Here is a 288358-nt window from a genome sequence, read left to right as displayed (position 1 = left end):
ATGGCCTTATCTGGTATATATGCCTGGGAAAAGGAGATAATGTGGGGACCTTTGTATTGATTTTGCCACAACTATGCACTCAGGTACTTGCTCAGTATTGTTGATTCATATGGATAATTTATGCCAAAAGCATTTATTTTTGTTCTTGCTCTTCCATGTTATATATTTTTACATAAAACATTTTGTTAATTTATTTAAATAATTATTTACCAAGTTCCTGCTATATTTCTGGCACTGTTCTGAGTACTAAGGATGCAACAGTGAACATCATAGAGTTTATAATTTATGTGTGTGTGTGTGTGTGTGTGTGTGTGTGTGTGTTGGGCACAGGAAAAAAGCCTGTATATTAGATGTTATCTTATCTTAGTTAATTTTATGCTGCTATAACTGAATACCTAAGATCAGGTGATTTATAAAGAAAAAAAATGATTTCTTACATTTCTAGAAGCTGGGAAGTTCAATACTGAGGGGTCAAATCTGATGAAGGCCTTCTTTTGGTGGGGACTCTTTGCAGAATCCCAATGTCCAAAGTGGCTTTTCTAACAGGCTCATTCCCTTGATATGAACACATCAATCTATGAATGGATTAGTTTATTAATGCGGGCAGAGCTCCCTCATTAATAAGTCACCTCCCCAAGTTCTCACTTCCAAATACCAATCACACACGACTTTGGGGATTAAGTTTCTGACATATGAATTCTGGGGGACAAATATTCAAACCCCAGCAGCTGTGATAACCATTTTAAAGAAAGTATAAGGGAGGTCAAGGGTAGCGAGGAAAGGAAGGAATAAGAGAATATTATTAATTTAGATAGAATGACCAGGGAGGGCCCTCTGTGAGTAAGTCATCTGCTGCAGTCTGGATCTTAAGCATCACTCAAAGCCTGAGTGCCCAACTTGGTGCAATTGGGAGGGGATGGGAACTTTCAGAGGGGGAGCCTAATGGGAGGTATTGTTCTTTGGGGTCATGTCCCTGGGGGACTGTCAGACGCTGGTCTCTTGCTCTTTCTATTTCTGCTTCCCAGTCACCATGAGGTAAGCAGCTTACTCCACCATGTGCTCCTGCCATGATGTGCTGTCTCACTACAGGCTCAAAAGCAATGGGGCCCACAAACCAGAAGCTGAAATAAAACTTTGATTAAGTGGGTTATCTCATGTATTTTACAATAGCACTGAAAAGCTGACTAATGCATAATCTAAACAGAAATCTGAATGAAGGAAATAAGTGAAGCCTGTGCTTATTTGATGCTATTTCAAGCAGGATTGGGGGGTAGGGTGGGGTAGGAGTACTAGGCAGTGGTTCTCTTAAAAGCCAAAGGATATATTCAGATTAAAATTTTAAATCTTTGCTCTAAATCCAGATTTCAAAATATTCAGCATTGAAAATATTTGGATCCTGACTTGGTTTTTGTTTGCTTTTTTTCTTTCCATCTAGATTTTTGATAGCATGTAGATTCTGCTGTTATTGCGACCTCTTTTGTCATTGAGGTATGTAACACTGTGATGCTCATTTCATGGAATATGAAAGACTGTGTTATAGTCAATCTCAGGATCTCTGGTCTTAGGATAATTTTATATCCTTAAAATTACTAAGGACCTAAATATTATTGGTTATGTGGTTAGTATCTGTAGATATTTACTACATGAGAAATTAAATCTTAGGATATTTAAACATTTCTTCATTTAAAATAAGAATAACAAACACATTACATGTTAGTGAAACAAAATCTTATGAAATAAGTATATTTTTTCAAGAAAAAAACAGAGTGACGTTGTTACATTTTTGCTTATCTTTTGGATGCCTAGTTTAATAGCTTAATAGAAGTTGACTGTATTCTCAAACCCAAATCTTCATTCCATCTTTTGCACTGTCATGTAGCATCTGGAAAACTTCATTGTATGCTTGCGAAAAATGTAGGGGGAAAAAAAGGCAAATAACAGCTTAGCATTTTCACAAAAACTGGTTTTGATCTCCTGGAGCCCTACCTATTTCCAAAGTGTCTGGGTACTTCTAGGAATCCTTCAAGCAGAATTGGATAACCTGTCTTTCTAATAGTCCAGCTTCATCACCTTGGGTGAATTATTTGATCTTTCTGTGCGTTGATTTCTTCTTCTTTAAAATGGGTAGAATAATAATGCTTACCTCCTAGGGTTGAGGTAAGGATCATGTGAGCATTTACAGCCAAGCCTGGTACAGAAAAAACTCTAGTCATTAGTGTGATTTCCCCCCACATTTTAAAAACATTGGCACATTCTCATTAGTATGCTTTTTCAAATAAATGCCACAGTTGATTATGACTAACTTGGATCTGCTCTAGAGGATAGTTCACATGTAAGATTGAATTTTGTGCCACTCCTTGCTCAGGAATGCAATCTTACAATCTTGACATGGAAAAATGTCACAGTGGTGGGAAGTACTAAAAAACACACATTGCTCTTTTCTCTTTTGAAAAGATTTACTTTTGTTTTTATTACATTTTAAGCCCCATTAAAATTTTTATATTGATTGTCTATTTGTGATCAGAACTTTGGGAAATATGTTCTCCTGCCTCCCAAGACAAAACATGCCCAAACATGGCAATTTTCCAGATATAGATGTCAGTGGCTATTTAACGTCACCATTGATACAAACTTCAGAGAAGTATGAGAAGAAAACTGCCTTCAACTACTGTAGAAATTCCTTAGAGATCATTAATCTTCAATGTTCCTTTCACTTGTAATCTAATTGTCATAAAATAGTATGAATTAAAACCATCAACCCAGAACATTAGGATGGAATATTGATTCTTTTTAATGTTCAGATTGCAATGACTCAACGCAGGTATGTGGCATTTACGTGCTGCTGTTTTATTTCACCATGGGAGTCAAAATGAAAACATGTCGCATCACTTAAGTAACAGATGTACCGTGCATGCAAAGTTTGTGCAATCTTGTGATAATGATCTTAAATGTAAAAGAACTTCAAACGGCAATAACACGTGGTTAATCCAAGAAGCATTAACAGTCTCCTCCTTATCCACTCTGAAAAGGGGAAGCATTTATGTAACTAATTAGTTTACCATAGTAAATAATCCACTAACATTTCCAAGAGGCATTCCTATTGGAGCCTGGAGTAAATATTATGTTGCATGTTAAACTATAATTAGGATGAATAGCCATACGGGGCCCAGTTTTAAGATGCTATGGAAAATAAATGAGCTCTGTCTGGGTAGGATGGGTGTTGCATGTCCTCTACATACGAGTGCTCAGCTGCCCAGCTCAGGTTTCCCTATAGCTGCTGTGGAAACCTGATGATTCATCTCAGTTTCCAGCATGACTCCAAGAGGTAGCTAAAAGAGTGAGTGAATGTTTCTCTTGGGGAAAAACAAATGTAGAAGACAAAAGAAAAAAATTTGCAACTGCCTGAGAGATGTGGATTCTACCTAGCTTTAAGTGTACAGAGAACACAGGATTTTCTACTAGCAGTATTTGAAGTTTCTACCTGCCAATTAGATGATTTGAAGAGTTTATATAAGGAAACTCTGTGTTGCCCCACATAATTTTATAAGAGATGATCTTAAACTCAAAGGTGTGTGCATTTTAGTACCTTTCTTTAAAATAGCATATCAGGGTGACTATAGTTAAAAATACTGTATTGTGTCTTTCAAAGTAGTTAGAAGAGAGGATTTTGAATGTTCTTACCATAAAAAAATCCTAAATGTTTGAGGTGATTGATGTGATAATTGCTCATACTTGACCACTGTACCTTGTTTACCTGTATTGGAACATCACACTATACCCCGTCAGCATGTACAATTATTATGTGTCAATTTTTTTTTTTTGAAGCTTCAGGTTAGATGAGAAAAGAATAAAGCCCAGGGAAGAAAAGTGAACAATGAAATAGAATCTCTACATGGAGAAAATTTCTTAAGCCTGTGGATTTGGGTGAAGCATAAATCCCGTGCTTCAATAAAGGCCTAATTAAGAGGGAATGAGGACAGGAAAAGAAAGGACAATCCACATTTTTATGGCTTCACCCAGTCATAGCCAACGAAGCAGCTGCCTTCCCAGGATGTAAGAGGGACCCAGAGAATCTCCCTTGCCCCATTCCTCAAATTCCCACAAGCCACACATTCTAATTAAATCCCTTTGGGCTCAGTGATCCCTATCCTCTGTTCAGTTGTTTGTCCACTGATCTAACATCTCTGGTGACCTAGGGTTTTGGATAGAAATGCGACACCAGAAACATGTAAAAAGTTGTCCTCTCTGTCTCAAGAAATTTGTTGTCTAGTGGGAGAAGAGAAAGAAGTAAATTAATGGAGACATTTAGTGGGAGAAGTACCAGTGGGTGCAGGAATACAGGGATGGGGTCCACCCTGCGGGGAGTGTGGTTGGAGTAGATGCAGGGGATATTTCTGGAGGGGCAGGGATGTGGGATGTGCAAAGTGGGGAAGAGAGGATGGAGTCCACAACATGGGCCCCTGGCTTTGCACAGATGGGGAGAAGGGCTCATCCTTCCTGTTCTTGGAATTCCAGGGAAGCAGACTTCACTCAGCTTTCTACTGTGAATCCACCATGGACAGAGTGAGGTACACCCCAGGTGTTCAACTAATCCGTGGGCACAAGCATTCACTGAGCTCCTGCCCCAAGCTGGTCCTACTAGGAATACGGCAGTGAAGGAGTCACATGCTGAATGCTGACCTTGTAGAGCTGACATTGTTATTTAAAGAATGAAGGGGAATGCATGTGTAGAGTGAGACTACTTTATCTGAAAGCTCTGGTACTAAAGCTTCATATTAAGTAGGAATTGGACATCATTAAAAGATAGTCATGGTTACTTTTGGAAACCTGAGGACTTTGTATTTTAATTTTCTATTTCTATAGCTTTTATTTTGTACATGTTACCTTTTAAATGATAAGTAAAATGCAAAGAGAAAAATGTGAGGGTGTATGTGTTTGTGTAATAAATGACACCACATTGATTTTTATAAAATACTGTCTCTGTTTTCTTGTTCAGTGTGAGTTTTTCATCTGCTTTCTGACTTTTTTGATGTTTGGTTAAGAGTCCATTTCTCCATAGTTTGAAGGCTTGAGAACATCTTAGGACATTTTTTTTTTATATTTCATTTCTCGTATTTTGTAACTAAAAATAAATCTGTATTCAATGATAATAAGCGTTCAAATACATTACATACTAAAGTCAGTTGTCTTCATAAGGTTAAAGTTTTCAAACATACACAGTTATAAAGCAAATAAAATTTAATATTTCTGTCACAGAAATGTGAATGTTCAAAAAAATATGAAAAAATGATTAACACCCCTAGCAATTAGAGAAATGCAAATTAAAACCACACTGAGATTCCATTTCTCTCCAGTCAGAATGGCAATTATCAAAAATACAAGCAACAATAACTGTTGGTGAGGATGTGGGGAAAAAGTATATTCATACATTGCTGGTGGGACTGCAAATTGGTGCAACCACTATGGAAAGCAGTATGGAGACATTCCTCAGAAAACTTGGAACCACCATTTAACCCAGTTATCCCACTCCTGGGTTTATACCCAAAGGATTTAAAATCAGCATACTTCAGTGACACAGCCACATCAATGTTTATAGCAGCTCAATTTACAGTAGCAAAGCTATGAAACCAACTTAGGTATCCTTCAACAGATGAATGGATAAAGAAAATGTGGTATATATACACAATGGAATATTACCCAGCCTTAAAGAAGAATGAAATTATGGCATTTGCCAGCAAATGAATGGAACTGGAGATGATCAAGCTTAGTGAAATAAGCCAATTCCAAAAAAACCTGAGGCAGGTTGCACATCTTGCTCCTGCAGCTGTTCAGAGTCCATGTGACTGATGCCCAGGCAAGGTGTCAGGATCCACAGAGCACAAGGTCTTCTGGCTGTCCCTTGGTTTTGTCTATGTCTGCTTTCCCCTTCATTGGAACCACACTTCATGAATCTGGCACCTCTGCCCTCTTACCTTGAAGCCACCTTATTGCTGACACGTGGCATGCAACAGCACAGTTGTCGCACACAGGTAGCAATCCCTGCCCCCCCCATTACCTGCTTACAGATTTTTCTGTTGGCATGGGTTTGCCCAAAGTCAGGCTGGGAGGCTAAATCAGGTGTGGGAGTCCTTGCAGGTGGGGAATGGAGATGGGGGGCAGGCAAGCTGGCCCCTTTGATGTATTTCTGCCCTCACTGGCCTCCTCAGGCAGCAGAGGCTCACAGGGCAAGGGGAGGGTGTGAAGGGCAGGCTCCCTGGGGCTCCTCTGTGGGAGGACAGGGGAATGGGAAAGATCCAGGGTGCCTAGGTGAGGCTTAACCCTCTGAGGCACAGGCTTCCCCTGGAACATGCTGCCTGCCTCCTGGCTTTTCTGGTGCTGGAGCAGGAGGTAGGTAGTAACCATGGCCACATGGAACTTTCTCTTGGCCAGAGACACCCAGGTCTTGTGTGGATCATAACCCATACGGATCATTACTGTCAGTATTTCGGGGTCTGGGTGTTTGGGGAGTGCCTCCCTATAATCATGGGGTAAATACTGCTCACTCTGTGTCAGCCATGGGTGCTGAAGGATCTACTTGGCTGTGGGCCTCTTCCTGGGGTTCAGAGTCAGCATTTGGTGGACAAGCATTCATGTGGCCAGAGAAACGGGGAGGGTCACGGTAGGTTTTGAGTATGATCTGCCTCAATATCTCCTCAGGGGTGGGTCTCATAAATGGGTACCTGCCTGTCAACATAAAATACAGAATGACACCCAGGCTCCAGATGCCCATTGGGGGGGCCCATATAGGCTTGCCTCAGGATAATTTGGGGGGCAAAGTGTGAGAAAGTGCCCCAGAACTGGTTCAGTTTCTGCCCAGGCATGACCCTGGTGCTGAAGCCAGAGTCGATGAGTTTGGTGTGGCCTCTGGCGTCTACCATGATGTTCTCAGGCTTCCGGTCTCCGTTCACGATGCCCTTGTCATGGCAGTAGACCAAGACACATACTACCTGCCGGAAACATCTGTGGGCCTCTTCCTCCTGCATGCCACCCTGAGGGACGTGGTCCAATAGCTGTCCCCACCTGCGTGCTCCATCACCATGTAGATATTTCTGTGCATCTCAACAACCTGAAATAACTGGTTCACCTTGGGATTCTACAGGCTCCTCATCCAGTCTGGTTCGAAGAGAAGGAGGTTCTTTCCTTTCTTCTGCAGGACTTTCACTGCCACCTCTGCCCCCCCAGGAGGGTGATGGCAGGCTAGTTGGATCTGGCCAAACCTGCCATGCTCAATGTCCCTTAGTACCTCATACTGGTCCCTCAAGACTGCCTTTTTTCAGGAGTTGGGGCCTTGCAACACTATACTAGTTTTACTGCTCTGGTTATACATCCTAAGCAGGAACACCAACTAAGGATGCTAGCTAAAAAAAAAAAAAAAAAAACCCCAAACAACAACAAAACCCCACCAAAACAACAAATCAAAATCAAAAACAAAACAAATCAAAGAACCAATATCCATAGACCACCACCAACCGCCAAGTACCAAACACATTAACTATCTGGGAGTCCAACAGGTAACCACCAAGAGCTTCCTGTACTTGTGGACAAAAACCCAGCCACAGCCACTCTCTTATATACCTGCATTTTGAAACTTACTCACAATGTCTCTGTGGGACATCAAAGCAAGTAATTGCTCAGTCATGCCTGGCCAAATTCCCAGTGGTCATCTCCCTTTTGAGTCTCCAGAACTTCTTCCATTTTCAGGATAGGAATAAGGGAAAACTCCAGATAGTTTTTGCTTTAGTAAGTTATGGAGATTAATATTCACTTTTCTAGGAACTAATATCTGTACAGAACTTCAATTTACTTTTGATTTTCAGTCTAAAAATCTGTAATATCTTTTGGCTTTGAATACCACAACATATCTATACTCAAGGTATTCAATTCCTTTTTTCTTCCAACTTAATAACTTTTTTAAAAAAAGATTTGACCAATACAAGTGCAGTTTTATTCTGAGTTAATGACTCATCTTCACTGAAGTTAGTGTATTAGTTCAGTGTACCTATAATCTTGTTTTTTAAAAGATTTTAAAATGTATTCCAATTAGTTATGTATGAGAATAGAATGCATTTTGACACCTTGTACACAAATGGAGCACAACTTCTCATTCCTCTGGCTATACATGGTGCAGTCACACCAGTAGTGTAATCATACATGTATAGGGTAATAATGTCTGTCTCATTCTACTGTCCTTCCCATCCCCACAACCCCAGCCCTCCTCACACTCCCCTCTGCACAATCCAAAGTTTCTTCACTCTGCACTATCCCCTCCACCCCATGGATCAGCATTCGCTTATCAGAGAAAATATTTGTCCTTTGGTTTTTGGGGATTTGCTTATTTCACTTAGCATGATCATCTCCAGTTCCACCCATTTACTTGCAAATTCCATAATTTCATTCTTTTTTAAGACTGAGTAAAATTCCACTGTGTATATGTACCACGTTTTCTTTATCCATTCATTTATTGAAGGGCATCTAGGTTGGTTCCACAGTTTAGCTATAGTGAATTGAACTGTTATAAACATTGATGTGGTTGTGTCACTATAGTATGCTGATTTTAAGTCCTTTGGGTATAAACCCAGGAGTGGGATAACTGTGTCAAATGGTGGTTCCATTCCCAGTTTTCTGAGGAATCTCTATACTGCTTTCCATAGTAGTCGTACCAATTTGCAGTCCCACTTGCAGTGTATGAGTGTACCTTTTCTCCCACATCCTCACCAACACTTAGTATTGCTTGCATTCTTAATAATTGCCATTCTGACTAAAGTGAGATGAAATCTTAGAGTAGCTTTAATGTGCATTTCTCTAATTGCTAGAGATGATGAACATGTTTTCATATGTTCATTGATCAATTGTATTTCTTCTTCTGTGAAATGTCTGTTCAGTTCCTTAGCCCATTTATTGATTGAGTTATTTGTTTTTGTGTGTGCGTGTTAAGTTTTTTGAGTTCTTTATATATCCTGGAGATTAGTGCTCTATCTGAGGTACAAGTGGTAGAGTTTCTCCCATTTTTTTTGGGCTCTCTGTTCACATTATTGATTGTTTCCTTTGCTGAGAAGAAGCTTTTTAGTTTGACTCCATCCCATTTATTGATTCTTGATTTTAATTCTTGCACTTTAGGAGTCTTGTGAGGGAAGTCAGATCCTAAGCTGACATGATGAAATTTGGGCCTACTTTTTCTTCTATTAGGCTCAGGGTTTCTGTTCTAGTTCCTAAGTCTTTGATCTATTTTAAGTTGATTTTTGTGCAGGGTGAGAGATAGAGGTTTAATTTCATTTTGCTACATATGGATTTCTAGTTTCCCCAGAACCATTTGTTGAATAAACTATTTTTTCTCCAATGTATGTTTTTGGCGCCTTTGTCTAGTATGAGATAACTGTATTTATGTGGATTTATCTCTGTGTCTTCTATTTTGTACCATTGGTCTACGAATCTATTTTGGTGCCAATACCATGGCTTTTTGTCACTACTGCTCTGTAGTATAGTTTATAGTATAGCCACCTGCTTTACTCTTCTTGTTAAGGATTGCTTTTTCCAAATGAATTTCATTATTGCTTTTTCTAGTACTATGAAGATTGTCATTGGGATTTTAATAGGAATTGTATTAAATCTGTTTTTGGTAGTCTGGCCATTTTGACAACATTAATTCTGCCTATCTAAGAGCATGGGAGATCGTTCCATCTTCTAAGGTCTTCTTCAATTTCTTTCTTTAGTGTTCTATAGTTTTCATTGTAAAGATCTTTCATCTTTTTGTTAGATTGATTCCAAAGTATTTTATTTTATTTTATTTTTGAGGCTATCGTGGAAGGGATAGTTTTCCTAATTTGTCTTGCAGTGGATTCATCGCTTACGTTTAGAAATGCATTTGATTTATGGGTATTGATTTTATATCCTGCTACTTTGCTGAATTCATTCATTAGTTTTAGAAAATTTCTGGTGGAATTTTTTGGATCTTCTTAATATAGAATCATGTCATTGGCAAATAGTGACAGTTTGAGTTCTTCTTTTCCTATTGGCATCCCTTTAATTTCTTTTGTCTGTCTGATTGCTCTGGCTAGAGTTTCAAGGACTGTTTTGAATAGAAGTGGTGAAAGAGGGCACCCCTGTCTTTTATTCCATTTTTTTTTAGAGGGAATGCTTTCAATTTTTCTCCATTTAGAATGATGTTGGCCTGAGGCTTAGCTTTTATAATTGAAGTATTTTCCTACTATCCCTAGTTTTTCTAGTGTTTTGAACATGAAGGAGTGCTGTATTTTGTCAAATGCTTTTTCTTCATCTATTGAGATAATCATATGATCTTGTCTTTAGATCTATTGATGTGATGTATTACGTTTATTGATTTCTTTATGTTGAAGCAAACTTGCATCCCTGGGATGAATCTCACTTGATTGTGGTGCACTATCTTTTAATATGTGTCTGTATGAGATTTGCCAGAATTTTATTGAGAATTTTTATGTCTATGTTCATCAGAGATATTGGTCTAAAGTTTTCTTTCCTTGATGTGTCTTTGTCTGGTTTTAAAATCAGGGTGATTCTAGCTTCATTGAATGAGTTTGGAAGGGTTCCCTCCTTTTCTATTTCATGGAATAATTTGAGGAGTATAGATGTTAATTCTTCTTTGAGGGTCTTGTAGAACTCTGCTGAGAATCTGTCTGGTCCTGAGTTTTTCTTGGTTTGTAGGCTTTTGATGGCATCTTCTATTTCATTGCCTAAAATTGATCTGTTTAAATTGTGTATGTCCTCAGTTTGGTTAGATTACGTGTTTCTAGAAATTTGTCAATGTCATTGAGATTTCCTATTTTATTGGAGTATAAATTTTCAAAATAGTTTCTAATTATCTTCTGTATTTCAGTAGTGTGCATGGTGATATTTCCTTTTTCATCATGAATTTTAATAATTTGAGTTTTTTCTCTCTTTCTCTTCATTAGGGTAGCTAAGGATTTATTAATTTTATTTATTTTTTCAAAGAACGAACTTTTCATTTTGTCAATTTTTTGAATTATTTCTTTTGTTTCAATTTCATTGGTTTGAAAAATAATTTTATTGACTTGAGCTTTCATTTTAATCATCCTCTGTCTTCTACTGCTTTTGGTGTGAGTTCTTTTTTTTCCTACAGCTTTGAGGTATAATGTTAGACCATTTGCTGATTTTCTTATTCTTTTAATGTACGAGCTCAATGCAATGAAGTCTCGTCTTAGCACTTTCTTCATAATATCACAGAAATTTTAATATGTTTTATCAGTGTTCTCATTTTCCTCTAAGTATTTTTTATTGTCTCCCTGATTTTTTCTGCTATCAATTCATCATTCAATAACATGATATTTAGTCTTCAAGTGTTGGAGTAGCTTCTATTTTTTTTATCATTGATTTCTAGTTTCATTCTGTTATAATCTGATAGAATGCAGGGTAGTATTTCTAATTTTTTTTTTTGTATTTTCTCAGAGTTGCTTTGTGGCATAACGTATAGTTTGTTTCTGTGAAGGATCCATGTGCTGCTGAGAAGAAAGTGTATTTGCTCAGTAATGGATGAAATACTCTATATATGTCTGTTAAGTCTAAATCAGTTATTGTGTTATTTAGTTCTATAGTTTATTTGTTTAGTTTTTGTTTGGAAGATCTATCCAGTGATGAGAGAGGTGTGTTAAAAGTCACACAGTAGTATTGTTTTGTGGTCTATTTGATTCTTGAAATTAGAAGGGTTTGTTTGATATATGTGGATGCTCCATTGTTTGGGACATATGTATTTATAATTGCTATGTATTGTTGATGTATGATTCCCTTAAGCAGTATAAAATGACCTTCTTTATCCATTCTGACTAACTTTGGTTTGAAGTCCAGTTTGTCTGATATGATGAAAATCTTTGCTTGTTTATGCAGTCAATGTGAGTGATATGTATTCCCAACCATTCACCTTCAATTTGTGGATGTGTTCCTGGGAGGTGAGTCTCATGAAGACAGCATATTGTTGTATTTTTAAAGTCCAATATGCCAGTCTGTGTCTTTTGATTGATGAGTCTAGGCCATTAACATTCAGGGTTATTATTGGGATATGACTTGTATTCCCAGTCATTTTAGTTTATTTTTAACTTGACTTAGTTTCTCCTTTGATTGACTTTTCTTTTACTGTAGTTCCTCCCTTTGCTGGTTTTCATTTCCTCTTTGTGGAATATTTTTCTGAGAATGTTCTGTAGTGTAGGCTTTCTAGTAGTGAATTTTTTAAACTTTTGTTTATCATGAAAGGTTTTTTATTTCATCTTCAAATCTGAAGCTTAATTTTGCTGGATATAAAATTTCAATTGGCATCCATATTATTTTAGAGCTTGATAAATGTTATTATGGACATTCTGTCATTGAGGGTCTAGGTTGAATAATCAGCTGAAATTTGAATTGGTTTCCCCCTTTATGTAATTTGATTTTTTTTCTCTCACAGCCTTTAAAATTCTAACCTTATTCTGAATGTTAGTCATTCTCATTACAATGTGCCTTGTTGTGACGGGTCTGCTATAATTTTGTACATTTGGTGTCCTGTAAGTCTTTTGTAGCTGATTTTCCATTTCATTCTTTAGATTTGAGAAATGTTCTGATATTATGCCATTGAAAAGACTGTGCATTCCTTTGGTATGTATCTCCACACCTTTATCTATTCTGATAAATCTTAAATTTGGCCTTTTCATGTTAGCCTATATTTCTTGGAAGTTCTGTTCATGGTTTCTTACCATCTTCTCTGTGCAGTTGACTTTATTTTCAAGAGTATGTATTTTGTCTTCATTGCCTGAGATTCTGTCTTCTCAGTGGTGTTTAGTCTGTTGGTGATACATTCCATTGAATTTTTAATTTGGTTCGTTGTTTCCTTCATTTTGATGATTTCTGTTTGATACTTTTAATTATCTTTGCCTCTTTATTGAAGTGATCTTTCACTTCCTGTATTTTTTTCTCCAATAACATCCTTTATTTTGAAGGTCAACCTAACTATCTTACCTTCTAAACTCCTCCTGTGACATTTCTTCTCCTGGGTTGTCTACAGATTCTATTGTTGGAACATCTTGGTTCGTTAGAGGCACTTTGTTCCCTTGTTTTTTTTTTTTTTCATGTTGTTTGTGTGTCTTCTCATCTAGCTATATGAATTGGAGGCAGTATAGTTTCTACTTTGTAGTCTTTGTAGGCTTCCAGTACCTCATCTTTAAGGGGGAGACCAATATTAACAGTACCCAGCGCAAACAATATACACCTTTAAACCAAATTGCTTCTATTAAGGTGTCTACAGTTTTGTCACAATAAGCAAAAATGATGTGTTCAATTATTGTCTAGAATATAAACAGTAAGATTGCTAAAAGAGTTTATCATTTCAAATGATGAGGGAACAGATGTAGTGTAAGCTGTAATATTTATAAGGGAGAAAGAGAGAAGATAGAAGTAAAAATTTATATTAAGAGTGAGGGGGCTGGGGATGTGGCTCAAGCGGTAACACGCTCACCTGGCATGCACGAAGCGCTGGGTTCGATCCTCAGCACCACATAAAATAAGATAAAGATGTTGTGTCCACTGAAAACTGAAAAATATTTTAAAAAATCCTCTCTCTCTCTATTTAAAAAAAAAGAGTGAGAGAGGAATTAATAAATGTTGGCTGTTATGAGAGAAGTGAGAAAGAGAATCCAGCGAGACAGATAAGTGAGAGAAAAAATATATACCGATTTTAAAAAAGTAAAAATATAAAAAATACACAACAAAACTGTAATATACTATTCAGACAATCAATTCCTCAATAATTTGATGCATGAATGGTATTTGGGTTCAAAGAGGGCAGAAATGTAAAAGAGAGGGAAAAAAAACAAAAAGGAAAGTCTCAATGGAAATTTGGACTATTATTTCCATTGGCTTTCAAAAATTTTCTGTTTCCCTCTCCACAGATAGGTGGGGTTGTCTGAAGTTTGATGGTAGCTTCAGTCTGGTGGGTGCCAGACTGATTGGGTGGGCGAGCTGATAGCAAGATGCTCTCACATCTTCTTTCAGTCTTCCCACCCCTTGCAGCCGGCCCCTTCCATCCCCCACGCACTTCAGGACTCACTGAGCTGGAGAGAGCCTGGTTTTCTCCAACTTTTGCTCTTCCTAGGAATTGCCCCTTGTTTCCGCCTTTCCACAGGTTTGACAGACACAGCCTGCCCACACAGAGCCAGCTGCAATCTGAGGGACCTGAGCTTCAGCTTCCCCAGGTTCTGCTTTGCTGCAGTCCTAAGATCTCAATGCCTTTTCAACTTGCAGAGAGACCACCAGGGATGCGCTCACACAAAGGAGAAACCCTGCAAAGAGGCAGCCAGATGGCTGCACTAGCACACCCAGCAGGAAGACCTCAGGTGCAACCAGACCTGCAGGTACCCTGACCGTATATCTCCAGGTCCTGACCAGTGTCCCCAGACTGAGGTGGCTGCATGTAACCAAACCTGCAGATACTGTGACAACGGACTTCCAGGCAGCAGTGGGCAACCTGCTGGCTCTCTGTGGGCCATCTGTGGGCTAATGGCGGCGGATGATCAGCAGGTAGACCTTGGGCAGTGGGCGATAGATAGGTGAAGGGCAGGCAATGGGCAGGCAATAGGTGGGAAAATGGCAAATGGCAGATGATAGGCAGTGACCACAAGTGATCTGTGCTCAGAAGGTAGGCCATAGCCTGGCAGACAGTGGGCGGACACGTTGGACAAATGGGTGTTAAAGAGCAGGGATCAGTGGGCAGCAAGGGCTGCCTCCCTGAGAAACAGTATTTCCTCTGCTTGAGTCTCTGGGAGACAAGGGACGCAGCCTCCCTCTAGTTCACCATCTTGGATCCTCTGCCTGCCAAATTTGTTATGATATCTTCAATGTGAAGTGTCCGTCCATCTGTTCATTTATCCATCCATCCGCCCACTCATCCATATTATGTGCTTTATGGTGTCTGAACAGTTTCTTTTCTTTTCTTTTTTTTTGCTACAATGCTGGGGCTCTAACTCAGGGCCCTGTGCATGCTAGGCAAGTGTTCTACCACCAAACTTCATCCCCAGTCCCCAAACATTTTGATAAGAGACACAAATAAATACGTGGGCCAGCGTAAGAAAAGGTATAGATGTTCTGCTGGAGGAATATAGGGTGCCATAGGAGCATATTATAGAAGTCTTTGGCTGTGATAAAATTAATTCAAACCTAGCAGAATAAAGAAAATATAATTTTTATTATTACAACTGTTAACATTTCTATTTACAATAGAAATCACTTGAAGGTGTTTCATATGACAAGGTAGCTGATTTTTATAAATTATGACACATTCCTGCTACAGACATGTTGCCAGTATAAACCTGTGCTTTGAGGACATTCCCCAGAGTTGCATAATATTTAGACAAAAGTGGTACAGTGGTGGCAAACCTAGCAAAGAAAGAGTCTCTGAACTAGTTCCTTCTGGTTCGGGTGTAGCCTTTGGATTTGGGTGGGAAAAAAATCAGATGCTCTCAATTCAGGACACTGCTAAGGAGGGAAAGAGGTGCATATTAACATCTGCTAATACCAAAGTCATACCAGTTAAAGGACCTCCTTCCTTGTCTGGAGCTTCTCACTGAGTGCAGGGCCTCTCCATAAGCTGTCACTCTGAAAGTACCCCAGAAGGAGAGGCTTCCTTTTCAATTGGGTCTCTCTTATTCCTCAAAAGATAGAAGGGAAGCTGCATCCACTGTTAATGATCTTAATTGTTACTCCCAAACTACCAAAAAGACCTAGAAGAACGACTATCAAGAATGATAGCAAAATCATAACTGGTCCTCGGCTGGAAGATTGGTTCCCCAACTCTTTTCTAGGGCTAACATGCCTCCTGAATACCAGCTAGCAACTCTTGAGATTATCACTTCCTTCATATGGAATTCTCCTGGATGTGATGAAGGGAAAATGCAGTCGGCTGCCCAGCCCCAGTGCAAGAGGCCCTTTGAAATTACTGAAGAGTCCGTGCCTATAATTAACCCCCTGTATTAGGAGCACCTGGGGCTGGGCAGGGCTGGGACTCATAAATGCAGTGAGCCTTTGTTTCTGATCAGAGAATCATCCTTTAAGTCTCTGAGGTCACTTTGGGACATAGCATGTCTCTGGGGCTATTCAAGGTTCTGGTTATTGGAGAATTCCATTCATCTTTTGGTTCCTGTTGTCTCAGAACATCTGCTTGTGTTTCTCTCAGTCTGGGTGGTGGAGGTGGGCAGAGATTCTAGCTTCCAAGTTGGAATAGTCAGGGTGATTTTACACATGGTGGTTATCATGAATGTCACATCCTACCAAAGCCAGGGATGTGAGGAGCTAGTGAAACCTTCAATAGGTGGGGCCTAGTGGACGGAAGTTAAGTCCCTGGAGGCCTAACTTAGAGGTCATTGAACGGGATATTAGGATCCTGGATGTCTATATATAGAAGGATAAAACTACATCCCTACCCCTCACTCTGCACAAAAGTCACAACCTGCCAAAGACATGAAACATTGTTCAACATTCCTAGCAATCAGAGAAATGCAAGTCAAAACTACATTGAGATTTCATCCCACTCCAGTTAGAGTGGAAATCATCAAGAATACAAATAATAGTAAATGCTGGTGAGGATGTGGGGTACAAGGTATATTCATGCATTATTGGTGGGACTGCAAATTAGTTCGACCACTTTAAGAAGCACTATGGAGAGTCCTCCAAAGCTAACAATGAAACTCCATATGACCCAGCTATCCCACTCCTTGACATGTTTTCTCACATATGTGGAAGCTAGACCAGAATAAAGAAAATGAAAATGTTGGAGAGGGAAATCCCATGAAAATAGAAGGGAGATCAGCGGGGTAGAGGAAAGGAATAGAAGAGGAGGGAGGAGGGACAGGAAAAGGGAGGAATGGTGGAATGAAATTGACAGAAGTATGCCGTGTAGTTATGTTAATATACAACCAAGAACTTCACCTCTATGTATATATATATATATATATATATATATATATATATATATATATATAAAGCACTGAGTTTAAAAACTATAATAGAAGGAAGACCAGTAGTGAGGAGGAAGTGGGACAGGGGAGGGAGGAGGAAAGTAATGGGGACTCAAGTGGAGCCAATTATATTTCATGCTTGTATAATTATGTCAAAATGAACCCCCATGTTATAACTATAATGTGCTAATAAAATATTAGAAAGTACTCTCTGTTCACTGCCTCTGCTGGTTCACTTTCTATTCATTTTGTAATTCATGGCAGTGAAGCTTTGCCCTTGGCGGGACCATGAATTCTCACATCCATTTAGTGCTTTTCAGTTCCTATTTGACTTGACTTTTCTGAAGCAAATTACATATGGAAAGAGAATTATGATCTTTGGAGTCAGAAAATTCTGGCTTTGAATCTCATTTCACCACTTAGTCGCTATGTGAGCCTGGACAAGCTATTTTAACTTTCTGGGCCACAATTTCCATATTATTTCAATCAGACTACTAATACATTACTCACGGGATCTCCCTAGGGCCATTAACCGAGAGAACATATGTAAAACACCTGGAGTAGGGCTGCCAGCGGAATAGAGCTCAATGAATGTTGGCTCCATTGCTTTCTCCTCTTCCCTTATGCTCCTGTGATTTCAATCTCTTTTCTATTTTTCTCCTCTTTTGTGTCCCTTGCACACTTTTCTTTATCCTTCCCTCCACCCCCTGAGCTATTGTGGTTCCCCAAATTTGTCCAGAGCCTTGTCCTCTTTTTCCTGCTACTCTGTGATCCCTGGGTTGTCTCGTGCACACCTGTGACTCCAGTTGCTGCCTATCAGTGATTCAGAATTCACAGCTTCATTCCAGGTCCTTCTCCTGGGCTTCCAACTTGTATTCCTCACTCCTTTCTGACATCTCATCCACGGGTCCCACTGGTATCTCCAACTCATCCCATCCCCTTTTGTCCTCCAACTCTCTCTTAGAGAATGGTCTATCTTCCCAGTTGCTCATTGGAAATCTGAGTCCGTTTTTACCATTCTCTCTTCTATGTCTCTCATATTTCACCACAATAATTTCTGATTTCTGAATATACTTCAAATATTTTCACCTTTTCTTCTCCCTTAATTCAAACTCTAATCTTTCTTTACTTGACGGCCAACATTTTAAACTCTTTTCCCCATTTGGTGTGTTGTCTTATAAATAATCTTCCAGAGAGCATTTCTAAAATGGAAATATGATCATGTGATTTCCATTTTAAAATAATTACTCAGTTGTTACCTATCATCTTGGGGATCATTTCAAACTCTTTAGCATGATAGATTCAACTTTTCATGAATTGGTCCCATTCCCAGCTACACCTGAAGTTCTCCAATGTGCAATGACAAGACCCTGTCTTTGCCTGAGTTTTCCCCACTGCCTGGTCATCCTCCTCTCTCAACCATTTGACAATCTCCACTTAAGCCTGGTAGCACCCGGTTCCAATATCACTTTCTCTTTGAAGCTTCATTTACCTTTTCAAGCTGGGGCAAGTGCTTGCCTTGGGACCTCCCCTACTCAACTCCTTTTATAAGATTTACCACACCCCTCTCTAATCCATTGATTTCCCTGATTCCTGTGCAGCCCTGCAGGCTGGAATGCCAGGGGAGGTATTCACCGCTGATTCTGGAGCCTTTGGCAGTGTGTGACCCCCCATGCATAATGGTTGGCTGAATGAATGGCAGGCTCCGTGCTGGTTTTACTTGAGCAAACTGGCAATGGCCTGGCTCTTCCTTTAAAGCATCCAAGCTGTTGAAATTGTCAACTTGGCTTCCCTCCACCCTCGTTTCCCTATTACATATTGCATGTGAACTGATTCAAGACTTGCTTTAGGTTTATCTTTTCTTTTTTTTAAGAACAACTCAATTTTTCTCCTCCAATTTGGACCAGCTCTGCTACTGAGCAGCATGGCTTCTTGCACAAGTCCCCCAGCCACCTTGAGCTTGAGCTTTCTTTTCCGTATGACGGAAGGACTATTCTTGTAAACATTAGCAGGGATTAACTTGGAGTACATGAAAGCATCAAATGCAAGGCAGTGTCTGTAGGATACTACACCCAGAATTTCTACAGCTTATACCACCTCGAAATAGACAAGTGTCGCATGGCTGCCTGGTTGTACTATTTTGAATCAGGAGAGGCCATATCAAAAATTGTTAGCGTTGTGAAGAAATAATACAGAGTCCTTAAATACCCTGGAGCACTCAGAACATTCCAGAAGACTCTTAGAGAAGTGGTCTAAGAATGTCTTTTGAAACCTGGAAAAGTTGAAATGGAGTTTCATGGGATGGAGCTCCAGAGACTGGGGATGTGTCTGACCCGGGGGGATGAGTTTAGAGTGTTACCCAGCAATATGCTTCTGTGACCACTGTCAATCTAGAGGAAGATCTCACTGCTGTGATTTATAAATCCAAGAAATCCCTGAAGAATGTTCTAAACTTAGAGCCCCACGAGCTGTCTAGCTTAATGGCTATGGAGAGAACCTGGTCAAGAGATCATAACCAGGGATGGAGACTTTCTGTGGACACACCAGTTCATTTGAGAAGACTTGTTTAGGAATCTGTATGTGTATGGGGTCCACTGTTGAGTTCTGAGAACACAAGATGAATAAGAGATAATTTGGGACTCTGTGCAGTCTCCTGCCAATGACTACATGAGTGACAAGAGGCCTGTTCTCCTGTCCTTATATTATAGGCCTGGGGGCCTTGACAGGTTCAAAGGCAGAACCAGTGATGTGGTTTTTGCTCTGAGTAGTCGGAGAGAATCACGGTTCACAGAGGTGGTTCTATTTCATAGGCACCTAAGCCCTCCCAATAGAAAGTTACTTCCCAGAGGCCAGCACTATGTATCTGCCCTTTAACTATTATAGGGTCATTTCTTCAGACTGTCAATGAGTGATCTTTTGAAATATGAATAATTCTGCAAGTACTAATAATAGATAGTCCCTACTGAAATCCTCTAAGATGGGCCCTTATTTAAATGTTTTGTGATTAAGTCATTTAATTCTCACAACAACCTAATGAGGTAGGTATTTTCATTATTTCCAGTTTACACCTGGGGAAATGGAAATGCAGAGCTCTGAGAAACATGGGCCAAAGCAGGTCACACACTAGAAAGTGGGAGAGGCAAGATCTGAGTCCAAGCAGACTGTTTTCAAGTTCATGATCTTGATCACTATGCTATTCTAGAAGAGTAGCATTGTGTCCTATTTAGCAATTGTTTCCATAATTTAAATGACAGTGGCTAATTTTTAATGAGGATATATAGGCATGGCACCAAGTGATTTTTTTTAGGGGGGGGGGAATACCAGGGATTGAACTCAGCCACATCCCCAGCCCTATTGTGTATATTTAATTTAGAGACAGGGTCTCACTGAATTGCTCAGCACCTCACTTTTGCTGAGGCTGACTTTGAACTCACAATCCTCTTGCCTCAGCTTCCCACCAAGTGATTTTTATTATTTCATTTATTGTTAACAAATCCAGCAAAATAGGTATTGTTATCATCATTACCATTTTACAGATGAGAAAAACAAAATTTGGAGATGATAAAAAATTAATGTGAGGCCACATAAACAGGAAATTTGGAGCCAAGGTTTGATATCATTCCAAAATCTGAGGGTATTATAGCTACGCTTGACAACTGGGTGACACCTGATATCTGTGGGCTGTGAGGCCCAGTTATCTTAGGGTGGTGAGAGCAGATGCTGAGAAGAAGGTCAGATAAAGGGCCCTGGGTGGTCCTGGAGAGAAGGGGACATAAGGCAGTATGGAAACAACTGTTTGTACCCCTCAATGTTGCCCAGGGCTGACTCTGTCCATTGTTCAGCTCAGAATTTGGGGGAGTAGCTTTATTTACTGCAGCCCTATTTAATAGACTAAACGTTAAATTCACAAAGGTTAAGACTCTTGTATTCTAACATCCAATCCCATGCCATACATAAGTTCCCTGACGGGCACCAACTATCCCTCTGATTGTATTCTCATTCATAGGAACTCACTGCTTCTCAAAGGTAACTAATGCCTTTTTGTTTGAGCTCACTATCATGGCCAGATTATTAAGTTGAAAGATCTCCCTGTAACTTCTATTTCTGTCTCTGCTGGAACTAGACAAATTGGGACCCTGTGTTCTGAGCTCATCTCATGATACATCTCTCACCAGACTCCTCTTACTCTGTGGACTCATGACTCACCAACTTTTCTTGGGACAACCATAAAAGTCACGCACCCTGCTGCCACTGGACCTTTGTGCGTGCTATTTCTTCGGCCCAGAAGACTGTCTCCTTCTTTTCCAACCCATTTTATTAATTTTTCACTTCAACTGAATCATGTCCTCTAGAAAGCCTTCCCTAGATGCCCCTCACCCTTGACTTGGTCAAATCTCCCGATTATATACTATCAGAATATCATTGTCTCAGAGTACATTCTCTAATGACAGCCTGATTGGGTCAGGGGATGTGTGTGTTCATGATTCACTGAGGAGCACACTCAGGAAAACAGAAAGGAGTGAAGGACACAAGAGGCGGGACAAACAGACACACGAGAAGGTGTAAGGCTTAGCTGTGGCTACATCTTATCTGGGAGGGAGCCCTGGAGGGAGCTGAATCTCAGAGTCTGTGCCTTGAGGAAAACGTTGGGCTCTTAGACCCGCCCCCGTCAGGTTCGGCTGCCAGGGCAGGTGACCAGCCAAGCACTGTCGCAGGGTATCCTCTGGAAAGGTTGTAGGCCCGCCCACTGGGTGGAGACTGAGGGCAGCAAGGATGTGGGTCACTCACCAAACCCAGGCATCCCAGAGGTCTGCTGGGCACCAACAGTGTGTGCTCAGCCAGCCTCTCCTTCCTGGAACTTGGGTTTCCACGTGTGGCTCTTTGGTTGAAATCTCTCTCTTCCATTGGAGCCTAACCTCCTTGCAGGCAGGACCAGTGTCTCTCTTCCAATGGTTTCCACGGTGCCAAGCACAGGGCTTATAGCTAGCCAATGTGGAGTGAATGAAAGGATCTAATGGACGAGTGGACCCATTCCTGTCTTAGGCGCAGTCTCTTTGACCTCCATGTCTCCTTTCCTACTTTTCAGCTTTTGGACACTTTCTATTCCCTTCTGTCTTACAGGATCTCTTCCCTCTGGCTTCTTTGAATTGCAGTTCCCTCCTAAGAATCCTTCATCCTGCTTGTTAACAAGCCAGCGTGTCTAAAGTCATTCCTCAAGTGCTTGTTCTCAAGAATGGGATCAGCCTGCCTTCGTGACGGCTCAGAACTGCCGAGAACTTCAAAGAAAAAGATACAGCAGCAGTCTTTTAAAAATTGCTTTTTATTTGTTCTAATTACTTATACATGACGGTAGAATGCATTTGACACATCATACATAAATGGAGTTTAACATCTCGTTGTTCTTCTGGTCGTACATGATGTAGAATTATACTGGTTATATATGCACCTAGGGTAATAATGTTCAATTCATTTTATTATCCTTCCTACCCCCATACCCCTCCCCTCCCTTCATTCCCCTTTGTCTAATCCAAAGTACCTCTATTGTTCCCACCCCTACCCCCGCCCCGTCACCATTGTGAATTAGCATCCACATATCAGAAAGAACATTCTACCTTGGTTTATGGGACTGGCTTATTTCACTTAGCCTGATGGTCTCCAGTTCCATCCATTTACAGGCAAATGCTATAATTTTATTCTTCTTTAATGTTGAGTAATCTTCCATTGTGTATATATACCACATTTTTTTAATCCATTCATCTGTTGAAGGACATCTAGGCTGGTTCCATTGTATAGCAGCAGTCTTTAGATCCAGATTTTGTCCTATTCCCTCAGTGTTCCTCTCTGGGTATCCGGGGAACAGTGGTGAATTTGTCTTTTTTGTTCCCCTGGACCTTTCCATGGCTAGCTTCCCACTGATCTTCTGCCATTTTCACTTATGTTAATTAGACTACTGAGGATTCCCATTAATTCTGGTTGATCTGTTTGATAATATAATGAGCCAAATCCCACTTGGCGTCATATTAATCGCTGAAGAGCCAGGCCCTTAAAAGCAGTGCTATGAGAAAAGGTGAAGTTTTGATGGTGGAGAGATTAGAAGCCTAAAAGCTTTTAGAATGCTGATGCTGTTGGGCATTGGGCAGAAAGAACATTCTAGAAGATGATAGAAACTTCTGAGGCCCAGCTAGTCTGGCTTAAATTCTAGAACTGACTCTATCTACTGGATTATGCAGTAGAGTACCAATCCATGCTCTGCTGTGCAGAAGTGAGTGTGTATATTTGTGTGTGTTCACGTGTGCATGTGTGTTAACACATATGCTTGCACACACATGTGCCCGTGCCCATACCCAACCTTGGGGTTTGCTGCTGTCTAAGGCCCCTCTGAAAGAGCCATACTCGTCTGATTTCCACAACTCAAGAGAAAAGAGCTAGTCTCCATTCCTGGCTCCGTACTGGCCAGCAAGGCCACACTGGGGGTCACATCTTACCTCTCTGAGCCTCAGTTTTATCACTTATGTAACAAGAGGTGGGAATAAATATCCATAGCAATAGAATCCCACGGCCACATTTATTGGGAGTACTACGTGCCAGGCCTCTTGGGAGGATCTCAGCAGATATCGTTTTCTCACTGTGTTCTCTGCTGTCATCTTTGATTTACTGATGAAGAAATAGAAGCCAAAGAAATCGAGTTCCTTTCCCGTGGTCATTAAGCCAGTCATGGGAGAGCCAGGATGAGACCCATTGACGTGGACTTCAAGTTCAGTGCTATTGGCTTCGTCATTGTGTCTACTTCTCAATTCACGCCATGGATGGACTGTCAGGACTGCAAGGTGGCTCTGGTGGGCAGTCAGAGAAGAAAGGAGGGAAGTCCACCTGGAGCAGCTGCTGCTATCTTGCTTGAAATCTCCTGCATACTGAAAATGGCAGAACAACAAAATCAAAATCTCTGCACCATGGTGCAAGCTGACCCAGTTGTCGCCAGTGTCACGTGAGCAGAGACGGCCCCAGGAAGGACCCGGTGTGCACAGGAACAGGACTTGGTGTTGTCAGCGAATCCAATGATAGGCTCAGAACTATGTGGTGTAGCAGTCAAGAATGGATAGTAAATAGTTCATGTGCATGTGATTAGTTTTGGATTTTAAATGCTAAGCTAAGCCCTGTTTGTTGCAGAAGGAAAGAGGAGTTGGCCTCAGTAGCAAAGGCTTCCCTTTCTACTTTCAGCCGAGTCCCGCTCTGACCCTTCCCGATTGTGTCTTTTTGGACAGTGGTTCCCTCGGCCCACTGCCTGCCATTTCACTATCTATAAAAATGGTAACAATAATGATAACTATAGTCTGGGGTAACATTTATGTTTTGGGGTTAGGTAGCTTTTATGGAACACACTGTACAAATGTAAAGTGATAACAATGTTGATTTTTATTTTGTGCTGCCCTGGTTGCTGGGATAGAGAATGAAGAGGATGTCATCCTGGCTGCTGAATGCTGTTTTGTTGGTGCTCTTGTGGCCAGGGCTACCCTGCACTTGTATGTTCTCGTTGCTGCAGGTCACCTTGTTTCCTCATTCTCTGGCTTACTGTGGTTAAGGTACACAGAGCAAACTGAGCTGATTTGAGGGAGTGCTTCCTTTTCTCCCATGTGAAACTCTGATCTCTTCCCATAGCTTTCCCATCAGGTTGCTTTCCTAACACCAGCATTCGTTTCTCAGTGACTGATGGCACAGCATAGATGTGTGACACGGAATGCACCTCTGGCATGGGATGAGGAGCCAGCTGGAGTGACCCGGTCCCCTGGAGACAGGAGCAAGGGACCTTGACTGAGTTTGTTCTGATGTAGGAGGTCAATGTAGCAGAGACTGCCCATTGTTCACTTAAAACAACCTCCCTTCTTCTTTAGTCAGAAAACCCCCATTTTTAACTGGGCTTATGATTGCCAAGTCTTATGACACCTATGTGTGGTTGTAAGACCAAGTTCTATTATGTGAACAGAAGTGATAGGCACAACTTCTGGGTTGTGTGCCCTCAGCAGATGTGATTTTTACTCAGTTGCCTTTTTTCCTTTTCATAGGTTAGAATGTTGGTATGATAGCAAGAGCAACAGCAGCCATATATTATACTACAAAATAGAAGCTGCATACTGAAAATGGCAGAACAACAAAATCAAAAGATCCTGTGTTTCTGGCATCATAGGAACATCATTATAGAAAGAGAAATAACTTATGATGTTCATAGTCAAAGAATGAGAGTCAAAAAATTAATTGTATCTTGCAAAATAATTAGTATAGAGGATTTTTAATGTTCCCAACACAAAGATGTAAGTTTTTTTTTTTTTTTTTAGGTGAGGCATGTTTTAATTTCCCTGACCTGATCATTACATTGTATATCTGTACTGAAATTTCAAACTGTACCCCTAAAAATATATGTCAAAAACAGACAGCACAATATCAACCATTACATAAGGGAGAAGTAAACCCTATTTTGCTTCAATTTCTGTTATTTTGATATGTGTTATAGTTGTTGTGTTCTAACTAATATAATGAGAACGGATGTTTTGTACCCTGTAAGATTGAACATTTCCACACATTAAAAAGAACTATTTGTTGAGGTGGTTGTAATTTAGTAGAATAAGCTAACATTGATGTTCACTAACTAGTTTGTTGTGGAGAGTGGTGATCTAAATCATGGCCTGTCTGACTCTAGTGGCTGTTTGCCCTGGGAGCCGACTGAGCTAAGATGCAGGTCAAGATGCCCCAGTTGCTATGGTTATACCAGCCAGGGGTGGCCACATGTGGTATCAGTGCAGGGCTTGAGTTCAGCACCTTCTCCTAGGGATGGTGAATTCTGAGCAAAAATACATGACCCTAATGTCTTGCCAGTCCTGCATCCTTCAGATTGCTTGCTTTGCTGAAACTTTCCCACAATTAACCTTTGGATGATGAAACCTATATAATAAACTTGCTGAGCTAGCTCAGAGTCAGTCAAGCCTCACCAAGGCTTGGCTACCCACCTGGCCCCAGCCTTTTCTCCCTTTGTGTATCTATTTGTCTCTTCTTCATCTCCCCTCCCCACATAGTTCCTGTGTATTGGTATCTCCCTTAATTTTTAACAGCCGGGCTGAAAGAGATGAGAGAGTCACAGCAATTGGTTCCTGAACAGGAACATGAGAGGCTGAGGCAGTTTGTCATGCCGACATTATGATTGTTAGGCAGGTTATTAACTTCTGCATCTGTTATGATTTGGATGTGAGGTGTTCCTCTAAAACTGATAATGCAGGAATAGTCAGAGGTACGGTGATGAGAGCTATTACCTAATCCATGGATTAATTCAGTTTGTGGATTCATAATTTGACAGGACTTACTAGGTGGTAACTATAGGCAGAGGGGGCATGGATGGAGGAGGTGGGCCACTAGGGGCTCACCTTGGAAGAGTTCATCTTCTCTGCAGCCCTTTTCCTTTTCTCTCTCTTTGCTTCCTGTCCTCCAGGGACAGAGAGGTGTTCCTCTGCCTTGCCTCCGCCATGATGTTCTGCCTCACCTGGGGCCCAGAGCAATGGAGTTGACCATGGACTGAACCCCTGAAACCATGAGTCAAAATAAATTTGTCTTCCTCTAAGTTGTTCTTGTTTTGGTTACAGTGACAATAAGCTGACTAACACAGAATCTCAGTTCTTTTCTTATAAAATAACAGTAACAACAGACAGAACAGTAGCAAGGTCTACATTTTATGAATTTGTATCTTGGGTTGGTGCCACAGATTGTTTGGATTAAGTGAAATGAGAGAGTTTTGGGTGAAGACAACACACATGTTAATATATCATTAAACTCTGTTTTATATATAATGAGTATTATTTCTTGATTTTTTCCCATACTGATTTCTTGCTTACCTAAATGCTTTCAGGCATTGACCATTCCTGAGATTTTTCCATCCACACCTCCCCAAAAAAATCAGGTCCCCAAATTAGCACATAATAGAAAAATTAATGAGTACACATTAATAGTGTCGCTGACTTTTAAGTGAATACTTCTGTTCACAGAATATTTTTATTTTGGTTTGAATTCATAACTAAATTAGTTTGACTCCAGAGATTTGTCAGGTGACTTATAAATATTTGCAGTAGAAACCCAAACTACAGTGGATCTCTCTGAGGACACATAACTGTGTGCATCGGCAATCCACTCATTTATTCAAATATGCGACTGATTTTGTTTGCAAACTCTACTTGAGAATGGTGGAAAAGCCACGTATTATCTTTCAGTCATTGTGACACATTTTGAGTTGGTGGGCCCTCTGAATGGTCTCTGATATATTCTTTTTAGGTAGGCAGGGGTGGGTTTTGAGGATTGACAGCTGTATCTCTAGAGAGCTATACCCCAGTCCTTATTTTGTTAATGGACCTGGTCCATGTCCTCTTGAGTCCTTCACATGTTTCAGTGGATACTTGGTCAAGTGAGTAATCTGTTATGTGACTGGCTAAGATGTAAATCTGGAGCATTTCTAACCAATTCTCAGATGATTCTAGAGTCTTTAAACTCGAATACAACATTTTTTTTTCTGTTAAAATGGCTGTTTTAATATAGGAGACACTGTATCCAAATATGTGCCAGAAATCTTCCAATACTCTATTCCAAAAATTAAAAAAATAGCCTTACTTATTCTCCCTGCTAATACAGAGACCCCAAATTAAATATTAAATCAATGAAAAACGTTGAGGGTGGCTCCTCTCTTAAATGAAAATAAACATAGATCTAATTCCCAAAATAAGAGTTATTTGGAATTGTGCGTGATTCCAAAGTAAAGCAGAGATGAGCACTAGCCTTAAAAAAGAAAGTAAAAATATTTTTAATTATGTTATATACGTAACACAAAATTTACTATTTTAATCATTTTAAGTATACATTTCAGTGACATTAATATATTCACACCTTGTGCCATCATCACCACCATCCATTTCCAGAATTTGCTTCTCATCCCAAACAAAACTCCATACCCATTAAACAATAGCTCTTGTTCCTTCCTCCCTAAGTATGTGGTAAACTATTCTATTTTTGCCTCTATAAATCTGCCTGTTCTAGGTATCTCATGTAAGTGAAGATATTCTGTACGTGCACTGTTGTGTTTGGTTTATTTCATTTAGCATTAATGTTTTCAACTTGCATCCAAGTTGTTTCACATGTCAGAATTCCACTCCTTTTTAAAGTTAAAACATTTTTTTTTGGTGGGGGCGGGTTCTAGGGATTGAACTCAGGGGCACTTGACCACTGAGCCACATCCCCAGCCCTATTTTGTATTTTATTTAGAGACAGGGTCTTACTGTATTGCTTAGCACTTCACTTTCGCTGAGGCTGTCTTTGAACTCGCAATCCTCCCACCTCAGCCTCCCAAGCTGCTGGGATTACAGGCGTGTGCCATTGCACTTGGCAAAAGTTAAATAATATTTTATTATGTATATATCATATTTTGTTTATTTACCCATCCATGCATGGATACTTGAGTTGTTTTTTAACCTTCTGACTATTATTTAATAATAATGCTATAAGTGTGGGTGTACAAGTTCTTGATTTGTTTTCAAAACAGCAGTTTTGACCTCCTATCTGGAGTGGGCACGTGTGTTTCTCCTGGGGTGGATCAGCATACTGGGATTTGCCTGTAGTTTCTGTTGGAGCCTGAATGGAATTTTGGATGCTTCATTGGTGCCTAGACACAACAGCTGGTCCCTGGCACTGCTGTGAGAATGATCACTGTGTACTGCCATCTCCTCACGTTGCAAGGAAGACCTTAAGGGATAGAGAGGACACCAGGGTGACATTGGGGATGTATGTTCAGTGTGAGTTTGTGCAAATGAATTCGTCTGTTTCTGGATAAGACATGTCACACCCAATATTCCTAGATCAGGTGGTGTGTGTGTGTGTGTGTGTGTGTGTGTGTGTGTGTGTGTGTGACTCTATTCAATTTGCTGAATAGAGTCAGAGGTTGGACTTGGAGCTGGAGGTCATGACCTTCCATGCCCCAGAGCTGTAAGTGCTGTGTATGTGTTTGGCTGATAATCCTCCGTCTCTCAATGTTGGCTCCCTCTTGTAGGAGTAGAAGCTGATGACTTGAAGCTGTGTTACAGAGAAGAATGCCTGAAGAATGTGGCCATTACTACAACTTCTGACAAATGCCATCATGAGGATTCTTACTTAGGTTATTTAGTTCCAAAGACATGGCTCGTAGGCCTGCCGTTTTTCATCCTGACTGCCAATGAAGTTTAGAATCAGTGTCAACATGGACACCGCTGCATGGCTTCCGAGTCTCTTCTGTGGATCCTGCATTCTGAGAGGTCAGAGTCCAGGGTGATGGGCTTTTGACTGTCTCTAAATTTCAGACAAAGTCACATCAGGACGGCACAGGCAGGTGTTCTCGTCTGTCCTTGGTTTGGGGCTCTGTCCCTTTGAGTTTTAATCATCGAGTACACATCAGATCCTTTTATGTGGTGTGGTTTTAAACTTTCTGCTTTTACTGCTTTCTAGACTTATAAAAGGACTTAATTAGATACACCAAAAAAAAAAAATACATTGAGCTCTGTTAAGGAAAACAACAACAACAATCTAGGATTTACATTTAAAATTTTGGTTAACTGCAGAAATAAGTTTATGGGATAGAGTAGCTCCAAATCCACTGACCAGAGTCCAATTTTGCTCTGTTTATTGGATTTCTTAAAAAAAAAAAAACAAACCTATTTCTATGTCTTCTGCTTTTTTTAGCTGAAAAAAAATATGTGTATATATATATATATATATATATATATACACACACACATATTTTTATATATATATATGATTTTTATTTTTTATATATATATTATATTTTCATATATATATATATATGAAAGCTTATTGCTTTAGCCTAGGAAACAGAGCTTGGAGAAAAGCTTATGTGGTGCCACTTCACTGGGAGGAAGCACGCCAAGGTAGCCAGGGTGGGGGGAAGATGCTGCCGTGGTAGGGCAGGATGGAGGCTGACCAAGGTGGAGCACAACTTCAGTCTACAGGTCCTTGGCTGCTGCTTCACAGATGCTGGGAGCCAGTTGCTGGGTCCAGAGTGTGGCTCCAGGTAAGATACGCAGAAACACCTTACTCTGAGCAGTCCATCCCAGGGATAAACCAAGAAGAAAGTTGTTGGCTCTTTCCCATCTCCTGTCCTCCCATAGCTGGAGTTCACCCCATAGGGTGTTGCTGACCCTATTCTTTAACCCCTTGGTGGTTTCCAGAGATGTTAGATCCCACATATGGCACTTTGTCTGAAATAGTGGGAGGAGCCAGAGGCTGGCCATTTGCCTCACCTGATGGGTCCAGTTTGTCACAATGGCCGCAGATGGGAAGGGCAAGCAACAGAGGGCTGGAAGAGAGATGAAGCTAGAGAAACTGAGGCAGTCCACAAGCTGGGTTTGAAAGGATGTGGTAAAAATTCAAGCAATACAAAAAGTCTACAATAAGTACGTTTCCCTTCCAGTCATTTTTAGTATATTCACAGATTGTCAATCATGACTATTATGCGATTTCAGAACAGATTCATAATTCCCACAAGGAACCCTATATCCATAAATAGACCCCTCCCCATTTCTCTACCTTCCTCATGATCCTCATAAATCAATATTCTACTTACGTTTCTGTGGATTTGCACATTTGCCTATGTTGGTCGCTGCATGTAAATGGTGTCTGCAATGTGTGTCTTTCTGTGCCTGGCTTCTTTCACTGTGCATAATGTTTTCAAAGTTCTCCCTTGTTGCAGCATGGGTCAATACTTCATTCCTTTATTTCGCTTTCTTGCCCTTATCAATTTTTAAAAATGTTTTTATTTGTACATTATAGGTATACATAATGGTGGGGTTTTGACATATTTATACGTGTATGTAAATGGAACTCACTCCATTTCAATCCCCAGGGCTTCCTCTTTCCATCCTCCCTCCCCCATTCCCTTTCCTTTACTCTACTGGTTTCCCTTTTATTTCGTTATTGATTTTTTAATTGGTGCATTATAGATTCCTGTAAACGTGGAATTTGTTGTCATAGATTCATACAGTCACATAGCATAATTTGACCAGTAGCATCCGGAGGTTCCTCCCCTTCCCCATCCCTCCTCCCCTCCTCTTGATTCCCTTCCTCTACTTCATTGTTCACCCTTTCATTTTCATGGGATTTCCTTTTTGCAAGTTACTTATTTCTCTTTAGTTTCTGCATATGAGAAAAAACATTCAACTTTGACTTTCTGAGTCTGGCTTAATTCACTTAGGATGATGTTCTTCAATTTTATCTATTTATCAACAAATGACATTTTGTTCTTTTTAATGGCTGAGTAAAATTTCATTGTGCATGTATACCACATTTTCTTAATCCGTTTGTTCCTTTATTTCATTTTTTTATTGTGCTAAAATATACATAACATAGTTATCATTTTAACCATTGGTAGGTATATAGGTGAGTGTCACTAAATAGATTCAGTGTTCTATGCCCATTGCTACCATTCTTCTCCACAACTTTCTCATTTTCCCAAACTGATATTTGTGTTCATGAAATACTAACTCCTTTACCCAACTTCTCCCAGTTCCTGGTGACCACCATTTTATTTTTTGTCTCTATGAATTTGACCACTCTGGTATCTCATATATATGGAATCATATAATACTTATCCTTCTGTGTCTGTATTTCGTGTAGCATAATGTTTTCAAGATCCATCTATTTTTGACATACATCAGTATTTTACTCATTTTATGGCTTAATCAATTTATCTGTTGATGGACACTTGGATTAATTCCACTTTTTTGGTATTGTGAATAATATTTCTATGTACATTAATGTTACTAGTGTAAGATATGGTAGTTCTATTTCTTTTTTAAGCACACCATGCTGTTTTCCATAGTGACTGTGATATTTTACATTTCCACCAGTATCACACAAGGGTTCCAATTTCTCCACATCCTCACCAATTCTTGTTATTTTTTGGTTTTCTTATACTAGCTAATTCTAATGGATGTGAAGCAATATCTCATTTTTTTTCATTTCTCTAATAATGAATTATGTTGAATATCTTTACATGTGCTTATTGGCTATTGGTATATCTTTTTTCGAGACATGTCTATGTAAGTCTTTTGCCTATTTTGTTATCAAATTGTTTAATTTTGTTGTTGAGTTAAAACAAATATTTTTTTTAAAAGTCTGTATTCCCAGCATTGCTGAGGGTCTTCTGTTTACTGTATTTGAAATTTTCCACTTTTCTCTTGATATCCTCCTTGGGTCTTAGTATGTTTCAGGCTTCATAACAAAATACCACAGGCTGGGTAATTTATGAGCAACAGAAATTTATTTCTTACAGTTCTAGAGGCTGGGAAGTCCAAGACGAAGAGACCAGGCAGACTCCATGTCTGGTGAAGGCTCACTTTCCACTTTAAAATGAACCTTGTTGCTGTGTCCTCAATATGGCAGAAGGGAAAAAGAGCTCTGCTGCACTTTTGTATGAAGTTGTTAATCCCACTCAGGTGACTTTCATGACTTAGTTACCTCCTCAAGTTCCCACTGTTTAATGCCATCACACTGGTGATTAAGTTTCAGCTTATGAAGTTTGGGGCAACATACTCAGACCATAGCACATTTAGAACTTGCACTGATGCTTTAAGAAAAATATCTTGGTTAGAGTCACGCAGAGCTCTCTTCTGCCTGTTCTCAATCTTATGAAACACTAGGTGACTCTTCTTATTAAACCTTTCAATTTTTATGAATTCAAGATGTGTGTGTGTGTGTGTGTTGTTGTTGTTGTTTTTTGTTTGTTTGTTTGTTTTGATGGTGCAAGGATTGAACTCAGGACTTTGTGCATGCTAGCAAGGTCTTTATCATTGAGCTGTATCCCTAGTGCAGGGCATATTTCTTATGTAAGGTCTTTTTTTTTTTTTTTTTGGTACTGGGACTTGGACCTAAGGGTATTTTAACACTGAGCTACATCCTTCGGTCCTTTTTATTTTTGTTTTGAGATAGGGTCTTGCTAAGTTGTCTTACTAAATTGCTGAGGCCGGCCCCTGAACTTGTAATTCTCCTGCCTGTTGTTGGGATTACAGGCATGCACCAATGTGCTTGGCTTATGAAGGATGATTCTGAATCAATATAGGCCTCCATATTTATAGTCAAGTTGATGCTTCTAGAATTCACTTCTATGATCATTCTTTTCATTTTGTCTTTGTTCTTTTCCCCTTTAACCAGTTTGTGTGATAGCTGAAGGGACATAGAACTTAAATGAGTATCCACTTGAGAAAATAACTTGCCATTTAAAAAAAATTGTAGTTATCTTATAGGTGTAAAATAGTATTTCAATATGGGTTTGATTTACATTTCTCTAATAACTGATGATATTGAACTTCTTTTCATATGCTTATTTATTTTCTTTGGAGTGGAGAATGTCTATTCAAATCCATTGCCAATTTCTAATAGGGTTATTTGTCTGTTGTTGAACTGTGAGTTCTCTTTACATATACTGAATACAAATCCCTTATAAGATATATGACTTGAAAATATTCCCTTCTATTCTGTGGGTTACCCTTTCTCTCTCTTAATGGTGCCCTTTGAAGCACAGAAGTTTTTAATTTTGATGACATCCAAGTTATTTAGTTTTTCTTTGTCACTTGTGCTTTTGGTACTAGATCCAATAAATTATTGCCTAATCTAAGATCACGAAAATTTATATCTATATTTTCTTGAAGAGTGTTATGCTCTTGGCTGGTCCCTTTAGGTATATGATTCTTTTGAGTTAATTTAAATCTAGGATATGAGGTTGGGGTGAAATTAAAACAATTTTCACAAAACAAAAAGTTTTAAAAATTACATCTGAGCAGTATCATTCTTCCTTTAGTTTGGCTCACTTTCCTTCAGTAGAGATTTGTTCACTCATTCATTCAATGTGTAGTGATTGAGTGACTGCTTTGTGCCAGGTTCAAGTACATAGTGCAAATAAAGAGGAAATAAAGAGTAGTTTCTATTTCCTATAAGCTAACAGTAGAAGAGTAAAAAGAAAAAAATAAACGATTACTGCTACTATGTCAATAGGAGAGATACATTCAGCTTGGGTTTGGCTAAGATAATGTTTTTCTGGAAAAATGATAAGTAACTCAAGCATGGAAGTAGGAGGTCAACTTTATTGGGTGGACACATGTGGTATGGGAGGGGGACGATCCAGGTGGGGTAAAGGCACATGCAAAGAGTCACAGAGCCCATGAGCAAGCCTGATGTATGCAGACATGGACATGAAGCTGTTCCCTGCAAAGCATCATACTGGGAAATCATAACTTGATTCTGGAAGCAAAAAGTAAAGATGCACAAATCTTATTCAGGGACACTATCACCCAGATGAGAAGTTATGACAGAGTCCACTAAATTAGAGGTATGGAAATAAAGTGGGAGGTAGATTCAAAGGATAACACACACACACACACACACACACACACACACACACACACACACATACACACACATATCCAGGGAAGTAGAATCGATTGGTGATTGATTACATTTTGGATAGTGAAAAAGAGATGCCTTTGGGGGACTAGGAGGAGACTGTGTGGTTCATGAACAGGATGAATTCAATTAGGGACCTAAATGTGGATTTAAAACATCTTTCTTGAATCAGATTCAAAATTTTCAAAAGGCTTCCAAGAAGGTTAAGTGTTCTATTCTTTCTTTAAAGCCCAATTCAATTTCTTCCAGTTGAATTCTTAAGTAGGAGAGTTATTAACATTTCACTGAAAGAGGCTGTATTTTTCCCTCCTTCCTTTCTTCCTTCCTCCTTTGTCTCTGATTCCTTCCTCCCCTTTTTCTTTTCCAACATTTCTGCAAATTTATGTTGAACTAAACTGTTGCTGGTTGGAGAAAGAAAGAACCCAGGAGTCCTGGCTCCTGGCGCTGGTTTTCCCATTGCCTTCTGTGTGGAGATTCCTCCTTTGGTTGAAAAACTCGCCAGCTCTCAATGGATGCAGAAAAACTTGCTTTCCTATTGGCTCCTGGTAAGAGCATTGCATGGAACCAGCAGATGCCTCCCAAGGAGGAAATGTTGCTTGTTAGAATAGGAAATGCAGATAATGGGCATGCTTCCTTTAATCTGCCAACACTAAGTCACCATTGAGTGCAGCTTTTTCTCAGTGCAGCTGTGGCTCCCGGCACTAAGAGCATGTTCTTTGGGAATTAGAAACACATTGCTCTGTGCTGTAAAAGCTGATGGCTGAAGACAATCCAATTGCACACGCCATCTCAGGGCCTCTTACTACTGCATTGTTTGGTTTGTGGGGTTGTCAGAGTGTAGAGTGAGCCTGCTTTTTACTGATGCTTTTCCTTTGCGTGACCCAGCATAACTTCTCATCTGGGTGATAGTGTCCCTGAACAAGATTTGTTCGCTTTTACTTTTTTTTTTTTTTTGCTTGTAGAATCGTATTATGATTTCCCAGTGTGATGCTTTGCAGGGCATTTGTATGACAGGTCCAGGAAACCCAAGGAGAGTCTGAGAATCAGTGTGTAGCCCTCTCCTTCACCAGCACATCAGCTCTTCGAGGATAGGGGAGTCAAATTTATTTCTGTTTCCCATAGTACTTAGCATAGTGTTCTTCCAGGAGAGTTAGTTCAAACTGATTCACCTGAGTAGCTGTGTTCTGAGCGGGCAGCAGATTGGCAACACCTTTGAGCCCCTCTTCCTCAGCTAACTCTCGCGTGAACTGATGGAGCTTGGAGGGTACATGGAAGCCATGACTTCCCAGTGTCTCCAGGGAGAACAGGTTCTGGATTTTCTTGAGTCCTCAGGAGAGAATTGAGGGACAAGCAGAAAACGAGAGTGTTTGCCTCTGTTGAGGCTAGGGGTAAACACTGACCTTTCCTGGTTCCCCAAGGAAAGAATTCTGAAGCAGAATTATTGCTGATTTGATATTACCCCAATGACCCTGAAGACCCCATAAGAAAAAGCTCCCTTCCCTGAGTCTCATTCGAGTGGTCCTTGGTGTGGACTGGTTTTCTGGCTTTGCTTGCTCACCGTGGTCCACCTTCAACCCATCATTGGTTTGCTCCTGTACCAGAGCCCCCACAGATAAGCCCGGCTTATCTGTCTGAAGGGTTGCGGCAGATGCAAAATCATGAAGAGGAAAAGAACCAGTCACTGGACACAAAAGCCAAGCAGGACGTCTGGCTCTCTCCAAGCTAAGTTCTTTCCGTAGACAAGGTAAGAAGGCACTTGAGCAAAATAATCATGAGAATTGTTAAGGAGATGAAATTAGAGCTGTAAAAGGCTTTCTGAAACTGAAGAACTATGGTTTTTAAAGAAATTCAACAGATGCATTTTGAGTGATTATTACTACAAAAAAAAGCCCCAAACAACAACCACCACCCCTACTTTATGCTGAATACTATCAGTACAAAGAAGAGAGAAACCATCCCTTTTCTCAAGGAGTTTATAATCTATTGAAAAAGACAGGACTAACTAGACATGGTACAAAGGAGGAGGATGTAAAAGCTTATATGAAGTAGGAATGAAGTGTCTTTTCATACACAAGGGGATCTGTTAATTAAAATCAGCAGATCAGGGACCTGAGGCACAGAAAATGCTGTTTTAGTTCAGCTCCAAGAGATGACCGTGGTCTTGGCAGGGGCAAGGAGAGGAGACTGGCTGGCAGTGAATTCTTAGGTGAGGCTGGGAAGATGGCATGGGTCTGTAGCTGGAGAGTGGTTTTGTTCCACAGGTGGAGAAGTAGCATGGCAGAGCTAGCTTCAGGCAGGCTTTGGTTTCAAGGCCATTAGATCTGTCTCAGCTGTGTGACCTTCTGTAATGGCTAGAGGGGGCTTCATCTTGTGAGGGGCAGTGGTGATGGGGGCTTCCTGGAGGAAGGGGATTTTAGCTGAGGAAAGTGAGCAGAGAGGAATCCCAGGGTGGTAGATGCTGACAAGCTGCCCAGTACCTTTCTTAAGGATGAGGGACTTAACTCTTCTGCCTGTGGGATATGCTACCACACCTCTGCCATACTGCTAGTACCTGCTTCAGGTGAAGAGAATGACTTCACCTAAGTTCACCCACTTCCTTCCATACCCTGACTGACAGGGCTGGACTTATAGGCTTGGGCCTTTTGCTCAACTTGAACAGGCTCTGAAGTCTTTCTTGGCCCCAAGCTCCCAGGGGTCAGTTGAAGTCCTATTGGGACTGCACCCCAGCCCATCCTTCCCACTCCTTACTCCCTCCCCATCTCAGGTGCTGGTCCAGAGCACTCCTAGTAGATATCTGTATGCCAATTTGTTTCAGTCTACTTCCTGGGGAGCGCAACCTGTGACATGCAGATAATGAATGACCTGTAACTTTGCACTAAAGCAGAGTCTGTGTGACTCAGCCCGCACCTAGGTGTTGTGTGGTGAGAGGGCCAAGGTCAACACAGAAGGTGGAAGAATATCCAAGAGCCCACTAATGCTCTGTTATGGGACCTGTCCCTGTCATGTCTACCTACTTCATTAACATCCTTGTGTGGGAGGGACTTTTTTTTTTTAATGCTAGGTGAGTTAGATTGAAGAGTGTATGTGTTTGTGGGACAGGAGATGCAGGATGTGGGAGGACCCTGGAGTGGAGGCAGCCAACCTCCATATTCCTTTGTGGTGCCCATTGGGTGGTGGAGGAGGCAGGTGTGGGGAAGGAGAGCTGGGGGTGGGTGTTGGCGGAGAGTGAGGCACAGTGCTGAGCTGGAAGGAGAATCAGAGTCCCAGAAGGACACTTAATTGGCCTCAATCTTTTAAAAGCCTGTGCCTATTTTTGATGGATATAAAAATATTATGCACTGTTATAAATGTGAGAATATTTTCATTTAAATCATTTTTTTCTCTAAGGTTTGTTATTTTTTAAAATTATGTGTATATAAGGTATACAACATGGAATAAGATCCATTATAAGAAGTATTATGGTTTCTATAGTGAAACAAATGAACATGTCCATCAGGTTAAAACATATTGAAACAGGTTAAATAAACAGGACCACTATAAAAAAAATTCATGCCTGAAAGGATCACAGATGTGCAGGATGGAGAGTCTAACTTCTACAAGTCCCACCACGAGAGATGATTCCATTGGAATGTATTTTCTGTAGTTTGTATTATGTATGAAACCAGTTATTCTTAATTCCACTTTATTAATGTAAAATGAATATTTAAAGCTGAGACCCTCCTTACTGAAGTTACTCTCTTCTTAATATCAAGAACAGCAGTAGGAGGCTGTCTCCATGTAAAGTTGGGAAGTCTGGGTGGTTGGTCTGCGGAGATCCTCTTAGAGCTGAGCAGCAGCTGGGAACTTGGGGACCCAGGGACAGTTTTGCGCACCAGTGACAGGAGGGCACAGTCTGATAGAACATGTCAGGCCTGCCTGGTTTGCCTGTGGTTGAACAGACTCAGCACTCGGGTTACCAGGGTGTTCAGTGACTGACCAGGGCCTGCTCTTTGCCCTGGCCCTGATGACTTCTCATGGCCAGGTGTTGGGGGTGAAAATCCAAGACCCAGCAGCAGGAGTGGCCCCCATGGTGGGGTGACCATTCCTCTTTAAACACCCAGAATCTTATTAATAGAAAGAGCCAGATCTAGTCCTCAGAATGTGTGTGTGTGTGTTGGGGGTGGCCTGGGGTGGCTGTACCCTGTTTCTTCTCATTTCTAGAACACAGCAAAGAAGCTGGTCCACGTCTTGAATTAGGATTGAAAGACCTTTTGAGAAGTAGAGGCGTTTTTACCTTTTTGGTCTCCTAGGGTCTACAGGCTTAGAGCTCAGTGGTGACATTCCTATCAAGTCTTGGCAGCAGCAGCTGGTGAGGCCAGACTGGGGGCAGGAGACCAGTTTGGGTGTGCCTGTGAGCCCCTAACTATTGGCACCGAGTTGCTGAATTAAAATGGTGGCAGAGGGAATGGAAAAGAGGGATCCCTGGAGACACATAGTGTGGGAGGTGACTATGGCTTGGACAGAGACAAGTCCGGTTTCAGCCCTGAGGGCATGGTGGCTGATAATGCCTTTAAAAGAAACTGGGAAGTCAGATCTCACAAATCCTATGAGACAGGCTTCAAAAATAGATGTGGTTTCAAATTCTAGCCCTATTATAACTGGCTGTGTAGGTGCCACTGGACATACGAGTCACACCATGGAGTCTGATTTAACTGATTTTTATTTTTTAATTTGTAAAATCTGGGATAGTGATAATTATCTTATAGAATTATTTATTATAAAGAATAAATGAAATGAGAAAACATCTCAAGGCATTTACAAGCGACTGGCAGTCAGCATTCGGTCAAAGGCAGCAGCTGGATAAAGTGTGGTTATCGCTATTTACGAGGTTGTAGCTGAAGCTGGGCCTGCAGAGGAGACCGTTCCAGCTAAGTGGCTCAGGGAGGCGTCAGAGTGTGTGCTGGTGTCTACTGGGATCTGTGGTCTTTTAGATGAGAAGGTCTCTGAAGCCCAGAATTGAGACAGTTTGTAAAACTGTTTCTTATTTCTTTTTCAGAATTAGATACAAAGGACAAGTGTGAACACTACTGATAATCTCTTTTATATATAAGCTTGAAATCATGTTCTTCCTCTTATTACTATTTTAATAGCTGAGATGGTGGGAGTACCAGGGATTACACTCAGGGGCACTCAATCTCTGAGCCATATCCCCAGCCCTATTTTGTATTTTATTTAGAGACAGGGTCTCACTGAGTTCTTAGTGCCTCACTGATGCTGAGGCTGGCTTTGAACTCATGATTCTCCTGCCTCAGCCTCCAGAGTCGCTGGGATTACAGGCTTGCACTACCATGCCTGAAATACCTGAGATTTTTAAAAAGGGGATTAGGGAACAATGACATTTATCATTTTCTTTGCACATGAAAAGTTTGACAATGTTATTAAGGATCCAGGCTCTTTCCAAGTTTCTGCACCCCCATCTTTCTTGGGTTTTTGGTCTTATACTTGTTGCCTCATGGTTGGCTGCAAGATCACTGCCATACACCAGGCATCATGTCCACATTAAGACAGAAAAATAAGACAAAGCTGCAGCACCATCAAGTTCTCTGGTACCTATCCCTTTTAATCGGAAAAGCAAAGTTTTGTAGAAGACCCAGGTGAATTTAATTGGACAGAATCAGGTCACATGGTCATGCCCCACGGTTTAAAAAGCCTGGGAGGGCCAGTGTTTGCTAGAGAAGAACAGGAGGGCCTGATGATGGCTCCCTGCCCTAGCGGAAGATTTTTTAAGCAGTGGTGATTTTGGTAACTTAGGTCACTGCCTCCATCAAAATTCTATCATCGAACTGTAGATCAAAGAGTATCTCCATGGATGAATAGGTGTTTGCTCTCTGTTGTAGGGGATAGGAGGATTGAAAGACCTTTAGAGAAGTAGAGGTGTTTTTACCATTTTGGTCTCCCAGGGCCTACAGGAGATTTAATTCCCCCTTTTCCTCTTTTATTCCTTTTAAAAAATTTCAATAAATAAGTAGAGGATCTCTCTAACTAGATAATAACTAAAAAATATTGGTGAATTTCAAGATTAAACTTTCTTGTTGCTTTCTTGTTGAGTTTGTGAGCACCCTCAATTGCACAGGAAGTGGGAAGTACAGGAAGGAGGGCAAAGACCCCCCCCTCTACAGGAAGGGGCCTGGGCTGTGGTGATTCCCAGATGTTCCTATTGAGCACTCAGGGATGATGGCAAGTAAGGCCAGGCTCCTTCTTGTGAAGAAAAATGTTTTTTTTAACCCTTCATGATTTGGCTGAAGATACCTTTAGCATTCACAGATATTTAGAGTAGTCTCATCAAATTCCTTGTTATAAAATGAATTATAAGAATTACATATATGATATGGGATTCAGTGACATTGGATTTAGTGACAAAGCAAGTGACTATAACAACCTCAAACACCTCTGTCACAATAAAAATAACCTCAATTAGTGAAATTAATGACAAAATATTTTTTGAAGAAGAGGTAATTAAAAAAAATCTCAAGAAAAAAATCTGACGACGGATGGTGGTGATATTTGTAAAACAATGTGAAAGGACTTAATGTCACTGAATTATAACTTAAAAATGATAAATTTCGTTATGTCCATTTTGCCCCAATAAAAAAAATTCAAATGTATTCTTGTTGAAAGACCTGCTTAAATGAATGGTAAAATAATTTGTAAAGATAAGAACAAATAATAGCATATAAGTAGGTGTTTCCTCTTCATGATACACACCGGTACATGTTCGCCACAGTATTCTCTGAAATGGTGAAAAAAAAAAATATATATATATATCCTGTCCTGCTATTTGTGGAAAACTCTCCCTCTCCCTCTCTCTCTCTCTCTCTCTATATATATATATATATATATACACACACACACACACACACACACACACACACACACACACACACACGACATTCCATTTACTTGGTATATCTCAGATACCTCAGGTCCACCAGCTCTGAAGCTCAATTCCATGTCTCCAGTTAACCTGTGGACACCTTCTCTTCCCTCCACCTTCCCTGTTTGGGTAAGGGCATTAATAATGTGAACCCAACTGCTCAAGTCAGAAACTCAGATGCTGTTCTTGAATTCTACTTTTCCTTTATTCTCCACACCAAATCAGTCATGAATCAGCTTAATTGGATTTCCTCGGTGTTGCTTTACCTGTCCCATTTTTCTCCACCCCATAGCCGCCACCCTGAGGTAAGTAAGGAATTAGGCTCTCTCACTTAAGAAATAGGCTCCTAGCATCTATCCTGCTATCCCCCAATCTTAAATATGGTGGGTCCTTTCAAAGTGCAAAGAAACAGTTTTCTTAAGGTCAATGATCTGCTGGTCTTTTTGGATGTATGATCAAGTTGCTTAGCAAATTGATTTTACAAAGGCCATCAGCCATAAATTTGGAAAGATGGAATTTCTTCAAGTGCCCCAGATTTCGTTCTCTTCCACAAACTAGTCAATATTCTCCTCTTGAAGTAGTGTGGACAATAAAAAGACAAAAGAATTGGGGGATTAGGTCCTCAGGGCATGTTGTGGTAAATGGCTCTCTTACATTAGTGCCAGCTGCCCCAGGACAGGATTGTTCGTTTTATTTACATACTCATTAACTAATAGCATTAATACACCACCTAAATGTGTCAGGGGTTGAGAAATGGGACAAAGCCTCAACCTGCAAGAAGCACACAGCCTTGGGTTGGAACAGAAAAATGGACGGCTGCCTTAACAGAGTGGTGTGCTAAGGACAGGGCAAGGGGTCTGGGGCATCCCTCACAGCATGGAAGGATCAAGGAAAGATTCCCAGGGCTTGGAAAGTAAAGACCTCAATTTAAGATATGTCCTCTCCATATGTGGTCCTTTTTCCATTTTAGCTAAGAATATAATCAATGTGGCAAGTCCCGGATTTTAAAAATCTCTTCTGTAAGTTGTATAACCCTAGCTACCACTCAGGCTGAGCATCCTTTCATGTTTATGGACTCTGTGCATTTTTCTTTTCTTTTGTCTCTGTTGTCCTACTGTTTGTGGAAAACAGTATTCAAAGATAACTCTGGGACAGAAAGGGAACTTGTCTTTGCCCTTTGAAGGACTGATTTCCCAAATCCTACACACATCTGTGCACAAAAATAAGGACCAGGATGTTTTCCTAAAAGCTCCCTCACTTCCTTCCAGGCTCTGCCTTCTCTCTAATTATCCAGCTTCCTCTTCTGGCCTGGTGGTCACTCGGGAAGGTCAGCAGGACATGATGGAATCAGTACGTGCAGACATCATTCTCATCCTTGACTGTGTTTTGTTGTTTTTCCCATCAAAAGGGAGAAAAATCTACACAGATGGACAGAGGGAGTTATGTGTAGGCTTGCAAATGTGAGAACTGTCTGATAAAAGCAAAGTATTTGATTGTGCAAATCTTAAAAGAATGAGGTCCAATATCATATACGGTTTGAGAGAAGTGTCTATAGAGAAACTACTACATGCATCTGAGAATGACTCTCATTCATATAATTAGAAAAGGCATTGCCTTCAACCTCACATGTCAGTCTTATCCTTATCAACTCCAAGGACCGAGCCTTTCTGCTAGCTGGCCTGATGGCAGTCAGGACTCTTCAACAGTGCTTTGTGTCTTTAATACCTGGTGGCCAGAAGATAGAGTCGAAGCTGCCTGAAATGTAGGGGTCAGAACATCCAGGACTTGAAGCCAGAGGTCCCTGGCTAGGAGTTCTAATGCTGTTCCTACTCAGTTCTTCTGTGAAGCCATCTTCATCTCTCTGGGCCTTGCTTTTCTCATGGGCAAAATGGGAAAGACATTTCCTTGATCACTGAGTTATTATAAGCATGAAATACCACAAGAGTAAGTTGCTGTACAGATGTTAGGTGTGTATTCTTTTTCATTATTTTTTCTTTGCCTTACTACATCACACATAATACCAAGAAGAGGGCCTTGAATATTAAATTGGCACTTAATACTTACACTTTGCTTGATTAACAAGAACAGTGGGTCCTTGGGAGAACCCCGTTGAGGACCACTTTAATTAGATCCCTAAATCCCTGACCAGCAACATCTGCTTCACCTGGCTGGTCAGCATGTTAGAAATGCAAATTCTCAGGCCCACACAATCAGAAGCTCTGCCAGCAAGCAGGGGTTTCACAAGCTGTTTTTACCTCCAGGTGGTTCTAAAGTGTGTTAAAAGTTTTCAGCCCACCAAATTGTCTTTTTTTTTTCCTTTTTAAAATGAGAATGCATTTACATTGTCAATAGTGTGATGGTCAAATAGAATGAGATTTGGTGAAAGACAAAGTGTTTAAATGATAAAACAGTCTCAGGAGGGTACCTTCAACCTGTTAGGTTTTCCTTAAAATAGTAAATAAAACATGTTTCAAGCAGAATTGTTTCCTGTTACTTATGGAAGAAAAGGAAAAGTTAAGCTTACTACAGGATGTGAGATAAGCAATCTGATGTCTACACTGCTCTAGAGCAGACAGGTTTATCTCCTTTTCTGTTTTTTTTTTCTCAATAATTACTAATCTCAGAATTCATAAACTTATGGTTGCTACACTGACTACTCAGTTCTGGAACATCTAGCAATGGCATTTTGTCATGCTATTATTTCTGATTAAATGTATTTTTATTTAAATCCAAGAATCATTTGTCTCTGTTCCTAGCCATAGCAATTAAACGTAATACTAGACTCATTAACACATCTGCATTATCAGCGAAAAACTCCCTCACTTCAGGAAATTCATTCTTCCAACCAAGAGTACAATCATTATGGCCAACCTTTCTCAGGCTTGTTTCTCATATCTTAATCTTTTTATTATGCAGTTTTTGTGATATTAATGAATAGTAGTATTTAGTATACATAATGAGTGTTCTATATTATTGGATATTCCTAAGCCTTTTATGAGAGATGCATCAGTGATCACCAGTGTACCTTTTGATGATCATCAAGAGCTTTGAATGTTAATTGTCTGACACTTGATTTTTAGAGGAACCTATGTATTTAAACTACAAGTGATTCTATATGCACAGTGCAGTCCTTAGAGTAAGATGTGATGCTTTAATGACCAAAGGCTCATAGAACTTCATTTCTGTAAACTAAAAGAAGCATCAGGGCTGAGGTGTAGCTCCAGTGGTAGGGTAATTGTCTAGCATGCTGGATGCCCTGTGGCCAATCCCTAGTACATGTGTGTGAAGCATGTAATAAATGTTTAATGACAGAATAAGTAACAATTGCTAAAAATGGCGAGACTATTCATTGTAATAGTATCTATTGCTGAGAGTCCACTATTTTGAACTTTTATAACAAAGCTCTTAGGCAGATATTATTGTTTCCATTTTACAGACATCAAAACAATTTTTAAAAGTATTCCACAATGGACACAGATACTTTAGTGCTCAGGCGCTCAGTGTGGAAAGATGTGAAACAAAGTATATGGTTGGTTTTATGAAAGTGGCATCTGAGAAAGTGAATGCTGCATGCTTGAATTGAGGACTTCATTAATCCGATTTTGTTAAATAGTTTGCATTAGTGAACTGCTTGTGGAAATATGTTTCTGACCTGGAGAGATGAAGGAGGAGCTGTGTGGTTAGGTGCAAAGCAGAGCTCAGGTTTTGGAGAGCTCTCAGGCATGAAACAGTGTGCTGATCACATGGACAGAGTTAAAGTTTCAGCAGAGTAACAAGAGGTTGGGATTGCTCCTTTTATAACCTTCTTTAGTTAATCTTTATAATGCTGAAACAAAAATAGATGAATTGTTATTAGACTGAGCAAACCAATGGAAACCCCAAAATATATTTTACTAGAATTTTTTAGATTAGTAAATGCTATTTTGTGGAGAAAAAAGGAGACATGATTAGAAAACACAGAAAGATATTTCTATGCATAGACATTCTAGTGGAAGATGATTAATCCATAAAGCAAGAAAATGCTGGTGAATAGCAAAGTTGACACTAAGAAATGAAAAATTGCATCAAATGTCTCACATTATACATATCACGACAAATGAGGTGTAGATAACATCAAATCTTATTTTGAGGGGCTGGAGTTGTAGCTCAGTGGTAGAGCACTTGCCTAGCATGTGTGAGGCCCTGGGTTCAATCCTCAGCACCACATAAAATAAATAAAACAAAGGTATTGTATCCATATACAACTAAAAGAGAATTTTAAAAAATCATACTGAGCACAGACATATCTCATTCTTTAGTGCCTTCTTGTGTGATATTACTATGTAAATTTTTGCTTAGTTTTAGAGAAAAACACATTTGATATCTATTTATCCTGTTGAATAATGTATGGACTTGAATGTTTCTAACCTCTGTTAACTTTTAATTTGATCCAATTATCTGCTGCAAAGCTGCTTTTTAAATGCCATCTCTGGTTGAGCTCAACAGATTCCCTCACCTGTTAGCTCTACAACAATGTTATAGGGTTTTAGCATCTTTCATCAATGTTCGAAGCAGCTACATGACCTTTGGGTACTTGCTCTACTGGTTGGACACTGTTGTCAAGAATATGAAGAAAGCTTCTTCTCACCTTTGCTTCTTTTACTGCACATATCTATCAGATTCTTTTGTAATGTGCCATAAATGACAAAAATGTGACACATACAATCCTGAAGCTGCAGGCCCTCATTGCTTTTCCTTTGGCAAGTATCATCATGAATTCCACTGAATATTCAGTATTGTTCTTGACATTTTATGCACCAGTTTGGGACAAGGAGAAGGGAAAGGAATGATTTGTACATCAGCACAATATTCTTCCACTGAATTCATCTCTGTCTCCATTCTTTTCAAGGACTGACATACTCTTTACCAAGTAAATGAACGGCTTTATTGATCCATAACTGAATAAATCTCCGGCCCTCACTTCCAAGTTAATTCTATTAATAGTTCATATAAGTCAGACTTGGGATACAAGAAAGTTTTATGGAATATTGAGATACAATGTCAAAAGTACACCACAGAATTGGTCTAAACCTTTTTAGATCTCCTAGATGCCAATGTGCAATTTAATTCTGAGATTACGTTCAACACACACACACAAGTTCATTTAGAGCATGCCTCTAACTCTGCCAAGATATCACTTAAATGCTTACCCTTCAGTAATATTTAGTACTTCATAAATTTCAAATCAAATATAAAATGCATAGTACCTTACTAAGTCATGAAACTACAGAACTGTAAATACATGCTATTCAGAATTTTTAATAGACTGCTATAGTTCTGTCAGCTTGGCAAGTATTAAGGAGCTTATGAGAGTTATGGAAATGGATTCACTTGACCCAAACTGCTATCTTGTATTTCATGGCATCTGCCACATTTTCATGACCAACGCGTGACAATGAAGAATAATGCTAGCCAATATATAAAATGAGAAAGCACAAGATTTAGTCAGATCTGGAACTCCAATACAGGTTTTCAACTTTTTGAATATGTGATCTTGGGCACATCATTTAATGGCAGGAGAACTTCCACAGGGATGTTGTAAGAATCCAATGAGACACTGACACGGAAGTTCACTGTAAAGCAAAAGTCTCATATTCTGTACCAGAAATCACACATTAGCATCAGAGAGGGTAACTCTAGGTGTGAGAAAGGTATACTAAGCTCCACTGAGGAAAGGACATGATAGGGCCTGCAGCATAATTAAGCTTTGTACAGAGGCTTGCTTTGGACTCACTATACTTTTCAATGTATTTGAGACACTAATAGGAATTTAAATCATTTTATCCTATTTTTCTAGTTAGTAAGAACTAATATACAAAGCAGTTACTCCTGCCAGGCACTGTACTGAGCACTTCAATAAGGTCATTTCCTCCCTTACAGATGAGGAAACCAGGGCATGAATTAGGGAAGGATCCACAAGCAAAAGGGATCACAGCCAGAATTCCATCCATGTTCACAGTGACTACTGAGCAATGCAGTATTCTGTATGTTGGCTGTTTTCTCCTCCTCTTGTAAATCAGATCCCTAGAGAGTCTACTCCAGAATACTGATGTCCTTTTCAGTACCTTTCCCAGCCTATTTCAGAAGTCTGTTTTGTGCCCTCTTGCTTTAGGATTTGCTAGGAGACTGTTTAAGTTGATTATCCTGCTCACACTTGGAGGTAATAACTGCATTATTTATAGGGGGGTCTCTAGTATCTTTGGGGGAGAGGGAAGTGCTGGACCCACAGGTAATTCTCGAACCTGGAACAATCGAATGCAGTCTGAGGAACGGTTAGATGGGAGGGCAGAATATGCCACGTCTGCAGCCACCTACTGAGTTGGAAAGACCTGGCTCCACAACTTTCCAAAGCAGGGGAAGACTACAAATGGCACTCGGTGCCTGGGGAGCCTGCCTGCCACGACTCTTGAGAAATAATTATTGCATGAAAAGGGCATGTAGAACAGTTTCCAGATTTCCCACCACACAGACTTCTCCCCAGCTTTGGCTGCGGCCCTCAGAACGTGTGGTTTGGACTTGAATCTGGAATCGATACTCTCTCTAGCACCCTGTGCTTTCCCAGCCTACTTCAGAAGCCTGTGTTGTGCCCTCTTGCTTTAGGATTTGCTAAGAGACAAGTTGATAAACCTGCTCACACCTGGAGGTAATAACTGCATTATTTATAGGGGGGGTCTCTAGTATCTTAGCCTCCACAGGAGTGACAGCCTCAAGAATTCTAAGGCACCATGACGGCTCTCTGGGAGGTGGTTTTATGCCACACAGGAAGCTTATACCTAGGATGGCTTCAAAGGGAACCGAGGGTGAAAGATCTGGTGGCAGCAAGTTGATTCAACTTCCCGTTGTGCCTAACCTCCCAGAGTGTGTTTAAGCAGTGGGGGCCATAGCAACGTATTAATTTATTTGGAGCACAGTGGTCAAAGAAACTTTAATTAAGTGAAAAGAAAACCATGCAGGAGGGAGATTTACTTCAACTTTGAGTTTTCCTTAAAAATAGGAGCAGTCTTAAAACCCTGGGTAAGGCACTAATCCAATTACTGAAGGCATTAAGCAATGAATCTTATTTTGCAAAATTATTTGAAAGGCCCAACATAAAAGAAGTAGTGGAATAATATAACTACCTTTTGCCATGTGGCTTCTTTTTTTCATTTCTATTATTAGTTTCTCAGCAGATCTCATACCACCACAAAAAAAAAAGTCCACAAAAGACAGTAATTTACTCACAAAGGAAACACACCTCCAAACTTTATTAATAACCGATTTCTTTTTATTAGAGCTGATACAGTTGTGAAAACTGTACATTATACATTTTGGTTTCAAGGATTATAAATAAAGGAACTCACAGGTAGGGAGTTCTTTTTCACAGCAAGAAACTTTAAATAAACAAAGTCATGTTTTATTAAGTACATTGGCAGACTTCATGTGCTGTCCAAAATGTAGAGTACAGTATAACAACCCATTAGAAAGAGCCTTCATGTAAAATACAGCTGGGCACATTTTAGAAAAATACCAACAATTTGAGCTTTGTTTTAAAAAAGCTTATAAATCATACATATATTTATAAATGGAACAAACATGCTCACTTTATAAACATATCCTTTAGTTATCTGTTACCCATTATCTCCAAAGCATTACACATTTTAAATAAACACTTAATAAGATTAAATATTTTATTTTCTTAAAAAAAAATCAGCTTTCCCCAGCATAAGGAGCTAAAGGGTTAGGAGGAGCAGTGAGAGTGCTGAGACTGACACAGGAACTTAAACGTTTGTTCTTGGGTAAAAACGTACTTCCTAAATGGAAAAAGTCAAAGCAAAAATGTAAAAAATAAATATACAAGTTGTAATTTTTCATTTGCTCTCTTTCTGCCGCCTTCTTTATTCCATATTGGTCACACCCAGGATTCTCAACATATTGTACTTCTGCAAAAAACACCACTGGGTTACTACCCTGCAGGTGACAAAGCATGCAGCCCACACCTGTGCTACCGTGGGAACTACGTGAACTGTCTCTTCTGCACTGAGAAGGTAGCTAGTAATGTAAAAAGAATCCGATTAAACCAGGCAAATCATGAACGTCTTTAGGAAGTGCTCCCCCTCCACAGAGTAATGTTTTCAAGAGATTTAACATACCTTTCCTCCCCTGATTTCTTTTTTAATAATTACTTTTATAAAGACTATGCAGATTCTCTAAGCATGCTTCTGAGTAATAAAGGATAAATTATAAAACAGCAAAAAAGGAGTATGTCAGAATAACAAAGGACAAATATTTAAAATAAAAATATCTAAGTCTTTAAAATTTGAAATGAAGTTACAAAAAGACTTTTGAAAAACATGAAAGGCAGAAGATTGAGAAGCAGTGATTTTTAACAAGGTTTTATGCTCTACCTGAATGTATTCAACAAAAATTTAAGTTGGAAAGAAAATAAAAAGAGAAGAGTAGTTATTTATAGCATCTTGCTTAACTTTCATGGGAATTAACATAGCCACTGACAAGATTTTATTTGGTTGTAAAGTACGTCAGCAATGAAACTGAATCCTTTAAACACTGATTACTGCAATCCATGCAACATTTTGACTATACTTTAAAATTCTGTTGTCTTTCAGCTTTTAAAATTTAGCACCTCCTAAGTGCATAAATAATTCATCTCGGTCATGTTAAAAATATTTAGATTATTTCTTTGGAAGGTATAATGCCTTCAGATTGTTAAGCTTTAAAGATAAATAAACTTTTATAGGCTTAAGAATAAACGACATAAAAAAATGATGTATTGCTATCAAAATAAACACATTTTCCACTAGCGTTTTTGTTGTTTCTTTTCCTTGAGATGCAACATGTGCGTTTCGTCCAGCCAGGACCGCAGGTGGTAGGTGACTGTACATCGTATTTAAATAAACAGCAAAAATGAGCAGAGTCGTGCAAGCAAACGAAACGTTCTCTCCCGGAACATTCCAGGAGATGTTAAAGCAGCAGGTCACGGCATAAGACTGGTGAGTGATGCTGCTACCTATTTCTTCTAATGAGATAGGAGTGAATGTTGGAACCTCGTCCACAGCAACACAATCCTCCGACCGCATTCCTCGGGCAGTCGTTTCCCCAGCTCCCTACTAAAAACGTCAGATGGTAAAATAGTAAGGCAGCTGTTGACTTCCATCAAAAAAAAAAAAAAAAAATGCAGCTCCATACATTTCCAGTTTAGTCACACTCTGCTAGGACAGATGGAGTAGCCAATGCCAAGAACTTCGCCGGATGGGGCTGCTTCAGCAGATTTTAAAAAAGAATTATTATTAAGTTTTGTTCTCCAACATGGCTGTGTGCTTCAGCTCCCAGAGGACCCCAAAGCCACAAAGCATTCCCAGGGGGAACTGAACAGGTCCTCTGGCTGAATTTTTCCAAGTGTCATCTCTCTCTCGCGATCCCATCCTAATTCCAAGCCTCCTTGCCTGTGTCTGAGTCTGACTGGGGTGTGCCATTTAAAGGGCTGACGACACCACGGCAGAGGACTGTGGGCTAACACCACTAGTTGTCATGACTTCACTGAAGGGTCAAAACAGTTACAGCATTAAGTAACTATGTTGAATCACATTCAGGCACAGCCAAAATAAAGTGAAGGACAATATGTCATTGTTTAAAAAAAAAAAGTGCAAATTTGAATATGAGAATAGAAATGTTATTTACTGTAATTTGGTAGAGAAATTAAGGCTATTCTTACCTTTCCTAATTCCAATCAAGTTAGAAAGTGAACAAAAAGAATGGCCAACCCGATATTCAACAGCATGACAAGGACAATCATGACTGAATTAGGGCCCTGGAAGTGAAACAGAACAAAAACAAGCATGATGTTTCCATGTTAATATCGACAACATATTGCCAAAACCAACTACCAAAAGTATAAGAAAACAAACATGGCTGCAGAAACTAAGGCATGAATGAGGAATGCAGCTCCTAAAGGTGTGAAATAAAAATAGCAAGGGTTATGTTTAGATGGAGCTGTTGTTGAACTTTCACTTAAAAATGAACCCAGTCTTACTAAAATAAAAAAAAAAAAAAAAAGTAAACAGCAGATAGATCAATAGAGGAGGAGGGAGGAAAGGGAGGGAAGTACTAGGGACTGACTTGGAGCAAATTATATATCATGCATTTATAATTATGTCAAAGTGAACTCTAATTTAGGTATAGCTAATATGAACCAATAAAAAAAAATGGGCTGAGGTTGTGGCTCAGTGGTAGAGCACTTGCTTAGCATGTGTGAGGCACTGGGCTCGATTCTCAGCACCACATATAAATAAATAAAGTCCATTGATAACTAAGAAAATATATATATTTTTTTAAAAAATGGAATCCAGTCTTGAATTAGGTTAAAAATGTTTTTGATAATAACCTGCTCTATTCACCTCAAGATACTGTACCCCACTCTAGATTGAGACAGTTTGCCACATGGGGGCTGGAGGCTGGTGGGCATTAGCGGTTGTGGTTAGATCCATTCAGATGAGGAAGAGTGAGTCCTCAAGGCAGGTAGAAAATGAGAGTAAAAATTTGAGGACAATGAAGCCGCCAAGAAAAAAAAAATCAGGAAAAATTCAAAATGAGATTCTTTAATTCCTGCTTTTTCTTGGTCCCCTTTTGGGATCCTACCTTCTTTAGTACGTTAAAAATGGTTAAGTGGGAAGTGGAATACTTTCAGAAGGTACTCCTCTAGGTCTAACTTTTTACTCCTCTAATTACAACTACACCATTACAGAAGTAAAGTTATATTTAACAGAATGCAGAATCCTGTTTTGATGACAGGAGTACCAGAGACTCTAAGGCTCTCAGATTTTGTTAACTTCCAACAAATAGGCCTCTCGGGGCCTATGTGCTCAGGACTGGCCCTCGGAGAGGCAACCTTCATTAGAAAGATGCAATCTTGGTGTTTACTATTAAAAGAGCATCTAATTCCTAAATAGCACTGAAGTGTTCCAAAGTCGTCTTAAGAGGTAGGTAAGACAGGGAGCTTTACTGTTCTTATTTTACAGATAAGGAAACATTGATACTCTATTTGGATATCATACAAGACAAGATTGAAACAATGTTGTTGAGGCCTCAAATGTCCTTCTAGTGGCAGCGTAAGGAAGACTGGGACTGCCACTGTGGAGCCCGCCCTCTCTGGGCCTTGGGCCTGGGTCCTACGTCACTTCCTGAAGGAGCTCTCCTCCTGCCCCAGGACACATCTCCCTGGTAGAGGTCAGGGGGCTCTGTTCTTTCCCTGTTCTGTTGTCACATTTTTTGTCATCTGTTGTTGCACTGCATGTTCTCACCTGGACCCTGAGCTTTATGGGGGCCTCATCTTGTTCCCCACTGTATGCAGTTCATGAGCTGTGGGGGTGCCCAATTCACTGGGGCAACCTGTATTTAATGAGACCCAGCATCTTCAAAACAGATTCAGGTACTGATCAAAGGACACCCGAGTAATGAGTAAAACGGGAGGGGGAATAAAACAAGGTGCCCTTGAGAGAGGGAGTATCAAGGAAAAGAAGACCCCCAGTTCTTAAGCCCCAAGTAATGGGAGGAAAATAGGTTTTCATAATGACAGGCAGAGGGCTAAACATTTCTAAGTAGATTATTTGTTGTTTATTCTTCATACGAGATTATTAGTTCCATTTTACAGAGCTTCAAGAGGGTAGATGTCTTGCCCAAAGTTCCTCAGCCCCTTTGAACAAATTACACAGGTACACCTAAACCTTATCCTGTCCACTTGCAGCTATAGGCTCTTTTCTCTACATCCTTGTTAAAGCCCTGGGGCTTAGTTTAAAAGCAATTTCCCATCAAATTCTTTAATATCACATTTTCATCTAGGTCCTGTAATTTCCATAGTATCAAATAAGCACCAAATCTTGCAAAGGACCAACTGCTCTTTTGGAAGAGTTATATTCCAAATTCATAGGAGAAAACTAACCTGCACAACATTTCACACAATTTTTCAGGGCTGAGAAATGCAGAAATGATTTAGGAAATTCCTACAACTCTGAATATAATCATGATGATCTTTCAACATTCATAACTGAGTACAGAAATTAAGGAAATGCCATTACTGCTATATACTTTGATTTGATTTGATTCATGAGTGGTATTATTTCAACTCTTTTGGGCCAATGCATTTAATTAGTAATTCTCAAAGATAACTTAGTGATATGAAAAATGAGGGAAAGTGGATCTGAACTGGATCTGGATAATATATAATGCAGAGTCAGTATCCTAAGGGGACCCAGGAAAAGGGGAATCAACCGAGAAGGTACCTTTAGTAAAGCCAACTTTAAAAGCTTATGGTAGGGGCTGTGGATATGGGGCTGTGGATGTGCATCGTTGGTAGAGCACTTGTCTAGCATGCATGAGGCCCAGATTTGATCCTCAGTACCCCTCCCCCCAAAAGTTATGATAGCCTGAATCTTTAATGTTCTTCCTATAAATCCTTCCAAAGTTCTGTGAATTTACCAGTCCCTTGTGAATTGGTTGGTATTCTGGGTTTGGATAATGTCTTGGGGTGAATTTAGTTCTCATCTTCAAGTTTTGGCTCACATCTCATTATACTGATAATCTGGATTCCTTGAATAATGAATAAATGCCTGTATAAATGCCTTATCCAGAATGAAAAATAAATAAATATGCATTTTTCTGAACACATATATATTTATCCTGGACATATTCTAACACACACATACGTATTTATTCTATCAGTGTAGCTCCATTTATAAAACTATTTTTAAAGATGACTCAGTGAAGATGAGAGTAATCCAGTTATGAGAGGTTCAAACCAACACCAGGTGAAAAATGAAAATCTGGGACACTATTTTAGATATCAAGCCGTGACCTCGGTGTTCTTCAGATACCCAGGCAGGCCATGGGGTGAAAACGCTTTAAGGTGAAGTCCCATAAATATGATTGTGCGGGCCAGTTGTAGCTTAAAATAGCAAAATGGAAAAAAAAAAAAAAGTCTTGCTTTTCAAGACCGATTGGGACAGGTGTAATGGAAACTACAGCAACGGGCAAACTGAAGTCCATATTAGAAGGCCGTTAAACAAGCAAAAGTGGGGGTCAAAATATGGAAAGAAATTGTACCTTAAGGAATGAATGGAAATTTTCTTTTCACTAAGAGATAATCATTCACATTTAAAATTGTGAGAAAATTTCTGCTGGAAATAGGGAAGTTTTATATTTGATATAAATAAACTCTAACTAAAATCATATGCAAAGAGAAAAGTTTAATTTAGTATTAATAGGAAAATTCAATTATATGAATTTACTTTTTTTTTGTGAGGTTCAAACTTAACCCGCAGGGATGCTTTAAGTTTTGCATAAATTCAAAAGAAAGATCAGGTAAATCTCAAAACAAACTTGGAAGCTGACCTTAGTAATGGCTGAGAAAAAAAGTGCAGTCAGCTTTCAGGATAGGTGGAGATTCTTGATTGGAGGACCCTTCACTTGTTGCCTTGTAATAAGGCTCAGACAGTTGTTCTGGCTCTTACCAGAGTTTCCATGTTCCCAAACCCTCTATGAATATCCACATCATGTAGGATGCACACTCCTGGACATGAGCCCACAGGTAACCATGCCCGGATCCATCACAAGTTTCCTAAGGCTGCTGAGCCTCCCTTGTCCTACTTCATGATCAAGTTGTTAATTTGCTCTAAGTGTTAGTCTGTGTCCTAGAAGGTTTTCTGTATTTCTAGGAGATCAATATCCAGGGTGATCCTGAAGATGGATCAAATCTGTTAGAATATCTAGGAACTATTTACGCTTCAACTAGTACACTGGAAATGAAACATAATAATAGGCAATGCTTTCTGAGCATGTGCTCAGCATGGTATTAAGAACTTTGTGTTATCCCTAACACTTTAATTCTTTAATGTTAAGATAGGAATGAACGTATGAGGAAACTAAGACAGAATAGTTAGTAAACTTGCCCAGATGTTTCAAATCTGTGCTCTTAGCTACTAATCAGTATTACCTCAATCAGGTAAGCTGGTTGACTATAAAATCTCAGATTCAGGTTGGCCATCATCATGGTTTAGATATGAGGTGTCCTTCAAAACCTCACATGTGGACAATGCAAGAAAGTTTAGGGGTGAAATGATTGGGTTATGAAAGCTCTGGATTAACTTATATGGGTGGTACTTGTAGGCAGGTGAGGAGTGGCTGGAGGAGGTGGGTCACTGGGACTGTGCTTTGGGGTTGATTGATATTTTGTCCCTAGTGAATGGAGCTCTCTTTGCTTCCTGGTGCCATGTCCTGAGACGCATTCCTCCTCTAAACTCTTTTGCCATGATATTCTGCCTCATCTTGGGCCCACAGCTATGGAGTCAGCCATTTACAGACTGAGACCTCTGAAACTATAAACCTCAAATAAACTTATCCTCTTCTAATTGTTCTTATCAGGTCTTTTGGTCACAGTGACCAAAGCCGACTAAAATAGTTATCCACCTTACAGATGGAGATTCTGATGCAAACTGAATCTCTCAATGCCTACACAAAGAACATTAACTGATTTGTTCTGGGTTTCCCTCAAATGTTGGATTTATTGTGAATGTTTCTATGAATTTTAAATTGTGATTTTGTAAACTTCCCACTTGCACAATGCCTTCATCTAAGAATTGTATAGAGTCTTCTGCGGTTTAAAGGCCCCTCACAGACTCCCATTGTAATGATGGCGTCACTTCCTAAATCCTGGAGGAGGTTATCAGGACTGTGAAAGGCAGCTTTCTGTCATCATGAAGAAGACAACATTTTCACACAAAGGTGCCCAGTGACCCTGTCACCTTCACACATAGGGGCAGCCTGAAGCCTGGGAGGCTGCAGAGCTGCTGGGCCCTCTCTCTCCCTGGGTTGTGAACAGGAACCCTCAAGACTGACCCCTGCAGGTGGAAGATGCCTGGCCAAATCCAAGAACCATGATTCCTCATATAAGCAGAACAGATGCTTTCTCTAAATCAGGAGGCTGTGAAGTCACCGAACATATCTACAGTACTGCTTCACAGAAGATGCTTGCAGGTTAAAACTAGGAAAGTCAACAGGGCCTTTGTTTTTTTTTTTTAAACCACAGCCTAATGAGCAGGACACTGGAGCATATATTTCCCCTGTAGAGTTATGGAAGTCCACCGAACATACTACTAGATATATAAAAATATAAGCTTGAAGGTCTGTTTGAATTTCCCCTTTATAAATCAGATAATACTGATCTATCTAGAAATAGACAGTCTATCTCCTTTTTCTATCTCATGGATACACATAAGAGAAATCATTATTACATTTAACAAATTCAGCACTGATAATATTAACTTAATATCAGGATACTGACAAATCAATGTTAAATATTTTAAAAATGAATGCTTGCTGAACAGCCAGAATCTCATAATATTAGCCTATTCTAAAAATCATTTAGCTCCATAGAGGTTGACTCTTGGGTAATCCAGCTAATCCGATTAATTTACATTTAGCTAATTTAAAAGTTGAAAACCTGGGGACAAAGAGAGCTAGTGTTTTATAGACATTAGCAAAAGAGACATGAGAAATTTCAAGTATAAATTAATTCAAAAGATGAATTGTGCTAGTTTAATCCTATGAGTAAATGGAGCAGCCAAAACTGAGATACCAATGTTATAACCTTGTTGGCCAAGACACTAGTCTACATCAGTATGCACATGTCTCTGACATAACCAGTACATATCAGGTGAGCTGTGGCTTATTCCCTAGCTACATTTAACACCCACTGCCTCAGTGTCAAAGGCATGTGAACAGGTCACCAGGTCATTTTTTTTAAAAATCAGTAATTACTTAGCTTCAGGTTAATAGGAATTCTACAGAATTTGATAACAAACTAATTCCACATATTATCCAACAAATAAATCAGACATGAAGAAGCACATAGGCATTTTTCATTAACACAGAACATTCTGGCCAAATAACAAATGTTCAAGATTCATTGATAATAACTGGGATCTACCAGAAAACCGAAATTGCCAGAGCATTTACATTCTGAAATTAGAAGACCAAAGTCATCCTCTTCAACTACTAAAAAATTTCTCTTTTGGGGAAGAAAAATGTTCTCGCTGCAAAGCCAGGCTCATTAAGTAAACTCCAAGCTAAACCTTTATGAGAAGAATTCACAATGCTAGAAGAGATGTTCTTTTTGTGTAAAGAGGCTGACCACAGTGGGAGGGCCAAAGGAGGGTTCAGAACTCCCTCCTAGAGCTCTGGGAGGGAAAGGCATATTTCCTTTCTAGCAGTCAGAGCACAAGCCACCATGCAGATCACCGAGAAGAGTGGACAGAGGCTTGCTAGAATGTGGGGTGGTCCTAGGTTGGTCAGGTCTCACCTGCCTGAGTTAATGTTTAAGGTAGCAACGGAATGTGCCCCCGGAACACCTGCCTGGAGAGCTCTGGCTAGCTCAAGCTACCAAGGTGTTAAACTCTAAATAACCCCGTGACCCTAGGACCTCTGTGAGCCCAGGCAGTTATCGAGATGCGCACCACCCTCTGTGGCTCCCCGAAAGAACCAAAGGGGAGGAAGGAAAAGAAAACACTTGTGGTGAGACTTACTGAATTGGCTTCTTTTTCCAAAGGGCACGAATCGTTGCTTGCTGGATTCTTTGGTATAGCAAGTTCAGACTTCTTAGCTTTTGGCTCAGCTTTGCTTTCTTTGGCAACTGGTTTTGTCACAGGTTTGGGGGGACTCCACTTGTTAGGCGATGGCTTGTGCACCAGTGCTGAGGAAGACTGGCTCGCTTCATCATCGTCCCCCACGTGTTCTGGAGGGTGCTGGGGGGCGTTCAGTTTCACATAGTAGCCGTGATACTGAGAATGCAGCTCCCCATTACTGGGGGTGGGGATGTGGTGGCGGCCAGAGTACTTGGACTGGGACACGATGGCTCCGACCTCCTTTGAGGGAGCCTTTGACATCAAGGGCTTATTGACCACAGTTGTCACCTGCTCGTCAGCCATACTCCTTTTATCTTGATTGAGTCTGGCCCCAGAGGTGGGGTTTTGCTTCTTCATGGACTTTGGGGAGGGAGGTTGGGGAGAGTGGCTCTGTTTGGGACTTGCCTCAGGAGACCTCGGGGGTGTCGTGCCTTTGCGATAAAAATGAGGAGATTCCTTTGGGGTAGGTGGCTTTTCTGGTACCTTTTCTTCTGGGTTTTCTTTAGCATCTACACCTTCCTGCAATCTCTGTTTGATATAATCGGGGCCTGGGAAAAAAGAAAAAATGAAAAATAAGATGTAAAGTCTTTATATCAGGTTTCTCTATAGTTTTTTTTTTTTTTTTTTTTTGCTAAAGGAGATTAACTTTTTCCCCTTTAAATCCGTTTACAAGGCTTTGACCAAGCATGAACACATTTCATTTTCCAGGAAAAGATACTGTTTATTACTGAAAGGGTACTTTTAGGACAATACATTCTGTTAATTGTCCTATTTTGATAGCCATAAAAATCAATCAACTCTGTCTTCCCTAATAATTGTATTCTTCTTCTGTACCTGCAGAACATAGAGGTGAAATTCATGTTGGTAGAGGAACACCATAATTAACCTATTTATCCAAATTAGCACTGTACAGTTAAAACACAGAAAGCATTTTCTTATATAAAGAAGTGACTCTTGTATTTGAAAATGTAATAATGTATCAACATTGTAAGGCAAACCCTGCAGATAACATATTGGTAATGATCTGTCATCAAAGAATCATTAAAACTTTCTAGTTGGGTGCTGAGGTTGTGGCTCAGGGGGACAGCGCTCACCTAGCATGCGTGAAGCATCCTCAGCACCATATAAAAATAAAATAAAGATATTGTGTCCACCTAAAACTACAAAATAAATATTCAAAAAATCCCCCAAACCCAAAACTTTCTAGTTGGGACAACTCCTGTAGTTTAGGATGTGCTGTACGAATCCTTTCCAGGTTGTCCATTCACAGCTGTAACAAACAGATGTTCTGCAGGTGTCTAAGTCAAGACAAGGCAGCTGTTTTTGAGGCTGCAGCCTCAGGATTTTTAGCCTCAGGATTTTGATTTACTTTATATACTTCATGATGTTTGTAACAATCATGTTATTTTCTAGGAATAGAAAAATGTTCAGTTTTTAAAAAGTGGATTTTTACCAGGATAAGTTATAAAGAAGCAGAGTGCATCAAAAGATGGTACAGGCTGACAGCACTTAAGGATGCCTGTGGTCCTGACAGGGGCAACTTGGGGGACCTGGGACAGTTCTCCAAGGCAGCAACCTCCTCTTAGGCACTTTAGGTCTCTGCCTCTCCCCATGACCCAGTCTCGTGCACACTTTGGCCACCACTCCTCCCAGCTGCTTTCCATTACCATGATATGAGGTCAAGGTCACACACAATGTGGTTGGCCACCTTTGTAAATGAGCAGGAGCTGACAAACCATCTCTCAAGTCTACGGTGGGGAAGCCATCCTCTCTTACTTGCTGCGAGATCACTGGCCAGCTCTTGCCAACTCCAGAGCCCTGGAGGAAGGTTCATCCTCCTTCCTGCCTCCAACCCTACCCCTCACTCCAAACCAACAGAAGATTTATAGAGGGCTGAAGAACAATTATCCTTATTTATTAAAAATACATGTTGCACACTTAATATGCTTAACTCTTCTTTCTATGGTGGTCTGTGTAATAAGCTGTTGTATGAAATTGCTATTTATTATGCCAGGCATTTCCCAAGATTTAAAGGCCCATCAAAACCTTAGGAAGTAGCTGTTGTTATCCCCATTTCACTCATGTGGTAACAGCCTTAGCAGCTAAAAAACCCCAAAGCCATGTAAGTCCTGTATAGCCTTTAAGGTAAAATATAATGCAACATATAATGTAACATTTTAAAGTCAGGATGAGATTTCCTGAGAACGCACAAATGGAGGGTGCACCAAGGTCCCAAATGACTGCATTAACACAATTTCTGTCCTTTAGTGGAAAATTTCCCACCCTTTGGAATTTAAGTTTCCCAGTCCTGTTAACATCACTTGTCAATAATTGAGATTTCCTTTCAAAATTTGAAGATACCAAATTTGAAGTAGAGATACTATCTTGCATTCTACCAGATCATAATGGAATGAAATTAGAAATCGATGATAAAATAAGAAAAAAAGCTACTCCAACACCTGGAGACTAAATAATATGGTACTGAATGAACAATAAGTTGCAGAAGACATCAAGGAGCAGATTAAAAAATTTTTTAGAGGTGAATGAGAGCACAGATACAACCTATCGAAATCTCTGGGACACTATGAAAGCAGTTCTAAGAGAAAAGTTCATTGCATGGAGTTCATTCTTTATAAAAGAAAAAGACAACAAATAAATGACTTAACATTACATCTCAAAACCCTAGAAAAAGAAGAAAAAATCAATACCAAAAGCAGTAGAAGGCAGTAAATAATTAAAATCAGAGCTGAAATAAATGAAATTGAAACAAAAGAAACAATTGAAAAAATTGATAGAACAAAAATAAATAAAATTGACAGACCCTGAGCCATGCTAATAAAGAGAAGGAGAGAGAAAACTCAAATTACTAACATACGTGATAAAAAAAGGAAATATCACAACAAACACTACAGAAATACAGAAGATAATCAGAAATTATTTTGAAAACTTGTACTCCAATAAAATAGAAAATATCAAAGGCACTGACAAATTTCTAGAGTCATATGATTTGCCCAAATTGAATCAGGATGATATACACAATCTAAACAGATCAATTTCAAGGAACGGAATAGAAGACTATCAACCAAGAAAAGCCCGGTCTGGATGGATACACAGCCAGGTTCTACAACACCTTTAAAGAACAACTTAATACCAAAACTCTTCAATTTATTTCAGGAAATAGAAAAAGAGGAAGCACTTCCAAACTCTTTCTATGAGGCCAATATCACCCTGGTTCCAAAAGCAGGCAAAGAGACATAAAAAAAAAAAAAGAAGAAAGAAAAGAAAGAAAGAAAACTTCAGACCAATATCTCTAATGAACATTGATGCAAAAATTCTCAATAAAATTCTGGCAAATCGAATACAAAAACATATCAAAAGATCATGCACAACTATCAAGTGGGGTTCATCCCAGGGATGCAAGGATGGTTAAACATATGGAAATCAATATATGTAATTTGTCACATCAATAGATTTAAAGATAAGAATCATATGATCATCTCAATAGACCCAGAAAAAAGCATTTGACAAAATACAGCACCCCTTCATATTCAAAACACTAGAAAAATTAGGGATAACAGGAACATATCTCATATCATAAAGGTTATCTATGGTATGCTCCATGGCCAACATCATTCTAAATGGGGAAAAACTGAAGGCATTCCCTCTAAAAACTGGAACAGTACAGAGATGTCCTCTTTTACCACTTCTATTTAACATAGTCCTTGAAATACTGGCCAGAGCAACTATACAGATGAAAGAAATTAAAGGGATAACTATAGGAAAAGAAGAACTCAAATTGGCAGTATTTGCTGATGATATGATCCTATACCTAGAAGAACTTAAAAGTTTCATCAGAAAACTTCTAGAACTAATAAATGAATTCAGCAAAGTAGCAGGACATAAAAGCAACACCCATAAATCAAATACATTTACGTATATCAGTGACAAATCCTCAGAAAGGGAAATGTGGAAAACTACCCCCATTTATAATAGCCTCAAAAACGAAACAAAACAAAACTTGGGAATCAACAAAAGAGTTGAAAGATCTATATAATGAAAATTACAGAACCCTAAAGAAAGAAATCAAAGACCACCTTAGTAGATGGAAAGATCTACCTTGCTCTTGGATAGGCAGAATTAATATTATTAAAATGACCATACTACCAAAAACACTATACAGATTTAATGCAATTCCGGTCAAAATCCCAATGGCATTTCTCATAGAAATAGAAAAAACAATCATGAAATTCATCTGGAAAAATAAGAGATCAAGAATAGCTAAAGCAATCCTTAGCAGGAAGAGGTGGCATCACTACATCAGACCTTAAACTACACTACTGAGCAATAGTAACAAAAACAGCATGGTATTGGGCACCAAAACAGACTAGTAGACCAATGGTACAGAATAGATGCCACAGAGACTAACCCACAAAATTACAACTATCTTATATTAGACAAAGGTACCAAAAACATGCACTGGAGAAAAGATAGCATCTTCAACAAATGGTGCTGGGAAAACTGCAAATCCATTTGCAGCAAAATGAAATTAAACCCCTGTCTCTCACCATGAACAAAACTTAACTCAATGTGGATCAAGGACCTAGGAATAAAACCAGAGACCCTATGACTAATAAAAGAAAAACTAGACCCTAATCTCCATAATGTGGGATTAGGCTCCAATTTCCTTAATAAGACTCCTTTGGCACAAAAATTAAAACCAAGAATCAATAAATGAGATGGAATCAAACTAAAAAGTTTCTTCTCAGTTAAAGAGACAATCTTTGAGGTGAATAGAGAACCTACATTTGGGGAGAAAATCTTTACCCCTCACATATCAGATAGAGCACTAATCTCTAGGGTACATAAAGAACTCAAAAAGCTAAGCACCAAACAACAACAACAACAACAACAAAACAACAACAAATAACCCAGTCAATAAATGGGCCAAGGACCTGAACAGACACTTCTCAGAAGAGGATGTACAATCAATCAATGAATATATGAAAAAATGTTCATCATCGCTAGCAATTAAAGAAATGCAAATCAAAACTAAGATTTCATCTCACTCCAGTCAGAATGGCAGCTATCATGAAGACAAATAACAATAAGTGTTGGTGAGGATGTGGGGAAAAAGGCACACTCATACACTGCTGGTGGGACTGCAAATTGGTGCAGCCAATATGGAAAGCAGTATGGAGATTCCTTAGAAAATTGGGAATGAAACCACCATTTGATCCAGCTATCCTGTCTATACCCAAAGGACTTAAAAACAGCATACTACAGGGACACAGCCACATCAATGTTTATGGCAGCACATTTCACAATAGCTAAACTGTGGAACCAACCTAGATGCCCTTCAGTAGATGAATAGATAAAAGAAATGTGGTATATATACACGATGGAATATTACTCAGCAATAAAAGAGAATAAAATCATGGCATTTGCAGGTAAATGGATGGCATTGGAGAAGATAATGCTAAATGAAGTTAGCCAATCCCCCAAAACCAAATGCCAAGTGTTTTCTCTGATATAAGGAGGTTGATTCATAGTGGGATAGGGAGGGGAAATGTGGGAGGAATAGATGAACTCTATTAGATAGGGCAGAAGGGAGGGAGGGGAAGAGAGAATGTATGGGTTTAGAAATGATGGTGGAATGTGATGGACATTATTATCCAAAGTACATGTATGAAGACATGAATTGGTGTGAATATACTTTGTATACAACCAGAGATAGGAAAAATTGTGCTCTCTATGTGTAATAAGATTTGTAATGCATTCCAGTGTCATATATACATAAAAATTAATAAAAAATAATTGATATTTCCTTTCCTAATTTGGTAAGCATCCTTCCCATTGTCTTTTGTGATGCTCTACAACTGAGCCACATCCCCAACCCTTTTTATTTTGAGACAGGGTTACCCAGGCTGGTCTTGAATTTTTCATCCTCCTGTCTCAACCTTCCAAATCACTGGGATTACAGGTGCATACCACCAGCCTCAGCCAAGTGCCCTCTTTTCAAAATTGGCTACTTTCTTTCAACTCCTCCATCAAAGATGGTGGTACGATTTCCTGGCCCAGCAAGAGGCATTGCTCGGATGAAGAAGAGGGGCAAATGCAATATGTGCAAAAGATGACATCTTTGTTTCTGAATTCTTCCTTGGTGCTGTGTGCTGGATACTGAGGGAAAAAGGAAGCACCATGAGGAAGCACAAGAGGTGATTACATCAGCAGACTCAGCCCTGCTTTTTACATTTGTTCATTTATTTTTGATGCCTGGAATCAAATCCAGGACCTCACCCATGCTAAGCACCAGGTCTACCACTGAGCTGCACTCCCAACCTTTGCCCCTATCTCTTTAAAGTCCAAAATGTCTTTCATACTGGTCCTGTGGAGGAGAAGCCCCTTGTGATTCTATTGTAGATTTACTTTTACAACCCCTCCTTATCTTCTGTGGTAAAGTATACTTTCCTGAGAGTCTGACACATACCCTAAAATATGTCACCCCTTTGTCTAAAATGCCATCAGAGTTGGCTTTGTGTTTTACTGTCATTTGATTTTATAGCTTTGCTGAACCTCCCCATCTAGGTCTGGAAGTGAATGTATGGAGCAAAGACAATTAAGATAGTCCAGACTCTTGGAGCTGATGGAATTTTAATGTAAACCACATAACACTGAAACAATGACACAAATGACTAAGTTCTTATAATATCCTTAAAGGATAAGTGCAAAAGATGATATGTCTTGAGCTCTGTAATGTTTTGAACAACCAATAAAAAAAAAAAAAAAAGGATAAGTGCAAAAGTTATATTTGCAAAAAAAAATGACCAGTATCTATCTCAAGATTAAGGAACATTAAATGCTCATGTTTAACTTAATTACACACAGAGAAAAATGTGGAGAAAATAATAGACTCTGGCAAACATGATTAGCTATGTATTTTTAAAATTGGAAGGAAAAGGTAAAGAGATGCTGAATGGTGAGAGAGATGATAAAAGGCCCATGTGTTTCATTTTGAAAATGGGACTGTGACAGTATAGCTTACAAATTCAGGATTAATCCCAGTGATATTTGGCCTCACCTGCATTTACTGTGGAAAGCATACAAACAGCAGAAACGGGAGTTGCTTTGACAGATTCCCAACCAAAGGGATAGCCGTCAGCTGAGGTGGAGACTGAGGAAAAGCTGACCAGTACAAGATGCTGTTTGCTGTGAGGGACTTAGGCAACTCAATTACACTGGTTCAAGAAAAATTAATTTTGTAAGACAGCACTTTAGGATATACTCCAATTATTGGAAAATTGCTATAAAACTTGAATATTATACATTATGTATTATGTAGGTATGTGACTTAGCTTTTGCATCAGTGTGACCAAAATTCCTGTCATGAACAGCTTAGAGGGAAAGTATTTGGGGCTCATGGTTTCAGAGGTCTCAGTCCATAGACGGCCAACTCTATTGCTCTGGGCCCAAGGTGAGACAGCACATCAGGGCGAAAGGAGGAGGCCCAGTGAAAGAAAACCGTTCCATTCATGGAGGAATCAGGAAGCAGAGAGAGGGCAAGAGAAAGGGGCCATAGGGAAGATGCACCTTTCCAGGGCACACCGCCAGTGACCTACCTGCTCCATCCATATACCATCTGCTCACAGTTACCACCTAGTTATTCAAACTAGGATGGACTGATTAGGTTACAGTTCTCATAATCCAACCACTTTACTTCTGAACATTCATGCATTAACACAAGGGCTTCTGGGGAGACTCCTCATACCCAATCCATAAACATGCTTTTATAAAGAGTAAAGAGAATCCTTCCTACTTCTTAACTTAGACTATATTATTAGTAACAGGTCAAGTTGAAGATAATTTGTCCATTAAAGGAATTTTTATTAATGGGTTCATAAAGCTAAATTTTGGACTCCTTTGAATTCTTTTTTTTAAAATAATTTTTTAGTTGTCAATGGACTTTATTTATTTATATGCAGTGTTGAGAATCAAACCCAGTGCCTCACACATGCTAGGCAAGCACTCTACCACTGAGCCACAACCCCTGCCCTCATTTCTTTTTTTTTTAAAAAACATTTTTTAGTTGTAGGTGGAGACAATATTTTTTATATATGTTTTACGTTGTGCAGAGGATTGAACCCAGTGGGCCACGTGTGCTAGGCAAGTACTCTACCAACTGAGCCACAGCCTGAGCTCCTGAATTCATTTCTTATCATGTTTTTTAATTCTCAAATTCAAGTCTAATCACTCTTTCAATTTCAGAAGTCTGGTGTGGCACAGGTTTTTCGCCCCAAGTGCATGAGGAAAAGCATGTCTTATATAATTGCTTTTGCCTACTCTTCTAAGATGAGTTTTTCCAGGTATATCCACCCAGATTCATCAACAGGGCTTTGATGATACTCCAAATCTGTTGAGCTCAAAGAATTGACTAGAGACGGGTGTGATGGCACACACCTATAATCCCACACCAGTAATCTCAGAAGGCTAGGGCAGGAATGTTCCAAGTTTGAGGCCAATCTGGGCAACTTAGACCCTGTCTCAAAATAAAATCACAATGACTGTAGGTGTAGTTTAGAGGTAGCACACTTCTGGGTTCAATCCATGATGCCATCACCACCACCACAACAAAAAAGAATTTACTAGAACAATGAAAGTATATTTTAGCACCAAAGTTTAGATTTAAAAAAAAATGCCTAGCTTTATTATGCTTTTGAAAATGGCTGGCTAAAGATATATACACACTCCCATCGGGAACTATTCTTGCAGCCAATCCTCAGCCAAATCTGAGGTGCTATCTCCAGAGATTTTTATTTAGTAAGTACAAATCAAAGCCCTAGAAATCATAACGTTCATCTAATGCTCCAGATGATCCTGGTATACACCAAGTCACAGGTGTTTGAAAGCATGCAAAAAAATGCACATGTTGACTGGATGTGGTCCTCATATCAGCCTCATATGACTACATCCAGTTGGAAACAGTTCCAAAGTAGCATAGTCATGTGACAGCTGGCCAAACAATAAGGATATACAGCTAGCTTTTCCGTAGTAAGATGGAATGATTTTTAAACAAGACATTTAATATAATGCAGAGGACAGAAGTTTTTCCTGGAAGGCTTTCTCTTGGAAGGCACATCCTGTGCCCGCTACTTGTCCTTTGTGGTTGTGTGTGTTAGCAGTGCGGTGCCAGCAACATAAAGCTGATGAGATGCAGCAGTTCATTAAGGGGACTAGCCAGAACGCTGCCAGGGAGGGAAATTATGACAAGTGCTGATGCAGTCAGCATTTTTAAGTCAGTCGTGTTTTTATAGACACCATTTATGAATTCTAAGGGCTTTGTCCCCACTGGGGATTCAAACTGGGAAGTAGTAGATGCAGGTCACCTGCTCAGTGACATGCCACACGATATGAAGTAAGTCAGCACACCACCCACTGACACTGGAAGCTAAGTCGTCATGGTTGGCACAAAGGTTGTGTACAGACAATGGCAGATGGTGGCAGCAGGGAATCCAGTTTGAACTTCAGAGGTGAGCCACCATGGGCTGGCTATGGGCAGAAGGAGCACCACGAACAGTCCCCCAAACAAATTTCTAGAAGGGCAGTGCCCATAGCAAATGCTTCGTGGTGACAGTAGAAGTCATTAAGCAGAAATTAGGCATTTTCTCAGGAGACTGCCAATCAATCAAAGAGGACCAGATTGAACAACTCTAAAAGCATGATTTAATCAGTAGCAGGACCACTTTCGCGTCCCCTCCTTTCCTCTAGGACCTTACAGTCCCATCTGTAACCATGCCACACCGTCTGTGACCACAGCCGTAGCACTTGCCTGAGAGCTGTGGGACATCTATTCCGGTGCCCAGCACTGGGCCAGCACTCAATACATATTTGGTGAAACTGAATATATGGGAATGAATATATGGAATGAGAATAACCAGAAAACTTAAGAATTACTAATTTCATGTGTGCTAGTGGATTATTTGCTTTCCCTTCTTCATTTAAAAAAAAATGTATTTTAGGTTTGGAAGGAGAGCTTAGCAGCCATCTGTTTCTGGATGCTTCATTTTTCTTAACCCAAAGTAGGACAGATTAAGGAGAGGCATAGGCAATTATGTTTTTACAGACTTCTAACTCCTGTCGGAAATGCAAGCTTAGTTAACACTAGTCCATAATAATCTACACCCGAGAATTCACTTTCACCTTCGATAATGAGTGTACTCTGTGTGTGAGCACAACCTGCTTAAACAGGGCAATAAGCATGTTGCCTAAGGAAGTGGGCTGCCTGTCTCCCAAAGGGGTTCAGACTCATAAATTTACCACATTCTGGGACAGTGTTTTAATTTCTTTAGCCCATAGCCAGCTCCACTGATAAATAAAACGATCTTTACATCCTATTTAATATAACTTGCAATTAAGAACAAAACAAGAATCTTGATAGGGAACAAACTGAAACGACAGGACAAAGAGTCCTGTGTATAGTTTCCCAGTTGTCCTTGTTCTCCAACCCCTTCCTCTTCTTGGTGATCACCTTCCGAACCTTCATCTCAGCCCTCCTGGCTTAGGAACACGATTTTACCAGCACAACCATGGCTTGGGGTGGACTCACATGACCACACTCACAAGACTGATGTATGATACCGAAAAGCCAATTCATTGGTTGACAGCAAGCTCTCCCTCTTGACAGACCTCCATGGAAAGCCTGATCACAGAATTAGTTACTGGTGAATGTGGCATGGGGACAAGGAGCATGAGATGAATCAACTACCTAATGGCATGAAGCTGAGATGGCCTGATGCAGCCATTTCCTGGGTCAGGATGATCTTGCCAAGACAGCCATACACACCGCTGGCTATACTTTCCTGCCTCCTGCCCCCCCCCCAACATCCTTGCCAGTGCAACTACAATGATCCCAGGTTTGACTCAGGCTTCTCTGGGCAGGGTCTGGATGAACACTGCCAATCTCTGCCTCTGTGACTCACTTTTCTTCTATACTTCCTCGGGTTGCTGATTCTTTCTGGAGGTGTTGTCCTACACCCAGTCATGTTACGAGGAAATCCTGCAGTTCTTACAGCCACACTATCACTGCAGATCATCTGACCTCTCTCTGTGCAGTGTCATGGCTCATTTTCAAGTTTAACCTTCAGAGGGCAAACTTCTTCTGAGTTCTTGGGAGTGACTCACTATGTCATTCACACTGCTAACAATTCAACTGTCTCTGTGTAATCATCTATACACACACTCACATACATCCATTTGTATGCTCTTTCATTAATGGAACTTTACCCTTTGAGAACAGCTCATATGGCTGTTTTTTCCTGTATTTTTAACTCAACTATAGAATCATTTCTTTTTTTGAACTACGGCCATAAGATTTAACTAAGATGGTAAATACCTGAAAATACCACCAGCTCCTAAAAAATCGATTTACCATGAAAATGTCCAAAATGTAAGCTACGACATCCTTTTTCTCAGGGCTTGCAGCGTCTAGGCATGGCACAGGCATGGCAAACAATGGAGATATTTATGACTGAGATATGTAGACTCAATGAGCAGCCTGACTTAAAAGAATTCCTTGAGAGCCGTGTTAGCAAATGTCTATGTGATACGGTCACCTGTAAATGCAGAGTGGAAAGCAGGAGTTAAGGCCCTTGAGAAGACCTGTGATGCTCCCTACAGAAAGGGCCTTCTCTCCAGTGGCTATAGGAAGTGCTGACCGTGGGTGCAGCCTGTTCTGGAGCTCTGGTTGCCAACAGACCCACTGTTCATCTCATGCTCCTGGGATGGATTCATTACTGACGGACCCCTTGCTTATAGGCGACTGTTTTAGCTAAGAAGGGGTAGAATTACATTTTCCCACAATATTTCTTTCCCCTCAAATGCTTTTACACCATAAAAGCCCTTTAAAACCATTCAGTCTGGAAAACTGAGATGACCTTCCATATCATTTCCCTCTTGCTCACACCTCGAGGGACCCCACTGCCGAGCAGCTCTCGGCGTCTGCAGACAACAATAATAAGTTTGTTTGCTTTCAAAGCAGCCCAAGCCCAGCGTCTCCTCACTGTCCAGCTTCTTTCTACCATGGCAGCTCCCTGGAGAGCCCAGGAACACCTACTAGGTTTGCTGAAAACCTCCTGGAGCTCTTACCTCCTGGAACAGCTAATTCACCAAAGTACTTACACACTGGGGAAGTGTGAACAAAACAGGTGATTCCAGTACTATCTATCAGTACCGGAAATGGAAATCAAAGGAATCCTTTTGCAACAAAATTTAAATATGTATACAGGATTCAAATCTACCCACCGGCTTCCAAGAGATGTACATGAGAGAAATCACCCATATCAGTGATTGCCTCTATGTTGGTCTTGGACTCTTGGAGAGTTCACTCCATGAGAACAATATCTAACATCTCAGTATCGAACTGGGCCCCTCTCTAGACTTGCTTATATAAAAACTAAAAACTGAGTCTTTTTTAACCTAGCCCTTTACTGTCTTTCTTTGCAAGATACAATCATGAAATAAAACGACAAAAAACGAGAAAGGGGTTGGGGTTGTGGCTCAGCGGCAGAGTGCTTGCTTAGTACATTCGAGGTCCTGGGTTTGATCCTCAGAACCACATAAAAATAAATAAAGATATTGTGTCCAACTAAAAACTAAATGTTAAAAACAAAAACAAAAAAGAAGCATACCCCTAAATCAGCAGGTCAATTTTTTTTGCATTACTCCATCCTTTATTAAAGCCAAGTTTCTAGATTTTCTATGGCTCTTGCCATTCTGTGCACGTTCACTTACCCTGTACACTGGGACTCAGAGATGCCCCTGGTTCTTAAGTTTTCTCACCCTCAGCAGAACCAGAAGCAAACCAAACACCCACACCACTCAGGGTGCTGGGAGGGATGGGATGATATGCAGCTTGACTGATTTAATAAAAATCAATGGGTGGAAATTCTTTACCATGAAATACAAATTTTAATAGAAATTTAGAACATTTTGATCTCTTTACCTAAAAAATCTGTTTCTCTCTGTAAATAATCACTAGAAAGATGTTGCATATAGAACAACGGAGACATATACATTCAAAGGTATAGCTATTTTGAAAACAAAAATCCTGTTAGTATATCACAGAAAGGGATGAAAATAGCTTACTGGCGACCTACTAGGAAGTGAGTTAAATTTAAACTTCCTGCAAGTATTTGTTGGTGGCTATTTTTTGATATTTGAGAGACAGGTTATCAAGGTAGTTATTTATTTATTTATTTTTTTGAGGTTGTCACTTTCCATTTCTTCCATTACGACATGCATTTCCCTCTTCATCTATTACGGTTAATCTGTCTTCAAGTAGTTACCAACTAACAACACGCCTCTGAGCTTCAGTTTAGGTACATAAAAAAACAAACGAAGAAACCCCACAGTACTTACTAGTTCTTCTCCTATTGCTGATGCCATTATTGTCTGGCCTCTGAATCTGGGGATGTTTGTGATGGAATGTGCAATTAACACAATTTTTTATAAGTCAGATACTTTTAGATTCCTGACTTGTTTAGAGCTCTTGGCTCAAAGCTGGGGGGATATGTGGCTGGGAGTGCAGAGGCAGACAGGGAGTACCCCCCAAATCTCCATTGCTGACAAACTTGAGGGGATATTTTGTTACTTAACATACACTCCCACTGATCTTGTAGTATTACTGAGTCATCAACAGGGACCTTTATGCGAGAAAGGAAATAAAAGAAAACCAAAGGCAGTGCTCCAATATTTCCCATCAAAGGAGAAGGGTTTTACCTGGTTGGTAGAAATCTGGTGACAGCTCCCTGGCTACAGCTCTCGCGATGTCGCACTCCTGGCGGGCGGCCAGCGCAGCCTGGTCAGCAGCGTCAGCTTTCGCTCTTGCGTGTGCAGTCCTACATGGGGCACGAAAGGGCCAGTCAGCAAAGGTAGCACCTTATTAACTACATGTGGACAAGCAAACGTCCATCCAAGAAAAGAACTGTTCATTAGGATCATGGCCTGATACCTGCAGTACTAAGCTTTAGTGTCCTATCACAGTGGGATTTCAATAAAAGAGATGAAGCTACCTGTAAATCGCCTCAGTCATTTCAGGGGAAAATGAAGAGGATGAGCGGGGCCTGTGTAGCCTGATGCTGAGTCTGGCTGTCGAAACTTATTGGACCAAACCTGTTGGCTGTGGTTGGTATTACCCACCCTGAAACTATGGAGAGAGCATATGATTTAATATAGTGTTTATAGACTGAATTCCTATGGTAGAATCAATGTAAAAGTTTGATCAAGCAACCTCTGTTACAGTGGCTTTGGGGGGGGGCGATTAGCAAAACTGTCATTGGTACTCTTTATCAATGTCCATGGCTTAAAAACTCTCACATGGCCAGTGTTTGGGTGACCAGCATAATGCTACAAGGGATGTTGCTGGGAAATGTACACTACTGTCTCCTACCTGTCTGCTCAGGAGGGTTACCCAGGAGCCCACTTAGTTCACTTTTAAGCAATATTTTTTTTTTGTATGAAATAAAAATGAAAAGGGGGCAGAGCTGACACAGACAAAATGGATCTCTTGGTCTTCCATCTCTTCCCTGGCCTATTTGTATTCCCTGAAATCTCTACTACTTCCAAAGGGCTAGGGGCAGGGGAGAAGGAGGCAGGGAAAGCCTTAGGCTTTTTAGGGCAATACAGGAGAATGGACATCACCAGTCCCAGCAGAGAGGATGTGGAGGTCAGGCAGAGAACCATGGGTTATCCACTTCTGAAGCAGGCAAACCTTCTCTAGTTAGTCTTCAGGTGGAAATGATGGGTATCTAAATTTTTTAACTGCTTAAATTTTCTATCATATTTTATTAGCAGTAGGCAGGGCTATAAATAGCTAATAGTAAAAGCTGAATGGAAGTCTGACAGAAGTACATGCACATCTCCCAGAGACAACAGAGAAGGGAAGAGTTGGGAAATGGCCCTGTGCAGCTGGTCTTCAGGGAGAAACACAGCTGACAGCTGGCTGATGCCAACAGATCCAACCCACAGAGGTACACGGTCAGAAGGAAAAATAGGAAGATGGGGCTGGCCTGAGACCACTGGTAGGAGGCTCCATGCTCAACCTACTTTCTCCAACCCCCTCTTCTCATTCTGGACTCTCATGGTGCCCATTTGTCTTCTTAGGACCCAGCCAAGCCTGGGGGCTTGATGGAAAGCTTCACGAAGATTGGAAGCTTCACGAAGAGTGGGAGTTTGGATGTTTGATCCTCTGCTATAAATCCCAATGCAATGCACAGAACACTATCTGGGCACACTACTGGGGGGGCACTTTATGAATCAAGAAATGAATGACACTTCCTCAGAACAGCTGGACAGTTAACTTATAAATAAATGGAATGACAAAACCATACAGACAATAAAGGAACAGTGGGTGCCAGGAGTTCAGAGTTCAAGTGGGAAAGAGTGGAGCTGAGGGATGCTCCTTAGGCATTTGTCAACATCCACAGACTCCCCAACACAGAGCGTGGACCCTAATGCAAATGACAGCCTTGAATGTTAATGTATCAATAGTGGCTCATCAAGTTATACCAAATGCACTCACTGATGCAAGATGAAGGAAGCTGCACATGGGCCTTGGGTGGGGAGAAGAGGCAGATGGGAACTCTTTGTGCCTTCTGGTCAATTTTTCTAGTAACTTAAAAACTGGTCTAAAAAAATAGACAATTAATTAAAAATGAATGAATTAACTTCCAAGCCATCAAAATAATTTTTTTTTCCCGAATCATGCAGGATATTTCCGATTACTTCTGTCTACAGGGTATCCTAAAATATGAAATGGACACAAAACCAAGAGGCTAAGAGAACATATTCCTAAGCAACTGCTGTAGAAGCTGGTTGCGTGGTGCCATCCTTGATGGTAGAGGAGGCTTTGTTCTGTGTCTGAGAGTCAGGAGATGCCCTCTGTTAATGTTCTTTCAGTTTCTCAGAATCTTTCCCAGAATGATCTTCCATTTTATCTGCTATTCTTAGCTAGAGCCTAATTATGTCTAGGTATCATAATTAATGAAGCCATAAGAGTACAGTGGCGCTGCCTTATCATGTAGTCTGCTAGCCCTTCGATGATAAATCTACAAAACTCACGAATAAATCACTTACTCTGATACAACTGCAATATGCCATCATATACACTCAAATAAAATGGTAGTATTATCTCCACCACTTTTGACAATAGGCTAAACTGGAGAACAGATAAATACAGCTTACTCTTCTGCAGATACATTTTGAAAGCACAGTGTTATGGGATCTTCATTTACCACTTTTTTACTTAACTCTTTACTTTTTTATTTACTCTTTCCTGTAAGACTAAACCGAGGGAGAGGACTTCCTTGTCTAGCCCAGCTCCATGCTGAACAGAGTACTGCTGCATGGCTGGTCAAAACCACATCCAAACTTGAACCCAGAAGTCTGCTCAGAAGCTTTTGGTGAATCCAATCTTGAGATGTGGAACAGAACAGGAGCTCTGAGTTTGCTGTTACCATCAGTCACATGTGCCCACGGCTACTGGAATGTCTAGCTTTTGCCCAGGAATAATCTGGACTTGCCTCTGGCTCATGTTAGTGAATTCATGTGTTCAAATCCCAGGCCCAGTTCCAGAGCTGCACACGACCCCTTTAATCAGCCAGCTGGTACAGGCATGCCATTGTTCCTGGGGTGCAGCATCGGGCTGGGCAGTCTGCAGAGATCAGCTGAAACCACTCAGCGGGATGCCTCCGCTGCTGCAGCTGGTCACAAGGAAAACATATGTGCACCGAAGGAGCATGGTACCCAGGACACATTTCATTCATTCAAAAGCCTGCTGACATTTACAAGTCTTTTAGGCCTTTTAAGAAACTCCACATACCATTATCACATATGCTTCCCCCACTGAATGCAGTAAAAATAACCAAGAAGCATGTCCTTTTAGTGAGGCATCAGTGGCTGACTTTTAGGGCTCTCATTTTACAAATAATCCAAAGTTTTAACTTGTGGAGAGTTTTGACGTGGGCAAAGCCATGAGAATGATGCTGATATACAGAGAGACCTCGCAGCCTGATAATTTTTTCCCAGATACCAGCCCTGCAGAGGTCAGCTGTGAACAGACACACCAGGAACCAAAACTTCTGAATGCCAGGCAGAACTTGGGAGTTAAGAATGTAACTACAAATTATTTTTTGAATCAGTCACCTGATGAGTATCTAAGGTTTTTTTTTCTTTAAGGACCAAAACAGTGCTTCATAACCTCTCAGGGCACCTTAGTGGGAAAACAATAATGGAGTTTTCCCAATTTTTTTTTCACTTTCCTCCCTAATTGACACATTCAATTTTTCTTAGATATAACAATGCTTTTATAAAAAGCATATTCAACTCTACACTGAACATGCTCTACCTACACTCCTCCTCTGGCCAACGAACATGCTGCTCAGGGTCCTTAAATGTCTACTCTTGACTTCTAGCTTTTGATAGCTCCTACGTCTACCCCCAACACAGCTGATAAAGGTTTTAATCTAGAATCTACCACAATTCTGCTAATGGTGAAATTGATACTTACAAAATTTGCTATTTCTACTTTTTATACATTCTCAACAATAAACTGCTTCAAAAGTATGCTGATTTGGAGGCTGGAGGTTTAGCTCAGTGGTAGAATTCTTGCCTAACATTCATGTGGCTCTGAGTTCAATCTCCAGTCTCTTTCTCTCACACACATATATATTCTGCTGTCCTTTAAAAATGTATTATATGTATTAAGTCAGAGTTATTTTACTGATCCAACCCTTAAAACTTGATGGCAAAGGCTATACTCTAATTGGTTCCGTGTCTGCTCTTGTGATTTGCTTTGACAACCAAGTATTTAAAGCTAATTATTAGGAGAATTTAAAAATAAGAGCAATTGGTAGATAGCTTGAGAAAACCCAAATCTCAGCCGATGGCAATGCCGCACTTGCAGTTGCTCAAGCCAAACCTCCCTCTGAGCCATCCCTGATCCCTCCCTTTCTTTCACATGCCCCATCAATTGTCAGCAAATCCAGTTGGCACCACCTTCAAAATACATCCTCAATCCAACTGTTGCTCCTGCCCTGGTCGCAGCATTAACATCTCACCAGGGTTACTGCAAAGGCAGAGCCCATCTCCTTGACATTTTATTTCCCTCTGGTTCTCTTGAAAATGCCTGACAATAACCAGAAATTCTTTCCTGGGTTATGGCATCATGGGGGATAAAATGCAAAAAATATGACCTGTGAGCCTTCCTTTTGGACTGTGACATTACTCATTTATGTGAGACCTAGATTTCAGAAAACCAATTATCTTGTGCAGACAGTTGCAGCCCTTTTAAAGAAGAAATTAGTCTGTTGAGCAAGGAATACTCCCTGATAGGAGAAGAAGCAACTGGCTCCTGAAATCGCAATTGAAAATCAGAGCCATGATTTCTAGGTGACTAGCACTTGGTAAGAAACTGGTCCTTCAATCTGGATTTGGTTCTTGGATAAGACAAACCCAGTGAGGCTCAGCACATGCTCCTGGTGCTCAGCAACGCACAGGGCCCTTAGATGTCTTCCACCTTCTAATCTCAATCTTTCACACAGTGGTGGACTGACAGCTGATGAAGATTTTAATCTAGAATAGACAATGATTCTGCTATCACTCCATTCTCAGGAACAGATTTGGGAAGACTACATCTTAGGTGTCCCCATCTATCCCATCTATTGGTTCTTGAATGTTAATTTTCTCCATAAATTATCATTTTTTTTAAAAAAAGAAATAAAAGAGAGGACCTGAAGTAGTAACTTCAAGAAACTGAATTCTTAGATTCTGGTTTAAAACATGTTATATCATCAATGAATAGTTCATCCTATTTGCTAATGCAGGAGATCATGTCTTCCTTTCCTCTAAAATATAGCCAGTTATTTAGGTACAAAAGGTAGACTAAGGGGCAGAATATTGCTATTAAGTTAGGTATTTGATACTTACAGGTCTAAATTTTTGCACATGTATTAGAAAACAGGCTTTGGAAGTATTATTAGTCAGAGATCAGGTCAAGGCCCATCTGAGCCACAAATGGTTCTAGTTGAAGAGATCAAAAGTTAAACCACATTACTTCATCACAGAAATGTCTCTGCAGAACTGCAGTCAGTATCAGTCCCTGGCTTTCTGTCAAGGGCAGAGAAGAATGTTTCTATACCTTTCAAGAAATGCTGTCCATTATGTGTATTGTTGTCATGTTTATTGAGATTTAGGTGACTGACGCAATCCTCTCATTGTTCAGTGTCAGGAAAAAAAACATTGGTCTCTGGTGATAAACTGGTTTGCTTCCTTGTACCATACAATGTGGACTACACAATCGGTTGTTTCTCTTCTCCTTAAGGCCACCAGAAAACCTAGAGTTAAAGCAGCCTCCACATAAGCACGTAGCTATCTAACCACACGCTCTGATGCTAGACTCCCACCCTCAGGGACGCCATGTGACAGGTGAGAGAGCCCTGAAAGCACTTTCTGGAAACGGGCAGGATATTTACACAAAACAAAAAGCCAATTCCCGGATCAATAAATTCTTGTTACACTGGTTTCTTGAGCTCCAGCCCCTGTCAGTGTGCTAATACTCAGGGGACAGGTATAATGACTTGGGAACAGCAGAGTTTACTACTCAGTCTCCTAAGATATTCTCTAAGTTATAACATTTTTACACTTAGAAAAATCAGTCCTCACTCTTCAGTACTTTAGTGACTTTATTCCCTTTCATCTGATCAACTAATTAATAAGCTTAAAGGCTACATTCTCTTGATAGCCAGGTCAAAGTCACATTTTTACTTCTTCATTGGAATATGCCAAGTAAAAAGTAATTCCACTTTATCTATTTTTTGTTGTTGTTATTGCTTCTGGAGATGAAACTCAAGCTATCTTACATGCTAGGCAAGTATTCTACCACTGACCTACACACCCATCCCCTACATTTTATTTGTCAACAATAAAATTTTATTTTATAAAAATTATCTGAGATTTACCTCCCGATGTTATTTATATCAGATGAGAAAAAAAACACGTGATATTAAAAAAACTTAAGGCATGTTTTATTCTTGAAATAATCTTTGGAGAAAAGTCCTTTTTAATGAGGGTCATTTTAAAGTTCAAGCACATTATCATTAAATAATATTAAAACATCTATTTCAATCTTAAGCACTTGCAACCCAGTAAATGGGTGAAAATACTTGCCAATCATATATCTGAAAGGGGGTTAGTATCCAGGATATTTAAAACATTCCTACAATTCAACAACAAAACCTTATCAAAAAATAAGCCAAAAACCTGAATAGGCATTTCTCCAAAAAAAGATACACATATGACCATGAGAACATGAAGAGATGCTCAGCATCACTAAACACCAGGGGATTGCAAGTCAAAACAATGAGATCCTATCTCACACCCATCACGATGGCTACTACCCCAAACCAGAAAAGTTACAAGAATGTGCAGAAACCAGAACCCCCTGCACTACTGGCGGGAAGGTGAAGTGGCTGCTGCTCTTCTGGAACATACTATGGCAGCTCCTCAGAAAATTTAAAATAGAATTGTCACATGGTCTGCCAATTGGATTTTGGATATAGACACAGAAGTAAAGGAAAGCAGGGTCTTAAAGAGATATTTGCACACCAAATTCATAGCAGCATTATAATAGCCAAAAGTTTGAAGCAACCCAAGTGTCAATAGATGAATAAACAAAAAAAATTGGTATATGTAAACATATTATTCAAGCTTTAAAAAGGAAATTTAGATACCTGTTACAACATGGATAAACCTTGCTGACATTATGCTAAGTGGAGTGGGCCAGTCACAAAGAGACAAATATATATAGGGTAGCTAGGGTCGTCAAATTTATAGAGAAAGAAAGAACTGTGGTTGCCAGGGGCTGGAGGGAGACTTTGGAAAGATGGTTAGTGGGTACAGCACTTCAGTTTTGCAAGATGAAAAACTTCTGAGGGATCAGTCATAAAAGTAAAGGAATAACCGCTGGACATTTTTGGAAAGATGTCAGAACTTTCAAACATGCAGACAGTTTTCCTGTCTGTTTTTGCTACCATAAAAACCTGCCATAGAAGCCGTCTTCAAAAATCCTAGTGGAAGGGATAAATAGGTGAGGAGGAGAGAAACATGAGGGATAACCCCAAGATTCTAAATAGGTATCCAGACGCCTGGTCTCACAGCAGATAGCAACTGTGTAGGCCCTACTCCAGTTTGGAGGTGATGACACACTCAGTTTTACACAAGCAGGAGTTTATGTGATAGGCATTTATAGTTGGGAATACAGGGCTATGATGCAAACTAGAGGACATGGCAATAAACAGAAGTGTGAACATCATGATGCGTTCAAGGAAAGCTGGCTGAACTTGTCAAAAAGCAAACAACTGAGTATTGAAACCTAAGTGTCCTGGGGACTGGGTGGAGGAAATAGCAAAATAACCAGAGAGAAGGGAGTATACACAGAATCCCTTTAAGTTCTTGGGTGAATCTTGGGCTCCTTTTAGGAGATAAGTGGGTCACATCAGAATCTGTCTTTCCTCTGGGGTACCTGCATTTTTCTCAGCCTGACTGGCTGATTTATGATTTATGGCAGCCACTAGCAATGCGGTGAGGATCTGAGGAAGGGACAGTCTGTCAGTCCCCCCGTTCTAGGGAAAGTGAAGGCCGAGTCAAGGCGGCTGAATTTGTTGAGACCTATTTGAGGGAGCAGTTGGAATAAGAAGGCCACGGCTGAAGCCAGATGGAAGGGAGTCGGTGAGGAACTGGGCAGAGGAAGTGGAGGAAGCAGGTGTGGGGCACATGCTGGAGACTTTTGACCCAGAAAGGAAGAAGGAAATTTGGACAGTAACCAGAAGAATTAGCTGGGTCAAGGGAAAAGACATTTTACTTGCATTTTAAGTAAATGAGAACTGATACAGTGGAAGGTGGGAAGGAAGATGCCCAAAGAATAGGAGAAAATGAAGTTTTGAGAAGATGACTATTGTTGGAGCCACATCCTAGATGAGGTGAGAGAAACAAAACAGGAAAAAATATTTTTTAAAAAGGGATGAGTTGATCCAATGTTTTAAGGTTATTCGAAGGATAGTAAGTTTGAAAGAGAACAAGAGTGTCATGGGGCTTTGGAACCAAAAAGACCTGGGCTCTCACCCCAGTTCATCATGTTGACTGTGCCCCCAATTTTTTTTACTTGTAAAACGGGGACAATATTAATGTGTAGAGTTAGACTGAGATCAGGATTGATTTATATGAAGTACTTAGTATTTACTTAGGGTATTTATTGGATAAATGCCCATTATCTGTCTTCTGCAGAAATTAAGAGACAGTGGGGAGATTCTGAGGGCTTAAAAGAGGTGAAGATGAAGAATCATCACTGTACCAAAGTTCTAAGGAATGGAAGAAAAGTATATTAGAAATGCTAAGTGGCCCAGGAGAACCTGACCTGGGTCTCTATGACTGTGCATCTTTCTCTAGCAGGGTTCTTCTCTGGGAGAAGCAGAGGAGGTAGAAAGTGGCTATGACACAGAGGCAAAGACCCGGATCAAGAAGGATGGGGCGGCGCACCATGGAATCACCTGGAGCTGTGGGCAGGGAGGAAGAGTCCACCACCAAAGGTCGTCATTGGGTCAGATGAAATATAAGGAGCTAAGTTAAGATTGGGTGAAAAATGTGAGGGTAATCAGACAAGTGTAAAGTCATTATCAAAGTAGACTTTATGGTTTTAGGTATTTTTTAGCTGATTAAAATAAGACCTGTCTTTCCTAATGAGAAATTATATAGATAGTGTATTATTTTGACTGAATCTGGCTTGCTATTAAATAATATACCTTTAGGTCAATTTTTTTTGGGGGGGTGTACTAGTAGGCCTTTGGCAACACTAGGTAGACCAAATTATTTTAAGGTAGATGCATATTCTATAAAATGGAGCTAGACATCATCACAAGTACATTTTTTCTTGAGCACTGTCACAGAGACACCTGGATGTGTCTAATAAGAACCCTGCAGCTTCAGGATCTGAGAACTACTTCTGGATAATGATAAAAATAAAAATGTCAATGCTGTTTTTATTTTCCCTTCAGTATTAGGTTCCTTGTCTTTTGCCAAGGGTCTGTTATAGGTACAAATTAAATTACGGCTAAGAATTAGAGCCATTTAAGACCATATAATGGTCAGAACACATGATGGCAGCTCGAGGTCTTCAGTTGAAGAACAGACAGATCATTTATTATGGATCATAAACTGGCCTAATCCCCACTTGGTGCTGCAAATGTCCATTAAATGCATACCCTTGGTGCTTAAATAATTCCATTTTATAAATACTTATGTTTAAAAAAATCAAGCAATCACCATTCACTCCTTAAAAATGACACAAGGCCTTGAGATCTTCTCCTTGAACTCAAGTTGAAAAACAATCGCTAAGGTAATAAGATATCCATCTTCTATCATCTAAAATGGCTCTTAAGATCCCAAAGCTGCCCCTTCACTTTGTTCTGTCCAGATGAGCCTAACCAGTGAGCAATAGAGGGACCCATTCCTCTATTGGGTTTCTGACGCTAAACCGTACAAACATGAACTTGCTTGGGAGTAGCTATCATCTTGAGCTCTTATCACTTCAGAGGCACACGTTTTGAAGCTATAGTTTGGGAAAGAACGACTCTGGGAGAAATACTAAAGTGTCAGGGGTGTGGTTATTCTCTCAGCAAATTAGTTTTCATCATTTCGCATTTCCTGGTAGGAACTGTGGTTCCATTACTCCAGTTACCTCATGCCTCGTCTGGGACCAGAAAGCAATCAATAGTTCAATCAAGGAGTCCTCAACTATTTTTACTTTAAATTTCCAGCCTTTTCTGCAACATACTACAACAAGCATGAAGATACTGCTCTGATACATGCTAAGCCTCTGGATTTTAAGAAGTGACTCTTCAATCTTCTGCTTTACCAGACATATTAAAAACACAGTTGTAACTTGGAAAGTCTCTGAGAATCCTGTGGTCCCTCCCTGATGGTCAGGCAATTTTTCTTTTTTCCTTCTGTAGAGGTCTGAGACTCAGAGAGACTCAGAAACATATTCAAAGTCACACAGCTATCTTGTGGAATGAATGGATGGAACCCAAGTCTCTTACCCTTTGTGATAATGGCAAGCAAGTATGTTCTGAGAAAGACTTCTGTATTACTTTAGCAAACATTCTAGTATGTAATTATTTCATTTTTCTTTCTGCTCTAAAAATCCACTCATTTTCATAGTTCATGCTTTCTCTTTGAATCTGTTACTGCTCTCTTTAATCAATCTTTATTTTAAATACACTAATGCCTCTATTGAAAAATGCAAATATTCAGCTTTCTTCTCCTACACATTTTTTTAAAAAACCAATTTTGGCTGACTTTCAAATGAAATAACACAGCTTAGAAAACATCTTACTAAAGACTACAGGGCAGATTTGCTTCTCATCAAGGTTATTCTTTAGAAGGAACATTTTTAGGTGGTGTTAAAAATACTACAGATTCATCCAACTCAGAGTTGCCTTCCTCAAATCACCAAATTAGTAATTAACGCCTCCAAGTTTAAAAGGAAATATCAGAGGATCATCTAGTTCCCCCTGAATTCTTAAAAAGTTTTCTCCTTTTTCCTCATGAGAATCTCAAAAAATTATGTCGTATTTCCCTATTTTCAGCATTTGCTATGTTAAACCGAGAATAGAAAATTTTCATTTTAAAACTTGATAAAATAGCAGTTTATCCAAGGATACCGAGGAAAATAGAAGTGGAAACAAACGTGTAAACCAGGGCTGCTGGTTTTCTCTTCAGCACCTTTAAGTAACAATTGGTGTAATGGAGGGGCAAAGACAGTTTTAAAGATGAATGCATGAACACTGAGATACTAGTATAACAATACTTAGAGATGGTAGAAACGCAAGGCAGGATTCAAATCAGGTCAGTCCAAGAATCTTGCTCAAAGAATAGGAATCTTTTCCTCTGGTCCCAATAGATGGTTATATTAATATTCTTACAGTATTTGGAATATTCTTGACCAGATGTCTCCTGTCTGCCTATGCATCGACTCTAGAAACATTCTAATGAACTTTTAAATTTTATTTATTTTCATGGTGGGACTGACTGAATCCGGGGCTTGCTGGTTAGCTGGATCGACCCTGTTGCAGCCACTGAAGAATGAATGCAGGGCCTACCTTCCTCGACTCACTGCCTTAGTGACAGATGTATTAACATAAATGAAACCACTCCTCCCCAACAGGAGGATCAGCTCAAGTCCAAAGACACTCAAGAAGAATTCCAGGCACTAAGGGGATGTTACACAAGCCAAAGCTGAGGGTTGGGGAGGGCCACAGAGGATGCCATTCCCACCAAGGTAGGGATTTCCCTTCAAGTCCAAGAATTCAGGATCTTCTGTCATCTTGTGATTGTGGGAAGGGCAGGTTGAACTCCAGAGGGGCAGGAGAGTTGCCACCTTAGTATTAAGATCCGAGCTTCTACTGCCTGGCTGGTATCTGATGGTGGCTCTAGCGGGGTCTCCAGTTGGCCCCAGAGCATCCAGCCATCCTTTCAGGTTAGAATTGTTCAATGTGCCAAGTTTTGGCCAGCGATGAGTACTGGAAATAGGTCTTGCCTCTGAAATGACAACAGATTCAGTGACAAAGGACACGCCCCTGCTTTATCAGCTAACTGTCCTCTCTGAAGCATGAATATGAAAAGCCCCCTTATCTTTAAGGTGGAGAACACGTAGCCATGGATAGGAGATCCAGGATTCCAGTAACTTATAAACTATATTTATAATTTTGGACCCAGAAAATACTGCAAGAGGTGTGATGGAAGACAGGATTGCATGTTCTATGCTTTGTCTTGTCATGAAGGAAACAGGGGCACAGAAAGCCCTGTTATAGTGTCATATAGGTCCCTGGGGTCAACCAGTTACCCGAGCACATGAAAGTCACTGAGGAAAGAGGAGGCTGTGAGAGTCAGCCATGATGTCCAGAAGAGGCCCATCCTGAAGGGACCTCCCTTCCATTAGGGACAGGTATAGAACCCACAGCTCTAGTAAACAGGTCTTTTTCCAAGGAGGACCTGGAATACTCTGGTAGTGGCATTTGTTTCAGAGTCAGGAGGAGAGTTAAGAAGCCTCTGTGTACCCATGACAAGGACACAGTGTTAGAAGCTGGAGGCTGCTCACTGCTGGCTTCTGTGCTGTTAGGAGCTCTCCTGGACCTCACGGACACTCCCCATTCCTTGTTATTCCTATGGATGCATGTTCAGGTTTCAGATCACTTTTTTTTTTTTTTTTACATTTTTTTCCTTAGTTTTAGGTGGACATAATACCTGTATTTTTATGTGGTGCTGAGGATCGAACACAGTGCCTCCTCACACATGTCAGGCAAGTGCTGTACCATTGAGCTACAACCCCAGCCCCTCAGAGCACGTTTGAATTTGTGTTCCTGAGAATAATCACCCTGGCCTGTCTTTCCTGATGCCAAATCCTTATTTCATGATCATCTACTGCTATTTTCTACCTCAAATGAAACCTCAACATACAAGTGCCTAGATCTACAAATGCCTAGAAATGCTTCTGCATAATTATTTACCATTCTGGGCACACAGGCATTTTTGCTAATTCTACATACACACTCACTTTCCTTTCCATACTCACTATATATGCCATAGTCCCTCCTTATGGGGAATGGCTATTTTAGTGAATGCCAGAAACTATAGACAGTACTGAACACTAGATGTACTGTATTTTCCTATATGTACATAACTGTGCTAAAGTTTAATTTATAAATTAGGCACAGCAGCAAATTACCAACAATAAAAAGATAGAACAATAAATAAAAAGAGAGTAACAATATACTATAATAAAACTTATAAATCATGGATTTCCAGAACTTTCCATTTAATATCTGTGGATCACAGTTGGCTGCAGGTAACAGAAACCACAGAAAGCAATGATGATTGTCTGCATCATCATTATCCAGCTCCAGCCCCTCTGAAATTCTGCATGTGAAATGAAAGCTGCTTTCCCCTTAATTTTCTCTCTGGCAGATGAAGACTGCTGGCAAGTCAATTTCAAATGAGAATTTCTCTGTAATGTTTTTCTGAGATGTCACAGTCATAGCAGCTCAAATGATCTTGTTTGGCAGAGTGAGATGAACAAGGTTCTGCTACTGGTCTGAGGGGGTGCTGCTGCATGGCCTGAGTGCTGAGACAGACAGACACAGAGATACACACACACACACACACACACACACACACACACACACACACACACACACGTCACCACGAGTGACAAATAGCTTCTTGCAAATTACTCGTTAAAGTATAAGGTGGAGAATTCCAGAAGGCAGTTTGTCTTCCTTGCTTCTGTAATTCCAAATTTAATTTCTGAAGCACGATCTTTTCCACTCTAAATTGGAAGGATTATTTTATTTTTAAATATGCTTTGTAATCTTAACTATCACTTTAACCACGTCAACCATAACTATGAATTTAAATGCTATAAGATGATGAGTCCTTTGTATTATTAAAAATATCTAAAGAAGTATTAAATGTATGCTTGGTAGGCTTACTCTTGACAGTGAATTTGGAGTGAATACATAAATAAATGTAAATATGCATAATATATACACATTTTTAATATTTATATTTGGAATATTATCTGCAGCAACAAATGTTAAACACTTAGGACTACTTGAAGGTTTTTTGGTTTGTTTTCATTTGGAGCTAATACTTAACTGTATTTATTATCTTTTAATAAAACTTTTTTGGGTTTTATTTTGAAAAAACTGAAAATCTACCAACCAACCCAACAAAAAACTTCAGGAACAAACAGTTTAACCCTCTTGTACTGACTACTAACTCTGCCTTGGCAACTTGTTAAATTAGGACTGCTCATAGTTTTTAATTATAATTTCATTATGTACAATACCAGCCTCCTTTGTCAAATGAGGTTTTATTACAGGGCTATTATGTAATTCAATTCATGGTTAAAGTCTCCTCTGCCTGGAAAACACAATTGCAATGGCACTGACCCTGATGCTTGATGAGAATCATCGAACCGGAGAATTCAGTAACCAGATTTTATTTTTTAAAATAATGTAGCCCATTTTACTCAATTTTCAAAATGGGCTTCTACGCTCTTGGGCGTCGAACTAGTGTTCTCATCCATGCTCTGAGAACCTGCACTCACCTGAAATGTAAGCCATGCTGCGGGATCACAGGGTATCCCATCTCCTGTCATTATTTTGAGCCCTATGGTCTAGCTCAAAAGCCCATTTTTCCCGGACCTTAGCCATCTCCTGGCAAAGAGCCCTAGTCCCTGCCATTTGCCACTTGTTCTGTGCTATTTTAATTCTGGACAAGTTGTGGTAGTAGTCTATATTTAAATTGGCCTGCACTGTGAAGAAATACAGCGGACGCACGTGGCACCTTTGACATAATCCAATTGTGCTCTGGCTCGGTATCAAGCTGTGTGGGATTCTGCACTATATGCCCCACCATGCACGGGGGCTGGACTCCCACTCCCCAGGTGTTCAGCAGAATCTTCTGGGGAGGATGAACTGTGGCAGAGACCGACGGAAATGCCACCAAAAACTTCCAAGAGTCGACTGAGAAAACATGGACAATAATCAAAGGAGAAGAAAAGAGGCCCTCGCCCCTGGCTGAGGACCACTGGAATATTTGTAGAATAATTTTCCAAAGACCCATTTACAGGTAGGAATTTATAAAGTACAACATATCTATGGAGAGAGCCTCAGAGGAAATTGCACGCACACATAAAAGCTAGCCTTCTCAGGTCTCTGAGCTTTTAGAAGTGGACTGTGAGAAACACTTGCTTCTAACTGATTCTTCCCCATCTGCCCCTCCACTTCCACAGCCATCAGCTGTAAACACTTGTGTGCCAGACACAAGGCTGAGTTCCTACCTGGAGTTATGCTGTTGCTTTATAGAAGAAAAATGGGCTGGAAATGCCCTTAAATCATTAAAATTAAGAAAAATGTAAAACGCAGCTTTCTCCAGAATAGGTGCGGAGGTCTTACAAATACTCCCAGCTCAAAGCTAGCCTAAAGCCGGATTTATCACTCTGTCCGGCAAATCAGAAAATGGTTAACTTTTCAGGAACTTACAAGTCAAGGATTTTTGCCTGGGGTCCTTATGTATGTGGTGCTGACGCTCCCATTTTGCTAGCTGCAGAGTGAAAATCCAGCCTATGTATGTGATCATATTCTTGCTGCAGATCTAGAAGTGCTTAGATCTAGAAACCAGGGTTTCTTCCTATTTAGTTTGCAGATATTTCCTTGGACTGCTTGGAATATTTCTTGCTGTCAGCCAAATCTCTCTATTTGGTTTCTTTGCTTAATAAACTTTACTATCCAAGTAGGTAGTAAATAATAGACCTGACTTTTGTTTTCTGGAATAAGTAGAAAAACCATCTTAGAAATGTTATGTCGAAGTATATTTGCCCACATAGGCTAGTCAATTAACATGAAACCATTTTTAAATGTCCTTAACAAAAGAGCCATTAGCAGACTATTTGGTTACATGTAGTCAGGGATACAGACTTTTAAACTGATCTACATAGTGGCCACACAGAGGTGCATGTATCAAAACAGAGGTGTCTGTTTTTACTGGAAGGCATACAAGTGGCACTGAATATAATTATGCTTTGAATAGCATCAAAACATGACTCAAAAATAAATCCCATACTACCTTTAGTGCTCTGAGCTTTCGGAGAGCTAATTCCAAATTTCAATAAATAAGATTCCACCTTATTTCCTGAATGCATTCCAGGCTCCCTAACAATGATAAGAATAATGATGATGTTTTGTGGTACTTGGGGACTGAATCCAGGAGTGTTCTAATGCTAAGCTACACCTCCAGTCCCTCTCTCCCTTTAAACTTTTATTTTGGTGGTGCTGTGGGAACTAAGTCAATGTTATACATGCTAGGCAAGCTCTGTGCCACTGAGCTCCATCCTCAGCCCTTTCTAAAGATTTTTATTTTGAGATGATCTCAACTGAGCTCCAAGGCTGGCTCTGAACTTGCAATCCTCCTGCCTCAGCTCCTGGGGATTACAGGCCTGCATCACTGTGCCCAGCTCCAGGCCCATTCTTAAAAACAGCATGACAATGAAAAATGTGTGAGATTCTTCCACATAAATATGTGTAGCAATAAGTCATGTATTTACTATCTGGATCAAGAACCTGCACATGGATGCTGCCAAGGAGACATAATTGTGGCCACATCACAACAGATAATGGGAACATAAGGCCCCTCATAGCACTTTACTGTAACTACTCCAAAAAGCATCACCTTTTCCTCCAAAAGCAAGGCTATGAAGTCAGCCTTCCCCATTCTTTGTTTTGAGAAGAAGAAAGATTTCTGAAAAATTCATCTTACTTAGGTTAGAATCAAGACAGGGAACTAACAGAGGCCAATTTTGGTCTTAATAAAAAAATGGAAATGAGTGTTATTAGAGGTTCTAAACATATATTTCTTTCTTTTTAAAATTAATGCATTTTGGCTGGGGATATAGCTCAGTTGGTAGAGTGCTTGCCTTGCATGCACAAGGCCCTGGGTTCAATCCCCAGCATCACCACAAAAATAAATAAATAATATAAAAAAATAAAGTTAATGCATTTTAATTATACAGAACATACATGCACATAAAATACTTTGATCATATCCACCTCCCATGCCGCTCCTGAATCTGCTGTTCTAAAAATCTCCCCAAAGATATACTTCTAAAAATTCCTAATTATTTCAATTTTTGCTGTTCTGTGTATTTCCCTGTAATTATTAGCAATTAACACACATATGTAGATCACAATACTCCCCAAATTAAGATGAATTATGGTCTTGGAGAAGACAAATTATGCCACAGTTCTTAAGGAGGCCAGGAAAGGAAATACTACTGAACAAACGAGTTCCAAGTACAGAAGCCAGAAATAAGGGAGATGAAGCCAAATTTCTTGTTTTTAGGGAAAAGAGGGATGAATGGATAAGACAGGTCCCCAGGGGCCTTGGGCTCATGCTCCACTCATCCTGAGCAAGAGGTTTATTCAAAGTTGTGAAGGCGTGAGCTGGGAGATGACTTGTGAACTCTGCCCTCTGTGATGAGGAGGTCAGTTTGGCCAAGTTGGTAGAAGTAATAGGACAATATACAAAGGGCCCTTCCTGGTCAGTGACTTGCAAACTATAAAGTATTACTGATGGAAAGTCAAATACACAGGAATCATGATTGTACTAAGTTAAGCAAGCCAGTATTGATGATGATGATAATGATGATTATGGTTAACATTTACTGAGTGCTGATTATGTGCCAGGGTTAATTTATATTAATTAGAAATTTACAAGGAGTATCTTCCATAATCCACGCTGGGTTATCAGCTAGTGGGTGGTTCCCACCACTAGCTGATGTGAACTGAAGATGAGAATTTTTCCTGTACACATACACGTCCACACCGACCATCTAGTCAAGCTTAAAATTCTCTGATGGTGGTCTTTCTTTCCATTCTGTCAATGCTTTCCCTCGTTAACCAAATTACTGTGAGATGACCATTTCCTTCCAGATAGAATTTTAAGAAATTTTCTTAACATATCCATTTCCCTGTGTTGATTCTTGGATGTGATGACCTTTCAGGGATAAATAATTCTTAGTTTAAATAAAAAGTATGATGGACAATATCAATGAATAAATGATCGTCAGCTGCACTTAATTCTTCAAATGATTTTACTCCAACATAAGGAATGTGTCAAGTGGTAGCATCTCTTGTTGGCCTGGTGGGATGCTGAAATGCTGCTAGTGTGTGAGCTGCTGAGCTGGGTCATCGTCTTTGTTACTGGGAGTCGGGGGTGACACTGCCAAACCCTCCACAGCAGGCACTTCATGCCCTACGGGTGGCATATGAAGCCTCCTGCCCGCCAGGCCACCCTGAGGCCACACTTGCATCTCATCCTGGTCACTGCTGTGCTCGGGCCATCTGGAGGCTCTGGCTGTTCCCTCCCCACCTACTGCCCTGGGCATGTCCTCAGGTGTCTTTGCACTTGTAATATTTGGCTCTGAAAACCAGCCCACTTCAATCCACAGCATATTGTTACAAACACAGCATAAATGTAATCCTTGGATTAGATTAGCATAATGGGAATTTCACGGTCTCTCTGGATTTGCTCCAGAGATATAGACACATTATTTAGGATTCATGAACTTCAAAAGCTCCAAACTAAAAATACCTCTTACATCATATCGGAATGCACTCAAAGTCGAGTCTCTTGCTGTTGGTCTAATCCATTCCTATAGTGGTTAAAAGCAGAGTTTTAGAATCAATCTAGCCAGACGTGAGTTCTCATAATCATGAGCCTGAAACACAGGGCTAGCTACTCATCCTGGCTATGCCTCAGTTTCTTCACCTGGTAACATAAATAACGGTGAAACCTAACTTTCAGGTTTAAATATGGACCACAGAAAACACGTGTAAAGTCCTAACACAGATCACATAGACAAAACCAGGCACAGAATAAGCACTTAAATTCATATATAGAATATTTACTCATTTGATTAGAAACTTGTTTTAATGTTATTCAGATAAGCAATAGATTCACATGGGTCAAGAATATATTACAAAATAATAGATGTCAGGCCCAGTGGCTCAGGTAGGAGGATTACAAAGTTCAAAGCCAGCCTCAGAAACTTAGCGAGGCCCTAAGTAACTCAGCTAGACCCTGTCTCAAAATAAAAATAAATAAATAAATAAAAGGGATGAGGATGTGAGGATGTGAGGATGTGGCTCAGTGGTTAAGTGCCCCTGGGTTCAATCTCTGGTACTGCGCACCCCCCCACCTCCGAAAAAGGAACGAATCTCCCATTCATCCTAATACTAACCAAGCCACACCCAACCAGTTTTGTTTTTTTAAAAAAGGATTTTCCCAGAGTTTAAGTAAACACAAGAAAATATGACTATAAAATCATATTTCCTCCTTTTCTAAGCAGACGGAAGCAGTCTATGCAATACTTCTGTATCTTTATAAACTGAAACCAGGAAACAGTGACCAAGTATAGCATAAGGCAATGTATTGTCCTACCCCTTTACCTTGGTGAGGGACAGCAGTGAATGGAACCACCCAGATGACACAAGGCAGCAGGAGGTAAGGGGGTGGTATGCAGAAAGCCTGGATTTGGGTTCTGTTCTGCCCGTGGCAAGCTGTCTGACACTGGGCAGACTACTTAAATCTTGCAGGTGTAGAAGTGGTACAGTCAGCATGCTTGTTGTGGGGACATAATGAAGTTTGTATGCAAGAGTTTTGCAAATTGTGAAACAAGACAAATGGGTTCACAGTGTTATTACCAGTTAGAAGTTATTACAGTCCACAAGTCCACTCTTTCTACTCTGGAAGTACCAATAGTGGCTATGGAAAACACCAAGTCCCTATTTCTGACTCAAGAGTTGGCTGGCCTAAGGACATTTCCTGCCTAGGGTCACTGGATCCACTTTCCTTGAGCAACAAAGACCTGCTACGAGGTGCACTCTGCCTTCAAATGACCATGTTCAAAGTTTCAACATGGATGCAGTTTTTTGGGAGCTGATATAAATTTTTGTCAACAGTAATTCTTACCTGACATTGGGCTTAAAGTTTGAAAATAAAACAGGTAAACAGAAGCAGAGTAGAAGTCATATCAAAGACTTTCAGTTTTCTTATCCTCAGAAGCACCAAAATGAGTGCTCTAAAAACATGGCTGGCAGGCCCATCCTTCTCCTTGTCCCCTTCCTGAGGCAGGCAGCAGCTGGGAGCTTGCTGGGGGGACTGGCTGAGGGGACGGTCTGCATGGGTGTTCCAGAGATTTAGATTTGGGTTCCTTCTATTGCCCATGTCTTCCTTCTCATTTATAGCCAGAGGCCTTTTACCATATCTGCAATGGATTGGTTTCTTTGTCTGAAAAATTAGGTTGTTAGAACAATTCTATTTCTTATAAGAAATTTAACACTTTCTCTCCCTTTCCTATGGAAAGAGACAGAAGTGCATGTTCTGGCTTACAGGTGCCTATCTCCCACCTCCTAAGCTTTCTCCTGGCTCCTACCAACAGCTGCTCTGTAAGACCTTCGAAGTCTGAGGACCACACTTTGAAAACCACTGGAAAACTTTAAGAGTTCTAAAATTCCCTTCAGCTTGAATATTCAATAATTGTTGCAGCTACACTCTCATTTCTAGGGAAATTCATTTATTATAAATAAATAAAAATATAAATAAAAGTAGACATCTGCTTTTTCTAAGAGACGACAATCTTCCCAGTAAATCAAATGAATTATTTTGCTTTGGTAAAATAAAGTTAGAGGTATTAGATTCAGGTGGGAAGAGGCAGATATACCTTCTAAAATTATTATCTGAATGACAAAGAATGCTAAATAACGGGCCTATCCACGAAGTTATTGTATTTTGTAACTACGGATTGAAAAGTCTAGCAATAGATGTATGCGAACAGCTGATTATTTTAGTAAGTGGATCTCGAATGGTAGCCAAAATCTTTATCCTGTAACCAGCCACGTCAACCCAGCACTACTATTATGTTAATACATTTTACAGAAACTCAGATCTCAGAGCTGATTGCATTCCAACAGATTTATGTAGACCATGAAGCCAGGCTTAGCCAGTTAGTGGCACCCCTGCTCCACCATCATGTGTGTATCCCAAGTGTTTGCATGACATGCAATCTATATAATTATACAGGCATTATGATCCTAGCCTGTTCAGTTCCAGGAGGCATCAGAACAGACACACGCAAGATACAAAGCACAAAGACTGCTAATGGGTTGGCCAAAAGGTATCACTTCTTTACCCATAGGTGGTGAAACTCCGGTAGGGGGTGACCTGCCACCCTCATGGCCTGTAAGGCCATCATGTTCAGGGAGGGCAGAGAACTGGGCTACTGCCAAGAACTGGGCTACTCTTCAGCAAAGCCAATATTTGCTTTTATTCTTGGTTATACTATTAATGCATTTGCCTTGCTTATTAGTCATGAAGTGAATGGAGGTAGGAAGGAGGAAAAGCAGCAAGGATCAGCGGAGACAAAGGTGGATGATTGGGAAATCGAGGAGAGAGAGTAAGACATCATTTCCTGTGGGATTGGCCTGGCCAAGAGCACCTAACTATTCTAGAGTTAAATTAATTCAAGGAACTATTTTAATTAAGATACTGAGAGAAATGTGAAAATTAAAATTTTAATTTTGATTTATAACTATAACATGCATATAGATACATATACCCTATTGGTATGAAAATATGTAATACTGTCCGATTATTGAGTATTACATCCTCAACACTCTGCTGAATACTTTATGAACAAAATAATTAGGTTGAATTGTATTTGGGGACTGAACCTAGCGGTGCTCTATCACTGAGCTACATCTCTAGTCCTTTTAATTTATTTTTTATTTTGAGACAGGATCTTGCTAAGTCACTAAGGCTGGCCTTAAACTTGCCATCCTCCTGCCTCAGCCTCCCAAATAGCTGGGATTACAGGCATGTGCTGCTGTACCTGGCCAAAATTATTAAACATTCACAACAACACTATAAAGTTATTATTCTGTCCATTTTATGTATAATAATACTTGTTTGGATACAACAGATCCTGGTCTAAAGTACACACCATTGTACAGCAGAACTAGCAGTGACGTAGGCCATGTTTAATGATAAAGCCTAGGCGCTTTCCCCCACATCATTCTGCCTGTCAGCTGAAGAGATTAGAACATTATGGGGAAAATCTGCCAACTTGCGATGCCCATTTGCTTATCATACTGGTTTTTGTATTTAAGTCTCAAACATCTTAAACTTTGTATTTAAAAGTGAACTCTCACAACATTGATTGTTGTGATAAAGGGGATTTGCATCAATTCTGTGAGCTACAGATAAAATCAATCACTGGCTGGAAATTAGCTAGCATTGCTAAACTCACTCTGTCTACCATGAACCTCCCTGGATCAGAATGTCACCAGTGGTCACTTGGGCATGTAAGGCTTGCCTTAATATAGTAGGAACAAAAGCCCTACTGATCCCTCAGCCAGCCACTTTGGTTAAGGGAGCTGAAAATACTAAGTGGGCAGATGTGTTTACCCAATTATTTCAGTCCAACAGACCCAACCTTGGTATCCAACACACTGAAATGACCCCACACTTGTTTGGAAGCCAGTGTCTATGGACAACTTTCTGATTGAAAGTTTGACAAGAACATTCTTGTTAGTGAGAGTCTATATATATAAAAAAAAAATGCTGAAAGTTGTGATTGCTGGGAATTCAAGTACCAAGTCCCGGATTCACAGCCACGGGTAGATTTGTTTTCATCTGTCCTGTGGGGTTAGCGGGAGCTGCCCCAAGCCCGACCCAACTCATTCCACACTCATCCCCTCACATCCAGACTTCTGTGATCTGAGGTCATGGCATAAATCTTCTTGGATTTCCCCCTCCCACTCCCTGCCCTTTTCTTCTAACCACTGGTACCACCCACCATCAGCCTCCTCCTTCCAGGAGAGAGCTGAAGAGCAGCCACCTTTGACATTGTAGCAGATGCGAGACTGGGGTGAGGCTGCGTCCTCAGAAACACACTTGTGAAGCTGTCTAATCCAACCCAAGGCTGGGAGATCTTCCCTAGCTGCCCCTTTATTGAAGGCTCAGTACAGGTTGGACATTACACAAAATCCAGGCCATACACGGACTCATTTAATCCTTTTGATTTCCCTATGAGGAGGGCTCTGTAAGTCTCCTAATAAAGACACCAAAGCTAACACAAGTTAAAATAACTTGCTCCAGGTGGAGCCAAGACTTTGCCTGACTGAAAGCAGGTGTCCTTCCCACATTCTAGGACCTTAGATTATGGAGTCAATCAGATGAGTCCCCCTTGTGTGCCTACCAGCCTTAGAATCTTCCATCAACCTTTCCCTATCAAAGTTCCAAACTATTATTAGGGAAGATGTATGAATAGTTTATTCTAAAACAGAACACCCAACCACAAAATGCATTCCACATTCCATCAGAAATATTACATGTTTTTCTGGGCCGTCAGGCCAGAGTGGTTCACAATACTATGCTGTGGTGGGCACCAACAGTCATTGTAGGAAAACAAATTAAGAACTTGAGAGTGTATATTTGAATTGAAACAGGTACCCCAGTGTTTTACTAGAGGCATTTTAATGAGTGGCATTTTGGTTTTTTTAAAAAGATATTTAATACAATGATTATTATACTGCTTGTGATAAGGCAAATGTGGTGTATGTACACTTTTGAATACTATGAAAGGCAGGGTCAACAGAGTAGATGTGACACATGGATCAATTTCAAAACAGCAGAAAAAAATAGACATATGTATAAATATAAATGCATATAAAATTGAAAAATGTAATATTACAAGATGAAAAAGATTCTAAATAAAAGAAAATGAGCTGTGTGGAATGGTGTCATTTGTGTAAACCCTCCAAATAGAATAATGCCATGTTTTTCAATTTATACATCATCAATGACATGTAATGGGCACACGTTACTCAATGTGTCATACAGGGAATGAGCCTGGGAAAGGAGAAAATGAGAGGGGCTTTCCTCGGCTGGTTGCCTATGAGAAGGTGGAGCTGAGGATTGGGAATACTTTACCCTTCTATGCTGAAGGGCTAAGGTGAGAAGGAGGGAAGATGGACAGGTACGGAGATCATCAGAGGATGGACACATGTTACCAACCCAGCTCAGAGCTCTGATCCCACACATTTGTTTTTATCTTTTGGTTTTATTTTTACTTGATAGTGGCACATTATAATCATCAGTTTCAGAAACTTCTTTAACCACGTGCCTGTGCATACACAGAAACTCCTCTCAAGCCCTGCTCAGAAGCCCTGGTTGGCCCGTGAGCACTAACACAGCACTGAAAATAGTTACCTGCTGGCCACTAAAATGAACCTTGGATTTAATCCTACAAAAAATTGTTCCATTTTCTTTTCACAAATATATAAACTGGCAGAAAATATAGAGGACACAGAGGTGAAGAAAAAGAAAAGCACAGTGGTGTGCTAGTGGATTTACAACGTGACCCTTCTTCTCCCGACTCCTGCACCTACTGAGTCCAAGGGGTGGCAGTGATTGCAAACTTCCCTCCCTTGGACCCCCACCTCTGTCCCTGAGCCTCAGGCCAGCTGGGGAGGCACTTTGGTGCTTGGGGAAAAGACCTTCAGGAGCCAGGGCTGGTGAACGAACTCCTAAACAAACTCTCCACTGACACATCACTAAAAATAAGTATGCTTACATGCATAACACATTTTTGGAACAGTAAACCGAACTCTCTCCTTTATCCTCTCTAGAGACTTAGGTGCCATTCTTATTCAACTTTATACGAAATAAATGCAGGTGCAACAACTCCGAGCATTACAGGCAGTAACTTTTGATGTGATAAGTACACATCTGCCAAGAAGCGAAGGAATGGCAGAGCCAGTGGACAGGCACTGTGTATCAGCTGCTAGCCCGGATTCCGGTCAAACGCTGATAAGGCTCACTTGGGCATTGCCTTATTTAGTCAGACTTCTCTGTCCAAACACCGGTGCATGGTGACAACTGCGCATGCTATTACAAGTCTTTCTCCTTTCAGTCATCTGCTGACACACCAATTAAATAAAGTGTCACCACTATTGAAGCAGCCTATTGCCTTGCCTACTAGTGATTTGCCTGCAGAGAATAATGATAATATATTACAAATAAACCTGAAAATGTTATTTTAGCAAATGGCTAAATTTTTTTTCCTTCTCATAAGGAATAAAAATTAAGTTAAAGGCTCCCCCCATAACAATGAACAAATTAATATTGCATAGTATTACTACTGGCTCAGGTAAATTGCACAATTTCCCCCATAGTTTCAGTAGAGAAACTATATCTGAAAATATTTTTTTTCCAGCACACATTATGGTATTAATGAGCCTTATATTAGAAATCAGTGACTTGATCTAGATATGTGACGCTATTAACAGAACCAATATGAGTCATACAGATACATAAAAAATAGTTGAAATACATATGGTGATTTAACAAGTCTAGCATGTCAGTTAGTTTTAACTGCTTATAGAATAGGGAAGCTCTTTGTGTGAGAACATGGGATGAATTCCAATATATATTGTTAAACAACGACAACAAAAACCAAGCAAAAAAGCCTGCAAAAAAAAAGTAACAAAAATCTAGGGTGTAGATGGTGCATATTACAAACTATGATCCTTTATCTGCATTTAATTTCAAAATCTAAAAAGCTTTAAAAATACCCAAATCTCTCTTTTTTATAAGTTTAGTGCCAAAACTTGACAGTAACACCTGGATGCAACTGACAGGCATTTATGGTTCATTATTTTTTATTCTTAGTGTGAGTATTCAGTTTCCCTGGAGAAATAATGTGTTTGATTACCAGGTGCTGCTCAGACCCCCTGAGGATATCATGTAATTTATGCTATATGCACTATATTCCTTTTCTAAAATCCAGTAAGTTCTGAATTCTAAAACATATCTGGACCCAAAAGGTTTTGGAAAGTAACTACATATGTGGTATCTGCATCAAGGGGGATAAACTTACATTTGGATATATAAATATCAGGAAAAAATTTATAACGATACTAATAACATTTGCTGCCTTCAGGAAAGGTTCCTGGTTAGCTGGAGTTAGGAGTGGGGGAGAGATTTAAACTTGGTCTAAACCATCTTGTAATTTTCAAATTTTGAACCACTGAACATGAATCATCAAGAAATAAAATTAAAATTAAAAAATTACAACTTGTAAACATATGGCCAGAGCCCGATCTATTTAAAATACATCCTGTTAACAAGTTTTCAGAAGGCAATGCTGCACTCCCACAGTTGGTGGGTGGGTACCCTTGACCAACCCTTCCTGGTCATAAGTTCCAGTTTCTCTTGACTCTCGTTTTAAGCATGCCAAGTCTTTCCAAGGCAGCCCCCTCTTCTTCTAAAATACTGTTTACAATCCATTTCTTAAATGAAACTTCTCTCTCTCTAATCCACCTGTGCTTACTTCAACTATGTAACCCTGTAAAACAAACATACTTATTTTGTTCTATCTTCTCCATTAACACTAGAAGTTCATGGAAACAGGGATGAAATAATTTGCTTTTAAAATTTTTACTGGGCAGTTTTCTTACATTGATGGTTAATTTACACTGTGTGCATATTTGGTCTTCCTAATAATAAGCCTTCCAGGGACTGCCCAAAGACTAAGTGATAAACATTTGCCAAACTGAATTATGCTTATAAAACAATACTTTCCCATTAAGTCTTTATAATGAAAATCAAATGGAAAACATAATTGAGTTAAAAGACTCAAAAAGTGTCTGGAATAACAAGTGCATGTGTGTGGGACAAAGCCCTGGGTGGACAGAATGCTGCTCTGAATTTACCACCCGACTATTGATACATGCACTTACGGTGGAGAGACCCCAGTTACATTCCAGAGTGCTTACTTATATATGTGAAATGACCTACTAAGAAATACTGAGGGTTAAAAACTATATTTGTTCCTCATAATGTTAAAGAAAAAAAATTATGTATAGATGTTATTAATAGTCCCCAGGAATCTAAAAGTAAAAAATACTTAAAAAACATGGGCTACTAAATTTAGAGACAACTCAAATGCTTATCTTTCTTAGAATCCTTGAAATCACTTCAAAACGATCTTTGTAAAGGTCACTAAATTGTACTGGTATACATTGGCAGCTTAACAATTAGTTGACACGGTATTCACATGCAATTTAACAATCAGTTAACAATTTTTGCCTAGTATACTAATTGAACAACAAACTATTGAGACAGTTTCTTTTTCTTTTTTTTTCCTTTCTTTTTTAAAGGCAAACATCAGAGACTTTTGAAGAAGGGTAAATTCCATCCAGCAAGATAAATTTTCCCTCTGATTATACATTTCATTCAAATCCACTGTTTTGGTGTTGGCATTTAAAACCAAACCAAGTACATTTTTTCTTGGAAATTAATCCTACTGAAGAAGTATACTTTTAAGCAAAAACTGAAGCCAAAACACCCATGTAGTTTTCAATACAACTATGTACTTGTTCTAGCTGATAATCAGTGTTTTTTTTTAAAAGCCAGAAAAACCTTGGCAATAATTTGAAGTCACTACTGTCAATATTCTTGTTTTTCAAATGAAAAAACTAAGTTCAGAGTAGTCATAGTTTATTGGATGTGTTCTATTGGCCAGTGTACAATTATTAAAGAACTGGCTAGTTTTATTTAAAGAAACAAGTATATTATTGCCCAATAAGCACCCAAACCCAGGTCTGTGCAGAATGGTATGGTGGAGAAGAAGGAAGATGAAGTAGCTGGAGAAGACACCCCAGGGGGGGCTCTGGCAGGGTCAGGTTTCATCTTCCCATCCTCCTTGGGTGGCTAAGCTTCCTGCTGCCCATTGTAGAATTTCAGCTGCACCAGTAATAAGTGAATATAGATGCAATTGGTTGTTTATATGTTTGTCTCACTTAAGGGATGCCTTTGAAAACCTATTTTTTTTCCTTACTACTTTGTCATTTTATTAAACTAATTTTCCTATCAGCAAAATTTAAAAACATTTTTTATTGGTGCTTTTTCATTATACATAATATTGGAGTTCATTATGACATAATTGCAAAAGCATGGAACATAATTTGCTCCACCCATTTCTTGAACAACATGCACAAGAAGGTTTTCCATGAACAGCCATCAGATGAGCCTGATGGATGCATGAACAGCCATCAGATGAGCCTGATGGATGCCCTTAGTCTCTCCAGAGATGAATGGGTACACCATCTTTAGAGGGCACAAAACCATAGATTCACATAATTTTAATGATAGCCTTAAGTGATTTGGAGAATCTTTTGTTCACATATTTCAGACAAAAGCTAGTCAGTATTTGAACTGTGTAGAGCTGACTCAGTTTATGATGACTCTCAAACTACACACTCCTTTTGTGCATGGAATAAAGATTTTACCAGAGAGTTTATGGCTGGGCAACCACAGGCTCATCCACACGTGAAGCCAAAGGCATGGGAGAGCTGCTGTGTAAACTGAGGGACACCAGCAAACTAGTCCAAAGAAATACATCTACACGAAAAACTCAGGACCCACTAAACCAAGCAAACGTTAATAATGGGGAAAAAACTTTTTCTATAGAAATCATCCTGAGAAAATGGAGCAATAGTTCACTTGGGTCTGATTTTCATTTCTTTACATAGGATTGAAAGGAAATGACCAAGGTGGCCTAACCTAACTGCAGGAGCAGTAATGACGATATCCATCACAGACATGCCACGAGCTGCTGAGAAAGATGATAATGCAAATCTGCTTAGCAAGAACAGCAGGATGGTCTAACAGATTAATAATGGTAATTAAAGCTTTAGATGCTAAAAAAGAGAGTGACAATCCCAAGGATATTTAATTGAAAAATGCACAATAATCATAACCCATCCACCGCACACCAGGAGCTGGGTATGTTCCAAGAAGGCCCCCAGATACCCACTGTGCTGCCCTTGCCCCCCACAGTCACTTGGAACCCTTTTTTCACACTCTGTGTAGAACAAGCCCTTCTCATGGTTCAGGATCCAACTCTAACCCTCTTTCCTCCTATGAGGCCTTTCCTGAAGCTTCCACATGGATAAATCCCTCTGCTCCTCTAAGCTTTATCCAGCACTTAAAAGATTCTGAAAAACACAGTGGATTCTGTCATGTCCCCTACTCTTCTTCTTATGTCACAGTGAGGGAACCCACAGCTGGGGTTCCCTCTTGCTCCCTCCAGAACCCCTTCTATACCCCGCAGTGTTTGCTCACAGTCACGTTGACAAGAGCGTGTTAATAAAGGAGAGTGGTCTAAGTTTTCATGCCACAAAACCCAGGGAGACCTGGTCTGTGAGGACCGACTTATAGGCTCCCATTTTAAATTAATTCTTCCAGTGTCATTTTATAGACTATAAATCTACCCTACTGTATATACAGAGAGAAACTGCTTTTCAATTATTTCCCCAAAGCCTACACAGACACACTTAGATAAGGATAAAATGAAGATGTTTTAATAAGCTTAAGACGGACATTTCACACTGTGAAATGCAGACTAGTCTAAGAATTGCCTCATATTTTAAAATCTGGCTGTTTCTTCTGAACAGGTTGACTAAAGTAATGCAGGTAGCAATACAGAAACGCAGGTGGGTAGGTTGGTAGTTGTGTTGAGAAGTCCAATCAAGTCCTGCTCAGCAAGGCGAGACCCAGGACAAAGCAGCCCGTGTTCAGCCCACAGCTGTTTAAACTTTTGTAGCAGATGCACCCAGTGGAGAATCAGGTCAGACTGAGTTTCAGAAGGGAAACCTGCAGTACAAATATCTGTCTCTATAGCCACAGTTTGCATACACCCTGGATCAGCTTCAGGAACTTAAACAGAGGTGCGGCCTCGGCTTTCTTCTTCTTCTTCTTCTTTTTTTTTTTTTTCAGATGTGTATGCAGTGTACTTAAAACTATTTACCCTAAACTGGAATTTGGATGAGAATTTCTGCAGTGAGACTTATGAGCACCAACAGTCCAACTGGGTACAGTGCCTCAGAAGCAGTATCCTATATCCAGTGTGACAGCAGAGCAACTCTTGATGTGCCCCATTAAGGGGTAAGAGCTCACAGATGCTGAGCAGCACTTCAAATGCTTATGGCATAGTAACTCATTGAGCACGCACACTAACCCTGTGGGTTCTATCAACAATCACCCTCACTTTACAGATGAGGGAAACAAGGCATGGAGATGCAAAGTCAGTTGCTTGTGAGGCCACTCTAAGCAACAGAGCCAGTTTTCTGGTTCTCAAGTCTGTGCTCTTAACCACTACCTCATACTGCAGAAATAATTCAAAATAATTCCCTAAAACTCTCTGAGGAAAAAAGAAAATCAGGCCCTCATGTTAAAGATGAATCACTTCTCTTTTCTCCCCTCTGAATTTCTTGGTGATGTAGCTCACGCTCACTTCTTTTCTGATTTCAGGAACCACAATCGAAATGAGAGCCGGCCTGAGCTGGCTAATTGCTTCTCCTTCCTAGGACCACCCTGACTAAAAAGAGGGAGGGTCCTTTATCACTACAGAGCAGTGCCAGGATAGGGTGGAGTCCACTGTTAGAAGACCCGGGGAACAAGACGCCCATCTCTCACCTGCACTCCCTGGAGAGGAAGGACTCCCCCAGTGCATGCAGACCAGGGTTCCTTCAGTACTGCCCTCATCTCAGATTCACCTTCCAAAATATAGCACAGGGCTCATCCTGGTCTGTCTTGGGGGATGGGTGACAACTCTGCAAATATGAGTGAACTCCTTTGAACGGGGGCAGCTGGTGGAGCCATGCAACCTGCAGCCACGAAATACAAGTGGCCCAAGGGGCTAGAAAGGGAATCCTGTGAATGAGCTCCCGCACCCAGGGCCTAGGGACTTCTCTGTAACTTGACTTCTCCCTGCTGAAGATCACCTTCCCCAGCTCCTGCTCTCTGTGCACCTCTCTCAGCCTGCTGAGTGATTAACCTGACCACAGACCTACCTCAATCATGTCTCCAGCCTCAGTTCTAATAGAGGATTGTGAACAATGTAATGAAGACAGAGAAAAGCCAAGGCAATGTCAGTTACCTCGACTCAAACAGGCCAACAATTGGCAGGCTGGGATGGACCTGCCCTGAGCCACACAGGCCAAGGCACAATAGGCTAAAACAAGCACCGGGTACCAATTCCATACTCAATTCTCTTCTCCTAGGAATTCCTTCTCTTCCTTCCAACAACTCTGTTTTGGGTGATGCTCCCACATGTTGCCTGACTTCCAAGTAGCTCTTACTTAATTTCAAGTTGTACTTCTAGTTGTTTCCATATCCACCTGTCACTTGGTCATACAATTTCTTGGAGGACAGGGACCACATCTTTTTTATCCTGGTTTCTCCCAAGGTACCAACTGTTCTTGGTTTACTTGGAGTAGGCATTTGAGATGTGTTGGTTAAAATGGTTACAAATTTACCCTAACATAAATATTTGGTGTCTACCTCCTAATTCAAGTTTAACGCGCACAACAGTCTGCGGAGCAGCTACCACTCATCTACTCTGTAGATGAAGGACTGTGAGATATGCCAAGGTTAAGCCAGGTGTTCCACTCCCATCGTCAGCAGCACAGAGTCTGGGCCGATTCTCCAGCTGCAGAGTGAGTCTTGTTAACCAGTATCCACACACACTGTCTCTCTGAGCCCTGGAACCACACAGGTATAAATGACAACAGCCTGTTCATTTTTTCAGGGAAGAAATAATGAAATCTCTTAATCCTCCAGGATTTTGCCCATGCAGATCCCTGTGCTTGGAAAGTTCTTCCTGCCCTTTCTACTTTAGGAAATTCCATGTTCCCTCAAGACCTGCTCAAGATGAACTCTTGAAAGTCTCTTAGTTTCTCCAGGTGGTTAGGGACCCTCTGCTGGGCTCTTACATATATTGTCCTTTGCTCTGTCACTGCTTACATGATCTTAGATCCTGTGCGAGATTTCTTCTCAATCTCTTGCCTCAGACTATGAGATCTCTGAGGGCAAGGGCTGCCTTTCAAGATACTTGGCATGGAAACATTTAATAATTGTTGGTTGTAAGGATTTATTAAGCACCTATTAAATATTCACCTGATCTTATTTAATTCTTCCAATCTCCTACAACTAGGTGCCAAATTGTCCTGTTTTTTGGATAAGAAAGCTAAGGTGTCATAGGTCTCAGATTCTACCTGAATAAAATATCCTACCTCAGCTCAGTCTAAGGTCCCAGAGTCTTTCTGGCATCCTTGTCCCAAAACACAGGTTGGAGCCAGTACCCTGGGCAGAGCAGGATGTTCTCATGAAGTTTGCCTGCAGGTGGGTCTCTTGGGTTCTTGTTCCTGGGACCTGATCTGAGACCTGTGAAAAGAGTAGGTACAGTCCCCAGGTCATGGGCCAGTGGGACCTCTACAGCTGCAACTCCTTCATTTGCTCATCTCATTTCATTTATGTGTACTTCAGCTGAGCCCAAGGAAATCGGTATCACTAGCCACAAAAGAACTTCATGTCCACTTAACTGAACAACTTGTATGCAACAACCTCGGTAAGGCTTAAAAAATGCATATGTAATACGGCAGTGTGGAGTTGAAAAATGAACTGTCAGAAACCTGATTAAACCTTAGCCTGTACTGCATATTCTAAATCTCTAAACAACACCTCTAATTCAAAGAAGATAAACCAATCACAACCAACTATTTAGAGTACCCACAGTGTTTGACATCTGTGTTAGGTTCCATGCAAAGTATAAAAACTGAATTTTTATTATCTATAAGGTATAGATTAATAAGCATGAAGTAGGCCCCTAAAGTCTACAAATAACCTATTCACGATTATCACTTTCCTTCCCGGTATCATATGAGTAAACATTTTATTCTGGTACAGACCCCAGAGTTAGTTCTTATTAAAAGTCATCATAACTTGCTTTAGATTTATGTTTAATTATTAGGAGAAATCTTTTAGTAATTCTATATGACTTTGTAGCTCATTAGTTATTATTTATTAAGACTTATAAAAATTATTTAGAATTCAAGTGAGAATTTATAAAAATTATTTAGAATTCAAGTGAGAATTTCATACTAATAAAGATGCAAAGTATGGCAGGGGGAAATTCCTAAAAATGTCATGAGAAAATCCAGTAAGAGAGAGCCTATTTTCTTTCTTTTTTATATATATATTTGTTTTTCAATTTTCAGTGGACACAATATCTTTATTTTTATTTTTTATGTGGTGCTGAGGATTGAACCCAGCGCCCTGCACATGCCAGGCGAGCGCGTTACCACTGGAGCCACATCCCCAGCCCTGAGAGCCTATTTTCAATTCCCAAAGTTCTTTATACCTATTTGGTGCATCTCCTGCAAAGATAGCAACTTGCCTAAAAATTCCATTTAACCCATCAGAAAATGCCTTTCCTACCCATGCTTATTGCTTTATTAAAGTATAATTGATAAGTAAAAATCACATATGTTTACAGTGTATAATTTGTTTTCATATATGAATAAATTCTGGAATGATTAAATTGAGCTAATTAACATATCCAAGCAATCCCTTCTTCACCTCTGTGGATTGAAAACAAACATTTTGTTTCTTGCTAACTCAAAGTCCTCATACAGACCAGGAGTATAAAGAACCACTCAATGCAATCCATGATTGTGCAAGAGCAACGAGCACAGCTCTGGCTGCAGTGTGTGCCCTGGAACACCAGGAGTATGAATGACAACGGCATTTTCATTTTAACAGGGAAAAAACAAACAAATCTCTCATTCCTCCAGGCTTTTTTAGCCATGTTGGCATCTCTACTTGGAAAGTTCTTCTTGCCCTGTCTACTTCTTGAAGCTGGAAGAATTTATGAAGTGTTTGTGATGCAAACAATTATATTTTGACTCATTTATTAATAAGAGTAAAAATATTTTTTTCATAATTTCCTGTTTTATAACCCTTAAGGAATACTGTTAGTGAACTAGAGTCGAATATTCTGTAATGAGATTTTCCTAATAGAGAAATGAGACTGCCTGACAGGGACCCCTTCATTTTGCTGACCCCCCTACACCTGCTTGCTTCCCTTCAGAGGGGTAGCAGACTGAGATGAGCTGGGGGCCTGCTCAAGTAAGGACTTGACCACCACCAGGAAGGCTGGACTATGCTCCAGGATAGCTCTCAGGCCCTCCATGGATTGATTCTTCATCCTGATCCAGAGACGAAGGTCAAGCAAAGCAACCCTACCAGAAGGCGGAGTAGGGACCAGGGAAAGAAAAGATATAGATGGTACTGGGTCATGAACAAAGAACAGGACCTCAGCTCCCCTTGATTTTGTTCCTACTCTGAACTCAAAGTGTTCTTTGCAGAACTCCTAACTCACTCTTCATCCTACCTCCTTCATGTAGTTAAACTATCTGGCAATGTCAAACATTAGCCGCTGCAAGTTTTCACACTCTAACTGGTAAGACAAATATCTTTACACAAGACACTGTGCTTATCCTTTTGTTGTGTTTTGCACACAAAGAACTAATGAAAAATGCCTTTTGTGAGGCAAAGAAAGTCACAGGTATTAATTTCATCCTTTTATACAGACTGAGTCAAAGAGAACTAGCAGCGTGAAGAGTTAGCTAAAGCTCATGATAACATCACGGTGGACTAGTTAGTGTGAAAACTACTATATGGATTATGTCTTCACTAATTTGATTAGATTTTAGATAATGGAATTACGCTAATGTATTACATTTCAAACCACAATCAAACCTTGTTTGGTATCTTATTATAAAATGATCTCTGCTTTCTCCTTAGAGATCTCTCTTCCCTAAGCCCCTTCTTAACAACTGTTTATGATAAATGTCAATCAATCTTTGATTTTTTTCATTTCCTCAGGAAGTCCTTAAACATTCAAGGATCTATAGCTCCAAACATGAGACTCATGTATCTTATTCCACCTTGAATGCCCGAGCACTGCAAGATTCCTTCTTGTCTTCCCCCAAGTGTCTCGACAATACTCACAGTTCCACAGGTGCTTTTAGCTAACTGTACTAGTATCTTTAGAGTTCTAGCTGCCTCGTACACAACCAGCTGCATCCGAGATGATTTTCCCTTTATAAAGTTCAAGGGTCTAGTTTTCTTTGCCTGAATTGATTTATTCATGTCCTTGATGTCTTCTTTCCTGTCCCCAACTTCTGTGGCTTGCAATCTGCTGTGTGCACAGCAGCTAAGATCACCCTCCTCAGATGTTGTTTTGCTCATGTTACTAACTTCCTCGGAACTTGGAGATGGTTTCCATTTGTATGTTGCATAATACCTGATTAGTGCTTTTAAGAGTCTTTCATAGTCAGGCACCTCATATCTAATTGTCCTCTGCTCTTTCCGTGACCCAGCTGTGCTCTACACCACAGCAATCCAATGGGCCTCTTGGATTATACACCCGATAGGGTGGTGCAGAATTCAGAAGGGTTTTTGAGTACATTTTTTTGTACTCACATTTGTGACTAAGACTCCTCAGAGGATGAAGCTCCAGAGTCTAAATATGACAGCAGGGTTGTATTGAGCTTCTCCAGCCTCCTACTTTCCTGTTTTTTTTTTTTTCTCCTTTCTTCTTCTTTTAAATTCTTTGCTACCAGAAACAATAATTTTCAGGAATTTTGGGAGTAGCACCACTGTTGCTCTCCATAAGTTTATGAACTTTCTGGACTGCATTTTTCCTAGTGGTAGGATGAAGACAAGAGGAAGCTGTCTGCATGGGGAAAATCCTTGTCTTCTAGTTCTAGTGACCACAAGAGTCATGCAGGAAACTCAACACAGAATGTCAAGAGGTCAATGAGGCCCGGATCAGACCTACTCCAGCAGACTCTGGAATGGCACTGCCCACAGACAAGGAGCACTGGTGGTCTTTACTGCCAGAGTGGGCTTCCTTCTCCTCAAGTTGTTCAGTCATGAGACACACTATCCTTCCCCACCTGGCAATACCTCCACTCACCTCTGCCAATCATGTCTCAGCCTCCTTTGAAAACATTGCTCACTGATCAAATTCAAGTCACTCCAGACCAACTCTACCTGGCACCCAACATGCAGATTATATCAGATCTCCTTTATTCATGCCATCTAATTTTTCTGCCTTTGGTTATAACTCATTGCTTCTTAATGACCAGCATGTGATCACACACACACACTCATGTGTTTATGTGAACACTGTGGGGAGTGGGAGGCCCATTTTCTTTTCTTTGTTGGCTTATTCCTTCTGTTTCCCTTGAAGTATCTTTAAAGATCTTATTATTTAGGGCACTGAATGCAGTGGTGGCTCTGTAACTGTGACCAATATGGCAACAAGTTAAACATTTAGTAACTTTGACACTGCAAAAATAACACATCACTGAAGATTCTAGGGTTAAAAAAAAAAAAGAAAAAGAAAAACCCTTTTACATACTCTTTTCTTCCCCTTGTTTTAATTTGTGGTATTAAACATTAGCAACTGTCTGTTTGCTAATCAGATTTCAAGAATTCCAATGGGCTGAAAGTTATTGTGAACTAGTGAAGAGTAAGAAGGATAACTTTCAAAATTCTTTTAATGTCTAATTCATACGGTAATATGAGGGGAAAAGAAAACATTACCAGGATATGAGGCCAAATTAAAAACAGTCATTGGAACTGCTTTACGAATAAGCCAATTAATCATTTTTAATTCCTCTAAGCCCAACCATTATGACATTTACATAAACTGTCCTGAAACCTTCATGGAATGAGCAGGGCGGTATTCAACACTGCTGGCTGAATTGTTTTTGCGCTATTTTTTAACTACTTCCTGTCTGTATGTGTCACCTCTGTCCGACTCCAAGCCAGTGATGGGGTCAGGCCCACACTCCTCTTTGTCCTTTGGATCCAGCATGGTATGAAGTGTGTATCTGATAATACTTCTGAGATGAACAAAAGAATGATCAGCATTCAAGTAATGATCCTGGGTACTTCTAAAAAGTTTTAAATTTTGATCTTCCTAATTATACTTTCATTCCTAATGGTTTACACTGTAGGAATGTTTCCCTTTCAATCCACCAATCCTCTGACCGAGGACAAATGTGGAGTTGGAAAAGTGAAAATGTCAGTGATATCTCACTGTTTCCTGAGTAATTTCTATAAGAAGCATCGTTGGTTTTGGTATGTAAAGTCAGGTCCAAAAACAGGCAGAAGAGGGAAAATTCACACAGTAATGTGATCCCAGGCTCAGGTTTAATAATTGTAATAATTTGGAAAAGTTTCCCACTTCTTGCATCCATTTTATTGATTGAGACTCACAAAGAAGGGTTTCTTTATATGTTTGAAATACATCATCCATATTCTGGGAATGAATGAACCTTTCCGTTAACCTGATGGGCAACACACAACATCTAACACTTGCTTCTGCTCCTCACCCACTATTTCGGGTACACCAAGTCCTGCTAATTTTATCCCATGGCTCCTGCCTTGACCAGAATCTTTACCAAAATCTCCTCCCAGACCAGGCCTCCAGTCTTGGGCCCCCTGAATGCCTTCTCCATGAAGACATCAGACCACCCATCTCAAAGGCAGATGGCTCTCTGTTCAAATCCCTTTGAAGACTTCCTAAAGCTAACAGTCAAAAATGCAGCTTCCAAATCTAGATCTTGTTGCCTATCATGTCCCAGTCTCTACCTACCAAACCTCAGTGTGTCTGAGAATACACTCTGGGAAGCTTGTAAAATGCAAATGTCTGGGCCTCATCCTAAGAAATGTTAAATTTGATACTGGATAGAAAAGCAGGAACCTTTTTTCTAAAAAAAAATATTTTTTAGTTGTTGATGGACCTTTATTTTATTTATTTATATGTGTGGTACTGAGAATCAAACCAGTGCCTCCCACATGCTAGGCAACCACTCTGCCACTGAGCTGTAGCTCCAGCCCCAAGAGCAGGAACTTTTGAGCACTCCTTGTGATTGCCACGGGTGGATAAATGGTGTCCATCCATTTCTCTAGGCACCACTTGCCCTAGAGAAACATTGTTCTTCCAGGCCCATCTGCTTGCAGGAACTTAGGCTGTACATACACTTACATTTCATTGTGTCTCTGCTCTGATGCTTCCTTCCTCTGTAACATCCCTGCCATTTGCTTCTGGCCTAAACTCCCCTCCTCTTCACAGCTCAAGCTCAGCCTCATTCCATTAAGCCCCATGTGCCTTCGGGGTCCTTCTTCTTTTGCATTTGCATAGCATTTTTTCTTAGAATTTACTCTATTATACTGACATTATCTGTTCATGCTTGGCCTGCAAATTTTGTGGCAGTTGAAGAATAACATCTTTTCAATGACACAGTGGTAAATCGAAGTTTGTGACTAAATAATACCATCCCCTGACAGCTTGACCTTTATGAACTGAAGAAAAGCACATGGGTTCAAGAAAACATTCCTAACCCAATTCTCTAAACTCAAGAGATGAAAAGCCTGTTATGCTACCTGAGACTCAGACTAGAGCCATCAATTTCCTACAGACACTCAAGGGTCATGATGAAGATTAGAGGAGATAATAGATGTCAAGGTCACACCACAAATCCAGGCACCAGATAACCACTCAAAGAGCTGTTGGCTGTCTACGTGGCCCAAAGTTTTCATCCAACTCAGTATCCTCAGACCAAAATGGGAAGGGCACAGGTACTAGCGTATGATGCCCTTAGGAAAATGTTGAGCAATGTCTACATGACTTCCTTATCTGGAAACACTGCCAAAAAAATTAATTCACCACCAAACAACTTTGATGTCTCTGGATCGAAATATTGCTAACAGGATTCCTCTATCACACCTAATCACATTTCTACAGACTCAATGCAGGAATCATTTGATTCTCTAAACTTTTAAAAAGAAATCACTACTCACTTTTCCTTTTGCATTATGAAATTTGTAGACATTTTATGTATTTCCTGTTCAAAGTGTTCCTATTATCAGGGGCAAGATCACTTATTTGAAGAGACATTTTCTGAGATTGCGTCATTGAGCCTGCTACAGACCTTAAACATAATCACAACTAAGAGAAGTTAGACAAAGTGAGCTGGCCTGGAGTGAGGACATTGTTGACAGAGAGTGCTGCTTGTGCAGAGATCCTAGAGAAGTGTCTGTGATGAGCTTGCCGAGGCTGCCTCCCTCCAACCTGTAGCCCTGCAGCATCTGCCAGCTGTGTAAGACCACCACAAACTGAGCTGGGTATTTCCTTTTAAAGGCAGGTTTCTTATTAATCACTGTACTCCCGGGGCCTGGTGCCATGTCTGGACAGAGCTGGCACTAAATAAATGTTTGCCAAATAATGTTTCTTTAGTATAATAATTTTTGAGAGTGGTATTTTGTTCCAGGATGTTGCCAAGGGGGAAAAAATAATCCAACAGATCTTGCTCACTGGGTAGTTTCCCTCATCAAAAATCTTAGAAAGCATCATTTTTAAAATTCAGGAACAGAAATTTTGATAGCTGAATTGCACTGTCATCAGGCAATGGATTCCTACTCATTTAAGGTGAGAGCTGCTGACCTGTACCTCTTAAAAAGAGTTGTGTCTAGTATCAGACACACAGGATTCCCCTTCCTCTGTAAGTCCCCTAAACATCTTTGTTCCTTAGAGTTGGGATCTGAACTGAACCCTGTGGCAGATCACAAGTCCACTGCTAATTTCTCACAGTCCCAGGCCCATGTTCTCTGTTATCATTTGGGATTGCATTTCAAAATTTAAGAAGTAAAAAATCCAAATTCATCTTTCTCCCCAAGTTTCCTGTCTGAGTAAACAAGGCCACCATCCATCCAGCTGGCCAAGCCAGGAGCTCAGGAGTCACTCTGACTCTTCCCACACCTACTCAAGTACCTGGTGAGTCCTAGTGGGTCTGCAGGGGTGGGGGGCTCTCATCCATGCATTTGCTTCTTTCCATCCCCACTGCCACTGCTTAGCTCAACCTGTGGGCTCTTATCCAGATTACTAGTTACCAGGTGACTACTTAAAATTGTCTCCAGTTTTACTGCCCCTTACCTTCTCCAATCCCTATGCTACCTGCAGCCACAGTGGTCTTTCTGTTATTATTCATCTCTCAGACCTCCCCACCCCCCACAGCTACCATTCCCTTTTCCAACGACATTCCACATTTTGTCATGCCCTCAAATATATAAGGGCTATTGTCCTCTGCACCCTCCTGTGTCTTCTGGAAAAAACATCCTGTGGTTGCCAGGCTGGATGCTGCCTGCAGAATCCTGCCTCCAGCCCCAGACTATGATTAAGCCCCTGCTATGTGCTACCTAAGCTCACAGCAACATGCCAATTATCTGATAGGTAACTGCTTTTTAAAATCTGCCTAACCAGACTCCATGAAGGGAAAGAACTAGGTCTTAATCATGATTTTACATTTACATGACAATCTATTAATACAATGAGAAAATCCATCCACAGCTCAAATGATTTTCAAATCACTGGGCCAAGCAAGAGTGAGGATGGAAACGAGTCACCAGGGTTGGTGGGAGGGTAGGTAACACTCCATCACCTGAAGGGTCTCCATTCTTACCCCCGAACCCTAGATTTCTGGTTTCTGTGGTGTATCTCCTCAACATGTTCTGACTAACCAATTCCCCTAATGTAAGAAAATACATTAAATCTCGAAATTCAAAAATCAAATTTGAAAATATCCCACATCTATGTAAAAAGTTAAACAGATAGGAACTTTTAGACCCAAGCAACCGAGACCAAAACTTGACAGAGTAAAATCTGCCAAAAGGTTTAACCTTCTTTAGAATTTTTTAAAAATTAGCAAAAAAAGTATAACAGAAGTTATTTGTTGATTGTTGGCATAAAATCTATTGTTTTGCTAGAAAGTGAATAAATATATTTTAGTTGGCTTAAATAAGTTTCTTTTGGCCACATGGAAATTCTAAGAAGATTGACTTCAAAGTGTTACACTGTTTTGAAGGCAATTTTGATTCCTTACATATTAAATTTCTGAGAAAGAAGCTTATTTTTCATTTAGCATATTATACAAATAAATGTGAAACACCAATTAAAATAGAAGGGCAAAATTATGAAAAGCTGATTTGATTTTATTCTCAGGAGGCTCTTGTACTAAAGCTGAATGACTTACATAAATACCTTTGGCATTTGCTGGACCCTGTTCCTAAACACAATGTTCATATTTCATCTATAATAAGAAAAGCATCTCAAAGATTTGCAAGGCACTAGTCTTGCAAGCGTCCAGTCTGGTGTCTTGAGTAAAGTGAGATTGGCAAAGTCAGCTTAATCCATAATGGAAAGTTGTGAGCAGGGTGCTTCGGCTGCCTGGCAGCTGCTGCTAGGAGCAGCCTCCCAGCTCTGTGAGCTTGTACACCAACTCTACCACTTGCCCCAAACAGAATTCTCCAGTCAAAGCTGAAATCCAGAATATGAATGCTGTCATAATTTGGGGGACTTTCCAGAAAACATAATAGTAGGGTGTTTTCTGTTACAGATGAAGCTATACTAAAAAGAATCTGCTGCTTTAATTCTTCAAACTTATACCACCAGGACAGTGTTATATTTCAGAGCTAAATGAGATGGAATCTGTTTAAATCTGAACGATCTAAGCAAACTCTAGAGTTAAAATAAGGTCAACAGTGTCCCCCCCAAACCTCGCTTGCCATTATCCTGGGTTTTTTTTTTTTCTCTAGTCTTCCCAGCCAGTTTTCACTAAGTAGATTTCTGCGTAATTAAATATTATCTCATATCCCATTCATGGCACAGAAAAGCATCTTCTCCTGCCTGGCCTTCCTTGTTCAGTAATAAAAATAGAGAGACATGCCTACAAGACTTGAGTTTTAAAATGCATGTTTTTAATAACCTAAAAGTCTGGATTACTGTGTGATCTTTCCATTCATTATGGCCTGCAACTAATTCTCATTAAATTTGTATTCAATTGAACCTACTTATTAGTCATGGAAATGCATGCCCACCTTAATGCCTCTGAGTTTGTGAATGAGCCTGGACTTGTGGGGGTGGGGGGCTGGAGGAAGAGGTTTTAAAAGAAAGATCTTCAGAAGCAAAATACCCGAGGAAGGTTTTACCAAGTTCTCCTAACACAATGTGTTCCCATGTTGTGCATAATGGCCTGTTAAACTCCAGGTGATGTAACTGCAGAGCTGAAAGAGGGGTGCTCCCACTGGAGCTCCGTGTCTCCTTTACACCTCCTAGTACTACTGCATCCAAGCCTAGGCCTTCCTTGGGGGCAGGACAGAGCTGCCCCCTGGGAGGTCATCTTTTAGGTTCCAGCTGCTCTCTCTGAACATCCACAGAGAATCCTTGGTGCCTGCTCCTGTGTCCTGGATAGAGAAGCATTTGTTTCTTTAAACAGCATGGAGACAAATGTGAGGAAGTTAGATCAGGCTCCATGCTTTCTCCCCTTGGAGACAGGAATTCTTTGGTAAAGAGGAGAAGCATGCATTTAAACCCTTACTGTAAAATAAAAAATTATAATATGCATAAAAGGACCATAATGACCTACAGAAACATACTTAAACAATATGAAGGTAAAAATATTTTCTTATTATCCTATATTGTCTTCAGAATAGTAGCCCAGCATAATTCAATAGAAATACATATGCCATTTCTTTTCAGTCTTTAAAAATATGTAACTGGCTGGGTTCAGTGGCATATGCCTATAATCCCAGTGGCACAGGAGGCTGTAACAGGAGGATCACAAGTTCAAAGACAGTTTCAGCAATTTAGCAAGGCCCTAAGCAACTCAGTGAGACCCTTTCTTTAAATAAAATATAAAAAAGGGCTTGAAATATGGCTCAATGGTTAAGCATCCCTGGGTTTAATTCCTGATATCAATTTAAAAAAAACCAGAAAACCACTATATCTATACATACATATATAGATAGCTGGATGATTGCCTGTTGACAAAAAAAAAAATACATTGACTCCACACAGAACTTGGTGCTAGAGATGGAACCCAGAATCATGTGCATGTTAAGCACACTCTGTGCAATCGCCCCTCAGCCCTACCTAGCAAATCTTGATATGTACTCACATCTATGCTCAGGTGGTGGGCTTGATGGGTTTCATCCCTTTCCTTTTGCTTACCCTGTTTCTGCCTTCCAAGTTTTGTCTCCCTTCCCTTTTCTTTCTCACTGCATTTTACCTCCATCCTACTCTGGCTTCTTGGTCTTCTATCAACTTTTACTTTTGAAAATGGTACTATTAGGATTGAAATACTTCCCTGGACATTAACTGAATTCACTAATTGATCATTTACAAAGCCCTGTGACATTCTCTCTCATTCAATCTTCAAAACCATCCCACTGTGAAGGCAAGGTTAATATTAGCCTCTGCTTCCAGTAACTTTTGTGAGCCTCAGATGAGGGTTTTAACCAAACCTCTGGAACTTGTTCAGAGAAATTCTGGTTATAATAGGTCGGAATGGGGTTGGGCAGCCAAGGTGCAGATATGGAATAAGACAGGCATCACCACTAAAGAAAATAATTACGTAATGATCTTTTTTTAAAATTTTTAATATTTGGGGGGGTTGTAGATGGACAAAGTACCTTCATTTTATTTATTTATGTGGTGCTGAGGATCAACCCAGTGCCTCACACATGCCAGGCAAGCTCTCTACCACTGAGCTACAACCCCAGCTCCAAGTAATGTTCTTTTTAGCTGTAAATTCCTGTAAGTTGACCTGTCAAACAGTCTCCTCAAGAAATAAGTTACAAGGCATTAGAAGGAATTCATCTTCCTACAATAATCATTGTGCTAACTAAAAATTAATCAGAGCCCCAGTCAAAAACAAATGAAAAACAAAAAAGCCATGGAAAAGGTAATTTAAGGTTGCTTTTTAGAAATATGACCACTAATATTACAGAAGAGAAACGATTAGTTATGAAATGATTAATTTTGATTTGTGAAAGAGAAAGGGTATCCTTTTGTGCAATAGAAATTAAAAATTTTAAAGTCCTGTCCTTTCATAATAACTTGGCAAAGAATGAATCTTTCCCTAAAAATCAATAGTATTCAGTTTAATTTGGATCCATAACATATACTGACTCATGGCTGACTTTGGGTTTAAATTACTCATGAGTGAGGTGTGAATCAAGTCAAGCAATCTTGCACAGGACTGTTCTATCTACCCCACCCAACCTGATGTATTCAACTGATATCATATTATTTGAACTTAAGAACAATGTTCCCCTCCCGACCCCAAATGGCAGGACAAGAAAAATTTTCAAAAGTAATAAGGACAGCTGAATATTCAGCAGACTTTGAGTTTTAGAAGACAATAAACTCCCCATTTCCTGACTTAGTATATACTGTCATGATGTCAAATGTATATTATTAGATATTATTAGAGTTAGGGTAAGTTGACTTCCTGGAGTTGCCATGTCTTAAGAGAAACATTCATATGTACCACCGATCAGCTCAATACCTGTGAAGAATGCAGAAAAGTTTGGCTTAACTTGAAGCTCTATTCTCTGGCCATGCCTTGTAATGATAATAATGAAGTTGAAAGGGTACTTAAGACCCACACTTTTGCAATTTCTGCACTTTCTGGACTATTAGTATAGTATGAATTATTGGGGGCTAAGTTTCCTTACTTCCAACTGTAGTTCATAAATGCCCAGCAAAATCAAATTAGAAGGAGCACTCATACCCTAAGCGGTAAGAATTTAACTCTTCATTCATCATTACTAGAGCACTTACCTACGTCCCTGATCTAAGCTTATGATGAAGACACAAAAGGGAGCAAACTGTCCTTTGGGATCAGTCCATCTTTCCCAATCCAGTTGTGGCAAGACATATTCAACAAATGCACTGATGTGCAACAGTAATTTAGAGTAACTGGGGGGATTTAAATCTAGAGGATGGAAGTGGAATGGGAGGATGTGGGGTCCAGGAACCTGTGAGGAAAAGACTTTATACCTAAATCTGAATGAGGACTGTGGAGTTGACCATGTAGAAGGAAGGGCTGAGCATCAACTGTCCTCCCCGGGTAAAGAAAGCTGGCACAGCTGAGTCACTTTGAGGGGAGTGTGGCATGGAACTGTATCTTTTAAATAGAAAGTATGGGAAAGAGTTTTTTTTTTTTTTAAATCCTACAGGAAGAGCATGTATCATTTTTATTTTTAAGTCTAAAACTGGCAAACATGGAATCCAACCTCTAGTTCTGAGGACAGATGGAGTAGCAAGCTCACCCAGACTGGAGGCCCTTCACATTCTTTCCAGCTGCTTCCATGCCTCATCCAGCCACACCTGTGACAACGTCCTATGGTTGGGGCTGAGGCTGGGCAGCAGGGAGAACAGGGCTCCTTCCTAACATGACCTGTCTAGGTCATGACCTGTCTAGGTGCCACTGTTATCACCTGAAGTGGCTAATGGTCGGAGAGAGGTTGGTGACAGCAGTAGCACAGTCCCACATGATTGGTGGGCCTGTCCCATTTACTGACCCTTCAGGGGAATGCTGGGAGATCAGCCAGCTATGCACCAGTGAGCTCCACTAGCTTGAGTGAAGCTGTCAGGTGAGGTGGGCAGAATGGAGTAGTTCTAACTACCTTTCTAACCTCCCACCTTCTGGTTTCTTCTCACAGGTCTGATATGGCCCGCTAGCATAAGCCAACACTTGGGGTTCTTGATTGCTTTAGGCAGCTGTCTCCCATCACTCTCCCTGTGTATCTTCTATCCTCTAGCATGGCAACTACTTCCCCCAAGGCTCAGAGCACACAAAGCTCTGCTTCTGACTATACCCCTTTCTAAATGATCAGATCATCTCATTTCTTTCCCTGTTTCTTCACGGTGCTGGGGATGAAACCCAGGGCCCTGCACATATTGGGCAAGTGCCCTACCACTGAGCTCTACTCCAGTCCATACTCATTTCCACAGAAGTGCAGTTCCCCAAAGGTCACTTCTCATTTGCTCTCTTAATCAAATGGCTTCCCTTAAAGTTCTTCCTTTCATCATCTTACTCAAGCAGCAGTAACTTCTTTAAAACATCTTTTTTTTAAAAAAAAAGCTGATGGGAGTCAACAATAACCAGATGAAAAATGTGACTGAAATGACAGGGACGGCAAGGAATTACTACAGGTAAGAGCTGAGGAAACAGCCACTGGACACCTAAGGAACCACACGAAACTGGAGTGATCAGTCTCTGCCTTGGAAATTAAGGTCCTTGGACCAGACAAGATTTCATGACTCTTCCAGATTGGAGATTAGGAGCTTTCAGTCTTCTCTACCAAAACACAGTCTGCCCATTATATTTTCTAGAAAGTATCAGGGGACTCATTTTAGTTACAATGCTCTAAACAGAATTCCAGTGATTCAAAAGGGTCCAACTAAACAGTCTGGGTAAATGTGGATGAAGGAAAGACTGAGAGGCCTGGGTGTGGGTGCTGGCTCTCCCTGTCCTAAAGTCCCCCAGGGTAGTGTGTGCTTCTATAAAACAGGACAGGTGGCATTACAGGCGGAGAGTTGGCGTGTCAGCTACTGGCATGGAGTAGCTTTAGTAAAAGCTAGGCATGCTTAATTCTCAATATATTCCAAGTTGCTCTACCACCTCTTGAACATTTCTTTAAAAACAATGTTGAGATTTTTCTTAGTTAAGGGTAGTAATTTTTACTCTCAACCAAGACAAAAGGGGAAAATTTTTTGGTTAAATCTCATCAACACAGTACTTTTTGCATTGCAGCAGAAACCTAAAGAAAATTCCTAGGACTCAGCAAGTAATGAACATTCCTTCAGTTTTGACTTGCTAGTAAAGTACCTAGAGTCTACTGTGAGATGTCTTCTACCCACCATTATGTCATGCCCATATTACGTGATCATGAGAATTATGCAGGGTGCACAACCATCCTGCAGAAACAAGCCTCCTACCTCCTAAGTGTTGACTGGGAGAAACAGCTCTCCCTCTCTCTTCACAGAAACAAAGCAAAGTCTATAGATCCCAAAGGTGGTTGGTTCTATCTCTCCTATCTCCCTTAGGGAACACTGTTAAAGTCTACAGTTATTGTCCCTAAAAGTCAACTTTTATCTTCTGCTTAAGATAAAATGGGGTGAGATAACATGGGATAAAGGTACAAAGGCAGACATATTTTCTGGGATGTAAGAAACAAACAAAAGCCTCTAACACATAAGAAATAACAGAAACAAAATCAACACCATCTGGGTAGACAAACTGAATGGCTGTTAACTATTAAGTGGTCATCTTCGTGTATTGCTACTGGTGAACTAGTGATTTCCATAGCAGTAAGCTCCAGAAGTCTTAGTTTCTAATTCTTATTCTGATATGATTGGGCCAGGCTGGGGACAGGACAACCCATCATTTTATGTTCTTAGTTTTTCAGTGTTTTTAAAAGCAAAAATATTGGACTGGCAGTGGAATTCAATGATAAAGTGTGTTCCTAGCATGAATGAGGCACTGGATTCCATCCCAGCACTGGGGGGGTGGGGGGGGTGGGGACCCAAAACTCAACAGTAACAGCAACTGCAGAAGGACCAGGAAGGACTTTGCAAATACTTGGGCATTATAAAGAGCCACAGTTATTAATAACATAGCTAAAAGTTCCTCCTTCCAGGCAGCAATCTCTAAAACCTTAAGAAAATCTTCCATTTAAAAAAAATTTTTTTTAAAAGACTGTAGAATTCTAAACTCAAGAGCTAATACATGGGGAATATTAGTCCTTCAGCTACCCTCTCCAAAAACAAGTTGCAAAACTCTATATCTGAAGTAGTAAATTATAGCAAAAAATCTGAAAAGGACTAAAAAATTGAAATAAGCAAAATATAAAAGTTTAGTTGAATGTTTCTATTTTTAATCTTTCTATTATGTCACCCAAATAGCAGTATTTTTTTAAACTGGGGTAACTCTTAACATGAGACCTGCCCTCACCAAATTTTAAATGCACAATCTGGTACTATTAACTACAGGCACAGTGATGTATGGCAGATCTCTAGAATTATTCAACTTGCATAACTAACTTTCTATTCATCAGCAATAATTCCCCATTTCCCCCCTCCACTCCCTGACAACTACTGCTGTATCAGTTTCTGAGTCTGACCATTTTGGATACCTCATGTAAGTGGGATCATGCAGTATTTGTCCTTCCATGGCTGATTTATTGCATTTAGCATGAAGAGTGTTTATTAAATACTTAAGTGAAATCTGTAGTAGTTAGCTGTCTGAAAGTATAAGATTTTTAGGCTAAAGCTCTCCAGGTTATAACTATAAAATATAGTACTCTCAAAGTATATGATGCTACCCTTAAAAATCTTTCAAAAGAGAGAATGTGAATAGGACTTGGGTAAATGGGTTTTCATGAGACTAACATAATCAGAGATCATCTCTGCATCACAAGTAGCCCCCTTGTATCATGTAGTTTCCTCCAATTTAAACTAGTCATAAAAGCCAATAATAAGTCATTTGCTAGATTGTCTGTACCGGTTTATCATCTGTCAAGAATGAACTTGTCTTTAGTATACGATAGGTTGTAATGTGAAAAAAAAAATGGAAGAATCCAGGAATGCATTTAAAATTAGAGGCTTGGGCCCCGCAAAAGGTATAAAGTTGCTCTGAAAATTAGCTGAGGGCCAGAGAAACCAGCAAGATTAGATGTGCCAAGTAGCCCAGCTGACAAGTAAACTGAAATTTGCTGACCAGAGAGAACCATGATCTACAATAAAAGATGTTCGGGCTGGGATTCTGGCTCAGTGGTAGAGCAGTTGCCTCTCATGCAGGAGGCCCTGGGTTCGATCCTCAGCACCACATAAAAACAAACAAATAAAAAATAAAGATATTGTGTCCATCTACAACTAAAAAAAGTAGTTTTTATAAAAAGATGCTCTGTGGAGAAGATGGAAAAAAATCCTTCATGAAAGTTTGTGTTGGCGAACAGGAAACATTCACTTTAAAATAGGATTCAGTTTGGGATGAGGAGGAAAACCTTGATAATATCTATCTAAAAATAGTGCAAAAAAAAAAAAGATGGCCTCTTTCACTTTCCAATTAGTGTTTGGGATGCTCAAAAGTAAATAGTGACCCTAAGATAGCATTAAAAATAAAACAGCAGCAGCAACAACAAACTCTCTATAAGTCCAGAAGTATTAAGTTGAATCATATAAAACTGCCCATTTTTTTGTACATCAAAAAGTTAAGATATCAGAAATTTCATAAGGTTCAATTGAAAAGGGGGAGGTGTCCATTAACTCAATGCTAAGAATAAAAAGTTGAAGACATGCTAATACTTTGCAGTTTCAAAAAGAGGTAGAAGAGTTACTACTGAGGCAGAAACAGAATTTTTAACATTCTATGCCAAACTGATGCTTCAAGTCACACAAAACTACAGCCAGTAGATATCTACCTAAATATGCATCAAAATCTCCACATAAAACCAATCTTTTTCCTTTCTTTTTATCTAACCTATGATACTCATACCTAATAAAATTTTATTCCCTACATATTCCCCCAGCCCTCTTGCTGAATCCCCAAATCTAGATATTAATGGTAAACTTCAAGTACAAAGTCCTCCTGACCCTCCTGCCCCATTATCAATTCACCCTTATTCTCCCACTCCAGCCCTTCTCTACTGCTTTTTTCTTCCAACCTTGGCATAGTGAGTGTCCCATCTGTCCATGTCAAGTTCCCCGGACCCCTTACCTTTTAATATACCAATGATCTAATCTTTCCTGCACAGAATGTGGACATTCTTACAAGCCTGAGTCTCTTTGCCTTTCTCATTCAGAGGAGCTCTGTTGTTTAAAACTACACACACTAGATCTTAACTTTCTACTTTTGCCATATCTAGATCTTTGTGGCTTTCTTAAAACCAATTTCACCTATAAGACTTCAATAAAGTTTGAATTTATGATAATTTTACAGGGGGAGCTGTACAACTGTTCAACTCAAATTAGAATAAAGGTACACATTAATACTGGGTATATTTCTATGCAGAGAGAGATTGTCTATATGGCACACAAAACAGAGCTCTCTGTAGCAGTCTTTCAGAGGTTTGTTCTTTAAAAAGGTAACTTCCTGGACTAAGGAAGAGGTGCATAGGGTTTGAGTGAACACCATCATGCTGTTAAATAAGTTAGAACAGGAAAGGAAGTATGATGAATCTTCAACATTTTGGGGTGATGTAAATTTTCAGAAAAGCGCGAGTACATCATCTCTGACTTTTATTCTACTGGGCTCATTTTTGGCAAGTGAAGAAACCTATTTGTGATGTCACCAGCAGACTGACAGACAAAATATTTTGAATGATCCGACTCAGCAAAACCACCCACCTTGCATTTACATACCTTGAATTCGCAATTTCCACTTTGGTTCTCGCCATGGCGGCTGCCCTTTGTGCGCCTTCTATTGCTCTGTCCACCTTCTCCCTAGTTTTTGTATTTCTTATTGGTATAAGCTGCTTCCTTATTCCACGGACCAGAATATTATTTTTGTATTTTCCCTCTTCTTTGGAGCCATCAGGGAACACGGTACAGCCATATCCATGCCTCTTGTTATTTGCCCACTCGCCTTCATACTTCATGCCGTTGGAGCGCTCGCTGATGCCGAAACCATTGCGCTTGTCGTTCTTCCACTCGCCCATGTAGGTTTCAGTGGTGGTGGCGTCCACGTGGTCTTCCACGGGGCAAAAATCACAATCGACGTCGCCAAAGCTAATGGTGGAGTTGGCATCGCTGGAACTAATTCTGCTCATGGCTGCGTCGCTGCGGACGGAGCTCCGCTTGCTGGAGATGGAAGACTTGGACTCGGACTTGCGAAGTTTCATGCTTCCGAGAAGGGAGCCCCTGCGGAAGAGGCCGCCCTTTTTCTTGCCTCCAAGCTCAGCATCGGCGTGGAAGTTGAGCACGAAGCCTCCGCGGGTGCCTGCCGGGCTGTCAGCTGCAGCCGCTGCATCGTGGAGCACGCTGCCATTGCTCTGCTCGCTGCGCAGGGAGGCCAGGGAGGTGCGCAGGGGCGAACGGATCACCGTGGCCATGCCATAGGGCACACTCTGGCGCACACCGTAGCCGTGCCGCATGCCTCCAGCCCACTGGCCCTGGTAGGTACCTTGGAGAGATCGCAAGAAAGCACAGCATGAGTCAGGAGTACATGGGTGCAACGCCTGTGAGCACTGGGACTACTGGGATAACTCAGAGCACAGGGCAGGTAGGCCCAAGGTCAAATAGGACACACTTCCAAGTCCACCCTAGGATATACTTTTCATCCACTTATAAATTTCGGCCCTGCAATTTTGGCCTTATGATTTCAACTGTATAGGATTTTTCTAAAAGTCGGATAATTTTTGCTTCTAAATTTCATTAAATTTTTCTGAGTGAAAACCATTCCCTTCTAATACAAATAGAGCAAACATTAGGAAACAACTTTTCCTCTTTGAAATTAATATATCAAAAATTCCTTAAGAAGGCAGTGCAAAGATGTAAATCTTATTCTAATTTATTAATTTAGCTGAAAATTTCTAAAAATGACTTAGGTCTATGTTAGTATAATATTCCAACAAGCACAAAGGCTTAAAATGACTAGTAGTGATCTGAATGCCTGGGACATGGGTTGTCAAATGAATGGTCTTAGATTTTCTGTCACACTCAGCATCTTATTTTTAGGTTAGGGAAAACCATTTAATATATAAAATATACAATTTGGATTTGGGTGAACCTTTCTGAGCTGAGTGACTTGACAAATACAATATCCATCCTGAATATATCAAACCATCATGGGAAAAAAATGAGCAATTTGCTTAACATTTTGCCCTTCAAGTGAAAAGATGAAGTTTTGTACCATATTACTTGCTAAACCTGTTTCTCCTGGCCTTTCTCTTTATAGATTTACCCAGCCTTTACCAGTGCAGTGTAAATCATATTACAGACTGGAAGCACCTTGAGGGAAGAAATTACTTCAAAAAGGATCACGAAATCCCCAAATTCTGGCTTATACACATAAGCCAGAAGCTGGATGTTTGATGACTATACAGCTATGGTGGCTGAAAAGAATACTCTCATTAGCACTGGAAAAACTGAGATAAGGCCAGAGGAAACCCATCTTGAGAAAAGATGTACTTGAGAGTATTCATTAAAACTGTTAGTACCAGATCAGTTTTTCAATGAATAGTATTCGCTTTTTCAGAGATAGAATAATCTGAAGTATTTTCTACGGAATAATCTGAAGTGTTTTTCTACTAAATAAGTACAAATGTCTAAATAACTTGGTACAGGTTTTTAAATATTTTTTTGAGGAAATGAAGGTTAAATTAAGGAATTTAGAATTCCCTTTTCAATGTCAAGCCCATTTTCTTTAAACAAAGCAAAATTTTACACTATAGTATCCCCAAAAGCAGCTATCTGGAATTTTTAAATGTAATTACTTCTATGTTAATCATGACAATTTATGATGTCAGAAAATAAATCCTGGTTATGGTCTGTCTGCACCTTATTCTGTTTGAGTATGGAGATTTTTATCTTGCCCTTTGCATTTTATATTACCATGCACAGGTTTCTAATAGATAGGATACATTTATTTTTAATATACTGAGCAATAATGATATTGGTTTGTGTAAACAAAGGCTGATTATTTCATTGCACGTAAAAGCTAAAACTGTAATGATGCCAATTCCAATACTACCTTCACTTTCTGACCATTCTGACATATTTCCATCATATAAACAGATAAACAGTAGAGCAACAATGGAATACTAAATGGGTCTGGTACTGTGAATATTATATTCTTCATAGATGTGCTCTTAACCTGACATCTATGAACTTCTAAAGGGATGGGTGAACCATAGCTTTCTCAAAAGGATAACCCCAAAAGGATAGTTGTATAATAACATTTTAGGGTAAGAAGCTTCCTACTGAATATTTGCAATTGCCAAACACTGCCACAACAGGAAAGGGAACTGAATTATTAGGAAAGTTCACCTTTGACTTTGCCTATATAGATAAAATCTAAATTCTAGGATAAAAGTTATATAATCTGATACATGTACAGTAAAACAAACCACCTTATTTTAATATTTAAAATCACTATAATAATATTCTTTTAACTTTTCTACATAATGTTTGTTTTGCCAGGACAGTTTATAAAAATATTGTGTGATATCAATACATATTTACACTTCTTAAAACATAATCATCTTGGTAAATGTTTAACATTGATGGACAATTAATAGCAAGTTTCCTCAAGTTAGTATCTCCAAAATAAGATCAGTATATGGAATTTCTAAAGAAGTATTGCTTGAAAATCTAGGCTGTTTAAAGCAAGAGCAATAATTAGAAAGTTTAAATCTTTGCTTAACTGTCAAATAGGGAGGGGGGCAGGAATAGCAGCATTGGCCACAATCCCCCCCTATTTTGTAAAATCACAGTATGAAAGAATTCCTCCATGGCATTGCTAGAAACCATTTTACAGTCAAATTGCAAGTAGTTCATCTGAAATTTAAAATAGATTTAGTTTAGTCAATGAACCTAGAAAAAAGGGCCTATTTCTTTATAAAGCAGGTGGGTTCCAATTTCTTCCTGCTGCTCAAATAAAGTTGTAATTAGTTTCTCTTGATTCCTAAAATAGAGATGCAAATTTCACAAGCATAAAAATTATTTTTATGGGTTTTGTTTTAAATTGTGTTCACTTTGGAACTGATTTTTTAGATCTAGCTGTTTTAACTGCACACTCTTGTAGTGGAAAGCATCCAGTTCAGAATGAAATTCAGTCAAATTTGGACTGCTCCGTGCCAAACTTAAGTTTATATGCTACAAAGATAGTTAACAAAATAACGGGTATTCCTAAATATTTTCAATAGTTTTATGACAAGTGAAAAAAACAGTACAGTAGATCAGAATATGCACAAAAAATTCCATGTACCTTAGCTTTGGATTTCTGGAGTATGCTGCTAATTTATTCTTAATTAACACTCAAGGGGTTTCTAGCTCAGCAATACTTCACACACAAATCACTAATAAATTGATAACTTTCAGATGGAATCACTACTTCCTTCTTAACCTTTGGTGCAATGTTACCATAAAATACATAGAATTAAATTTTCCCTAAATCTATAAGAAGATGTACAGGAATGAATATGTGGTGGTACAGAGAATGGAGGCAAAAATAACTCTTATCTTTAGAAGAATAGGGAAAGTGATAATTCCTACTTTGACCAAAAATAAGTTATAGCAATATACTTCCATTTAGACCATTTTATTATTAAAGGATTTTTCTAATGAAGTGACATCTGAGGGAAAAAACAGTCAACAGCAGAGTGTTGTTGACATTCAAAAGTGATTTTTTAAGTTTTTTTATTTTAATTTCTATTTGTAGCACATTAGGATTTTGGGGTTTTAGGTAGAAAACTACAGTACTATGGCAATATCAAATTTTAAGGCTGAGTTAATAAACAGAAGACAGATTCACAAAGTCAGAAGACTTATTTGGTTTCTATAACACATACATAGATAGATCTTACTGTGCTATATATATTTTGATTACCAGGTATAATGAATACTCTAAACCAAGAGATTTTAATGACTAGTAACTTAAAAAGGAGACTATTTTTAACTTAAAACTGAAGTGAGAGAACTATTCACAGTCTTCTAAAAGGGTTATAAAATAATGTCCACTTTTAAAAAGTAAATTTGGCAATCCACTTTTGAGCATGGAATTCAGTTATGTAGTAGAGCTAGGGCTTCCAATAAAAATCTAGTCACAAATTAACAAATATAGGGCTGTCAACCAAGGCATGTTATGTCCATTGAGAACATTTAAGGGGCCCTGATTATCTACTATGGAATTCAGGACTCATACAGCACACAGAAAAGTATTAAAGTTTTTTTTTTTAATCCATGAGAACCATATCTTTTATTTATACTGTAGGATGAAAAGATGTCCTTTTTAGCCAATCCTACCATTCTGCTGTTTTGCATTTGAAACAGGGCCCAAGTATTCTGAGTAAGTGAAGTGTACAAATTGTATAAGCTTTTATATAAGCAATGGCATAACTGGGGTTGCAGTGGGCTGAGAAACTTTTAATTGGATCCCTTTAATATCCTTTAACTCTGAGCGGCTTAATTCCAAAAGGTGATCGCCTCCACACAATCCTTTTCAATTAAATATGATCATGTTTATTATCAGAAAGTGTACCTTGCCAATGCATGACATTCATCTTTCTCAGTTTTGCATACAAATTCAACTTTTGACACCTGTTTCAATAATGTATACTTTTCCCAATTTAAAAAAGGAACTTCTGTCCTACTGTATACAAAATTTCTTTCCCAAATATTGTTAAATATTAAAATAAGGTGATTTTGATTCACAGTCAGGAATACTGTTCAGGTCAACACCTTAATGCAAATCAGTTTTCAGTAATGACATTCTCAGAAGCAAAATTGTTGCTAACTTTGCAGCTATAGGAACACATCTTTCAATTTTTTTAAAATGGAAACTTCACTGCCCATTTCTAAAATATTTTCCCATTAATTTGTCCAATGGTCTGCAAAGATTACTTTTAAGGAAGCAAAAGAAATCTAGAAAGAAAAACATACACCACTTGAATCCCACCTGCATCAGGTGGCCTCTTTGCTCCCTTGATCAGGACGTTCCCAAATGCACCCTAAATAAGGTTGAATTCCCCAACATCCTAGTTATGGGGTTCTGCCTTCTATCTTTAGGCTACTAGAGGACCAAATGCGAAATACGAGACTCCACGTGAAACCAATCCGAGGAGCCGTCAGCACAGACCGGCAGCCTCACAAGCTCAGGGCGTTCGCTCTAACTCCACGGGAGTGGTGATTTCAAACCCGGCCGGGAGAGGGAGGGATCAGGAACGTAATGAGACGGGCTCAAGTGACAGCGTCCTCTCTCCAGCCCAACCCTCCCGGGCGGCGCTCCCTCCTGGTGGCAGTGCAGCGCTGGCGCCGGCCAGGTATATTCACGCCTCACTCCCCCGGGTGTGGACACATCGCCCGCTTATAAGAACGGGGTCAGACTAAACCCTCACGCACCAGTCCCATCCCAAAGCACCCTCCCGGGGGAGGGAGGGCGCGGGAAGTGGGTGGGAAGCTTCCCCAGGTGTTTTGGCGGGTTTCTGGACATGTGCGCTTCGCGTCCTCCCCGCTTCCCCGCAGCCTGGGCAATGCCCACCGCACCGTCTCGTGGAGCAGCTGAGCCGCCCGCGACGCCGCTCACCTCCGTCCCCGTAGGTCTCCACGCCGTACCCGTCCTGCAGCCCGTTACTCCAGGTACCCTCGTAGCGAGCGGGGGTGCACAGGCTCTGCCGGACCCCGTAGCGCCCCTTGAAACCATGTGACCACTCCCCCCGGTACATCCACTTGCCCTTCGTTTCCACCCCCAGCCCGTGCCGCTTGCCCTGAGCCCAGTAGCCCTGGTAGGTGTTGCCGCTGGGCCAGGTGTAGCCTCCGACCACCTCGAAGCCGTGGGACCAGGAGCCCGAGTACTCGCCCTGGCCCTTGGGCCCCGTGCAGATGCCATGCCCGTGCGCCTTGCCCTCCTCCCAGCCGCCGCAGTAGGTGCCGCCATCGTCGAAGTCGAACCTTCCGCCCGTCATTCGGGGGGCAGCCCCGGCGCGCTCCCCGCGGGGGCACGGACGCGGGCAGAGCTAGGCACGGCAGGGTGTAGCTCGGGGGTGGGGGCCCGGCGGGCGAGCTCACGACTGCGCCCCGGGCAGCTCGCGCCGCCGCTCGGCTCCAGTCCGATGCCGCCCCCGTCCTCCCCTCCTCTTTCGCCGCCGCCACCGCCGCCTTTCTCCTCCTCCTCCTCCGCCGCCGCCCGGGCCAGCGCCGCGCGCGAGAGGACAGCCCAGGCTCCCGAGCGGACCTTCAGCTGCTCCCGCCCGCCCACGTGAGCCGGGCGCCGCCCCGCGCCCGCCCCCCGTCCCCTCCCCAGGCGCAGAGGCCCGGCCCCGCGGCGATCCCGCCCCACGGGCCCTGCCCCCAGCCCCCGGGAGCCGCCGCTTCCCTGGCGGGCGGGCGCGCGTGTGTTCGCGCAGTGGGATGCGGGTGGGAGGGCAAGTGTACCCGGGGACGCGCGACAATCACGCCTGTGGATGAAGGCGCGGCTCCATGTGTGGGGGCAGCTCTCGGCGCGGGAGCCTCCCGTGTTTGGGGTTTTTCAATTGTGCTTAAGCTCCTTGTAAGTGCGGCCACGTGTGTGATGAGGGAAAACTCATTGTATGTGTTTGTCTGCATGGGGTTTGTAGTTGCATTTTTTCCAGCATTCCAACTTGTGTACTGTTGCATTTGTCATGCTCAGCTGTCATTGTGAATTAATGTCCTCCAAATATATGTATGCATGTGATATAAATCTGAGGCAGCCTAGATATAATTGTTCAGAATGTTCTTTTACACCTACCCATTTCAAAGCACATGTGTTTGCGTTTCTTTAATGAAGATACTGAGGGAGAGCCGTGCAGTTTGAAAAAGCACAGGATAAATTGGTTAGTTTTTATTTGTAATAACGAAGAAGAGGTTTTAAAGCTGTCTTTGGAGGGGCACAGGATGCTTTCTTTTCCATTAGAGCCTGCTTACCTTAATGCCTCATTTGTTGTTCTTCACAACCTTAGAAATCCTTGATCCTGGAGACAGGCAGAAGACTCAGTCTATATGTATTGTATATGTGCCTGAAATGTACACTTGACACATCTCCACTGGTATGCTCCATTTAAGAAAGTAAATAGAAGTTTTCAAGGATGAACGGTAAGTAAAACAGTGCTCTAAACTAACAAAGAGGCTGTGACCTACAAAACCAGGGACAGGTGTCAGCTGATCCACTTTCCAGCTACAACACTGCCTTGTTGAATTCACTTTAGATACCTCTTCTAAACTTTGTGTGTGTATGTGTTTGAGGTGTGAGTGTGTGTAGGGGGGTAGGGCTGGAACTCCGGGGCCTCATGTATATGAGGCAATGCTTTAACAATGAGCTGTCCCTCCAGCCCCTAAACTTTTAAAACGGTTTCATTATTTTCTGAATAGAAATAACTAGATTTGCTTTTTTAATGTTAGGTAATAACTGAGTATACTGTGAGAGCAGTGCCCAGCCAAGAATTAGGGATTTGGTACTAGACAAGTTGAAGCAGTCAGTATTGCCTCTTTTAAGGAGACACTGGTCTCAACCTCACCCTTAAAATACTCAGATTCACAGCCAAGGGTCTTAGGTTGGCCTCTCAGGAAAACTGCCTTGCAGGCAACTCTTGTTATTCCTTAGACTGAGAGGCCTTTGGCGGAGGACCAGAACACAGTCTGCCAAATACCTCTCACTAGGTATTTGATAAGCAGATAAAAAATGTAAGGACAGGTGTCGGGAAGGCAGCAGGGCAAAAGTAGACTTTCCTGCACAAAAAAGGAACTAAAATTGACCTTGATTGTGTCTCTCTTAGGACTGGAGCTGATCTTCCCTGCTTATCTGTCTGAAAGACTGAAAGAAAAATCTCAGTTTACACTGAGCCAAATCACCAAAGAGAATTAGAAACCCTCATCCATGGCGCTGCCCGCAGAGTTGCCAGGAATAGTGCTTACCCTAGTGGCCTGAAATAATTAGGCATCTCGCTCAGCATCTTGTCCTGGACTGGGGATTGATTTAGGCCACTGGGAAAAAGAGGGCCCAGAGCTTTGCAGCTGAGCCATAATTTTATTTCTCTGTTATGGGATACACCAGAATTGGGAGCTGGACACATTCCCATCTATTCTGAGGTTCTGTTTGATAGGAGAAACAGTGTGGTTGCTCAAGCTAATATATCTTTTTCCTCCCCTTTTTGAATGGGCTTTCTTCACAGTAGCTTTTGCCCTTTTGCTTTTTTGCCTGTTTGCTTTTGGCCCCACTCATGTGTGTTAGTAGGTTCTCTTTAGTTCTCACAGAAATGAGAATTCTTCTGGCATACATGGCATAGAGTAGGTTTCTGGCTTCTGAATGGATAACTCGTCCATTTGTGGTAGAAGGGCAAAGGATGGCATTGCACACGCATCTGGGTAGAGCATGGAGATTTCAGTAGGATAATGGACCTGGTCATTCATTGGTTTCTTCCCATGAAAGGAACCTTAATTAAAAATGAGAACCTTCCACTGCATGTGTGCTATTAAATTTCAATTCTAACCTGACTCTGCCATTGAGTTTCTTCATGAAAGAAAGTTTTGGTATCCTGAACAATTTTTGGCAAAGTAACCATATAAGCCATGCTTCCATTCACCTACTACCACCACAGGTGAAGTTTCTCCTGTCAAACAGATGTATTTGTTAACCCTAGTGTTCAGGTTCCATATCTTTGCTTGTAGAGAAGATTGGCAATGAGAACTAGGAAGAGGAAGCCTTGAGAATGACTGCGTAGCAGTAGAATAACGCTGCAGTTCAGTACTCAGGGTTAGTAATGTCCTTATTTTCCCTCTCATGCTGAACCTTTGCCCTGGATAAGGGGGAGTTGAATTTAGCTTTAAGGAGGGATTAGTAAGAAGAGAATGTGAATGTTGGTGTGACAGGTGGGATGGGGGAGGTCATTAAAGCCCAGGGGCCAACAACCACTCTAACAGTTTGTTTTCCTCCATGCTTAAAACGTAGATGTTATGTTTTTACTCTAAAAACTTTTATAACAAATGGTGAGCCACTTAGAGTATAAATACGTGCAGTTAACAAAATGTTGAGAAAGGTGTTTTGCTTAGAATTTAATGATGTTTTATTTTTTAAATGAGTGTACATTGAAAAATTTGATTTTAATTTATATATTAGAACTAATTATTGATAATTTTAATAAAAAATTACAAAGCAGCTAATCTGTAGGTGTTTATTACCTTAAGGAAATGAATTAAAGTATAAAACACGTACAGTTGAAATCACTTGATGTATTCAAAATTAATACTACTAGCTTGATTTATAAAATCAAATAAAAATATGTTGATTATTTGTAATCATCTTAGCATTTATAAAAATTCAAGAAATTTTTAATACATTTAAAATTTAATATTTAATAAATACAATAATTAAGAAATATGGCCATAAGCTTTGCAGGCAGAATGAGATCAGAAGAACAAACAGTATTCTAAAATTAGTGATCTTCACATTTTTTTTTTTTTTGTGGTGTTGGGGTTTGAACCCAGGGCCTTATGCATATGAGGCAAGCACTACTACCAACTGAGCTATATCCCCAGGTCCAGCTTTAGATCTTTAATCCCTTCTTAAAGGCAACTGTTTGTCAGATATTATACTAAGTTCTTCATATGAATTAATTCATGTAAGTCTCATATTGGGTGCAGTGGTTCACACCTGTTATCCCAGCATTTTGGGAAGCTGAGGCAGGAGGATCAGAGGTTCAAGGCCATCTTCAGCAACTTTGGAAAACCCTGTCTCAAAAAATAAGCCAGGTGTCATGGCACATGCTTGTAATCCCAGCAGCTTGGGAGAATCTGGAGTTCAAAGCCTCACGCAGCAATGTCGAGGTGCTAAGCAACTCAGTGAAACCCTCTCTCTAAATAAAATACAAACTAGGGCTGGGGGTGTGACTTGGTGGTTGAGTACCTCTCTGTTCAATTCCTGGTACCAAAATAAATAAATAAATAAAAAGGGGCTGAAGATGATGTAGCTCAGTAGCAGAACACACTTGAGTTCAATCTCCGATCCAAAAAAATATCTCATAATAACTAAGAGAAAATAAGAAGAAAAAAGGGTTAGGACATTTGTGTGCCTTGGATTATTCAAGGTGTAAATGATCAAACCTGAACCTGGAGCCTATGTACCCTGCAGGTGGTTCTTTGTTAGTCTTTTATTCTATTGGATGGAGGCTGAGAGCATGTTGCAAGTCTTAAGAGCAGGGAGGAGGAGCCTGGGTGGGAAGTGAGAAGGGGTGGTAAGGATGACTTTTATTTCTTAGGTTTTTCCAATAGCTGACTGGGCAAATGTCAGTACTCCTGTCTAGAATTTAAAAAACAAAATGAAGATAGAAGAGGAATTACAGGGGTTGGAGAAGATGTATTTTTTTAGTAGAGGATGATTCTAAAATATTCACCAGGGCTGGGGTTATAGCTCAGTGGTAGAGCGCTTGCCTAGCATATGTAAGCCCTGGGTTTGATTCCCCTGTACTGAAGAAAAAAAAAAAAAAAGAAGAAGAAGAAGAAAGAAAACCCAGAAATATACACTTGAAGAGATGTTAGGTAGGCAACTGAATACTAGAGATCAAAAACTAAGTAATAATAAGATAATAAATAACTCTCATTTTTTTCCCTTCTCAGTAGCACCTCCTTTTGCCACTTGAACTATGCACTCATGCCATTGGTGCCCTACTCTGATCAGCATCTTCTTTAGGTCACTCCCCCATGTTCTTCTATGACTCATTCTTTGTCCACTTGCCTTGCCTTGTCCTGGACAGCTTCATCCTGACTTCAGAACCACTGCCTTTTGCAGCTTCATGACCTTCAGCTTTAAAGTTCACTTCCCAGACCCAGCCTGGATCTTACTTTGACCCAGACATAGGGCAGTTCTGAGAACTGGAAGGTTATAACTCCACCCTTTGACAGCCTTCTCTTGTCTTTCCCACTGAACAAACACCATGGACTCTTATCAAAGCCTCCACTGTTTTTATGTCCTTCCTCCTCTCCTGGCTCTTCCCTTCCTTACTCTGCTTGGAGGCTCTTATGAGTCACTTCTGCCACACCATCCCTGGCACTTTGTTTCCTTTTCATAGTGGCCTTCTGGTGCATCTGTCTGCCCAGTCCCCAACCTTTATTTTTTTCCTTTTTAGTTATACATGACAGTAGAGTAGGACTGAAGCTGTAGCTCAGTGACAGAGCTCTTGCCTCACATGATAGAAGAGTAATAATTTTGACATATTTGTAAAAACATGAAGTGTGTCTTATTCTAATTAAGATCCCAGTCTTGTGGATGTACGTGATGTGGAGATTCACTGTAGTGTATTCATATATGTACATACATAAGTCATGTTAGATTCATTTTCCATCTCCTGCTCCTTGGAAGCCCTTTGGAGGTTAAGTACATCATTTACCAGTTGCCACTACAAACTGTGGTTGCAAGCATTGAGCACCTCCATCCTCCATGGGAGATCTTTTCCTAGATGTTTAGTTTCCTAAACTTACAGATGTTTATCACTGTCCTGGAGACCCCCTCAGCCCCAGGCCTCTTACTGAGCATGATACCTTGTCTTTTCCTTACAGAGGAGGAAACATATAGGGAACACCCTTGCTTGCTTTCTTTTTAAAACTTAATGTCTATGTTGATCAACTTTTCATCACTGTGTGACAGATTACCTGAGAAAATCATCTTCTATGTTTGGGGCTCACAGTTTCACAGGTTTCAGTACATGATTGCTTGGCCCTATTGTTTTTCTTCCCTTCTAGCCAGCAAGCGTGCTTTTGTGTCCTCCATATTAAAATAGCTCTAATTTCTTGGTCCCACTTGGTCCTTGTGTCCTTTGTCTAGTCTTGAAGCTGCAGACCTTCTTTACATTCTAGTCTTTACTTCCCCCCTCTGATCCTTCCACCACTTGATTTGCATTCTGTTATCACTAGTCTAGTGAAGCTTCTCTAGCCTTTGGGGACCTCCTATTTGACAGATGCGGTGACATCTCATCCGTTCCCATCCCGCTGGTGGCAGCTATGAATTTCATACTTGAGAGCGCTTATCTCTCAGGCTTCTGTGAAATCTTTGTCTCTTGCTTCTCTCCCTCTTCCTCTCCCACCACTTCAGCTGTTTCATTCCTATTTTTCTTCTTTGTATCCCTTTCTAGCTTCCTTAATTCTAGGCTACATACTGTGTTCCAGCCAGGATGGTTCATGGTACCAGAATTTTATGTGATTGCTGGATACTTGTTGGCTGGTACAACAAGGCAATCCTGCCTTAGAGGCCAAGAGTCTAATTTAGAAATGGTCTAATTCCTATATAAAACACCAGCTGAGCCTTACTTAAATCTCAAGGGCAGTACTTTGGTTTCTTCCCATGACTAGTCCCCTGTGGCTCTCTGCCTATTCTCCCTAGTAGGGAAAGCTCCACGTAGACCTACATAGCATCCGTGTCTAGTGATGAAATTTACAGAGGGTTTCAGGAAAGTTCCAATAATTAAAAAAGTATTGACAGATTAAAGGGATACTTAATAAAGTGTAGTGAACTTGAGGATACAGTTTGGGCTGCAAATCTATTTTGAAGACCTAGTACTTGAAAAAAAATCATAAAATGTATATGTGTGTATGTGTACACATGTGTGTATATATGATACATATTTTAGGTTTGGAGACACAGAAGTAAGGCATAGACCTTGCTCTTTCTTTCTATCTCTACAGAGACAGGAGATAAAAAAGAAAACTAAGAGAATTACAAGGGACTGCTGTGGTTGAATGATTTTGGGGGAATCATGGGCATATTGCTTAGCCTTTAGATATAATGAAGGCGTAACCTTCCAGACATCATTGTGTAATGGTCATGAGCCGAGACACCCGAGGGAGGGAAGGAATGAGGGGACCCCATATAAAAGTGTGAGAATAGAAGAGACCCTCTGGAAAAGGTGTGCCTGGTATCTGAGGGACAATACGACGAGTTCATCTCTCTCATGCTGCATTTAAAAATCACAGTGCTTTGTTCTGAAGATATGGCTGAAAGGCAAGTCGGTATTTGAAATAGCGCAAATGGGGGATGGCAAGGGAATAGAAAGCATATTTGGGAATGTCAGTATTAAGATATTAAAAGTTGTGAAAATTAATGTGATAACCTTTTCATAAGGCAGCTGAATAAAGAGGGAAGACACACAATATTGTTGAAAGTATGGCTATGGAGTAAATCAGCTAAGTGACTCATAGTGAAGGAAAGGGAAAAATTTAACTATTAGGCAGTTAAAGAAATGTAAATTATAATTGAGGAATGATGGGGTTCTTAGAGCTCTGGAACTGGGTTTGAAACAATAGCCAACAGTAGTGAAGGCTTTCTTGTAACTACATGATGGGTGGGGGGGTGTTCTGTTCGTGCCGAGTGTTGCAGCCTCAGTCTGTGTAGCACCTCAGCACACACATCTCAAAGCCCTTGTGGGATTCTTCGGATACTGATTGCATTCCATGTTCAGCCTACATTCCTCTTCCTTTCCTTCATCATGCTCTAGCATTTTTGTCACCGCTTGCATTTCACTTATTACTTGCACATGGCAAGCACTTTTTGAAGCCTACTGAGACATTAGAACCCTCCATGGGGAGGTCATGGAGGTGCTCAGATCTCCCTTCCAGAGAACCTGGAGTGAAGAGGGAGCCTGACAAACAGCGTCCAGCTGCTGTGACTTCAGCTGTGCAGCAGTGCTCACGTGAGGTCATGCTCTGCCCAGGACATACCCTCCCAAGTTTAAGAGGCAAATACTGCATCCTGTGTCTCGTAAGTGCAAAAAAAGGAAGCAGAGCACCTGGTAAAGTTCTTGGGTTCTGGAAGCAACATGTGGCACCCTTCAAAACGGCTCCAGCCTTTATTGCTGGGCGACAGAAGGAAAGCTACCAGCTTTGAGAAGGCTTAGAGAAGGGCAGGGTTTGCTTAGAGGTTCAAGCTGTGATGCAAGCATCCCTGCTTCTTAGGTCCTGTGTGATCAAGCAGGTACTATGGTGTTGGAGGTTTGAGTGGTGAGAAAGACATGTGAAGATATGGCAAGCCCCAGTGGAAGAACTACAACATAGGTCTGTGAGAACCTAAAGCAAGACAGTATTATCTGCAATAGAGAATTAGGTGTCTTTCTTTCTTTTTCTTTTCTTTTTTTTTATGCTGGGGATTGAACCCAGGGCTTCATGCCTGTGAGGCAAGCACTCTACAGACTGAGCTATATCCCCAGTCCCGAGAATTAGGTGTCTTTAAAAAAAACACTTCTTGGTAAGTTACTTGGCTTTGGTAGAAAAGAAATATTTGGGGCTGGGAATGTGGCTTAAGTGGTAGCGCGCTCGCCTGGCATGTGTGCGGCCCAGGTTCAATCCTCAGCACCACATACAAAGATGTTGTGTCTGCCAAAAACTGAAAAATAAATATTTTAAAAAATTCTCTCTCTCTCTAAAAAACAAAAATAAAAAATAAATAAACCTTAAAAAAAAAGAAATATTTGACAATGAGACCAAGTGCCATTTGTCTAATATTTCCCATTACAAGCTGCATCTGTTGAACCTGCCAAGACAAAGTGGGACAGACCTGAAGCAATCTAAGTTAGACATGGTACATCCAGGACCAGACTGGGCAGGACCAGAGGGCACAAGAATTCCAAGAACAGGTTGCCTAGTCCTCCGTGTCCTCCACCAGGGTTGCATTCCAGCTCTCTGGGCAGATTTGGATTCCATACAACCAGCTAAAGGAAGAGAAAAGACCATATATAGTTTCTGGATAGAAGCTTGGGATATGAATTAGCTGGAAATGAGTTGAGATTGCATTACACCCACACTCAGGGAAAGCCTATATAGATAGGGAAAATCTTTCCAATGGGTACAGCTGTGAGCTGTGAACCATGACATATATTTTATGTGAAAGGAAAAATGGCCCAGTGTCGGAATATATGTATATTTCTGAGCAATGACCAACAGCCTGGTCATCACATCAAGGACCTGGAAGGAAGAGAACTGGAAGAATGGAGACATAAAGGTCCAGGTAGAGGCATGTGGATGAAAGTATAGAAGTAGACAGAATGTGAAGGGTTCCGTATTGAAGGCTATTGACCTCCATGGAGGAGGCACTGAAAACCCAAGTAGACGACAGGGTTGTCCCACATCTAGAACCAGGGACACATAAATTTAGCAGCCCCAGAGGTAAAGGTTCCAACTAAACATGGGTCCAACAACAAGGACTCCCACCTATCAAGGCCAGTTTAGCGGCTGCTGCCTCTGATTATCTAACCTGTCAGCAGCAGAGACTATTCTGTGAGGATACTAGTTACCTATTTGGTGGCAGGTTGACTGTATTGGGCTCATTCCAGCCTAGAGGAGCAAGTGGTTCATCCTTACTAGGGATAGACAACTACTCTGGGTATAGATTGGCCTTTCTGTCCGGAGCCTCAGCCTCTGTCACCACAATCCAGGAGCTAATGGAGTGCCAGATCCACAGGCATAGACTATCATACAACAAGTGTCTGACCAGGGGGTCCACTTCATAGTGAAGAAGGTGCTGGAGTGGGCCCTGGTCACGGGACCCCCCCCCTTATCCTATCACATACCACATTATCCATACATGTATTATCTATGAAGAGCCAACCTCATGGAATGGTAGAATGATCTCCTTAAAGGTACAGCAAAGTTGCAGTTTTCTGGTATAATCTGCAAAGATGCAGTTGCGTCTTTTGGGGTGCAATATATGCACTAAATAAGACTGTTCTATGACATTATCTCTAATAGGAAGAATATGTACACTAGGGAACTAAGAAATGGAAGCATCAGTACCTAGTTGGTCTTATCCAGTGACTTAGGCTTTTTTATCTTTTCTGTGCCCGAAAAGGCAACATCTTCAAGAGTCCCATCTCCACCTGGCCACCTAGGCTTCTGATAACCCATAGTGCTCATGCAGGGCCAGGGCCCCAGAAGAAGCCTCACCAAACCCTGCCTGCAGCCAAGCAGAGGCAACTGGGCTCTTCTGGGTCCCTAGAGGAGAATCTAGAATAAAAAGCAGGAATTCTTTTGAACTACAACCTATGTCTGCTGCCTGGCAGACTTCAGTGACTCATGCCCAAAGACCATCAAATGAAAAGAATAATCACCATACTGACAAGGATGATTTTTATATGATGGGGACAGAAGGGAGTATGTGCAGATCCCAGCTAATGCACTGGAGTGCTTCTTGGCACTCTGCTGGTGCCTTGTTACTATGGATACACATGTGAGAAGTGTGTGACGTACAAAGGGTTCACTCTTTCCTGAAATGAAGGTTTGGGTCACACCCCCAGAGAAACCACCAGAACCTGCTGATGTCATACTTGGGGGTGAGAGGAATTTAGAATGGAGATGAGGGAGGAGATGAGAACCATTTGTAGCCTCAAAATCAACTACAGCAACAGGGGCTGCTATTGGCCTGTTAATTTCCCTTTTCAAAGCTTCTTTTCAGGAAGAGAGGCTCTTGAGAGCTGTTTCCAAACATGTGGAGATGATCTTTGTAATGGTTTGGGGACCATGTGATGGTCATGGATATGCACCATTCAGAGATCCTCCTCCAAGAGAATTTGCTGCAAGGAGTGAGGTTGATGAACAGCCTCAAGCTGTGCAGGTTTGGATCCCCCACAGTGTTCTTGGCAATACCACAGGCTACTCAAGCTGTTTCCAGCCAATAACTGAGCACAGTGGGATAACAAAAGTTGGGCCACTCCTTCTCAGCTCATGCCTCCTCTGATGGGTAATACTTTCTGATCTCCCTATTGACCTAGCTGAAACTTTCTTAGGGCTATTGCAGTCTGAGGCGCCTTGGCACAATTCTTCCTTCTCTCTCTCTCTCCCCAGTTTCAGACCTGCATTATGACCCAGAGGATTTCCCCATCTATCCCTGCTTCCTATGGGTTCTGCCCTTCACCTGTGTTCCCCCTGGTAAATCTCTTATATTCCTAATTCTGTCCTGGTATTTGTTTCTTGGAGATCTGAATTGATATGCCAATTAAAGATCTTAACTGATCTTTAAGAAACAGAAACATATAAGGGTCCTAGTCAGGGAGAGATGAAAAGTCTAATCCAGGACTTCATAGAATTTGAATTGAAATTTAGATTTCATGGTCTAAATGAGGAAATTGTCTATGTACCAATATGGAAAAATCCCCAAGATCTACTGGGTAGAAAAAAGCAAGGTACAAAACAAAGTATGTGTCATGCAATATTTTGCTGTATTGGTATGTGGTACTTAAACCTGTAAAGATACAAAGAAAAAGGGGATGTGAGTGGAAAACTTCACTAAAGAGCAATTTGCTTTGCTTTTATTTTGCACCTTGAGATTATACCACTTCTTGCTAATTAAATTGAAATCCGAAAAAATAAATTGAAATATAAATCTTTAGCTTCTGAGCATTTTATTATATTTCATGATTTAAAAATGATCCTGTATATGTGATTGATTAGCACTGTCAGTTGGCTGATGATGCAATAACAGGTGTGAAGCAATGCAGCGACAGACCCAGTGAATTTTAGGACCCTCCAAAACTTACTGTCCCAAATGAAAAAAGACTGCCTGGGTAATCCAGATGGTATGAGTGATTTCTGACTCATCCATTGAATAATTCAAAGACTGTCTGCCGGCTGTGACAGAAGTGGACATTTAGAAACTTCCAGCTGTATGCTGGTGTGCCAGTCTTTCTGTATTTGCTGGTTTGAAAGTTTTGCTATTTCTAGAGAAAAGTGCAACAGCCCATAATAAATTCTACCCCATTTCTACACCTTAGATCCATATGAAATATTCCTTTAGGATTGGAAGGAATATTTCATGGAAGTGAAGGTAATAATCCTATGGTGAACTTTTTCAAAAGCTCCCTGTGCAACTTACACTCTTTACTTTACACCTAGTAAAATCTGTGTGGTCCCATCACATACATTCTGAGAATTTCCTAGTGATCATGATGTATTTCTCTGATGAAATTATTACTGAAGGAACATTTCAAAAACTACTCTGCTGACAATCACCAGGTAGAACTTGTTAAATATATACATGCCAAGGTTTCTCTCTAGATGTATTTTGATTCTCTGGGTTTCTAATGGGGACCAGGAATCTGTGTTTTTATGAACAGAAACTTTGCTTTAGGGAAATTCTCTCAATTGGACTTCTTTTGATTCTATACACTAATCCAATACATTTAAAGTTGCTCTGTACTCATGATCCTAGTATGACTTCATCTTTTTTGCATGAATTTTTTTTTCTGCAAGTGCTTTGCAAATTACAAACAATGTCTTCCTACTTATCATTTTAAAAGGAAAATTCAAAAGTTCAAAGTAATAGTGTATCTCCTAAATGGATAAATGTATACTAGATGGTAAATATGTACAGAATAAAACAAACCGCTAATGAGGCAGCCTTGCAACTGAGATATCAATGAAACTGAAAACTGTAGGCCAGACCAGTGAGTGGACTTGCAAGGTCTCCATCTCTTGTCCAGTGCCTGGAGCCTGACCTCAGGGAGGTGTGGTGTCTCCTGGAACCACTGGTCTTGAGAAATCTGTCTCCTTTACCCACCTTGGAGAAGTGGCAGGACATAGGGACTAAGCCCAGAAGAACTCTGCCCATGGGTGAGAGTTCCCACTGCCCCAGCTCTTGGGTTTCCAGTACCTTTACAATTAAAGCACTGATCTGACTGGCAAGTTTCCCAGGACCTTGCCATTTCTGGGTATTGTTTCTGCCAGGCACATTGGCCTTCCCTGCTCCTGAGTGCCAGCATCTCTAGGACCTGTTTTTCCTTCATCACTCCTGGGAGTTGAAGCAGTGTTGGGACGGAGGACTAAACACACAAGAAGTGAATGTGTCCAAATGATCCTGGGACAACTCTTCAAAATTTTTTCAAGTTACTCTTTAATTTTTTTTTTTTTGTTTTGTTAGAGCCAGGAGTGGTGGTGAATACCTATAATCCCAGTGACTTTCGAGGCTGAGGCAAGAAGATCACAAGTTCAAGGCTAGACTCAGCAACTTAGTGAGGCCCTAAGCAAGTTATTGAGACCCTATCTTAAAATAAAGAGTAGAAAGTCGAGGATGTGGCTCAGTGGTTAAGCGTCCTAGCTTTAATTCCTGATGCAAATAAGTAAATAATAAATAAATTTATGCCTGTTGGAGGAAAAAAATTTTTCCACAATTATGAGTAAGTAGTTTGGTGACTGTTGAATTATATATAGCCTAAGACCTATTCTGTCAAGCAGTAACGAAATTTTGCTTGAAGAAATCTGTAGCCTTTGAAATCATTTTCATACTGATTATGGTGTATATTTTATCTATGATTAGTGTCCATGGTGGCCATCTGCAAGTGATGTTTTAGTTTGTGACTTTTTTCCAAAGGAAACATGTTACTTTTCCTCAAAATTTATCATTCTTTTGGATTGTTTCATGTTAATATAATCCATTAATTAAAAGATTTTAATACGTTACAAAAGATCATTCCCTCTCCTTGCAACTGTTTCAGTGATGTGAATCTAAACTTCAGGTATTCTTTTTGTTCATTTACTTAATACTGTATGTAGACTGCAGCTGCCTTCTAAATGGGATATCCAGTAATAGGTATAACATCATTAATTCTCTGCCTTCATGGAATGTGTAGTCCTCTGAGGAGATGGATACTGAATTAATACACATTGCAAATGCTGTGCTACAGAAGGAAAAATAGTGCTATAAGGAAGAATAGAAAGGGACGTTTTCATTTAGATTAAAAAGTCAGGGAAGGCATCTACATCCACCAATTCATTCTCCTCTCCTTCCATCCATCCATCATCTACCATCCATCCTTCCAATAGATATTGCTCCAATTTTTCTGTAAGGAGATGACAGTCCAGCTAAGCTCTGAGGGATGAGTAGGGATGGCCAGGAAAGGAAGCAGATCAACTGGAGGAGAAGATATAGAAAAGAGCTTGGTGCATTGAAGGGACCAAGAAAAGGACCTTATGGTATGGCTCATTGGGCCAAGGACAAGGTCTCAGAGGTGATGCTGGGCAGAAAGTAGGGACTAGGGTCTGTTTGTGATCTGTTTGAGAGCTCAGTAAGAAGCTGTTTAGTTGCCTTCCCCATAGCTCAGGATGGAGCAGAGAGAACAGAACAGGAAGAAGGGTAGTACTGGAGAATATGGGAAGGGTCTTTAATGTCTGCCTCTCCCTATTGACTCTAATGCATACCCTGAGGCAAGATGGGGTCCCTCTTCTATGAACCAGTGTCTTACAAACTAGAGAAATTCACAGATAACTTGGGGGAGGAAAATAAAAATGCACCTAGACCTCTCTCCTATGGTAACTTTAATAATTTCTTTTTTTATTTAGATTTACCTCAGCCATTAAAAAGAATGAAATTATGGCACTTGCTGCTAATGGATAGAAATAAGACTGTCGTGCTAAGTGAAGTTTGCCAAGCTCAGAAACTCAAAATTCGAATGTTTTCTCCCATATGTGGAAGGTAGAGTAAAATAATGAAAAGGGAAAGGAAGGATAAGTAACATAACAACCAATCAAATAGAAATTAATAGAGGAGCGAAAAGAAGTCTAGTAGAGAAGAGGAAGGAGAATGGGAGAGGGGTGGGAGGATGGGAAGGGAGAGGGAGAGGAATAAGATGGGGATCATGAGCTGAAATTGATTTTCAGGCATGTGTGAGTTTGTTGGCATGAACCCAAATACTATGTATAACAATAAAACTCTAATAATAAAAAATAGATTTACAATGGTTGTTTATATGTACTTCCATAAGTAAAAAATAAGGTCAACTGCTAATTCACAGTAAGTGGGGTGGGGGGTGGGACTAGGGAAGAATAGAGGTACTTTGGATTAGACAGAAGGAAGTGAAGTGAAGGGAGGGGGTCTGGGGGTAGGAACAATAATAGAATCAATCAGACATTATTACCCTGTGTGCATATATGATTATATGAACCCTGTGATTCTACATCATGAACAACCAGAAGAATGAGAAGTTATACTCCATTTAGGTATGATGTATCAAAATGCATTCTACTGTCATGTGTAACTACTTAGAACAAATAAAAAATAAGGTAAACTTGTGTATGCTTATAGTTTATTTACAACATAAAGCCAACCCAAACTGAAGCAATAATATTGAAATTAACAACCTGAATTTAACGTGACAGATGATGTTTTGCATTTTGAAATGTTAGGGTACTGCCCACGGAGGTACAGCTTCCCCCGAGTTCAGCACAGCATCCTGTGGCTGCCGCTGAGGACTCTGCTCTCTTAGGAAGCCTCAGTACAGTGCACCAGCACACCATTTGGCTGTGCTTGGTGGAGAGGCACCAGTTTCATAGTAGGCCTGCCTCTCTCCTCATTAGTCAGAAACCATCAAAGTAGAAGGAGTCAGTGCCAAAGTCAGCCTAAACATAAACACAAAATCAACCCTAAAATCAAATAACAGTCATCGAGATGAAAAATCTGGAGAGTTTTTCCAGACCCCTTAGAATACATGGGTGAACTCCCATGGGTGAGTGAACTTGTGTTTGGAAAACATCCTAAATAAAGAACAGATCATTCCCAGAGACTTCCTAGAGGTAAAAAGGGAAACTATCTCTTCTCACATAGAACCATGGGGCAGAATAACTTGTTCCTTCTAACTTTCTAAAAAGGGATCATTAGAACTCAAAGTTTGGTAGGCCAGGAGGGATCATTAGGATCTGAGTGTAAGGAGAGGCCAATTTGGATGAGGTCACCGTCCTTGTGGATTCTTCTTATGATATCCAGGACAGACAAGATTAGAAAGAGGCCGCCGAGGGCTGCCTTCATGGACATGGGACTGAAAAGGCTTTGAGCGGTAGCAAGTACAAACCCATCCACTGGGGCGTGGGAAGAAAGTTTTAAGAGCTTTGGGAAACCTGAACCCTGCCCTCAGGCACACAAAGAACAGCTCTCATAGATGTTGGAGTAGGGGCTCTGCAAAGTTGAGAGTTTTCAATAGTTTGTATATTTTATCAAATACAAACAGCAGCCATAAAGGAAATGTGCATTTTGTGACAAGGCAAATAATAAAAAATAAAGGAGTAGTCTATATTTGGATGATCAGATTAATATGCTTGAAATATCAACTAAAGCTAAGTTTTCACTGTTCCAAGTGATCACAAGTCTTCCTGTCCATCAACAGCATTCATTCTTCAGGGCAAGATTCAAAGGAAGTAGATTTGAATCTACTTGAAAGCAGATTTTAACTTTAGAAGAAATGATTTGCATGCCAGGTGTGATGGTGCACACCTGTAATCCCAGTGGCTCAGGAGGCTGAGGAAAGAGGATTCCAAGTTCAAGATCAGCCTCAGCAACTTAGTGAGGCCCTAAGCATTTTAGTGAGACCCTGTCTCTAAATAAAAAAAACCAAAAGGGCTAGGGATGTGGCTCAGTGGTAAAGGGCCTCTGGGTTAAATCTCCAGAACAACAACAAAAATAGATGAAGAGAAATGATATGCAAGAGATGAAGACTAATATTTGTCAGATTCAGGCATCACTGAGAAAGAAAAAAAAATTAAAATTTTCCTGAAGGTTGCCAATTGGAAGTAATTGTTCGTTTTTTTGTTTGTTTGTTTTGTTTTGTTTTGTTTTTTACTGTGAAACACAGATGAGGAAAGTTATAGGATATGGTATCAGAACAGTTTGGAGAGCTTTGGGGACAGTTTGAGAGAAATTTCAAGATATTCTGAGAATCTGAGAATGGAAATGTCTCTAACAATACTTCCTTCCTGAATACCTGGGGAGGGATGTGATAAGATTTATCAAATAATAAACCAATCCTAAAGAACCAAAGGCTGAATGTTTTCTCTGACATGCAGATGCTAATTCACAATAAGCGGGCATGGGAGAATAGAGGTACTTGGGACTAGAGAGAGGGGAGTGAAGGGAGGGGAGGAGGTATGGGAGTAGGAATGATGGTAGACTGAATCGGACATTATTACCCTCTGTGCATATATGATCACATGACCTGTGTAACTCTACATCATGTACAACCAGAAGAATGAGAAGTTATACTCCATTTATGTATGATATATCAAAATGCATTCTACTGTCAACATATAATTAGAACAAATTAAAAAAAATAATCGGAGCCAACCCAGCATAGCTACCCCAAGACAGAGAAGATGGTGTGGTATATTTGGGCAGATAGAGAATGGGTAGCCCTCTATTGGACCTGAAAGCACTGGCCAGGCTCCCTGGACAGGCCCCCTGGACAGGGCATTGGTTTCCCTAGCTGCTGTGAGTGTCCACAGCCAATGCCTCTCAGCTGGCTCCTTGCTCAAGAATTTTCCTCAGCCAAAAGAGGGCCTTGCAGCTGGAGGTCATGTGAACTTTTGGGGGCAGCCTGCATCCACCATTTGTTGATTGTGGGTCATATAAATATCTGCCCCACCTTGTCTCAATTGAGGTAAAGCTGTGGGTGGACATCACAGAGGCAAAGGACTGGATGGGAGTCATGGCTGTATTTAGAAGATCAGTTAGAGCCAAGTTTGAGTCAGCTTTGGTGAGGAGGGGTGGACAGCTACACGCTGACCATGCCTGACCGTGTTGGGAAGACTGACCATGAGTGACCCTAGATATGAATCTTTCAGCAGCTGTAGCAAGACCAGAGGTCAAATCCCAAACATCCAGCTGGACAAGACACCTCAAGGGAGGTCAGTGAGGACCAGAGGATGGCTCTAAAACCAGATGCCCCTCCTCTGAGGCCAGGAGAACACTAAACCACCAGAAGATTAGATTGATTCCCACACTCCTTCCACTACCAAAGGAGAGGAGAAGGCTGACTGAATATTTACCCCTAGGAGATCTGTATTGTACTGGAGATGGCTGAGATACTCTAAAAGGTAAAATATATATTTTTTCATCATTAGTGGAAATGGGTCTCTAGAGAGATGAATTTTGGTCCTTGAGACATAAAACAGTTCCATTTTTACATATATGAGATGTAACAATGCAGAGATATGCAGTTGAGAAGAGATGGCAAACAAAAGACATAATGAGTAAAAGCAAACCAAATCTGTGCTCTACATTGATGTATCTTCCACTTTAACATTCAGGATAGTCTCTGTCGTAAGTGCTTTCATTTGAATAATTCTATAGTTTATGGAATTTTCAGGAAAAAATTAGCAGGCTGCCTGCTGATAGTGCACTTTAAATAATACCCAGGATATTGGAGCGGTATTTCCCCGGCAGGCAGCCAGAAACACTGAATCTGGAGCACAACTCTGTATTGTCCTTTAAAAGAACAGATAGATGAAGATGTACTACGACTGCTCCCAAGGAAACTTGCCAGAGTAAAACCTCCCTGCTCTAAAATGAAAACAAGCCTCCTGGCTCTGGCTTTTAGTTTTTCTAATTGCTTTTGCACACATCTTCCTCATAGAATTCTCCCAACAAGCCCATAAAGTGGTTACTATTATCACTTTATAAGGGAAATGGAGGCTTACCATGGTTGCACAGCTGGGCTATGGGCAGGTGTTCAAACCCAGAGCCCATGGGCATTGCCATTGCTCCCATTACCTACACTATAAATTCTCCAATTTCAAATTGGATTTGTGGAAGGCACAAGAAGTTTGGAGAGGCTTAGCTACGGTGATCTTCCAGGTGGAGACAGACATGGACGGATATGAGCTGTGACAGAAGATTCCAGTTGGGAATGAGGAGGGGTTAGCGGTCAAGTCAGAGTCACCCTTCCTTGGTGTGGGTAACGCATGTTGTAATTAGTTATTTGTGTGTCCAAGTTCTTCATTTAGAAAACCTGTATATAGTTACTTCCCAGGATCTGTCACCTGTGCCCTGTATCATTGTAACCTTAATTGGAGCGTCTGTGGCTTGTCATTTAGCCTCTTTCACGTCACAAAAGAAGCGTGTCTTAGTAGGGAAGGCTGGAGGGACTGAGGTCACACCCAGGCAAGTGGAAAATCTTCAAGTGTTCTGGTAACATTTGGACACTCCCAACGCTCAGCAGTGAAAAAGTCAACATTTGCCAAATTTCTAAGCTGTCCTTATCCGTCAAGTTGTTTTCCCCCTTTAGCCTTGTTTCCATTCCTTAGCAAACTTACCACCAAGAGCTGTTTATATGGTAATCGTGGGATGCTAAGAGTACACATTTAGAATAGGGGACAACAGGATTGAAAACTTTTAATAACATACCACAGATGGGTCTAGAAATGCCTCAGAACTTCTCATTTGAACTTTCCTCCTGATGGAATCTATTTGTATCACTGGTTTCAGCCCTTGTAGACTTGGAGGGAGCGGTGAAAGATGAACAGGCAGTGCTTAGCCACAAGGGGAGAACAACGTCATCCAGCCCCTAGAATAGCAACAGCAATAAATATGGCCATGTCGCTCTTCAGCCGAGGCTGAAACGACAGACGGGATCACATTTACGGCACCCAACAGGCCTACTGGTGACAAGGGGTGGCTCGGGGGATTGGAGGAATTGTGTACAAAAGTTGATGCTCACTTAGAGGCTTGATTTCAGAGCTGTGACTTAGCACAGGAAGAGGGCAAAGGCCACAGACCCCACCACAGAGACTCGCCACCCTCCAGGCCTCAGGGGAGGACGTCCTAAATCAGCTTTCAAGACAGCTGGCAGAAGGCTCTTAAGAGCTGAGCCGAGAAGTCCCCTGCATGTCTGAGAACTTGCTGCTATCTGCAGCTGCCCTAGCCATCAAGGCACACGCGTAAGGAGGAAGGTGAAAGAGAGGGCTGTCGTTGGTCATCAGTTATTTAAAGAGGGCCCATCGTATTTCAGCCACTTCATTGTACAGAATCAGCATCTTTGCTCTGGGAGATCTCAGAGGAAGGGGCATCTCCCTCCCTTCAAAACTCAAGTGTCCTTTCCAGACTTGGCCATTGGGTTCTAGACACTTCTGGGACTTTGGGTACTTCACCTTCATCTGTCCATTTTCACTATATTTGGACTTTATACATTGTGTAGTCTTATCTCCAGGTAATTGTGGTTTTACCATCTTTACCTTCTTTTGTCACTTGGAATTGGCGGGACTGGGTTTTTCCATTTTCATAACCTGCATCTGGCAGCCTCTTAGGTTGCAAAGTTTTTAAGCTAGCCTGTGTAGCTGATTCTTCCCAAGTGCTTTGGAAATCAAAGCATCACCTGAATCTGACTTTTTTTTCCTTTCTCTGAAATGATAGTTTCTTATAAAGCCATTCTCTTCCTCTCTGTGGTCTTTGTGGTCTACTGATCTCTCCAGTCCCTCCCCACAGGGAATCACTGGAAGATGGCTCATTTTGACCACGTCACCTATTTCTTTCATGCAGCTTTAATAGGCACAGACTCAACTCCATGCTTTCGTTTGTCTCAGTTACATGCTGAGGACTTAAATTCACCTTTTCTCACAGTATTGACTTTATTTGAAAAATACATTTTTTCATTTAAAAAAAATGAAAGCCAATGTGCTTTAGAGTTGGATGCAACATGAGATCCAGCACTGTGTTCTATTGTTTCTGTTATCTCAGCTTCTTTAGGATCTTAAGACCAACAAGATAAGTGAAGTAGGCTTTTATAGCACTAGCTCCTGTGTTTGTTCTCTCAATATCCTTGGTGATGTTGGATGGCTAAGAAAAAAATCATGCCAGTGTGTCGAAGTTGATGCCAAAGGAACATAGATGACTATTTGGTGCCCAGAATCTGCGGCTGCCCAGAATCTTATCTTGTCCTATTTTTACCTTCACAAAGTAAAATCTTACTTAGAGCAACCCTTTGCAACATTAGCAATTTCCTTCTTTGAAGCTTCTGTCTGAATTTTAGTGACATTTTTCTCATATGGCCAGAGACAATGCAGACATAAATTAATCACTTTTTATTTATTGACTACACACACACACACACACACACACACACACACACACACACACACGCGGAGAGAAGGACATTTGAAAAAATAAATTCCAATGTATTATTAAATATTCTAATTTGAATTACAAAGATAGGCACTGAATGATCTTACATTCCTAGAAAGATTCCTTTAAGCATAAAAAAAAAAAAAGAATGAGAAAACCAAGTGTCTGGGAAGACTCCCTGAATCATTTATTGGGAAATAGCTAGAAATAGGCAACTTCCACTGAGAGAAGGGCATTCTGTAGTGATGAAAGAATACTTAAAATGTACACAAGCACATTTTAATTTAGGAAGAAAGCGCTGGCTTTAGGAAATATACCTAATTAAAAGCTGCAATTTCGAGCTTAAGCATGAAGTATACTCTGTGGAATATGCTTTTTCCAAAATTATGTCTAAAAAAATCTAGAGAATTTTATAGTTGCAAACATTTCTAAATAAACTCTTCACTCTTGTTGCATTAATGAAGGAAATGTTAGTGAGTTTCTAGTTTTATTCCAATAGTAGAGCACACTGGGATGTGACCCCTTTTTTTTTAGATCTTGCTTACCTTCATTCATGTAATCAGTGCTGTTTGCAGAATATTGATACAACCATCAAGTGTTCTTTTAATGATCTACTCAACAGGCACAGCATGAAATGCACTCGCGGATGTATGAGTAGTTTCTAAGGATTTTATCATGTCTTTTCTGTCATTAGAAAGTTTATTATCTACCTCAGAGAGATTATTTCATATGTGTCATTGAAGTCCAAATGGCTAGGATTCATGTTAAATCATTAGAATTTTTAAAAATGAACTTCAAAAGTGCAAACAATCTAGCAGGATAGATCCTCCAGGAGAAAACATTTACTCAGAATATTTAAAAATCAATTATTTTTACCTTCCTATCATTATTGATTTTTCTATATCATGTGTAAACATTGTGCTAAATACTTAACTTTAAAAAATCACAATCCTCACAATATGCCAATAAAGGTGGTATAATTTCTTTACTGTGCCCACGATCATGTAGCTGGTGATTGGCGAGACCAGGACTGGAATTAGTTCTGACTGTAAAGTCTGAGCTCTTAACTACTTCTCAGTATGCCAGCCTGGAGAATAATGCTAAGTTGACATGGAGAAATGACACAGTGAAGTATAACCTTGGCCACTGTACTCACAATAGGAAGACCCCACAGTACTGGGCCAACAATGTCCAGATTCATCACTGTAACTCAAGTAGCTGAACAGAAGTCAGTAAAAGAAGAGAAGTCTTTATACTTTGATGCCAATGTATAAAGAGGGGGCTGAGGAGCTGGCCCATGCACAGACTGAGGCAAGGAGTGGGCAACACTGAGGCTGCAGATGTAGTAGAGTATGTGTGGAATTTGGAGCTATGAGCCTTGTGTTTTAATTTCAGCTCTACCATTTATTAGTGGATGGACAACTCCACACCTCAATTCCCATTCCTTATCTCTAAAAGGGAGTTGTTGGGCCATCAAATGAGTGCTATTTATAAAGGCACTTTGTAAATTTTAGAAGGAACTCCTGTCTTATAATAGGAATGTTGATACAAATTTGTAATAAGTGTTATCTTATTTTTAGGAAGATATTCTTTTCATCCTCCTTCCCCCAATATTTTCTACGCACTCTAAACAATTTTATTCCTGCAGTATAACACTCAGTGACTTAAGGATTAGATAATATTTGTGAGACTAGGGGAGCCATAGTTGCTGACCATGATTGTGCTTTATATAGTGAGGCTGGGTTGTGTAAGAAAATGATCTCTAGACCAGGCTTCTGGGTTTAAGAGTCAGTTTTGACACTGCTAATAGTGTGAGTTTGTGAAGTTTAACTGGCCACTCTCTGCTTCAATATCCTCATTGATAAAATAGGGATGATATTTTTCTCTGCCTTTAAGGGATTTTCCAAGTGTTAAATGCGATATACATACAAAGCCCTCAAAACAGTACCTGGTACACAGTAAATATTCCAAAAAATTAGTAATCTAGTAGTGCAAATACATCTGTTTGAATTTCATATGGTCCATACACATGTATTCTGAACACGTACATCTTTCATGACTGTAGAGATGGATGGAAACAGGTAGATAGATGTTAACTGCTTTCCATTAGAAGTATTGCTCAAAGTGAATTTTCTACTAAGAAACAAAGATTTTTAGCATATTGTTAGCATTGTTATTTATTCTTTGGGAAATCAGAAGATTCAATTATTGTAATTTATAATAACCTCACTGCTAGAGTCTCTTGAATTAACAAGTTATGCTTAACATGATAATTTGCTCTGGGTTGTAAGAAAAACCAGAGGAAACATGGCTATTGTTGATCACAGTAGCATTTGCTTAGAAGCCAACAGGTGAAAAATTGCACATTTTTAGGGAAGAGTGGTAAAGTTTTCACATCTTGATCTTGGGGACTCTAACTGGTGGCTTGGCACCTTATGACTTGGCACCATAGGCTTTTACCTGTTTTGTAGAGGTTGTTCCAAATTATTTAACGTTTTCTTCCAGGCACAATTAAGTCAGCCATTTCACTTTCACACACTAGACTGCTTTACAAATTTTACAGATGGTAAAACAAGAGGCTGAGAACTGTTAATACACTAAATTGATAGTTGTCAAACCTTATGTGCACCAACGAAACCTGGATGACTTTAAAACACAGATTGCTGGGCCCTACCCCCAGAGCTAATGATTATGTAGAATGTGCATTTTTAACCAGTTCTCAGGCAATGATGGATTGCTCATCAGAGGACCACACTTTAGGAACTACTGTGATAAATTAAATATGGAAGCCAGGGTGATTAGAGCTCTGGTAAAATAGCCAGAACCATTGCAATTTTTGTACCAAATCAATGTACTCTATGAGCCATCTTTTATCTCTCTTAACTAGATAATGCTTAGTGTTTTGCAGATGCTTGAAAATATCAGATAACAGGAATTGTTTTCACATTTAAGATAAAAAAAAATTTGAGAATCATTTCTAAATGAGGAACCCTCCTTTGTTTGGGGTGGAGTACGCATTCCCTGGTCTACATATATGCCTTGGTTTCACACATGGTGAAAAGCCCCTTTGACACATACAGATTTTTCATGCCACTACATCTTGGTCACTGAGCTCTTGTGCACAGTGTGCTTTTGGTCACAGTATGACTAGTTTGCAGTGTGCTTGATTTCTCATACCTATTTAATGTGAGTGACTACACCCTGCCTTTTTTTTTTTACTGTATGTAAATCCTATGTAATTCACATGGATTAGATTACTGGCATGGGTCAAGTCAAAACAGGTAAACTAATTTTTGTTTAGTATTAACACTGTTACTGTCAGGATAAAGTGGAGACAATTCAATTTTTCTATATGTTTAAAAGATATATATATTTTTTTAATTTTGGAGGATCTGCTTTTGAACTTGCTTAGTTAAATATATTCTTTGGAGAATATCGCCATGTCTGTTTTCTAATTTGTCAAGAAATATAACCATGGGATGTTCTTTTCTTTAAAAATAGAGACCTCTTGTGGTCATTCATAATAGTGCATTAAAAATCAAAAGCCATAAGGATATTCTAATTTGTCATGTTTCAATATATCTGGTTTAGATGACCTTCATTAAAAAAAACAAGTATTACCTAATAAATAAAGATTACCTCAAAATCTTTAAGATCAGTAACAAGACTTAACATAATGTATATATATATATATATATACACACACACACACACACACAGCACACACACACACATCATTGAGTCACAACAATAGTATATAATTAAATCAAAATCTTATTGAAAGAGGAAAGTACAGAAATCATAATTGTCAAGGTCAAGGAACTTTCCCAAACTTGGAATGTCTATCTATGTAGCCAAAATATCTAGTAGATGTTTATTATAATTTTATTATAATTTAATAGGTAAGGTGACTCAGACTCAGAGAAGTTATGTATGTTGTTTTAAAACATCTTGGTAATAGTTTGAAATTTGCCATAGTGGTATTTATACTATTATGGCAAATCAAATCCATTTGGACTTCATTCACTCAAAAACATTTAAATAATAAGGTGCTATAATAACTAGTAACATAAAAGACTGTCAATTTACAGAGTCATGATCCCCAATCCAGATTTGTAAATATCAAATTTGTCAAATGAAAATCACTACATCACACATAGCATTTCTACAGCAGTAGGCTACCAGCCTACAACTTATTATTATTTGTCACTGTTTTATTGATGTTGGTTACCTATTCTTTTTCTCCATCAATTAATAGGCAATTTGGATGCATCTTTTATGTACCAAGCACTATTCTGGATTCCTGGTGATATAAAATGAATAATATTGAATCCTTGTCCTAAGCCTTAAAAGGCTTAGTCTAATGAACATGAAAGACATAAATAGTGGTTGATATCATAGTTGATAAGAGCTCTCATAGAAATGTATATATCTATGTGGAATAGTTTCCAAGAAAGTGGCTATATTTTCCCCAAAGCCCAGTTCAAGTGCTCTATAGCTTGAAAGTTCAACACTCCTTAGTTTAGGGCTACTATAATATTGTAGAAAATAATACTGACTAGTAGTAAGAAATTCATTTTTGAATTATAGTTTTGTCACTAACTCTAGGATTTTGGACTAATTTCTCAGCTACTAAATCTCATTTCCAGGGTGGTAGAGTACTTGCCTAGCATGCATGATCCTCAACACTGCAAAAAAAAAAAAAAAAAAAAAAAGGAGTGTGTTGCAACTATCAATTATGGATTGTCATAAAGATAAGACTAAGTTATAAGAAAGTGATATGTGTTCTTTAGATGCAAAAGTTTTATGCCATTTGTTTATAAAGTACTAATGCAGTATCTACTTCATGGTTTTAAAATTTCTACTGGGAAGATGTGCTAGAGAAAGTGCTCAGTGTTCCATAGTGGACAGATTGCTGTGTGCATATCCACTTTCTTTCTAAGCACAGTGAAAATAATGAAAGGTACCTAAGACAGTGGGTGTCTAAGAAATGGAGAAGGAAATAGAACTAAAGTTGGTTGGGACAGGAAGAAGTGATAAAAGCAGATTAGTATACAAATGTACTCATTCACAGATTTTTTTTTAGTATTTATTTTTTAGTTGTAGTTGGACACAATATCTTTAATTAATTAATTAATTAATTTATTTTTATGCAGTGCTGAGGATGGAACCCAGGGTCTTGCCCGTGCTAGGCAAGTGCTCTACTGCTGAGCCACAACCCCAGCCCCTCATTCACAGATTTAATCAGGATTTTCCTGGCTATCATCATAAAAAACACTTTATTAAATACTAAATAAGAGATACATTCCAAGGTATGTCAGTAAATGTTTAACAACCAATTCTCTGGGGAAAAAGAAACATACCATGTACGGATTTCTGTACTATAAATACTACTATGGCAAATTTCAAACTACTAACATAGTATCATTGAACAAAGAGTTAGGAAGAGATGCACAATAGCATACCCTTATATACTATTTTCATCATGTAGATATAATACATAAATAAACTCAAGAGCATAGATAATAAGATAATTAGGAAGTGATGAGTTTTGAGTATTTCTTTAAAAATAATTTATTAAGTAAAAAAATCAATTTGATTAATTTTTAGTAATGGCTGGATTGAAATTCAGCTTGCAAAATTCCTGAAAATTTAACATTTAGCTATCATGAGCTAATGGCAGCACAACACTGGGTATATTGGCAACTGTCCTAATATCATACTTTCACAGGGATACCCTCAAAGCCATTTAAAAAATTTTTTTTTGTAGTTGTAGGTGGACAGAATGCCTTTATTTTATTTGGTGCTGAGGATCAAACCCAGGGCCTCACAGGTGTGAGGCAGGTGCTCTACCACTGAGCTACAGCACAGCCCCCTTAATATAATACTAGTTGTGGTAAAGATTATTGCCTCTTCTGGGAAGCCTCTCCATGTTAGGTCCTTTGCTCTCATAATTTAAATATTTAAGCTATTACAACACTACATTTAGATGTTATTTTTCTCCTTCCACATAGGGCCAGTGACCGTGAGTTTTAACTCCATGTCTTCTGCATCCAGTACTATGCCTGGAACATGTGGTGTTCACTAAATGTATATTGAAACATTAATTTTTCTGAATCTGGCTTCTATCCTCTGGGAGCCCACAATAATGCTAGGACATACAAAGACATAGTACAGAATATAAAGACAATTTAATAGAAGCTCTGAACTAACACCTGAATAGATAATATGATTTTTGTATTACCTTCCAGTGGTTTTTACTGGGATACAAAAATAAAAGGAAATGATATTCTTTTAGTGTTCACATCTTTAAGAGGTAAAAACAATACGTATCCAATTATAGAAAAATTAGAATCTACAGAAGCATAAAGAAATAGAAACCACTTGTATTTCACAAAGTTGATATATTAGTGAGAAGAAGTTAAGACATAAGCATCTGGAAAACCCCAAATAACACTGCCTATTATGGTTTAGATATGTGTTGTCCCCCAAAAGTGCATGTGTGAGACAATGCAAGAAAGTTTGGAGGTGAAATGATTGGGTTGGTTATGAGAACCTTAACTTAATCAGTGCATTAATCCACTGATAAGGATTAACTGGGTGGTATCTGTAGGCAGATAGGGTGTGGCTGAGTGGTAGGTCATTGGGGGGCATGCCTTTGGAGTTTATATTTTGTCTCTGTTGAGCAATGCTGAACTTTGTTGTTATGGTTTGGATGTAAGGTGTCCCCCAAAAGCTCACGTCTGAGACAATGCAAGAAGGTTCAGAGGAGAAATGTTTGGGTTGTGAGAGTCTTAACCTAATCAGTGAATTAACCCTCTGATGGGGATTAACTTAGTGGTAACTGAAGTGTTAGGGTGTGGCTGGAGGAGGTGGGAATTGGGGGCATGGCTTTGGGGTATATATTTCTATCTAGCAAGTTGAGACTTTTCTGATCATCATGTGAGCTGCTTCCCTCTGCCATACTCTTCCACCATGATGTCTTGCATCACTAAGAGTCCTGAGAAATGGAGCCTGTTGTCTATGGATTGAGACCTTTGAAACTGTGAGCCCCTAAATAAATCTTTCCTCCTCTACAGTTGTTCTGGTTTGGACCTTTTAGTCACAGCAGCGAAAATGCTGACTAAAACACTCTGCTTCCTGATTGTTATTCCCTGAGCTGCTTTCCTCCACCACACACCACACTCTTCTACCATGATGTTCTGCCTCACCTTGAGCTCAAAGGAATGGAGCCAGCCTTCTATGAACTGAGAGTTCTGAAACTATGCATCAAATGAACTCTTCCTCTTCTCAAATTGTTCTTTTCAGGTCTTTTTTTGTAGCAATGGGAAAGCTCACTAAAACACTGCCTTAATCCAGATGGCTTATATATATATTTTTTTAAGTATGGAGCTTTGGAGATGGAGGTGGTTATGGTAGTTCTGCTCCCCAGTGTCTTCATAGGTTATTTCCCTCCCAGCTCATGACTTAGCCATTCCTAGTGTGTGGCCTCCTTCCTCCTCATCTAACTCAGTGTCCACTTTCCTGGGGGCAGGATGGAGATGGGGATGAGGAGGCAAACATCTGGCTGCCTCTGTGAGGATGATTCTTAGAACACGTGTGTGGCACATCCATGACCTTTTGTTTGAATACAGTCATAGGGCCACATTTAGCTGCAGTGTAGCCTGGGAAATGCAGTTTTATTCTCAGCAGCCACATGCTTTGCTAAAATTTCTATTACCAAAGAAGAAGTGGAAAATAGATGTTTTTAGGACCAACTGGAGATTTTGTTAGTTTTTCCTTAAACTGAAAATACAGGAATTGACATAAGTTATGTCCATTTTGAAGATTTTTGATGCATATTGATAAATTTCCCTTCAGAGGCCCTTCACATGTTTACATTGCCAATGAATATGAATACTTGGTACTAAACACCGACAGAGCAATCAGGCGGTTCATTCAATGTCCACTATATGGTTTTGCTACTGGGAAGATGTAATGGAGAAGGAAGTTCTTAGTGTTTGATGAACCAGGGTTTTGTTGTCAGGCCTCTTTCAGCTGCAAGCATTAGATGGCTCAACATGAGTGTTGCATTTATTCAAATATTGAGGTGATTTAGTAAAATCAAGGAAAAAGGAACTATATAATATATTGCAGAATTTAGGGTTGGGAAATTAAAAATACAGTTCTTCTTCTGAAGAATGGGAGGATTATATAGGTACTGTAGTTGTAAGAATTGTGAGGCCTAAAAAGAGAGGATTCAGTGTAGTATGATGTCTTTTCCTGTCAGTGGAAGGGCTTTTAGGCACCTTTCCATCAACTGCTACATTCCAGGCAGTGTCTTGGTGCTTTTTTCTTGGTACAATTCTCTCCTCCAATTCCCATGGCATTCTGGGTTGGCACATATTTTTACACGTACATATTTTATATGTGATGAAGTAAAAGCTGAAGAGACAGCAGAGTGACAGCTGACTTTAAGATCTATTCTGCCTAATTTCAAAGTTTGTTCATTCCCCTTCTACTTTAAAGCAAACTGAGGGTGGAGCTCAATGGTAGAGCACTTGCTTGGCATGCTTGAGGACCTGGACTCAATACTAGGCCTGGGGTGAGGTGGGGGCAGTGACCTGATTAAAAAACAAATTTTGCAAGATCCCTTTTGCTTAAGCATTTAAACTAATATAAGAATATATGAAGACAGTACAGAATCTTTTAAAATTGTAAAAATTACAGGGAACAAATGAAGTGCTGTCTTTATTGTACTCTTTGGAGGAACCTCAGAAGATTTTTGTGTCTCCTAGTGGCCCTTCCTATCTGGGCTGGGCACCATCCCTTCCTTTCTCACAGTATCTTGTGCTTGCCTTAAGACAGTTTTAATCTTTATTGTGCTTATCTATTTGTTGTCTCTGCCACCAGAATTATATTTTGGGTGCCAGGTTTCAGGTCACACACAACTTTGTATTCCCTGGATCTAGTAAAATACCTGGAAAATAGTAGGTACTCAATGTTTGCTGCACAAATTACACAGGGATTTATTTCATGATCCTATTTACATGTTTTTACTAAAAATGTTATCAGTTTACTATGATGCCAAATCTTAAGAGGTATACAATGGTAATTAGTATGAAAGCATGATTCTGCCTATGACTATAAAGAGACTTTTATAAGGCAACTGAGCTTGTGAATAATATTACGTGTCTACAACGTGCCAGCTGAGTGTTTAAACATTTTATTTATGTATTAAGTTCTTGCAAAAATCTTGTGAGCAAAATAAAATTACCTCCACTTCAAAAATGGGGAAGAGGATAAAAACTAGGACATAAGTCCAGGTAGTTCTGCTGTAAAATTTTGTGTTTAACAACTAGTCTGTATTACATCGCTATTGTTTATGTTTTTTTTTTTTTCTTTTTCATGAGAGCATCTTCTAGTGAAAACTCATTGGTCCTGATTAATCTGTCACCGGAACTTCCTTTTCACCAAAGAGCCCTAAGTATCTTGGGAAACTGCTCCCTTCTACCCAAACAACCTGCAAAGCCAATGAGTAATTTGCTATCTCCATCTTCCCCTTACTCACCGTAATAACCAGGGACTCATATTTTAGATTTTTTTTTTTAACCTAAAATACTCCCAGCTGCTCCTCCCAGCTGACAGCCGCGCTCCAGGCTCTCGTGCGCGCGCAGAGCTCTGCTTCTCTGCGGCCTCGGACCCGCAGCTTCTTGCGGGTGAAAACTACACTTCCCAGAGGTCTCTTCCTCGTCCCCCCACCAGGCGTCGGGGCAAACCTAGAGAAGCTCCGCCAGGCGGCGTGGGTGGGAGAAGCGCAGGGCGGACGGGCGAGGCTCCCTGCGCTCCAGCATTCGGCAATGGCTCGGAGGCAGGACGAGCAGAGGGCGGGAGCGCCCTTGATGGCGGAAGGCAAGTCCGACGCGGAGGTTAAGCTCATTCTGTACCACTGGACGCATTCCTTCAGCTCTCAAAAGGTACAGGCCTCGGCTGCCTGGGGCCGCGCGGATCGGGTTTCAGCACCGGGACAGCTCCCGCTGGGTGTCGCCGGGCCATGGCGGCCTACCCAGAAACCCGCCTCCGGAGTCCTAACCCGGCGGGCACGCGCTCCGGGGCTGGGGTGAGCTTTGGGAAAAGGCGGGAGAATCCGTCTGGGATGGAAAGGGAGTGACCCAACACTGCCAGTCGTGACATGCAATGAGAAAGCATCACTTTCAGAATCTGAAAGGCCTCTCTGGACCTTGCGCGCCGGGCCTTGTGGAGTCTGGCAGATGGAGGCACCTTAATTCAACCGCTTAATAATCTACATTCTTTTTTAACCCTCCCTTCTTCACTCTTCCTAAAATTCACTCTCTCCATCAAGGCCCAGGATACCTGTACTTCAACCTCTTGTCGGGGAAGGACCCATAATGAGGTTTAGGACATAAAGTGGTGGTGATGGGAAAGGTGACTATAATCAATACAGACAGAATCATTTTCAGTACTTTGTCTTCTCTATTTTTTTTTTTAAGAGTAGGACCCTAGAATACATCTCACTTATTCGTTCTATGAATAGTTATCATTATAAAGAACGTTTAAAATGTTAATATCTCTGGAAGCCCAGCAAGGCTGCTTAGTAGTATCCAGGAAGTCATTTAACGGAAAGCTTATCTGCACTGCAGTAACCCTTGTGAACTCTTCCAGGTGCGTTTGGTAATTGCTGAAAAGGCATTGAAGTGCGAGGAACATGATGTAAGTCTGCCCCTGAGTGAGCACAATGAGCCTTGGTTTATGCGTTTGAACTCAACTGGAGAAGTGCCTGTCCTTATCCACGGGGAAAACATAATTTGTGAGGCCACTCAGATCATTGATTATCTTGAACAGACTTTCCTGGATGGTAATGTTAAGGCTATTTGTGATTTCTTGGATTTACTCTCAACACAAATGTGCACCTTCTTTCTCTCCTCCCATCCCTCTCCCCCTCCTTCTCCCCCTCCCTCTCCCCCTCTCTCTCCCCTTTCTCATTTTATTATGGTGGATTAGTTATTAAAAACCTTTTCCATTTCCATAAGCACACGAATATAATATAGGTCAATAACAAATTTTGCATAAACCAGTATGCATAAACTCTGTTTAAAAGAATTTCATTTAAAGTACAAATGTTAATGTCAAATTTTTTCTTTTACATCTATTTGCAGAAAACCCTGCAGGTGTTGTGGCTTGTGGTTGTGATTTAATTGCCTTAGAGTCAAATTCAGAATACTGATTCTAAATATACACTGTGAAAACCAATTCAATCTATCAAGTGGTTTCATCTTAAGAGGAAAAAGAGGAATAAAACTCAGAAAAAGTAGAATAGAACATTAGTGTACTTCGATTTCTATGTCCTAGTACTTCTGTATAGTTGGAATTTTAAAAATCTTTTTTTTAAAAAAAACAGAATAGGGCTTAAATTTGTATACTGTTTGTCAGTAATAGTCATTTAATAGCTTATATATCAAACATTTTATAGTTTCTATTTCAGTGAGTCATCAAATGAACCTGTCTGAGACAGGCAAGATAGACTAATTATTACCATTTTGTACATGAAGAAAGAGGAACAGAGGGCTACTCAAGGCAATATAGCCATTTTATAGCAGGGTCTTTGGCCGATATCGCCTTCATACCAAATGGGCTATTTCCCGTAGTCTTTGCCACTTACATGTTCTCATTTATTCTTAATGACAACCCTTTTAGGTGAACTGTGGCTTCAGTGATTTGTCCAAGATTACACTGCTGATCGCTGGTGGAGCTGAGGGCAGGGCATGGGGCTCCTAATTTTCAGCTGAGTTTTCTTCTAAGAGAACTGAGATCCAGTTACTTTTCATCTACTACTAGTTATGCTAATGTTTAATTTCATAGGATGAAACCAGCACGTAAGCCCGAATTAGAAGCAACTGAGGAAGGAAATTATCAGACCAAGAATTATCTGAGGTATCCAGAAGGAAAATGGGTATGAGACCTAAATGAAGAGGATGGGAAAGCCCAAGAACTTAGATGAGCAATCCCTATTCTTATTTGTGTGTGTGTGTGTGTGTGTGTGTGTGTGTGTGTGTGTGCGCGCGCGCGCGCGCGCGCGCGCGCATATACACACATACACACTCGCTAAGGGGATACCACTATTAAAATGTAATTTCTTAGATTCTGGATTCTGATTGGACGATTAAAGGTGACCTTGGCCTAAATCAAATGTTTTCATGAACTACTTATTCTTCACTATTATTTGTTGTTGCTTATATGCTGGGAATCATACTGAAAATAGTGACTGATTTGACAATTTTTTTCAACCTTAAGCTTTTTGGAAATGGATAAGTCTGTTAATATAATTTGTATTTCTTGGGAGAAATGATTATGCTAATGAACAAAAAATGTGTAAGAATTCTATTTTATATGATAAAAATTTTTAAGTGGAACATCATATTTAAATCTTTTTGGTGGCGTTGATGAACTAATACTACTACTGTCATATTACACATCTCTTGCACCTTCTTTTTCTCCTTCTTATACTGTTTTTCCTCCTGAGAAATTCTGCAATGATATTTTATGACATAGTAATGTTACTGATATTAGGTTTCCTTAAAATTTTCCTTAGTCTTTCTCTTGTGCTTTTACCATATAATAATGACAAAAATGAAATGCATTCTGGGTCTTGCTAAGTTATATTTAGATAATAACCCAGAGAAATACTGGTTTTTTTTTTATGATTGCTTATTGAAATAGAGGGGAGGTTACTCTGAACTACATGATAGAATGGAAATATAGAATTGCAGACTTTGTTCTGGTTGAGCTTTTATAAGAAAGCAACCAAGAGTTCCAGCTTTTAGTCTGATGCACCTACTAAGTTGCTGAATACCTTTAATGATTAAATTTCTCTATTTGCCTTTTAGATTAGGTGATTCAGGTTTATCAGTTGTAGAGATAAAGCAAGTCCAATGAACTCTTATTTCACTCTTTCCTCTTTCCCAGGAGGGTAAGTATCCAATTGGAAAGGATTAAAAAAAAAAGATTAAGGGATCTATAATTTATGGTAGATAGAAAGACAGAAAGAGAGCAATAGTCATATAAATCAAGCCTAATCCAGTTGAAAGGTCAAGATGAAATTTACCTCAGAGTATTGGAATTAAAAAAAACAAAACACATATCAGTGTTATCACTATTGTAATTAAGATACTTAATTTTTATCTTTAAGAACTCATGGGGAAATAGGAAAAGAGCCAGACAAGTGATAAACGTAATCCCAGCAGTTAAAAGAAAGGAGAGAGTGGAATCCTATGATCCTGGCATTTAAACTGTGTTGTATCCACCAGCAGCACTGACATCACCCAAGAGTTTGTTAGAATGCAGCACTGTAAATCTCACAGCAGATCTACAGAATTAGAACCTTTGTTTTAACAAGAACCCTGTGTGATTTATATGTACATTAAAGTTTGAGAATAATGCTATAAATTACTGTGTTGAAGCTTTAAGTACTGCTGTAAATTACTGACTTGAAGTCTGGCAGAATTCAAGAATGGACTGCCAATGTTTTTTTTTCCCCCCTTTCCAATTAAATAACTATTTTCCTGGGAAAGAGAAAAGAGTGAAATAAGAGTTGGTTGGATCTGTTGTATCTCTGCAACTGATAAAATTGCCAAGGGTTTTTAAAATATAGTTTTAAAAGTTTTGGGTCTTTCAATAGAAGAAACTAGTTTAAGTCTCAACATGGCTTGAGAATGTGACAAACATATTTTAAAAAGGTGTCTATTATGTACCAGCCATGGTTGTAGATACATTGTATCTTGATGTAAGTAGAGCATTTCAGATCACTTTATACAATACCCTTGTGGGATAAAGAGACAAATATAGCTAGCTGATAGTAATGCACCATTTGTAGATGAATAAATTAGCATGTTGACGGATATTCATTTATAGATTTGTTATACCAGGTTGCCCTTCTAGCTATGGACTCTTATTTTACTTATGATTATTTTTATCATACTTTATTTTAAATATGTGAATGACTTATAGAGTACTGTAAGCACCATGAGGTCAGAGACAATGCCTATCTTATTAAAAACTGTATTCCCAATGCCTTGCACAAGTGAATGCTTTTTAATAGGTGCTTTAAAATGCTTTTGAATGATTAAAATGAGTGAATTATTGAAATAGGTGTCAGCCTGGATGGGGATCTCTAGGGCATTCTTTTCATTTTAGCTGTGCTGGGGATTTAATCCAGAGTCTTGTGCATCCTGGTAACCTCTATACCACTGAGCCTCAACCCCCAACCCTAGTATTCTGTAGTCTTCAATTCTCTGACTTGAACCTGAAGATCGTATAAATGAGTTGAATAAAGACATAGAAGACATTCTATGACAGAAAACCTAAAATGGTTAAAATGATGACCATCTTAAGAAATGTTTCTGATGGAATAAGAATTAAAAAAAAAAGCTCAGATAAACTTTAATGAGGCTAATGTAATATATGAATTTTGTTTTTTAAAATCAGCTGACTTAAGGAAGGATAATGAAACAAAAGGCTAGTGTGGTCTCAGGTTCTATCTGGACTGTACAGGTGATAATCCTCTGCATTCAAAGTTGGTCAGAACATTTGGCATTTTGTCTAGGTATGGATAGGATTTTGAGGAATGTTGACATGTCAGAATGATAATAATCGGATGTGGTTCAAGAGGTGTGATGAGACGCTGGTGTGGCCGTTCTTCTAAAGAACAACAGCATATAATGAACCAGTATCCCTGTTGTCCTTTGCTCTCCTTTTTTATTCTCTCAACTGGGGTCTATACTAAAAATGAGGATTTGCTTGACCTTTTTGTGTACCACTATTCATGTCTATGTCCTTGTGCTTTTGTGATGATCCATTAAATAATGGATAGTTTTAGGGGAGAAATATGAGAGTCAAGGTAATCCTTTTCAAGTCTTAGCCTAAAATTGTGCATATATAAATTTGTTAATGGCTATGTTTGATTATTATTATTTTTTGTTTGTTTTTGGAAAGCATACACATGGAGGAAGGATGTAGACATGACTGATATTGTCCAGGCAAGACTTGGGAAAGGAGGAATTTAGACAGACCCAATTAAGAGCTGGCCTAGTGCTCCCCTTTCATTCATTCTTTCAGTAGCCATTTATTGGGTATTAATTGGGTGCAAGGTCCCAGCATACATCAGAGATCCCAAATCATTGGAAGCTTATTAATCTTCAAATATTTTTTTCCTATAAGTTCAATAAAAGTTTCTAATTTGTTTTTAATATATGCATATGCTATTATTACTATTCTGTTTTTCATGTACTTGATGTCTTCTTCAGTGCAGGTGTGTAATGAATAATTCTATTAAAGCAAGCCATTGATTAAGTTAGATGAGGTATGACAGTAAGCAAATTAGGCAAACTCAGGAACAGGATATGACAAGGACACACTAATATGAATTTTAAAATCCGGCTATTTATTTCCTATTCAAAATTTCTTCAAATAAAATTTAATTTGGCTACTAGATTTAAAAAACGAGTATGAAGTTACTCTAAAATATTAGAACATCTGATATTTATTATGCCAAATAACTGAATGGTAAGCTAGAATTAACGATATATGATGAATATTGAGTTTTGGTAATTTAATGTTATAATTTGAAAATTATATCCTGTGCCTTATATCATTTAAAGTGTTTAGAAATTGAATTTGCTTTGGAAATAATCAACTATCCTGGTCTGATATTAGAATAACATATAAGTCTGACCAGGAAATATAAATTTATTTTATAAATACAGTATATATTAAAATTCAAGCATAACATTTTAAAAAACATTAATTTTGAAGTAATTGTTACATTAAAATATTTAAGGCCAGTTGTTAAGGTTTATAAGATGATTTTATGCTTATCAATGAATGGTTTTCATATATAATGCTCATATATAATTAAATAATTGAATAACTTCATATACCTTTTAGCACATCTACTGAAAGCTTCATATTAACACAAACTGGAGAAAATGGTAAGGAACAGAAAATGAGTCTTTAAGATTAATGATTATGTCAATAAAAGTTGCTTGAAAAGAAGTTATTGTTTTACTTTGTGATTTGTCCAATTTTAGCAGACAGATAGGGATATTGAAGTGCAGAGGCCATAGTTCTGAAAGTGTATCCAACAGTTGGCACAAGTAATATTTGTCCCTCTCATTGCAAATGTTTCTGTTAAAAGTCTTAAATATAATACCTATCAAAGTAGTTGAACATTTACTATATAATGTATAAATTATTTTGAAAAATAAATGCTAGATTTGTCTCTGTCTCAGAAAACCCTGGAGGCATATCGTGAGTTCACATAATTTGACACCAAGTGTTTTTTTCTCTTTTGTGTTTAGATTTAATCTTTCTAGTACCAAAGTGATGAGAGTCTTTAGTCTGCTTGTAACCATATCTTTTGCTTCAGGTCATGACTTGATAACTGTTATTACTTTTTAAATAGCTTGATGGATGCCTAATTTAAGGGTACACTATTGTTCAGTTACTTATGTATATACTCATGCTCCCACTATGCAATAAAAAAGCAATAGAATTAGATTTGAATTTTAATGTGTTTTCATTAATCTAATAAGGAAGATAGGGAAGTTACTAAAATAGACCTGAGGGGTGTGTCTTCCTTGAAAACAAGACATAATAATGGCTTTATCCACTGTCACTAGAGATGTTAGGAAACCAGAGCAGTTAATTTAGTAGAATAATGGCAACTTACACTTTTAAACTCCTAACTCTTTTCATTTTTGCCCTTGAGAAAACCCATTGTATTTTTGTTTTTTGTTTAAATAGCCTAGAGCTATTATTGTTATTGTTATTCTACTCAGCAACACAGGGGCTTACACACAGGCCCTTTGTTTCCACTAAATGGCTGCAGAATGCTTCTATTGTTGTTTTTGCCTCCCCCCCCCCTTTTGGTTTCTCTTGCTGTTATCACATCTTTCTTTCTGCTATAGGAACTCTGCTTTATCTCTATTGGCATCTTTCTAATTTGCCACCTAGTTTAGGTGCAATACAAGACCTGCCTTGTCACTTATTTAATTGGTCTTCTGTCAGTTTATCTATTTATTCTTTTTGTTGTTGGTAGTGGTCCTGGATATTGAACCCAGGGCCTTGTGCATGCTGAGCACATATCCTGCAACTGACCTTACACCCCAACCCTGATTTATTCTTGCAGTCACCAAGCCTGGCTCTTACTGTGCAACCTGGCTCCCCAATACTGGAACCTCCTCTCTTCACTTGCTTCTGAAAACTCCCCTGATTCCCTGCCCTTCCTCTGTGTACTGTATATAACCAAGATGCTCAATGAAAGAGTTGGAAACTAAAATAGAATGGCATTGGGAGGGAAGATATCTTGTACAATTCAAAGGAAATTCCCAACTGTCTTTTGAAAAATTGTTGCTGGAGGCAGTGGATGCTGCAGTGCCCTGGGGTGAGGAGGTTGCCTGTGTGATGTTGGATAGGACATCCTTGAAGCATGTGGGGAGAAAAAGGAGACGGGTAGAAAGTATGGATACAGTGGGCATCTTACACTGTGTCTGGTGGAGTACTTTAGGAGATAGTAGATGGCAAAGGCAGGAGAAGAAGAAATTTATTTTCATGAATTTAAGCATTTGTTCTCCTATGAAGAATTCAGGTTTGGAAGATGGAACTAACCCAGGAAGCAATTAGATGTTGTTTTTCCTTCTCTCGTTTATTTTCCTGGGAAGTTTATTTTCCTGGGAAGGAAGTAGAATGCTGCTCTGGAGAATGCTTCAGGGCCTGGCACCAGAGGCAGCCAGAGCCAGCAGTCATCAATTTGACATTTGGGAAGCATTTGAAAATGTTGTGCTGTTTATGGTTATTAACATGAGGATCTTTGATTTCCCTAAAGCAGTGGTTCTAAAACTCTTTTGGTCTCATGATCCCTTTGTCTTACAAATAATTGAGGATGCCCAAGAGTTTTGTTTATGTAGATCATTTCTATCAATATTTATATTTAGAAATTTAAACTGAGAAAATTTTAAAATGTTCAATCACACATCCTGCTAGTTGTCAAAATGATGTAGTAATCACCTTTCCTGTGGCCTCTGGAAATTTCTGCCCTATGCTTAAGAAACAGCAAGAGTGAAAAAGCAAACAACATCTTAGTGTGTTGCTATTAAAAAGTAGCTTTGATTTTGTGGATTCCCCGCAAGATGTCTTGGGGGAAACAAATAATTGAAAGGATCCTTAGTCTATATGTTGAAAATGTTGTCCTTAAGGATTTAGGAATAGAATTTAGGAGAGCTGAAATATTTGAGAAAAAATTTTCTTTATTTTTACTAATTTCTAACAGGAACCTATCATTTCCTTTCATTACCATATAATAATGGTATAATCCATAACAATATCAGGAATGCTTATGACTTTGTTACCAATGAAAATCAGATCCATTAATGGTATATTAAATTATTATAGATATCTTAATGTTTTTTAACTAGGGTAGTTATTAGACCTGCTGCTAAATCTTATTCATGTGTTAAAGAGGCATGCGTATTAATATTTTATCAATTAAAGTTATTTTCAATATAATTTCTTTTGCAATCCCATGTCTTGTAGTTTATGCATTTAAGAACATTAGTATTTTGAGAAGAGTTTGGTGGTAAATGAGAGGCTAAAAATTCCTTAAGAATTCAAGGCCTGGGATCTGTGGTCTGCATGGAAATGACTACTATGCATTAGTTGGGTCCTGGTGCATTGCACGTTCACTGTAGAGGTCCTGAGAAGTCAACCCAAGGAGCTAATTGTAAGATCCTCTGCGTTGAGAGCCTGACTGTGGCATAGGTGACTTACCTGCCCTTATTCCATGTGGGGTCAGTATTGCAGTATGTTCTGGTGTGGTAATCTTTTGGAGGAGCAGAATGTAGCTGATACTTCATTCTTGGTTATTCTAATGCAGCCTTTAGTGTTGGACTCTCCAGCAGGGAATTAGACATTTGTCTGCTGGTTTGAAGAGTAATCCATCTTCTTATTTTTTTTTCCTTAGAGTCAGAAATAGCCTGCTAGTTTAAAAAGCTTATTCTGCTTGGTCAGACATTAGGAGATCTTGCCTGAAATGCTCTGTTGATGGCAACCAACTATGAATCATTGACATTTATGAATGAGTATGAGATTCTCAGAAGGATTCTAAATTAAATAGGTAATGCAAACTAAGAAATCAATATATAAAGAATATTGAGGCTGTTTCTTTCATTAGGCAGAAGAAGCTGGTTGGTAGTTTTTCAGGGATGGTTTAAGAAACTGTGGGAAATGATTCTAAGGGGACATATTCCTGACATATGGGTCACAGTCTTCACTATTATTCTTTCTGGATAGTCTCTAAATCCTTTGAAGATATTATAATAATATCATAAAATAGAGCATTACATCTCACTGGAACCAGATGCTTCAGTTCTTGTTCTGCTTCTAAATAGCTGTGAGATCCTAGGAGAACTTCTCAGTCTCCATATCTCACTGTCTGTCTTCACTAACTACTTCAGAGCTTCTTTCTTCAACTCCAATATTCTAAAATAACTGAAGTTGGGAAAGTATTAATTATAAGTCAGTGAGCACCTACTGTATCAGACATTATATTAGGCACTAGGGATTTAGCAGAGAACAATATATGATTTCTGCCTGCAAAGAGTCTGCAGTCTAGATTTTAACCTGCCCTCAAGTGAAGATTCAAGTGGAACACACTTTCCAGATAATAGATGTTCCTAGGGAAAGTGCAGCTGTGATATATGAGCAAAGGCTTTTGTTGTTTCATTCAGATTGTCATTTCATATTTATATAGTATTAGTAGGGTCACTCCTAGTGTTGGATTATTTTCCCATAGTGAGTATTCCTTCACTTGTGGAGGGCCTAAAATGTGTTTCTTCTCAGGAAGATGTTCATGGTGCAAAAAGATACAACTATTTATAGAGTGATAATTTCTGTATAAGAGTATGTGCCTGTATTATGGGTATGCAGAGGAAGGCACACCTGAGATAATTGATGAGTGATAGATGCAGGAGGTTGGGCATGCTTCATGGAGCAAGTGGTGTAAAGAACTGGACTTTGAGGATTCAACAGCAGTTTGCAAAGTGGAGAAGTGAGAGGATGTCAGTGTGATTGTGGTTTGGAATCTGGTCTAGTGCATCAGGCTATTTCAAATAGACTGGACTGGGGACATAATCTTTTAAATGTAATTATATAATGTTGAAATGTTAATGATGAGGAATGAGGGTTTTTGCTTTTGGATGTAACATTTGTAACTTTTTCTTCAATACTTGTGTTTATGTTTTTGTATTTTAGAAAGAACACCCAGGTTAATGCCTGATAAAGGAAGCATGTATTATCCACGAGTGCAACATTACCGAGAGCTTCTGGATTCCTTACCAATGGATGCCTATACACATGGCTGCATTTTACACCCTGAGCTGACCGTGGACTCCATGATCCCAGCTTATGCAACCACAAGGATTCGCAGTATGTAAAAATTTTAAAGACCTGGAATTCAGTCTGAAATTTTCTTTCTTTCTTTCTTTTTTTTTTTTTTTTTTTGGTGGGGGCTACCAGGGATTGAACTCGGGGGCCCTCGACTGCTGAGCCATATTCCCAGCCCTATTTTGTATTTTATTTAGAGACCGGGTTTCACTGAGTTGCTTAGCACCTTGCTATTGCTGAGGCTGGCTTTGAACTCATGATCCTCCTGCCTCAGCCTCCTGAGCTGCTGGGATTATAGGTGTGTGCCACTGTGCCCTGCTGAAGTTTTCTTTTGATTCATTTTTGAGTGATAGCATGGTCATTGAGAGGGAATAGGGTTATTGAGTGTGCTTTGTAGGTGTGCATATTCTGAATTGATCCAAGAACAAGTCAGGCTTATCTGCTCTTCTGCAAGGCAGCTGGACGTTTATTTGTCCATGGACCCTGATTTTTCAGCTCTTGACTTTGAGGGCCAGGCTTGAATAAAACTTTGTAAGAGTGACCTGTGTGACAGTAGAGAACATCACATGTTCTTATAAAACAGATAGACTGGGAGTCAGAAAATCTGGAATCTACTTGGATTATGAACAGCTAAGTTTACATGTCTGGTCTATAATTATCATCTCATGGTGTGGGGGAGCTGGACTAGATGGTGTCTAGGCATTGCCTCTCAGTGAGTGGAGACTTATTGAGGTTGAGTTGTGACATACAGCTCTCTCTCTTCGTCCTGCCATGAGGCTAGAGGAGGATCAGTGCACAGGAGGTAGAGCCTTCGAAGGAAGTATGCTCTATAATGCCGGTGACTGGAGACAGAGGCCCAGGGATGGTGACTATGGTCTAATTTAAGGATGTTTGACTAGGAACAATCAAGTCCAGGTCTTCTAGATGCAGAAGCCATGTTTTCCCACCACATCATACCTTGCCTTTATCGTTCCTCTTTATGCACATTATTTTTCCTCTTTTGACACCTCTTCTCTTCCCTCTCTACTTCCTTCCTCTTCTCCTCTCCCTTTCTTCTTGCTTTCCCTCTATTTCTTGTCCCCACTCTATCTCTTCATAAGTACTCATTATATGATTTGAAACACACATTCTGACTACCATTCTATCACCTATAGCGAGCAATATTTTAAAAATAAGGCTTTTCCTCTTCACAAAGAAGTTCATATGGAAACTTGAAGTGCAGGAAAGGAGAACAACTCCCGTGCACAGAGCCCTGGAATGTGCCAGGCCTTGCTCTACGTTCCTGTGGGAGCTGCTCAGTCCTTAGCCTGTGTGGTAGGTACTCATTAGTTCATCCTAAAGGTGAGGAGACTGAGGCATAGACAGGGCATGTCTGAGGCAGTGGCAGGGCACCAGCCCTAGAGCTCATGCCTTTACCATAGCGTTTTCCCACTCTCCCCTGTGTCTGGTAGGGAAAGGAGAGAATACTTTTCTAATCTCAAAAATGCTTCTGTTATCAGGCCAAATTGGTAACACAGAGTCCGAATTGAAGAAACTTGCTGAAGAAAACCCTGATTTACAGGAGGCATACATCGCCAAACAGAAGCGGCTCAAAGTGAGTGACCAGGCTGTCTGCAGTCGACATTCAACTATTTGTAGAACTTCTTCTATTAAAGCTTGCTGTTCACCAGTGTGTATTACCTGTAGTTTATGCTTTCTTTTAGAAAAAATTTTCATTACTACATTTGATAGTTAAACCAAGAGATGATTATATAGGAAGCAGATACTGAACATGCTAGCTGCCATGGAAGATTATAAAATGCAACAGCAAATTAACACAATAAGCCATTTCTAGGCCTGTGTCCCTCCACATGTGACACTGGCTTGCTCTGCCCCCTGACAAGGAGCAGCAGTTCCTTTTGCTTTCTGTTGATTCTTTCCCTATGACCCATCAACACATGGAAGAGACTCCCACAGTATAGATGTAACAGCAGCAGCACTCCCAACTGTCCCTTCATTTCCACCTTCCTTTATCCTCTCTTAGCTAAACGAGCTCCTCAGGATAAATGCCTGTGTACGTAGCTGCTGTCCCTTACTGTCCACTTGCTGCACTCAGACTTCTGCTTTGTTCCTAACCTTTGGGTCATTCATTCTCTCAAGGCTGCTCTAACTGATTCTTCACTGTGGACTAGAGGAGGCTCTATGTGCCTCACATTTGATCAGTGGGCTGTGGTTCTAGTCTTGTGATGTTTCCACAGCTGGTGTATTTCCCTGCAATTTCACATTGGCTTTGACAAAGTTATTATATATTTTTTTCCATTATCTAAAATAAACAGGTTCCAATTCTGTAAGAATTTATATCTAATTTTTGCTATGTGGATATTTTTTGTAGGCATAGATAACCTATTTACTTTCTTTCTTTGGTTATTAATTAGTCAAAGCTGCTTGATCATGACAATGTCAAATACTTGAAGAAAATTCTTGATGAGTTGGAGAAGGTCTTGGATCAGGTTGAAACTGAGTTGCAAAGAAGAAATGAAGAAACCCCAGGTAGGTTCTCCTTTATATTCTTTTTCTTCTTTCAACATCAGGAGTACTTATAGGAACATCACAAATCTCACCAAGCATGTTATGTTTGTAATCTGTCTTTTATTGTTATTATTCATGTGCAGATTTAATTATGATAGCAACAATGCTGTTGCTCTGAGAAGAACTCAGGTATCTAATTGTAACTTAGTCTATATGAAATATGACGGGTGAAGTATTTTTCTGCACCATTTGTATTTTGGTTGGGAGATTCCTCCATAACCTGTTTTACACATTTGTAATTAGTTTGTTTGAATAACCTGAGTAATTACTTGAATGCCCTTCTGATTTTTTCCTTAGGTAGGGAGACATCTTTCAGTCTAAAGTGTAAAGTGGGAGCCAGAATGTGTGTATCTGTAGGATGACTGGTGAGCATCCATGTGTTGCACCTGTGAATGTTAGGACTAAGCCATCACCCAGGTGTATACACATGGACCATTTGTGCTACTCTGATGACAGAGTTGAAGACCATGTTTCCTGAAACCTGTTTATAATAGGAACGCTCTTCTGCTTTCAATAAGTATAGTCATCCCTTAGTCTTGATGAGGGCCCATTAGGACACTAAAATCCTTGGATTCCCAAACCCCTTACATAAAATAATACAGTTTTTGCACATTATCAAAGCACGTTCTCCTGTATATTTAGATTACTTGTAAAAAGTAACATAATGTAAATGCCATGAAAATAGTTGTTATACTCTATTGTTTAAGGAATAATATCAAGAAAAAAGTCCATACTTGTTCAGTACAAATGCAGTTTTCTTTTTCAAATATTTTTGATCCATGGAGGTGGAGCCTGTGGATAATAAGGGCTTACTATGACTACAGCAATAGCCCCTGAGTGATGTTTGAAGCTTAACTTGATGATTTTTCTAAGGCGCACCTGTGTTTTCTTTCCAGGAGGAAGTGTCTTTTAACTCCTTTGGTTCACAGGCTTTCAACTTCTGAGGCCTTTACAAAATGATAGAATGGCTTTGAGCTAAAGTGATTCCAATGTTACCTAAGGACTTAGGTGGCTGACAGATGTCTAAACAAGTCTCCTTTAGTTTGGGATACATTTTCATGGACTTTTTTTTTTTAAGCATAAAATTACTTAGTGTTATTGTCAAGGAAATTTGCCACAGCCTTCATTTTTTAAAAAATTTTATTATTATTTTTTTATGTGGTGCTGAGGATCGAACCCAGTGCCTCACACATGCTAGGCGAGCACTCTTCCTCTGAGCCATGACCCCAGCCCCATAGCCTTCATTTTTTGCTCCACTTACATTTGTCCTTAAGGCTGAGACTACAGGTACCATGTAGAGTCCGTTGATACAGTGCTTGCCTCTAATTCTCCATGTCCTTTTCTCTGATTAGAAGAGGGCCACCAGCCTTGGCTCTGCGGAGAAGCCTTTACCCTGGCAGATGTCTCTCTTGCTGTCACACTGCATCGATTGAAGTTCCTGGGTTTTGCAAGGAGGAATTGGGGAAATGGAAAGCGACCGAACTTGGAAACCTATTACGAGCGTGTCTTGAAGAGAAAAACATTTAACAAGGTTTTGGGACATGTCAACAATATATTAATCTCTGCAGTGCTGCCAACAGCATTCCGGGTGGCCAAGAAAAGGGCCCCAAAAGTTCTTGGCACCACCCTTGTGGTTGGTTTGCTTGCAGGAGTGGGATATTTTGCTTTTATGCTTTTCAGAAAGAGACTTGGCAGCATGATATTAGCGCTTAGACCCAGACCAAATTATTTCTAGGTTTGTTGGGATATGGAGGTGGCAGCTCATCCAACCATTCAGCTAGACCCTTGTTTACTCTTACAGACCCAGTGAGGAATTGTCCTGGGCAATTAGTGAAAAGCATAATTTACTTTACTCTTTGAGTAGTTTATGTGGGGAGAGGAGGTTATGAAAATGTTTTTGTAGGCTGGTAATTGAGATGACTTATTTGCAAACCTAAACTAATTCATTCTTAAGACAAGTGCAAGGTTAAGATACGTCAAATGCTGACAGGTAGGACATAGACCTTAAAACCAAAATGCCATTCAAGTTTTGAATTCTCTTTTTGGGAGAAGGTTATTATGAACAGACAGTAATAATAGCCCACGACACAGTATATTCTCTGAATATACTGTGTTGAGTTGTTAAGAGTATCTTCTCCTGGAACTCAGAAGTCATCCTTGTTACAGGAGAAACTGGGGAAATTCTGTACCAACACATGGGTTCAGACAGCAACAGAGTACAGCACTGCTTCATCCTGTCCTACTAGCTTCAGGCAGAAATTAGTGAGGCAAAGGAGAAGGAAAAACAAGAGAATGAAATCTGCATAGTGTACAGCAGTTGATTCTAATCTTTGGTTGCTTCCAGTGTCACTTGCAGTTGCCTGTCTCCTTGGCAAACATCACATTTAACTTTGTGGCCACCACCCACACATACATTCTTGTAATTAAGAACTCTTGAGAAAACTGGGAAGTTGGTGGGTGTTGTGGGTTGGAGAGAACCCCAGACTTTACATACATGGCACCTCATTTGACCTTGAATACTTAGGAACACGCTTATTGATTTAATAATATTAAGTGATTATTTATATACATGAACATGTTTATATACATTGGAACATGTCTGTCTAGCATTTACATGTCTTTAAGTTATGTTAAAATGATTCCCTATGATCCCCAATTCTGTGGCACCTGTGAGATGTTACTCCTGTAGACCATTGTATCCAGACCTAGGGTCTTGGCCTCTTGGGCCATCTTTATGCACATAAATGATATGTAGATGAATGTCCCAGGTAATCAGTAGCATGGCATGCAGATGGTTAGTGGACATTTTGATGAGTGCCAGATATGCTCATTCTTCATTTGGGAAGGCTGGTGCATTAACATACAAAGTGTTGTTTAGGTCTTTTATCTCTTTATGATCATTGACAAAGCCTTAAGAAATTGAAGAGAAAGAGAAATGTAAAGCCTTAATCCTTGGTAGTTGATTTAGGGGACATGAAATATATAGTGAGTGATACCCACCTGTGTTCAGCCATGTATATCCAGTCACTTTGGGGGATACCTTAGTCCATTTAGAAGAGACAGTCCCAGTGTGTCCCAAGAACAACCATAGAACCTGCAGCATTGATATGCCCAGGAAGGTAGTTTCTCTGGAGCTGGCCATCAATGCCTTGGGAGCAGTTTTGGGTGCCTGGTGGGTAGCTTGTGCAGAGATGATGAGCTAAGGTTCATCATTATGTTACTCATAAGTGATAACAAAAGCCTGTATGGACTGTCTCAGCTGGGCTGGGCAAGTAGCCAGAGAATGTACTGTCTTTCATGAGTAGGAAGTAGACATATCTGGGGAGCAGTGAGCTTTTGCTATTCTGTAATTCCATTTTGACCTTATATTCCATTCCATGATCTAGTTGTATTAGAAAAACTTGACAAACTGGATATTTTCAGTTTAAAAAAAGTCAATAATACCTCCAGAGTGAACTCAGCCCAACAACAGTGCACATGCAGCTTGTGTAACGTCTTAATTTTTCACATCCGTGATGTCACATGGGATGTCTGAATCTGTCTATTGCTGGGATATTCTAATTCTTGTGTTCAAAAGAGCCATAGAATTGATTATTCAGTAGTTCCTGTGTGTTCCTCTGTTAGAAACGAGAATTGAGACATACATAAAAATGGAGTTTAATAAAAATCTGCAGCGGACATTTTCCTGTGAAAGGCTTATTGATTAAGAATAAATATTGGAAGCGGGGCTTTTCTTTTAGTATATATTACTGAATCATAGGAATCTACTAGGAAGTGTTTGCAGTTTTCTTATACAGTAGAGATACATGTGTCAATATTAAAAGTGAGACATCTAGTATTCTCACTTGTTTCATGGATCTGTTTAAAAACATTTGTCTAGTGATGTAATGACCACTAGATGTCACTGTTCATCCAGTGGTCTGAGATCAGGAGTTCACTAGTTTCAGCCTTCTGAAATGTTTCAAGGGAAGATAAAACACTAATGACCTTAGTTTTTGAAATGAGGGCATCTTCATCAAGATTATTCATCTGCAAAAAAGCTTGAGGCAAGTCTAATATTGATTTCTAATGCTTTGTAAGTGATAATAGCACATAATGTCAAGTTGATGAGTTGAACATATTAGGTAAATAGGCACTTTTACATATTTTTCATAATCATTGGTTAATAGCCACTGTGCTTCTCACATTACAAAATTTGTATAAATATTAGTAGACAATGCCTGAGGTACTAAAGCTATTTGGCTATTTATGTCTTAAAACACAGACTATTTTATTGTTATCACAATTACATGCCTTTGGAATATCAAATACTTGTAAATTGCTTGCTGGATTTTTAGTAATTATTGTTATTGACACCAGAATTCTAAATCTTTGGTGTTGTTGAATATAATAAAGAGATCAAGATGCTATTCTGTCTATAAGATCAATAAAAGTAATTGGAAAACAAATATGAGCCTTAAGACAAAGTACTCATTTTGTAACCTTTTTGGAAATTGTATTTATTTATTTATTTTATTTAAAATCACAGCATCATGCAATTAGAAAAGGTAAAATAATAATTTCAGTATTGAAGATTTTTGTTATAGGATGTCATACTTAAAACATAAAAATCACCCAGTTCTTTGAAATAGGTGAAATTTTATGGTTAAAATGAATGGCAAACTTGGACTGGGGTTGTAGCTTAGTGGAAGAGTGCTTGTCTAGCACATGTGAGGCACTGGGTTCGAGTCTCAGCACCACATACAAATAAATAAAGGTCCATCAACAACTAAAAGATACTTTAAAATATTTTTAAAAATGAATGGCAGCCTAAAGAATAACATTGATCCTGGTTATTAAAGTAACTCTTTTGCAACCAGTGTGAGCATGCACATGGTGAACACTAAACAAATATTTATCTTTGCAAAAGAATTTTATTACATTTTTAGTAGGTTTTATATGTTACTCTTAGAATATTTATATGTACTTCTGATAGTTTTTTTCTTTCATGAAGTAAGGATTATGACTATAAAGATTACCATCTATATTTCTAGCCTTGGTAAGCTTTGCTTATTCTCATCAAATAGAAATTGAATACTGTTTTTTTTTCTTTTACACTGAACTAAGCAAAGTTAAGTGTATGTGTAAGCTTGTCTTTTCTGAGTTTACAAACAAAAACAAAAGGCAAGAATACTTAATATCCACAAAAGTCAAGTGAATATACGATAGTCTGCTCAGAAAAGAAAGTACTATATTAAAAGACAAAATCAAATGAATACAATAAATAAGTCAGTATTTAAACATAGCCTTTTTGTTATTTGTTGAATATTGATCCATTTATTTTGTTATTTCTACTTATTCCAGAATGTCTCACTTTTTTAATATTCAAGTACAGTTGTGTTTTACTAGGTATGGTGGTAGATTCCAAACCAAGTGAGAAAATGTCATTTCTGGTGTAAGCATAATAGTTTTTTTTTTTAAAATCGTGTTTTAAATAGGAAAGTGAAGTGAGAGGGAGAGAACTATTTCATGGGTTGGGAAGGTGGTGCATTGATGAAAGCAATATTCCTATCACTGGCATCTGAATTGAGGTGTGGATTTTTGTTTTAAGAGGGAGGAAGGATTGACAGGTGATCTGATGCAGGCTTCCAGGTAGAGAAACAACACCATGGAGAGCTTGAGATAAAATGTGCCTATAATGGGCCTTGGTACATTGTTTGATTCAAGTGGGGTGGTATATTTCATTCACAGTACTTTATCAAACTCTTTTGGGAAAATTATAAGTTTTTTTTTTTTTGTCTTCAAACTTTTACTTTGAACAGTCTTATATCTTGGGTTCTTGATCACAATATGCTGTCATTAAACTCCCTCAATATAAGAAGCCAGTCGTAGGGATAAACATGCAAAGTGTTATGTAGCAGTAATATTCATATTTACATGTATAATTCCTAATCAAATAAGTAAATTTTCAGGCATATGGTTGGCATGTATAAGCATCACTTTTTCTACCATATTAAACTGTATTTTGAGATTCAATAACATTCCATAAAATAAATGTACATCATAATAAAGGACACATTTTCAGAGATTCTGTACTAAGTTTAGTGCATAAAAAATGTTTGCGAGGTGCCAAGAATTATTAGTACAAAAAGAAGTGGCTAAATTGCAAAAATAGCCACAAATCTCATTATTTCACTTATTCCCCTGTAATGTTACCCCTCCCATCAAGAAATTGCATCTACAGAACAAGACTATGTGATGCTTACCAGAGAGCACATACTAGAGATATTAGGCACCATATAATGCTGAAGGTCATTGGAGGTCCATTTCAGGCAGAGTAGAGGGCTTCAAAACCTCATTAATTCCCCCTGGTAGAAGTAAGGAATGTGCCTTAGAGTACAGTTTTCAAGAGTTTTTAATCTCGACAGCATTGATACTTAGGGCCTGATAATTCCTTGTGTGGAGCTGTGCTGTGTGTTGTAGGATTTTGGCCTGCATTCTAGGCCTCTGCCCACTGAGTGCTAGTAATGCCCTCCACCCTAGTTGTGCAACCCCAAATGTCTTAACATATTGCCAGATGTCACCTGGGGAGAAAATCATCTGTAACAACACCGTTGCTCTATACCCACTGCAACAAACCCTAACACTAAGCCATGACAAGACCGCAGAGGCGACATATTTTGGAAGTTGACTCTTGCCAAGTTATAGGTACATGGCAAACATGTTGGAGTTCTACATGTTCTCCACAACAAAACAAAATCAAACTTAAGCCAATTTGAAGATGGCTAGCCAGTAAGTGAGATGCCTACTAGAACAAGAATCAACAGTCTTCGGAAGGAAGATAATAGAATCCAGTCTCTATCACTAACAATATCCAGTAGATGGTTACTAGACAAGGAAAATAGTGGGTGGTAGTCAATAAAAAACTATCAGAAGTACACATAAATATTCTAAGAGTAACATATAAACATGTGCTAATCATGTTTTAGAGTTGTTTTATGATTTTCCTGCAGTGTGTGATGATTTGCTAAGAGATGCTATGATGTATGTGAAGTCCCTGCCTTCCCCAAAGAGTGTATAAAACTGCTGCAAATAAGTTTGATTTTATTATTAAAATAATGAAAAATACCTGAAATGAAAAATTCACCAAATGGGCATGACAGCTATTAGATTTGTGAAGTTTAGTATCAGTGTCAGGAGGGATATGCCCAGTGTAAAGTAACAAGTGGGAAGAAGAAAGTGGTGTCAAGTGTGAAATAGTACAAATTTTCCCCCTGTGGTACTGGGGATTGAACCCAGGACCTTGCACATGCTAGGCAAGTCATCTACCAATGACCTATATCCATAGCCTGAAGTAATAAAAATTTGATTCTAGATAGATTCTGATAAGCTAAGGATGCATTGTTAGCTCTGGAAGAAAACTAAAAATTAATTTAAAAATAGCAAAGAAAACAATAGAATAAATAGAAATAAAATACCAGTGAAAGAGCACAACCAAGAAATAGAAGGGACAAATGGAAAACAAATAGTAAGACTGTAGATGCAAACACATACCCATAATTATGTTATACTAAATAACATTATATGTAAAATGTTCTAATTGCAGGTCAGAGATCATCAGATTAGATCCATAGGAACACACAAGTATATTCTGTCTATAGGAGTTGCATTTTAAAGACATAAATTGAATATCAGTGTACGTAAAGTGATATACTAGGCAAATAGTACAAGAAAACTTGTGTGGATATATAAATTTCATAAAGTAACAAGGAGCTGAAAGATGGACATTTATAAATCACAAAAGGAATAATTCACTAGGAAAATATAACAACCATAAATATACATTCATCTAAAAACAAAAATTCAAAATTTATGTAGTCGGAATAGACCGAACTGATGGAAAAAGTAGTTGGAGATGTTATCACCATTCATTCAGTAATTAATAGAAGAAGTAGATATTTAGTTTGGGTCTAAAGATCTGAGCATACTATTAACTAACTTGAGCTAATTGACTAAAAACATTATCAGTAACTGGGATAAACATTTTTTTTTTCAAGTGCATGTGGAATGTTTATTCAGGTAGATATGTACTAGACAATAAAACAATTCTCAGTAAATTTCCAAAGATTTTCATATTGCAGAATATATTCTATAGCCATGGCAGAACAAAATAAAAAAATAATCAAAATATTTAGAAAATTTCCAAATATTTGGAAATTAATTAACAAAGTCCTAAGTAACTCATGGCCTAAGTAACCCATGAAAAAAGAAATCCTAAAGGAATAAGGAAATATTTTGATTTGAATGTTAGTGAAAATGCAACATTTTAAAATTTATGGGATACAGCAAAGGCAATGGTTAGAGGGAAATTTATAACTTTAAATGACTATATTAAATGAGAAGAAGAGAAGGAAGGCTTAAACATTTTTTAATTAGCATAATAGTTCTACAAACTTATGGGAATCAGTATGATATTTTGAAGTATGTATATGATATTTAATGAATGATAGTTGTGATGTAAATTTCCACTTAAATAGCTACAGACAGGAGAGTAAGTTAAGCCCAAAACAAACAGAAAAAGTAATTATCAGTGCAGAAATAATTTACAATATAGAAACAGAAATATTAGCAAAGTTTAAAATTCATTCCTTGAAGAATAAAATTGATAAACCCTAACAGGATCAATCAGGAACAGAGATATGTACACTACCATTATCACAAGTAAGAGAAGGAATATCATTGCATAGCCTATGGATATTAGTGGAAAAATTTTAAAATGTTAAAAACAAATTATGACAATTAACAACTAAATGAAACACAGCACAACTTCTTAAGAGTAACTCAAGAAGTGGGAAATTGGAATAACCATGGATCTATTAAAGACCTATAATTTGTAATTTTTTTCTACAAAGGGCACTCAAGTCCTCCATAATTTCATATGTAATTTCTATCATATATTATGTAAAATTCACATCAATCATACACAAACTTTTTCAGAAAATAGAAAAGTGAGTGCTTCTAAAACTAGTGAGACCAGTGTAACCTGGATGCCAAAATCTAACAAAGATTTGCAAGAGAAGAATTTAGAGGCCAAATATTCTTCATGAACATAGATTCAGAAATTCTTAATAAAATATTATCAGATTGAACCCATTAATATACAAAAATATGTATCATACATATGGCCAAGTAGAGTTTATTTAAGTAATGCAAGCTTGGTTTAATCTTTGAAAATTATAATGTAGTTAACCATATTAAGTGAATAAGATTTACACATGACCATCTCATTAAATGCAGAAAAATATTTTTATAATATTCAACACATGTTCAAGATAAAATCATTCAACATAGTAAGGAATAGAAGTACTTCTTTAACCTGATAAACAAATCCCTAAAAAAGCCAAAGATAATATACTTAGTGGGAAAGATTGAGGTTTCCAGCTTACAGCTTGGGAATAGGGCAAATATATCTACTTTTATTATGTCTATTCATTTTAATATTGGAATAATAACCAGAAAATAATGCAACTATGGGAAATAAAAGGCATAAAATTGAAAAGAAAGAAGAAAAGCTTTCTATTTTTAACTGACATGATTGTCTATATTCGAAAATCCTAAGGATTCTTCTAAAAAGCACTTAGAAATATCAAGTGAAGTTATCAAGGTCACAGAATGCAACTCAGTTGTATTTATACATACTAGAAATATACAATTGCAATATAAAATAAAAAATTCCTTTCACAGGGCATCACAAAAGATAAAATGCTTAGGATTTAACAGATGTATAAGATACGTAAAGTGAAAAGCTGAAATTATTGATAAAAGGTTTTAAAGAAGACCTACATAGAGAGATATACAATATGCATGGATTAGAAGATCAATAGTTTGGAAGTCCATTCTCCCTAAATGTATTTGTAAACATACAAAAAAATCTCAGCTGTTTTCTTCCCTTGTAAATAGGAACTGACGACTTACATTTAAATGAAAGTGAAATAGACATAGAATAGCTAAAACAATTCTTAGAACAAAGTTGGAGGATTTGCATTATTTTAAATCAAGACTTAAATGTATAGCTTTCAACTTAGTATAGTATTAACATAAAGGTTAATGGCACAGCATAGACAATCCAGAATAGACCTTCAATGTATGATCCACTGTTTCCTGTCTCTTAAGAACAGGAGCCAATTAATTTTACTGGAGATACTGAAACAATCATATAGCCATATTAAAAACATATACCTCAACATTAATTTTAAACTATATGTAGAAATTATCTTGAACTTTGTCATGGAATTAAACATAAAAGCTAAACTACAAAACTTCTACAGGAAAATAAAGGAGAGTTTTTGCTAATTTGGGATGGGGAAAGAGAGGACTCACCCAAAAAATGATAAATTAGACTTTATGAAAATTACACTGCTTTCTTTCTAAAGGACACCATTAAGAAAATGAAAAGGGCCTCTCAGCGTCACCAGTTGCTGTGTGCGCATAGAGGACCGAGCTAGCTCGCAATAAATACCTCTTTGCTGCTTACATCGATCAAGATGGTGGTCTTTTGGGGTCCCAAATTCGACCATAACATATGGGGGCTCATCCAGGATCCCCCTTATAAGCCTACCCAGACACTCCGATTGAGAGGTGATGAAAACCCGGCTGAAGTATTCATCCCCAGATGACAACCTGTTTTTCCCCAACCAGACTTCAAATGGAACTGACTTCTGAAAGGGAACTCACGTCCCCCACGTCATCCCCCATGTCATCGAGCCCCCTCACGTTTGACACCCCCTTTCAGCTCTGAAGCAGCCAGAACAAGCCGTCGCCCCTTCTACTTACAGCAATAAGGAGTTCCTAAAATTAGGGGGGGGAATGAAGCCAGAAATAGATAGACAGTGTAGATAGCTAAATAGAGTTAGGTTGGATCCAGGAGGCCAATTTTGAGTGAGTCTGGGAAGTTGAAGTCTGTCCTCTGAGGGTTACTGTTTACTCTATCAAGATGTAGAGCCTGCCCAAATAGACCCCCAATTGAGGGAACCATGATTGGTTCCCAAGTTTCCAGACAAAGGGGGGAATGAAAAACCAGCCTCTACCTCAGAGAAAAGCCTGTCCAAGGAAGGGACATCACCTTTGTCCTTGGAAAGACCCACAGAGCACTCCTAGGCACATACCCACCCTGCTGAGTTGTTTATCTACAAATAACAGGAGAGATCTGCTGCACCAGGTGTCCCTGACTCAGTCAGGCTAGGTGGGGACCCATAGCGACCTCCTATCAACCACCAATCAGCAGGAGACAGGGAAAATACCTGGGATGCCAGATGACCCTCCCAGTAGTTTATGGTGGTTGAGAACATGTTGGGAAACCATGTAGTTCAGCATGAACTCTCCTCGTGGTTTAAACCAATCAGTTCAAACAAATCCCCCTCTTACCCTTACCTAACTTGTTCCTGCCAGTGAATGTGCTAATCATGTTTTAGAGTTGTTTTATGATTTTCCCGAAGTATGTGATGATTTGCTAAGAGATGCTATGATGTATGTGAAGCCCCTGCCTTCCCCAAAGAGTGTATAAAAGTGCTGCAAACCCTGGGCTCGGGGCCTCTCAGCATTACCAGTTGCTGTGTGCACACGGAGGACTGAGCTAGTTCGCAATAAACACCTCTTTGCTGCTTAAAAAAAAAAGAAAAAGAAAAAAAAGAAAATGAAAACGTAAACTTCTGGATAGAAGAAAATATTCATAATATATGTATCTACAAAGGACTTATACTCAAAATATATAAAATATTCTTACAGCTCAGTGATAATAAACAACTAAAAATAGGCATAAAACTTTGACATTTCATAAAAGAATATATATAAAACTAGTAATCCTATTAAAAGATGCTCAAAATCATCACACACCAAATCCAATGAGACAATTGGATTTAATTGGAAATTGCATATACTAATCATTATATCAATATAGAAACTCTTAATACTGCATGGTCTAAGTCAAACTCCAAACTACAATAAGTACTTCACAGACACTAAAGGGTTACAATAAAAAAGACTGACATATTAATTTTTGGCAAGGATGTGGAAAAACTGGGGCTCTTATAAATTATTGATGGTAAGGTAAAATTTACATCTGTTTTGGAAATAGTTTGGCAGTTTCCTATAAATTAAAACTATACTTAACATATGTCTTAACAATTCCACTCCTAGTTATTTATCTCAAAGAAATGATAATCAGTATCCACATTTATGTGCAATGCTTTTACATAAATGTGTATAGCAGTTTTATTTATAATAAACAATATTTGGAGACCATTCAAATGTACATCATAGATGAATAAGTAAACAAACTACTTTGTTTATACAATGGAATACAATTCAGCAGCAATAAATATTTATATGTACCCTAATATTAATGAATTTCAAAACCATGGTATATGAAAGAGGCAATAGGTCACACTTGTAACTCAAACCCAAGTATGACTATCACAGGCTCAAAATTCTGAATTTGTCCTACGTCTGACATGAGTGAGGATAGTTTCAAAACAATGTATCAACACCAATTTGGCAAACTAACCTTATGTGATCATATGAAAGAAACTGTGCTAGTCAGTGGAAGTGAATTGGCTACCAACCAGGCCACTTTTCTGGAACTAGATCTGACCATGGACTGAGTTTTTCAGGATTTCTTGTGACTCTTCAGGCAGGTTTAATAATTAGAGATTATCCACCAGGCATGGTAGTGTGTGCCTGTAATTCTAGTGACTCAGGTCACTGAGACATGTGGATCGCAAGTTCAAAGACAGCCTCAGCAATTTAGTGATGCTCTAAGCAATTTAGTGACATCCTGTCTCAAAATAAAAAAGGGCTGGGTATGTAGCTCAGTGGTTAATCACTCCCCTGAGTTCAATCCCTTGTACCTAAGTAAATAAAATGGAGAATATCTAAAATGTGAGAAACAAGGCCAGAGCCCATGCAGCTCCTGGTCTCAATTCAGTGTTTTCTGTCTGGATGGCACTGTTGGCCCTGGCAAGTACCAGGCACCTCAGGTGGGCTTAGAAAAACTTGAGAAACACACTCTAAAGCATACTTCGCCCCCCCTACATTCTGGGACCTACATTGTTTGCTTGAGTCTAAGGCAATACTGTAGGGGAATGTTTCAGAAATTCAGTGGTGGTTATTCGTATTTGGTCTGGGATGACAGTAAAAGATACTGTCATTAAACTATTTATCAGTGTCATCAAATTACTATCAGTTCCAAAAGATTCTGAACTAGCAGAGGCCAGGTAGCAGCAGTTAACTGACAGAGAAGAGATGCACATGATTAACAAAATGAAGAGCAAAGCTGGAGTCACAGTGAGGGGACTTTGAGCCACAACATGACAGCTAATAGACCATGCATTCCCAGAGGAGCAACATGTGAGTAGTCTAGTAGGGCATTATTATTGGACTTGTATGACCAGAACATTGAGAGCCTGTGAGCAGAAGCCTGATAACAGTTGTTGTAGTGAAAAATCCTTATCTTTCTGTAAGTCCCCAGATCTAAATAAGTTCAGAGACCCAGAGTCTGTTACTTGAAGGGGAACTATCCTTTGGAGAAAATGACTTGCACTTTCAACACTAAGGTATGTGACAAATGACCGGTGTTCTTACCTAGCACTTAGGTTACAAGATGTGGGGCAAGCATACAATAGAAATTGTTGGCCTGAAACTGTCACTCTTATTTTTTTCCCCGGGGCCTCACTCACTCATATGCATACACTCCAATCTGCAGGTCAAACTCTGAACACCTCTACACAGCCAAAGTCCTCTTGGGTTTTCAGGTATCACACCATCAGCATGATATACTCTTGACTGGAAAGAAATAGGGAATGAGTAGCATATAGGTTTTGGCAGTGGGCTCAGGCTAACTGGGGACAAGGGAGTGGGAAATCACATACTACTGATACCTTGAGTATTGTTTTGAATTGGTGATGTGGGCTTTGAAGGGCATGTCCTTTTGGCCTTACATACATGCAAGGAGAGTTGTGGTTGGAGGTCAGAGCAGTCTTTTATTAAATGCAAGTCACAGAGGGGTTCTAGGCAGGGTTGTTATTTGTCTCTCAGGGTGACAGTGTACATTGGTGAGAGAGAATTAATCAGAGTCTTTGAGGACAAGTGGAATCCTCATATTTATCTCCTGACTTGAATAATAGGAGCCATTGTGATATGATGGGCCAAGTAATAAAGCCACCAAAATTACTAGGGTCCCCCAATTTCATAGGCCAAAATGATAAATCAGAAGCCAAGTTATATTCTCAGAGGAGTTTCAGAGATTAGTGTTGCCCAAAACTTTAAAGTATACAGACATGATTGTTTCCAATTCACTTTACTTTTTGAGATCTTGCAAAACCCAATGGTACATAGTGGTTGCCTCTTATTATGGTAAATTCAACCGAGTGGCAGCACTAATTATAGTTGCTGTATCAACTATAGCATCTTCTTTGAAACATTATCAAACTTCTGCAGTCATTTGAAATGAACTATTAACTTTTAATCTACATTAGAAAAAAATGCCCTAGAGTAGTTTCTTTTATATGGGAAAAATAAGAGGATGTTGGAGATCATGACCAAGTCAAGATGGCGCCTGGCAGTTTGCCAGGAAGAGTGGTTTGTGAGGCAATGCCACTGAGCCATCAAGATGGTGGGGACTCCTTATTGGCTGATTGCTGTATCTGTAGGGGAGCAATGCTATAATTGGATGATGCTGATTGAGTCATGCTTTATGTAAATCAGTTAGATATATATACCTCTGCTGTTCCACAATAAAGCAGTTCCTGCTTCAACCCTCACAGTTGCTTGTCACCTCTCGGTTACTTTGCCCAGCTGGACTGTGGCAAGAGTAGACCTTCTCTATCATTTATTTCTTAACTTTAGTCTTTAAGTTTTGGTCTTAAACATTCAGAAAGCCAGTTTCACCAGTATTAAAGTAAAAATACTGGATTATACATTTAATGTCTGTAACTTTACAGTTGCTTATCCCTTCTATTCAATTGGGGTCAGTATTAGTGCTGGACATTAGCCTTATATCCTGTCTGTCCCATACAGGATGGCCTATTATCTCAGATTAACTCAGGTTGTTATATATAAATTGTACTTTTGTAAGGCACTAACAGATAATAGTTAAATTTTACAAGGGAAATACAAAATGAAGTTAACAAAAGTAAAAACATGATTAGTTTGTATAATAGCTGTGAACTAAGAAACATACCCAAAACTTTAATTTAAACTTTAGTTTGAAGAACACCAGTTTGGTAAAATGTTCTTCTAAACCTTATACTTTAAAGACTTGTATACTTGGAAGATACAAATACATTTAGGAAAATTCAGAATCTGTAGTGTAATACTCTAAAATGACAGTTGTTTAACCAGAGTTGTACAAACTCTAACTTATTTAAGACTATTTTCTCTAAATAATAAAATTTAACAGACACAAGAAATTACCTTGAGAGATAAGAGTAGATTAATGTTTTAAGGAATTACTTGTTATTTCAATAAGTTATTTCAACAAATATATATTATTTCAATATATATTCAATATATTTCAAAGTTTAGACTAAACTTTGATGTATAACAGTACATTAATATTTGATATTAGGAAAAAGACTTAAATAACTAACTTATTGTGATAATTTTATATAGCCAATTTAGTTACACACAAACTTTATGAAATTTACCCTCCACAAACCTTCTGCAACTTACTTAGATATTCTACAACTTTTTACTTTACTACACAAAAGACTTTCTTATCCAGAAACATTTCTTTTTCCTTCCACTTTCATACTAAAACATATTTACTTACCTAGAACCTTCTTATATCTCTTTCCTAGCTTTTGATCCCTTTTTAAATTCACACTCTGAAACAATCCTTATTAAATTTCTAAATTTTTCCAATTGCTCTTCTTAATTAGATGAAAAACTTCATGCTATTTATAGTATTTTAATTAAAACACAGCTGAAACTTTTTGGACTCTTTGCATATAGAATTACACCTGTTAGAACTTTAACATTTTGTAACTTGCTTTAATGAAGATCCAGAAACAAAGCAATCTTAAACTCTTTTTTCATTTACCAATGTATAAAAGCACATTTAATGTTTAAATATATTACCTATGGAATTTAAGAAGTCAAGCATACTTGATTTTATATTTAGCAGTTGATATTTTAGCACTTTAACTTTGTAAACTAATCAGATGTCTCCTCTAAGAAACACATTTATGATTAATCCCATTGAGGTTGATGTTAAAGTTTTTCTTTTTTTGGTACTGGGGATTGAACTCAGGGTGCACTCAACTACTGAGCCACATCCCAAGTCTTATTTGTATTTTATTTAGAGACAGGGTCTCAGTGAGTTGCATAGCACCTTGCTGCTGCTGAGGCTAGCTTTGAACTTACTATCCTCCTGCCTCAGCTTCCTCAGCTACTGCACTTAGCTAACTTACTCATTTTTAACTGTAAAAATCCAAATGTACTTAACAGTACTAGCTATTTCTTCCCTGTTGAAGAAAAGTCCTAGAAACAATTGATATTACATTATCTAGACATTTTATAGAAACCAACACTCTGTTAATTGTCTGACCATATAGAAAAACTTGTGAGTAATTTTAAAGACATTTAAAGTTTTTTTTAGTTGTAGATGGACACCATACCTGTATTTGTGTGGTGCTGAGAATCAAACCCATTGCCTCACATGTGATAAATTAGTGCTCTGCCACTGAGCTACAACCCCAGCCCTAAAGACTGTTTACCTAATTTAAATTGAACTTTTTAAGTCACAAGAACTAAAAGGTATTTCAATAATTTCTTTTAAATTTTAATTTATGAGTGCTCATTTATCTATGCCAGTTTTGATACCATGTACATGATATATGGACACAAGCACATATGTAGACACAATAGCATAATACACAGATATACATACATACAAAAAACAGAGAGGAAACAGAGATCTTGCAGCTATTTGTAGGTAGATCTCCACAGGAAGGAGGCATCATTACAGATATTTATTAGATTTAAACTGATAGAAATTAAAATAGAGCTTATCAGACATTCACATTACAACTTAAATACAGAGGGCTGTGCAGTTGGAAATGCTAGGTATAAGTCTAACAGCCAAGGTAGACACTGAGATCAGGTGGCCACTTTTCCTCAATGGCTATTAGATTTATTTCCCAAATCACCATGTCTATGTCCTTTTTGGGGATTTTGTAAAAAAAGAGTCTCCAATGTATTTGAGAGCTAACCCTTGAAAATTTGGCCTCTAAAAACAGGATGTAAAAGTCTCTATAGTTCGATAAAATAAGACTGATCAGAAAAAATATGTTAATTTGGGTACACAGGATCAAATGTGAATTCACCATAAAGCCATGAGCTCAAAAAATACAGAATTCTAAAAAATCAGGAGTTCCAAAAGGATAAAAAACAAAAAACGACACAGCTGTAATTAGTAAAGGAACACGCAGAACAACTTTATCAGATCATAGTGCAGTTTTGCGTCAGATTAGAAATCAGTTCAGATATTGAAAGAATAGGAGAGCCCTGAAATCCTTAAGTAAAGATTCTCAAGGTAAAGAAGACTTGTATATATGAGATAATTCCATTTTCTCTCCATTTTAGGGAGGAACTCCTTAAGAAAGCAGGCTGGTGGACCGCTAAGAAGAGATAAGGCAGCTAGCCATTTAGGTCCCACAAGCAGCTCAGATTTAAAAGTGACACTTTTTTTCTTTGTTCCCAACTGGTTCTCAAAAGTTCTTGCAAACTTTGTAAACCTTGAAAGCTCTGCAGGCTCTGTAAGCCTTGGAGAGAGAGATTTGGCAGAGGTTTAAGAAGTAAGGGAAGCTGCTGTTTTGAGCAGAACTTCATGCCTAGGGCATTTTAACAATTTTTCATTATCTAGTTGGTAATCAGGCCAAGTTTGGGTATAAAAAAATATAAAAAATGGGTATAAAAAATTATTAGGTATCTCCTTTATTTAATTTTGATTAGGTCATTCCTTACTATTACTTTTGAGGATAAGGCTCCCCTCTGAACAAAAACAAAGAAACAAACAAATGAAAGAGAAGTGATCATGGGCATCTTTGGCTAGGGGACATTTCCTCAATCTTGGAGCCTCTAGAGGTCAGCAGTTTTTGCCTTTCTTTCCATGACCTCTGGCTAGGGCCTCACTCAAAATGGAGGATACTAACTAACTTGATAACTGTTTTAATTTATAGAAGGATGTTTGTCAACTAGTTGTGCCTTCAAAGTTTCTTACATGTTCCATATTTTTGTTGTGGGTCCTCATACTCACAGAACAATGATTTCATATTATGCTCCTCAATTTGAAGTTGGGGGGCAAGCAAGCTCTGGGTGATATCTTCACTAGAGAAAATAAATTGGATTTCTGAACTAGGACATATGAAGTATGGTTTTACTCTAACTGAGATAGATTTTCTGGTCTTTTTCTTGCCAAATGAAGGGAGTTCAGAAGAAAATGTGTCTTATGAGAGTCTAGAGAAGGTAGTCTAATTTTAAAGCGAGGGTAGCTTTATCTTAAGAATCTCTCATAACAGGTCTCTGTTTCAGAGGCAGCCAGTATGAACAGAATTGGTGTAGAAGCATTTCTGAAGAGGGAGATATTGCTTGACTCATGCTCTGAGGATTAATGGGTCATCTCTTTTCCAAAGACCTCAGATCAGACTAGGATTTCATCTCAAGATCATTGGGTGAGGGTGCCCTCCACCATTCAGGCCAAGTAAATCAGAAACAGAGAGACAATGGTCATTTGGTATCCTGAGGGCTGTCAGGGTCAGATTTGAGACACGAGACCTTTATGTAGCACCGGGGAGTGGGCCTAGCCAGCTGCCTCCAGTTGTCTCAAGACTTCTTCTGTCATACACACCATTTTTTTTTTCCACAGAAAAGAGACTGAAGCAAGTCGGACCAACATTACCAACACCTGGATGAAAGGGGATTCAACCCACTGTTATGGCAACTCTAGTTCACCATGGCCCATGCTGACTGGTTCTAATTGGATTCCTAACCATACGGTCTTACAGATACTATGGCTAAGAGGAACTATCCTTATCTCCTAGAGTTTCAGGATCTAGTCACAAAAGTTTCCTCCTTCAGGGAAACTTGGCCTCCTTTTATCAACATTATTTTGGGCCTTTATTTCTCCTGTAGTGAACAAGTAGTTTGATAAGAAATGTGATATATCCTGTCCACAAAGGCCAGGTAGGGTTGCAGGTAAATTGCTTCTTGGAAAAAAAAAAGCATATGGGGGTCAGCACAGTGGGCCCATTTGGTAGAATTATTATATGCAGCATTTAGCTTTTGTAATGTCACAGATGTCCTCATGAGCTGTAGTTAAGAAGTCTAATGCCATTTGATTTTTGAAAATACCTTTCTTTTGGCATAACCTCTGTGTTTATAGAGATCCTTTTTTCTGTGTCAGGGCTTCCTTGGTAAAGTTAGTTAGAACTTTTGTGTTCCACATTACATCTTTTAGATCAATATGAGTGATAAATCCTGGGGCTAGATAATCATACTAGCAAACACAGAAACACAGATCAAGCCTATGTTTAGAAAGATTTGTAGGTCTCAAATTGACTCAGAAAAAAAGCTGTGACTCTAACAGTCTGTTTTGATAGTTATCAGGCACTCCTGTCTATAAAACTTTATTGTATAGCATCCAGTTTTACTTACTTTTGGTGGGGGTTTATCTGCTATTTCAGTGGCAGTAAATGAAGAAGAGGGCTGGGGTCAGGACTTAACCTAGGGGGCTTATAAAGTCAAAGAGAATTAATCCTAGAGCAGAGCAAGGTTGGCATCATGAGGGACTTGAGTGAAGGAAAAACAAAGCTTGGAGGTAAGGAATCTCAGGCTATTTGACGATTCATGGGAGGATATTGTCTAAGTCTTGGAGGATTTGGGGGTCAAAGGTACTGAATTCCAAATTTGGGCTGTTGATTTAGGCTGTCTAATTTAGACTGCAGCCAGATCTGGTATTATCAGCCTAATAAGATGCTTGCTTTTGAGGTCAGATTGGACGTGGAGGATTTTGAAAATTTTAATGAGACAACCTAAGGGGGAGTCGTGTGGGACAGACTTGTTGGCTCCTATGTTGGAGAGATTCGACCAGAATGGTGGGTGAGAGGAAAGCATCCCTGATGTCTCCCATCACCAGAGTTCCACCGGAGAATGAGAGGGGACCCTGTCCTGCAATCCCTTTGGTGGAGGACCCCCGGGGTCTGAATGAGCCAAAAGATGAGGGTCTCAGGCAGGGTGCCCCTGTGAGAGATGGGAAGGGACCTTACCTCTCTGAAGAATGAGAAGGCCTGTGTTTCATGGGGGAACAAAATGGCAGAAAGTAGCCTCTGATCCAGAAGTCTGAATTACATAAGAGAAGGAATAAATTGGAGAGGATAGGGTTAGAAGGAGGATGCCTCCAACACCAGTAAAGAACCTGATATAGGGCCTTGCTCTGTCCAAGTGGCAGTGAGGCAGCAAAAATCTAGCCCAACTTTGGGGTTGATTTCGGGTCACGTACTGATTGCCATTGAAATACAGTGGACTTGCAGTGTGAGGGCCTCCTTCTATTGGGAGGAAAAAGGAAAGAATTGGAAGGGAAATGAGAAGGGATAGTAGAGGTTCATTAGGATGGGAGGGGTAGAGGGCCCCAGACCCTGGCCCAGGTTTTGGCACCAAATGAAAGCAAATGCAAGAGAATACAATAAGAAAAAGAAAGGGAGAAGACCTTAATGGATCAGCCATCCTTTATCAAGCATCAGAAGGGCACATTTCCAAGAAGGAAAATGGCGATGGGCCACAACAAGGATCTGAGTTTTATAGGGTTTAGTAGGGCCAGGTCATAGGAGGAGTTGGTCAGTTACTTTTGGTGGACTTACTTTGGGCCGGCAGGGGGATTTGGCAGATAAGGGAGATTGTGACAGGTCAGATGCCTGAGCTCTGTTTTTCCCTGAGGGTTTTGTAAGTCTCTATTTCCTTCAAATATATTGTTAAGACACTTTGAATACAAAAAAGGATTTAGAAAATATTGTCACTAATAAGTTTCCAGTTTCATTAAAGTTTACTGTTTTTACCTAAGAATAAAAAGATACTCAGTAACATGTTTTGAATTAATTCCCGAGGCTATCATTCTTTTTTTTACCCTCTCCTGCCATTGGCAAAAACTACATTACTTATGAATTCTGTTTATCATTATTGTGTATAGGGAACTATACTAAGCAGATAATTAGAGTCTTAAAATAATCTGTGTAGATAAATAATCAATGAAGAGAAAACTGGAAGACTGGAGTGTTTGTTCTGATTTACAATCTCAAAAAAACTTGTAACAAATTTCCCTGTTTAGAATTCTACTTCTGTTTTTTTTTTTCTCTTGGGTTTGTAGTTGCTTGAAAGTCTGAATTATTCAGGTGGAGAATTTTTGGATTATTCCATCTACCCATTATTTCAACTATTCTCTATTTGGAATCTCTTCTTTTCAGGAGTTCTAAGTTTTTCACCCCCTAGCCTGTTGAATTACCAATTTAGAATTCATGGAATCTGAATGACATTTAAACTAAGAACAAAACCAACTTCTTTTTGCTTAGAAATCAATCACCTTACAAAATGTTTGTAAAACTTTCCAACCTGGGTTAAGTCTGGGTCTTTTCAGGATATAGCAATTCAAGTTAACCCAAGTTCCATGAAACATGACATTCTGTTTCCCTGTATGTTTGCTTACAAATTCACTTAAACATATCCAAATTAAGAACAACCTTTCAGTACCTTAGTTGGCCCCTTCAAAATTATGTTGGGGGAAATCTTAAAAAATCAATTCAAATGAGCTTACTTTGCTAAATGTCACCTGCTTGCAGGTTTCTGATGGCTGTCAACCAACCTTTAACTCAGTCCAGGCTTATTGGAAAACCAGACGGCATTGGCCTCAGAATTGACCTGGGCTTGTTCCAGATGCATCCCACTGAATTGCAGCCCTCTGTAGTTCAAAGCTCATCTCTAGACATTTCATTTTCCCCTCCTCTTGGGAGAGAAGAATCTGGCTGTGTTTTAAGTAGTAGAATTGATTTCAAAAAAGTTTAGACAAATCTGCTTTTAAATTCCTACAACTATTTTCATCCTTAATTTTAAAATACATTTTTTTTTCTAGCAAAAAGAGAATCCAACACTGTATATAAGTGCTGACAGAAATCTTCGCATTTCCAAATCTTTCTGTTCATCTTGCAGTGGTCTGGTGCTTAATAACCCTTTTAACTACATCCTCTGACATTCATGACCCACACCTTTCCACACTCTTTCCCTATGAATGGAAGAAGTTATTTTTTTCTTAGTTTGCCAGTTAACAAGTTGTTTTGTTTGGTTTTTAGTTCCACTTCTTACAGATTCACTTCTTCCATAAAGTCTTCCAATCAAAAATCTATGATATGCCAAAAAGAAAAAAACATAAGGTCACAAAAATAACAGTCAGATTTTTCTTCAACCTTGTGAATCAGCCCATGTCTTGGTTGTCCTAGGTTCTGAGCATGCAGGCCGTAAGACTTTTGTCACAGAGCACCCATGAATTCAGCCCCTTAACTCCAGGTTGCAGGTTTCCTGCCTCAGAAATGATGAGAACAGTGAGTTCATTATTTACCTCACAGGAACTTCTTATTTGGAATATCATCAGCTGAATTCAGACAATGCACTGATAACCAACTGTTTGCTTTTTAAAACATTCCATTATTTGTATTAAAAGCAATTTGTTGAATTTGTCCATGAACATGTGACCGAAGTTAATATTTTCTTCCCCCCAAGAAGATTAAGTTTGTTTCCATACCTATCTTCTGGGAATTCGCTTCAATAGGGATAATAACGACACCGTATTACACAATTTCTTTAAATTCCTTTCAGGCGACCTTTTTTCAACCACCATGCTTTGGTTCCAGAGCCCATGCGTAAACAATTTTTTTTTTTTGTATTTTTCCAAAGGAAAAGTTGTTTTCTTCAGGTCTTTTCTTTCCACTAGGAAGTCATGTTTTTCCCGTGAATGGAACTTAAACCCTAATCGTTCAATTCTACGTTCAAAACCCACGGAATTTGGTCTAAAGTAAACAAAACACATTTATTCTCCTGTTCCTAATTGCTTGAAATTCTATCCAGGTTTTCCAAAAGTTGACTGAATCTGACCAACATTTTCTATGAACCACACAGGGATTTGGAGTTTATGGAGAAACCTCAAGCTTCTAGAAATAAACCCCACATCAAGAAAGTTTCATTTGGTTTCAGGTTTCACTACAAAAATTCAATATAACTTCATTAAAAAGTACTAAGTAACCCCAAAAGAAGACAATCTCTGCTGCCAATAAATGCCATCCCTATGTATCACTGCATAGCTGTGCTAATCTGCGTCTTCTGGTCTTGAATGAAGTCCATTCTATGTTTTGCAGCCTTCGGAACTATGAGCATTTAATGTATAAGGTTTCAACACAGAACTAACTTTACATATTGAATTCACACAAAATAGTGTTCTAAGGAATAATATCATATGGATATGCAACTATTCTAAACCACAAGCGAGTGATGCTAAAGCTAGCAAAGCAAATGACATGGATGCTATTAGAGAACATTAGATAATATTAGATAACATTATTTTGTTAACTCTCCAAAGACTCAAGCACAGAACTGGAAGGGAACTTTTGGGAATTTTTTATTGTGGTGCTTCTATTGCAGTAGAAATTAGATATTAGTAAATCCAAGTTTCTTATTTTTATGGAAAAAAGGTTAGGTGTAAAAATACATCTTTCTCTACTGACAGAGTTGGATGTTAATCATTTGTGGCTAATATTAATATTACTTGTTAATTTTGGTATTATCTGTGATATAGGCTTAGTATTTGTATATAATAAAATACAAACACTAAAGTATTTGTACAAAGTCACTTTAACTTCAGTCACACTGACTTCAAGTACAAGGATGATAAAATTATTATATTTATTTAATAATTATTCATTTTAGATACAGGATACAATAAAATTAGTTTCTGTTAGTCTGTTTGATTCATCTTTTATTATTCTGTCACTTTATCTATGAAATAAGTTTTTTTTAAAGTAAGGATTTAATTGGTCACCAAAGCACTACCTAGCTTTATCACTGTGATATTCATAATATTCCATATCATCTTACTTTTGGATTTTAGCAAGAAAAGTAACAATTTTTTATGTCCATAGTTGCAAAAAGCAAATTAAATAAAATGGGAGAAAAAATAAAATCTAAACTGACAGTTTCCATCCAATTATAAACATCTAGCAGTCATTAAGGTCAATACAGATGTCAGTGAAAAAGGTTTTCTACCTTTTGTTGCTTAATGTTTTATTCATGGTATGAGATTGTTTCACATTTTAGTTCGTAGTATTTGTTTTTACAATTTAACACTACATTTAGGGAATACCAGTAATCTATTGAGAGTTATGATTTCTCTTTGCTAGAACAGAGCTGTTTCTCAGTCAATGTGAGTCTAGGAATTGTATTTCCCACCCTCCTGTGTAACCAGGTATGATCTTATGATAACTTCTTGCTAATGAAATGAGAGCGATCTATGCCATTAAGAGACCTGGCTGGTAGAAATCTTCTATGTGCTCTTTCTTCTTCTACTAGAGTTGATACTGATGTCAAGGTTTAGGAAATGGCAGAGTCAAAAGACAGAAGGAGCCATAGCGTGGAAGAAATTTGCTGCTGATCAGGAGTACCAATATTGAAGAAAAATCAGTCTGGTTAAGACACGGACATTTGGAAATTTTATTCAGAAGCTAGCACTATCCTTACAGCATGTACAGAATGTATTTTATATTTTGGGGTATTTTTTAAATCAATATCAAAATATGCACATATTAAAAAGAACTTTAAGTGCCTAAGTTTAATATATTTAACCACACCATGGAATTTTGTCATGTGGGGTAATATTTTTTTAACAACAATGAGAATTGATTATAGGTCATAACCCACCTTTTGATTTCCTCATCAAAGCTAATTTAAATGATTGAAATAATTATTCCTTTATAGTAAAGAAAATTACAGAAACACAAAAGTGAACTAGATAATTTCTGCTTTGGACAAGAGAAAGAGAGAGAGAGAGAGAGAGAGAGAGAGAGAGAGAGAGAGAGAGAGAGAGAGAGAAAAGAAAAGTGTTTCTCAGTTTCCTTTTACTACCTCCTTGAATTTTGAAATACTGGCACACTGTTTTCCTCTTCTTTTGCTGGGTAAATTCCTTTGGGATAAAGGATAATAGTACAAATAGGATAAAAGGACTCAGGGAACTTTAGAGACAAAAAAACTAGACCCCCATTTTTGTTTCATGTGCATAAACTGGAGCAAAATGTTCTGAATAGCGTAGAAAGATAATGATTATTTTGGGTCATTTTAATTGTGACTAAACAAAGAAAAAAATAAGGGGTAGAAATTTAATAAGAAGTATCTATGGACTTTGACTATCAAGTGTCTCATGTTGATCCAAGAGAATAACAAAATATATCATATGTTTGACTAAGTAGCTAAGTTCCTCCTAACAATGCGATCATTGAGTATTATGATAACTAATAGTTAAAGCAAAGCTATTATAAACATTTTAGTTAACACTCAAGTGTAATTAAATGGGGTCCAATTCTTTCAACAAGATAATATATTTGTGAATGCTTTTAGCTGCTAGATAACTCTTTGGCTTCGGAGAGACATGGCCCCCAAATGGAATCATGAAGGAGGTGTCACACTGGATATTTTATGAAATACCTCCAACACTTCTAGAAGCTGTCTTCCCAGACATGTCTTGTGATAGGGCCCTGGAGGAGACACATGTTCACATCTCCATGCTTTTGCACTTACTGTCCTTCCCATGTGGAGGACATGTGGAACACCCTTCCTCTTATTCCTAGCTTCCATGGTCAGGTGAAATGCACTCTTTAACTTCTCTAGGTAGAGCAGTCCTTCCTTCCTGGGCTCTACACACCCACTCACACTGTGTCACATTGACCAGAAGACTCAGTACAAAGGCAACCTGGGGCTAGAACTTGGAGGATATGGAGAAGTAGGGGGAGTTGAGCAGAGCGGGAGGTTAGGAATGGTGCTACTGGTGATAGCAGGAGCAAGGAGCCAAGACAGAGGGTTCAGGAAATGGGAACCAAATAGGGTTCAACCCTGGAGAGAGCTATCATGGTTATGGGATCAGGAAGAAAAATTGTCAAACCCAAAGTTGAGGGAATACCTGAAGTTGCATCAATTGCAAATAAAATGCATAACTCAGGCCAGATAACTCTGCTTCCACACATCTTTTGGCTTGTTCCACCATTGTGAAATGTCCTTTTATCACATCTGTGTTTGGGCATCTTTGGCATTTTATTCCTCTGAAATTTCCAGTGCTTAGTCCAATTTCTGGTGCCTACATAATGAAAGCAAATGAATGGACAAGTTCCAGAAGATATTCTCCTTATTTTATAGATTATAAGCATGTTAGTGGGTATAGACCCAGCTTCAAGGGTAGTTGAGTTAGAATGTGGTGCCATTTAGTGTCTCTCAAGCTTATTGTTAACTTCAAGGCCTTTGTTGTGTCTAGTAAGCACATATTGTATTTGATTTGTATGCAAAGCTTTCAGTATGTATCAGAGGTGGATTAAACACAAGAAAATAGAACTCTTTCTCCTTTACACCCCACCCCCATCCCCAATTCCTGGGAACGGAACCCAGTGCTTTGTGCTGTACTACTGAGCTATATCCCCAGCCAAGAATATAGGCATCTTAATTTCATGTTCTCTCTTCTTGCAAAATAATGAATGAACTGGATGAAGAAAAAAAATTAATTCCTATTGCACACAGTTTCACTGTTTAGTAGTCTTAAGTCCATGTTGCAGGGAGTATGGGTGGTGTACTTTGAGACTGAATGTAGGGTCATGCAATCCTGCTTTCATATGACTGATACTGGCACTAATGCCCTGTTGCAAGTGGGCATTGTTGCTGCCAACTCTAACACTGGAGTGGGGTTAGTTGCATCTTCAGTCAAACCTAAACAAAGCAAATCATAACACCTGTACCTATATTTTTAATCATTTATTCTTAGACTTAATGGAAGTTAGAACACTTCCCCCATTTATTTAGTATCTAATGGATGTAATACATTGTTTTAGATTTTACTATAAGATGGAAAGACAAGTTAAAAAACATTAAGCCACTACCTCAAGAACTTGTGTAACAGAAACTTGGGAATTTAGTGTATTCTGTTCTTTGGGACCTAGAAATCCCTCTTCACAGAGCTTTTCAATTTTGAAATTTCTTACAAAAGAATTTTTTTTTGTGAAATCAGAAAAATTAAAACAAAAATCTATGCAATTACTGCTTTTCAAAATTTCAATGTAATATATTTCATCAGAATAAAAACCTTAATTTTTTGCACTAAAAGCAAAATTCTTTTCTTTAAATATAAACAAATGACTTTTTACATACACAACATCTTGAAGTTAACATGTAAAACTTGTAATTCTGTAGAAGTTAATTAATTATCTATCAAGATACATCTGAACAGATATACCACTGATTCTCCTCACTGTTTGTTGTTGTAGAGCATGGTATGGTGAAGACAATTTTCATTTCAATATATAACATTCCTCAAAAGGTAATGGGTCATAAAGATGACAGATATGTAGAAGCATACCATGAATAGAACAACCACTATAATATAGCAATGAACATTTTTATGACAAGCACATACATGGCAAAAGTGGCCAAGGAATTTTTTTTACCTTTTTAAAAATTTTGTTTTAACTAGCTATACATGACAATAGAATGCATTTTGACAAATCATACATAAATGGAGTATAACTTTCCACTCTTCTGATTGTACATGATGTAGAATTACACTGGTCATGTAATCATATATGCATATAGGGTCATAATGTCTGATTCATTCTATTATCCTACTTACACACATACCTCCTCCCCTCCACTTCTCTCTGTCTAATCCTAAGTACATTGATTCTTCCCTAGTCACTCTTCCCCTTATTGTGAATTGGCATCTGCATTTCAGAGAAAACATTCAGCCTTTGGTTCTTTGGGATTGGCTTATTTTGCTTAGCATGATATTCTTCAGCTCCATCCATTTACTGGCAAGTGCCATAATTTCATTTTTCTTTAAGGCTTAGTAATATTTAATTGCATGTATATACTACATTTTCTTTATCCATTCATCTGTTGAAGGGCACCTAAATTGGTTTCATAGTTTAGTTATTGTGAATTGAGCTGCTATAAACATTGATGTGGCTGCGTCACTGTAGTATGCTGATTTAAAATCCTTTGGGTATAAACTGAGGAGTGGGATGACTAGGTCAAATGGTGGTTCCATTCTAAGTTTTCTGAGGAATCTCCATACTGCTTTCCATAGTGGTTGCACTAATTTGCAGTCCTACCAGCAAAGTGTGAGTGTATCTTTTCCTCCACATCCTTGCCAATATTTATTATTGCTTATATTGTTGGTAATTGCCATTCTGACTGAAGTGAGATGAAATCTTAGAGTAGTTTTAATTTACATTTCTCTAATTGCTAGAGATGATCAACTTTTTTTTTATATGTTTGTTGATTGCTTGTAATTCTTCTTCTGTGAAGAGTCTGTTCAGTTCCTTAGTCCATTTACTGACTGGGCTATTTATTTTTTTGGTGTTAAGTTTTTGAGTTCTTTATATGCTGAGATTAGTGCTCTAAAGTGCATGTGGTAAAGATTTTCTCCCATTCTGTAGGCTCTCTCTTCACATAATTGATTGTTTCCTTTGCTGAGAAGAGGCTTTTTAGTTTGAATTCATTCCATTTATTGATTCTTTTTCTGATGGGGGGCAGGTACTGGGAATTGAACTCAGGGGCACTTGACCACTGAGCCACATCCCAGCCCTATTTTGTATTTTATTTAGAGACAGGATCTCACTGAGTTGCTTAGGGCCTCGCTTTTGCTGAGGCTGGCTTTGAACTCATGATGCTACTGTCTCAGCCTCCTGAGCAAGTGGGATTATAGGTGTGTGCCACCACACCCTGCTCTCCATTTATTGATTCTTGATTTTACTTCTTGTGATTTAGGAGTCTTGTTAAGTCAGTTCCTAAGCCTATGTGGTGAAGATTTGGACCTACTTTTTCTTCTCTTAGGCACAGGGTCTCTCTCTGTTTTAGTGCCTAAGTCTTTGATCCACTTTGAGTTGATTTTTGTGCAGGGTGAGAGATAGGGGTTTAACATTTACTACATATGGATTTCCAGTTTTTCCAGAACCATTTGTTGAATAAACTATCTTTTCTCCAATGTATGTTTGGTGCCTTTGTCTAGTATGAGATAACTGTATTTATTGTGGATTTATCTTTGTGTCTTCTATTTTTTTACCATTGTTCTACATGTCTGTTTTGGTGCCAATACCATGCCATTTTTGTTACTATTACTCTGTAGTATAGTTTAAGTTCTGGTATTGTGATGCTCCCTGCTTTACTCTTCTTGCTAAGGATTGCTTTGGCAATTCAGGGTCTCATATTTTTTCCAAATAAAATTCATGATTGCTTTTTTTTTTTTTACTTCTATGAAGACTGTCATTGGGATTTTAATAGGAATCGCATTAACTCTGTATAATGCTTTTGATATTATTGGTATTTTGACAATATTAATTCTACTGGATATAAAATTCTCAATTGACATCCATTTTCTTTCAGAGCTTGATATAAGTTTTTCCAGTTTCTCCTGGCATTGAGGGTCTGGGTTGAAAAATAAATTGAGATCCAAATTGGTTTCCTTTATCTGTAATTTGATTTTTTTCCCTCACAGCCTTTAAAAGTCTATCCTTATTCTTTGTTAGTCATTCTCATTATAATATGCCTTGGTGTGGGTCTGCTATAATTTTGTACATTTGGGGTCCTATAAGCCTCTTGTAGTTGATTTTCCATTTTATTCTTTATATTTGGGAACTTTTCTGATATTATTTAATTGAAAAAAAGTTGTGCATTCATTTGGTTTGTATTCCACACCTTCATATATTCCAATAAATCTTAACTTTGGTCTTTTCATGTTGTCCCATATTTCTTCGTAGTTCTGTTAATGGTTTCTTCCCTCTTCTCTGTATGGTTGACTTTATTTTCAAGAGTATATATTTAGTCTTCATTGCCTGAGGTTCTGTCTTCCAAGTGGTCCAGTCTGTTGGTGATACTTTCCATTGAATTTTTAATTTAGTTTATTGTTTCCTTTATTTTGAATATTTATGCTTGATTCCTTTTTATAATCTCTGCCTCTTTAATGAAGTGATCTTTCTCTTCCTGTATTTTCTCCCTGATACTATCCTTTATTTTGAAGATCAATCTAACTATGTACCTTCTAAACTCCTTCTCTGACATTTCTTATTGTGTTGTCTATGGATTACATTGTTGGAACATCTTGGTTTGTTTGAGGCACTTTGTTCCCTTGTTTTTTTTTTTCACGTTGTTTTTATGTCTTCCCACGTAGCATTGTGGATATGAGGTAGTATAGTTCCTACCCTGTAGTCTCATAGTGTCCCTGAAGGCTTCTAGTACCTCACCTTTAGAGAGAGAGACCAATATTAACAGCACCCAATGCAAACAATATACAGCCTTAAACCAAACAGCTCCTATTGAGGCATTTACAGTTTTGTCACAACCAAGAGAAAGGTTGTGTTCAATTATTGTCTACAATATAAACTCTAAGTTTGCTAAAAGGTTTACCATTTCAAATGATGGACAAAGAGGGAACAGAAGTAGTGTAGGATGTGATGTTTATGAGGGAGAAAGAGAGAAGATAGAGGTAAAAATTTATAGTAAGAGCGAAGGAGGAATTAATAGAGGTTGGCTGTTAGCATGAGAGAAGTGAGAAAAAGAATCCAAGGAGACAGATAAGTGAGAGAGAAAATATATACAGATTTTTTAAAAAAGTAAATATATAAGAATACACACCAAAATCTGTAATATACTATTAAGACATTTCATTCCTCAATAAATTGATGTATGAAAAATATTTGGAGTCAAAGATGGTAGAGATGTGAGAGAGAGGGGGAAAAAAGGAAACTATGGAAAATGGAATGATTGCTTCCATTAGTTTTCAAAAAGTTTCTTGGCTTCCCTTCTCAGCTTTCCTTCTCTGATGATAGGTGGGGTTGTCTGAAGTGTGATGGTAGCTTCAATTTGATGGGTGCCAGACTGCTTGGCTGGGTGAGCTGATAGCAAGTTGCCCTCACACCTTCTTGTCATGCGTTTTTGCGGGCCCCTTTCGTCCCTGCACACTTCAGGACTCACTGAGCTGGAGAGAGTCTGGTTTTCTCCAACCTGTGCTCCCCACTCCCCTCCCCCTGGAGAACTGCCCCCAGTCTCTGTGTTTCCACAGGCTTGCCAGACCCAGACTGGCCCACACAGACCCAGCTGCAATCTGATGGAACTGGGCTTCAGATTCCCCAGGCTCTGCCTTGATGCAGTCCCAAGATCTCAATGCTATTCTTACTTGCAGAGAGATCACCAGGGATGCACCCACACAAAGGAGTCACCCTGCAAAGAGGCGGCCAGAGGCCAGATGGCCACCACGGGCACACCCAGCAGGAAGACCTCAGGTGCAACCAGTCTTGCAAGTACCCAATCTATCTACAAGACCTTGCCAGTATCTCCATGCCCTGAGATGGCAGCAGTGGTGGTGGCAAACCTGCAGGACTCTTGGTCCTGTCTTCCCTGGCCAGTGTCCCAAGATGGGACATGTAACCAAACTTGCGGGTACCTTGACATTGAACTTCCAGACAGCAGTGGCAGTGGACAGCCAGCGATCTGCATGCAAAACGTGGGTATTAAACTCACAAACCGTGGGTGATCCCAGTGGACAAATGGGGAGCAAACAGCAGAGAATTGGTGGGCAGTGAGGGCTGCCTCACAGAGAAACAGTATTTCCTCGGCTGGAATCCCAAGTCTTGGAGCAACAAAGAATGCAGCTTCCCCTCTAGTTCACCATCTTGGATCCTTAGAGTAATTTTGATTTCCATTTCTTCAATTGGTTAGAGATGTTGAATATTTTTTTCCATGTATTTGTTGATCGATTGTATTTCTTCTTCTGTGAAGTAAGTGTCTGTTTGTTCCTTAGCCTATTTATTGATTGGGTTATTTGTGGGTTTTTTTTTTTGGTGTTAAGTTTTTTGAGTTCTTTATATATCCTGGAGATTAGTGCTCTATCTGAGGTGCATGTGGTAAAGATTCTCTCCCATTCTGTAAGCTCTCTTTTCACATTATTGTTTCCTTTGCTGAGAAGATGCTTCTTAGTTTGAATCCATCCCATTTATTGATTCTTGATTTTACTTCTTGCATTTTAGAAGTCTTGTTAAGGGAGCCTGTTCCTAAGCCAACATGGTGAATTCAGACTTGGGTGGTTAAGGAATTTGATGTTAAAATATAAACTAATCTTATATCTAGACTTGATAGAAGAGTCATGTACTAAGTGTGTTTGTTGTATTGAAAACATTTGAATGTTTCAAACTTATTTATACTCAGATGATTCTTAATGATCTAGATACCCTAGCTTAATTATTTAAGTTTTACTAGCATTGAATTCTTCATCCTACCTCTTTCATAGTATGGCCCATATTTTATTGTTTTGTTTGAATAAAAATTTAAAAGAAAGAAAGACAAGAAGAATGAATTATAAACATATTTAAAAGTTTAGTTCTTAATTGTGTTCCCATACAGTCAGAGAAGAGCAGAACATATTTACATGATTAACTTGGGTATCTATCTTGGGCTACTCATTTTACCTGAGTGGTAGCTAGAATTGAAAAGGAGCTGAGATGGTGAAATTTTCCATTCTAAATAAACTGGCCAAATATTTGTAAGTTTTACATGCTTGTATTTTTGCTTTTGTGGATTAAGCAACTCTACTGGATTTCACTAGTAGTTTCAGTAAAAGCCTATGGAGTATGATCAACAGATTTGTGTAAGGATTTGGGCAGATTTCTCAAGCTGCACTGTGTCTGTAGTGTATGCTTCAGTAACTTTACAGACCACTTGATAGAACAGCAAGGGTGAACCATGATCATCCAAAGGGTTTAGCTTATGTTTAAGCCTGAAACTTGAAGGAGTTGCTTTTTTTTGTTGTTTAGATTCAATGAACATTTTAAAACTCAAACCTCTAAATATATTTGGTGCTATGGAAGAGGTTTTGCAAGTCTATGCTATATGGAAAATGTTTTTTATTCTCTGTGGAGAAACATTTCAGCAATTAATCTTTCAATATGAACATTTAAAAAAGGAAGAGAGGACTGGGGTTGTGGCTCAATGGTAGAGCGCTTGCCTAGCATGTGTGCGGCAATGGCTTTTATTCTCAGCACCACATATAAATAAATACATTTTCATGGACAAGTTAAAATATATATATAAAAGAAAGAGAACAGTGTTTTGAGTTTATTCAGCAGATGTACATTATTTTTCCATATTTTTATTGGCACATTATATTTGTATATAATAATGTGATTTTTGTTACATATTTGTACATGCACACAATATATCAATAAAATTTGGACAACATCATTCCCCAATGTTTCCATTTTCTTTTACCTCCCTTCCCCATCCCTTTTCCCTACTCTACAGATCTCCCTACAATTTTCATTAAATTTCCTCCCCTATCATTCTTTCCTTTTTTTTCCTCTCTAGCTTCCACATATGAAAGAAAACATATGATTCTTGACTGTCTGAGTTTGACTTATTTTGCTTAACATGATGGTCTCCAGTTCCATCCATTTTCCTGCAAATGATATGATTTCATTTTTCTTTATGGCTGAATAAAACTCCATTGTGTACATATACAATATTTTCTTTATCTGTTGATGGACACCTAGGTGGGTTCATAGTTTTGCTATTGCAAATTATGTTGATGTAAACATGGGTATGCAGGAATTGCTAGAGTATGATGACTTTAATTCTTTAGGATAAATACCTAGGAGTGGTACAGCTGAGTCATATGGTGGTTCCTTTCTTAGTCTTTTGAGGAGCCTCCACACTGATTTCCAGAGTGATTGTACTTATCTATGATCCCATCAACAGTACAAAAGTGTTCCTTTTTCTCCACATCCTCTCCAGCATTTATTATAGTTAATGTTCTCAATAATTGCCATTCTGACTGGAATAAGATGAAATCTCAGTGTAATTTTGATTTGCATTTCCCTAATTGCTAATGATGTTGAACATTTTTTCATATATTTGTTGATCATTTGTATTTCTTCTTTTGAAAAGTGAGCAGATATACATTTAAAGAGCAATCATATTGGGTACAATTTTAAGGCCACTTAGTAGAAATTTCTGCAATTATTAGTGCTTAATATGAGACCAAAGAATAAAGGGTTAACCTGTATCCCTCTCCTAATTACTTCACAATGGTGAAGAAGTTTGCATAATAATCCAATACCACTTCATCCTTTGCTTTTATTATGGACTCCCATAGTGTGTGTGGTTTTCTTTTGGTGGTGGTGGGGGTACCGGGGATTGAACTCAGGGGCACTCAACCACTGAGCCACATCCTCAGTCCTATTTTGTATTTTTATTTAGAAACAGGGTCTTATTGAGTTGCTTGGCACCTTGCTTTTGCTGAAGCTGGCTTTAAACCTGTGATCCTCCTGACTCAGCCTCCCAAGCTGCTGGGATTACAGGTGTGAGCCATTGTGCCTGGCTCCCATAGTGTTTTTTGACAAATAGTTATTCAAGTTAATACTAGTAAAATCCCAGAAGCTAATTTACCATGAGATAATTTGTTTTCCAAAGCTGGATAGAGCCTCCACAGCATACCTAGTGGTAGCTGTGTGCAATTAACTCAGAGGAAAGCCAACTTGGAATAATAGCTGTCAATCGACCAGAAAAGGACTCAGATATTTGTCTGTTAAAATTAGACCTGATCTCAAATTTAAAAATGTTCTACTTCTCTCCTGGACCTAATATTCCTTTCTCAACTTTTCAGAATTAAACAAAAAATTTAAATATCTCAAATTAAAATTGTGGACACCCATGGCCTGATTCTTCAGATTTTACAATTTTTTCCACTTCTGATCAACTAAAATCTCTCAGGTCAAAATCTCATCTCTGATGTTTCCAAAGAGAAAAGAGGGCCAGAAACCCTGTAAGTATACCTCTTTATGTTTCTTTTCTGAAGACAGGCTTAAAAATTGCAGCTCAGCAATGTCACTTTTGTATTTCTATGGTGGTCTGTAATGCACTTTCCTCTGCAGATGGTTGAATTCTCCCAGGATGTCCCTAGTGGGGGCCAGTTGCCTTGGTCTTAGAACTCATGTCTTCCCAACATTCAAGCTGAAATCCAACTCCCAAGGTGATGGTATTAGAAAGTGAGACCTTTGGGAGGTGATTAGGTCATGAGAATGGAGCCCTTATGAATGAGATTAATGCCCTTATAAGAGGGACCCCCAAAAGCTCTTTTCCACCACGAGAGGAGGATACAGTGAGAAGACATCATCTATGAACCAGGAAATGGACCTTTCCCAGACACTAGATCTACTGAAACTTGTTCTAAGACATCCCAGCCTCCACAACTTTGAGAAGTTTCTATTGTTTAGAAGCCATGGGGCCTATTGTATTTTTGCAGCAGCTTGTGTTAGTCAGCTCTCCATCACTATAACAAAATACTTGAGATAATCAACTTAAAAAAAAGAAAGATTTATTTTGATTCACAGTTTTGAAGGTTTCCTATGATCAACTGGCCCATTGCTCCTGGGCCTGTGGCAAGGTAGTACATCTTAATGGGATTGGGTAGTTGAGGAAGCTATGTACTTCACAGCAGCTAGGAAGCAAAGAGAGAGACAGGAAGGGACCTCAGTTCCAATATCCCCTTTAAGGGTATGACCCCAATGACCTAACTTCCTGCTGCCAGACTCTACCTCATAAGATTTCTACCTCCCAGTAGCACCATAGTCTGGGGGCCAAGCTTTCAACACATGGAACTTTGAGAAACATTCTAGGTCCAAACTACAGCACAGTCCTAACAGACTAAGACATGAGTGCAAGTGTAGAGTGTGGCACCATTTCCATGATCCTGTCTGAGGCCCTCTATTGATTTCTGAACTTATTGATAATGTATCTAAGATGAAAATCAGCTCAGACCCCCAAATTCTTGAATCCTTCTAATGTGGTAATGAGTATTCTCATTAGAACCCTGAAGAATATGCAGCACACAGGCTCTAACCATCCTTTATTGTGGACAGGAAATCTGATCACTATTGCCTTTCTGATTGCCTTTCCAGATGAATTGTGTTGGAGCCTTGGAGAGCTTCACGGGCCATGTTTCTTAAAATGTAGTCCTAGCCACCTGCACCAGAGTCATTTTGGGTGCTTATTTAAAATTTTTCTGGCTTTCAATATAGACTTATTTAATCTCTAGGGATGGTGTTTAAAAATTACAAGTTAAAAAAATGTCCCACAGGTGATTCTGTAGTACAATCGGAATTTTGAAATTGGTACAGAAGTCAAAATTAGAAGTAGATATGATTGGCTAGTTGAAAAAAAATTCTCTTTCCTTTTGACCTTCTTCTTTTGGTCTTCTAGGATTAGGTGTACCTAGTAAATTGGCAGTATCCCCAGCTCTCTGTAAGGGTATCCACATCATGGCAAAGATGTGAGGAGAGACGTAAGGGAGAATTGTCAATAAGAAAATATGAAACATGATATACCTGCCTCCTGAATCAATTATATGAAGTCATCCATGGGACAGTGTAATGCAACTCTGATGCCAGCTGATTCATCAGGACCTGAAATATGCCAAAAATTAGAGCACAACAGGGAGGAAGAAAAGAGGAACAGGAGAAAAGCTTGAATTGATTGAGCTTATCCACATTCCCAACCAGACATGACTGGGAATGGGCAATGTTACATTTTTAACATTAGCATAAATGTTGGCATGGATGCTAACTTATAGTCGGTGATAGAGAAAACCGGGCATCTATGATCATGAAATATTAGGTTGGACACAATAAAAATAAGTTATTTATAAATGAAGATGAGTGTTTTGGTGTGGTAACCCCCAGAATTTCTTGGTATATATATTTAAAAAAATACTGATAAAACTCAATAGAGAAATGGAGAAATGGGAAAATTGTTACAATTCTTTGCAAGAATTGAAGGTTCACACTCAACATAGCAATGTTACTGGTCTGCGGGATTTGACTTAGGTCAAGTGCAAAGTAAGAGCAGGAGACATGTGTTAAGGTGGACTCTCTGGGCATCTGGACAGGAGCACACACGAGAGCAGTGGCTCAGGCTTCAGGATCTGGCTCATGGTCTTGCTGATTGCTTCTGTCATGTTCTGAGTGTGTGCGTGTGGCCCTGGGTTGGTAATGATGACTTATTCTTAAAAATAAAATAAATACTAATACATTTTTACATTTTTACACATTTTGCTTTATATAACTTCTAAGAAATAACAAGTTTTGGAAGCAAAATAAGTCCTCAAATTAATACTTTTGATTCATGATTGTGTGTTGTCAACTTTGCCAGGCAATTCAAATGTTATGTTAGAATTTCCAGTAGTATTCACTGAAATTTTCCAGGATTTAAATGCTTGCTATACATGTGAACACTATTATTGCAGCAGTCATTATTTATTAAGCAATATATATATGTACACACATATATATGTATATTTACATATATATATAATCATACAAAGGAGTATAAGGATGTTGGAATTATTTTAGGAATGAAATAATGTTGAGAATTCTTAAAAATTCCTGAGAATTTCAACTTCTTATCCCTGAATTCCAAACATAAATATCCACCAGGAATTTGTAAACATTAAGTGTTACTTTAAAAAAAAAAAGTGTCTTTAAAAAACTTAGATAAGAGGCTGGGGTTGTGGCTCAGTGGTAGCGTGTTTATCTAACACGTGTAAGGCATTTGGTTCCATCCTCAGCACCACATAAAAAATAAACAAATAAAATAAAGGTATTGTCTCACCAGCTGTCCGTGCTGATGACATGATCTGGGTTCAAAGGAGCTGGCTGCAACACTAAACTAAGAAAATAGTGAAGAAATCACGCAACATGTGGATATGAGTTTCTCAGGTCCAGGGTGGGATTGCTCTGCGACCTAAGGGTCAGCTTCCACGCTGGACAGCACTGGAAAGAGAGCATGCACCTGGAATCTCTTTATAGGGGGAACACACACAAAGGAGCCTCAATGGAATGTTCTTCACCAAATAAGGCAGGGGATAATGTTTCAAAGATGGAGTCTTGCTTTGTGATGTCTTGTGGTTAGCAGATTGATTGACATTTGGGCAAGTCATACCCATCTCAGGTGCTGTGTGGGATCACAGGTAGAGTGAAAGGAGAGGCACACTTATGTTGCACAGCCCAATCAGTGTGCAATGTCAGTCCTGTCCCCTCATATAGCTCTAATGCACAGAGCTCACACAAACAGCCCATGGATGGCTCACAATAGTATTGTGTCCATTAAAAAAAAAAACTGAGATAAAATTAAATGTATTTTCCTATTTCGATCATTTATAATTACTGTAGATAAAGATCCATAGAACATGAGTTTACAATATCTATCATACAATAAAACAATCACCTATGTGTGAGATTCAGACTCACTCATTGGATGGATTAAAAAGCACACTATATTTAGCCAAAAGGAACATGATTCAAGGTAAATATGTTTGACAAATTTTGCAAAAGTAAGAAAAATACAGAGAGAGGAGAACTATTGAAGAGATGTGAAATATGGGGTAAGGAAATCTGCCACAAATTGGAGTTTCAAAAAGAGAGTATTGATATTGTCTTGGAATTTCTAGATAATGGCTAAATAAACAGTTTTTCAGATTCAGGCAGCACAGATCTCAATCAAAGAGAGATTAAGATTTTAAAAGCAATAAGAGAAAAAACCATTTACTTACAAGGGAATTACAGTAGTCCCTCTTTATCATTGATGCATATGTTCCAAGACCCCAGTGGATTCCTGAAACTGCAGATAGTACTGGGTTTTGATGTACTAGTTTTTTTTCCCTATGCAAACATACCCATGATAAAGTTTAGTTTATCATTTAGACGCAATAAGAGATTAACAACAATAACTAATAATAAAATAGAACAATTGCAATACTATACTGTAATGAAAGTTACATAAATGTGGTCTTCTTCTTTCTTTCAAATATTGTACCATCCTCAATCTTCTTTTTGTTATGATGTGAGATGATTCAATACCTGATATGAGATGCAATGAGGTGAGGTGATTGATACAGGTATTGTGAGATAGTGTTAGGCTTGGACAAACATTGCAGTACTGCAATACTCAATATGATAACCAGGAAGGCTTGGATCAAAGAATGATTCATGTCCTGGATGGAGCAAGATGGCAAGAGATTTAATTATGTTACTCAGAACAGCATACCATTTAAAACTTATGAATTGTTTATTTTTGGAATTTTCCATTTAATATTTTTGGATTCAGTTTAACCACGAGTAACTGATGTTCAAGATACTTTCAGATAAGTGGGGAGCACCATTGTTTGAACTTAAATAAAAAAAATAAATTTCTATCCTATTGGGAGAAGCAAATCCAAATTACAATTCTGGTGGGAACAGAAAAACTCTGGTAAGCTTCTGCTTTATTCTACTGTCTTTGCAGAGGAAAAATGGCAATGAAAAACCTTGCCTCTACTACAACTTGTAGTTTATTATTCAAGTTAATTGATTAGAAATATTTAAATTGACTTAAAACTTGAGGTTATTCAGCAGTCATTATATATCTTCATAGGTTCATTTTTTTGTTATGAAGTTTACATATTTTATCTATTTCTTTATCTGTTTCTTTCTGAGCTGAAATTAGGTGAACTGGAGGGAGAATAAAAAGAAAGCCATCATAGAATTTAGTATTGGCTCCTATACAAGCATTTTGGATAATGAAGGAGTACTTGTCACGGTTGGTCCTAAATACCAAGAAAGTCATATTTTCTCCTGTTTTTTAAAAAGCCCATGACCTGAAGAGCTAAGATTCCTGGCCAGTAGTAAGTAGGTAGAAGTGTTGCTAACCACAATGAACAAACTTCACCCAGAGCCAGCTGCACAGATCAACCTCAGCTTGCAGGGACTCAATTTGCAAGAGGTCACTGTGTGAAGTCCACTGAGTGGTGTCATTCCTCAAGGGGAAACGACGTTGTCTCTTAGCTCTATGCTGGGACATTATAGCAGGGACATTGGTTCCACTTTTGCCAGTTGGCTTAGCTATGAGATATGACAACTGAAATTCTGTTTGGCAACTAATTGTAAAAGCTGGGTTTTTTTTTTTCAAAACCAGAAAAGGCACACTATTGCCTTATTTTCATTAAGCATGACTCTTTTGGATCCTGTATAACTCATGTGACAGAACACAGAATTTGTATTCTTATCATATTGCTTTTAAACTATGATTGCTAAGCCTCACCTTGACATTTGTGAACTTCTAGCATCTTGCTACAACTTGGGCAAAGAGTAGACAGGTTGAAAAACTTAGAATCCAAATAAAGAGAGAGAGAGAGTCAGCATAGATGCAAAGGGAACATTGTTAGCTTTTTGTTTCTTTCTCTCTTTTTGACCTCACAACCCAACTTATTAATTCACATATGGCAAAATCTTCTCTGTGTTAGGATCTTTGCGATATTTTGCTGGAGCATTTTCCCACAAGGTCTGCATGATTGACTGGTCCACCTCATCCCACCTAAAGAAAGAGGTCCTCCCTACTCCCAACCAGGCAGGCTTTTGCTCTGACCCCGTTATTCTCTATCTCATTAAAAGGATCAGCACCATTTCTCTTTCAGGTTTCTAATTTTAAAAATTAGTTTAATTTTTCCTTCTCATTTTCTTCTCACTTCTCACTTCCTGGACTCTAAACTTGTGAGAGTCACAAAAGACAGGACTGGATTTGTTTTATTCAGGGATACATACCTAGTGCCGAGTAGACTGTTTAACACAGATGGGTTGCTCAACAAATATTTGACAAATGAATTGATGTTTTCATTGGTAGTGACAGAGGTGCTCTCCATTTTTCCAAATCCTTTGGTGTTCATACGCACAATATGAGGTAAGTAAGTTTCCATGTTATGATTATTTAAATTTTCCTAAGTACAGATATGGGTTTTCTGCAATTAGTAGATTTAACTATTCTTACTTAGAGCAATAACCACATTGATTCCCATAGTCCAGTTGTCCCCCTTGTGTAAACTGATGAGATAGATGGTCATTAAGCATGACTCTTTTGAATGGTCTCTTTTATGAGCAAAAGGTATTTCTTGCACTACAGGAGTGGCACCCCCAAGTTATGAGCTTATGCATACATTGTCTCTTCCCCTTCTGAGAGAGTAATACAAACCAAATTTCCCTAATGTAATCAAAGTCTTTTTGGGTAGAGAAGGGGGAATTCCCTGGGTTCTGAACCTTTGGAATATAAATCTTTTCCTCCTGGGACGATGGGTGGTGGTAAGATTAGCCCCTCTGGGTTACAACTTCTGGAATATCTTATTGGTTCCAGGTTTGGCTTCCCTGTGAAATATAAATGCATACCTTCAGGGAGCTAAGTCATTTTCCTGAATTTGCCTGTGATCTATTCAGTCAATATTTAGCTTCCAAGATATGTCCTTTAATTTAGGTTCCAGGAAAATTTACTCAGGCCTAACCATGAAGAAAAAAGAAAATATGAACTTTCTGACAAGTAACTGCAGATATCTAATGCCATTTATGTTTTTCATTCTGTTGATTATTCACCCTGAAACTAGATTTTGCTTTTTAGTGTTTCATAAAGGAGTATGTGCATTGCTATATCACATTTAAAAAATATTTTTACAACTGCATTTTGCAATATAACTAGTTTCCTTTGTAATTGAGAGCTTTTCATTTTGCATTTTTGAGTATTTTGAGAAGGTGTTCGGAGATTTTGTCAGACTGCCAGCAGTGTCCAGGCACAAAAAATAGTTGTAAGTCTCTGGTCTAAGTATTAGAAATTATGTCTGTGGATTAACATTGATTCATATCTATTCTACATGTCCAGGACCATACCACATGCTGGCCCATACTGAATTTGTGGGTTAGCACATGTTCACTAATTAGCACTTAAGATCTGTAAATATACTTTATATTTCTAAGCATTTTTCATCTTGTATGATGAGAGTGAGCATATACGGGCTCCTTATACCCTTCTCTATCTGAGGAGTAAACTACATTCCACTCATACTGGCTGTGATATCCCCATCAGTAGGTTAAAAAAGCATTGTGTAGATACCTGTTTGGTTTGAGCCTCAAGAAGAATGCTGTGCTTTGTGGATGACCCAGAAAATGTCCCACATTAGCCTCCAAAGAAAACCACACAGCACATTTCTTGCTCTGTCTCCCTATTGGCTTTGAGCTTTGGTCACTGAAGTCTCATGAAGGGTGCTATTGTTTAGTACCATTTACAATGTCTCTTATAATATTATTTCTCTCTAATATGGCCAATAAATTACTTCTAATTCTACTCAGCCTTCTTCCAATATGAATGTGAAGACACACAGTGGTGACTGTGGCTCATTTATTTAAACCAAAAACATTCTATAGCAACATGTCATAACTAACAGAATACATTCTTTTTAAACCAGACAGTAAAAAAAATTAACTTTGTACAGGACAAAGTAGAGTGAGAAATGAGATTTGATAGATACATAGGAATAAAGAAATTATTCTATTTGATTAGAAGTAGAGATCCATTTGAGCCTTTGAGTAATGAATGGCATAATCAGGACTTCTGCCATGTAAAAGATGTTCTACATTATACAGTAAAATTTATCCTGCTCATTAACAGTTGCTTAGGTTTATTGATCAAATGTTAGTTAATGATTCAGGATATCTGTGAAAGCTGTATATTGGAATGTTTAGAAGGTTGTCTATATCTCCTAATGAATCCTGCTCTTTTTTCTCATCTTTAGTTATATTAATATATTATTATCATATTCAAGGGGGGAAATTTCCAGGGGAAATTGACAACTTATTATATGTTGTGAGTTTTCAATGAAACTTTCTTAGTTATTAATAGATTAAGCAGACTAAAATAAATAAAGACATTGAAAAGTTGAATAATGTAATTTACAAGCTTGTTTTTATGAATATATAAAATTTTGTATCGCAAATTCTATCATACATTCTACTGATTAGACATAGGATATTATAACAAGTGGCCAGGTAGTAGACCATGAAATAAATTTCAATTAAAAGAAATGGCATCAGACTAATCATGCTCTCATATTAAACACTATACATCAAAAACAAAAAGGTAAGTTTTAAAAGTTGCAATGTATTTGTAATTTTGTAAGCATATTTTAAAATAACACATTAGTCAAAGAAGAATCATGGTAGAAGTTTTAAAAAATTATTTAAAACTATGTATATTATAAATTAAACAGATATTATCAAAAGAAGAAACACAAATGGCCAAAAATATATGATAAATATTCCACATCATTAGCAATTAGGGAATGCGAATTAAAAGTACCCTGATATTTTATCTCACACCAATCAGAATGGCAGTCATCAAGGATACAAACAATAAAATGCTGGTGATGATGTGGAGAAAAAGAAACACTTTTACATTGTTGGTGGGATTATAAATTAGTAACTACTGCGGAAATCAGTATGAAGGGTTCTTAAAAGAACAGTCATGGAACCACCATGTGACCCAGCTATACCACTCCTTGGTATTTATCCTAAAGCCATCATACTTCAGTGCAACCTTCTCTATCCTTGACAACACCTAATGGCAAAACTATTTTAAAGAAATTATGTGGTATGGAATTCTAGCTGCATTCTAAATCTCCAGAGGCAAGACTGCCTAAAGATTAGTTCATCACTGCTTCAGTTGCATTATATTTTAGTTTGCCCTAAAGAATAGGCATCTAGGAAACAGAAGAGATTGGTGGAGTAGAGGAAAGGGATTAAGGGGGAGGAAGGAGGAATAGGAAAAGGGAGGAGCAGTAGAATGAATCTGAAATAAGTTTCCTATGTACATAAATATAAAATAGTGAATGTCACCTATAAGTATATCCATAAGGCACTAATTTAAAAAAAACTATAAGTAAATACAAGATAGATTAGTAGAGACAAGGGAATGGGGGAAGGCGGAGGGGAGGAAAAGGGGAATTATGGGGACTAAATTGGAGCAAATTATATTTCATGCTTTTATAATGATGTCAAAATGAACCCTAATATTATGCATAAATAAAATGAACTAATAAAAAAAGAACAGTCATCTTGGAAGAAAAATGAAAAGTTCATCCTCATCTTTAAAGAGATGTTGATTTAAAACCTTAGTGAAATGCAAAGGTGGCTTCTCTGACATTCGTAAGAGCACCAGAGTGACTCCTAGTGAAGCCAAGTCTTCATCTTGGAGCTGCCCAGAGCAGAGCGGGGTCTGCATGCTGAGTGAGGCGAGCCAGGGTGCAGCAATCTGTCAACCTGTGGCAGCCCAGGGTAGACCTGCTGCTGATACCTGGTCCACACAGCAACACAGCCTGGAACCCCTGAGCATCCACGGTCCAGTGCCCTCAACCTCCTGCTTTCCCATAAGCAGTTGGAAAACGGAAGTGGGTCAGACCTGAAAGGAAGTTCAGACTCAAGGACTAACCAAGACCCATAGTACTTTCCAATAGTGTTGACCTATGTGCTGTATAAACCCCTAGACTAGCACACATAGGTGGCAACCCTATAGGGTCCCTTCCTTTACAAGAGTTCCTTTTCTATTCCTCACACTTGAATAAATTCTTCTCCTCTCACCCTTTCCTTCTGTTGTCCACTGTGAGTATCATTCTTTAGATTTGTGAGATAGTAGCTCAGAAAGAAGTTGGCAGTGAGTTGCTGGAGTCTGTAGCAACTCTGGAGGGTGCAACCCGCCATTCAGAGTGGCAACATTGAGAGCTGTAACATGCCACTCAGTGATGGTGGAGGAGAATCCAGCTTTGCCAGCTGCCACACTGGTGGTGGCAGGCATTTCCTGCTGTGGTTAGCTGCTAACACTAATTCAGCCCTTTCTCAGCTGCAGAGCCTGCAGCTTGCACAGGGCCACCTACCAACAGAAGTGGAGCATTGAGTTTCCTCTTAAACTCTGGTTTCACTAACTGCAGGTGAGAAGGATGTCCATGTTTTATGTGAAATGTGATCTCAGAGGTAAAACACATAAAAGTCTAAGAGAGAAATTGCAAATTACAGTGGCTTATATAAAGAAGAACAAAAATTCACCCTTTAAAACTACATGGGGTGTATTAGTTTGCTAGGGCTGCCATAGAGAAACCACAGATAGAAACTCTTACACAAAAGATGCATATTCTCCATAGTCTGGAGGCTGAAAGTCTAAGATCAAGGTGTCAGCAGGATAGGTTTCTTCTGGGAGCCTTTTCCTTGGTTTGTGATGGCCATCTTTCAGTGTTCCCACATGGTCTCCCTTACAAGTTTCATTGTCTTTTTGGCTTTTCCCCTGTACTGGGGGTTGAACCCAAAGGTACTCTACCATTGAGCTACATTTTTTTTTTTTTTTTGGATACAAGGTCTTACTAAGTTGCTGATACTGGCTTCAAACTTATGGTCTCCTGTCTTAGCCTCCTAAACCTCTAGGATTACAGGCACACACCATCAAACTTGCCTTTAACCGTGTCTTAGCTGCCTCTTCTTATAAGTTCACCAGTAGTACTGGATCAGGGTCCACCCACATGACCTCAATTTAATTTAATGTTATGTCTTCTAGTAATTTACCCTATTCACACAAACAAAAAGATACATGGACAAGGCCTTCACTGGAGGACTATTTGAATAAAATAAGACTATAAATAACCTACAAGCCCCTCAGTAGGGAGTTAGTGAAATTACCTAGAGTATAACCACGCTATGTGGTTCTATGCAGCTATTAAAATGAAAGAGGGCTATCTTTAAGGTACATTAAATGGAAAAAAAGCACTATGGAGAAAAGTGCAAAGGACATTTTAACATTCATCAGAGAAAGGGTTGATACAGTTTCCTCTTTATATACAATGGGGAAGAAACCATCAAATTTAAAAACTTACTTAAAAAATGGAGGGAGACAATAAATTCAAGGGAACAGAAATAGGAACTAGATTATTTTTAATTTGACTTTTCGAATATGACATGTAATCTTGGCTTTTGACCTGTGTAAATATTTTACATAATTATAAAACAAAACAAAGAAATAATCATTAAAAATCCTATTGGAGGCATAACTTTACAAAAGTGAGCTCTTCCAAATTGTTTTTAAGACAAAGTAATTTTTTCATTCCTGGTGTACAAAAATAAATTTTAAATCACTTTCAGTGTTCAGGATCCAAACATTGTTTTATGTATCTTTTTAGTTTCTTAGAATCCATATTTCTCTCACCATTTATTTTATTTTTCCTTTAAGTCTTAAAATTTTGTTATCCAGTAGTTTACGTCAGTCTGGATTTTTCTGTACATTCCCATAATGTAAAAGTAAAAATGATTTATGAAATTCACAAGACAATTGAATATGTAAACATGGACTGGTTGTTTGATTGTAATTATTGCTTATTTTTTAGGGTGACAGTGTTTTATGGTCTTGTTAAAAGGAGCTACTTACCCATTTGTGGATCAAAGGCAAATGATGTGATGATGTCTGGGGTATGCTTTAATATAACTTGCATTGTGTTAAGTGGAGTTAAGTTGGGAATATTATGGACAGGCATTATAGTAGCTTGACTATTTTGAATAAGCTCAAATTTTGTGTGTTAGTTTTTTTGTTGTTGTGAAAAAATATCTGAGAAAAATCAACTTAGAGAAGGAAAGACTTGTTTTACTCAGAGTTTCAGAGGTTTCCATCCATGATCAGTTGGCACCATTCCTAAGGGCCTGAGGTGAGGCAGCAAATCCTGGGGGAAGGGTGTGGCAGAACAAAGATTAAATCCTGGCAGCTGGGGAAACAGAGATTGAGAGAGGGGGTAGAGAGATCAAGCTCAAGATGGGCCAGGGACAGGGATTACCCTTCCAGGTCACACTTCCAGTGTCCTACTTTCTCCAACTTGGCCTTACCTCCTGCAGTTCTCACCATGTCCCGATAATGGGTGTCAGCTACAAACCCATCAAGGGATTAATCCGCTGATGAGGTCAGATCCCTCATGATCCAGTCACCTCCCACGAGCCCCAGCTCTGAACATTGCTACACTGGGCACCAAGCCTTCAACACATGAACCTTGGAAGACGTTCCAGACCCAAACCATAACAATTCTTTATAATAAAAAAGTTAAAATGGAGCTCTCTTGAGTCTACCCACCTGGGTTTGAATTCTGGTTTCACCAGTTAGCAAATAAGTGATTGGGGACGAAGTATTTCCAAGTATTTTACTTTTCAGTTTCATAATTTCAAAAGTGAGGTTGACAGTATTATTGTTTCACAGTATTCTTAAAATAATTAAATCCAATACCTGTAAAGTTCTTGGAGCACATTCCAAAATGTGCAATAAAGCACGAAATAAGGATGTGAAGGCATTTAAGCAAGCAATAACTCCTATAATCACCATCTCTATAATTGTTTTCTTTAAGCTTTAATATTTAAGTGCTGGGCAAGAGGTGGTGTCTCTCTCAGAGATCCTGACCTGTGACAATAACTGAAACCTGGAACTTCTGGTGGCCATTGTTCTATCAGAGGGTGGCACAACTCACAGTAAATCAGGAGCTGTGTATGGGTAGCTGCGTTCTTTGGGCTCCTGGATTTAGGCATTCTTGAAGGTAGTCATGCCATTTGAACTTCTTCCCACATACTGGGTCAGTAAACTGTAAATTCATTTGCACTGAATTTCCAATACTAGCAAATCAAATTGTGCCAGCCATCCCACCCATTTTAACATACACTAAACAGTGCATCCACCCTCTACCTAAAGCACATTTCTGCTTACTATATTTGTCACTTAAAATCTGAATAAATCTCCCAGTTTTTTAATAAAAGCCAAACCCCTTGAAAGCCTTTTGACTTAGCATCCTTTTTTTTTTTTACTTTTAAATATTTTTATTTTTTTATTATTTTATTTTTTTTTTATTGATTGTTCAAAACATTACAGAGCTCAAGACATATCATCTTTCATACATTCGACTCAATTGGGTTTTGAACTCCCCAAATACATAATACAGACTCACTTCTGTTACATACTCACATTTTTACATAATGGCATATTAGTGACTGTTGTATTCTGCTACCTTTCCTATCCCCTACTATCCCCCCTCCCCTCCCCTCCCCTCCCATCTTCCCTCTCTACCTCCTCTGCTGTTGTTCAATTCTCTCCCCCTTTTTTCCCCCCACCCCCTTTAGCATCCTTTTTAACTTAGTCCAAATCTTCTATTCTACTTTGCCTACATCCCCATTTTTCCTTCTTCTGGATGAACTGAATGGCTTTTTTCTTGACCAGGTTGCCTCAGAGTAAGAATCTCTATATAATAATCTCATGAATCTATAGCATGTAAGATTTTGGTAACTTCAAAAAGTATACATCTCTGATATTTCAGTGTCAATATTATTATTAGTTTAAGAATTATGAAACTTAGGAATGCATACACTATCATCACTTCCCTTGTGCTTGGAATAAAATTCCATTATTGTTGTGCATAAAGCCTCACCTGATCTGGCTCCTTCCAGACCCTCTGATCTTGTTGTATCACATGCTTGTCCCTTGTCCTGTATGCTCCAGTCACATATTCTTTTCCAGTCACTGGTTCTTCATATTCTTCAGAAGAACCAGTTTTTCCTGCCATTGATTAGTTGTCCCCATTGTCTGTAAGTCTCAGCTTCTATTTATTCCCAAAGCTGGTGCCTGCCCATCATTTATGCTTTAGTTCTCAGATCCTTCTAGTCATGCTACCTAGACATCTCTTTACTTCTGCCTATCACATTATCCTATATTATTTTTATAGAACTTATAACTGTCATAAATTGTCATTTTGTTTGCTTATTCCTTGAATGCCTATTTCTGTCCCCTCCCCCTTCTAAATTTAACACATTGAAAGTTCTATTTGGTATTAATACTGCACTTCCATTACCTAGAACAGGGGCTAGCTAGCACATAGTTTGTATTTGTAGATATTTGTTGAATGAAAATTTCCTACACCCTTTATGAGATCATCTGTACTAAAAGAAGCCTATTCATCTATTTTACCTCAGTTATTATGATCAAATGTCATAATTTTTGCCCAGTTTGTGCATAGTAGATATTTGCTGAGTGAACTGTTTTCCTCCTATTACATTGCACCATATGAAATTGTCACTTTTATATGTCAAAAATGGTTGAATATGAGGTGGAGCATGCCTGTAATCCCAGTGGCTCAGGAGACTGAGACAGGAGTATCACCAGTTCAAAGCCAGCCTCAACAACTTAGCAAGGCCCTAAGAAACTTGGTAAGACCCCTGTCTCTAAATAAAATACAAAACAGGGCTGGCTGGGATGTGGTTCAGTGATTGAGTGTCCCTGAGTTCAATCCCCAATATAGCCCCCTGTCCAAATGGTTGAATATTGGCCCTTTCCTATGGTTCAACCTAAAATAGTAAGCTGTTTTCCAAAGAATTAACCTTACCTAGAGAGAATTCTGGACTTTACCTTTGGTTACTGGGAGGTGATTCCCTGGGTTTCTGGAATGTCCTGCCTGATGGGTATATCTTTGTTTACCTGGGAGTGCTGGGACATGCCCCATCAGTTATGAACTCTGCAGGAACTGAAGAGTAAAATTATTAGCTCAAACATTAAGGAAGATGTACTAAAGATCAGTGACACAGACAGTATGTGGTTGAGCTTTAATAAAAATTCGGGTACCAAAGGCTTGGTGGTCTTCTTGGTTGGAGTGCTCTGAGGGTACTGTCATACTTTGATACTGGTAAAATTATAATCCATGCCTCCACAGGGAGCAGATGATCAGCAGCTACACTTTCAGAAACTTGCCAGATTTTGTCCTGTGCATTTCTTCTTTAGGTTCATTCTAATTTTCAGCTTTGTCAATACTAAATGTGACAATAAAAATAGTAGCTTTAGGGAGTCATAGCATACTTTAGCATACTTTAGGATGCTTGTCAGGATCCCTAAATTTGTAACTACTTGGTCTGAAGTGAGGCTGCTTAGGAACCTTTGAGTTTGCAGCTGGCACCTGGAGTGAGAGCAGTCTTGTGGGGACTGTTCCCTCTGACTGTGCAGTTCACCAACACCTTTGCTCGTTTAAATACTTATTTATTCAAGAGTGAAGATTGTACTCATTTTTATTGCTCCCCAATGTCTAGCACAGAAGCAGCCCATTAAACTCTAGAGACTTTCTTCCTCTTTTCATCTATATAAATGCTCACTGGAGTAGACTGCTCACCCCTTTCAGGAAGCAATTAGACATTGCTGGTATATGTTTAACATTTAAAATGAAGTACTAAATTAAATGACACTAAACGCCAAAATCTACTGGATAGAAAGTTCTGTGTTAAGACTAGGCCCTGTTACTAGATGCAAAATCAACATCAAAGAAGATGGGAGTTGAAATGGCTTCAGGCATAGACAGAATGTGACATGAATCCTCACTCTGCAGGGTCTTTATCAGGCATGGAAAAATGGCTAAAACTAAAATTCAACTTTGTGGATAGAATCAGGCCTCTCAACATTCCTGATAGTAAATGAAATTTCACAAATTACCCCTGTTATCCCTAGTTCTCAAGGAATTGCCATCATCTCTTAATAACTCTTTAGGTGCTGTTTGAGTTAGCAAGTGATGGTTAAGTCAGGCCACACTCAAGTTTAAGATGACTTCATACAAAAGTGAAAGTGATTATCTTCCAAGAGAGTTGGAAATAAACATAATATTCCAAGTTTTTATCCTTTCTATAATGAATCTAAATTTCCATTCAGTTTCTTTTGGTCTGTTTTTATATTTCTGCTCACCCATTTGGTAACCTGCACTAAAATTAGATGATTTTAAAACATTAATGAAAATTAGAAGACTTTTAAAACATATTTAATGGCACACACACACATAAACTACACTATACTATTCCTATTCTACTAATGTAAAAGTAATTCATACCAATACTACTTGTAAATAAAATGAATAGGCAAATAGCTTATTGGAAATTACATCAGAGAAATCTCCTCCTTTAAGGCATTTTTATAACACAGAGTCTAAGATATTGAGAAATATTTAGTAATGAAAAGACGGTTTGTAATCCTAAATTTACACTTCAAAGCATAAGAATGAAGTGATATAAAATATTATGAATATGAATCATGGTCCCAGTAAGCTAACATCAAGAGCCAACCTTGCTATTTTCAAAAAGCTTAGAGAAATACTCTCTTGGAAAACACAGGTGCATGTATTCAGTAGCAATTCAGAGTCAATATACAGAGGGACAGGTTGAAATAATTTCAACAAAAGTTTGTGCCTGTCTTTGTTTCTCCATCCAATTCAAATGATAAATTTGAATCATAAAGTAGATAATTTGCATGATTATAAAAATTCCTGGAACACAAATGAATTTTATATCAAAGTAAAGTGGGTGTATGGCTGCATGGATAGTGCCATGTATTGCAGATATGGGTCCCTAGGAATTAGCAAATTCATTAGTTAAGAGTAAGAATCTTCAATATATGTAAATGTTGAATTTGGTTGTTATGATTTTCATGGTGAGTCTCAAAAACAGACATGTTGACATACTTCTACTTTACATCTCCCAAATATCATAAATCAATTCTTTGATTTCTTTACACTTATTTTTTCCCAATTTGTTAGGCTAGAACATAAAAAAGTTTATTGTGATCTTTAAAAGAGTAGATTGAAACACGTTTCAAGACCTTGAAAGTTGCCAATGGGTTATGAGACCAATGGGAGAAAGTAGTCCAATTTATGGCTCGGTATTAACACATAAATATTAATGAGTTCAAATCATCTCCAAGATGTCAAAAATAAGAGAACTATTTGGAAATATTTTCAAAATGCATTGTATTGTGCTGATTCCACGGTGAAACTCTTTAAAATTTAATGAAAAGCAGGCAAACACATTCTCCTAATGTGACCCATGAATCTGGTGCATAATTGCCCAGAGAAAACTGCTTCTGGGGTTGCCTTCTTGTTTCTGATCACTGCTTTCTGGAAATTGAACTTAGACTCAGGGGTAGACTCCCATGGATTTTGTCTGTAATCCCTGGCTCCTTCCACATAGCCAGTTGAACTGAATATAGATATCTGACTCAAGCTGGACCAAAGGGGTATCCTAGTAATTATAGAATTGGTAAAAAGTGACCAGAACACTGAAGGTAGTGGGGGATGAGTTTTGTAAATGGCAGGAATCTTGGGAGAAGACCAATAACATTTTGATACAGAAATCCTTAAACCTTCCCTTCCTAAATTATCTTTTCCTTTGCTTCCAATGGATACTTAGAATCCTTCCAATAATTGTTTTTATCCCAGTCAGAATAAATTTTTGTTTCTTGCACTGAAAGAAACTAAAAGTTAAACAAAGATTACATTAGGACCCAAATATTTAAGAAAAGTAAGAGATTATCCAAACATCCCTCAATACAGTGGAAGATGGGTCTGTCCAGGCTGGGGACAATTGCTGCTACAGCGGAAGGAGAGCTAATTTTCTGCTACCAACCAGGATAGACTATGAAGTGGATATAGGTGGAAAGAAGGAGCAACAGGACACTTCAAACAGTAAGGACTGTAAACAATGTAAGAAGTTGTGGAATAACATCCAAGTCAAATTCATTTCTTGAGTTTCAAATAATTTTAAAATTCAAATTATTGCCTATGCTTTTTGTTGCCATAGATCCTTAGAGTGCTTTGATTTGAATTTTCTAGCTATAAGGGACCTTGGAGATTATCTGGTACAATTCCCTCATTATACAGATAACGCAAGTTCAAAGAGTTTAAATGGCTTGTTTGTTGAAGATCTTTAGCTATCAGTTGTAGCAAAGCTATTACTTAGTTGTGAGTTATGATTTTCACACTAATTTGTTTAATTTTTTTTTCTTTTGGTGGTACTGGGGATTGAACCCAGGGCCTTGTGCATGCAAGGTGAGGACTCTACCAACTGAGCTATATTCCCAGCCCTTAATTAATTTTAATTAGTATTCACAGTGCACTTTGTTTTCAATTCATATTAATTTATTATTTTCATGATTTTAAAAAATTTAATTTATTATAGAATCGTGGATATACTTGTATGCTCCCTGTATGCTCCTTCTTGAATTTATTTAATTTCTTCTTCCCATGGTGAGTTTTCCTGTTTATCATTTCTAATACGTGTGTGTGTGTGTGTGTGTGTTACCACACACACTGTATGCCAATATGCCAATAAAATATATAGTCTAATTCTTGCATGTTTAAAAATGTAAATAAATTATAACATAATTCAACATCATGTTTTAGGTTTAACCAAATGATGCATATAACTGTTATTCATTTTCATTGTATTGACACATGGCAATGTATCTACTCCCTTGTTGATGGACATTTAGATTTCACTATTAACACAATGCAACAATAAACATCCTTGAGCATGCCCCCTATGAAGTGACAAATTGTTTAAGTACTATTAAATAATTCTTCTTTTTCCCCATTGATTTTTCAGTGGTAGCTCTGTCATGTCAGCTCTTTCTATGTGTGTACATTTGTTTGAGAATTCTCTATTCCATTGGTCCACTTCTTATCTTTGAGACAACACTATAATAAGGTAATTACTGTAGTTTTGTAATAAATCTTTACATGTGGTAGTAAAAATTCTTCCAATACTTTCTTTCAAATTGTGTTGGATCTTGGGATATTAGGTTCTTTTTTTTCATACCTAATATTGTTTTCATTAATGCCATCTTGATTTTTTTGCTTTCTCACTTTTTCTCTGAAAATTTAGCTTTTAATTAATTATGAAAAATAATATCTGTATATTTTCAAACTTTGACTTTTCTTCATTCTTTCTATTCTTGCTTTCTTTAAACCATGAATTGAATTTTGCATTATAATAATGACTAAAAAATTTAGATATTCTGTTTGACTATTTAAAATGTTCTGTAATACTTTTATGGAGTATTTCTTCTTTTATATTTTCAGTTCACTTTTGTATGTGATGTTATTTTTGATAGATTTACTTTTGAGTATCTATTCAATAATTCTACCACTTGGCGTTACTGAGTAATTATATATATATAATATATATAAATAGCTGGTGACTTTTCATAATCATGAATTTCTTAAACCCTTGTCTATTTTGAAATCATCACAGCAACCCCCTTTTCAGTGAACTTTTCTCATGGGAATTCTTCATGGCCTGGGCTGAGAACATTTTTACTAGAGATTTTTTTGTCTATGCTTCTACCAGGCATTCCAGTACTATTGTGGGTTTGGAGCCATTTTTATACTAGTGACTAAGGCTTAAGATTCTTTAGCCACACACGAGTATGTAAATTTAAACCTCCATCCACACTGGGACAAGTCTTTGGTTATAAATTTTAATAGATGTTCCCTTTTTCCCAAGCCCCAAACTACACCAAGACAGGGAAATCATCCTCATGTATTTCTGTGCCATTGCATATTTTTTCTCTTTTTCAAATTTTCTCTGACATTACATTTTTCCAGTCAGTCCCTGATTTGCATTAAGAATATCAGTCCTATTCCTTCATTTTCCTCATAGTTCTTGTTTCTTATCCTTTTAGTAGTAATAAAATTTTAGACTCTCATATTATTGAGCCAGCATATACCCAGAGCTATGGCAGAAATATGTAGTTCCTTTTTCTGCCTCATCATTATCCCTTTGGGATTCTCTCCCTCCCTCCATCCCTCCCTCCCTTCATTCCCTCCTTCCCCTCTTCCCACTCCTCCTCTGATATTGATTTAAAATTTGCATGTTAAAATATGTTTGTTGTATTTCTGGGTGTTTTGGAGTGGGAGCTAATTACGTTTGCCATATTGTTGGAAGAAAAATCAGTATTAAAACTTTAGCATATTGACAGGTTGCATACTTGTAATCCCAGAGGCTTGGGAGGCTGAGACAGGAGGATCACGAGTTCAAAGCCAGTCTAACGGTGAGCCTCAGCAACGGCGAGGTGCTAAGCAAATTAGTGAGACCCTGTCTCTAAATAAAATACAAAATAGGACTAGAGATGTGGCTCAGTGGTCAAGTGCCCCTGAATTCAATCCCCAGTACCCCCCAAAATATATAAATAAATAAAATACAATTTTAAAAGGGCTGGGGATATAGCTCAGTGACAGAGCATTATCTTCTCTAACTCCATCCATTTACCTGCAAATACCATGATTTTATTCTCTTTTATTGCGGAGTGATATTCCATTGTGTATATATGCCACAGTTTTTTAATTCATTCATCAACTGAAGGGCATCTAGGTTGATGCCCAAGCCCTTTTGAGAGCACATCTTACCACTATGTGTCCTAGATGGTATGCACAGCATTGGATTTATTTGCCAGACTGGGTTTTGGTCTTGTTTTTGTCCCATCTCTTCTTCCTATGCCCCCGATCCTCCCTTTTGGAGTGGGAATGTTTATTCTGTGCCATTGTATATTGTATATATATAACTAATTTTAGATTTTTGCAGGGGTTCATAGCCAAGAGTTTATATTGAGTCTTAAGTGAGACTTTGAACTTGGTCCTTTGGGTAATGCTGGAACTATTAAGATTATGGGAACTTTCAGAAATAAACTAATATATTTTGCATTGTGAGATGGGCATGAGCTTTTGGGGTCCAAAGACAGATGTTATAGTTTGGATATGAGGCATCCTCCAATAGCTCCTTTGTTAATGCAGGAATATTCAGAGGTGAAATGATAGTTTATGAGAGCTGTAAACTAATCGGCCCATCCTAAAGAACTAACTCTGGGGTAACTTGAGGCACATGGAGCATGGCTGGAGGATGGGTCACTGGGAGAATGCTCTGGAAAGGTTCATCTTCCCTGAAGTCTCTTTCCCTTCGTCTTCTTGCTTCCTGGCTGCCATGTGGTGAGTAGTTTTCCTCTGCCATGATGTTCTGCCTCACTTTGGGTCCAGAGTAAAGGAGTTAGATGATCATGAACTAAATCTCTAAAATCAGGAGCCAAAATAAACTTTTCCGCCTCTAAATTGTCCTTGTTAGGTATTAGGGCCACAGCCACAAAAAGCTGGCTAACATAGTCTACTTAACAATCTTTTATTTGTGCTACCTCCAAAGCCTTAACTGTTTTTAGATACACGACACATGCACATACACACATGCACACATGCACACATGTGCATACACACACACACACACACACACACACACACACACACTCCATATCTTAATTTATCAGACCCAAATAAGAAGTGGTGAAAGTATACTTTCTTACTGAAAATTCCTCAGTTGGGTTTTCTCTGTTCAATTTTCTTATACTCATGTTCAGGGCATTCTTGCTACCTTTAAAACTTTTGTCCTAGATTTCTCAAACGAAAGTAGACTTAGTTAAATGAGTACTTTTCCCATAATAATGTATTTTGTGAGTAGGATAGTTGCATTTCAAGAGAACACCTGACAATAACCCATACTAACCCCTAGGGACCGAACCTGGGAATGGGGTGATTGAGACACACTGGAAGCTAGGTGGGGAGATACTTTGGATTTTCAAGGCCTTAATTCTTCTTGTAGCACCTCATGTCTACTTCTGGGCTTCCCTGAGAGCCCTACACCAAGGTCCCTTGTGCTCTCCTTCTATATTCACTCTGCTGAGGAGCTCTTTGACTTATAGAGCTTTAGGTTTAGATTTCTCTCGTGACATCAACTCCAATGCATAGAATGAAATTGAACTTTGTATTTTTTTTATTGTTCACTTTGTTTTGTGTTTGGGTCCCACTTCTGAGGCCATAACTTGATTAAAGTCTAAGACCTGAAATTAAACATAATAATATATATTTATACAATTTCAAATATGCTGAAATCCAGACTTTCAGACCTCAATAAACTTGGAGATGATTACTCATTTAGAGAAAATATTGAAAGAGACTTCCTTGAAACAAGTGAGTTTGCTGGTGATGATAATGGAAATATTCATGGTTGGGTTGTGTGTATGTGTACGCCCACACAGGGGGGCAGGGGTGAAGAAGTAGCAAAAGAAGGTTGTATGCAAACATGGGGAGTCCAAGTGACAAAATAAGCAAATTTTCCAAATGTTCAAGTAAAACAGAAGAAGGGCTGCAGAGAATTCCAAGTAGCATAAATTCATCAAAATTTCAATATTTTGTTTATTTATTCATTCATTTTTTTGGCCCATTTATCTATTAGAACCCCACTGGACACTAAAATGAAAGGCCACTTTTGCTTTTGAAGGGCTTTGAGGCCAGTCAGGCCATGAGAGTTCAGAAACTGGGAAGCTGACATTGATACAATTATAGAGACACTGGGTTATTCCCTGTATGGGCTGAGGCACCAGGAGGAAGTTCACAGGGTGGCTTGAAGGGAGGAGTACAGTGGGGCGGAGTGCTGGTACATCAAGAGAAGAAGGAGATAGGCACTGTGAGTGTCTTGCTGGGAGGGCAGGGCTGTCTGATCTGGACCTTGGTTTCTAAACGCTGTTTTTAGGTCAAGAGCAGATAGTCAAGATTTTTTTGTTGTTGTTGTTGTTGTTAGTCTAGTACAAAAAGGTTGCATAGAGTAAACTTTGTCAAAATTAAGGAAGTCTTATTTCTCGAGAATAGTTCCTATTTAAAAAGTCTTGGATCATCTTTGATAATGTGGTTGGTCTATAAAATCCAAACATGTAAGATTGATTTTTATAACCCAGGACCTGCTGTTCCAGGGGGCCAGCCGCAGCACTGGTTCCAAGCCAGGAGTCCACCTGCAGCTAGGAACCTTACTTTGGGCATTCTCTTCTCACTGTTCTGGGCACTTCTGTGTCTTGTGCTTGCTCCTCACTCTGTACACATTTAAATATGCCCACATTTCTGCCTTTCAAGGATCCCTTCAATGGCTGCTTTCCCAGCCTCACATTCAGACCTCATTCTCTCTTGTCTTCAGTTACAAGCCTCCTAACCTTGGCTCCCAACATAGTCAATATGCCCTCCAGGGTCACCACTGGTATCTGTCTCTGCTTGTCTCAACTTCAGGGATTATTTGTAACAATTAACTATTTTTTAAAATCCATTTGAACTGCTTTCTCCCCTTGATTTCTGTGATTCTACACTTTATTGGATGTTTCCCTTACCTCTCTGCCAATTCTTTCTTGATTCCTAATACAGGTGAAATAGTCATATTCACGGCTGTGTTTCTCCTTCTTGGTTCCTTTACATATATTATGCCTTTCCTAGACATGAGTCAAATGCCTTTTTAAGAACATATGCTCAAGATGAACCTGGAGGACATTATGCTATGTGAAATAAGCCAGACACAGGAAAACAAATACTGCATGATTTCACTTTTTTTGTGGATTCTTAAACAGTTGTACCCATGAAGACATAGAAGAAGGGACTGGGAGTGAGGGAAGTGGGAAAATTTAGTCAAAGAACCCAAACTTCAAGATGAATAAATTCTGGAGACTTAATGTGCAACATGGTTGTTATACTTCCTAATAATGTATCATATACTTGAAATCTATTAAGAGGGCAGTTATTTTTTATTTTGTGGTACTGGGGATTGAACCAGGGGTGTTCGACCATTGAGATACATCCCCATTCCTTTTAATTGTTTATTTTGAGACAGGGTCTCATTAAGTCACTGAGGCTGGTCTCAAACTTGTGATCCTCCTGCCTCAGCCTCCCCAGTAGCTCGGATTACATGAGTGGACTATCGTGACTAGCAAGGGAGTAGATCTTAAGTGTTCTCGTCACATACATGAGAAAAGTCACTGTGTCATACAAGAAAAGGTCAATATATGAGATGATGGATATGTTAATTATCTTTACTGTTGTTATCATTTCACAATACATACATATGTGAGAATGTTATATTGCATATCTTAAATATATGCAATTTTTATTTGTCAATCATACCTTAATAAAGCTGGAAAAAATATGCTCAGTCTAACTAAATGAAATAATAGATTTACCTCCCCTCTCCCGCCAGACTGGAAATTCAACCCAGTGCCTCAGGCATTCTAAGTAAGCACTGCACTCCTGAGCTGCTGGCCTCAGACACACACACACACACACACACACACACACACACACACACACACACCCTTTTTTTTATGTTGCTGACACATGGCTATTTTCTTCCAGATGAAAATACCTTAAGCATAGATAGAGCTTGTGGCATTCAGTGTGGTGCAGGCTTTGCATAAACTGCCAGAACATTTCTTGAGGTTAAGGATGAGTCTTGCAATACTCCTGCATCTCCTTCCTTGAGTTCTAGATATTACAATTTCAGAAGGAGGTATTAGTGAGCTTACACTAACAGCTGTGGTCAGTTAACAGAGTGAGAATTAAACAAAGGAATTAGGAACTGGTGATTATACAACTAAATAACTTCAGACTTGAATTTTGGTTACATTTATTTTAATTAAAGATCTGTGAAATTTTCAGTTTCACATAATATGAGAAAAATCAGGCAAAATTGAAGGGAGAAAAGACTGTGAAACAAAACACATGTTGGCTTATAGTATTGCATCAGAGATTTTAAAATTAAAAGTGTTAAGCAGTCTATTTTAAATAAGTTGGATTTCTCCTTTAAGACCCAAAATGAGAAAATACTTAAATGAGACTACAAATTAGATTAGTGCTAAGGATCAGATATCTTTAGAAACATCCTAAAGGCTACATATGTGCTTTATTGTCTCTATATTTTAAGGGCTGCTCTTACTCACATTTGTCAGAAAGTAGAATTTGCTATTTCTAGACAAGGAAAATGAAATCTATTAGTTTGATTCTGGGGTTCTGAGGTATTTTGGCAAATTTCTCTTTGGTGTCATAACACATTTTCCTTTGTGTACTTTGGGGTGTCAAGTTCAATGTCTTAGTCAACAAGCAAGTCTTTTGGGGATCTATACTAAGCTGCAATGAATCATAGGATAATCGAGTTGGAGGGGAATCCAAAATAAAATTCTATCTTCTTCTTCTTCCAGGCAAAGATATGAGAATCATGCTTCATCCTCTTTCCAAAATTTGAAAGCAGGAGACAGAAATACTCTGGAACACAGGAACTAAATACTTACAAGGTTAACCATTGAAACTGTTTATTTCTTGTCACCTTTTTTTGCTGGACTGAGATCTGTAAGTGAATTTAGGTAAAGTTGTTTCCTTTTCTGCTTTTGCAGGTTGTATTCTTTACTGGATCAAGATCTATCAGTAAAAATAGGTCAGGTTGTTTGTTTTTGCTTCTTTTGCAAACTGCATAATTCCATTTAAGAGTTGGCATGTTTAGCCTGAGTGATTTTAGCAGTTCCTTCCACAGTGTCATCGTGTTACGAAAGGCAAAGGCTGTCCTAGAGAACTATAGAAATATGCAATCACTGCTGAGGTTGAATAGTCCACCTTCTTTTTTTTTTTTTTTAGTATACAAGTTTATTTAATTTTCATTCTTTCAGGCACTGATCCTATACACACACACTAATTTACCATTTGAAAAAATACTATCAAAACTTTCTTGATTATTTTGTTTTACTTTACTTTTTTTTAAAATTAATGGGACAAAAACTGTCCTAGGAAAAGATACCATTTGACATAACTTCTAGAAACTTCTTATATGAACAGACTAAAATACTTTGTAGTCACTGCAGATTTTAGTTTGAGAATCCATCAAATCAGACATAATGATGATGGAAGATGGTCTTGGATTGTATGGTTATCTCATCATTTGGCACAGAGGGATGGTCAGGGAGGGTTATTAAGAAAGTTTTTAAAGGGAATTTTAAAGCAGTTATCCCTTAAAGATGCTGTCTTTAGGTGCAAGAAAACTTCACATTTCAAATAAACTTGTGCAACAAAATGGCAGACACTCTCTTGACTCAGCTGACTGGGATAAAACCTGTCCTCTCCGTGCTGAAGGGCTGAGTTACTATGGCAGGATTGTGATCCAAGTTGTGGATTAGAGATGATTGCAACACCCATATCATGTAGTCTTTCAAGAAAGTAATTTTTTGCCTTTGTACTTTAACATGTAAATAGCACAGAAAAAAAGCCCTGTCATAAGGTCCTTGGGCAACGAGATCAGCAGAGAATAATGAGACAATGGAAAACAGTCCTTTCTTTCTCTGCTGTGATGTCTCTTTTGGCTGCTCATAAAGTCCAGAGATCGGGAATTTGTAGAAATGCTGAACTATATTTATGATGGGTTCTGGAGACTAAGTCAGAGAATATGGGGTAGCTATTTGTTCACACCAAAAAAGATACCTTGAAAGAAATTGTTAGGAATCTTCTTTTAGAAACAACTCATCTTGTAATACAAAACCTCTTGAAATTGCCAATATGGCAACCTGTTTTACAAATCCAAGTGAAATTTGGCATTTTTTCAAGTTACAGTTTGAAAAACTTTAAAAAAAATCACTTTTAGTTTAAAAAAAGATAAAAGTGTTTATTTAGCAATTACTGTGTGCTGGGCTCATATAAAGAAATTGTGGTATATTCATTTGGTGAAATGTTATTTGGTCATATAAAGAATTATACTTTTGATACATGCTTCAACGTAGATGAACCTTGAAGATAGAAGTCAGGCACAAAAGACTACACATTATGATTCCACTTGTTTGAAATTTCGAGATAGGTAAAGTCATAGAAACCATAGAGACAGAGAATAAGGTAGGAATTACAAGGGAGTGGAAAATGACTACTAATGGCTACTAGGTTTTTGTGGGAATGTGGAAATATCCTGGAATTAGGCAGCTTTCTGCTGTTGTGGCAAAATACCTGGGAAAGTCGATTGAGAGCTGAAAAGGTTTATTTTGGCTCATGGTTTCCAAGGTTTTAGTCTGTGGTCATTTAGCTGGGTTGCTTCTAGGCCTGTGCTAAGGACTACCTCAGGTTGGAAGTACCTAGTGGAGGAAAGGTGCTTGCTTCCTGGCAACCGGGAAAGAGAGAGACAAAGAGGGGAGGAGAGGAAAGGAGAGGAGAGGGGATGAGAGGAAGGGGCTGGGTACTAGATGTACTATTCAGGGGCATGTTCCTAATGACTACTTCCTCCAAATAGGCCCCAACTCTAAAGTTCCCATCATCTAGCTATAGCCCATCAAGCTGTGATTCTATCAATGGATTAATCCATCAATGTGGTCAGTGCCCTCATGATCCAATCACCTTCCAAAGGCCCCACTTTTGAGCACTACTGCACTGGAGACCAAGCTTTTAACACATAAGCTTTTGAGGGACTTTCCAAACCATAACAATGGTGATGGTAGCACAACCTCATCAATAGACTAAAAACTACTGCATTATATACTTTAAAAATGCAACATAAGTGGGATCCTCTGTGATACAGCTCTTGTGAGCATGGATGAGGTCCTGGGTTCGTCCCCATCATGTAAAAAACCCAAACAATCAACATCATGAAACACCACATCTATATTGAAAATGAAACCTTTTTGCTTGGGCTGTCTTTCCACTTTATTAAATAAATGTTCAGCTGAAATGAGAAAATAATAATTTCATATAGGTGGATTAGGTATAAATTAATAGCTTGAATACAAAGTAGAAAGAAGTAAATAGCATGGAGGTGAAACACACCAAAATTCTGTCAAGCTTTTTTTTTTTGGCCTTGTGTCTTTCAATTAATTATTAATATCAATTAATAATTTTGTTGCCAATGCCAATATAATTTTCTCATTAATAAAATCATTCCATGAAATTATCTTAAAGTTGATAATTACTGAATCTGAGAAATGACTCAATGGAGTTTATTATTCCATACAACAAGAATTTCACCTGTTTCTACGTCTGGGTGAACATTTCTGTAGTAGTAAATTGATAGTATTGCATGGTTGAGGAAAGCATGATTTTCTTAAGTAAGCTGAAGTATTTTACTTTTGTACTTTTGTAATGGAAGTAAAATCTGCATCTGTGAAACACATGGGTATCAGGGAGTATAATTCGATGAGTTTTGATAAGTGTAATCACTCCCTGGGACCATTCCTTCACCTTACAAATTTCCTAGTTTTTGGCTCCCATATGAAGCCACTGTTCTGATTCTTGTCACTTTGATTTGTTTTGCCTATTTGAACATTTCACAAAAAATAAAACATGGTTTGTCCTCTTCTCTGACTTCTTCTGCTCCACATAGTTTTGAGATTTGCCAATGTTGTTATGTTTATTGATTGTTCTTCTTTTTTGTTGTTGAAGAGTGTTTTACTATAGTAATATGCCACAATTTGCCAACCTGGTCTTCTGTTGATGGACACTTGGACATTAGTTTGGTAATTCTGGAATGCTCGATTACTTGTTCTCACACAAGTGTTTGTTGTGAACACAAATTTTCATGTATCTTGGCTTTCACAAAATTATCTAACAAGAGTTTTTGGAACTGTTATATCAATTTACGTTCTCCCCAGCGGTGAATGAGTATTCTTGTTGCTCAATATCCTCACTTACATTTTGTTTTGTTAGCTTTACTTATTTGAGCCAATCCAGCAGATGTGACATGGTATTTAATCATGGTTTTCTTTGGCCTTTCCTAATGTCCAACGACCTGAGAGTCTTCTAAGGTATCAATCACTTGAGTATAACAAGTACAACAATATGCTTGTCATGACTCTTGCTTATTTTAATAATTAACTTATCTGTTATTTATTCATAAAAATTCTTTATGTATTCCCCCCAATTTTTACCACAGCATGCAGTCTCTCTTTTCATACATTAAAGTTACATCTTTTGATAGTAGAAATTTTAATTTTGGAGAAGTTCAAGATAACATTTCAAAACTTTTCAGTGAAAAATACTTTTTATTTATAATCTAGTCGGAAAACATCTTTTAATTTCAGGCTACTATGGTTTGGATCTGGTGTGTCCCCTGAAAGCTCATGTTCTTGAAGACTTTGTCTCTATGACAGCAATGTCCAGAGGCAGGGCTTTTGGAAAGTGACTGGATCATGAGGGATCTAATATCATCAATCACTTAATTCATTTGATGGACTAATAATCTGAATGGGAGAAGCTGGGAACTCTAGGCAGGTGGGGCATGATTGGAGGAAGCAGGTCACCAGGGGACGCCCTTCCTTCCTTTCTCTCACCCTGCTTTCTGGCTGCCATGAGGTGAACAGTTTTCCTCTTCCTTGTATTTCCAGGATGAAGTTCTGCCTCAGCTCGGGCCTGGAGCAATGGGGCCAGCCACCTATGGACTGAAACCTCTGAAACCGTGAGGTGAGATAGAACTTTCTTCATCCAAGTTGTTCACGTCAGGTATTTTGGTCACATCTGGCTAATACAAAGCCAGATGTTTATTTACATTTAATAAATTACTACTTCCTATCTGTTATTTGGGTCATGTATTTTTTTTTAAATTCATCTTTCCATTATTTCTGGAAATCAAATTTTCAAACTTGTAAATCTCTAGACTAATCGAATTTTTTTATCTATCTATCTATCTATTTACTTATTTATTTTTAGCATTGTACTTAATCAATAGCTTATCTTAACTATTTTCAGTATATATATGCTAAATATAGTATACAGAGTATTTGTATTACTTTTTGCTTTCTTTAGAGATTAGAAATGGCTTTTTACTTGTCATGGGTTGTTTCAAATTAATATCGCCACACCCCATGTAAAATGTAAGATAATTTTTTAAAAAATTATTTATTTATTTTTTACATACATGACAATAGTGGAATACATTACACTCATTATTACCCATTTACAGCACAATTTTTCATAACTCTGTTTATAAACTATATTCATGCCAAATTATGCCATTATACATGTACTCTCTTTTTTTGCATTACAATTCTTAATACGCATATATACCACAATTTATCATATCTGTTTGTATACAAGATATGTTGACACCAAATTCAAATCTTCATACATGTATTTTGTATAATGATGACCATCACCTTCCTCCATCCCTGCTATTCCCCTTCCCCCTTCCTTTCCCTCCCACCCCTCTAATAGTATAATTCTATTTATATCTATTATTTTTGCATATACTTTATATCTACATATGTTATATATCACTTTTAAATGTTTAACATTACATGAATTTATTAGTTTTCCTTTAAATAAATTAAAAGAAAAAAAGGAGGGTTATTTTATTTAAATATATCTTTGTCATTTTTGGTTCTCTTTTTTCTGTAGATCTGAATTTCTATATGGTATCATTTATTTTCCACTTGAAGATTTTCTTTTGCATTTCTTTTAATGAAGACATATTGGTAACACATTCTTTCAGTTCATGTTAAATATATGCTTATTTCACTTTTTTGAAAGATACTTTCAATGAATTCTATATTTGTTGAACATAGTATATTCTAGGTTGACAGTTCATATCATTCTAGCAGGCATTTGAATTATTGGCTGATCATATTGGGTTATTGGTGACTTGGGTTTTCACTTTATTAGGGCACATCTGCTTTGGTTTTGTTGTTAGTGTTATAGTAAATCACTTAGCTCTGAGACATAGACTTTCACTCACAAGGAGTGGGTCTACAGTTCCAGTAGAAAGTCCAAGATGCTTTTAACTGTGTAACTCATTCTTTAAACTTAATTTGAAAAACTTAATGATTTACATGTGCGAATTAAAAAACAGCTCTACTGGATATATTATTGGGAAATCTCAAACATCATTTTTGATATAAATTTACCATTATCAATAAAATGGGGACAGAAATTATATCCACTCAGGCTATGTGAAATTAAAAGACAATACTTATAAAACACTTATAGAATGTAACACATTGGAAGAGCCCAATAAATGTTAGGTCTTATCCATTAGTTAGTTAATTAATAATTAATTAATTCAATTGCCAAAGATTTGTTAAATCATTGATTATATGCCCGGGCTATGCCAGTCACTAGAGATGTAAAGGTTTCATTCATTAAAGCAGTAGCCTTTGCATTGAAAATTTTGGACATTTGCATTGACTTTTCCATATGACTAGGCAAGATTTGATATTACTGTCCTTTAGCAAGCCAAATTGAAATCAAGAGGTGTTTTAGTTCCAGGTTTGTTACTCTCTCCTCATATGATTTTGGACTAGCCAAGATTTCTTTCTTTAGCTCTCAATTTCCTATCTATAAAACAAGACTATTTCACTAGGCTAATGGAAGCCCCAGAATTAGAACAATTTTAGTCCTACTATGATGTTAATTGAGAAATTAGGTCAAAAGATTAGTAATTTTTCTCCTTTACATAGACTCTGTTAACTTACTATCTACTAATCTGACGAACACACACACACACACACACACACACACACACACACACACACACACACACTATTCTAAAGGCTCCAGGGAAAACTTCTAGAGCCAAACCTGGGAGTCAAAGTATTTACACATACAGTATATGAGTAAGAATTATTGGAGCTACTACTAATCATCTGTCTTTTTTTCCTGTTATTTAACAAGTATCTAGTGGGTATTTGGGCTGTTGCTTAAACTTTTTATAAGGGTTGGATTTGGGAAAGTGTTTGTTCAAATAAAAACAATAGAAATGAATCTGAACAATTTCCAAATGTGTTCACCTGGGCAGGGTTCAGAGCAGTGAAAAAGGAAGCAAGATCGGGTGTGGGTGGCTCAGAAATGGAAGCATAATTTGTAGAACAAAAACATACATAATTGGTTTGGCTTCTATCTGTAAAAGAGAGGGGCCAGGTTAAGGGGAAGGAGCCACAGAGTGAGGATTTAAAGCCAGAAGTAAGCTAATTTTAGATTACAGACATTGGAGATGGAGAGATCCACAGGATTATATTACCCAACCCACTCCTCTGCCAGTTCAGGATACATGTGAACAGAGAGATCAGGTGTGAGACTGACCTCAACCAAAGGTCAGATGGCAGGGGAGGCTGCTGAGGGCTGCTACATGCTTTCTCAAGGCTCCTGCTGTTCCTGATAAGTTAAGGGTGATGTTTAGGGGTTGTAAACAGGAAAGATAAATGTGAGTTTCTGCTCAGACATTGCTTTGAAGAGTTTGAGTGATACTTAAATCATGTCCTCTAGTCTACATTCTACTCCCAAACCATTTCCCTATATTGTTTTCACTCATTGCTCACTTGATAACTGTTTGGCTGTGCTAAATGCTATAGCTATGCAAACCATTCTGTAGCCTCTGCTCAGTGGATGCACAGCAAAATTAATCACATACTGTAATATTTATGATGTGCCTCTCCGGGGCAGAAGGGAGTGCTTTGTGCTACTAGACACACTCATAAAGCTTGCGTTACTCTTGATCAGATAAAGGATAATTGAATATATTGAGGGAGCCAAAGCAGGAAAGATGAATTTGAATTTGTGCTTACTCTAAACTAAGTATTCCCCCCAAGTTTTTCTCAAAGAGAATTGCTGAAAGTACTCTATCACATTCTTTTTTAAAAAAAATCTGATTCTCTTCTTAAAAATCAATTCTTTTTAATTGCATTATAGTTATACATAAAAGTGTGATACGTTCATACATGCATGCGGCATAGTTTGGATAATTTAATTCTGTTGCTTCTTCCTTTCACCATCATCTTTCCATCTTGCTCATCCCCCTTCTTCTCCCCCACCGCTTGCTTTTCCTTCTATTTTCATGAGATCTCCCCCACTTTCAATTCCCCAATTCTCTCTAGCTTCCACATAGAAGAAAATAAATTCAATCCTTGACTTTCTGATTCTGACTTATTTCACTCAGCATGATGTTCTCCAGTTCCATCCATTTACCAGAAGATGATGTAATGCCATTTTTCTTATGGCCTAGTACAACTCCACTGTGTGTATTCATTACATTAAAAAAAAATCCATTCATCTATTGAGGATACCTAGGCAACCTGGCTCATGAGTATTTCACTATTAACCTAGTGACAAACATTTTTTTTGGTTTTATGTTGATGCTCAAATTCCCTAGTCAATTCAATTGCAATTTTTTTTTTTGGCATTTGAAAATACAAAGAAACTAACTAAGGTCAAGTGCTTTATAATTCTGTCATTGGGGGAGAGGAGGTGAGACTGGTCTATGTAAAGGTAATGTTAGAATTTTAAAAAATGTAAAGTTTGCCTTGTATCCAAAAAGCCCGTATTTTACTAATTCTGTTATACAATATTTTCATTAAATTAGGAAAATTTCTCTCCCAGAAAAAGATTAATTTATTAAATTAGTTTTTATATTTTTCCACTGCTTAATATTCATGGTATAGGTATAGAGAAACAATAAGCTTCAGGATGAGGGAACTGAGGAGATGGGTTGAGAAAACTGGGTCATGGCCCCTTACTGCAAAAAAAAAAAAAAAAATCTTTCTGGCCCTTTCACTTCTAAATGCTTCCTTCTGATGGTGCTGACACTTTGGAATTAGTAGAGAAACACCCGTGATGCTCTGTGGAAATGTTAGTAGATATAAACAAGAGATGGAGCCTTCACTGTTTCTGGAAGACAGTTAAAATATGTAGTACATGTGCTCTCAGTTGTGCATGTTGACAGTGAAAAACAACTGATAGGAAAGCCATGAGACAATTATAAAAAAATCAAGGTACTGAAACAGCAGTCTTGTTTGTGCCACAGGTTTGGGGGTAGGAAAGAATGTTAATATGCTTAGGATGAGGGTTTGACCTAACATTCTGATGTGTGATGAAGTCGAAAATATGTAACTTGGGATAAGAAAATGATCTGTAAAGAGAGGGGAAGGAAATTTGTGGCTTTTTTCCATTTGAAAATAATTATGGTTTCCTTTAGCCAACTCCAGGAGATTTAATAACCTTTTGTATTGGAGAAAGGTGGCCCATGCCATATGGCTACCCCCTGCTTCTGTGTTCAAACTACAAATAGCACAATTTGGAAGCCCAGCACAATTTGTTCATTGTAAAATCCATGCTGTAATTCTTTTTTATGTCTTAAAATTATATTCAGGACCCCTTTCTGGCTCTTGAATTGCCTTTTAGAAAACCCAACTGGCAAGTGTCTGAGGGAATTGAGGGAATAATTTATAAGTGAGTGACAGAAAATGGTGTCCTTCCCACAGACCATTTCGAAATAACCTTTGATGGGTCGATTATCAATTTTAATTACCTGTGCAAATATCCTGTTTCTAATTTTGAATGGCCTTGTGACTCTGTGGAATTGCTTGGAATATTGCTATTTAGATATAGAATGCTTTATGAGGGACATGTATTCAACTACAGAATTAAGGGTCAGAGTATTTTGAATTTTGAACTAAAACTCAGTCATACAACCTTGGACCATTCCAGTTTTCTTCTAAATTCTTTCCCCCTATTTATATAGAAAGAAGGAAAAAATGATTTCAGAATGTTATCAGATTGTTTCAAGCAATTTATCACATTAAACAATTCATTCAGGCAGAATAAACATTGATTTCAATGGCTGTTATGGTCAAGGAAGTAGTTATAATATTCTGCTTGTTTAACAAGTTAAACATTGATTTAAAATATTTGAAGAATTTTATGGAGATTTTTATTGTGTACTTTCTCCCAAATAGACTTGAGAAATTTATGGCTGGTTGGCAATTGGCACAATGACCACAATCACTCAGAATCACTTTGATTTTAAGTAGTGTTTAGCTGCAAGATACTTAGCTTAAGTTGGGGAATTCAAATGAATAACCATACTTTAACAGTTTAATCCAAAATTCAGATTAAATTATTTTGTAATAGTTAAATATTAGTGTTCTTTAAGCTAGGAGTAAATGATTATGACTAAAGTGTTCCTGGACTATACCATCCAATCTAATTGTGAGGCCATTACAAATGACATATGCAAAGTGAGGTCTGTGTTTACAGTGGCTGGTCCCAGGAGCACAGTTACATGTACAACATCATTAGTGGCAGAGGATAAGCATCCAGGTTTGATCTGACCATGTCAGGATAGATAGGATCTAAGTGAGGAAGAGGTCCAAGGCCTATATATGATTCAAGGATTGTTTTGTAGAGTAAATGGAAAAAAGAAGATACTTTGATGAGTTTAGTGGAATATTGGGGCATTTCAACATCTAGATCTCAAGTTGTAAGGAACCTTTTGCACAGAGATGATATATACTGGGTTGAACAGTATTCCTGTGTGGAACCTGTGAATATGACCGTATTGGAAATAACATCTTTGCAGATGTAATTGAGTATATGTGAGGTCATACTGGATTAGGGTGGCTCTGAATCCAATATGACTGGTGTCTTAACCAAATGAATTTTGGTTAATTTACACACACACACACACACACACACACACACACACACACACACTTGTATATGCACACAAACGCTTAGAAATTTGAGTGGTGTATCTATAAGCCAAGAAACACTAAGGATTGCTAGTAACCACAGAAACTAGGAGAGAATTTTTCCTCATGACTTCAAGACATCTGCTGACACCTTTGTTCCAGAACTGTGAGAGAAGGAGGTTTGATTGTTTTAAGCCATCCAGTTTGTGCTAATTTGTTATGGCAGTGCAAGGAAACTGTACAAATGATAACTGAGTCTGAGACTGAATCAGTTCACTACTGGGGCAATAAAACAGTGATAAAAGAGGAGGGTAAAGATCAGAACGTTGTGCAACTATTCCACAACTTTTTGGGTGGAAAACCAAAAGGAGAAAGAGGAGAAAAAAAAAGCAGGGAAGACCTGAAAATAATGCAAACAAGCTCTACTTTTCAAGCATTAAATGTAATGGAAATAATGAGGATGAGATCTGGAGAAATGGGCAAGATGTGGATTATTACACACTTTCAAGAAAACATTTCTGAAGGAGCAGCATCTCTCAGTCTTGAGTGTGCCTAAGAATCACAGGCAGACCTTGCCAACGCAGGTCTCAAGCTGCCTCTGGAGGGGCTGATTCTGTAGATCCAGGGCTGGGTCTCTATTGTGACAAGCATTCCAAGCGATGGAAGCTCCTTGGACTTCAGGATATGAAACACAACTGTCTGGGTGGGGGCAGGTGTTATGGTTTGGATGTGACATGTCCCCCAGAAACTCACATGTGAGACAATGCAAGAAGGTTCTGAGGAGAAATGATTAGGTTGTGAGAGTCTTAACCTCATCAATGAATTAATCCCTGATGGGACTAATTGAGTGGTAACTGAAGGCAGGTGGGCTGTGGCTGGAGGCGGTGGTTAATTTGGGGCATGGCTATGGCTTATATATTTTGTTTCTGGAGAGTCGAGTCTCTCTGATGGGAGCTGCTTCCCTCTGCCCCCCCTCGCCATGATGTTCAGCCTCACCTCGAGCCCCAGGAATGGAGCCCGCCTTCTATGGACTAAGACCTCTGAAACTGTGAGCCCTCCAATAAACTTTTCCTCCTCTATAATTGTGCTGATTGGGTCTTTAAGTCACAGCAGCCAGAGAACTGACTAAGACAATAGGGGTGAATTCAGGGTTTGTGGAACACAAAGCTAACACAGTTTGGGTGAAGTTTCTCTAGGAAAATACGAAATTATGAATATAAAATTGCAAATTCAGAGTTAAGATAAAGTAAGGAAGGTGAGAAAAGAAATAACAAATTATAAGGTAAAGGTGGTGTAATTATCACAAACTTAAAAGACAAAGCTTCTAGTTTGTTTCTTTCAGTTTATGTATTTGCATTTCTTGGATACTTGAGAATATATTCATTTATAATAATAATTTTGAAAACTGTACAAAGTTAATTTGAAATTAAAATTCATGAGCCATTCAAATTCACTTAAAAATGCAACTCCATTATATTCAGCTACACAATTGTGATTAAATTACTCTTAATTTCCCCCTAGAACATGTATAGGAATTTTGTCACAGGAATACTTTTTCTTCAGGAAGTTTTTCTGTATTGGTGGCAATTTTGTGGGCATTTGAGTAGAATATCTAGTCTTTTATAAGAAAAAATGTGTCAAATACACTAAGATACCATCAAGTAATTTGGGATGCATAAATTATGTTAATTCAAACACAGACATATTAGGATTTTTAGAAATGCTATAGATATGTGCCCTACAGGTGGGAACTCTGATTTATTTTATTATCTCCATTAAGAAAAAAAATATATAGTGCATTTTTAACTCTATCTTATTGATCAACTACTTTTTTTGGTACTGGGGATTGAATTTAGGGACACTCAACCACTGAGCCACTTCCTCAGCCCTGTTTTGTATTTTATTTAGATACAGGGTCTCACTGAGTTGTTTAGCTCCTCACTTTTTCTGAGGCTAGCTTTGAACTGGTGATCCTCCTGCCTCCGCCTCCTGAGCCACTGGGATTACAGATGTGCACCACCACGCCCGGCTGACCAAGTACTTTTTGATAAGCGAAAATATTTATTTTGACCAAGCATCAGTAGTTCCATCTGTAACTTTCCACAGATCAGTTTCTGGATCCATACATTTCAGATCTTGTTCTCCTCAATATCAACCTACTTCTGGTGTCAGATGCCACATTGGGATGTAACTATGGCCCTACAACCTCATGCCATGGTGCAAATTTTACCAAAATCTGTGTTTGTGAACACTTTGCCAGGGCCACTCCCAGAATTTTGGATTGTGGGCCCTTAGATGGATCCTGAAGCTTAAGCTGGAACAAAGATCTAACATTCAATAATAAGGAACGAACCTGCTACAGGGAGTCAGGTGCATAGGTCTGGTGGGTAGTCAGAGGAGTGCTTAGAGGGACCTGAGGAATTTGGAATACTTTAGTCAGTAGAAAAGGAGGATTGGAATGATGGTGAGAAAGAGTGATTGACTGGGTCAAAGAGAAAGGTTCTATTTGTGGAGGTTTTTAAATTTGTTTTTATTTTTTAGTGTTTGGGGACATGAATATACAGAGGGGGGAGGAGGAGAGTGAGGAGGAGAGTGAGGAGGGCAGGAGGTAAAAGTGGAGAAGAGGAAAAGGAACAGAACTGGGGGAGCAGCTTTGAAGTCTCCCATTGCAGACCTTAGGGTTCTGGCCCTTTCTCTTCTCCTTTCCTTGAAGTTGGTTTAAATTCCCAAAGGCTTTCTCTGTTGACCCAGGTATCTGCCATTTTCTTGGACTTTCTTTAAAGAGCATCTCCCAGGACTAGGACGTCAGTCTTTGTATCTTCACTTGAGGCTGCTGCCAACATTTTCCTACTCGGCTCTCTGGACACTGGACCTTGACCTTCTTTGTTTTCCTGCTCCCAGACAGAAGGTGTTTTCCTGGACCACATCCTTCCTGGAGAAACCTCTGAGATAGTAAAGAAAGGATTAGAGAAGCCCAGTAAACAAAATGGGGCAATAGGAAGTTTAAGACAGAGTATCTTAATGTAAGTATCTTCCTAGGAACTAGAACATTAATGCTTTGCTCTCTAAAATCTATGGATTCAAACTCATTTGCAGACTTTGGTTTTTTACGATTGTAAGTGTTCCATATTAATTCTTTATCAAAATAAATCACAAAAACTGTACTCTAAATAGTTATTTTTTTGGATAATGAAAGTCTGTTTCTTTTAAGAGATTTTGGAACCTGATATCTAAACTAAACGTAACAACATAATCAGAAGTGCCCACATTTGGCTGTGTTCATCTGCTGCCAAAAAATTTCGGAAGAAAAGTGAAAAATTCACTCATTCATTTGGCTGTTTCCAAGTCTCCAGATGTTTGGCACCATGGAGACTAAATGTTAGATGACTAATTGATTGGGTTGCTCTTATTCCACGTGTTTGGCATTATAGATAGATTTTGATCATGCTTTCAGATATGGAAGTACAATGTGTTTTGTGTATTCACTTTGGACTCAAAGTTAATGGTGTCAAATGAATTTTGCCCATTTGACCCCCATGGACACAGTTAAGTTTCACTCGTGATTTTTCGTTCCACAAAAATGCAGGTGCAGATATTTTATTGCCTTTGAATCTCATAAAGTCCTAAAATATTTGAATGAGAAAAATAATTCTGTTCCAGCAGAAAGAGTTTCATCCCAAGAAATAAAGTTTTCCTCTCTTTATTCCAACAAATGAACAATAAAAATATATGAAATCATAAGATCATCAAGTCTGAGAATAAACATCAAGAGATGACTGCTTTCTTTTAAAGCAGAACTAAGAGATGAGATCTGAGAAAGACAAAAGTTCGGTTAGGTGGTATCTAGACACACCTTATTACTTTAACAGGTATTCCCCAGGAGGGCAAGGCTATTCCTTTTAAATTGATTTTGTAATGTATGTGGAGCTCTAATAGAAAACTGGGAAAATGATTCGTTTGGAGAGGAGAGAGCTACCACAGAGGAGATACATTAATTTAAAAGACTCAGATCTATAAACATTTTCTTCCATATGTCTAATGACTTAATTCAACAAATATTGACTGAGTTGTTTTCATTTGAAGAGCTCTCATGTTAGTGCCTTGGGACATGGAGAGTTGAATAGGGTAAAAATCCTTCCTTCCCATTTATTCTAACTTAGAGAATATTGGACAGAAGCAAGCAATCTTATAAAAATGCACCATAGGGAAGAAATGTTACCTACTTAATACAGGTACCAATATTTTGAGATGTTGAGACTTAAAGGAATTACTAACATATTCTTTAGGAAAAGGTATAGAAATTAGGAATCATTAAAAAAAAATCCTTCCTGCTTCTGTTTGACATAGAAAACTTTAAGTTGAAAAGATGACAAAATAAATTAGGGAATTAGAATTACTGTGTTTCTTTTATACTTGAATGATTTCAAGTTTGGAATGTTATTAAAACAAGCCTTCAAGAGTTCTAGTAAATTATCAAGCATTTGAATGATAAAGTGCCAATAGTATTATAAGTGCTAATCAATATAAGTAACAGACTTTGATGGATTGATTCATTCAGAAGAGATCAAATTACTAAAAGATAAAGTTCAAAGGGAAAAAATCATAAGTGTCAATGTGTCCTGATCAACTGAGAGGAAAAAACCATACAACATGTGGAAGCTTGGTTTTTTTGGCTATTGCAACAGATTTGTAATTAAGAACATAAACTAGCAACTGTGTAAATAAGATTTCTAAGATTGGTCTTCAGTTGTGGGCTACAGTAAACTATGCATATAGTAAGCATGACTCTAAGGGTGTTTTAAAAAAGAACTGCCATGTGATGTACCAACAGCAGTCAAAGTATCCTTACTGCAGGGAAGTACATTCTACTATAGAAAGTTTTAATAAGGCAATAGAAGTTTCTCTCCATCCTCAAGCTGTCCAATTTAATATAAATAAGCATAAGAAATAGGCAGCTCTGGGGGAAGGACTAAATAAACATAGAAATAGAAAAAGCAACATTAAAATGGTTACTATCACAATGATAAGAAAACAGCTCAGTAGTTGTAATAATAATTAAAACTTTTCTGCATTTTATCCATTTATACAAAGACCTTTCTGCATTTTATTCATTTATACAAAAACCTTTCTGCATTTTATTCAATTATACAAATATAATGGCCAAATGTAGGATTGTTGGAATAAAAGTGCTAGAGGGGTTGTTGGTCAGACAGAAGGTTCTTGAAATTGAGATTATGGAGAGATTGAGATAATTGGAAATGACAAAGTGGTGGTTTTCCTGGAGTGAATGATTGAAACAGGATATTAAACAAGGTAGTTGGAGGAGGAGTTGAGGAAGGTTCAGAATCAGGATATTGGAACAATAATCAAATTAATCAGTATTGGCTTTTATAATCTCTGGTTCTTTGAGTTATTCGGAGACCTTTTGCTCTCCAATGTTGTAAAATAATTCTTCTGTGTTATCTTCAGTTACTTTGAGTGTTTCATATTTGCATTTATTTATTTCATCTCTTAGGAATTTTTCTTAAATTACAGTTTCAGTTACCAATAAACTTTATTTTTTCAGATGCATACCTGTGTTAAGATCATTTGTTGAATAGTCTACCTTTCCCCCAAAAAAACCCCTTTATTTTATTTATTTATCTTAATGTGGTGCTGAGGATTGAACCCAGGGCCTCACACATGCTGGGCAAGCACTCTAGCTCTAAGCCCCAACCCCAAACTTTGTAGTCTATCTTTTTGTCACTGATTTGAAATAACATCTTTATATAAAAATTATATATGTACTTGGGCCTACTTTTGAACTTACTGTTCTACTTTTGTGGTCTGCCTATTTCTATAGCAGTCCTATATTCTTTAAATTATTAAGCTATTAGAATATGTTTTAATATTTATTGGGGCTGATTCACTCTCCTTCTTTTCATAGTTTCTCATCCATTCTTATAAGTATATTTTTTCATATACCTTGGAATATGCCTGTCTATTAAAAAACTACAAGTATTTTAAATTGGAGTTTATATATTAAACATTATTAACATCTTCATGATTTTTGAATCTTGCCATTCAAGGCCTATCTATCTGTACCCCTTAAAGTTATAGTTTTACTCCATTGATCTAATGAATTTCCTGCTGTATTTATTAAGTCTTATATATACTTTTTGTTGCTACAGTGAATGGGATCTTTTCTCCTATGATAAATTTTTAATTGGTACATGTGAAATTCTTCTGTTAAACTACATTGGCTACTAATTCCGGTACACTGTTAAATGATAGCAGAGATATTGATCATTTTTCTTTTGCTCTTGTCTTAATGGGAATTCTTCAATTGTACCACAGTGCTGGATTTAAGTAAAAAACATCTTCTTACCTATAGTTATGTTACTAATGCCAAAATATAAAGAAAAATTTGAATTTTGAATTTTGTATTTTTAGCATATAAGGAGATGCTCATATGTTTTTTTTCTCCTCAGATATATGAATAGGATGAACTAACTACTAAGTGAATTATGCTAATAGACTCCCTAATTGTGAACTATGTTTGTATTATTGGAATTAGCCTACTTGCTTTTAGTTGAGCATTTTTAAAAAAGTACTACTGGTGTAACACATATGTATTTTTATTATATACACAAGGAAGATTGTTCTGTATTTTTTATTATTTGTTCTTTTTTAGATACATATGACAATAGAGTGTATTTTGACATTTTTTCATACAAGGAGTATAACTTATTATAATTAGGATTCCATTCTTATGGTTGTACACAATGTGGGTCTGTAGTTTTTTAACACATGTCTTCTTGATTTTGGTATCAATATTATATTTACTTCATGAAAAATAAGAACTTTCTTTTAAAGATCTGAAACATTTTCTATTTTTTTAAAGTTATTTTGTCTTTAAATGTCTATTAGAATTATTCCATAAAACTGAGCCTGGAGTGTTAGTTGAGGGTAGAAAACTTCGTTCTTACCTTGGTTTCTTCTATGGATATTACTTTTTAAAAATTTTCAATATGTATATTTTTTAGTTGTAGATGAACACACAGTATATTTATTTATTTTTATGCAGTGCTGAGGATCGAACCCAGTGCCTCACGTATACAAGGCAAGTGCTCTACCAGTGAGCTATAGCCCCAGTCCTATTGATATTACTTTGTTTATACTTTTTCTTCAGTTTTGGTAATTTGTGTTTTCCAAGAAATTATTCTTCCTATTCAAACTTTCAAATTTATTTGCTTGGTGTTAAGCAAAGTAATTTCTTATGACTTTTTTAATTCTTCTGGTTTTATGGGTATTTACTCATTATAATTTATTTAAAAATATTCTCAATTCATCTCCCCCCCCCGATTAGCTTTGCCAATGGTTTATTTATTTTTTGATATTTAAAAGATTATTTATTTTTTACTAGTTTTTTTTTTTGATCAGAGCAAATTTTCCTTTCATCAATCCTCACTTGTTTTTCAGTGGTTTAATTTGATATTCTTTTTCTAAAATTTTAAGTCAGATCTTTATTTTCTATTTTTCATGGCACAAGTTTTTTAAATGTATGTATTTTTTTTAAAAAATTATATTTTTAGTTGTGGTTAGACACAATTCCTTCATTTTATTTATTTTTATGTGGTTCTGAGGGTCAAACCCAGTGCCTCACATGTGCTAGGCAAGCACTCTACTGCTGAGCCACAACCTCAGCCCAAACATATGTATTTTTTATTAATTCATTATAACACATAATAGTGGGATTTGCTACATTCTCATATATTTGCACAATATAACAAAATAATTGTTTAATTTTATTCCCTGGTACATTTCTTTTCCTTCCCCTCATCCTTCTCCTCTTCATTAGCATAGATTAATGCCAAAAACTTCCTCTAAACAGTATTTTAGGTCAGTTAAAGACTAATATGTAGTATTTTCATAATTGTTACTTTCTAGAAATTCTGCTTGAGTTTTAAAGTTTCAGATGGAGGAGCTTTCTGTTATTTTGTATTTGATTTCTACTTTTATTGCATTTTAAAAGGGTATCATTTATTTTTAAGGCCTCTAAGTTAATAAATATTAATGAAGTTACCTCATGTTATTTTGATATTTTAGATGCTTATTTTTACCCTTTTAGCTTTATGGGTTGAGAGGTAAAATTAAAATCTCTTATGTATAAGAGTTTCTAATTATCATTATATCTCCTATAATTTCTTCTTTATGGAAGTTGTTTCTATGTTAATTGGTATTTGTATCTGCAGTGTCCAAAGCATTGAATGGAATCTGTATTTGTTTTGTTTTGCTGCTTAGCAAACTACCTCAAAAGTTCATAGCTTAAAATAATCGTTCTTTACTTTCTTCTCCACTCTGTGGGTCAGATGGCCAATTTGTGGACCAGCTCTGTTGGGCCTGTTAGGTTCTCTCAAATGTTTGCAGCCAGCTGGAAGGTTGAGTTGGCTGCTGAAGCATTCAGGATGACTGGCTCTTACTCAGAGTGTCAGGGTGACTGGGCTGTGTAGCCTTCATTATGGAGCAGACTTGCCTATCCTCTTTACATGGTGGGTTCAGATTTCTAAGAGCAATGAGGGAAGAGACTGCAGTGTCCCATGAGGACTGGGCTTGTGTCACTTCTGCTGCTCTCTGTTGAACAGAATAATTCACTAGGCTATTTGAGATTGACATGGCTATCCCGGATAGAGAAATAGGCTGTTCCTTGATGAGCTAGCTGGCATTGTGATCTTTTTTGCAATCAAACACATTATCTCTGCTTTCACTCTAGATGTTGGATTGGAGGGCGAAGAGCTTGCTTCCTAAAGACTAGTCAGAAATTTGGGAAATAGATTCTATAGGCCTGAAATAGAGCAGCCCAGGCAGAGATATACTGCGTATCAGTTGCATGTGGAAAGTGAGGGAGAGTGAGGAACAGAAGACTCCATATTGGATTTCTTTCTTGACGTGTGAATGGTAAATGCCATGGTAGCTCATAAAAGTGTGTGTGTTGCCTGCAGAAGCTCTTACCTCCTCCTCTCTGTTCTATCCTTACAGAACAGGAAGTGGCCAAATTTGAAATCATTTATTGAGTCAATTTCTGGTGGCTGACCCTGGATGGGAAGTGTGAAAAAAAAAATAATTCTATCCCAAATGACTATGCTGTGACTTTTTGAGCTCTACCTCTTGTTGGGACCTGTGGTCATTCTTCACACTGAAGTAGTAGATTTGGGTGTGAGGGTGGAAGTTAACCAGAGTAGGCCTTTTGTCTTATATTTGTTTTAAGTCATTCAGGTAACAGTATTCATCCTGGATCCAGTATACCCACTGGGAATCTAAGGCTGAGTACCCTGGTTGCAATAACACATCATTTTGTCTTGCTTTGTTCTGGAGAGAGAGTAATTTGATATTTGTTAAGCACTTACAATGTATCTAGCACCATTCTCAATGCTTTATGTTTTTTAAATAATGTAGCCCTTATAATAATCCATGTTAGGTGTAAACATTATCATTGTCACCTAACAACTGAAGAAGTTAAGATACTGAAAAGTTACCGAGCTGGTGAGGATTGGAATTAGAATGCCTGGTTTTGAATTTAGCTCTACCACTGAAGAGCTGCCTTTCTCTTGGTGTGCCTAGTGCTTTGGAACTCTAGTGAAAATAAAGCTGAAATAGGAGTGGTATCTCTGGACAGTACTCTAGGCGTGGGTGGGGCTAAGCTGAATAAGCCCTACTTACCCTCTAGGGTTACATTTGGAATAGCTTCGGTGTTGGAAACTGTAAAATTTTATTACTACTATATCAGTGATATATCATTTCTGAAATTCTAGTCCTTAAATCTACTTTTTGATTATGTCATACTTATCGGGTGAAGTTCATTTCTCATTGTAGATAATTTTCTTCTTTTAACTAAAAATAGGATTATTTACCTGCATCAGTTAAATACATTTAAGTCTGATTTTATTCCCCTCCTCCTTTTTTTGGTATCTCTGTTCTCCAAACAAACATTCATTTCAGGCAATAAAGCTTCTTTTTCTAGTAAGTTGTTCACCCTGTGGCTTTATTTTGTTCTGACTGGATCTAGGCCACGGTGCAGATTTGCTCATTACTCTGGAGGCTAAAGCTAAGAATTGGCTCTTCAGTGCATTATTAAATAAAATAAGCTTTCTTCTTTTGAATAATTTTCCTATCAATATTACAAAACATCAGCACATAATAGGGAGAAGGGGGGAAAATTTGGAAAATTAGGGGGAAAATACCCAATCTTTCGTTTATTATGGTTGGTGATAGAAAATGATTACATGACTTATTATCACCAGTTTGAAACAGAGTGGGAAAAAAACAATAAAACAATGGAAATGTAGACATGCGGGATGAGAGGCTGGTCTTCAACAGGAGAATTTATATATGGAATTGGAGGTCATGGAGCTTATACTTTGTGTAGCGGGAGGTGGGATGGGAACACCCAGGCGGGAAGAGGATGAAGCCCTGTCTTCCTAGTGCTTCTCTATCTAAGTGGAGGTTTATTAGAGATGATTTTTCTTCCAGGATCAAATAACTTAATATTGATACGGTTTGTCTTATTTATATTATTGTGTAGTTAAATATATGCTAAACAGCAGTATCAAACTTGTGGAGTCCAGGATTTCTTTAGTCAAAAGTGGTATGTCTCATATCATGAGGAATAGTTCCTCCATCTTTGGCCCCGATGAATATTTACATATCCAAGCGATCAAATACTCCAATAATCTCTATGCAACATAATCAGGCTTTTCAGAGACATTTTTCCTGTTTTTTTTCTTCCTGAGGACTTGCTAGGGGTTTGTTTCAATTACTTAATTTCCACATTGTTTTCTAGATTCTGTGCCTGTAGATAGGCTGGATATCAAGCACTTGTGTACATGGTATATTTAAAAAAATGAAAAAAAAAAAACCCATCATTTAGATGATTGGGTATTCCTTTAATATGGACACTTTCAAAAAAGGTACCTGTACTGGTTTTTTTCTGCCTTCTCTAAGAGTTGATATTTGAAAGCATTGTCTCAAGACTTTCTTCTCTAAAACAGTTGCATGTGGTTATCTCCTTTCCTTATCCTAAATGAGATAACTGATTGAAGACTTTGAAACTGTGTCCCAGATAGGGACAGTTCTTGGCAGAAGTTTGTCAGGGAAAGACCTGATTTTCACCACTATCAGCTTCTCTTTCCTGTGACCATAACTTCCCAATGTTTTTGTGCTTTTGCTTCTGGTTTAACCAACATTCCTAGAGTTAGTGTAATGTAGTGATTACAAACATGGGCTCTGGAGTCAGATAAATTGGTCTTGAATTCTGGTTATACCATTCTCTGGCTATGTGACCTAAAGTAGCTAACTTCCTGCCCTAAGCCCCAGCATGTTAATCTTAAAGTAAAAACAGTCCTAAATAATAATAAAAACAATAATAATAATAATAATAATAATAATAATAATTAGTTAGGACTCTGATAAACACACAATAAATCTATAAATATTAGTAATTATTATTGGACATTAAGTAAGTCTGTAACACTGGGCTAAAGCCATAGAGATTACAAAGAGTAATATATCCTATCAAACACTCAGAGTTTATATTTTTACAGGGTGAATAAAATAAATCATAATAATAGGAGGGGATATGTTGGGGGAGTGGGTAGACATTTGAACTAGTTTTTCAGAAGGCTTTACATGGAATCCAGAATTGGAGCTGTATATTAAAATATGGGTAGTCTTTGGATAGAAAAAATACTCTTTTTTCCTCCTTGTTAAAAATCTGCTCTCAAGATAGACTATTGCATAAACCTTCTATGCATTGGCATGCAATTTTAGAAGTCATCTTTTATAGGATTATATGTATTTAAAACACCATCTTCAGTTATGTTATAATAAACTGCACACTTAAACTTTTTTTTTAGTTGTAGTTGGACACAATACCTGTATTTTATTTATGTATTTTTAAGTGGTGCTGAGGATCAAACCCGGGGCCTTGCATGTGCTAGGTGAGTGCTCTGCCACTGAATCACAACGCCAGCCCAGAAACTGTACACTTTTTAAAGCCTTAGTAAGTAAGTGGTGGAAATTATTTTTGACTTGAAGGATATTCCCAGAACTTTTGAATGATATTACATATTGGTTATATATTTTGTCTGATTACAAGGGTCATGTTTAACTCCAGTCATAATGGAAGAACAGCTTCTGCTTTGAGGAAGTTGGTGTGCTCATTTTTCCCTTTTGCTGAACTAGGTTTTTCTTGAAATGCCATGATTTCTCTTTCTGCTTGCTCTGGGGCCACATTAAGGAATACTAGGTCTCTTGCCTTTCCTATGGGCACAATTTCAATAGGTTGAGGTGACTTAGGAGTGTATGACTGCCTTCAAAGTCTCAGGCATATCCATGTCCTTCCGCTTTACTGAAGGAAAGAGAAAATTGAAGTCAATACACAAATATACTAACTCATATTTAGAATATGGATTAATGTTTGTTTTACTAATTATAATTATAATTTGATATGGAAAATCTTATATAGAAATTTGCAAAAGCTGGAAGATTCTAAAAAGTGAAATTAGTTGACCAGTTGATTCAGTTACACTGTGTGGACTAACCCAATATTGTCATACGCCATTCTTCTTGTTACAGGACTGATTGGATAGTAATTCACTGCCTGAATAAAAACATTTGGTATGAGATGATATTCCCCTTTTCTGGGCCAAGAAGCCTATGGAGTTATTATTATTACTTTTTTTAATAAAAGGAAAAAATATAAATGAAAATGCAATGATGTATTCCACATGGCCTATTGCCATGTTTGACCGACCACACAACTGCAGGTGATCACTCTGTTCTTGCATTTGTTTTTCTTTGCATATTAATCACACACTGAGACAAGAATTTCCTTTACATTCTAGCTCTCCTGAAAATTTAAGTTGGAAGAATCTAATTTAAATAATATTTTATCTTCAGTGCTTTGTACAATTCACTCTATGAACAAATTAGTGAATAGTCAGATGATGCTAGAATTTCTGCTTTGATGACTCAGTTTTCATGCAAAGAGGTCAAAAGGTCCTCAGAAAAATCAGTATAGGGAATTGGTTGTGCTTCTTCAAGTTAAAGCAAAGTCAGAAAGTGCGAAGGCCTTCTGTGCTTCATGCACACTGTAGTGGTTTCTGTCATGGAACTGACTGTATGCAGGACTATTACCTGAAGGGTAATAACTACAAGATAGTACTTTACAACTAAGAAGATCACATGGTGTTCCCTGTTTGGAATTAATCTATTTTACCCTTTTTGCCCCCTACAGTTTCTAATCTTACTAACTTGGCTCTCAACAAATCCTAAAATTTAGGTACAAAAATCTATCCTTTATTTGTACTCTCTTGATGTTTTTCATTGTGAATTGTAGTAGTAAGGATGCAGTCAGCTTGAATGGGCTTTGAGATCAGATAGACCTGGCTTAAATTATTCTATCTCACTAGCGAACTGTGTGACCATTCACAATTTATTTCTTCTCTATTCCTGTCTATAAAATGAAGGTAATAATAGAACATACTGCATGGAATCATTTTGATTATCAAATGAGATATATATTTAAAAGAACATTATACATGGTTAGACCTCAATTAATGTTGGCTATGGTAAATATTCTGTATCAAAATAGACTATTCTCAGAAATTAAAATGTTAGTCAGTTGACCTAGAGTAGCAATATTGATATGTAGCAATGAAAATGAAGGAAATCTTTCCAGAGAAAACACACCTTAAGAAAGATAAGTGCATACTCAAGAGTGTGTGATGGGGGAGACAGAAAAACTAGGATAAGTTCTTATTCTCCTAAAATCTTAATTCTCAATCCTTTCCCCCTTCATTCGGATTTCCAATGTTCTATGAAATCAGAATATACTGCCTCTTTTAAGGGAATGAAGAATTCTCTGTCCAGGCAGACAACTGTGGGTGAGTTTGGGAAATTTCTTGTATTCATTCATTTTTTAATGTCATTTTTTAATTATACTTGGACATAAGAATGACATTTCTTGGACTTAAAGAGAGAGCGATGGCTGTGGTTTCTAATGGCAGTTGTTATGGATAGAGTGAGTTTGTTGCCACTGACCCAAGTATTCTCTTTACATACAGGTTGGATTTATTTTGGTGAATGCATTCTTACAAACTATTAAACTGTTTGAAGACCAACAATTACCGAATTGATTTATTTGCTTTCCATTTCTAGCTTCCTCTACATAGTGTACTGTTGTAGGAATATCTCACCTGGAGCCAAAGATAATAGAGGACTCGGCAGAGCTGGATGTCTCCACAGTATATCAATAGCAGAACTGGGCTGGCACCTGATGGCTGGATTTATTTCAGCAAACCCATTATTAAAATTTTATTAGCCAGTGATGAATGAATAGGTTTGGAGCCTTCTTCTTCCCCTTGCTATCTTATTTTATATAATCATCATGGTGTGGGAAATTTTACCATTTTTCTGATCCCATACTACTGTTTTCAAGGTAAAGCAATCAATACATTTTTATAATCAACTCAAAGTGCACTAGGATTACAGGCCAAACATAAAGGGCATAAAGATGAATTTTAACAAGTTAAGTAGGACACCAACAAACATAAGCACAAAACCTTGATTATTAGTATTGACTTAACATATGATGAATTCAGACTGAAGTAACTTGGCCCTGGAGAAATGGTGGCATACATTTTACCAGAAGGATATTAACCTGACGGATTGCTTTTTGTTAAAATTAGAGCATGATAGCTATATGTAATAGTTCATTTTGTAACCAGAAGGATATTAACCTGATGGATTGCTTTTTTGTTAAAATTAGAGCATGATAGCTATACATAATGGGTTCATTTTGATAAGATCATACATACAGGGAATTTTATTTACTCCATTTCAGTCCCCAGTAAGCTTGCTTTCCCTCCTCTCCACCCTGCACTCTATGGACATTTAATTTATTTATTTATGAATAATTAGTGATATATATATGGAATTCACTGTGGTATACTTATGTATGTACACAGGGAGATTTTGTTAAATTCATCCTGCATTCCCTCCTGTTTCCTGTCCCTCCTCCTTCCCTCCTGATTTCCTTCTTTTACTCCAGTGGATCTGACAATGCCTTTATGATAGGATGAATTGCTTTTTAACAGAATCCTACATATACTCAGTGATGCATTGTCTGGGAACACACAGTCCAGCAGGGAACAGGCAGTCACAGGGGCTTTGGGTCTTTATAAGGCCACACCATGCCATGCCAGACATCTGCTTTGCACTAGAATGATACCTCAGGGTGAGGTAGAGTTAGAGCTCATACAAGTGTGATTTAGAAAGTTGACTCAAACCAGGTGCACTTCTGCTTCTTATGTGAGGCCAGCAGGAAAGGAAATATCTCTTCCCACATAAGATTCTTTTCAGATGCCCATCCTTTATTACTAAGACCAGGATGTCAGAACACAGGGCATTTCAGAAGTGAAAAAGACTACTACGACTGAATCTATTGTCATTTATGAAAACTGTATAGTTTTGCCAGGAATAGAATTGAGATAGGGATGTTAAAAAGAGACAGATTATAACCCAAGATTTTTCTACATTATCAGATAACAATGATGTTAGGACACAAAACACAGCATCTTTGTAGTGGTTAATTTCTCTGTGGGAAATATGTTAAGAACCATTATTTGCCCTATGTTTGTACTCTGTCTCTCATTTGATTTCCATGGCCATCCTATGTTATTAATACCTACCACTCCTATGTGTTGTAGGTAGATGAATTTTAGATTGGTAAATGAAGCTTAGAAAGGTTCAATGATTTGTACCAGGTTATCCAGCCAGTGCTAGGTGGCAGTGCAGGAATTTGAACCTGTGTTGTAACTGAACTAGGAAGCTGTTTTCACTCTACAGTTCTGCCTCTTTGTAATTGCTGTTGTCTGACAGCCCCATGAACTGCTGTGAAAAATTATATCACTGTTGACAAATAGCCCATGCTTTGAATCAGTCCTGCATTTTTTTTTCACATGTAGAAACCTCAGAACCATTAAGAACTCCCACAGATGTCCAAGTGTATCAGGATGGTTCTGGGAAGAGAATATGGCTCTTCATCCAAAGTTTGTCTGTTATTATTTCAGTCCTCATGCCTTCTGCGTCCATGAGATCATTTTCAACACTCCTCAAAGCACTTTTATTTTTGTATAATGCTCCAATCAGAGCATTTTAGATAAATGACCTTGGATACTTGTTCATTAGATCAGCTCTATAAAGTATTCTAATATTTTCTACCTAGTATGAACTTTCTTATCAGCTCCTCAGAAAGGCCATCTATCTTTTCTTCACTTAATCAAGAGGAACTCTCTGAGAGAGAGCAAATATTTCCCTGCAAGAAGAATCCTCTGGTATCTCTTTACTAATTCAGGAAGCCACATATAATGAAAGTGGAAAGAAAATTCAGATCTTATCAAAACCATTTTGCTTCTCAAAGGGTCACTGCATTAAATAAAAAGACTCATTTATTCTTCACATCATCTCTTTGTTCAGCCTTTTCCTCACTGTCTCCTGTGTTCACTTGTACGATCTCCTTCTGTTTGTTCCAGAAGAGGATTTTTGATAGTATACAAAATACACCAAAGTGATATAATTAGAAATAGGTAAGGAATAAAAAATATTAATAATAAGAAGAAAGAAAAATACTCTATGGGTTAAGCATGTCAGAGAAGATGTCTAGGACCAAGTTACTTGTTTGATAAATAGTAAACACTCAAGCAATGCTAGCTAGCTGTGGTTTCAGAGTAATTCTTTTAAAATAAATACAGAACATCAACACTGAAAAAAAATCTCAGAAAATTTAAGTTCCAAGTATACATATACATATATCACTTTATACATTGTGTTTTGTGTATTTTCTAACTTCTCATGACTAACTATAGGTTGTGATGTGCTTAGGAGTGTTGCTGTTCCGTTGACATCTCAGGGGGTTTACATTAGATGACCTTGAGTTAGCTTTCCACCACTGTGGAAATATTTGATACGAACAACTTGGAGGTATTTTGGTTCCAGAGGTCTCAGTCCACAGTCGGCCAGCTCCATTGCTCTGGGCCTGAGGTGGAGCAGAACATCATGGCAGAGGGTATGTCGGAAGAGAAAACAGCTCAACTCATGGCTTCCAGGAAGTTGAGAGCAGTCAAGGAGCCAGAGACAAGAAATACCCTTTCAGGTTACACCCCCAGTGACTACTTCCCTCAACTAGACCAAACCTCCTCAACTTTCCACCACTTCTTCATAATTGCCATCAAATTATTAATCTGGGTCAAAGCTGGGTCAGAGCCCTCATGATCAAGTAACTTCCCAAAAGCCCACCTCAGAATATTGATGGGGAATAAACTTTCAAAACGTGAATCTTTGGGGGGGGGGTATTTCATATCTAAACCATAACAGACCTTGATCTCTTTGAGTAAGCAATTTAAGTTAAGGAAAACCACTTTGCTCATGTGGGATAATTAACACCACTCTATATTGCCCAGAACCATTTAATCAATGAGAACAATAGTTGGTGTATGAATTTCCCAGATCCCTTGCCCCTTAGATGGTGTAACCATGTGGTGCACATTTTCCAGGGGCTCTCTGGGGGACCAAGGCCCAGTTACCTGTTCTAGTAGCTGTCTTGCTTTTATTGCCTGCCTTCTTCTCTCAACTTTCCTCTTTTCAACCAAATAAACTACTCAAACAAGAACCTTTGTTAAGACAGTAATGTATCCCCCGAGCCTATTTTAGTCCCTAACACAAATTAATTGATTGAATAACATAATTTAAGACAAATGTATGCTTTGACTTATAAAATTACATTTCTTACCATCTATTAAAAAGATTTTTTTGAAATGCAAAGACTCAGATGGCTAAGCTTTATTCTAAACTTTACCTTCTTGGGGCAGGGGAGGGGGCAGAGTTTCGTTTAGTCTGAATAAAGAGCACTCTGTTCACCAGGGACAAAATAGAAAACCCAAAGCCATGGCTCCAGTGACGTACTTCCTCTAGCCACACCACACCTGCCTACATTTACCACCAACTAATCCATTCAAATTATTAATCCATCAAATGAATCAATGCACTGATTAGGTTACTGCTCTTATAATTGAATCATTTCACCTCTGACCATTTTCCCCTTGTCTCACACATGTGTGTTTTCAGGCCACTACCTATTCAAACCATGACAATCTGCTAATCTCACACTCTGCAGCTCTAGTCAGGGTTTTGCCCACTCCCCCTCTGGAAGACTTCAGTAAACAGCTGGGTTGACAGCATAGGAAACTTGTTTCCCATCACCTCTGTCTACACGCTAGAGCTGAGAGCAAATCCTCAGCCACCAGGTGCCTACTTCCATGCTCTGGTGGTACATCTGGTTGTTTTAGGCTTTAAATGGGACCAGTTCCATCAAGATACAGATTTCTGGCATTCACTGAAAATAATCAGATGATTTAGTAGCTCTGATTCTATGAACTCGTGTGGTAATAATTGGCTGGAACTGCGTAACTACTGTCTTGTTTAGATGGGGCTCTTATCCTCTACTTTCCAAACTTACTGCCTCCCTCATTGATGTCACCTGCTTTTGGGTTTGAGATCCCTGGTGACCTCCTAAAGCTATCTTATTCTCTCGTATGTCCTTTGTACTGGAGTAAAACTGGAATGTATAGCAGCCTTTTCCTATTGCTTTCTCTGTCTCTAGTGAAGATCACTCTTTGTGGTTAAATATTATCAAGACTCACAGAGGACTATGCCAAGGCTTAGAATTTCTTTGTAAGAAGATAGGAACTGTAGGAGTTGGCTAACAGTGAGCGTGACATGTATATGAGAATAAAAGGACTCTCTTTGAATTATAGAATGACATCACAGTTTGGGTGCCACTTCCCATGCCTGCCTCTGTGGAACACAAAGCCCTCTTTCAGAAGGAACACCTTCGCTGCTCTCTACCTTGCCTCTCAAAAACTCCAAAGCCAAGCCAATTATATCTTTCAAGTGAAGGAAAAGCTGACGGATTCCAAGTTTCCCCAGGGCATGCCTTGCTTGCCAAACCACAGGTTCAATGAACTTTGAGCTGCTTCCTAAAAAACTTGTCCTCTCTTTGTTTTATTTTAATGAAACACATTTACCATTTTAATAATAATTTTAAGATACTCCTATATCTCACTTTAGCTTTCTCTGTGCCCTCATGAAGAACGGTGTGACCTTTTATAATACAGAAACCCACGTTGTACCGTCCATTAGATCAGGAAATGTCAAAGTGGTTGGATTTTGCAAGATGCTGGCATCATCTCTCATGACCTCTTCTGGGACAAAGAGAGAAAAACTCCTGGAGGATGGGGTAGTGAGCTTATTGACATCTTTCAAATAGTTGCTCTGAAAAACTGCTGTTAGATTCACTTCTAACTAGGAGGAAGGCTTTAATAGACTTTTTCTAAGTATAGTCATGTTTATTATATTTTTAAATAACATGGTTGTGGTTTGTTTTGATTATCACATTCATTCATTTTTATTAGTGAATTGTGCAGTATCAGAAGAGATCTTTTACAAAGTTTCAGATGTCATGAAGTTGGGAATGTGTTACAACTGATGCCAACATTAGCATCCGGCCAGACCTTGAAGAGATGGAATGATGAGGTGAAGCCGTTAGAGTCATTACATTTAAGAGGGAAATCTATACACTTCTATGCTCTTATGGAAGGAAAAACATGTATGTTCCAAAACAACCATTGCACAAGTCTAGCTGGAGGAGGTGTGGCTTTTTAGCTTCATGTGTGAAGATGTTTCCAGTTAACTGAAGAAAACTCCATGAGTCAGCAATATGATGTGATTGTCCTAGAAAAATGAAATCCTCAAGAGATTAATGAAAAGATAATAATAATCAAATGTTATTAAAACCACATTTGGAATCTGTTGAAACTTCTGACACCATAGGTTAAGTGGGATACGGACAGACCAGAGTGTATTTAAAGGATGGGGTCTAGATGAGGGAGGTTTAGAAAGTATGACTGGTTTGTAGATGGAAATACTAAAGAAAGACATAACCACTGGTTTTAAATATCTCCAGGATTGTCTTGTGAAATGCAGAAGAGATGTGTCCTGCATTGTACTTGGAGGGTTGAAGCTGATCAGTGAGAAGACACTAGAAGGGAATACTGATATTTATTTTCATATAAAGAAAAGTCAACTTTAGCTGGATGTGGTGGCACATACCTGTAACACCAGTGGCTCAGGGGGCTGAGGCAGTGGGATCATGAGTTCAAAGCCAGACTTAGCAACTTAGTGAGGCCCTAAGCAACTTGGTGATACCCTTTCTCAAAATAAAAAATAAAGAGGTCTGGGGAGGTGGCTCAGTTGGTAAGTGTTCTTGGGTTCAATCCCTGATACTAAAAAAAAAAAAAAAAAAAGGACTACTTTACAGTAGGTGTGATGCGTTAGCTTTTTTGTTGCTTTAACAAAAAAGACTCGAGAAAACAAACTTAAAAGAGGAAAAGATTTATTTTTGTTCCTAGTTTTAGAGGTTTCAGCCCATTGTCAGCTGGCTCCATTGTTTCTGGGGCCTGAGGTGAGGCAGTACATCATGGTAGAGAAAGCTACTCACCCACTGGCACCAAGGAAAGAGGATGGGGGTGAGGTGAGATGGGGTAGGGATGGGGAGAGGAAGGAAGATGCCCTGCACAAAATATTGTCCCCAAGGGCAGGCCTCAAGGGCCCAACCCCTTCAACTAGGTCCCATCTCCTACAGTTTCAACCATCTCCTAATAGTCTATTCACTTATGAATCCCTCAATGGATTAATCCACTGATGAGGTTAAACCCTCATTATCTGATCACTTTCTAAAAGCCCTACCTCTGCACATTGCTGTATTGGGGACCAAACCTTCAAGACATGAACTTTTGGGGGACAATCCGTATTCAAACCATAGCAGGTAACCTGGATACATAATTATGCAAAAAGTGCTTTCTATTTACATGGGCTAACACAGATATCTAATTTTATATCCTAAAAAATTGACATATCTAAAACTGTACTGGGCTGTCTCAGTAGGTGTTTTCATTATTGCTTGTGAAGTTCAAGAAAAGCATAGATATGAAGACATATAAAGTCACCAGAGTATTTATTAGATAATCTCTCAGTGACCTTAACATTCTGAAGATTCTTGAGTCTTATAAGCAGAAGCACTAAATGCTTTCTGATTGGTCTGATTTTAAAATAAGATCCTTCTTCCAAACCATAATTTCCACTGAAGTATAGTCAATCAAATCATTTATTTGTATACTTGCTGTTCTAACAGACCATAATGCTATTTACTTACCTCTAACCCCAATGCTTAGCATATAATGCAGTCTGAGTTTGTATTTCTTAGGTAAATGCCAATTGTTTAAGAATTTAAGGTTATACTACTGTTGCTCCTAAAGGCATTTACAAATTTAGCACTATAGAATTTTTTTCTCATACATTTTTAACCTTTTAAAAATTTATGCTAATTAGTTATATATGACAATAGAGTGTGTTTTGACACATCTTACATAAATGGAATATAATTTCTCACTCTTTTAGTTGTACATGATGTAGAATCACACTGGTCCTATAATCGTATATGCACATAGGGTAATATACGATTCATTCTACTATCTTTCCTACCCTCATATCCTTCCCGCTCCCTTCACTTCTTTGTGTCAACCCAGAGTACCTCTTCCCTTGTGTGTATGTATGTATGTATATATATATACCACATTTTTTTTATCCATTTATTTGTTGAAGGGCATCTAGGTTGGTTTCATAGTTTGGCTATTGTAGATTGAGCTGCTATAAATGTTGTTGTGACTGTGTCACCGAAGTATGCTGATTTTACGTCCTTCCCTGTAGATACTTTAATGCATTTTTACTATCATGTTTCTCTGCTATATTAATGCTGTGTTCCTCAGAGTTTGATCTGGATATCGCTGGGGACCCAGGTTCTGATTTATGTATCCTGAATTCTTCAGGAAATATGGTAGTACACCATTGGAGTATATACTGCATCAGATGGTGCAGCTTTTAAAGCTCACACTACATTTTCAGCTGTAATGCTAGAGATGAAGTTCCTTAAGTGCTCCAGGGAAAAAAGGCTAATATATTTAATCCATGTAGTAAAATACTTACCACATTTTATTCCTTGTAGCAGTTTAGATTCTTTAAAATTGATTCTCCAGCTCTTGTCTCTATTTAATGTAATTGCAGCTTCTCCTTCCTTGCATCTTCCTCTCCCTTTTCCTTTCCTCCTGGATTTTAAGATCATCTGATGTGAGAGCTTCTTTCTTTCTTTTCCACCTGTCCATGATTTTTGTCTTTTGCTTTCCTTCAGCCAGTAAGCAGTTTTGATCCTCCTTCCTCCACTGTTTTGTGGATAAATATCTTCCTTTTCTTCATTGTTGCCAACATCCTATTTCATGGCTTTTTGGTGATATTCCCAATAGATGTAGGTTTATAATAAGACTTTTAGAGGTTTGAAGCCCTGAGAAGATTAGATGCTCTTTCTGAGATGTATTTCAAAGTAAAAACAAAATAAAACCATAAAATAAGTGTAAGATGTTCAGCACAGTGACAACTTCTAACCCTTTTTGATATAATATCTTTCAAGAAAGTATTTGGGAGTATAATATCTCTACTATTTTCAATTGTTTCTGAGTTATGCCCATAGAGAACATAGGGAGAAAACGCAGTCCTGATTCTTGGGGCATGTCACATTTTTACCTCTATTGATGAGGAATTAGGGTCTTTTGCTTTTCATTGTAGCTCTTAGTATTTTTTTCCTTTTGAACCATACATCAAGCCATGATTACATTAAATATGGTGTTTTACACACACACACACATACACACACACACACAGCTTCTGAGCCTATCCTTCACATTTTTCTTTATTTCATATTTTCTTAATTACTATTTTTGAAAATAATAAATGTTATGTAATACAGAAGAGGTTATAATAAAAACTTATTCCTTGACCCCTTCTTGAACTTTTCCTGCTCTGCTTCTTATAGGGATTCCCTTTTACCTGTTTCCATTTTGTGTTGCTCTGAAAAAAAAAATATATATATATATATATTCACCTCAGACATTGTCTGTTCATAATGGGCAATGATACATGAAAATTTGAATCTTTAATGCCATTATCAGCTTCTATATTCTTATTTTTGCTTAATGTACTCTTTTCCTTTTTAAAACATCATAAAATCCTTTTTTTTTTTCCTACAGAATGTTAGAATATGCTATTTCCAGATTTGGGGATGATTTGCTATTTCCAGATTTTTCTTGTTTATGTTTGATGATTCTCCCTGTCACTGGTTCATTTGTCCTTATGGTTTCATTTTTGTTTTTGTTGTAAGCTTAACATGTGAGAGATCTTTTTCTCTGTGAATCTTGGGTTCTCTGGGCCATGGGATGAATCAGCACAGAGTGATTTTTGCATTTTCTTGGGTTCTTAACTGGTGCTGAACCACATTTCTTAAAAAATCAAATTTAATAGTTCTAGCTCCATCTGGTTGGTATAAATTTGGACCCATTATCCAAGCATGGTGCCATCTTGGGTTTCTAGCGTCTTGCCAGTAAGTCTTTTTCCATGGAGAGCACTGGTAGATGACAAAGTGCTGTTCTGCTTCCTGCTTAGGAAGGCTGCTTAGGAAGGCAGAGGTTGGAGTATACAGTGTTGTTATTTCTGTTTCATGATAGGACACCTCATTGAGGCTCCCTCCTTAACCAAGAAGGCTTTGTTCCAAAATGAACAGCCATAATCTTTACCTCCTTATGCCCAGGGGGTCATTAAAATCCCATCTATCAGCACATGATATTTATGTCTAGGTTCTGCATTTTGGATCTAGTATTTTAAGCTTTTACTTGCTACTCTGACATTGAGATATGTCTTCATTTCTGGCATCTGTAGATTTCTTTGTCTTTCCATGTCTTTTTTTTTTGATTTTGAGAATTGCTGTTATTTTACAAAAAATAAAAAAGTCTGCTATACCCTCCCCAGCAATTTCATGTCATTGGAGTGATAAGGTAATTTTCTTCATCAACTTCCAGTTTGCCAGTATCGACTCAAAGTCCCAACTGTATTTTTTCTTAATTACTTTAAATTTTTTTTGGTGAAGTTATGAATATTCATAGTTAAATTATATATAAGACTAATCATAAATTATGAGGGACAGATAATAAATGGAATCCTGGACAAAATCCATTGGGTCTGACAACCCACCCATGATCATTTCCCCAGTTTCTAAATGAATAATTGAGATTGGCATGCTTGGCAATTGGCACAAACCCCTTATTGGGTCTTAATTTAAGAGGTAAGTTCTAGCATAGTGGAAAAGGCAAGGAGGAAGCCTCTGAAACTATCCTTCACCACAGCTGAGGTAGTAAATCAATAATCAAATTACAGCCCAGGGCGGGGAATGGCAAAGATGAGTGCCACCTTAAGGATCCAAAGCAGGAGTTTGGAAAACTACAGACCATAGACAAAATCTGGTGCATAGCCAATTTTTTGCATAGCCTTCAAGCTAAGAATGGTTTTTACATTTTTAAGGATTGTTAAAAAACAAAAATATGCTTCAGAGACCATATGTGGTCTGAAAAGTCTGAAATCTTTACCATCTGTCTTTTTACCAAAAAAAAAAAAAAAAGTTGGCCCCTTATTTAAAGTATGCAGGAGTGGTGGTCCCATTATATCTATTTAACTCACCTCTTTGGCCCTGGCAAAAACCGAATGGATCCCACAGTTTGATTGCAGATTATGAAAATCTCAACCACATGATAGCCTCCATCACAACCCTCACAATACATATGTAGGCTATCTCTGCCAGAAGAATTAATGTGACATCAGATACAACCGTGTATGTAGCCACTAATTTGGCAAATGTAGGTTATTTTACTTTAAAAATATCGATCAGGAAATAGTTTGCTTTATATAGAAAGGACAACATTATACATTTGCCTCAGGACTGTCTCCAACCCTCTGTCATAATATAGTCCAAACACATTTGGAGTAGCTTGGCTTCCTTCAGATCATCTCATCCATTCATGATGTCAGTAACATTATGGTGATTAGTGACATGAACCAGAAGTAGGCATGCTGGCAACCCTGATGAGACACACGAATTCCAGAAAGTGAGAGATAAACATTGCAAAGATTCAGGGTCCATTCATATCTGTAAAATGTTTAGAGATTTGTGGTGAGGGAGCATGACAAGATGGCCCATCTGAAATAAAAGACGAATTAACATGTTTTGCTCCTGCTGAAGGAGCAACAAGGAGACATGCTATAATTTGGATCTAGAATGTCTCCCCCGACCATCAAAAGGTCCATGTGTTAAAGGCTTGGTCCCCAAGGTGGTGCTATTGGGAGGTGATGGAACATCTAGGGGTGGGATCTAGTGGGAGGTCTCCAGGACAGGCCCTTGAAAGGAATTATGGGATTCTGTTTCCTTTTCTTTCTTCTTTTGCCTCCTGGCTGTGAGGTGAATGATTTTGCTCTACCATGTCTTGCTAACATGATGTGTTGCCTCACTACAGGCTGAAAGCAAAGAGGCCAACTTCTTAGTTCAGGGTCTAGAATCTTCTGATCTATTGGTCAAGATAAAACTTTTCTCTTTATGTGCTTATTATCTCAGGTATTGCATTATAGTAATGAAAGACTGACTAATACAAGGCACAAATTGGAAGGGCTAAAGGACATAAGCAAATTATGTTGTATAAGTGGTCAGTACCCACCCCTATAGGTACCTCAATGCATCATCTTCAGATTGTGTATATCTCTGTGGGGAATCCTGTAGGACCAGCCTTAGCAGAAGTAAAAATTCTTGAGTTTAATTTTCAGATGCCTGGCTTGGTATTTTGATCCAAGATGAAAATGGTTGGCTGCTACACTAAAGCCTCAGTCAGTGGGTTGTCTTGAGATATAGGGAAAAGCAAAATATTCCCAATGGATGCTATACCTGGAGGACTACTTTGTGGGGAATGATAAATGGTGGGAAACACACATACACACACATTCTCTGGATAGAGATATGGAAGGAAGGAAGAAGGGAAGATTGGGCCAAGGAGGTCTGGAGTAATATGGAATTAACCTATATGGGTGTGGGCACTAAGTGTGGAGGTCTTTGAATGTGTCATACCCATTAGAGAACCTCCTTCTTTAAAATCAAGTTGACAAAATCATGAGGCCAATCAATGCTCACCAGCCTCTGTCATTGGGCACTCTTGTGCTGGCATGAGGGGCAGAGGAGGTGGCTGAGATGGATGACATGAAGGTTGCACTTGACAACATGCACTCCCCCTTCCTACGACTGATCTAGCTTCTGCCACTGCTGAATACCTGACCTTCACCAAACCCCAGTGTGGAGCATCTCTTGAGAAGATCTACTGGCCACCAATGCCAAGTTCACTATTGCATGGATAGAACTTTCCATTTTGGAAGGGTCAGAGGTTTGTCCTCATGGGAATGGATACACATTCAGGTGTAGTTATCTTTCCTGCTTACTGAGCCTCTGTCAACACTATTAACCATGGACTTATGGAGAGCTTGACTTATCAACACAGGGTCCCCTACAACACTGGATGGGACCCACTTAAAAGGGGGCCTACTTTAGGAAAAAGCAGGTGCTCAGACTGCTGACTATGAGATTCCCTGGTCACAATTACACAGACACCATTCAGAGGTTGCCAGAATTACAGAGCTTTGGAATGACTTGCTGCAAGCCTGGCACCAGCTGGAGGTGTACTATGTGAGGAGGGGGCAACATCCTGGGAGACACTGGAGATATATTTGCATGTATATAATAATTAGAAAGGACTCTTACTTGAATGCACTACTTGAGTCAGTAATTGTTTCCTTTTCTTGGTTCTGGGTAAAGTTAGAGATTAAGGTAATAATATACCTTATAGGAAAGCACAGGATAAGGCCAAAAATAACAAATGGAACAGTTGCAGTCTATAAATCAGTCTATTCATTGGAAATCCAGTTTCTGCTTTGATTTGCTTTATAAAAAGAAAGTTGGCTAAGTAGCCTGCCTGCACAATATGGCTGTGGACAGCATAATTATTTGATCAACCTATGCCTGTTGCTGACTCCATGGTACCACCCTATAGAATTTAAAGTGTGTCTATGGATTCCTGGATTCCCAAAGGCTACTTCTGGTGCTCCCCTGGCCTTTGGATGGTTTCCAGATGACAGATTCTGAGCTCATGCTAATGATCTAAATATGTCTATTGGGAAATTTACTAGCTGGATCAAAAACAATAAACGTACTTTCTGTTAAGAATTTAAGTTAATGTTTTGTTTGCAAAAATACATCAACTTTTCTCTTACTATGGTTAAGGCTGAGTTGAGAATAAATTATTTTGCCAAATTTCCCTTAAAGAAAGGTATGCTCTTCATTTATTAATTTTATTGCTTTTGATTGAACTCAAGTTTGTGTCAAAAATTTCCTCCTTGTAAAATGCATTTCTTTGTCCAGCTTTCACATTGGAACAATTGTTTTCCCCATACAACTCTTCTTTAACATGCTTCTTTGTCATTTCAAGCGGGGAAAAGACGTGCTTTCCAAAACTCCACTCTCCCAATAAGACTAAACACTGAAGGCTCTTTTTGTTTTTTTGACACAGTCACCTGAAAACTGTTCCATGGCTGGTTTTTGTCTGTGTGTAGCAGAATTCAGTAACAAATTAGTGCAACTATCCAGAACATTTACGTTAAATATTGGGATCAAACCCAGTTTGAGCTGCATAGCCACAATGATTTCCTAAGACTTAGTAAATTCATTTTTTCCTATGATACTTCCCAATGTTGATAAGAAAGATCAGGGTGTTAAGAGACAGGCATGTCTGAAGTTTCAACTGGTGAACACCTAGAATGAACCTGGCTAAGTGCATCCTCTTCAGATCCTGAATAAGTCCAGATGACGATGACCTCTTTTCTCCTTCCTGCAGGCTCTGAGAGGAATCACCTTGCTTTCTTCTTTTGGGTGCTTCCCACAACCTTATCTATTTGGAATTCTCTTACCTCAAATATTGACTGTTTTTCTAATCCCTTTTTACTTCCAATCAGGAGACTTGCGAGAACCCCAATTTTCAGTGGAACACTGATAATTAGCTATGTGGCCTTACACAAGATACTTCACTTTTCTGGGCTCAGTTCCTTCATAGTCAAGTAAGTGATGAGAATAAGAAGGACTATACTTTACAATGTTTGGAAATTAAATGAGATGGTGTGCATAGTAGTAAGTATATCATAAATAGTTCTCTGCAAGTTTTTTCTTTTGTTTTCTCCTATGTACAACTTAAAACACAAAGGATTTTTTAATTGTTTAATTATTATAAGTTTATACTGGTATGATAATTCATGGCTTTAATAATTATTTTCATATATCTCATCGAGTGTGTGTGTGTGTGTATGTGTTACTAGAGATAGACCCAGGGCCTCAAAAATGCTAGGCAAATGCTCTACCATTGAGCTACATCCCCAAATCTTTTTATTTTAGTTTGAGATGGACTCACTAGATTACCCAGGCAGGCCTTGAACTTGCAGTCTTTTTGCCTCAGCCTCCCAGGTAGTTGGGATTATAGATCTGTGCCACCGTGTCTGGCTTATTTAATCTCATTTTATTTGCTGGTGCCATACTAATTTGAGCTACTAGGTGAGATTCTTTATTTTTCCTAATTTTAGATAAAGCTCAGGGAAATAAAAGTGCATAGATTCATAATGCCTTTAACAGTGAAGTACAAATAGGATGGGGTGGTGACCCTTATTTCCTGGGTTTGTGGTATTTAGTTGAGACAACTCTACTTGAGTTTTGATACTGGAAACCAAAAGATAAATTCTGGAAATGTCTCCAAATATCAACAGATCAAAGCCAGGGAAAACAGTAAGAAACCAGACTGCCATGTAAAATGTCTGGACAGACAAAAGTAGATGAAGAAACCATAGCCTACAAGAATTCTCCAGAAAGAGCTGAAGTTCCACGTGGGCACATACTGTGCATTCAGGAATGAAATAGCAGCATTTGGAAAGGGCCATTAAAATGCATTCCACTGGGGCTTATTGCTTTCTTTTGTCAAAGTTGCTTAAGTTGGTTAAATGTGTAGGTAGTGCCTAAAAACATCAGAATCCACTAACAAGACACTAACAGTTAATGTATACGTATAGATGGAAACACTACTGGGCTTTCATGAATGACTTACCAGTGAATGTTTAGAATTTATTCCCTATCACCCATTTAATTGATTATTCTTATGTACTTGGGATATGCCAGATACTCTGCTTGGTACAGGGATGATATCAACAAAAATTGTCATGAATCTTACACCAGTCAAAGACATGTTTATAATTTAGTAATAGGAAAAATTATATATGAGATTCAGATTTTTTTAAATTAAAAAGAAAGAAAACTAGAAAGCAGAAACTGAGTGTGATTGGTCTCATCATAATTTACTTGCATCTGAAGTCATCAAACTGGCATCATGTACAGTGATAATTAATTACATTAATTAACTACATTAATTACTTTTTTTAAAGTTTAGAAGCAGTTGGAAAAAGATTCATTTTATTTGTGATAGTTGCACTTGTACAGAGTATATGTTTTCATGTCTCAAGTATATATTATCATTTCTTCTCCATTAATTTTAGTTTGCCTATAGTGCTAACAGAATATGCTAATATAAAACTAATATAATCTAGTTTTACAACATATTCTTACGTATCATATTAACAAATATTTGTTGCATGCCACAGGAGACTTTTTCTTGTACTTACTGAAGGTATCTAAATAAATTTCTTAATATTAAGATTTTTATAATAATGCTATGGGTAAAAATATTTTCACTACCAATTTATTACAGAAGAAAGGCATAGAGGGGCAAATTTTCTAGATTAAGGCAACACAGCTAAAAACTGGTGGAATCAGTCTTTAATCTCTGTTCTTTCTGTTTCCAAAGTATATACCCTTTTAAATATCATATGATTTTATTTCTTTTATAATACCATCTGAATACCATTTTCCAACTCTATTATATCATTTTTATCAACTTCAATAAAATAGTTTTACTTTACTAGAATATGATACAAGTGATATAACCATATCAAATCTCTGGATTTGTAATTTTAATTTATTACTAAAGACTTTTACATGATTACAGGGAAGTTTACTCATTTAATTAATCAGTGAATATTTACTAGGGACTTATAATTCACTAGACACTGATTTTTATTCTGAAAATTTGAGAAATAAAACATTAAACTAGCTGGCTTCTAATTTATCCAGCAGAAAATTCTCTGATGAAAACCATCTGTCCAATAAAATCTGCATATGCAATTTCTAAATTTCCTATATTTTATTAAATTAAACTAGCTGGAAATAAAAAAAACTTAAACTACTGTAAAGAAATTTGGGATTGCCTGTTAAAAGAAAAGTAGTCATTCAAAGTACTGTCATGAAAAAGGACCATCTTAAGAAACAGATAAAATTCTTTAATACTTAAATTAATATACAAGAATATTTGAGAATATTTTTAAAGTAGGTTAAATATTTTCCTTGTAATTTTGTTGACTACATTATTAATATTCTTAGTCTTTTATTTAATATGAAGTAAGCTTCAGTTGACTTCAGGTAAAATTTTCAAATATCCAGAATTAATTGGCAGTACGCCTGTATGTATTCCCGTGTAGAGGGAAATTTTAATGACATTTTCTTTCTTTAAGAATTGAAAATGTTGGGGCTGGTGTTGTGGCTCAGTAGTAGAGTGCTCGCCTGGCATGCTTGAGACACTGAGTTCGATCCTCAGCACCACATAAATGTAAAATAAAGATATTGTATCCACTTACAACTAAAAAATAAGTATTAAAAAAAAAGAATTGAAAATGTTTGTATATGGAACCAATGGGGTCATTTGCAGGTCATTTCACTTTGCCTGTGGGTAAAAACCCAGGGAGAGTTAACCTGGAAACTGTAGCCTATAAGTTTCCCTGCCTTTGATCTATTCCAAATATGCCTCATTGAGTTGGGGCAGAGCAGAGGCTAGACATTGTAGAACGCATGCTCCCTTATCAGAGTCTGAACAAAGTAGAGACTTTTTGTGTCTGAATAAGTACATTATTCTAGAATACATAGAGTTTTATATGTTTAGAGTTTTAGATGCGTACTAGTGTAGAGAGCCAGGTTTTATCAAACAGACTTGGTAAGAGACCATAGACAGGGAGAAGAAAGATGTAGTTTAGGTTTATTTTCTGTAGACCCTGAGAAGTTTAAAACGAGAACGAGCCTCCGAGGACATGTGGTCTCTCTCTCTCTCTAGATATGAGAAGCTAAAAGTCCAGAGAGACATTCTGGCTTGCTCAAGGTAACTCCCTTGGTTATTAGTGGAGCCAGGAACCAGGTCCTGCTTACTGATGCCCTCTCATAATCTCTTTCCACTATTGGCCTCCTTGGAGTGAAAAATCAACCATTAAAAACCTTCAAATACATGGATTTATTTTCCTTTGAATTAAAAACTGTATATTAGTTTTTTTGGATCATTTATCCAGAGCATTGGATAGTCATTTCTTTCATCTCCTCAAAACATAAAAGTAGAACCCCCAAAGCAAATGCAGCTAGACTCTGAGTGTCTTAAATATTTGCTACGAGACCTCAACATGGAAGTCATGCACTTCTTTTTTCCCCACGAAGAGACCCTTAGGTTCTCAGACTTCCTGCTTTCCTTTTTACATGTAATTTTTTAAATTAACCAGTTAGAGTCAATCATATAGAAGAGAGAGAGAGAGAGAGAGAGAGAGAGAGAGAGAGAGAGAGAGAGAGAGAGAGAGAGAGAAGCAAGTACTAGTAAGATTTCATAGTTAATAATGGGTAAAGCAGATTACATAATGTTGTGCATAAACACAGGTGAACTATGCAAGTTATGTTTTTGACTTGAAAAGTTATGCTTTTGACTTGAAAAGTTATGCTTTTGACATTTTAAAGAACATAGCCTGTTTCTTTAACTTTATATGTAGTTACTGGTTAAATTACAAGTTTGAGACTATTCTGTATGTTAAGCAAGGTGAAGCATTGGAAGGTGTTGGTAAGAAAGAGTCAAAGAGTGGTATGGTAATATGGTAAAATAACTAGATATATGTCTAGTTTTGTTTTAGAAAATATGCTTTTAACAATCATGTGCAAATCAGTTTCATTCAGTTATTACAACTACCTAGAAGAAGGATGGTAAACATTTCAGTCTCCAGAGTCATCCCCAAATGATTGGTAATGAGATGTTTTGCATGATACTTTCTTGAGAAGATCTTGAGGGTGTATCTGGATTGGGTGGGGAAAAAAAACCCACTGTGAACAATTACCAATGTTTACAAGGGACATGGAAAAGAGAGAATGAGAAAATGTTGGCTCTTGTGACATATACTTGCAAACCCTAGCTTACGTCAATCATGGGCTATTATTTCTTTTACCTGTCTCTTCAATTTTCATGTTACTACAATTAACCATTGTTTCTGTGTGAATAAAATGCAATGGAGTTCAATATTAGTGATGTGTACTAGGGGAAAGAGCAGGGAAATTGGTTTTGAATCTCAGCTTCCACCAGGACTAACATTAGCTTGAAAATTTTCCACAAATCTTGGCTAAATTACCTATAAAATAGGCAAAATCAAATCTATCTGTGGTTTTGAGAGAACTAGATAGAAAATCACAAGTAAAAGTCTAGCTCTCCATTTGCAGTTATTTAGATGACTTCTTCCCCTGTCAGTTCTTGTGTGTGCTCAGGGGAATATAATGACATTTTGATACTGGTTTTAAGTATAATTTTATTGAAAAAATAAATCTGTTACACAATACTTATACATTCTAAAGAATAATATACACGGGGCTTAAATGTTGGCTCAACTCTTCACTTACATGAACATAGACTACTGACAAATGTCTATTTCTTCTGTATGCAACACTTTTACAAGTTTATATAATTGAAGTACAAAGATAATTTGTGTGTTCAGTCATACATTATAAAAGCACTCAAGAGATTACAGTACAGAGTTTATACTAGTTAAAAGAAGTTTAAACATGTCATATGTTATATGAACATATAATTTATAGGTTTATTTCAGCAATTCCATTTATAATTAATTTTAGACAAGCCTTTGCACAATAGATCTTTGTCTCAAATATACTTTGCTTTTTCTTTTGCTGCTCATACGAATGAATTTTATTTTCAGAACTGCAGCCTGTCCAAGTACACCCTCTACTGGTTTATGTCTTTGGTGCACCAACTTTTAAGTTCTAAGGAGACCTCAGAAAGGTCACTCTGATATTGTAACAGCTGTCATCCTTAGAAGAGAAGCACGCAAATAAGCGCATGTCGGTTATATGTCAGATCCCCGCCTTCTATTGTCTTATTTTGGAGAGAATATTTAGTTTGTTGTTCTAGAATTCTCTATCACTTCTTAAGGTTTATGGCCAGGATATCCTCATTCTACTTATACATTTAACACACACAAGCACAAGTTCATGCCATCTCTATCTTTAGGTACAACTTGAGAAAAGAAAGAAAAAAAAATCTCTGTTTTTATGGAGGTGGTGTTTTGCTTGGGACCCCAAAGGAGAAGCAGTCAGACAAACTGAAATCTCAGTAACTGGGACAACGGAGAAAGCATCCTGTGGCAGGATAGAGCTTAGAACAGGTAATAAAGAGCAGAAGCCATTGTTACCAGAGCATACTGGATGGAAGAGAAAGGGTAAAATTAAGTAGAAGTCATAGGTGGGGGTCTGATCATCACAGGATCTGAAAATCACTATAAGGGAAGCTATTGAAATTTTAGGGGAGTAATGTATATATATATATATATATATATTTTAAATATGACTGTGGCTACTCTATGGAAAATGGATTTTATGGGAGTAATAGTGGAGTCAGAGAACCTAGCTACCTCCCGGTTCAGGCTGGATATGATAATGTGTCAGCAGGTATGATGAGAAAGGTCATGATTTAAGATGATGTCCCCCCTCCCCCCCCACCCCCGCACTTTTTGCTGGTTGTTAAAACCTAAAAAAATCTTTCTATGGTTTGTATTGAAATGCAGCTATCAAAATGTTTTTTTAAATGTGAAATATTAATTACTATATGTTTTTTTCCACACATTGAATTATAGAATTAGTGGGTCTGATAACCATTAGAGTTTGGATCGGGAATATCCTCCCCAGGCCCATGTGTTGAAGGGCTTGGTCCTCCCTCAGCTTGTATTATTGGGAGGTGGAAACTCTAGGAAGTGAGGGCCTCATTGAAGAAAATAAGCCACTGGGTGTGTGTCCTGGAATGGTTTATCTTGTCCCTGGCCTTCCCCATCCCTTTCCTTCCTAGCCACTGTGAGGTAAGCAGCTCTGTTTGCCCACGTACTCCCCACCATGATATTCTGCCTCCCCACAGGCGTAAAAGCAATGTAGCCAATGGACCCAATGACTGTAACCTCTGAAACTGGGAGCCAAAATGAATATTTCCTCCTCTACATTGACTTATGTCAGGTATTCTGTCACAGTGACGGAAAACTGAGTAACCCAGATCCTGAATATAAAGATGTAGTTGTTTGCCTTTTCAACTTTACTGACCCTCTGCTTTAGTGGAAGAGGTGATAACATGTGTTAGTCCATTTTGTGTGTTGCTAATAACCCCATACCACAGACTGTGAAGCATTTGAAGAGGTTTATCTTGGCTTGGGGTTCTGCAGGTCCAAGGTTGAGGGGCGGCCATGTCTGATAATGACTTTCTTGCTGGTAGAGTCCTGAGGTAGTGCAGAGTATCAATGGCAAGAAAATGGGAGCACACATGTGTATATGTGTTCACATCTCTCCCCTTTTTCTTTCCTTTCTTTTTCATCTTCTTGTGGTGTTGGTGCCTCTTCCTTCACTTCTTCTTATCAAGGATTCAATCTTGGGTCTCCAACCCAATGACCTCATCTAGTCCTATCCACATCCAAAAGGCCTTGCCTCTAAATATCATGATGGGAATAGGTTTCTGCTCAGAGAAAAAGAAGGATCTAAGGAGACAATGACAGCCTAACTCAGGTGTGTAAATCTGTGTGAGCAAAATAAAAGCAACAGCAGCTTGGCTGCAGGTAGATACTTTTGTTTATCCCATACAGTAGGAAATGTGGAAATCCCACTTTTTGAGCTAAATACAGGTGAAAGTTAACATAAAGTTAATTAAAAATGTGCTTCAACCATACTGCAGTGATTCCTTCTGCATGAACAAGGCTAATTTTGGTATAAAGTTTAATTATGTACAATTATCACCCCAACTAGAAAGGTTTACAATAGCATAATGAGTAACACAGTACATTTATTTTTTACAACAGTTTTTTAAAAGGCTGTCAATTGCAATTGCAGAAACTTTGAAGGCGAGAGGAGATATAATAAAGAAAGTTCACATTTTAGTAATTAAAATGAAAGAATGAAAATGTCACTTTATAGTTCAGGGAATACCACTGCCAGTCCGTGTGTGTGTGTGTGTGTGTGTGTGTGTGTGTGTGTGTGTGTGTGTATGCTGTGGATGGACACAATACCTTTATTTTGTTTATTTGTTTTTATGTGGTGGTAAGGATGGAACCCAGTATCACACACATGCAAGGCAAGTGCTCTACCACTGAGCCACAACCCCAGTCCCCATAGTTAGCCCTTCTATATTTGGGCTGCAACAATTTAAGATGTAGCAAGGATATAATAAATAAAATGCAGTTTCTTTAAACATTTCTTCATTTGATTAAAATTTCTTTTTTTTCTGGGAGTGACATCACCTAGATGGTGGAATAGGAGATGCTAGCCTCATTCTCTCAAAAAAATTCAAATTCAAACAGCTATATACAAACTAAGATAGTGTAGAGGGGGCTCTTGGGTCTATTAGAACATCTGAAGAAACACAGTGGCTCAAAAAAGCAGAAAATATCCATCTAGAAAGTATCAGTGGTGAGACTGACACATCAGAGACTCTCTAGATGGCTGTTTCCTAAGCATGGTGTCTGTTACCAGTGCAGCAGTGAGGGTGCCCATGCTCCGGGCACCAGGGCTGTCACTGCCTCACATTCCAGAGCCATAGTCCCTCCATGGGTGCCTGTGCTTCAGGCGTCAGCTCCATGGCTGTTCCTTAGTATCAGATACTAGTGCCACTGCTGCCACAGGTAGGCTTGCAAAACAAATGCAGTGCAGAGAGGGAGCCCTCAGCCACAAATTTCCTGATGGAAGAAAAAGCTATTAGGAACACTTTAGCAGCCCTCGCCACTGAAGACCCCAGAAACCCTTGTCCCGCTGTGGATATCTACACTATTGGACACAGAAGATCCCTGCAATTTCAGTCGCCAGTGGCCTCAGCTGGCAGAGCTGAACAGAGACTACACAGATGGCCCCTTGTTCCTGCCAGAAAGCTGCACTCCACTGAGCCAGGGCCCTCCCATTCCCCATCGGGGAAGGTCTTTTCACAGTGAAAGTCCACAAAGTCTGCAAGAGGTGAGGGCTTCCCTGAGTGCAGAGACATCAAGATAAGGCAAAGAGAAACACAAAAATACCAAAGAAAAATAACATCACCAAAAGAACACAGTCATCTTCTAGCTCCTAACTCAAAAGAAATGGATACAGAATAGCTGACACAGAATTCAAAACAATTGTTTTAAGGAAGCTCAGCAAATGTTGAGAGAGAGAGAGAAAAAAAAACCAAATAAACCCAAACCACCACTCCCAAACCCCCAACCCCCCTTGAACCCCCAAAACAGGAGAAAATTTTGTGGGAACAGAAAAACAATAAGTGACCAAAATTAGAAATTTCATAGAGAGATTAAAATTCCGTATATTATATAATTCTATATATGTAATAATTATATGTATATATAATTATTATATAATTATTATAAATCAAATAAATTCTGGAGTTGATAATTACAATGATGAAATAAGAAATGCAATAGGGAACATCAGTAACAGTACTAAAGAAACTGAAGGAAAAAAGGAAAAAAAATAATCCGTGCACTGGAAGATAGTTTATTTAAGAATATGTAGTCAGAGAAAAAAGAAGGATAAAAAGGAAGGAAGAAAGCTTATGGAACTTGTGAAACAACATCAAAAGTATAAATTTTGAGCTGTAGGCATCAAATAAGAAGAGAAAAATATACAAACAGAAGCCTTGTTTAAAGAGATAATAGTAGAAAACTTTCCAAATCTGGAGAAAGATATAAACATCTAGGGAGGATGAAGGTCTCCAATCATACTCAGTTCTAATAAGACTACATCAAGACTCAAACTGTCAAAAATTAAAGACAAGTGGAGAATTCTGCAAGCAGAATGACAGAATAATCAAAGAACATATAGGGCATTTTCAATAAGGCTATCAGCAAACTCTTACAGGCCAGGAAAGGATGGAAAGATAAATTCAGGGTGTTCAAGAAAAAAGTCCTACCAACCAAGAATATCATGCTCAGCAAAGTTGTACTTCAGAAATGAAGGAGAAATAAAAACGTCTCCAAACAAAATCTGAGGAAGTTCATTACCACAAGATCTATTTTACAAGAAATGTTAAAGAAAGTTCAAGTTAAAAGAAAAAGATGCTAATTAGTAACACAAAAATATCTGAAAGAATAAAACTCATTGGTAAAAGTGAATACACAAATTCAGGACACTCTAATACTGTAATGGTTATGTGTAAATTAGGGGGTTAAAAGACAAACTATTAATAACAGGTAAAATAATTTGTTAAGTAACATACAACATAAAAAGATGCAAACTGTGACATAAAAATACAAAATGTAGGAGGAGGCAAAGTAGAAGTAGTTACTTTATGCAAAGTTAAGTTGATATCAACTTAAAATAGCTTGTTATAATTATATTTTATGTAAGTATCATTATAACTACAAGGCAAAAACTTATAGTAGATACAAAAAAGATAAAAAGTGAATAATAGCATACCATTAGAGATAATCATCTAATCATAAATGAAGACAGCACAAGAGGAGAAAGGAACAAAATATTACAAAACAACCAGAAATCAGTCAACAAGATGGCAATACTAACTTCTTACCTCTCAATAACTACCTTGAATATAAATTGATTATGAGAGATCTGTTTGCTTGGAGACCTTAAAACATTGATGAAAGAAACCAAAAAAGATGACATAAATGGAAACATATCCCATGCTTATGGATTGGAAGAATTAATATTAAAATGCCCATATTTTCCAAAATAATCTGCAGATTCATTGCAATTCCTATCAAAAGTCCAGTGACATTTTTTTTCAAAGAAATAGAAAAAGAAAACAATCCTAAAATTCATATGGAACTACAAAAGACCTCAAATTGCCAAAGAAATTTTGAGCAAAAATAAAAGAAGCCAGAAGAATACTTGATTTCAAAATCTACTACAAAGCTAAAGTAATCAAAACAATATGGTACTAGCTTTAAAACAAACACAGACAAATGGAACAGAATAGAAAGCCCAGGTATAAATCTACACATTTAAGGTCAATTTATTTTTGACAAAAATGCCAAGAACACCCAATAGAGAAAGGATAGTCTCTTAACAAATGGTCCTGGGAAAACTGGACAGCCATATGCAGAAAAATGAAGTTGGACTTGTGTTTCTCACCATTTTCAACAATCAACTGCAAATGGATGAAAGACTTAGATATAAACCTGTTTCATACTTACAGAACAATTAGAAGAAAACATGGGGAAAAGCTCATGAAATTGGTCTGGGCAATGATTTTTTTATATGTCCCCCCATACACAGGCAGCAAAAGAAAAAAAAGACAAATGGAGTTATGTCAGGTTTAATATATTCTGCACAGTAAAGGAAACAGTCAATAAAGAGACAACCTACGGAATGAAGAATATATTTGCAAACCATATATCTGATAAGGAGTTAATATCCAAAATATATATGGAACTCAAATAACTTGGTAGCAAGAAAACAAATAGCCAATTAAAAATGTGCAAAGGTCTTGGATAAACATTTCTCAAAATAAGACATACAGATAGCCCAAAAGTACATGTAAAAATACTGAGCATCACTATACATTAGGGAAACATAAATTAAAACCATGATGAAATATCATATCACATACTGGCAGAATTGCTGTTATTAAAAAGATGAAAAATAAACATGAGCAAAAGTGTGGATAAAATTCTTGTATACTGTTGATGGGAATGTAAATTATAGTCAATATGGAAAACAGTATGGAGTGTCCTCTAGAAATTAGAAACAGAACTACCATATTGTCTCACAATCTGAGTTATGTATGGGTATGAAGCCAGCATGCCAAAGAGATAGCTATACTCATGCTCCTCACAACCTAGGTGTCCATCAACAGATGGATGGATAAAGAACATGTGGTAATACATAATGGAATATGAGCCAGTCTTAAAGAAGGAAATTTTGTCACCTGTAGGTAAACCTGGAGGATATAATTTTAGGTGAAATAAACTAGGAGCAGAAAGGCAAATAGTGTCTGATCTCACCTACTGGGAATTTTTTTTAAAAGAGTAAAAGTCATAGAAATAGGGAGTAGAATGGTGATTGGGGAGATGTTGGTCAGAAGACATAAAATTTTGGATAGGTGGATGGAATAAGTTCAAAAGATCTATTGAACAACATGGTGATTATAGCTAATAACATTATAATTTATAGTTGGAAATTGCTAGGAGAGTAGATTTTGTTTTAACCTTAAAACAAAAGTAGACAAGTAAAGGATCTATAGGTTTAAAGGATCTATAGTTGATTAAATCATTTCATAATATATTTATATATCAAAACATTGTGCTTCCCCAGCACCACAAAACAAAACAAAACAAAACAAAAACATTGTGCTAGCCAGGTATGGTGGCGCACACCTGTAATCCTAGTGGCTCAGGAGGCTGAGACAGGAGGATTGGGAGTTCAAAGCCAGCCTCAGTGATGGTGAGGTGCTAAGCAACTCAGTGAGACCCTAAATAAAATACAAAATAGGGCAGGGGAAATGGCTCAGTGGTTGAGTGCCCCTGAAGTTCAATCCCTGGTACCCCAAACAAACAACAAACCTCCCCTCAAAATATTGTGCTGAATACCATAAATACAATTTTTACTTGACGATTGGAAATTTTATAAAATCATAAACAAAACCAAATAGCCCCCCAACAAAACAAATATAACAACAAAATCTCAAAGACCCAAAACAAAAACAACCCATCCATGCCAAAACCCCCCAAACCTTCTAATTATTTCTTCCATTTTTCAAAACAAAGAAACTAAAAATGTCACTAGAAAAAACAGGACTGTTCCCTGGTTCAGTGTCACTGGAAGGGTTCATTAATTAACAATCTAAAGGACGGAGTAGAGTCATTTTTATTAAAAGAATGACCTACTCTTTCCACAATAGTGGAGATTTTTCTTACTTTTGGAGATTGTGCTTGCAAAGTTAATGACTCTCCAATAACTTTTTAAATGGAGGTTTTGCTTTATGAATTAGCTGTGAATTGGAATTTCAAATAGGCAAAAGGTTTCTGGTTTAATATAAGAAAGATAATATTAATACTTGACATGAAAATGTATTCCTTGCAGTCTATATTTAAAAAGTTACCCATGCTGCCTTTGTGACATTTGTTAGATGAAAATTCATTACATCAGGAATTATATGGGCTGAGCCCAAAGCAATATACCTTCCCTGTATTCAGAGCCTGGTGAGTTCAGAATGCATTAGGTTGGAACTGCAATGAAATATCTACATAGTAACAAGTTACTAGAAGCAAGGCTCAATTAAGTGTTTTGAGTCACAGCTTGAGTTTGTACTTGGAAATCCAGACATTGCATCTTATTTCAGAAAAAAAAATTGTAGAACAATAAAATATAAAAACAATGAGAACACTAATATTCTATCCTTTTAGACATTCAAAGACAACCTTTATAGGTTTTTCCCTTTTCCAGCTAACATTTTATACTCAATCCAAATTTTTTGAATACATAATTCTACCTGTTTGTTGTGCTTCTCATGACTGGATTTTGTTTAGCAAAATTTTTAGTTGTTTGATGAACTCTATCTTTTTAACAAAATGTTCTATTTTCTTGTTCTTTAAACATGTTGCCTGCAAGCACAAAGCAAAAGACCAGTTTGCCAATCACCGTGCTTAAAAACAATGGATACTGAAAATGATGTTTTATTTTTAGAGATTCAAACAAAATTCAGGCTATCAATGAGCCCTCGATTTATATATGGGAATGTGATATATTCAACTCTAGGAGCCAGTGAGCCAGTCCAATGGAATTCTTTATTTTTCTGTTTTCTAAAATGTAATATATTATTTGTTTATTTTCTTTTTTCTGGAACTAGGGACTGAACTCAGGGGCACTTGACCCTGGAGCCAAATCCCCAGCCCAATTTTTGTATTTTTATTTAGAGAGAGGGTTTAACTGAGTTGTTTAGCACCTCGTTAAATTGTTGAGGCTGGCTTTGAACTGTCAATCTTCCTGCCTCCAAATCCCAAACCACTGGGATTACAGGCATGTGCTGCTGCGCCTGGCTATTATTTATTTTCTTAAAGCATCATAGCACAATAGTAAGAGTATGGTCTTATAAGTAACATATTTAGAGATATACTTGGGTTTAACCCTCATTCTAATCACTTAACAATTGTAGGATTTCAGGCAAGTTAAATAACTCAAATCTTAATTACAAGATGGAGATTACACATACATCTTAGTATTTTTGTGAGGAATAAAAGAGATAATATATGATAGGAATTAAGTTTCTGGCAATTTAATAAACACTCAACAAAAGGTTCTTAATTAGGTAACAGGTAATCATAATGAATCTTTAATGAGTCTTACAGATACTTATATATGAAAAAGAAACATGGCAGTCCTACTATGATTGCTGAGAAAAAGGCTCAAAGTCCTGAATTTTCATTTATTTCAACAGGTAATAATTATGAGTTGGTGTTGTACAGCAACACCAACTGACATTGAAAAGAAACTCATAGGTTGTGGAGAAGCATTTCAGTATTTGGTTATTCATCTCATTTTTCTACGTGATAGAAAAAAAACTAAAATGATTTCTAAAGAGGAACAGATTCTACAGAATACTTATTGGTTAAAAAAATATTGCATACCATACAAGGGACAGCTCTAAATCCAAATGAGATTCTAGGGATGGCCTTACCTGAGATAAGACATAGCAAATAATGCAGATGTCAGGAGCAAAGTCCATGATGTAACTGTTACCAGTGAGTCAACGAATATTGCATATGGAAAAAGTATATGGAAAAGAGTTAAGAATAGCTGGCTTACTTTGAAAGAATACCTCTGTGCAGGCCACAGAGGAAAACTGTGCTTCATGCAGAAATTCATAGTGTGATCAAAATGGTTTAGCCAAGAGAATTCAGGGTTACAATTTAGTTGTCCAATAAATTGGCAAATTTTAGGTGTGAAGGTTAGTGTAAAATTTAGAGGGACTAGGTCCACATCTTGTTATTGTCTAGAATACTTTACATGAGCAGTAGAGGTAGCTATATACCTTTTGTGAATGAAAAAAATATTTATTTAACATATTCATTGAATTTTTTATGTTGTCTCTAGAGAGCACTTAATGAGATATGCATGTATAGAATTTACTTATTTTGGGAAATTTTGTAAGAAAGGCAAAAATTCAATTAGTCCATAGAACCAGAGAGGTAGGAGAGAAGAATGTTTGAAATAGTTCCTGGTTATATACACAGACCCTTTGAAGGGAACATAGCTGAGAGGCTATATGTACATGGGAGAAAAGACTCATCACATAAATCAAGGATGAAAACATGAAATTTAAAGGGTGACAGTATGAAATAGAAAAAAAAAACATGAAAGAAACTCAAAATGATAGCAGTAGAAATGGAGAAAAAAAGTTTGAGTGTGAGAAGAGAAGAAAGCATATACAAGAATATATGGTTGTAGTGCATGTCTTGGGAAATTAGTCTTATTGTTAAATATCAAATAATTTTATTGTTTCTATTACTGACATTGAAAGTGGTATGTAAACTGTATAAAAATAGGTTTGTTAATTAAAAATCTTGGAATGTTTTATAATTTTTTTATTTTATTAAGCATGCTCATTTATTCTAAGCATAATAAGTAGTGTGTTTAAAAAAGATCAAGTAGCATTTATAATACAGAAAGTATTGTTATCCCTAGAATGAGTGTAATGGTGATATGAAAAACCATTTGTCTTGTCATTATGATAATAAAATAATTAATACTTGCAAGAAAAAAAGAATAGGTTGGGCTGACCCTTACTCTATCAAATGGCTGGTAAGGAGTTTAGGAGGTTTTTTTTTTTTTTTTTTTTTTTTTGTACTGGGGGATTGAACTCAGGGGCACTCGGCCACTGAATCACATTCCTAGCCCTATTTTGTATTTTATTTAGAGACAAGATCTCACTGAGTTACTTAACACCTCACTTTTGCTGAGGCTGACTTTAACTCAAGATCCTCCTGTCTCAGTCTCTGGAGCCATTGGGATTACACACTTAGCCAGGTGATTTTTTTTTTTTTTTTAAGAGAGAGAAGTCGGGGGCGGGGGGGGAGAGAATTTTTAAATATTTACTTTTTAGTTTTCGGTGGACACAACATCTTTATTTTATATTTATGTGGTGCTGAGGATCGAACTCAGCGCCCCGCGCATGCCAGGCAAGCGCATTACCGCTTGAGCCACATCCCCAGCCCCAGGTGAAAATTTTTTGATCTTGGCTATTTTATTTGTCTAAAGGCCAAAAGTCCAGGGAAGTGCCTAATTTTTCTCTGTCTTTATAGTGAAGACCACTTCCCACTAGTAATGCAGACCAGTGAGCAAACCTTTAACATATGACTCTTTGGGGACACTTCAAATCCTATCTTTTCCCAAAGAAAATTTTCAGATGAGGAATAAAATTGGAAGAAAACAAGAGAAGTTTGGTGACAGAGATTAAGCTAAAAGAAAACAAATGAACAAGAAGGGAATTAGCTTATAGGAAACTTCACTATTCACTGCAGATTCATATGTCATGGTTATTGATCTTGATGTTCGGTAATATCCCTAATTATATCTATAGTCTTCAGTTTCTCCAAGGGTTTTTAAAAAGTAAAGGTAGACTGTTGAAAAAGTAAAGGTAGGTAATTGTAGGAAATCAAATTAGGTACTACAAAGCAGACTTTGTGGGCAGAAGGATTGGATTGAAGAGCTTCCTCTTTTTCCCTAAGGAAAGGTTCTTGATGTAGACCTCTGTATTTTTCAGATAATAAAAAAGTTAGTGAGATTCTTTTAAAGTTCATTATGTCAGTTTGCTTTCCATTGCCATGACAAAATATCTGAGAGAAATCAATATACAAGGAATAAAGACTCATTTTAGCTCACATTTTCAATTCACTGTTGGTTGGCTCCATTGGTTTGGGGCCTCATTGAACAGGATGGCAGGGAGAGTGTGGTGGAGCAAAGCTGCTCACCTCATTAGGGCTAGGAAGCAAAGGTAGAGAAAGTGGTGCCAGGGTCGCAATATCCCTTTAAAGGGCATGCTCCCAATGACTGAGCTTCCTTCCAGTAGGCTCCAAATCCTAAGTGTTCCACCACCTCCCAGTAGTAACACCAGCCAGTGAACAAACCTTTAACACACGAACCTTTGGGGGACACTTCAAATTCAATTCTGTCATTAATAATGATTCACCTAAAAGAAACTCGTTAAGGACAATTGGAGTTTCTTATTGAGAACTGAAACACTACTTTCACACTAACTGTAGATTTTTTTTTTACTTGCTGTAATGCTGAGGTTCTTCAGAGAGTAACTATTTACATCAGCTAGAGAAGAATAATTGTTGTAGAGTCTAAAATACAAGATGAGATACTTGGAAACCCATATAAGTTGGTGGAAATTAATGCTAATGTGAAGTTCATTTGAATAGAGAATAGTGTTATTTGCAAAGCATTTGCTTTGGTACCTCCTAGTTACTGATAAGGAATACATAAATCATATATATAATTGATGAATTCTGTTTACTTTGCTAGGTCTTGGCAGACTATTCAGATGGAGTAATTATGTGGGGCATGATTTGAAACAGGAGAGATTAAGGCCATCTAACAATAACTAATTTGGTTGTGAATACAATTCTAATCCATATTAGCTTAAAGATAATTTATCTAACTTCAGATGCTACTAGATCCAATTACTAGCTAAGTAATTATGCAGTCATTAAAAAACAAAATATTCTCAAATTTAAAAAACCATGAATAAAATTATTTACAGGACGAATGGATGATGATATAGAGATCTACTCTTTTAAAGAATTTTAGCAAAAGATAAAAACCATAAAATAATGAAAATTCCAGAATGAATAATATTAAAAAATTGAAATTAGGATCTTGTGATATGGATGAAACAGAATATTAGAGAGTTAAAGGGAGAATTATAGTATTAAAAGGTAGATAACAATAAAATAGTTACATTTAAGTAGATATAGAAAAAATGGAATATAGACAAAAGAGTGTTAGAGATAAAAGGACTGTTGAAGAAGTTCTTACACAATGAAGTTTTCTTTCCATGGAGTTTATTTTCTCAAGTGAGAGGAAAAATGGAGCAGATGTTAGTATTCGAAGAGGTAGTGAGTAAGAATTTTCTAAAATTAATAAAAGACACCAATTCACAGGTTTAAGAAGAGTTAAAAAGCTCTACCAGCATAGTTAAACAAACTCTATCTAGGTATGATATGCTAAAGAGTCTAAAATATAAAATTTAAAAAATTCCTTAGAAGTAACCACAGGAAAGGACCGGAGGTTGTGCCTCAGTGGTAGAGCGCTTGCCTAGCATGTGTGAGGCACTGGGTTCGATCGCTGGCACCACATAAAAATAAACAAAAAAAAGGTATTGTGTCCATCTTCAACGGACACAATACCTTTTTTTATTATATATTATACTATATGTATAGTATAATATATAATATTATTATCTAGATAATATTAAATAATATATATAATATATT

At 38.4% G+C, this 288358-nt stretch overlaps 2 protein-coding genes, 2 long non-coding RNA genes and 1 other non-coding gene across 16 annotated transcripts; 4 read left to right on the top strand and 1 right to left on the bottom strand.

Moving 5' to 3' along the window:
- Positions 1 to 48666: 48666 nt before the first annotated feature.
- Jph1 (junctophilin 1) lies at positions 48667 to 128487 on the bottom strand. 6 transcript variants are annotated; one of them, XM_078017008.1, is made up of 6 exons: positions 127823 to 128484; positions 121942 to 122701; positions 71862 to 71980; positions 57993 to 58639; positions 51134 to 51229; positions 48667 to 50958 (listed from the first exon to the last, which is right to left on the bottom strand). In XM_078017008.1, exons 1-5 carry the CDS (start codon positions 128199 to 128201, stop codon positions 51149 to 51151), a joined length of 1986 nt encoding a protein of 661 aa, XP_077873134.1. In that variant the 5' UTR covers positions 128202 to 128484; the 3' UTR covers positions 48667 to 50958; positions 51134 to 51148. The 6 variants fall into 6 exon arrangements, with proteins under 6 accessions (XP_077873134.1, XP_077873136.1, XP_077873135.1 ...); XM_078017010.1 differs by having other exon boundaries at positions 48667 to 50679; XM_078017009.1 differs by having other exon boundaries at positions 48667 to 50676.
- Trnaa-cgc (transfer RNA alanine (anticodon CGC)) lies at positions 88638 to 88710 on the top strand. Its single transcript has one exon. It is a non-coding gene; the product is annotated as a tRNA-Ala (tRNA).
- A 49-nt stretch (positions 128488 to 128536) lies between the features above and the next one.
- On the top strand, positions 128537 to 131407 carry LOC144365474 (uncharacterized). Its single transcript, XR_013423948.1, has 3 exons — positions 128537 to 128785; positions 129216 to 129348; positions 130029 to 131407. It is a non-coding gene; the product is annotated as an uncharacterized LOC144365474 (long non-coding RNA).
- Positions 131408 to 158692: 27285 nt separating this feature from the next.
- On the top strand, positions 158693 to 176550 carry Gdap1 (ganglioside induced differentiation associated protein 1). 7 transcript variants are annotated; one of them, XM_005335834.4, is made up of 6 exons: positions 158693 to 159057; positions 159764 to 159956; positions 169403 to 169576; positions 171034 to 171128; positions 171949 to 172063; positions 173455 to 176550. In XM_005335834.4, the coding sequence occupies exons 1-6, from the start codon at positions 158941 to 158943 to the stop codon at positions 173835 to 173837; spliced, it is 1077 nt and encodes a 358-aa protein (XP_005335891.1). In that variant the 5' UTR covers positions 158693 to 158940; the 3' UTR covers positions 173838 to 176550. The 7 variants fall into 7 exon arrangements, with proteins under 7 accessions (XP_005335891.1, XP_077873142.1, XP_040149867.1 ...); XM_040293933.2 differs by having other exon boundaries at positions 158968 to 159057; positions 159764 to 159811; XM_021733646.3 differs by lacking the exon at positions 158693 to 159057 and adding an exon at positions 159076 to 159200.
- A 29667-nt stretch (positions 176551 to 206217) lies between these two features.
- Positions 206218 to 236496, top strand: LOC144365473 (uncharacterized). Its single transcript, XR_013423947.1, has 3 exons — positions 206218 to 207230; positions 232163 to 232255; positions 236306 to 236496. It is a non-coding gene; the product is annotated as an uncharacterized LOC144365473 (long non-coding RNA).
- The last annotated feature ends 51862 nt before the right edge of the window (positions 236497 to 288358 follow it).

Source organism: Ictidomys tridecemlineatus, chromosome 7 (genome assembly GCF_052094955.1).
Source record: "Ictidomys tridecemlineatus isolate mIctTri1 chromosome 7, mIctTri1.hap1, whole genome shotgun sequence".
NCBI lineage: Eukaryota > Metazoa > Chordata > Mammalia > Rodentia > Sciuridae > Ictidomys > Ictidomys tridecemlineatus.
The sequence above is the reverse complement of the archived record's forward strand: the minus strand, read 5'-3'. Positions and strand labels throughout refer to the sequence as shown.

What these genes read in the sequence shown, in the direction of transcription:
- Gdap1 (XM_005335834.4), top strand. Translation starts at nt 158,941, where the DNA reads ATGGCTCGGAGGCAGGACGAGCAGAGGGCGGGAGCGCCCTTGATGGCG. An exon ending in TGAACAGACTTTCCTGGATG is followed by an intron (nt 159,957 to 169,402) that starts GTAATGTTAAGG and finishes TTTGTATTTTAG; the next exon opens with AAAGAACACCCAGGTTAATG. An exon ending in CCAAACAGAAGCGGCTCAAA is followed by an intron (nt 171,129 to 171,948) that starts GTGAGTGACCAG and finishes GTTATTAATTAG; the next exon opens with TCAAAGCTGCTTGATCATGA.
- Jph1 (XM_078017008.1), bottom strand. Translation starts at nt 128,201, where the DNA reads ATGACGGGCGGAAGGTTCGACTTCGACGATGGCGGCACCTACTGCGGC. An exon ending in GGAGACCTACGGGGACGGAG is followed by an intron (nt 122,702 to 127,822) that starts GTGAGCGGCGTC and finishes GATCTCTCCAAG; the next exon opens with GTACCTACCAGGGCCAGTGG. An exon ending in ACCAGATTTCTACCAACCAG is followed by an intron (nt 58,640 to 71,861) that starts GTAAAACCCTTC and finishes CTTTTTTCCCAG; the next exon opens with GCCCCGATTATATCAAACAG.